A 275,420-nucleotide genomic window follows, 5' to 3' on the forward strand; every position below is an offset into this window, starting at 1 on the left:
TTAAAGCAGAAAAATTGGGTATAATCTAAAAGATAACTGGAACCACCTTTTTAAAATGCTTGTAAACATAATTGCTAAATATTAACTTATCACACTTAAGGCATAGAAATGTGATCATTTTTTCCAATGTTTCAAATGCGATTCTTCCATACAAAACATTACACTATTCTAAATTATTTAATATGCTATAAAAGATTATTCCTCCTCCAATTATAGTTTAACTATATTCTAGATTAATTAACAACTATTTCTCCTCTATCAGTCATATGGGTTCACAAAGACTTTCAGTCAATTCTATTTCTTTGCTTAATAACACATATATCTCTTCTTTGCCACGGCCTACATTATCTTCACAAATCCTTAAATTATTTTGAAAAGTGGTGAGCAAAGACAGTGCTGAGATCGGTATGCCATGTACAGGGACTAGAAATGCAAAGTGGACAAGCAGAAACAAGCTGCGTATGAAGAACAAATGAAAGGCAAAAGGCACAGGCTTTTGTGGTAAGATAGAAACAGAACAAAGTAGCATGTTGAACATGTTAGCAAGTTTGTATTTTACTGGAAAGAATGAAGAACCTTTGGAGGGTTTAAAGTATGGTATATTACTGAGTTTTGACTCCGAATGACCCTCTGACCTCTATGAGAACTGTAGATTTGAGGAGTGCTAGCCCACTGCCTCGCTGCCAGCCCTAGCTTCTAGAGCTGAATCTGGTTCTTATTTTGTGCAGCAACACCCTGGCTGGACTCTGATGGTGTCACCTTGTCTGCAAGCCTCTAATCATCATTTGTGGCCTTGTACAGAATCTCATACTGAGATTTTGGAGAACAGCTACACTCTCTTGTTCTTTAGATCTCAACGTGAAACCACTTCAATATTTACCATGTTTTATATTCTAATTTTTCCTACTGAAGATGAGGAATGATTTTTAAAATCATTTAAACCAGCTGTCCACAGCTAACCTTATGACATTTCTCCATATAATTCATATTTGATTCCTTTTACATGAATGAGCAAGTCCTACAGAATTCTTCACTATTGTTGTACACAAGGGGAAATCACTAGGGATAAACTAGGTACCTGTGCCCTAACCATCATATTAAAGCCAAGGCTTACAAACTTCTTGTAATTTGAGACATTAATAAAATGTTTAGCTCTGAGGAAGGAAAAAATTTTTAAATTCTATAAATTAAAATCAGTAATAGGTTTCAAGTAAAAATGACTTCTTATACAAATTTTCAATTTTATAATTAAAAAGCATAATCTGCAAGTTATATTTCATAAACTATATGTGGAAGTTATTAATATGTCTTTTATGTATATACACAGATATAGTAATAAGCTGATTTTTCTTCTGTTTGAATTATTTTCCTTTTATGTGGCAAATTTATGTTTATACACACATGAACAAACACACAGACACACACACACTGCAATGCGGAAGTCACCTGAAAATTCCTTGAAATCATTGCAAGCTGACTGATTATTGTGTGACTGGGAACAGCACAAGTAGATATGATAAAGCAACTTGCAACAACAAAGGGTAGCATATAGAAGTTACAAGTGATCTCACGGTCCACAGAAAAATGTACAATCTGACCTTATTTTGGGAGATTATGAAAGGAAATCTTCCCAAAACCTATGCAAGGAGAAAGTAGGACAGCAGAAATAGGTTCATCAGTAGCTAGATGCAGAAATTTACTTAGTTCTTTGCTCCTGAACCAGTGCACAGTCCTGGAGATAACCAAGAGTGATCGTCAAATAACTTGACCACTGAAGGCTGTAATCACAAGATCATATGACAGTACTTATAAACAGTTCAAAGAAAATGTGCATTCTGAAAAATCTACACATGAATCATAATGTATTTTTCACCTAAATAAACTTACCTTTTAACTTTATTTTCCATGACTCTTCTGAAGTACTCTTTTAAAACAGGATTCACTGGCATGGATGGCAAGAGTAATCTCATGAAGAGCCACAGGGGCCAGGGTGGGAACTGAAAGAGGAATGCATCATCATTGCAGTGGACACACGTGGTTTTCATGTTGTGCAAAGAAGTACTCACCAAGGATGCCTTGTGACAGATGAAAGAAGTGGCGATAATAAACTGACACATTTTCAGTTAGTTTCTAAACATTGTGCAATTAGACATGAATGTCTACTTGATGTCTTAACATCTAGTTAATGTACTTTGAGCTATGGAAATTCCACTATTACCATATAATTTAGAAGAAAGGGGATGTCCCCAAAAAGCACTTATGCAATTTTTTTTGACAGGCAGAGTGGACAGTGAGAGAGAGAGAGAGAGACAGAGAGAAAGGTCTTCCTTTGCCGTTGGTTCATTTTTGGAAAAACTAAGTATGATATAATTATATATACCACATAGAATTTTCGAATAGTATTATAATGTATAATACAATAGTAAAACCAAAACACGGTCTGTATATATCTCTATAGAAAGCATTCGATTAGGAATTACATTAAATACTGCAAGATTCACAGACGATGTCTGAGGAGAAGATTATTTTTAAAGAATTGTAACAATAAGAACAAGTTGACACATATATGCTCTCCACTTTTCTTTCATTTCCACAAAAATGCATCATTTTTGCCTTTTGAAATGTGTTTCTTTTTCAAGATTTTATTTATTTATTTGAGAGGTACAGTTACAGACAATGAGAGGGAGAGACAGAGAGAAAGGTCTTCCTTCCGTTGGTTCACTCTCCAAATGGCCGCAACGGCCGGAACTGTACCAATCCAAAGCCAGGAGCCAGGTGCCAGGAGCTTCCTTCCGGTCTCCCACGTGAGTGCAGAGGTACAAGGACTTGGGCCATCTTTTACTGCCTTCCCAGGCACAGCATAGGGCTGGATTGGAAGAGGAGCAGCCAGGACTAGAACTGGCACCTATATGGGATGCTGGCACCACAGGCGGAGGATTAACCTACTGTGCCACAGCACTGGCCCCTTCAAATGTGTTTTTAGCATTAAGTAAATATGGAAAAAGTCTTAAAAATCACTTGGAAAAGTAGTGAATCTCATTCACCCACATGATAACTTGACCTTTATTACTCTATATTCAAAGCATAATACAACTGTCATGAGTGGAAAAAAATTTCCACTCAAATGGCAAAATTAACATTTATTAAGTGCTTACCAGTACCAGACACTACTTAAGTGCATTGATGAATTAACTTATTAATTCTTCATAAAAGTCTATGATTATTCCATTTAAGATGATGACATTGAGTACTACACAGCTAGTAAGCAAAAGGGATGGGATTTGAACCAGACAGACTGGCTCCATGTCACACAGTTAACTTGTCTATGCTGCTTTCTGTTAAATCCAATCAGATGTTTAAAGAGAATCTTTCTTAAAATGAGCACTCCTGGCAAGTTTCCATTAACTGTATGGCTACTGCAGTATGCATAAACACCATCATCCTTGACAAATGTCATGGTTATTATTTCCCTCACTACTTCAGTTAATAAGAGAAACAATTCATAAGTAAGACATAAAAATTTTCCATAATACCTCCCTCATATTCATGTCTAATCAATGAACTAATTTTGCTTATTTTACATTCTAATCCCAGGGCTGATGGCCCAGGAAAGCAGATTCTGATTGCAACAGGTCAAAGAATATGGAGCTGTTTATGGGTTTATATTCACTTACAGTGGCATTATGGAATGATCAAGGAGCAGCCACTAGCCTGACAGTAGTGGGTCCACAGGAAATATCCATCTTTGTATCTGTGGTAGCAACCGGACACACACACACAGTGACCTCGACACACACCCACACATAGCCACATACACAAATAGTAACAATCACCAATAATCACATCCAACATTAAGGGCATCAAGCCAAATGTCAACCTATCAATAGGCAGCCACATATATGTCCGCATCCATACACAGGCAGATGCATACAACCATATTCTCCAGTTGATTATATGGGCTTGCAGGAAATAGTGGCCCAGAGTCATAACATTATGTAACATGGCTCTGGGCAGCTAGCAAAACAGGTGGGCCAGTCGGTTACAATGACACCTATTAAGATACAGAGTCAGAGATATGGGAGCACAGAGATTTAGGGACAAGGGCAAAAGGCATGGAAACTTGACAAGCATGATCTTCCAAACATACTTCCTGAACAGTTTTAACATTCTAAAACTCCTTATTGCTATCCCTCTGAGGCAAACTTTCATATTCTCAGCCATGATCATTGTACGCTATCAAAGAGTTTCCATACAGCAGTTTTTTTTAATCCTAAAACCATCTATCACATGATTTCCAATAATTTTTTTGAAGATTTGCATGTCAGGGACCTAAATACCTAGGTCATATTATGCTACTTTACCTAGACCATTATCAGGCCCCTAGATCAGAAGTGGAGCACTTTTCATCCATATGGGATGCAAGCATTGCAGGCAACAGCTTTACCCAGTATACCACAGTGCCAGTCACCAATTATTTTTCTAAACTCCATATTTGTTCACATTAATTTTACCAGAAAGCATTTAACAGTTTCTCATTTAAATGATCTCATAACTCCTCAGGGTGTCAGTTGAAACCATCTAAAGTACGCTCTTTTTATTTGGAGTTCTGTTCTAACAACTCATTGCAGTTATTGCACTACTGAATACCGAACACCCATGGTTCCTAGGAAATACAGAAAGCTATATCCTACAAACTTCTGCTCACGACACATATGTTGTAATCTGGCTTTATGTGTGCTCTGTTTGAAGACACTTTAACATTTATTTCTCATAAATAATTTATTGCATAGTTTCTAAATTATTTGAATCCGAGGACTTGGTCAATTGCCTTAAATGGGTTTGACTGTGAATGCTGTTGTAAGACAGGCCACTTCTGACTGACTGGGTTGGGTCACTGCTGAGGACCATACAGATCATTTGTGTGGTAGATGTGCCAGCATGGGTGAGGTTTGTACCCATGTGGGCTAACTCTGGGCATTGATCATCTTGGAAGAGAGGAAGTGAGGTTGCAATTAAGCCAGCATGATGATATGTGAGGTTGAGATTATTCCAACATGCATGATCATACCCTCTTGTCTAATGATTGTAGAGGAGATCAATCATGCCCAACTTGGTGTCACCCTGGATTCTCACTCTACAATTGAACACTGACCAGAGTTCCTTAGTCCCACAGAGCACATGCTTCCGGGTACTCAGTTAAGGAGCAGACACTTCAATAAGCCACAGAGGCATATTTCAAATATAAGATCAATCAGTGGAGAAAACCAACAAGTGTTTTAACAAATGCCTGAAAATAAATTCAAAAATACAAGAAACAAGAACAAGGAAAACAAAATGACTCCCTCAAAGTAACACAACAACACTTCAATATTACAATGTGAGGACGAAGAGATTGATCAAATGCCTGGAAAGACATTTAAAAGAATGATCATAGGATTACTCAAAAAAAATGAGAAGGAAATCCATGTGTTAAAGAAATCTATACATGACACGGATGAAATATTTTCCAGTGAAATAGATTGGGAAGAGAAATGAAACTAAAATATTAGAAATAAAGAATTCAGTAACAGACTTTGGGAGGCAGAAGAAAGAATATCTAAGGTAGAAGATAAATCTTTGGAAATACCTAAGACCAAAAAAAGAGAAGAAAGAAGGAAGAAGAAACAGGAATTAGACAAATGACCTAGTCTACAGGTCTCAGGATTTTTAAAGGTATGGAAAGAGAGAATGCATTAGAAGTCCTATTTAGTGAAATAATAACAGAAAACTTAGGCTTAAAAAATAAATACATAAACTTGCCAACCCAAAATACTGTACCCTGCAAAGTTCTCATGTATGAATGAAGGTGAAATAATGACTTTCCATAATAAACAGAAACTGAAAGAATATATCAACCTTAAACCAGTCTTACAAATGATCCTTAAGAATGTGCTAAATGTTGAATCACAGAAAGATAATCATCGTTATGAAACAATGTGAAGGCAGAAAATCTCCCAGTAAAAGTATAAAGGAAATCCAAAACAAAACAATAGGAATATTTTTAAAAAGGGGACAATTTGTTACTTAAATGTAAATGGCATAAATTCTTTCCACTGTGGGATACAACATAGGGATTTCTTTAAAAATTAGAAATAGACACGTCATATGATCCAGCAGTCATATTACTTGGTATATAACAAAGGAGATGAACACATTATATCCAAGAGATACATGCACAACAATTTTTTTTTTTTGGAGATTTGGACATTTTAATTTGTTTTGAAGTCACATTTTGCAAGCTAAGAAACAGAATCAACCCAAGGCAACCCAGCCTCTGCTAATGTTGGCTGAGTTTGGCCAGCGTTAGCAGAATGGCATCATATAAGAGGGCAGCAACAGAGTCAGCAACTCTAAAGGGTAACCATTTATCCCTAGTTTTCATGAGGAAGCAGCCAAAAGCTCTTTCTATAAAGGCATGATATACAAACATTCTGATCTATAAAGCACAGAATGGCCCCAAATTAGGTCAGCTGACTTACTGGGGAACCAAATCGTAGCTGGTCAAAGGCTGGTAAACAGATACTAAGTGTTTACATTCTGAAAACCTGTTGTGGTCTAAAAAAATTTCTGGCTGCTATCATTAAGAAAAAAATATGACAGATAGACCTTTCTTGGTATTTGATTTTGCCAAGGTCTTCCACTAGAGCATGAAGATAGAGATAAGTACCAGGGATATGATATCCAGGTATTTTAAAATAAATTACATAGTAAAAGGAAATTAGGCATACTAAATTCTTCCATTTGCTACAAGAACAAATTGGATGAAGACTACTGAAAAGAAAAGCTCAACTCTGAAGAGTGGGGGCAAACATTTTCCATTAAAGCACAACCTCCTGCATTTCCAGGTAACACTGCTCTTCCTCCATGATCTGCATTCACATGGAAAAACTTGTCAGGAGCTTCTGCCAGGGCCAGGAGATGAAAAAGACAGCATGTCCTAATTAGCTAACTGTAAACTCAGTTGGCATTTTTGGAACAGACTCATGAAACCTGGCCATCGGCTGTTAAACATCTGCAAGCTGCAGAATCCCTTCTCCCTCAGCCAGTTTCTGCTCAGCAGCTCAGAACTGAGTGCGGTCCCACTGTAACTCCTCTTCAGGGATAGGTGGGTGCTAGTCATCAAAGTCTGGAATGTCATCGTAGGAGTAACCACGGTAGCCTTTGGATGCATAGTAGGCGATGCGCAGGTGGTAAAATCCTGGCAGGAACACCAGAATGCCAATGATCAGCACGGGAATGGCCCGGTCTGCCCCCTGGTGGCAGAAAGAAGCAAATACATCAGCACTGGATGTCCTGGGTACACTCCATGGATTAATATTTTATAATTTTCTGAAAATTTTCATTGGGTAGTACACCAGAAGAAAAGGTTTATATCTCTTTTACTCTTGATCATAAATGGAAGAAAAATGGTTAAGTGCTAAAAATTATAAGGAAGAAAAATTATGCATTCTCACAACAATGTTTTTATAGCAGCACTGTTCACAACAGCCAAAAAATGGAATCAACCAAAGTGCTCATCATCAAATAAATAAAGAAAATGTGATACACACATATGCATACACACAGTGGGACATTATTAAGGAGTAAAAAAGAATGGAATTCTATCATTTGGGTCAAAATGGATGAGACATAAGGACAATATGTTGATTGAAATAATCCAAACATTAGAAACACAAATACCACATATTCTCCATTATTTGTGGGGGCTAAAGTTTAAAAAGAAAAGAAACAAAACAAAACAAAACAGAAAGCAATGCCTTTATCAGTATTGCTGCAAATAGAGTCTTATTGTTTATCTTTGTCAAACAAGTGGTTAAAAATGACACATTACTGGGGCCAGCACTCTGGCACAGAATGTTAAGCCTCCTCCGCTTGCGGTTTCCTCATCCCATATGGAGGCTGGTTTGAGTCGGGGCTGCAGCACTTCCAATCTAGCTCCCTGCTAATGCGCCAGGGAAAGCAGTGGGAGATGGCCCACGTGCTGGGGCCCTTGTACCCTTGTGGGAGACTAGGAAAAGGTTCCTGGTTCCTGGATTTGGACTGGCCCAGAACCAGCAACTGAGACCATTTGGGGAGTGAATAACTAGATAGAAGATCTTTCTCTCTCTCTCTCCATATCTGCCTCTCAAATAAATAAATAATAAATCTTAAAAAATGATATTATTGGGGCCGGTGCTGTGGCTCAGCAGGTTAACACCCTGGTCTGAACTGCTGGTATCCCATATGGGCACCGGTTCTAGTCCAGGCTGCTCCATTTCCCATCCAGCTCTCTGTTATGGCCTGGGAAAGCAGTAGAAGATGGCCCAAGACCATGGGCCCCTGCACCCACATGGAAGACCCAGAAGAAGCGCTTGGCTCCTGGCTTTGGATTGGCACAGCTCCGGCTGTTGCAACCAATTGGGGAGGAAAGAGAGAGGAAGACCTCTCTCTCTGTAACTCTTTCAAATAAATAAATAAATCTTAAAAAAATACAAAAAATCAAACATTGCATGCATGAAAACAAATTAAAAAATATATGACTGCAGTTTTATTGATCTGTGATTATTTTAAAATGTACTGTTTCTGAGAGAAACTGACTTGTTTTCAAGTGATTATGTTTTATTGCCCTTGCTTCTGCTCCTAATGATCTATGATATTTTACTGGTTGAATTATATTTTGTGGAGAATTAAGCCTTTGACTATAAAGTATATTAAAATATGTTATCTCAAGAAATAAAAAAAAGAAATACAAAAACATAAAAAAAAAAGAAGGAACAGATGGAGGGGTGGTGGGTGGGCCCCTGTACACATGTGGGAGACTCAGAATAAGCTCCGAGCTACTGGCTTTGGATCTGCTAAGCTCTGACTGTTGCAGCCATTTGGAGAGCAAACCAGCTGATGAAAGGTATCTCTCTCTCTCTCTCTCTCTCTCTCTCTCACTATGCCTTTCAAATAAATAAATGTTTTTTTTTTAAAAAAAACCTTTGTACCAAAATAAACTTTTTAACTCCATATTCCTGTGAATTTTTTGAAGTGTCTATATATTGTAATGAGTAATCTAAATCTCCATACTAATAATGGGTTTCATTGCTCAGTATAATTTAAATTACTAAGATGGAATACTTATGTTTTTCCTAGGAAACTAAGTTATAAAAATATAAAAGATAAAACCTGAAAGTGCTGGTTGAAATTTTATTATTAATGACTAAGATAAGAGATTTTTGCATTTAAATTTATAAGGAAAGGAGATTTTTTTTTGGAGAATAGAATATTTAGATCAAAATTTACTTTGAGAAGATTAATCAGGCAATTAATACAATATATTGCTAAAATAAAAATTATGAGCATAAATTCTGGGTGTTTACGGAAGTAACGCAGGGCATAAGTGATTAGAGTTCTAGCAATGGGTATAGAAAAATGAATCCTATGACAACTAGAAAAGTTAGACAAAACTTGGCAATGGATTTTATGATAGAGTGAAGAAAATAGATAATTAGAGCAAAATTTCATTTAAATATGAGTGAATTACATTTTTGTGGATTTTCAACAGAGATTGGGAAGGCATAAGACACTATTTTTAAAAAGTAAAAAAAATAGCTTTGTTTGGGTCCAACACCAAGTACCAAATCTGAATGAGAAGGGAAAAAAAGTCACCTGAAAATCACCTAAATATTTGGAAGCATTATCTCTCTGAGTATGCTCACAGTAAGTTTTCATATATGGCAGATTTGCTATAGAGTATTAGTATTATGCTATGGCTATTTGGCAACATGCCCATGGCTACTGAGATTCAACCTGTAAATACCTAGCCTAGTGAGATACTAAATGAGATTTCTAGTTTAATTTGCAAGTACCTGAACATGGACATTAATATTGAGTGGTATTGATAGTGAAGAAGCTTAAACCAAGTGAGGGAAAACAATATATCAAGCCATTTTTGTAAATGATGATATAAAGGAAACGACTACATATATTTGTATGCAGCTTGACCTTCATTTCCCCCAGTGTGTCAAAATGTGCAGTTGTCTGACTGACAGCGGGTTGATCCAAGTCTACTCTAGACTACACTGCACACACATCAGATTGACTGTGGAATCTGTGATTTAATGATTCAGAGAATTAAACTGTTGATGTGACAGTATTAAAATTGGCAAAATTCACATGCTGACTAGCATTGTAATTGCTTTATCTCATGATAATATAAATAATATTCTAAGGCTTTTCAGGATTATTTTATGACTTTTCTAACTTATCTGAAATACAGAATACTGGAAAATGGATAACATTTCAAGTTAAATTTATTCCTTCTTTATTTTTTAAAGATTCGTTTTATTTATTTGAAAGTCAGAGTTACAGAAACAGGTAGAGACAGACAGAGAGAGGTCTTCCATCTGCTGGTTCACTCCCCAGATGGCTGCAATGGCCAGAACTGCGCCAATCCGAAGCCAGGAGCCAGGAGTTTCTTCCGGGTCTCCCACGTGGGTGCAGGGGCCCAAGGACTTGGACCATCTTCCACTGATTTCCCAGGCCATAGCAGAGAACTGAATTGGAAGTGGAGCAGCCGGGACTAGAACCGGCACCCATATGGGATGCTGGCGTTTCAGGCCAGGGCATTAACCCACTGTCACAGCAGTGACCCCAAATTTATTTTTTCTTCCTGCTCTTGCCATTTCTTTCTAATTCTAAAGGGGGAAATGAACTTGAATATAATGATATATGAGAAATAAAAGACAATATTTTCTTTGGCAAATCTGTCTTCAATTTTGAGAAAACTGTCTCGTGCAAAAAAGAGGCACAGAGAGGCAGCAGGTAATCTCTCAGACATTCAAAATTGCTTGTAAATAAGAATATTATTATATTATATTATATTTGTCTGGCCCCTGGTGTGGACATTTACTTGAAAACAGTAGAGGTGGTGTCATCATCAATTAAACTGCCCTTCTCGGCAGGGAAAAGAAATCAAAGTCCTTCTTTTTTTAAATAATTAATGTCTAGTTTAATTCTGCTGATGCTATTTACTTATGGGAAGTCTAGAAAAAAAGGTAACATTGGTACTTTAATATGCAGTGCTCATTAAATGAATATTGTCAAAATGGATTATTGAAGTATCCTTAGCATCTCTAAGTAATATTTCTGACTCAAGCACTATGTGACATTTAGATGATTGAATGGATATAAAACTTTATAAAGATGCAACTGTAGGAAGATATTGGCTACACTGAAACAAAAGAAATTGGTTTTATAAATGTTTCTTAATTCATTCACCTCAATTCTATATTAAAGCTGAAAATATATAAACCACAGCCAGGCTGTGTTTACCCTCTGAAAAATAAAATTCAGCTTGATCCTATGGACATATTTTCAATTGTGAGTTATTTCAAAAGAGAAGCTTTGTTTTTATGACTCTTAAAATAGTTCAGCATTTCTGACAACACTAGCAGGGTGGTTTAATTACTTTCATGCTAGGATAACATTTTCCTGAACCTTGCTTTGAGAACAAGGGCTTGATCACTACCTGCAAATCCAGTGCCTACCTTAAGCCAATGTATAATAGCAAGGATATCTTTCTGCAGAATTCAATGTGAAGGAAATCATTATAATATGAAGCCCATAGGTTCATTCCCATTGTTTTCAGTCCATTCAAATTGTGGCCAGATACATTCACTGTTGAAAAAGGAACTTTGTTGAGCTGTATGAAAGACTGGTGGTCTTCATGCATCTTCATTCTCTAGTCAAGGCTATAAACTGTCAATGTGTGAAATATTAAATAGTAGTAGAAGTGGCATAAAATTGTTACTTAATTCAGAATAGTTCAGCAATGATCAAAAGCTTTGAAACTCTCCATAGAAGTTAAATTACTGAGAATTTCTCTTGAAAACATAGGTGTATAACTGAACAAAAACTTAACAAAATATTTTAGTTGGAACATTGCTAGTCAGTGAATAAAAAGAAAATAATCAAGCATAATTCTAGGCAGTGATTAAAATACACAAAATAAAGCAAGAATTTATGTAAAATGAAAATCATTGAATCACATAAAATGATCACTACATTGTTGAGTTAAAACCAGCATATGGTTTAGATTTAGATTTAGATGCATTAATAGGTTTGCAGGGAGAGGTAGAAAGAATAGGAGAGACACAGAGAGAGAAATAGATGATATAGATTGACGATGGGAAGATAGGCATATAAACAGATTAAAATGTTGATAATGATATCTGTTGAGTTATATGATTAATGTATTTTATTTTTCATCTTCTTTGTTTTCTTTTATATCTATGGTTTCTGAAATTTTTACCAGGAGCATATATTTCATTTTTGGTGAAGTAAAGAAAATTCTTTAAGAATAATCACAATTAAGTCAATCTAGACAATATACCAAAATATTATGCATGGTAAATTTTACACTAATTCTTCTGAAAATATTTTATTCAGGTTTCTATATATAAATGATAATATCAATTTGGTTGGTCATAAAGACAAGGACTGTGAAGAATCATCCATTTTTAAATTTATTTATTTATTTATTTATATTAATAAAAAAGAGAAAGAAAAAGATTGCGGCAGAGAGACTTTCCATCCCCTGATTCCCTCCCACCATGAAGCTGGAATTAGCAGGAAGCTGGAATCACAAGCATAGTTGGGACTCGAACTCAGGCACTCAGATATTGCACGTAGGTGTCCTAAGTGATGTCTTCACTGGTATTCCAAATGACTTCCTTGAGGAATAATTAACATTCAGATAAGCAAAAAATGGAAAATATTTTTAAGGGAGTAGAATTTTACTATAAGAAGATATAGATGAAAATGCCATAGTTAATTTACAAGGTAATGAGCAAGCTAGTGCAACATAATGGAAATTCAGTTAGATAAACAGATTGTGGGCAATTATTCAGTATCTCTAATGTCCAAATAGTGATGGATATTTTTAACCTCACATAACCTCCTGTCTTCTTCTGCAATCTCAACTTACACCAATTTCTTCAGGGAATCACTGTTCTCAGCTGTATAATTTTACCTTAGCTGTATATATTTGCCTCCTATCTGCTCTCCACCTAAATTCTGTCCTCCTCAGGGTATGCTCACTGATCCCTGTGCAAAGAGACAGAGAGAGAGCTCTCATCCACGGACACACTCCCCAGATTCCTCATTAACCAGGAACTCAATTCACATCTCCCATTTTGGTGTAAGAACACAATCACTTGAGCCACCAACCCTGTGTCCCAAGGGTCTGCATTTGCAGGAAGCAGAAGTCTTGAGCCTGAGCCAGTTATTGCACCCAGATACTCCAAAATGGCACATAAGCATCTTAGCCACTAGGCTAAACGATCACTCAGTATCCCTCTCCTGGGTCTTCACAGGGCTGTTTCCACTAAGACACTCAGAGCTCAGCTTTGAGTCGTGTCCTTAAAGAAGGAGACAAGAACGGAATTCCTGGAGCCTGGCGTCAGCCTGGCCCAGCACTGGCTGTTGTGGCCATTTGGGGAATGAACTAACAGATTCTCAATCTCTATTTCTGTCTTCTTACCTTTCAAATAAATTAATTAATAAATCTTTAAAAAAGAAGTCTGACCTGACTTGGTATTTACCCATTCTTGTTTGATTACTATTACTTTCTGGAATGCAATCTCTATGTAGGACAAAACTTTACCCTCCTTTTCACCACTGTATTCCCAGGACCAAGAGAGGTGTCCATTGTATATCTGTTGAGAGAAACAATAAATAAATTCTCCAGAATTCTTTGACAGAGAGAATTGAGAGACACTATAACAGGGAGGAAAAGAAAATTTTTCTTCCAAAAAGGAGAATATAGAAAAATAAAAGTTTCTAAATCCGTTTTATGAATTTAATTCACAAAACACAGGACATCAGTTCATACTGTTCTTTTACCTACTGATAGACCATTTAGGGACCCTCTTAAATGTATAATGAATAGCTTCAGATTTAATTACTTCTTTCTTTATTTAAATTGTAAATAATTAGAAGGTGCATATTTCAAACTGTGCCAATTTTCTCCTCTCTCTCCCATTTTTCTCTCTCTCACTCACTTGTGTCCTTTATCTCTTTATCTCTTCTTTCTCTCTCTCTCACAGACACACACACACACATACACACACATATACACACACAAATCAATAATAACACACATAGCAATTATTCCTAAGCCTTCAGGGACAGAAGGACATCTGAATGGTGTTAGTCACATATTACAACAAATAAAACTAAATCTGAAAAATAGGTATGTTTTTATGATTAGACTTCATAAAATATTTCCATTAAAATGCAACATTAAATTAATTTTTGGAGCATGTTCAGAAAAGAATTAGATTGGTCTTTAGTGTATTTAAAATCTTATCTAAATGGATTTCAAAGAGTTCACAAATATTGTTTGAATGATCAATGTCAGACAATGTCAAAGGCATTTTTACTCTGTGAGTATAAAGCATGAGCTTTGGGCTTATGCTTAGATATTTTTGATGCTTGGGCTATAAACCACCAAAGTTATGCTTTTTCTGTGCCATATTTATTTACTGTCTGACAAAGGCAAGAGACAGACCATTGAAGAATTATACTTTTATAGAAGAATTCCCATCAAGCATTCATTTTGGTCAAACTGCAATAGCTTATTTTTCTAGGCCTTGATTAGAGTTCTTTCAATTCTAAAGGGACTCTCTCAGAGACATTTTTCTGATAAACTATTACACCTATACCTAAAAAATAATGCATTTCTGGAAATATATAGTCCATTGTTTAGACATATATTAAGACTACATGTATCCATTATTTATACAATTATTTGAGATGACAGTGTGTTCTCAGAACCAAATCATACTCTTTAAAATTAAATACATTATTTAAAATTTCATAAACAACCTCTTTGACCTTTAATGAACATATATTCCAATTTTCCTGAAAATATAGTTATCTGTATATATTATATACGGAAAATAGCATAGAAATTGTTTAAGTTTCCAAGGTTAAATAAAATATAACTTTATAAACTACATTTTATATGAGTTTACTTCTATGTACCTCATTCCTCCATACAGAAGAAAGTTATGTTGTTACTAGGAAGGCTAGGGTGAGGGAGAAAAAGGGATTTTGTTTAGTATGTGCAAAGTTTGGTTTGTAATCATTAAATAGCTTTGTATCACAGATAGAGGTGACTTTTGCAAAACAATATGAATATATGTAAATACACTGAATTGTATTCTTAAAATGGAGAAAACGGTACATTTTATGTTATGTATATTTTACCACAATAAAAAAATTAAAAACAATGTACATTTTATGCAGATCAAATTATTGAAGGTTAGAAAGGCAAACTTGAAAACAGAATAGAACACAAGTATCATCAAAACTCTGAATAGACTCTTTATTTAACAGATAAGAACAAAAAATTCAAGGAGGGTATTGTTCATTATTCCAAATAGGAATAAGATTGGGTCTGATTCAACTATATCCCAACCTAACTTATCTTCACCAAACCTAAATTATAAACCAACTTTATATCCCAGAAATAGCACAAGCTAACATTGAAAATAGAACATATAATCATTTCTCCAAGTCAGCTCTTCACTTTACATTCCCCAATTTAACTAAAGCCACCATTCTCCCTCAAGCATACATAGCCTCCCACAGGTAATCACACAAGTCCTATCCCTTGAATTCTCCCCAAGTCTCTTGATTTTTGCTATGTCATTTTGCTGCATAGAATTTACTGAAAATCATAAAATCCTGTTTGTCCCTAAAGTTCTGCTACTACCAGCCTAACTGACATCTGCCATCACATGAAAATATACTGAAGCTTCTTATTCAAGTCTACAGTCTCTTTATTTTTCCATGTGAAAATCTTACAGATTGTCTTAGCCTACCTCTAGTTTCCCAAATGCTACCTCCTTCTCATAATTCCACACCAAAAGTACTTACTGAATGTCAAGGATGGTACACTGTTAGGTTCCAGAAGATTGTTGTGTAAGCCAGAATAGATACCAATATCCCCTCATGTAGGTTAATTTAGTTCTCTCAAAAATGTCTCACTACTTGAGTATGTACACTAGGAAAGAAATTCAAGGTGATATATTTTATCACTGATGTAAAGCAGGGAGAACACTGTTCTCATTCTAGAAAATAGTAATCTAAAATCAGAAAGTACATATACTATTACTTTTTCTTCACTTTTTATGTGATAAATTCATTATATTGTAGAATGTAGTAGGACTACTTCATATGTTTATACTTATTATCACACACTTTAAGAAAATGATGATGAGCAGAAAATCTACTCATTCTTATGACGTCTAAAACTGAAAAGGTGGGGCCAGCGCTATGGCACAGTGGGTTAATGCCCTGGTCTGAAGTGCCAGCATCCCATATTGGCGCCGGTTCGAGACCAGCTGCTCTACTTCCAATCCAGTTCTCTGCTATGGCCTGGGAAAGCAGTAGAAGATGGACCAAGACTTTGGGCGCCTGCACCCACATGGGAGACCAGGAGGAAGCTCCTAGCTCCTAGCTTCAGATCGGCACAGCTCTGGCCATTGCAGCCATCTGGGGAATGAACCATCGGATGGAAGACCCACCAACTCTCTCTCTCTCTCTCTCTCTCTCTCTCTCTCTCTCTCTCTCTCTGCCTCTGCCACTCCTCTCTCTGTGTAACTCTGACTTTCAAATAAATAAATAAATCTTTTAAAAAAACTGAAAAGTAGTTTGAATTTTAAAAATATGGAGGAAGCTGGGTGTAAATGATTGTGGAAAATATACTAATATAGGTACCGGCAATGACTTCTTGGAAAACACCCCAGAAGCACAGGCAGTCAAAGCCAAAATTAACATTTGGGATTGCATCAAATTGAGAAGTTTCTGTACTGCAAAAGAAACAGTCGGAGTCAGAAAAGTGAAGAGACAACCGACAGAATGGGAAAATATGTTTGCAAACTATGCAACTGATAAAGGGTTGATAACCAGAATCTACAAAGAAATCAAGAAACTCCACAACATCAAAACAAACAACCCACTTAAGAGATGGGACAAGGACCTCAATAGACATTTTACAAAAGATGAAATCCAAATGGCCAACAGACACATGAAAATATGTTCAAGAGCACTAGCAATCAGGGAAATGCACATCAAAACCACAATGAGGTTTCACCTCACCCCAGTTAGAATGGCTCACATTCAGAAATCTACCAACAATAGATGCTGGAGAGGTTGTGGGGAAAAAGGGACACTAACCCACTGTTGGTGGGAATGCAAATTGGTTAAGCCACTGTGGAAGTCAGTTTGGAGAGTCCTCAGAAACCTGAAGATAACCCCACCATTCAACCCAGCCATCCCACTACTTGGAATTTACCCAAAGGAAATGAAATTGGCAAACAAACAAGCTGTCTGCACCTCAATGTTTATTGCAGCTCAATTCACAATAGCTAAGACCTGGAACCAACCCAAATGCCCATTAACAGTAGACTGGATAAAGAAATTATGGGACATGTACTCTATCGAATACTATACAGCAGTCAAAAACAACAAAACTCGGTCATTTGCAATAAGATGGAGGAATTTGGAAAACATCATGCTGAGTGAAATAAGCCAGTCCCAAAGGGACAAATATCATATGTTCTCCCTGATCAGCGACAACTAACTGAGCACCAAAGGGGAAACTTGTTGAAATGAAATGGACACTATGAGAAACAGTGACTTGATCAGCTCTTGTCCTGACGGTTGATGTACAATGTAATACTTTATCCATTTTAGTATTTTTTTTGTTCTAGTAACATTGGTTGAACTCTGTAATTAACACACAATTATTCTTAGGTGTTTAAATTTTAACTGAAGAGTGATCCCTGTTAGGAATTTGGAAAACATTATGCTGAGTGAAATAAGCCAATCCCAAAGAGACAAATACCACTTGTTCCCCTTGATAGGTGACAACTAACTGAGCACCAAAAAGGAAACCTGTTAAAGTGAAATGAACACTAGGAGAAACAATGACTTGATCAGCCCTCACCCTGACTGTTGATGAGCAACTTGATATGTTATCCCTCTTAGTATTTTGTTTGTTTGTTCTACTTAATACTTTTGGTTGAATACTGTAATCAATACACAATTCTTCTTAAGTGCTGAAACTTAACTGAAAAGTGATCACTGTTAAATATAAGAGTGGGAATAAGAGAGGGAAGAGATGTGCAATTCGGGACATGCTCAAGCTGACTTACCTCAAACAGTAGAGTTAGGAACATACCAGGGGATTCCAATTCAATCCCATCAAGGTGGCATGTACCAATGCCATCTCACTAGTCCCAGTGATCAATTTCTGTTCACAACTGATCATGATGATAGGACTAAGAACCAAAGGGATCACATAAACAAGATTAGTGTCTGCAAATACCAGCTGATAGAATCAAAAAGGGAGAGAATGATCCAACATGGGAAGTGAGATACACAGCAGACCCATAGAGTGGCAGATGTCCTAAACAGCACTCTGGCCTCAGAATCAGCCCTTAAGGCATGCAGATCCGGCTGAAAAGCCCATGAGAGTATTTCAGGCATGGAAAGCCAAGACACTCTGGGGAAAAAACAAACAAACAAACAAACAAACCTAAATGAAAGATCTCCGCAAGTGAGATCCCAGTGGAAAGAACGGGTCATCAAAGAAGGAGGTACCTTTCTCTGAAGGGAGGAGAGAACTTCCACTTTGACTACGACCTTGTCTAAATATGATCAGAGTTGGTGAACTCAAAAGGCTTCCATAGCCTTGGCAACTCATGACAAGAGCCTAGGCTGATTACTGATGCCATAAACAAGAGTGTCAATTTGTTAAGTCAACAACAGGAGTCACTGTGCACTTACTCCTCATGTAGGATCTTTGTCCTTGGTGTGCTGTACATTGAGATTTAATGCTATAACTAGTACTCAAACAGTATTTTTCACTTTATGTTTCTGTGTGGGAGCAAACTGTTGAAATCTTTACTTAATGTATGCTAAACTGATCTTCTGTATATAAAGAGAATTGAAAATGAATCCTCATGTGAATGGAAGGGGAGAGGGAGTTGGAAAGGGGAGGGTTGCAGGTGGGAGGGACGTTATGGGGGGGGGGGAAGCCATTGTAATCCATAAGCTGTACTTTGGAAATTTATATTCATTAAATAAAAGTTTAAAAAAATCCATTGATTTCCATCTGCTACACCTGGCAGTTTGCCTGAAAGACTATTGTATATTCTAAAAAGCAGTAGAGCATACATAGACTAGAGAGTGGGTGTTACCCTATATATAAACCCTCCCAGACTCTCTACACAGCCATGTTCTGGAAGCCTTTCAACTGAATTCCCCTTAAGTACTCACCTAAAGATTTCTGTGGGGTTCTTTTTTCTTTTTTTTTTTTTTTAGGAATTTTTATTTTTTTATTTATTTTTTTTACAGGCAGAGTGGACAGTGAGAGAGAGAGACAGAGAGAAAGGTCTTCCTTTGCCGTTGGTTCACCCTCCAATGGCCGCCGCGGTCGGCGCGCTGCGGCCGGTGCACCGCGCTGATCCGATGGCAGGAGCCAGGTACTTATCCTGGACTCCCATGGGGTGCAGGGCCCAAGCACTTGGGCCATCCTCCACTGCACTCCCTGGCCACAGCAGAGAGCTGGCCTGGAAGAGGGGCAACCGGGACAGAATCTGGCGCCCCGACCGGGACTAGAACCCGGTGTGCCGATGCCGCAAGGCGGAGGATTAGCATAGTGAGCCGCAGTGCTGGCCCTAGTGGGGTTCTTCTGATTAAGGGGCACTAGCTGGAGAACAGATAGTATGAAGAACAGAAATTACATTCATGTTTTTTGTTTGTTTGTTTTTGCTTCTCATCTCTAGAGTGACAACAGGGAGCAACATTAGGCAACAAATGATGCCTGTGGGCCTGAAAATAGTGGTAATGCTGACTGAGGTTGACCACAGAGGACTGAAGATCCTAGCAACCTCAGGAGAAGCTCAATACCAAAGGGAACTTTTCTGCCTATGGCAGAGGCAGCCTTCCGTACAGAAGCAAAAAAAAAAAAAATTATAGCTCAGAGCTGGTGTCATGGCAGTGGGTAAAGCAGCCACCTGCAGTGGCAGCATCCCATATGGACATCGAGTTCAAGTCCCAGTTGCCCACTTCTGATTCAGCTCTCATCTATGGCCTGGGAAAGCAGTGGAAGATGGCCCAAATCCTTGGGCCCCTGTACCAACACGGAAGACCTGAAAGAAGCTCCGGGCTCCTGGCTTCGGATCAGTGCAGCTCTAGCCTTTGCGGCCACCTGGAGAGAGAACCAGTGGATGGAAGACGTCCCCCACCTCTGCTTCTACCGCTCTGTAACTTTGCCTTTCAAATAAATAAATAAATCTTTAAAAAAAGTATTATAGAGTATTATAGCTCTAGGTGCCTCCATGCAAAGGCTTTATAAATTCTGGATAGCAATATCTCTAATTTCATGCATTCTGTTTAAGTAATTCTGTTTTAGTAATAATTTTTCTATATAACTTTCTGAATTTATCAACATGAATAACTTCCTAAAGATCTTTGGTTTAATATGTTTGCTGTAACTCCTAAGCGTGGGTTTAACAATTGCTGGTTGCTGACTGACCTGGACTCAACAGTGGGTCACATCAAATGAGCTGGAGATATCACAATTTCCTTATTATAATATATAGAAAAGATCAAAAGCATATGGAGATAAAAATAATGAAGTTCATGTTCGTACTATATATGACCCATTCATCAACGTCCCAGTTTTCTCCCAAATTTGGAAAATGCCCTACTGTGTGAGGTTCCTTCCTTCTTAGAAACGTTCATGGTTATTCTCCACAGGTCAGAGATGAAGGTAGGGGAGGGCTACTATTGAAATGTGATTTGGTAGCATCTCCCTACCGCATCATGGGAAGTTGTATGGACACAGCTACTATCATAGAAACCAGCTCCAGAATAGTAGTTAGCATATTTTGATCCATTGATATCTTTGGCAGTAGCTAATTTGTCACTCACAATAAAATAGACAGTTTCTAAATGATTTGTCAATAATCACAGAGAGTACACTCATGAGCAGATGTCTAATTTCAGTCATTGTAGAGACCCATCTACTCATCAAATTTCTATCCAAGAGTGAGATTATCAACCCAGATCTTTCAAATGAAAAGCAGGCTGGTCCACTTACAGAGGGCTCTGAGATATCTTGCTAAGAAAAGTCCATAAATCTTCTTTAAATTTGTCCTTAAATGGATCCTATTTAGCAATTTATCAGTGCACCTAATTCTGTATTGGGAAAAGAAAAAATAGACATCATTCAGAGATCAACAGAAAATGACACTGAATTGATGTAACTGGTCAAAGTTGATGCTTATGGAAATTAGGAAATAAACAGATTTATGACCGAAGTCTTTTTCTTAGTGGACTCTGTGGATTTCCCAACTCTTGCTATAGTAATTCCTCAAGTTCCTGAAGTAAAGAGAATAAACAAGGCAGTGGGAAGGCTTTAAATTTTCTCAGACTACCAAAATGGCAAAACAAAAGGCAATCATTCATTCAAAAGGAATGTAAGTGGGATGGGTGGTGGTACAGGAGCATGATTTTAAAAGAATTAGAATTTATCCATTCTGTCTTAAAGATTGAAACTAAACCACAAGGAATAGAACAGATTGGCAGGCACATGGATAAAGTAACACAGGCTAAGTCAGTGGAGCCTGTGAGAGAAAAGTAAGCTTATTTCACTGGTAATAGACCAAGAAGTAGACCTACGGGTATAGCTAGAAGCAGACCGTGGAAGGTGTTCCCACAGGTAGCCGACTTCATTACTGGCCTTAAACATGAGCATACTCTCCACAGACAATGCTCCAAATAGCTACCTTAACAATGTCTGACAAAAATGATAAGTCTATTTTGCCCAAAGCCCCTTTTGGGCAATATTTTATTTCCGTTACCAGCCTTTTTTTTTTTTTCTTTTCCTTGATTTTTTTTTAACCACTGTTTTTCCTCCGGCTGCATTTAATTTCCTTGAATAAACTCAATGTGGTCACTGTGAAAACAATCCCATGACATTAGCAAATGAAAATAGTATAAAAGGACGCATGTCTTGTTAGCCATGTTCTCTCAAAAGACTTCAGGGCCTAAGATAAAACCCAGAGTATTATTTTGATTAAATGAAAACCACTCAGAGGAAAGAAATAATTTTAAAATGTCGCTCAAGCTATCCCAGTTGGTTTCAATTGCCCAGAAATTCAGTTGTGTGAAGTTGAAACATATGGCTTTTGCATCCTGTAGTGCTGATGTCATAAATGTCAGTCCAGATGTTAGCTATCAAATATAAGAGATGACATTCTAATGATTTCAATAGTATTCATCTGAGTTAATAAATTATTACACCAATAGTGGGGACATTTAGTTGTAATAAACTGTCTTCATTACAACAGATTTTAAACAGTTACTGTTTGTATAGTAAGTAAAGTAATAATATCGTATGATTTTTTACAGGAAATCTTTGGTTGCATAATATTAAAACAAATCCTTTACAGATTTATAGAAAAATCCTCAAAGAATGAAATAAGGAACTAAAATTCAGAAAGAAAATTACAATTTCAATCAAGTAAATAGAATATAAACCATGGATAAAAATCATCAAATGTTTCAGAAAGTTGAGAATATATATTTTATGTGTGTGTATGTGCATGGATATGTATAGCTACTGCATTTCTGCTGATTTTTTTTTTCACAATGGAAATCCATTACTATAGAAAAGATTTGGACTCTTGAAAACAATGAAATGTTTAATGAGCCACTTAAAATTACAAAATATTTTAAATACCAAGTCTCAAGTATTTTATAGGACCTTTCTTTTATAACAGTCCATCTAACCTAACAACCCTACCAGGAAAGTATTACTTTTATACATTACAACTTAAGAAATTAACCTTGAGGAAATATACCTGTTTAAGCAACTTGGTTGCTTTATAAGTTTTCATAGGGTACATAAAATATGGGTTCAGGTCCACAGCAAATACCATGTTCATGTAGGCCATGATCCTTATAAATGGTTGGGTTTCTATTTTTCATTCTTGTGTGTGACCTAAAGATAAGTCATTTTAAATCTCTCTGTTTCCTCATCTTTCCCTTTTTTTGCACCTCTCAGGTACAAAAATAAATGAATTAATCTAAGCTACCAACTCACTATAAGCACAGCTGGTTTTCAAGAGGAAAATTTGGGTTAATTCATGAGAACAAATGTCTTGATCTGGAAATAGATCAACTAGAAATTTTTCCTTGAAACACTGCCAGTATGCATTTAAAAAGAAACATTTCTTTTTCTGTTATCTTCAATTATGTTTGTGTTCATCAGTAAGGTTAGTTTTTAAAAATATTTAAAGGAATTAATAAGAAATAATTTATAAATTCAAAATGAATTTAAGACCATAAAGCTCTGAATTCTACCTGTGACACAAAGTGATATTCCTTCACTAGAATCACATATAAGAAATATAATTTTAATGTGTGCCAAAAATATTAAGTCACTATCTTAATAAGGGGCTTATCAGATCTGACTCTGCAGCTTTGTTAGCCATCAGCTGTTACTTTGTTACTTTGATTGTTTTTCCAAAGATGATTTTCCCATAAATGATAACGAGTGTCTTTAGCTAAAAGCAGCACATAAATACTCATTATCCTACATGAACACCTCCCATTACCCTTTGTTAAGTTATCATTAGTGAAGAGACACTACTCATCAGAGCATATCTCTGCTATTCACCATGGTGGCACTCTCAAACTGCATTCCCCGTAGGCGCTGTGATTCCAGAAGCTTTTCAGCTTTGTGGCAGGAAAATGTTTACCACATCATGAAAAAGAATGAATGAAGGAGGGTTGATCCAGACCTGCCCTTGCAGCTTGGCGGCTGTTATATTTTAATATAGGGTGCTCTGGATCAGGCACTGAGTGTCACATGGGCTTGAGGGACATAACTAATGAAAAAAAATCAATGGCCAGTTGTTTTTGAAATGTCAGAGAAAACTAAGGAAATATCTGAAATGTCAAAATGCACTTGAAATAGGATATAGTGATCCAAAGGCACAGAAGTAATTTAGGGTTTCATACACAAAGGCCCAGGAGCAGGGCGGAGAAAGTCCTTCAGCAATTGGTAAGTCTGTTGTCTGCTAACTGTTGCATTCAGTTTAGTTCCTGAAAGTTCTCAAGAAAATGGAAAGACTTTACAGAGGACAAGCAGTTGTAATTATGGTGGAATGACTGGAACTCTGCAAGAAGATTACAAAGTGATTATGAATCCTCTTATTCTGCTAACCAGATGTCTTTGTAAGGCATAGAAGTCATTTCAAATAAGGTTCATTGAAAGTGTCCCTTAGAATTGCAAGAGATATCATGGAAACCAAAGTAAAGGCACGTTTCCTGGGGAATGGAAAAGCACTACTAGTAGTCATGTATGTTCTGTCCTACTCTTGCGGCGGGGGGGGGAACACAAACTTTCTCCAACTCTGATTTTCTCAGAAAATTCACTCCATTTTCTCTCTCTCTCTCCCTCCCTCCCTCCCTGCCTCCCTCTCCCTGTGCAAGAACTCCTCTAGCTACTCAACTTGCATGAGTTTCAGCATTGCCATTCCAATGCCCAATCTACTAATCCTTGTGGGGAAATAGTAACCTCAACTGGCTGCAGTAGTTGCATATACTTGTTTCCACAACAGATTGCTGATAGGTATAGCCTAGTCTCCAGATGAATACCTCTTCAGATACCTGGAGCAGGAAAGTAGGATCCTTCAATTATTCCGAGAACCAGTCTTGGGAAGGGTAATGACAATTAAAAAGGATGCCTTTGCCAAGAGCCTACAGTGGCAGTCTTCTGAGTCAGCATCACAGGTCTTTCGTCTCAGTATCTGGCATTGCATGAGAATGTAGGATTCATGCCCATGCTGCACTGAGTCAGGGTACATGTCCCTGTTCAAGATTTTCTGCAATGAAACTCTAGAACAATTTGTTGATCATTTTCATTCTAGGAGATTGTAGGTGTTAGAAGCCAAAACTAGGTGTACATTTTGAGTCACTGGCTATAGCAGAACTGTGACCTATCCACCAATTATTAGCAATCTCAACTACACCCAGAAGATGTAGTCTGTGTAGATTTTCAGCCTGACCACCATAATAAAGTATAGGTCCTCTGAGAATTCACCAAGATGGGTTTCCCAACAACACAGGGAATACTGTTCTAGATGTGACTAATCTCTCTGTGCCTCAACTCCTACAGGGGCAAAAAGAAGATAATATTAATACATCTTTTTTACCAGGATTGATCAATGTTTGCAACACTTACATGAGTGCCTGTAATCAATGTGTTATATAAATATTTGCTATATAAATAGATTTATTTGAAATCAAATGAGATTATTCAATATCCTTGTCAGATTGACATATGGATATGCCACCCTGGTTGCTATGGTGAGTTGGAGGTTGGAGATGAGTGAGAAATATCTCTGATGAGTCAGCCAATATTTTGCCAAATAGAGAGACCAAACAATAGTGTCAGGAACACAATCAGAAGCAGAACCAAACTATAAGTAAAACTAAAACACTAAAATATTTATGAGTTCTTGTGTCTGACTATGGTTAATGATGATGGACTTCATACTTCCAGATACAGAAGAAAGTCAGTTCCTCTTCTCATAATGTTTATTTTACTAAAGCTTTTTTGAAATGGGTTCACCAAAAGATTTCTGAGCAATAATATTGTAAAGGTGTTAATATATCATTAAAGGAACTTTAACAAGTCCATGCATTTCCTTTAATGTCATCTTTACTTGTGACTGCCAAAAGAAGAAACATTTAACTTACATTAGCTACACAATTAGCTATCTCCTCTCAGTCTGTATTTCATTTGGCTGAACATCAAGCCATTTCAGTATTCTTATCACTAAATTTTATTTCCCCTTAAATATTTATTGAGTAAGAATCAATTTTGTTCCGTTAATTAGTTTGTTACCATGTCCTCTTGTCACCATAAATCAATTCACAATATGTTATATTAAAGAGGTGTTAATTGTCTGATGTGGTTAGTAGAAATTTCTTCACAGTTAAAATAACAGGAAAATGAGGGGTTGGATAAAGCTACATAAAAATTATCAAAAATAATTTGGAATAATAGTAATAGCAATTCAAGTTATGCAAAATATAATACTTAGGAAAATATTCTTAACTATGGATGATCTCAATATAATTTATAAAAACAAAAATGAAATTATCTATCTTTCCTAGGTGAGCCCATTTTTAAGAAGCATTACTTTATATCTATCTATAGGATAAAGAATTTCAATACAGAATGATTTGGGTTTAAATATTTGCTCATAATGTCAGTTGGCTTGAAATATTATTTACACCCTTTGATTCATAGTTTTTTCATGCTTAAAAACAATGACTATGCTGCCCATGCTTCAGGCTTGTAATGGGAATTACTTCGTATGTGGAATCACCTAGCACCATTCTAGGCATAAAACAATAAAAAAACAGCAATAAAAACCGTAACAAATAAATGTATTGGTATAAGCAAGTTAAAGATTTTCAACACTATTTCATGAGTCAATTACCAGTCAAACATGGTATTAGAAAATACACTTTCACCAGGAATGTATTTAATGAAAAGAAGTCATTAGTTATAAGACACCGGGAAATATAAGATAGTGGGAAAAAGATAAGAGAAAATTTCATGGAAAAAGAGAGTTTCAAGAATTTTGGAAAACCACCACTCTCAGTAACCTGTGCAGAGAGCATGGCCAAGAATCCCTTTGGTAAGGACATTAGACTCAATTAGCCTACTCAGCAGGAAAACTGCTAATCTGAAGGAGAAGGAAGGCGAGAGGAAGGAAAGAAGGAAGGTTTTTAAACTTCTTGGATTTTATGAGATGGGATTCTATTGCTATTCAGACTTCCCCTAAGTTTGAAGACAAAGGAAGGATGACCCTGATGGTGATTCAGAGACCCTAGGTGTTGTATACTGGGTTTCAAAACGTGGATTGGGGGAACAGGTAGCCTCTGTTCAAAATTTTGGGGACCTTTAACGTCCTTGGTTAAGTTTATTCCAAGGTATTTGATTGTGTTTGTAGTTATTGTGAATGGGATTGATCTTAGAAGTTCTTCCTCAGCCATGGCATTGTCTGTGTATACAAAGGCTGTTGATTTTTGTGCATTGATTTTATACACTGCTACTTTGCCAAAATCTTCTATGAGTTCCAATAGTCTCTTAGTAGAGTTCTTTGGGTCCCCTAAATAAAGAATCATATCATCTGCAAAGAGGGATAGTTTGAGTTCTTCCTTCCCAATTTGTATCCCTTTAATTTCTTTTTCTTGACTAATAGCTCTGGCTAGAACCTCCAGAACTATATTGAATAGCAGTGGTGAGAGTGGGCATCCCTGTCTGGTACCAGATCTCAGTGGAAATGCTTCCAACTTTTTCCCATTCAATAGGATGCTGGCCGTGTGTTTTTCATAGATTGCTTTGATTGTATTGAGGAATGTTCCTTCCATACCCAGTTTGCTTAGAGTTTTCATCATGAACGGGTGTTGTATTTTATCAAATGCTTTCTCGGCGTCTATTGAGATAATCATATGGTTTTTCTTCTGCAGTCTGTTAATGTGGTGTATCACATTGATTGTTTTGTGCACATTAAACCATCCCTGCATACCAGGGATAAATCCCACTTGGTCTGGGTGGATGATCTTTCTGATGTGTTGTTGCATTCTATTGGCAAGAATTTAACTAAAAAGTGATCGCTGTTAAATATAAGAGTGGGAATAAGAGAGGGAAGAGATGTGCAATTCGGGACATGCTCAAGCTGACTTACCTCAAACAGTAGAGTTAGAAACATACCAGGGGATTCCAATTCAATCCCATCGAGGTGGCATGTACCAATGCCATCTCACTAGTCCCAGTGATCAATTTCTGTTCACAATTGATCATAATGATAGGACTAAGAACCAAAGGGATCACATAAATAAGAACAGTGTCTGCAAATACTATCTGATAGAATCAAAAAGGGAGAGAATGATCCAACATGGGAAGTGAGATACACAGCAGACCCATAGAATGGCAAATGTCCTAAACAGCACTCTGGCCTCAGAATCAGCCCTTAAGGCATGTGGATCCGGCTGAAAAGCCCATGAGAGTATTTCAGGCATGGAGAGCCAAGACACTCTGGGGGAAAAAAAAAAAACTAAATGAAAGATCTCTGTGAGTGAGATCCCAGTGGAAAGAACGGGTCATCAAAGAAGGAGGTACCTTTCTTTGAAGGGAGGAGAGAACTTCCACTTTGACCATGGCCTTGTCTAAAAATTATCAGAGTCAGTGAACTCAGGGGGGTTCCATAGCCTTGGCAACTCATGACAAGAGCCTAGGGTGATTACTGATGCCATTAACCAGAGTGTCAATTTGTTAAGTCAACAACAGGAGTCACTGTGCACTTACTCCTCATGTAGGATCTTTGTCCTTAGTGTGCTGTACATTGAGATCTAATGCTATAACTAGTACTCAAACAGTATTTTTCACTTTATGTTTCTGTGTGGGAGCAAACTGTTGAAATCTTTACTTAATGTATGCTCAACTGATCTTCTGTATATAAAGAGAATCAAAAATGAATCTTGATGTGAATGGAAGGGGAGAGGGAGTGGATAAGGGGAGGGTTGTGGGTGGGAAGGACGTTATGGGGGGGAAGCCATTGTAATCCATATTCTGTACTTTGGAAATTTATATTCATTAAATAAAAGTTAAAAAAGAAACAAACAAAGTTTTGGGGACAAGGCCACACAGAGCTCTGGGAATGCAACTGCTGCCTGGCAATGCTGGGAGGACAGGACCTTGTATCTAGTGGGCCTGGAAGGCATCGCATAAAACTGAGACACATTATTCTTGAGCACTAAGGCTTGATACTGTTTGCTTCATTAAGTTATGGACTCACGCGGGGCCCATAGCTGCTTTCTTCTGGCCTATTTCTCCTTTTTGGAATGGGAATGTCCATCCTAAGTCTGTCTAATGTATATCGAAAACATGTAGCTTGCTTGGTTTCCCGAATTCACAGCTGGAGAAAACTTTGCTTCAAGAAGAATCATCACCTGGAGTCCTACCCACATCTGATTTCTTTGTTATTTCGTACTTCAAGTCTGAAGTTGATGTTGGAACAAGGAAATTTATATTTACTAAATAAAAGTTTAAAAAAAAAAAGAAAAAAAGAATCTAGCAGTTGTTGGAGTGGAATTGATGTATTTTGCATGAGAAGGGGACATGGATTTGAAGGAACTAGGGGTAGACTATTGTAGACTTAATGTTTGTGATCTCACAAAGCTCATTTTTTGATATTGGTATATAATGGTACTAGCAGGTGGGCCTTTAGGAATTCATTAGGTATCAACCTCCTAAGTTGGGATTTACTTTTATGAAGACACCTCAGAGAGACCCCATGTCTATAAGTCATGTTAGGACACAGCAAGATGAGAGACATAAATCGACCAAAAAGTGGGTCTTCACCAGACACTGAACCTGTCAGTCTTTTAACCTTAACCTTCCCAGCTTTCAGAACAGTAAGAAATCAATCCCAGCAGTTTTTAAGCCACCTCATCTTCAGTATTCTCTTATGCAGGCTGACCAGACTAAGACAGACACAAAAGCATGAATGTCATTATACACCATTTAACTGATTTCTGGTAATAGAAAAATATCTATTTCCTCAATATACTATACTTACATCTGTTGGAAAGTTATCACCATATAGTGATTTTGTTATAATAACTGTTGTGAGATCACAATAATATGTATGGCCACGATACCATAAATTAAGATTGATACATAAATTAGATGAGATCTTTTTATGCAGTACAAAATATATACAATTTTGTTGAAGATTTGTTTATTTATTTCAAAGTCAGAGTTACATAGAGAAGGGGGGAGAGAGAGAGAGAGAGAGAGAGAGAGAGAGAGAGACAGAGATAAAGAATCTTCTATCTGCTGGTTTATTCCCCACAACTGGCTGCAATGGCCAGCAGTATGTCAGACTGAAGCCAGGACTCAGGGTGAGGAACTTCTTTCAGGTCTCGCACATGGGTGGCAGGAGCCCAAACACTTGGGCCGTCTTCCACTGCTTTTCCCAGGCCATTAGCAGGGAGCTGGATTGGAAGAATAGCTGGGTCATCAACTGGTGCTCATAAGGGATGGCAGCATTGCCAGTGGCAGTTTTACCTGCTACGTCACATTGCCATTCCCAAATCTACAGAATTGTATCCATTTTAATTTACTTTCCTCCTGGTGATACACAAGTGTTTTACTTGTCTATTACTACACGAAGACTACCTACAAAGTGTAAAAAAATAAAAAAGATGCTCTATTTCTTAAATGTCTCCTCCTAACAAGAATTTTATAATGACTTCACTTAAGAACTCAATGACACATAAATTTGTAAAGCATTCCATATTTTTTTAAAAAATACCTCAATTTCAAATTCTATATTTCATTTGCATAAATTCAGAAGGGCTTATTCTTCCACTCATTTTGTATTTCTATATTGACACCATGTTCTAATTCATTTTTTGACTGGATGGAGAGAATTTTTCTCATGTTTGCAACTTATATGATACATTTGCCAAATTACTGATTATCTGCAGGTATTAGCCTAAACAGTTGTATGTTATATTTGCTGTTATTTGATTATTGCTTTTTTCAACACCCCATTTGTGATAAAGATAAAAGCTCCAAGAAACAACTTATTTCATTACCTTTCCCTTTTAAATTATAGGATTTTGTTACAGAAGCAAGTATGATCTCTATTTCTTTAAGCTTATGTTGTTTTAGGATATGGTTTTGCAGTGATTTTATAATTAGTCTTACCTAAAATATCGTGCATATATTTAATCCACTAACAAACTTTTATTTTATTTTAGCTTTATTCAAATCTAATTATTCCTACTTTTTGATCTGGCAGTTATTTTTAAATTAATTTTTGTAATCTTCTAATTCTCTCATCTTTCCCCCTCACAATTTCCAGTGTGCATTTTTATCACTTTTCCTACTTCTGCTAGGCTCCTCTTCTAAGCCAATAATTCGGGGCTCTGTAATAAGCACTCTTTCCACATTATCCATAAGATTTTTAAACTTAAAAATCAAATTTCATGTCTCAATTTTCATACTATAACACATTGTATGTTTATTTTTTCATCTTTGTTCATGCTCTTCCTACTTGCTGTCAGAAATGTTCTTTCACTGAATTCCTCCTATTAATGGTATTCTGATAACTCTCATTCAAATGTTCTCTCCACCTGATAGGACTCCTGGGTTAATGAATTAGTACTATGGCTTTTCTGTTTTTTTAGCTATCATTCTATTTAAATTAGGAGTACAGGAACAACAGTTTAAATCACTTATATAGTGGCAATATTGTAAGTGCCACACTATCACTACAGCATTCTACCCTGGTAAGTGTATAACAGACAGTCAAGTATGGTCTCAGACTTCAATCACAGTGCCAGGAAAAGGTCACTTTGTTTCCTGACATATGATGCAGATATCAAGAGATCTTCACCCAGTTACTCATGATTCAGTGTCACTTTTTGCTACTGTCTTTTCACAGGACCAGCTTTTTCTGTGTATCCTTACATGTTTTATCATTTCATGTTTCCAGATTTCTGCCTGGACTTAAAAATTAAATAAACATTCTACTCTGCTTCTCTTTGTTAGGAACTAGATATTTAAAAGCCATCTTCATATTTTCCAGATCCCATTTATCAGCAAGTGCATAGAAGATGCTTCGTACATGAAAGAGTTCTTTGTAGTAAGATCAGAGGTGGAAGCACAACAGCAGAGAGAATAGTATAAATCTGTGATTACTTTGCATGAGTCAACCATCTTCCGTTTTTTAAATTTTTAAGAAAACACCAATTACAAAACAAAGCCTCAGGGGACATTTTAAAAATCCAATAAAACTAATATGTGAAGAGCAAATTTGAAAGACTGAGAAGAGCGTAATAAAATATTGGTTAAAAAAAAAACTATCAGCAGCAGTGGAGAAACATATCCAAATCTTCCATAGAAAATATAAATATATTAAAATTTAATCTGTACATTTAATTGTATACCATAATAATTTCTTTTTTTAATCTTTTTATGGTAATGAAATATTTTTTAAGCTTTTATTTAATAAATATAAATTTCCAAAGTAAATTTATAGATTACAATGGCTTTTTCCCCCCATAACTTCCCTCCCACTCGCAACCCTCGCATTCTATTTGCATCAAATTTCATTTTCAATTCTCTTTATATACAGAAGATCAATTTAGTATATATTAAGAAAAGATCAAACAAAAAAAAAAAAGGCCGGCGCCGTGGCTCAATAGGCTAATCCTCCACCTTGCGGCGCCGGCACACCAGGTTCTAGTCCCGGTCGGGGCGCCGGATTCTGTCCCGGTTGCCCCTCTTCCAGGCCAGCTCTCTGCTGTGGCCAGGGAGTGCAGTGGAGGATGGCCCAAGTGCTTGGGCCCTGCACCCCATGGGAGACCAGGAAAAGCACCTGGATCCTGGCTCCTGCCATCGGATTAGCGCGGTGCGCCGGCTGCAGCGGCGGCCATTGGAGGGTGAACCAACGGCAAAAGGAAGACCTTTCTCTCTCTGTCTCTCTCACTGTCCACTCTGCCTGTCAAAAAAAAAAAAAAAAAAAAAAAAAAAAAAAAAAAAAAAAAAGAAAAAAAAAAGAAAAGATTTCGGCTGGCACGCAGCTCAATAGGCTAATCCTCTGCCTGTGGCGCCGGCACACCGGGTTCTAGTCCCAGTTGGGGCCGGATTCTGTCCCAGTCGCTCCTCTTCCTGTCCAGCTCTCTGCTGTGGCCCGGGAGTACAGTGGAGGATGGCCCAGGTCCTTGGGCCCTGCACCCGCATGGGAGACTAAGGGAAGCACCTGGCTCCTGGCTTTGGATCAGCGTGGTATGCCTGCCACAGCACACCAGCCGCAGCAGCCATTGTGGGGGTGAACCAACGGAAAAGGAATACCTTTCTCTCTGTCTCTCTCTCTCTCACTGTCCACTCTGCTTGTCAAAAAAAAAAAAAAGAAAGAAAGAAAGAAAGAAAAAAGATTTCAACTGTTTGCACCCACACAGAAACACAGAGTGTAAAATACTGTTTGAGTACTAGTTATAGCATTAATTCACATTGTACAACACTTTTAAGGACAGAGATCCTACATGAGGAGTAAGTGCACAGTGACTCCTGTTGTTGACTTCACAATTTGACACTCTTATTTATGGCCTCAGTAATCACCTTAGGCTCTTGTCATGAGTTGCCAAGGCTATGGGAGCCTGCAGAGTTCGCCGACTCTGATCTTATTTAGACAAGGTCATAGTCAAAGTGGATGTTCTCTCCTCCCTTCAGAGAAAGGTACCTCCTATTTTGATGGCCCATTCTTTCCACTGGGATCTCACTCACAGAGATCTTTTGTTGTTGTTGTTGTTGTTTGTTGTGTTTTGGTTTTTTTTTTTTTTGACAGGCAGAGTAGACAGTGAGAGACAGAGAGAAAGGCCTTCCTTTCCGTTGGTTCACCCCCAGTGGCCGCTGCGGCTGGCACACCACGCTGATCCAAAGCCAGGAGCCAGGTGCTTCTCCTGGTCTCCCATGTGGGTGCAGGGCCCAAGGACCTGGGCCATCATCCACTGCAATTCTGGGCCACAGCAGAGAGCTGGACTGGAAGAGGAGCAACTGGGACAGAATCTGGGGCCCTGACCGGGACTAGAAACTGGTGTGCCGGCGCCACAGGTGGAGAATTAGCCTATTGAGCCGTGATGCTGGCCTCTCAGAGATCTTTCATTTAGGTCTTCTTTTATTTTTTCCAGAGTGTCTTGGCTTTCCATGCCTAAAATACTCTCATGGGCTCTTCAGCCTGATCCAAATGCCTTAAGGGCTAATTCTGAGGCCAGAGTGCTGTTTAGGACATCTGCCATTCTATGGGTCTGCTGTGTATCTCACTTCCCATGTTGGATCGTTCTCTCCTTCTAAATTCTTTCAGTTAGTATTCGCAGACACTAGTCTTGTTTATGTGATCCCTTTGACACTTAGACCTATCAGTGTGATCAATTGTGAACTGAAATTGATCACTGGGACTAGTGAGATGGCATTGGTATATGCCACCTTGATGGGATTGAATTGGAATCCCCTAGCACGTTTCTAACTCTATTTTTGGCATAGATCAGATTGAGCATGTCCCAAACTGTACCTCTCCTCCCTCTCTTATTCCCACTCTTATATTTAATAGAGATCACTTTTCAGTTAAATTTAAACATCTAAGAATAATTGTGCGTTAATTACAGATTTCAACTGATAGTATTAAGTAGGACAAAAAATATTAAAAGGGATAAAGTATTAAGTTGTTCATCAACAGTCAGGACAAGGGCTGATCAAGTTTCTGTTTCTCATAGTGTCCATTTCACTTCAACAGGTTTCCCCTTTTGTGCTCAGTTAGTTGTCACTGATCAGGGAGAACATATGATATTTGTCCCTTTGGGACTGCTTATTTCACTGAGCATGATATTTTCCAGATTCCCCCTTTTGTTGTAAATGACCAGATTTCATTGTTTTTTTATTGCTGTATAGTATTCTATAGAGTACATATCCAGTCTTCCATAGCAAATATAAATATATTAAAATTTAATCTGTGCATTTAATTGTATACCAACAATATTTTCTACAAGTCTCCTTTAGAGTGATACATACTGAAAGAGGTTCTAAGATCATGGAATAGCAACAGGACAATCTGAATCATGCTGGGCAAAATTAATAATTAAAAGGAGAAGATACATGTCTGAGATAAATCCTTACAAAATTCACAATGAGAAACCCAATGAGAACAACAGAGATGGTCCAGGTCCAAGCCAAAAGCGCAAATAGGAAAAAGAAAAGGTGGAGGATGGGACCATGGTGGTGCGCGCCAACACCCAGCAGACAATGTGGGAGGGGAATCTGAGTCCACAATAGCAGCATATGGGAGAACTTGGTGAACTGCTTCTGAAGATCCATTCAGGGGAAAAAAGAAAATATAAAGGAAGAAATAGGGAGGCCAGACACCTTCCTCCCAACCTCCCAGCCCCTCACCCCACCAGGACTTGAGCCAGCCTGGAGAAACCATTTTACTTCTTTGTTTCCATTTGGGGATGCAAGCAGGCTGCTCCCTCTCATGCCTCCCATGCACACTGGGAGGGGTAGGGGTCACCTCAGCTCACCTCCCACCCAAAAATGAGGGCCACAACAATTCCGAAGAATTTCTTCCCACACCACACAAGCTGTACAGCAAGAGGAAGCCCTGCCTATCAGAAGCTCTTACCTGCCCCCACCACTATTGAGAAGTAAGCTGGCCTCCAGTAAGTAGGGCTCCATGTACCTACTCACAAAATGCAGAACCATAGCAACTCATAACAGAGGGAAACATACTTACAGGAAAGTCTCCACAGATTGCTACAGATCTTTCCGCTCAATGCATGCAGAATAAACTTTTTTCTCATCAGTGCATGGAACTTCTCCAGGATAGACCACGTGCTAGGCCATGAAGCATGTGACAGAAATTTAAAAAAAATTGAAATCATACTTTGCATATTTGACCACAAGAAATTAAGTTGGTAATCAACAACTCAGGAATCCGCAGAACATAGGAAAACACATGGAAATGGAACAATGTGCTCCTGAACAAACAATGGGTCATATGAGAAAACAAAAGAGAAATCATAAAACTTCTAGAAACAAATGAAAATACAACATACCAAAACTTATGGGATACACGAAAAGCAGTGTTAAGATGAAAGTATTTAGTAATTGGAGACTACATCAAGAAACTAGAGGGCTGGCGACATGGCTCACTTGGTTAGTCCTCCACCTGATGCACCGGCATCCCATATGGGCACTGGGTTCTAGTCCCAGTAGCTTCTCTTCCAGTCCAGCTCTCTGCTGTGGCCCAGGAGGAAAGTGGAGGATAGCTCAAGTGCTTTGGCACCTGTACCCGCATGGGAGACCAGGAAGAAGCACCGGGTTCCTGGCTTCAGATTGGCGCAGCACTGGCCATCGTGGCATTTGGGGAGTGAACCAACAGAAGGAAGACCTTTCACTCTGTCTCTCTCTCACTGTCTATGACTCTACCTGTCAAATAATAAAAAAAAGAAACTGGAAAAGCATCAAATAAATGAGTTTTCCACGCGTCTCAAGGATCTATAAAAACAACAGCAAACCAAATTCAAAAGAGTAGGAGAAAAAAAATTAAATTAGATAAGAAATCAACAAAATCAAAACCCATAAAGCAATACAAAAGATCAACAAAACAAAAAGCTGGTTTTTGACTGGATAAAGAAATTATGGGACATGTACTCTAAATAAAACTATACAGCAGTCAAAAACAACAAAACCCGGTCATTTGCAACAAGATGGAGGAATTTGGAAAACATCATGCAGAGTGAATTAAGCCAGTCCCAAAGGGACAAATATCATATGTTCTCCCTGATCAGCGACAACTAACTGAGCACCAAAGTTGAAGCTTGTTGAAATGAAATGGACACTATGAGAAACAGTGACTTGATCAGCTCTTGTCCTGACTGTCGAGGAACAACATAATACTTTATCCATTTTAGTATTTTTTTCATTCTAGTACCATTGGTTGAACTCTGTAATTAACACACAATTATTCTTAGGTGTTTAAATTTTAACTGAAAAGTGATCCCTGTTAGGATTTTGGAAAACATTATGCTGAGTGAAATAAGCCAATCCCAAAGGGACAAATACCACTTGTTCTCCTTGATAGGTGACAACTAACTGAGCACCAAAAAGGAAACCTGTTAAAGTGAAATGAACACTAGGAGAAACAGTGACTTGATCAGCCCTCACCCTGACTGTTGATGAGCAACTTGATATGTTATCCCTCTTAGTATTTTTTTTGTTTGTTCTACTTAATACTTTTGGTTGAATACTGTAATCAATACACAATTCTTCTTAAGTGCTGAAACTTAACTGAAAAGTGATTGCAGTTAAATATAAGAGTAGGAATAAGAGAGGGAAGAGATGTGCAATTCAGGACATGCTCAAGCTGACTTACCTCAAACGGTAGAGTTAGAAACATACCAGGGGATTCCAATTCAATCCCATCAAGGTGGCATGTACCAATACCATCTCACTAGTCCCAGTGATCAATTTCTGATCAACTGATCATATTGATAGGACTAAGAACCAAAGGGATCACATAAACAATAATAGTGTCTGCAACTACTAGCTGATAGAATCAAAAAGGGAGAGAATGATCCAACATGGGAAGTGAGATACACAGCAGACCCATGGAATGGCAGATGTCCTAAACAGCACTCTGGCCTCAGAATCAGCCCTTAAGGCATGCGGATCCGGCTGAAATGCCCATGAGACTATTTCAGACATGGGAAGCCAAGACACTCTGGGGAAAAAAAAAAAAAAACTAAATGAAAGATGTCTGCGAGTGAGATCCCAGTGGAAAGAACGGGTCATCAAAGAAGGAGGTACCTTTCTCTGAAGGGAGGAGAGAACTTCTACTTTGACCATGGCCTTGTCTAAATATGATCAGAGTCAGTGAATTCAGGGGACTTCCATAGCCTTGGCAGCTCATGACAAGAGCCTAGGGTGATTACTGATGCCATAAACAAGAGTGTCAATTTGTTAAGTCAACAACAGGAGTCACTGTGCACTTAGTATGGATTAGAAGAATCAATATCATCAAAACGTTCATACTACTGAAAGCAATTTACAGATTCAATGCAATCCCATTCAAAATACCGAAGACATTTTTCTCAGATATAGAAAAAAATATGTTGAAATTCATATGAAAACACAAAGGATGCCAAATAGCTAAAGCAATGTTTTATTTATTTATTTTATTTATTTGAAATACAGAGATATAGAGAAAGGTAGAGAGAGAGAGCTCTTCCACCCACTGGTTCAAGCCCCTGATGGCCACAACAGCAGGAGCTACGCCAATCCCAAGCCAGGAGCCAGCAGTTTCCTCCAGGTATCCCACATGGGTGCAGGGGCGCAAGGACTTGGGCCATCCTCCACTGCTCTCCCAGGCCACAGCAGAGAGCTGGGTAGGAAGAGGAGCAGCTGGGACTTGATTCAGTGCCCCTATGGGATGGCAGCACTTCAGGACAGGGCTTTAATCCACTGTGCCACAGTGCCATGCCCTAAAGCAATCTTATACAACTAAAACAAAGCTGAAAGCATCACAATACAAGATTTCAAGACATACTACAGGGCAGTTATAATCAAAACAGCCTGGTACTGGTACAAAAACAAATGGATAGACCAATGGAACAGAATAGAAACACCTGAAATCAATCCAAACACCTACAACCTTTGATACAGGAGCTAAAATCAATCCCTGGAGTAAGGACAGTCTCTTCAACAAATGGTGCTGGGAAAACTGGATTGCTGCAGGCAGAAGCATGAAGCAAGACCTTTACTTTTCACCAAAATCCAATAAAAATGGTCTAAAGACCTAAATCTATGACCCAACACCATCAAATTATAAGAGAACACTGGGGAAACCCTACAAGACATTACCATAGACAAAGAGTTCTTGGAAAAGATCCCAGAGGCACAGGCAATTAAAGCCAAAATCGACATATGGGATTCCATCAAATTGAGAAGCTTCTGCATTGTAAAAAAAATAATCAGGAAAGTGAAGAGACAATGGACAGAATGGAAGAAAATATCTGCAAACTATACAACTGATAAAGGATTAATAACCAGAATATATAAAGACATCAAGAAACCCCACAACTGGGGCCAGCACTGTGGTGCAGTTGGTTAATCCTCTCTGTGGCACCAGTATCCCATAAAAGCACTGGTTCTAGTCCCAGCTGCTCCTCTACTGATCCAGCTCTCTGCTAATGGTCAGGGACAGCAGTGGCAGATGGCCCAAGTGCTTGGGCCCCTGCTCCCATGTGGGAAGCCTAGAGGAGACTCCTGGCTCCTGGTTTCTGATTGGCTCAGCTCTGGCTATCACGGCCATTTGGGGAGTAAGCCAACAGATGGAATACCTTTCTCTCTGTCTCTCCATCTGTAACTCTACCTCTCAAATTAATAAATAAAATCTTAAAGAAAAAGAAACTCTACAACAACAACAAAACAACCCAGTTAAGAGATGGGCCAAAGATTTAAACAGATATTTTTCACAAGAGGAAATCCAAATGGCCAACAGACACATGAAAAAATGCTCAGAATAGCAACCTGTCAGAGAAATGCAGATCAAGACCACAATGAGTTTTCACCTCACCCCCAGTTAGAATGGCTTTCATACAGCAATCAACAACAAATGCTGGTGAGGATGTGGGGAAAAAGCCACCCTAACGGAAATGTTAGCTGGTAAAGCCACTATGGAAGACAGTGTGGAGAAAGCACATTGGTCTGAACATAGACCTACCATATGATCCAGCCATCCAACTCCGAGAATCTACCCAAGGGAAATTAAAGCAGCATACAAAAGCATTATCTGCAACTCTATGTTTATTGCAGCTCAATGCACAATAGCAAAGACATGGAATCAATCCAAATACCCATCAAGTAAAGACTGGATAAAGAAATTATGGGATCTATACACCATGGTATGCTACACAGCAGTGAAAATAAAAACGAAGTCTGGTCATTTGCAGCAAAATAGATGAAAGTGGAAAATAGCATACTTAGTGAAATAAGCCAGTCTCAAAGGTACAAATTCCATATGTTCTTCCTGACCTGCAATAACTAATAGAGTACCAAAAATGTACTCTATTAGTTACTATGAGAAGATATATTATGAGAAGATATATTATGAGAAGATATATTATGAAATAGATAGTATGAGAAGCAATGATTTTGAACAGCCCTTCTCTTGACTGTTGAGGAACAGCTTTTTATTCTATATTTTGGATTATCTCTTCCTTTAATATTTTCTTAACCTTTTTCTCTTTCACCTGAATCATTTAATTCTATACTTAACATAGAGTTAATCATATATGTATAAAGTTAATTGAAAATATATCTTAGTAAAGAATAAGAGTGAGAATGAGAAAGTGAAGAGGAGCAGTTGGGAATGTGCATGAGAGGGAGGGCACAGTGAGAAGAATTACCAAGATCCAAAAGCTGTAATTTTGAAACATATGAAGTTCATAACCACAAAGCAGTATAGCCCTACATACTCTCCTATGGAATCACTTCTAAGGGTACAACTAAACAACTTGCCATAGGACCCCAAAATCCCTTAAGCTGGTAGATAAAAATAGCAGCTTAAGTGTTATAAAGGCCAAATGGATAGGATTAGTGGTAAGGTGACCATATAGATAGAATCAAGTGATAAAGTAATCATATTACTAGTACTAAGTGTATGGAAACAATAATAGCCAGAATTAAAAAGGAGTGAAGGCTCCAACATAGAAAGCAGTCCATACAGAAGAATCAGAGAATAACAATTGGTTTAAGTAGCACTCCAATCTCGGAATCAGCGCTTAAGGCACTTCACTCTGGCTGGAAAGTCCAGGGGGAGCTTTTCAGGCATGGAAAGCCAAGATGCTCTGGAAAAAAATGTCCTACATAAGGAACTCCTGTGGGTGAAATCCTAGTAGAAAGAAGGGGCCACCAAAGGATGTACTTTTCTCTGAAGAAATGAGAATTTTCACTTTATGTATTGCCTCTCCTAGCTAGTGGATACAAAAGACTTCCATAGTCAAGGCAGATCATGTCAAGAGCCTTGGGTGAGCACTGATGTCATTCTTAAGATGTCATTCTTAAACAACAAGAGTCACTATGTGCTAACTTCCCGTGCAGGACCTCTATCCCCAAAGAGTTGTACTATGAAACTTAATAGTAAAACTTGTTCTCAAGCATCACTTCATTTTAGTGTATTAAATGGAGGATATTATTATATCTCATAAATTATAATTATAACTAAGAGCTCACAAAAGATGCATCATCCTTGGATTCCTCTTTACAAAAATTAAGTTTCTAAAAGGAAAGAAGGGGGAGGAAGGAAGGGAAAAGAGGAAGCGGGGGAAAAAGCAAAATCACCTTCAAGAAGCAGTAACATAGGACCACCCTTGTACAGACTGTTGAGGAACAGTTCCTTTAGTTTTTTTATTCCATTCATTCTTTTTTATTTTTTTTTCTTGGATAAAACAGGAGGGGGAGCTGGAAGGCAGGAGTATGGGTGGGAGGGTGGGTACGGTGGGAAGAATTACTATGTTCAGAATGTTGTATTAATGAGATACATACAAATTTTTAAAAATGGTATATACTAATTTTATACTAATGTTATTCAATAACTAGGAAAAAAAAGTGAAGAGTGGACTTGTGTTACCAGATAGGAAAACATAATTTAAAGTTACTTCTGCAAACATAATTATAAAGGAAAGTGGAATCATTAATGGGGGTGGAGGGTCAGGAGAGCAATCGATAAAGAAAAGTTACACCTATGCATATATGAATTCAGTGTCTAATAGAGGTACCACTAAATCTGCCATTTCTTTCAAAATAATGAGATTCTAAAATAGGCAATCTTAATTCTGAGGGACAGAAATCTCAGAGTGGTGGCTTATGTGGCATATGGGTTCACCTGAAAGAGATGTGAGGGAAATTACTGATGTCAAGGAAATATTCTATATCTTCACTAGGGTATTGCTAACAGGGAGGCATACATTTTTAAAAATTTACACAATTATCTACTTAAGGCCTACAAATACATCACTGCATATAAATTTCATGTCAAAGGAAAATAAATAACTTTCAAGATACTAGAAGAAAAATAACAGCAAATAGCCACAATTCTATGCTTATCTAAATGTTTATCTAGTCATCCTATCAATCCCTCTGTATACGTGCAGATATCTTAATTGTTGTTTTTGTTTATGATCAGTTAAGATTTTAAAAATATATTTTTGTATATATTTCTTTGAATGTGTGTTTGAACACTGATGTATGAGAGACTTCCAGAAACAAAAGCAAAGACACAGAAAGAATTTGAGATTCCATTTATTTTAAAATTCAAGATGAACTGACAACTTTGGCGCAATATCTTCCAGTTTCAGGGTCTTTATTTTGTTGGATAAAATATACAGAAGGCCATTGCTTTGAACTGAGATCCTATATTAAATCCCAACATGCCAAACTAACATGAAGTTGCTTTTGTTAAGTGCTAAATAAACAAATTGTAACTTTAACAAAAATTTAAAAGTCATCACATAGGTCAGTTTTTCAAAACAGGAGATGCACAAATACCAATCAAAAAGGGTCCAGTTAAACTGAGCCACCATCTGCTTTAGCCCTTAGTAAAATGTAATATAACCTGATGGTAACCAATCTGCTTTTTTTTTATTTTATTTTTTTATTTTTTTGACAGGCACAGTGGACAGTGAGAGAGAGAGACAGAGAGAAAGGTCTTCCTTTGCCCTTGGTTCACCCTCCAATGGCCGCCGCGGCCAGCGCGCTGCGGCCGGCGCACCGTGCTGATCCGATGGCAGGAGCCAGGAGCCAGGTGCTTTTCCTGGTCTCCCACGGGGTGCAGGGCCCAAGCACCTGGGCCATCCTCCACTGCACTCCCTGGCCACAGCAGAGAGCTGGCCTGGAAGTGGGGCAACCGGGACAGAATCTGGCGCCCTGACAGGGACTAGAACCTGGTGTGCCGATGCCGCAAGGCGGAGGATTAGCTTAGTGAGCCGCGACCAATCTGCTTTTTGGATGGTACTATTTCTTCATTCTGACACAAATTACCTTATAAAAACTGCTCTGTCTTGCTTGGTCAAGTTCCTGTCTATTTTGTAGACAGGATGCTGCCCAGTTCATGAACCAATAGCAAAAGTCAGTGTAACCTTCATAACTCAATTTGTTGAAATTCTTTTTTTTTTTTTTTTTTTTTGACAGTATAAAGACCTGTATCATTCAGGGCCTTCTGTCATTGCATAGCTGCTACTGTTTACAGCTTTATTTCTATAAAATACATTGTTTTCTTCCCAGATTTTTTTTCTTTTTCCAGTTTACTAACATCTTCCTTGTAAATTGGAAGGAAAGTGGATTTTTAGGTACGGTCTTAAGACTTGCTTCTAAGTCGTACTGCCTCATATTTTTCCTTGCATTTTATGGAATTCATTAATATGTTGGCTGCCTCCTCATGTCAGTCTGACTTACACAGATATTTATAGGCATAGCCTGTGGTCCTTTTGTAGGTAAAATTGTTTTTAAAAAGGAAAGCTGAATATTTAAAAAAAAGAATTTGGACCACATGCCCCTGAAATCTACTTAAATACTACATGATTACTTCCCCTACAACTACAAATTTAAGGTTGCCTTGTTAGCATGTAGAATTAAATAATAAGTACAATAAAATTATTTATTGGCTTGTATTCTTTTTTTGTATTTATCTTACATTCAGAATTACTTCTTGGCATTGCTTTGAGTATGAATAAATTTCATATTTTGAAAGTCCAACTTCTGTTTGTGGTTACATCAAAATAATGAGCAGCCAGCAAGATTCTCATAACCTCTTTTTTTGGAATGAATGATACCAAAGGGTTTTATTCGGGACCAGAAAATAGAAATTTAAAAAACTGATAGGGGAATACATTTCCTATCACATTTTAATTTTACCTTGTAGTATTTTAATTCAGTACTTTTAGCTTAAAAATGCCAAGAAAGTGATTAGCAAGTAATCCCTCTAAGTTTTCAATTATTAATTCAGCAGTTTATCTACAATGTGCTGCCACCCATTCAAGGGAGAATGCCTAACGTATCATAACACATCTCTCTAACCTCCATATGATCATTCCATGCAAACATTGTGTAGTTCTAATACAAAGAAGCTAAAATTATGAAAGTATTACCATAGAAGAGCTGATGTTATACATAACAGAGAGTATATACATGTCAAGTGTGGTGGTACTGGATCTAAAAAAATGTTTTTTTACTGCTCTATTAGCATTATAATGCTAAAATGGAAAAAAAATTGACAGCTATATTAAGGATTCACACAAATTACTTACTAAAAAACTAAACAAAACAGCAGATAATTTTATAAAAGGGAAAAGCCTTCTAAACAGGTGCACTAGAATTCTTTCATGGCTGTCAAAAAAACAAACCTTGGGAACTCATTCTTGAATTAATTTCCTCCAAATTTAGAAGTCTTCATTTAAATTGTCAACTTACAGTGGCCTTCTAAACGCCAAGCACACGTTCTTTATTATAGTTCCTATCTCATTATATGCAAACAATTATCTCAAAGAAATTTCTTTCACAGTGCTGCAAGGATTTTCAGTATTAAATATTTAACAGGGTTTAAGTATTAATTGTTTCTTTCTTCCAATCACTATTTGGCTACCCCTTACTCTGCGTATTAAAATAGTTAATATCTACTTCTAATTTATTGCCTTTCCACCTCAGAATGTTCCTTTTCCTCATAATAAGATACAGAATAATTTAGACCTCATTGATTTCCATTATAATCATACCTATTGTGTAGCCTCCATTATTATATTTGCCACTTGCTTTCTTTTCTCTCCTAGGTAAATAATGACAACATCTTCAATTTTTTTAATAAATCTAAATAAAAGGCAACCTTGCACTTTTTATTGGGCCTATTCTAATTCTAAACTTGTTTAATTAATGATTTAAAAGTCAAGGTAGACAAACTTGAGTGTAGCATTTAAGATGAAAACATATTTTGATACAGAATTATGATTACTGTTTCATTCTATTATGGGATGGAAAAAGATTAACAGACAACTAGAAACGTACTTACAAGCAGCTTATATCAGCAAAAGTATTTGAGATTGTGGTATATGGATTTTTCCTGTTTCCCTAACCCAAAGATTAAACACCAAAAGGTATTTAATAGCATCAAAAAACGAAAAAAAATAAATCTCAATTGTAGTGTAAATATGGAAAAAGCTGGTTTAATTAAATGAAAAATACCTAAATTTCACAATTCATTAAGAATTGTCATATTTTCAGATACATAACATAATTAAATATCTTACTTTTCTATCAAATATAATCATATTTTTAAATATTTTGTTTATTTAGCTGAAAGGCAGAGTAACAGAGGGAGAAACAGATTAAGAGAAACTTTCCATCTGCTGATTTACTCCACAAATTCCTGCAATGGCCAGGTCTATGGACAGGTTGAATCCAGGAGTTGGGAACTCCATCCAGGTCTCCCACATGATATCAGAGACCCAAGCACATGGGCCATTCAACAGCAGCAAGTAGCTGGATGGGAAGCAGAATAGGCAGTATGGGATGTGGATACTCCAACATGGGATGCAGGTGTCCCAAGAAACAACTTAAGCCACTGCACCCAACCCATCCATAGAAATATATTTTAATTAATAATTACCTTTAAAAAAACTTCAACTGCAGAATTTTAAAAATAATCTATGGAATACTACATGGCAGTAAAAAATGAAATCTGGTCATTTGCAACAAAATGAATGAATCTGGAAAACATCATACTTGGTGAAATAAGCCAGACCCAAAGGGATAAATATCATATATTCTCCCTGATCTGTAACAACTAACTGAGCACCTAAAAGGAAATCTGTAGAAGTGAAATTGACACTATGAGAAACAATGACTTGATTAGCCCTTGTCCTGTCAAGGAACAGCTTATTATTTTATTATTTTTCTTTTACTATTTTCTTTTTCCACATAATACTATTGGTTGAACTCTTTACTTAACACAGAATTATACACAGGTGTTTAAATCCAATTGAAAGTTGATCGCAGGGCCAGCACTGTGGCATGGCGGGTAAAGCCACCACTTGCAGTGCAGCATCCCATATCAGAGCCGGTTCCAGTCCTGGTTGCTCCACTTCCAATCCAGCTTTCTGCTATGGCCTCGGAAAGCAGTGGAAGATGGCCCAAATCCTTGGGCCACCGCATCCACATGGGAAACCCAGAAGTTCCTAGCTCCTGGCTTCTGATCAGCACAGCTGTGGCCATTGTGGCTATTTGGGGTGTGAACCAGCAGAAGGAAGACTTCTCTCTCTCTCTGCCTCTGCCTCTGCCTCTCTCTTACTCTGCCTTGCAAATAAATAAATAAATCTTTGGGGAAAAAAATAAAATTGATTCCAGTAAAAAAAAAAAAAAAAGTGTGGTAATAAGAGTGAGAGCCGATGCACAGTTCAGCATATGTTTCCATGGACTTACCTCTAAGGGTAAATCTTAAAACTTGCCATGGAACTCCAAATCCCATTAAGCTGGGTGGTACTAATGTCATCTTACTAGTTAAAGTGATCATTTTAAGTGTGTACCTGATCATATATATAGGAATAAGTGTCATAAATAATATCAAGTGTCTGCCAATAACAATAGATAGAAATAAAAAGGAGAAAATGATCCAACATGGGAAGCAGGCCACACACCAGACTCATAGAATGACAAACACCCTAAAAAGCACTCTGGCCTCACAGTCAGCCCTTAAGACATTCAGATCTGCCTAAAAAGCCCATGAGAGTATTTCAGGCATGGAAAGACAAGACACTGTGGCAAAAAATGACCTACATGAAGGATCTCTGAGAGTGAGATCCCAGTGGAAATAAGGGGCCATTAAAGAAGGAGGTACCTTTCTCTGAAGGGAGGAGAGAACTTCTACTTTGCTCATGTCCCTATCTAAATACTGATGGACTTTGTGGACTCAAAAAGCTTCCATAGCCTTGGAAGCTCATGACAAGAGCCTCTAGTGATCACTGAAGTCATAAATAAGAGTGTCAATTGTCAAATCAACAACGGGAGTCACTGTGCACCTGCTCCCTATGTAGGACCTCTGTCCTTAATGAGTAGTACTATGTGAATTATTGATAAAACCAGCATTCAAACAGTAATTTATACTTTGTGTGTCTGTGTGGGTGCAAACTGTTGAAATATTTATTTAGTATAGAGTTGGTCTTCTGTATATAAAGGTAATTAAAAATGATTCTTAATGATGAATGGGATGGGAGAAGGAGTAGGATGCGGGATGGGAGTGGGGGTGGGAGGGCGGGTATGGGGGGGATGAACCACTGTATTCCTAAATCTACACCTATGAAATATATATTTATTAAGTAAAAGCATTCTAAAAATAAATTAATAAAATCTTAAAAATTAAGAACTCATTATTTAAAAGATCCTTTGAGGGGCAAGCACAGCAGATTAAGCAATGCTTGGGGACCTGCATCCTACTTCAGATTGGCTGATTTGAGTTCCAGCTACTTTAGTTATGATCCAGCTGCCTGGTAAAGCAACTGGGAGACAACACTGATAGGAAAAGTACTTGTATTCCTATCACCCATGTGGAAGACTCTGATGGAGTCTTGGCTCCTGGCTTCAGCTTGGCCTAACCATGGCTGTTGCAAGTATTTGAGGAGTAAACCAGTTAGTAGATGATCTCTATCTCTCACTTCTCTCTGTGTGTCATTCTGCCTTTAAAATAGATCTTTAACAAAAATGATCCTATGAATGTGTTAAATTTGGTTAAATCATCTACTATTTTGCTATAAAAAAAAATGAAATCCTGTCTTTTGCAAAAAAAATGGATGCAACTGGAAACCATTATACTTAGTGAAATAATCCAGTCTCAAAAACATAAATACCACATATTTTTCCTGTTCTGTGGTAACTAATAGAGTACCAAAAATGTAATGTATAAGACAGAAATTGACATTTTAGCTTCAATGATTGTTTACAGCCCTGTTTCTAATGTTGAGGAACAGTGTTTTTGTTTGTTGTTTTATCTTCGTGCCATTTGTTGAACTCTTTACTTAGTGTAGAGTTAACTTGTGAGTATAAAGTAAACTGAAAGTATATCATTATTATAAATATTAAGAGAGGGAATAGGAGAGAAAGGAGGAGAGAGGTGGAAATGCAGGTGTGAGAGAGGGTAGGGTGGGAAGTATCACTATGTTCCTAAATCTGTATACATGAATTACATGAAATTTGTATACCTTAAATAAAATTTTAAAACAATAAATAAATCATCTCCTACAAACTTCTTACTATAGCTTTTTTTTTTGGGGGGGGGGGAATCTATCATTTATACCAATGAATGGCACCACTAAAAACTTTGTGGAAAACACATATTATAAAAAATTATCCAGGAATTTCAATTTTTGAACAAAAATAATTTTATCATTTAATTCTTCTTTCCATGAACTTTTAAAATTTCCTTCCTATAGAAAAAAGTGGGAACAAGACCCTCTTTCTTCAATAGTGAGGAATTCTCCACAAATTAATGAATGAAACTAGATACATTCACACAAGTTTGGAAAAACATGGTACAATTCCTATTTCATAATTCTTTGTTGCAACTAATATTTTAACATCTCTTCAAATATAATGTTATCATTTAATAATTACTGCTAAAGAATTTCATTTATATGAATTAATATTTATAAGAAACAATAAAAATGGCTTATGATTTTTAAAACATTCACTGCTAATAGTACCAAAGATCTTAAATAAAGAAGTAACCACAATTCATTTTTCTCTGGCCAGTTTAGTAAATTATTATACATACCCATTTGTTGCACTCTCAAATATTGCTGGTGGATGATTACATACATTTGCAAAGACTTTTTGGAGGACAGCATAGGCTACCAAAGAGTATACATCAAAATGTTTCACAATCTGCAACCAAACTTCTGGGAATTGATTCTGAGTCAATAATTTTATTATCCATTGGATTTTTATTATAATAAGTTATATACCAATATTAAGCAACCCATCAATAAATTTATTAACTAAATAATGGTATATGCACTGGAAATGTTCAGTCATTAAGTACAATATTTATTGACATCAAAAGATGTTCATATTTAAAAATTAGATAAAAGAAAACATAACATAAAACCGGACCAAAAAAGAGTTAATATAGCAGACCCGTATTGTTGGAAAGATTTATTTACAAATTTATTTCTTGGCTAACATCTGGGTTCCCACCAACATTAGAAGGTGAGTGTGGCACAATGTGCCTAGACTGTTCAGAAAGATGGTTTACACTCAGTACCTGTTTTTCTCCCAGAAGTCCAGAATTTGGGTATTCATTAGGCAGAGGGTACCTACCGTGATCAATCACCAATAAAAATCTTGAGCATTGAGTCTTTCCTGAACTTTTCACATGTACTATCATAACTGATTGCTCAGGGAACTCAGGGATTCCTGTGTCCTGTGTAACCCGGATAGGAAAGGACCCTGGGAAGCTTGCACATGGATTCCTGGACTTTGCCCTGTACACCTTTTATCTTTGCTAACTTTATGTTATATTATTTCACCAAAACAAATCTTACTCTTGAAAGTATGACTTTGGTGTCCTCTAAATACTTCTCATAAATCATCAGACCCAGCACTGGTCTTGGTAAAACATGGGATCTATTTTGAAATAAAATATCAAAAACCAGGAAAAATAAAACAATGTGTTAAGAAGTCACATGATGAATCATAGACATTTTGTCTTGATCTGAATCATCGCTATCACCATCCTGTTTACAATGAGCTAGTGTTACTTTTGTAATTAAAAATAATAAGGGTATTTTAATTATTATTCACTTAGTCCTGAATTTGAGAACCCTAGAACAAATGTAATATTTACCAAAGTGACAATATAAATTGAGATAGTAAAATATATTGTCAATACTAAATATACATAAATAAGGGGTAGAATAATTCATATTATGATGAAAAACATCCAAAATGTTATTAAGTTCTTGACTGCTTTCAAAACATTTCATTATTTGCCAAGTTATATAAAATTACCCTACTGTTATATTGGTTTTTAACACCTTCAGAAAGAAATTAATTCAATTCAGAGCAAAAGCCAATCTGTTTCTGTGTGTGACATTTTAAGTTTCAGTATGTGGCCAGGATTTTAATATAACTGTAATTTTGGCTTCTTGTGGTACTAATTTTTCTTAATAAGAGTAATTTATGTTCAGATCTGAAATGTTGTTAACTTGCTTACATGTTATGTACTCATCTTCATGCACCTATAGGAGAAAATTGGGAAAAACCTTAAGGAAAAAATGAATAAATTAGCATAAAATTAAGCAACTTGGTAAATATTGGCTAATTTGTTCCTAATGAAAAGTAAAAAACTGCAAAGAAATTATTGAGTAACGTACGTGAAAAAACTTTCAGCGTTTATTAAATTCATTACAAGGAGCTCTTAATGCATATGTTTATTAGTTTCTAAATAATGCCACCTGACAATAAAATGGAAGCTTTTTCTACATGTAAACAGATTGCAGTTGCAGAGTCTAAATTTTTGATCTTTGGAAAGAGTTCATGAATATATCAAGTCATTTACCTATTTCATTCACAAAATATATATTCTTATTTTTTATGAATCAGAAGCAAAGAACCTAAAAATTCTGCATTTGGTTTTATTTAATGTGGCTCTTGGTGAAAGTAGGGAACGGTGCTAAAGTGTATGTGAAGATATATGGAAAGCATGATTATTAAAAATCTGAGAAACTAAATTTTTGTAAGTTTTCATTGTTGTAGTTACTTTTCTTTGTAAACAGACATGTCATGCTTCACATGTCATAAAGCAGAAACTTAGAAAAAATTGCAGTTAAGCATATATACTTCATAATTTTTAAAAAGATTAAACAAAATGTAACCATATTTATCTTTTCTCTATCTAGAGGACTGCATTCTCTTTCAAGTATATTTGAAATGAGCTACATTGCATTTCAAAGTACAACTTTGAACATGTTAAAATACAGTTCTTATTTGGTGCATAGCAAGAATATTTTCTGTTATTTATTTGGAATTGTTGGGATTTTTTTTTTTTTACCCTTTTGATGGGGGTACGTAGAGGGGAAATTACGAAGAATAATTTTCTTCTATGTTAAAAGCTGCCATTGAAATTTTTTTTCTTATTCTTTTCCCTTAATAGAAAATTTCTGGGACACTCTATTGTTTAAGGCCTCTGGTGAAATCACATACTCTTCAGTGTTTGACTGTTTATCTGGTTTGGCCACCACTGTGGGAACAATTTAGATTGCTTGAAGAATGTGCCCAAAATAATGAGAATGATTGACAGCTGAGTGAGATTAAAAATCCCATAAAAGTAAAAAAAAAGAAAAAGGCAGAATGCATTTCTATACCTTTAGGATTTTCTTCCCTTTTTCATAAACATTTTGTACTTTTATATACTGAATTCTCATTTAGTCTTTAACTAGTTGGATTCTCATTTTATGTGAGTACACCACAAAATACAGAGAACAAAAGGCAAACTTCTAAGAAACATTTACATCTTCCTATCCTTGATTTAATGGTTAAAGATTGTTTTCATTCTAACGCTAGGTTATTAAACATATTTTATCCATTTCTAGGAGAAAAATCTCACCATGTGTAAATTTTAAAAACCAAATGTCCATCTGGTTTATTCTCCTCGAAAATTCCTCATTTTTCTATTGGTGACAGAATTTCTCAATCCTGACTTCTAGAATTGCTATAGTATGATGTCTGATGTCAAAAGAGAATCCAGATGGTCCCTCTTACTTTGACAGAAATTCTGCCAACATCCTGCCTTCAAAAAGCTGAGGATGAAGCACAGTGAAGTATGGCAAAAAGGAATTTTCCAGGCTTCATATCAAAGATAGAACAAGGTGGATCCTACAGAGGTGAAAGCATACCTGGACTTCAATTTTACACTATTAAAATATGCTTTACTTCGGAAGTCTTATATAAATAATCAACAGTTAGTGGGAAATAATATTTAGGCGTTCATTTTAACAAATCAGCCTCTGGATCTCTTAGTGTTCTCCACTTGCTCATCGGTGAAACCTGCTCTGCGTGAAGGCTACGTGTTCTGAGCTGGTTGACGGTCCCTGCTGACAGATTGCACTGCTATCATCAGTCACATGCAGCACTACCAAGATGGCTTTCATCTCTATGTCATCCTTTGGGTGGGACTAAAGTGAACATGGTTGTGCCAAAAAGTCTAAAAATTAAGATAATTTTAAAATATTCTCATGTTTTATCTTGGGGAGTAAATAATCCATTCTTGACTATTATCTCAATCTGGTTTTCTTTGACAAAATAAACTAACCTGCCACATAAAACAGATGTGCTTCTGAGCTGAGTTTTGAAGGCAATGAGCTTTCCACATGCATGCCCAGGCTGCTATCTGAGCTTCCAATTCAGATCATGGCATCAAAGCTGCATGACTTCCGGAAATGGGAAAAAGTATGAGAAAAATTCCTAAACAAGTTGAATCTTTCTATTTTCAAAAAGAACTACTGAAAGAATCTAAAAGAAGTATGTATATAATTAGAAAAAAAGAAAATAACTGTCACTCTGTATCTGCATTGACAGCAGAAGCCTATATGCTTTAGATTTAACTGCTGAGTTATCACTATTCTTTTGTTATATTAGTTCTAAAAAATAATACTTGTGGGGCCAGCACTGTGGTGCTGCAGGTTAAAGCCCCAACTTGCAGCGCTGGAATCCCATATGGGTGCCGGTTCATGTCCCAGATGCTCCACTTTGGATCCAGCTCTCTGCTATGGCCTGGGAAGTTAGTGGAGGATGACCCAAGTCCTTGAATCTCTGCACCTGCATGGGAGACCCAGAAGAAGCTTCTGGCTCCTGGCTTCGGATCAGCCCAGCTTCTGGCCTTTGCGGTCATTTGGGGAGTGAATCAATGGAATGACCTCTCTCTCTCTGACTCTACCTCTCTCTCTGTAACTCTTTCAAATAAATAAAATAAATCTTTAAAAATAATAATACTTGTGTTGCAAAAGATAAAAATCAAGTAGACAAGAAAGACACCTAGTAACATATAATTCTATGTTTTTTAAAAAGTAAGAATCCTGAAAATTCTGTATTGATTTTATCACATCACATTATAACATATCCCTGCCAATTCTCTCTCCTTTAATTTTTTCTTGAATTCTCACACATTTTTTCTACTTCTGGATACAGAGATATTTATTATCTATTTTACAGCATTGAACAAGTAAATTCTCTCCCAAATTACAAATTTCTCACCTTGAAATTCACTTCCCATGCCACAAGTAGATTGATAATCTTAAAATTATGTGTCTAGGGCCGGCGCCGCGGCTCAATAGGCTAATCCTCCGCCTAGCGGCGCCGGCACACCGGGTTCTAGTCCCGGTCGGGGCACCGGATTCTGTCCCGGTTGCCCCTCTTCCAGGCCAGCCCTCTGCTGTGGCCGGGGAGTGCAGTGGAGGATGGCCCAGGTGCTTGGGCCCTGCACCCCATGGGAGACCAGGAAAAGCACCTGGCTCCTGGCTCCTGCCATCGGATCAGCGTGGTGCGCCGGCCGCAGCGCGCCGGCCGCGGCGGCCATTGGAGGGTGAACCAACGGCAAAGGAAGACCTTTCTCTCTGTCTCTCTCTCTCACTGTCCACTCTGCCTGTCAAAAAAAAAAAAAAAAATTATGTGTCTAGTATCTTCTATTCTTTTAAAGATTTTATTTTATTTATTTGAAAGATAGAGTTACAGAGTGAGGTAGAGACAGAGAGAGAGAGGTCTTCCATCCGCTGTTTCACTCTCCAAATGGCCGCAATGGCCGGAGCTGTGCCTATCTGAAGCTGAGAGCCAGGAGCTTCCTCTGGGTCTCCCACATGGGTGCAGGGGCCCAAGGACTTAGGCCATCTTCTACAGATTTCCTAGGCCATAGCACAGAACAGGATCAGAAGAGGAGCAGCCAGGACTGGAACCAGTGCCTATACGGAATGCCAGTGCTTCAAGCCAGGACTTTAACTCACTGCGCCACTGCACTGGCCCCTAGTCTCTTCTATTCTTTTAGGATATGCAAAGCTGCAAAGAATTTTACTGCCATAGTAACAGTGAGAAAAGCTATAAAAAGTTCAAAACTATATCTTTTACTGAATTTATCAGATTATTGAGATCATAAGGAAACAATAATCTGAAATTCAAAGAAAGAGGGAAATATTTAAGGAGAAATGGAGCAACAAGGATAGCCAACATATTGAGGGGAAGAAATTGAACTTGCTAAAGACCAAACGTTGGTTAGCTTGCCTGTCTTGAATACTCTAAATCCCAGACAAAAGATTAATTCACACATTTGTGTAAGAATTTTTTCTTGGAAGATTAGAAGCAGAGGAAAGACCACAAAAGGTCCCAATGTGCAGTGCAGACATGTAGAAGATGAGCAGCAGGATGAGACTGATGCCAAGGAGTACTTTGCAATTTCATAGGCCAGTCTTTGCTGTAAAACAATAATTAAATTTCTGAGGAAAGACTACAAAGTGACTACTGTCTTCATTTCTGAACTAAAGTGATGTTCCAATCATCACTTCTTTCTCCCTTGGTTTTTTTTTTTTTTTTTTTTTTTTTTTTTTTTGACAGGCAGAGTGGACAGTGAGAGAGAGAGACAGAGAGAAAGGTCTTCCTTTGCCGTTGGTTCACCCTCCAATGGCCGTCGCGGCTGGCGCACTGCGGCCGGCGCACTGTGCTGATCTGAAGGCAGGAGCCAGGTACTTATCCTGGTCTCCCATGGGGTGCAGGGCCCAAGCACTTGGGCCATCCTCCACTGCACTCCTGGGCCACAGCAGAGAGCTGGCCTGGAAGACGGGCAACCAGGACAGAATCCTCTCCCTTGTTTTAAAGATTTATTTCATTTATTTAAAAGACACAATGACAGAGGGGAAGAGAGACAGAGAGAGGGAGAGAGGGAGACCTTCCATCTATTCTCACTCCCTAAATGGCTGCAATAGTGAGTACTGGAGCTCCAGTGCTTAGGGCATTGTCCATTGTTTCCCTAGGTGCATTAGCAAGAAGATGGATCAGAAGCAGAGTAGCCAGGACTTGAACCAGCCCTCTGATATGGGATGCCAGGGCCACAAGTAATAGCTTAACCCACTGTGCCACAATACCAGTCCTACACTTCTTTCAATTACCAGCATGCCAATGTTATTTATTTTAAGGCTTCTACACATGCCATTCTCTCTGCCATTTCAAAATGTAACCCACTGTAAAAGTGCAATGTTATATATATACATATATATATACACAATGTTATACAAAAGTGCAATGTTATATATATGAATATATAGAATTGTATATATATAATTTATATATAATTTATATATGTATATATATATTGAATAACATATACTTGAGTAATATATGTTTGATTAATATATATTTAATGTATATTTGATGTATTCCAATATTATTTGATGTATTCCAGTATTTGATGTATTCCAATATTAAGTTGGCTATAATTTCTATTCAGAAACTAGTGGTGACAAAATATTCAGTGAAACTTTGAACATCTATTCAAAGTTGAGTGAAAAAAATATATAAGTATCTTCTCCCTTAACTGTATCAGCCTAATGATTGCTGTTAATCTCTACTATATATTTATTTTCTTATCGCTACTACACAACTGGATCAGATGTAGAATATATATAACAATTCCACAAAACTTATGCAGTAATCCTTTCATCATCATCAGGTGTTATCTTTTCACTGGTCACAAGAGAATGATTCTATGAATATTAGTGAAAAACAATCATTTATGGCATAATTCTGAGATGAATCTTCCCTATTAGTTAAATTTTCTTTCCTATTTTTCTAGTTACTTATCAGACATCCTACTAGTATCCAAAAATAAAGATATAGCCCACCCTGAGAGTAAAAGCTTAACTTTTGTCTCACAATAGATCATCTTCCAACTCACTGAAGTGCACAGTTGATAATTACTCATTACATGTAGTATTACTTGACTTAAACACTGCCATTGTCAAGACGGTTATGGTTGCAGAGCAGATGTTTGATACAAAATTGATCTTTTTTTTTTAACTTTTATTTAATGAATATAAATTTCCAAAGTACGGCTTATGGATTACAATGGCTTCCCCCCCATACCGCCCCTCCCACCCACAACCCTCCCCTTTCCCACTCCCTCTCCCCTTCCATTCACATCAAGATTCATTTTTGATTATCTTAATATACAGAAGATCAGCTTAGTATACATTAAGTAAGGATTTCAACAATTTGCTCCCACACAGAAACATAAAGTGAAAAATAATAGATGATTTTTTTAAATGATGATGAAATCAGATCAGACCTATTGTCATGTTTAATCCCACTGAGAGTCAAGTTGGGAGTTGATAATTTCTTTTTTTTTTTTTTTACAGAGGATCAGTTTAGTATGCATTAAGTAAAGATTTCAACAGTTTGCACCCCCATAGAAACACAAAGTGAAATATATTTTTTGAGTACTCGTTATAGCATTAAATCTCAATGTACAGCACATTAAGGACAGAGATCCTACATGAGGAGTAAGTGCACAGTGACTCCTGCTGTTGACTTTACCAATTGACACTCCTGTCTATGGCATCAGTAATCTCCCTATGCTCCAGTCATGAGTTTCCAAGGCTATGGAAGCCCTCTGAGTTCTCCGACTCTTATCTTGTTTAGACAAGGTCATAGTCAAAGTGGAGGTTCTCTCCTCCCTTCAGAGAAATGTACCTCCTTCTTTGAAGACCTGTTCTTTCCACTGGGATCTCACTCGCAGAGATCTTTTGCCAGAGTGTCTTGGCTTTCCATGCCTGAAATACTCTCATGGGCTTTTAAGCCAGATCGGAATGCTTTTAGGGCTGATTCTGAGGCCAGAGTGCTATTTAGGACATCTGCCATTCTATGAGTCTGCTGAGTATCTCACTTCCCATGTTGGATCACTCTCCCCTTTATTTATTCTATCGGTTAGTGTTAGCAGGTACTAGACTTGTTTATGTGCTCCCTTTGACTCTTAGTCATTTCATTATGATCAACTGTGAACTGAAATTGATCACTTGGACTAGTGAGATGGCATTGGTACATGCCACCTTGATGGGATTGAATTGGAATCCCCTGGTATGTTTCTAACTCTACCATTTGGGGCAAGTCAGCTTGAGCATGTCCCAAATTATACATCTCTTCCCTCTCTTATTCCCACTCTTATTTTAATGTCTTTATAGCCTCACTCTTCCTAGAATTCTTTTCTACAATAGGATCACACATGATTTATATTTTATTATAATTTCATATGTAGATTATAGCTTTTAGATTGAAAGAATTCTAGAATTGCTATTTATTGAGATTCAACTTGTCCTTTATCTTGGGGACAATATGTTTGCCTTTAAAAAATGATTTATCCTTATTACAGCTTGTCTCATAAATAGAGGACAGTTCTCAAGAAAAAAGACCCCACAGTTTTGTTTTGTTGCTAACGACAGTTACCTCTGATTTTGGAAAAGTGATCTTGAGTGCTAGTTTAATAAATTTCTGAAATTTATAAAAGCTAAGAGGAGCTCAGCATATTAAAATGGTCCATGGGCTATTGCTCTATATTAAAGTATTGGATTCTAAATCAAAGTTGAATGTCTTGGAGCATTCTTTAAGATAAAAATGATTAATAGTGAAATGATACTCAAATATTGATTAGATTATAAAATACTGATTTGGAGTTTATAAACATATATCTGTTATATGTAATAATAATGTGGTCATCTTATCATAAGAATTTGCTTTATAATTTGGCTTAGTGCTGTCCTTTTTCTCCTCTAAAACTTGAATACTATTGTGCCTCTGTTAGTTATAAGGAAAATGTCTCACAGATTGCTGTTTATAAAAACAGGTTTCCAAAATGTTATGAGTTACAACAAAAGGACACCAAAAAAACAAGTTAGAAATGACAACTTGATATCCCATGTATATCGCTTCTTCATATCTTCAGTGACAGAATGAATCAGCTTATTTGCTAATGCAGAAAATTCCTTTCCATATTTTAAGGTCAAGTATATTTTTGTAAACCAAAACTATGTAACTTATGCTCCATCACATTGAATTAGTAGCAATAAAATCTTCAAGAAAGAATGTTTTCCTTGCTTTTTGAGAAAATGATCAATTAAAATGAAAATGTCAATGCAGACAAAATGTTCAAGCTAAATCGGGTAACAGGAAAGTTTCAAAAGCACTTTCAATGTATTGTTCAAATAGATCTGCATGCTTGACAATTGGGATATGGATACATCTTACCCTTCCTATAACAAGGTAGATAAACGTCTCATAAAATAACACAAGTAAAAGAAAAATTAACTATTTTTGAAAAAAAAAGACATTATTCGCATTATTGGCACACAGAATAAAAAATATTTATGATTTTATAAAATATCTTTCGTACATAGAACCTTCTGTAACAAGACAGAATTCCTATCTCCTAGGTGTCTCTCATATCTTTAATTCCCAAGATTTTAAAACAGACATATAACTAGAGGTAACAGAAGACCCCTTTCTTAGGAGAATGTATTTATTCTCAGATACAAAGATTTGTCTTTCTTAATTGGGTTTTGCAAAGTGTATTCCATGTGTATGATTATTTTATTTGCTTTATTTTTTAAAATGTTTTCTTGGCAAAGTTTAGAAATTCTGTTCAAAGCCTCCTTTAGATTCTATCTCCCTTTATCAAATCCTGCTAAGCCCCTGTATGTTTCTTCTTTAACTTTGGCTCATGTCATGCCTTTCATATACTTCATTTACCTTAGAGTAATCAGAGAGAATAAGATTAAATACGGAGGATGCATTCTAAATCTAACCAGTTTTATGTACGTTTCTTTAGCACTTATGCATTATCTGCAGCTCATTTTTAGAAAACTGCTTATTTTTGTCCACTCAGTAAGTCATAGTGCAAATGAGTTTTTGGTAGTAGAATGGAATTATATAATAAGTATTTTATATATTTTAGACTACTTTCTCTCATGGTAATGCATTTGCTCATATTCATTTTAAAGCAAATTAAATTTTTCTGTTACAGTGGTTACAAATGACTTTATAAATGCAGAATATAGGTATGTTAAGGAGTCACCCAAATTTCAATTTTTCAGAGTGAAACTACTATTTTTACATACAGAAACAACATATAGAATATGAAGTTATAGGAGCAGATATGTAAAATTTCTCTGTTTTCTCTCAATTTGTCTAAAAGCACAAAATAAATGCTAAAGGTTTTAAAGGGAGACTTAGACTCCAATACAATAATATTGGGGGACTTTAATACTCCACTTTCAGCAATAGACAGATAAAACAGACAGAAAATCAACAAGGAAGCAGCATATTTAATCAAAACTATAGAGCAAATGACCCTAACCAATATCCACTGAATTTTTCATCCTACTGTTGCAGAATAACATTCTTCTCACCAGTTCCTGGAACCTTCTCTAAGATTGACCACATACTAGGCAATAAAGCAAGTCTCAGCAAATTCAAAAAATCTAAATCATACCATGCATTTTCTCAGACCACATGGAATAAAGCTGGAAATCGGCAACTCAGGAATCTCTAGAGCACATACAAACAAATGGAGACTGAGCAACGTTTTCATGAATGAACAGTGTGTCATAGAAGAAATTGAAGGAGAAATCAAAAAATTTCTGTCATCTTCATTTGTTTCCAACACACCATATCAAAATTTGGGAGATACAGCAAAAGCAGTGTTAAGAGGAGAGTTCATAGCAATGGGTGTCTACATCAAGAGATTAGAAAGGCACCAAATAAACAAACTATCAATGCATCTTAAGGATCTAGAAAAACAACAGCAAAGCAAAACCAAAAACAAATAATTAAAATTAGAGAAAAATCAACAAAATTTAATCCAAAAAAATACAAAAGATCAGCAAAACAAAGAGCTGGTTTTTTGAAAAAATAAACAAAATTGACATTGGCCCAACTAACCAAAACAAGGAGAGAGAAGACCCAAATAAATAAAATTAGTGATTAAAAAATGTAACAGCAGACATCACAGAAATAAAAAGAATCATCAGAAATTACTACAGAGTTGTAGCCAACAAACTGGGAAATCTGTCAGAAAAGGATAGAGTCCTGGAAAAATGCAACCTACCTAAATTGAGCCATGAAGAAACAGAAAACCTAAACAGACCCATAACCAAGACAAAAATTGAATCAGTAATAAAGGCCCTCCCCACAATGAAAAGCCCAGGACCTGATGGCTTCAGTGTTGAATACTAACAGACATTTAAGGAAGAACTAACTCCAATTCTTCTCAAACTATTCAAAACAATTGAATGAGAGTGGATCCTCCCAAATTCTTTCTCAAAGCCAGCATCACCTTAATTGTAATCCCTAAAAAAGATGCAGCAGAGATAGAGAATTACAGACCAAGTTCCCTGATGAACATAGATGTAAAAATCTTCAACAAAATTCTAGCCAATCAAATCCAGCAACACTTCAGAAAGATAATTCACCCAGACCAAGTGGGATTTATCCCTGGTATGCAGGGATGGTTCAACGTTCGCAAATCAATCAATGTGATACACCACATTAACAAACTGCTAAACAAAAACCATACAATTATCTCAATAGATTCAGAGAAAGCATTTGATAAAATACAACACTTTTTCATTATGAAAACTCTAAGCAAATTGGGTATAAAATGAACATTCCACAATGCAATCAAGGCAATTTATGAAAAACCCACGGCCAGCATCCTATTGAATGGGGAAAAGGTAGAAGCATTCCTACTGAGATCTGGTACCAGACAGGGATGCCCACTCTCACCATTGCTATTTAATATAGTTTCCAAGTTTTATCCAGTGCCATTAGGCAAAAAAAAAAAAAAAAAAAAAAAAAAAAAAAATCAAAAGGATAGAAATTGGAAGGAAGAAGAAGTCAAACTACCCTATTTGCAGATGGCATGATTCTTCATTTAGGGGATCCAAAAAATTCCACTAAGAGACTATTGGAACTCCAAGAAGAGTTTGGTAAAGTAGCAGGATATAAAATCAATACAAAAAATCAACAGCCGTTGCATACATAGACAATGTCACAGCTGAGAAAGAATTTCTAAGATCAATCCCATTCACAATAACTACAAAAACAATCACATACCTTGGAATAAATTTAAGCAGAGATATTAAAGATCTCTACAATGAGATTTACAAAATTTGAAGAAATAGAAGATACAAAAAAATGGAAAAATCTTCCATGTTAATGGATTGTAAGAATCAATATCATCAAAATGTCCATACTCCCAAAAGCAATTTACAGATTCAATGCAATACCAATCAAAATACAAAGACATTTTTCTCAGATATAGAAAAAATGATGTGGAATTCATATGGAAACAAGGGGATGCCAAATATCTAAAGCAATCTTATACAACAAAAACAAAGTTTGGTGCATCACAATACCAGATTTTAAGACATACTACAGTGTGGTAATAATCAAAATAGCCTGGTACTGCTACAAAAACAGATGGATACAGAATAGAAACACCAGAAACCAATCCAAATGTCTACAACCAACTAATATTTAATCAAGGAACTAAAACCAATTCCTGGAGCAAGGACAGTATTCAACAAATGGTACTGGGAAAACTGGATTTCCACATGCAGAAGTATGAAGCAAGACCACTACCTTACACCTTACACAAAAATCCACTCACCATAGATTAAAGATCTAAATCTAGGACCTGACACCATCAAATTATTAGAGAACATCAGAGAAACCCTTCAAGATATTGGCACAGGCAAAGACTTCTTAGAAAATAACCCAGGGGCATAGGCAGCCAAAGCCAAAATTAATAACTGGGATTACTCAAACTGAGATGTTTTTGTACTGAAAAATAAACAGGAAAGTGAAGAGGCCACCAACAGAATGGGAGAAATTATTCGCAAATTATGAAACTGATAGGGGCTGGCACTATAACATAGTGTATAAATCTGCCACCAGTATCCCATATGGGCACCAGTTCAAAACCCGGCAGCTCCACTTCTGATCCAGCTCCCTGCAATGGTCTAGGAAAGCAGTAGAGGATGGTCAAAGTCCTTGGGCCCCTGCACGTTTGTGAGCGACCTAGAGGAAGTTCCAGGCTCCTGGCTTCAGATTGGCGCAGCTCCAGCCATTACAGCAATCTGGAGAATGAACCAGCAGATGGAAGACCTCTCTCTCTCTCTCTCTCTTTCTCTCTCTCTCTCTGTCTCTCTCTCTCTTTGTCTCTCTCTCTCTGCCTCTCCCTCTCTGTGTAAAATAAATAAATCTCTAAAAAATTAAAAATAAACAAAATAAAGAAACTGGTAAATGATTAATAACTAGAATCTACAAAGTGATCAAGAAACTGCACCACAACAAAGTAAACAACCCACTTAAGAGATGGGCCAAGAATTTAGATATATTTCAAATGAGGAAATCCAAATGGCCAACAGACACATGAAAAAATGTTCAGGATTACTAGTCGTCAGGGAAATGCAAATCAAAACCACAAAGAGGTTTCACCTCACCCTGGTTAGAATGGCTTATATACAGAAATCAACTAACCACAGATGCTGATGAGGATGTGGGGAAAAAGGCACATTAATCCACTGTTGGAGGCAATGCAAACTGGTAAAGCCACTACAGAAGACAGTTTGGCGATACCTCAGAAGTCTGAATATAACCCTACCATACAACAAATCCATCCCACTCCTAAAGACTAATGGAATTTCAACAGAAATTATTATATTCCTCCTCTTCAACCTATTGTCTATTCCGTACAAGAAAACACATAGTGCAGGGGAATGCATCTATCCTCTTCAGTTCTTTAGTTGGGCTGCAAATTAAATCGGCATGAAAAAGATTAACAGGAGAGAAACTACCTTAATTCTGTACTTATACATCAAAGTCCCACAAAAATGTAAGACTCTAGGAAAGTACAGATGATGAATGCTCTATCACTTTCTAAGATAAGGAAAAGAATAGAGGTTTGGGGCTTTTGGAGTTTAGAAAAAAACAAATTATGAGGATATATGCTAAAGTTAATTTCAAAATTTTTAAATAATTTCCAAATAAATAACAGCAGAACAAAAATGAGAGTAAACTGTATTTGGTGGCTATATTCCATTTGGAAACTAAGTTATTTGTTATATACATTCAAGTGGGTGGAGTTATGGCTATCATTATGACAATGGACAAGGTCAGTTCAAACCCAAACATGATGAGTATTTCTAAGAGTAAAGCATAATGAACATGCTTGTAGCATTGTGCTGTGTGTCAAAACCAGTACAGGCATATATTCAACACTCCAAATACTACTTATTCTACAGTACTTTGAAATTCATTTTTGAAATAACTTCTGCCAAAAAGTAGGGGGAGGGGGACAGCGCTGTGGCATATCATAGCAAGTAAAGCCACCGCCTGCAGTGCCAGCATCCCATATGGGCACTGGTTCAAGTCCTGGCTGCTCCACTTCTTTTTTTTTTCTTTTCTTTTTTTTAACTTTTATTTAATGAATATAAATTTCCAAAGTACGGCTTATGGATTACAATGGCTTCACCCCCCCTAACGTCCCTCCCACCCGCAACTTCCCCTCTCCCACTCAGTCTCCCCTTCCATTCACATGAGGATTCATTTTTGATTCTCTTTATATACAGAAGATCAGTTTAGCATACATTAAGTAAAGATTTCAACAGTTTGCTCCCACACAAAAACATAAAGTGAAAAATAATAGATGATTTTTTAAATGATGATGAAATCAGATCAGACCTATTGTCATGTTTAATCCCAGTGAGAGTCAAGTTGGGAATTGATAATTTCTTCTTCTTCTTTTTTTTTTTTTACAGAAGATCAGTTTAGTATACATTAAGTAAAGATTTCAACAGTTTGCACCCCCATAGAAACACAAAGTGAAATATACTGTTTGAGTACTCGTTATAGCATTAAGTCTCAATGTACAGCACATTAAGGACAGAGATCCTACATGAGGAGTAAGTGCACAGTGACTCCTGCTGTTGACTTTACAAATTGACACTCCTGTCTATGGCATCAGTAATCTCCCTATGCACCAGTCATGAGTTTCCAAGGCTATGGAAGCCCCTTGAGTTCTCCGACTCTTATCTTGTTCAGACAACGTCATAGTCAAAGTGGAGGTTCTCTCCTCCCTTCAGAGAAAGGTACCTCCTTCTTTGAAGACCTGTTCTTTCCACTGGGATCTCACTCACAGAGATCTTTCATTTAGGTGTGGTGTTTTTTTTTTTTTTTTTTTTTTTTTTTTTTTTGCCAGAGTGTCTTGGCTTTCCATGCCTGAAATACTCTCATGGGCTTTTCAGCCAGATCGGAATGCCTTTAGGGCTGATTCTGAGGACAGAGTGCTGTTTAGGACATCCACCATTCTATGAGTCTGCTGAGTATCTCGCTTCACCTGTTGGATCACTCTCCCCTTTATTTATTCTATCGGTTAGTATTAGCAGGTACTAGACTTGTTTATGTGCTCCCTTTGACTCTTAGTCATTTCATTATGATCAATTGTGAACTGAAATTGATCACTTGGACTAGTGAGATGGCATTGGTACATGCCACCTTGATAGGATTAAATTGGAGTCTCCTGGTATGTTTCTAACTCTACCACTTGGGGCAAGTCAGCTTGAGCATGTCCCAAATTGTACATCCCTTCCCTCTCTTATTCCCATTCTTATATTTAACAGGGATCACATTTCAGTTAATTTTCAACACTTAAGAATAACTGTGTATTAATTACAGAATTAAACCAGTAATATTAAGTAGAACAGACAAAAAAAAAAAAAAACTACTAAGAGGGATAATGTATTAAGTTGTTCATTAACAGTCAGGGCTATGCTGATCAAGTCACCATTTCTGATAGTGTCCATTTCACTTCAGGAGGTTTCCTTTTTGGTGTTCAGTCACTTGTCACCGATCAGGGAGAACATATGGTATTTGTCCCTTTGGGACTGGCTTATTTCACCCAGCATGTGTTCCAGATTCCTCCATGTTGTTGCAAATGACTGGATTTCATTGTTTCTTACTGCGGTATGGCATTCTAAAGAGTACATATCCCATAATTTCTTTATCCAGTCTACCGTTGATGGGCATTTAGGTTGGTTCCAGGTCTTGGCTATTGTGAATTGTGCTGCAATAAACATTAGGGTGCAGACCGCTTTTTTGTTTGCCAATTTAAATTCCTTTGGGTAAATTCCAAGAAGTGGGATGGCTGGGTCGGACGGTAGTGCTGTATTCAGGTTTCTGAGGAATCTCCAGACTGACTTCAATAGTGGCTTGACCAATTTGCATTCCCACCAACAGTGGGTTAGTGTCCCCTTTTCCCCACATCCTTGCCAGCATCTGTTGTTGGTAGATTTCTGCATGTGAGCCATTCTAACCGGGGTGAGGTGAAACCTCATTGTGGTTTTGATTTGCATTTCCCTGATTGCTAGTGACCTCGAACATTTTTTCATGTGCCTGTTGGCCATTTGGATTTCCTCTTTTGAAAAATGTCTATTGAGGTCCTTGGCCCATTTCTTAAGTGGGTTGTTTGTTTTGTTTTTGTGGAGTTTCTTGATCTCTTTGTAGATTCTGGTTATTAACCCTTTATCTGTTGCATAGTTTGCAAATATTTTTTCCCATTCTGTCGGTTGTCTCTTCACTCTCCTGACTGTTTCTTTTGCAGTACAGAAACTTCTCAATTTGATGCAATCCCAAATGTTAATTTTGGCTTTGACTGCCTGTGCCTCCCGGGTCTTTTCCAGAAATTCTTTGCCTGTGCCAATATCTTTAAGGGTTTCTCCAATGTTCTCTAATAACTTGATGGTGTCAGGTCATAGATTTAGGTCTTTAATCCATGTTGAGTGGATTTTTGTGTAAGGTGTAAGGTAGGGATCTTGCTTCATGCTTCTGCACATGGAAATCCAGTTTTCCCAGCACCATTTATTGAATAGACTGTCCTTGCTCCAGGAATTGGTTTTAGATCCTTGGTCAAATATAAGTTGGCTGTAAATGTTTGGGTTGATTTCTGGTGTTTCAATTCTGTTCCATTGGTCTATCCATCTGTTTCTGTACCAGTACCATGCTGTTTTGATTACAACTGCCCTGTAGTATGTCCTGAAATCTGGTATTGTGATGCCTCCGGCTTTCTTTTTGTTGTACAAGATTGCTTTAGCTATTCAAGGTCTCTTGTGCCTCCATATAAATTTCAGCATCATTTTTTCCAGATCTGCGAAGAAGGTCTTTGGTATCTTGATTGGTATTGCATTGAATCTATAAATTGCTTTTGGGAGAATGGAAATTTTGATGATATTGATTCTTCCAATCCATGAGCATGGAAGGTTTTTCCATTTCTTGGTATCCTCTTCTATTTCTTTCTTTAAGGTTTTGTAATTCTCATCGTAGAGATCTGTTTTGGTTTTCAATGTCTTCCTGGTTCAATTTAGGTAGGTTGCATGTGTCCAGGAATCTATCCATTTCTGATAGGTTTCCCTGTTTGCTGGCATACAAGTCCTTGTAGAAATTTCTGATGATTCTTTTTATTTCTGTGGTGTCTGTTGTTACGTTTCCTTTTTCATCTTTGATTTTATTGATTTGGGTCTTTTCTCTTCTTTTTTTAGTTAGTTGGGCCAATGGGGTGTCAATTTTGTTTATTTTTTCAAAAAACCAGCTCCTTGTTTGGCTGATTTTTTGTAACTTTTTTTTTTTGATTCAATCCTGTTGATTTCTTCTCTGATTTTAATTATTTCTCTTCTCCTACTAGATTTGGGTCTGGTTTGCTGTAGGTTTTCTAGATCCTTGAGGTGAATTGAAAGCTCATCTAATTGGTGCCTTTCCAATTTCTTGATGTAGGCACCTATTGATATAAACTTTTCCCTTAACACTGCTTTTGCTGCGTCCCATAAGTTTTGGTATGTTGTGCTGTTATCCTCATTTACTTCCAGAAAAATTTTGATTTCTCTTTTAATTTCTTCTATGACCCATTGTTCATTCAGGATCATGTTGTTCAATCTCCATGTGTTTGTGTATGCTCTAGGGATTCCTGAGTTGCTAATTTCCAACTTCATTCCTTTATGGTCTGAGAAGCTGCATGGTATGATTCTAATTCTTTTGAATTTGCTGAGCCTTGCTTTATGGCCTAGTATGTGGTCAATCCTAGAGAAGGTTCCATGTACTGCTGAGAAGAATGTAAAATCTTTAGCTGTAGGATTCAAAGTTCTGTATATATCTGTTAGATCCATTGGGCTTTAGTGTTGTTTAAATATACTGTATCCTTGTTGATCTTCTGTCCTATTGATCTGTCTATTTCTGAGAGTGGAGTATTGAAATCCCCCAGTACTATTGTATTGGGGTCTAAGTCTCCCTTTAAGTCACTTAATAAATCTTTTAGATAAACCGGTGCTCTGTAGTTAGGTGCATATACATTGATAATTGTTATATCTTCTTGTTGTATTGATCCCTTAATCATTATATAGTGTCCCTCTTTGTCTCTCTTAACAGTTTTTGTGGTAAAGTTTATGTTGTCCGATATTAAGATGGCTACGCCCGCTCTTTTTTCATTTCTGTTGGCATGGTATATCTTTTTCCAGCCTTTCACTTTCAGTCTGTATGGATCTTTGTTGGAAAGATGTGTTTCTTGTAAGCAGCAAATAGATGGGTTTTGTTCCTTAACCCAATCAGCCAATCGGTGTCTTTTAACTGGACAGTTCAGGCCATTAACGTTCAATGTGACTAATGATAAGTGGTAACTTTGCCCTGCCATTTGCCAAAGATAAGTTCTAATATATGCTTTGAATTCCCTGTGATCTTTTGCTGTGAGGTTTCCTTCCTTTACCTTCTTTCATATTGATGACCGTGTTTCTGTGTTTCTGTGTGTAACACATCTTTAAGCATCTTTTGCAGGGCTGGACGAGTGGCGACAAATTCTTTCAATTTCTGTTTGCTATGAAAAGTCTTTATTTCACCTTCATTCACAAATGATAGCTTTGCAGGATATAATATTCTGGGCTGGCAGTTTTTCTCTCTTAGTACCTGGGCTATATCTCGCCATTCCCTCCTAGCTTGCAGGGTTTCTGATGAGAAGTCAGTTGTGAGTCTGATTGGAGATCCTCTGAGAGTAATCTGACGTTTCTCTCTTGCACATTTTAGGATCTTTTCTTTATGTTTCACTGTGGAGAGTTTAATTACAACGTGTCATGGTGAGGATCTCTTTTGGTCATGTTTATTAGGGGTTCTGTGAGCTTCCTGTACTAGGATTTCTCTGTCCTTTTCCAAACCTCGGAAATTTTCTGCTAATATCTCACTAAAAAGGCCTTCTAATCCTTTCTCCCTCTCCATGCCTTCAGGAACTCCTAGAACCCGGATGCTGGGTTTTTTAATAGTATCCTGAAGATTCCTGACAATATGTTTTAGATTTCTAATTTCCTCTTCTTTTCTTTGGTCTGACTGTATCCTTTCCTGTTCTCTATCTTCTAAGTCCGATATTCTCTCTTCTGCTTCACCCATTCTGTTTGTAAGGCTCTCTATTGTGTTTTTCATTTGATCTATTGAATTCTTCACTTCATTATGATTTCTCGTCACTATCACAGTTTCCTGTTGTACTAGTTGTTTCGTTTCATTTTGATTCTTCCTCATAATTTCATTTTCACGAGAGAGATGTTCTCCACTTCTGATCCAGTTCTCTGCTATGGCCTAGGAAAGCAGTGGAAGATGGTCCAAGTCCATGGGCCTCTGTACCTGCGTGGTAGACCCAGAAGAAGCTCCCAGCTCCAGATTGGTGCAGGTCCGACCACTGCAGCCAACTGGTGAGTGAACCTGCAGATAGAAGACCTCTATCCCTCTCTGCCTCTCCTTCTCTGTGTAACTCTTTCAAAAAATAAATTAAAAATAATAATTATAATCATAATATTAAGAGAGAGAAACAGATCTGTAACACCTAGACTAAGAGGCAACTCCTTAGGGTCCCATAAGTTGTATTCAAAATAACAGTCCTTAATGGAATTCAGGGTTATCTTTCAGGTTTACACAGTTGAAAACAGAATTTAATTCCCTGTGGCTGCAGGACTGAGGTTCCCAGTTGCTTGCTGGCAGTTGCTGAGTGCCACTCGCCATTTCTAATGTCCCTCACTCTTCCTTCTCACAATTCTTCCTTAATGCTAGTGGTCTCTGAGATAAATTGCCTGTTTCTGCATACAAGTCTGGTAATTATTAGCTATGTGACTATGGGCAAGTTATTTAAGTACTCTGATTCAAATATCCTATTAAATAGAATTAATAATAAATAGTACCCTTGTTGAAGAGTTGTGAAGATTAAATGAGTTACTACAGGTAAAGCATGTAGAACAGAGTAATTACAAGAGTTTATTTTATTATTTCTATTGTAGTTAATTTTATTATCCATTGATAGTAATCAATTACAAAAGGTAAGTTAAAAAATAATTCAGCTTTGATAAAACACCAGGCAGCTAAAAGTGTCCCAGAAAGTATAATTTTAAAATATATTTCATAAATTAAGCTTTTTACTGAGTTGCAACATAAGTAGCAGTTGTGGCAAATTAATCATATTTGACTACCTAATATCCGCTGTCACTCATTCCTTGTTAAGAAAGCTTTGATTTGATATCAAAGGTATCAAGGTATCAAGCTCCAGGGAATGCATAAAAATTGTTCAAAGCTATCAATGAACCTATTTCTTGCTTCTTTAGCATCCTTTATTATTAGTGTGTCCATAGGAGTCATATACTGAGAGAGAAGCCTGCCAGAAGATTCTAGGAACATTTCTGCTTTCCTTCTAAATGGTCACAACGGCTCTCACACTGCCCTTTCCCCTGTCTTATATCTTCAGATGCAGCAGATTTGGCAGCCATGTTGAGAACCTGAAGAAAAATGACAATATGCTAAGGATGATGGACTAGAAATTCAGAAGAAGCCTAATCCTTAAATGACCCATGAGGCTACTGAATCAATACTAACAACCAATTACTTTCCTGTATTCTTCTAAATAAAAGATAAACAAATGTCCAGTTGCAAGAGACATTTAAAGTGGTGATACGTGTTACTTGTGGGTAGGTACAATCTTACATCTACATAAACACGTTACCCCTTACTCAGTACTCCCAACAACAAATACAAAAAAAAAAAATATGCTGAAAGAGCAGAGAATAAATTATAGAGAAAACTAAATCTTCTCATTGCTCTAAACCTTTATCTCAAAGGAACTTGTCCTTTTAATTGTCATATATTATAAACAAACCCCAATCCTAACCTCACCCACAACTCAAATAGTATCTATCAAATCAATGCATTTACTTTCTCATGATATTTCCTATTTTAAATCATCTTTTTATTTATTTTTTATGTTTTGGGGGCTTACTGGTTGGTATTCTCTCCTTACAACTGACATAAAATCTCCATCAGAGCACAGAACTGAAGGTCTTTATGAAAACTAAATCTAAAGATTTTGAAACATTCTCAGAATAGTAGACAATAAGTAGTAAAAGATGAAAGAAGAAAAAAATGAATAATATTATTAAATGAATATTGTCCCCATTACAACTAAATATCTTGTACATAAAGGCATAAATGAATGTTGAATAATTATGGAAGGTGACTCATGTGCACTGCAAACTTATTTGCTATGCAATGCATGCTTTCTACAGAATTATTCAAGTCTGCACTATAAATATGCAGAAATTTTTAATAGAATTAAAATATTTCATTATTTCTAGATTCAAAGTACATAGATGCAAGGAATCTATGAAGTAATCACTCACAGAAAAAGTTTCATTTTAAATTAGTAAAAATATTACTATCAGGGAAATAATACAGATTCCCTTTAATGTTTCCAAATTCTAAGCTATCTTCAGAGTTGCACCATCAACTTACCAGATTGTAACTATAGATGAAATCACATTCTAAAACAATGAATTAAAAAGAGATCTCAAGGCCGGCGCCGCGGCTCACTAGGCTAATCCTCCGCCTAGCGGCGCCGGCACACCGGGTTCTAGTCCCGGTTGGGGCGCCGGATTCTGTCCCGGTTGCCCCTCTTCCAGGCCAGCCCTCTGCTGTGGCCCGGGAGTGCAGTGGAGGATGGCCCAGGTGCTTGGGCCCTGCACCCCATGGGAGACCAGGAAAAGCACCTGGTTCCTGGCTCCTGCCATCGGATCAGCGCGGTGCGCCGGCCGCAGCGCGCCGGCCGCGGCGGCCATTGGAGGGTGAACCAACGGCAAAGGAAGACCTTTCTCTCTGTCTCTCTCTCTCACTGTCCACTCTGCCTGTCAAAAAATAAAAAAAAAAAAGAGATCTCATATTATAGCTTATTTCTAGTAATCCTCCTAGTTATTTTCTGCTCATTTTTCTATGTACAAAAATATAAAAGTATAATAGAAACAAATTTAAACAAGAAGAAAGTGTAGAAAATGAAAAGGTCTATCCTCCTATTTGAGTGAAGTAATAGCTATCAACAGTGTTACACAATATTCTTTCATTTTTTATTTTTTTTTCATTTATTTGAGGCAGAGAGGGGAAAGGAAGGGGAAAGAAAGAGTGAGAGAGAGAGAGAAAGTGAGAAAGAGACAGAAAGCTGTTACATCCTCTAGTTCACTCCAAAATGCCCAAAATAACCAGAGCTGGGCCAGGCAGAAGCCATGAGCACGTAACTCAGTCTGGGTCGCCCATGTGGGTACCAGGGAGCATGATCTGGTACTTCCCAGGGTCTGCATTCCCAGAAAACCAGAACCAAAGGCAGAGTCAGAATCCCACAACCGGCAAGCCAGTATGAGACATGGGGGCCCCAAGCAGCATCTTTACCACTGTGCCTAATACTGGTACCCTTCTTTGATACTTTCTCAAATGCCCACAAATATTTACCTAGATACACATACAGAAACAGTTCTAACATGTCTATTATTTTATTAATTTTCTACATGTTCATTTGAGAGACATAAAGACAAAGTACAGGCTTTCTCCCCAAAATGCCAATAGATAGGACTGGGTCAGGCTGAAACCAGGAGCCTGAAACTCAATTCAGGTCTCTCACATGGGTGCCAGGAATCCAATTACTTAAATCACCCTGTTACTTCCCAGGGTGAATACTGAAATGGAACCATAGTCAGGATCCAGAGCTTCAGTCCAACTCAGGCACATCAGTGTGATACACGGGCGTCCTGCATCTCTACTGTGTGTGTGTGTTTCTGTTTTAAATTCATTAGTTAGCAGCAATTGGATACTCTGGAGATCTAACTCATGGAGCAATGTTCTACTGTATGGCCCTCCTGATGTCTATTTACAGTGTGTACAGATTTTTGCTATCTCAGAAAAGCCACAACGAATTGCATATATGAGGATAAAATAAGTAAGTTCTTTGGGTGCCAATTTTGAAATTCACACATCATTTTTTTCATAATACATATTTTTCATGAACTTTCTGAGGACCCCTCATGTGTACATCTGTGAAAACTACAAAATAGATGCCAAGCAAATCTTTATAAATATTGAAAACTTTCCTCCACATTTGTCATACAAAAGTTGATTTACCAATTATATAGAGAAAATCTGTTTTCCTACAATCTCTCCAACATTGTATATGATAAAAAGGTTGATTTCTGACAAGCAGAAAAGTAGGAAATGCCTTATTCTTCCTTAATTTGTACCACTTTTAATATTAAATAAGTCTAGGGTAACTTTGAATATCTTTTTGAAAGATTCTCTTATTTATTAATGAGCCATTAGCATGTATTTCTCCCTGTATTGCTGCTTATGCCCTTTCATCTATCCTTCTTTCCTGTTCTCCTTTCTTCCCTTTTTCCTCCCTCTTTGTATTTCTTTTTCAGGGGGTTTTTATTTATCCTATTTATTTGTAAGAATTATTTTAGCAAACCAGTGCTTTACCATAGTCACAAAAATCAGATTTAATTTTTTTATTTGTTCATTTGTTTCTATTTTGTTTGCCACACAATAATTAAAGTTTTTAATCAATTTTGTCATTTTTATATCTTTTGATGTAAAAGATATAGGTATTCTATGTAAAATAATATAGCAAAATAATATCTTGAAATATTGCCCTTTTTTGTTCTCTCATTGCCATATCTGAGACCTTATCTGTTGTTGATCAGAGGCATCTGCCTTGCAGTGAGGGTGAGAAGCAGAATGGTAGTATTACAAAGAAATGGCCTTGTCCAAATAAGATCGAAGTCGGTGAACTCAAAAGGCTTCCATAGCCTTGGCAACTTGTGACAAGAGCCTAGGGTGATTACTGACACTATAAACAAGAGTGTCAAATTATTAAGTCAACAACAGGAGTCACTGTGCACTTACTCCTCATATAGGATCTCTGTCCTTGATGTGTTGTTCAATGTGAATTAATGCTATAACTAGTACTCAAACAGTATTTTACACTTTGTATTCCGTGTGGGTGCAAACTGATGAAATCTTTACTTAATATATACTAAATCGATCTTCTGTATATAAAGATAATCGAAAATGAATCTTGATGTGATTGGAATGGGAGAGGGAGTGGGAGATGGGAGGGTTACGGGTGGGAGGGAAGTTATGGGGAGGAAAAGCCATTGTAATATATAAACTGTACTTGGGAAATTTATATTTACTAAATAAAAGTTAAAAAAAAAAAAAAGAAGATGGAAGGTCCACGGACAAGGACCAAAGAACAGCATTGAAGAGCCAAGAAAAGCCACTGGATGAATCTAGCTAGGGAAAAGGGACTTTAGTCTTAAAAGTGTGAGTAATTTAATCCTACCAACAGCATGAAAGAGTTAGCAGTAAAATCTCAGAGTCACTAGATAAAATCCCAGCCCTGGCCACTAGTGTGATTTAGGCTTCCTGAGATCCTGAACAGAAAATTCAATCCTGCCTTTACAGACTTCTGACTTATAAAACTGGGAGTGTGGGGAGCAGCTCGGACTAGACTAAGTTACTTGAATTAAGACTTATTCTATGCATCTGCTCTCCCACAATATGGCGCTGAGAAGGGAGAAACAGCTTCTACACAGCTGCCTCCAGTTCAACCAATAAACTGTAGGACCTACTCCTGATTGGAGGAGAGCAGCGTACTCGGCGTGTGGGTAGCAGAATTGGGATTGGTGGAAGAGAGAGAGACAACATGCAACAGGAACATCTAAGAGGAACATCTATCTGAAGGAACACCTGTGCAGCCCCCGAGAGAGCCGGCCGGTGGTGTGCTGCTCCCCCGCGGAAGTGGGGAAAGTGGCAGGGGGAACCGCCCTTCCACGGAGGTGGAAGGGACGGTAGCCAACCCGGGAAGAACCAGCAGCAAACCCGGGGAGGGCCGAGCAGACAAAAGAACAGCGCAGGGTTTAGTGTCGTTCCTCCACAAAGAGGGGGAGCGACAGGGAGATAATAAATGGCTGTTTCATATCTGACACCAAGTGTGTCTCATTTACTATATTGTAACATAAAACTAATACAAAGCCCCTGGTTAATTTCAAAACTAACAGAAATTACCTTTCCAGGAAACTGACCTAGTTTGACCTCTCCTCCAATTGTCTTGATCTCCACTTCATGTTAACCATTCATATTCAACGTGGTCATACATTATTCACTATCAGTAGTTATTTTTACAAATTCAGTTTAACAATTATACTCCAAATGTGCCCTTCTACTTTAACACCATACTCCTGCTAATACCTTGACCATAACAATCTTGGTTATATGTACTCAGCAATCTATTGGTAATCACCACACTCCTTTCCTTGTAGTTCTCCTTCCTCATGCATTTAACTCCCCTCCTAAAGCTTTAAGTTCCTTGATGAAACACTATAACCACCCCTTGAAATAACATCTTTAACTCAGTTTCTCCTTCTTAGCTTCTTTCTATGCAAACTTAGAACCCTAGTTTAAATCTAACTCTCCACTAATGTGTGTCTGTACCCATGAACCTAAGTGAAGCTGAAGAAAAATACACAGTGTTGCTACTGGCACTCTATGATGTTTTGCCTCAAGAGGGCCTTCAATTTATTTTAATCCCACTGCATATCTTATTCCAGGCATTCTTATTCTCATAGTCTCCTAGAAGAATGATCTCCTTTTTTGTTTTAAAAATATAAATATTTTAAAAATATATAAAAATATAAATATTTTTAAAAATATATAAATATTTTTATAAAACAATGTGCTAAATGTTTTAGTATTTTGTACAAATTTTATCATAATTTAAATAAATGTATTTCTTATTAATAATAAATAAAGGTATTAAATAATTATATGTGATGAATGGCAGTATTTACAAAAATATTTGTAATTTGATAATATATTTGGATACTACATTGAATAAAATACAGAGCACTGAAATATATGGCACAAAATTTTCCTCTAGATTTTATCAAATGTGTCCACTTTGAGCTTTTTTGTCAGATACTCATTAATATAATCAAAAACCTGAAGCAGTATGACTTTATTTAAAAAATAAAAAAGATTTTTCTGTCAAATAGTTCTGGAAGTACAGGTCTGAGCCTCATCTGGAGAAAGCACCCTTGCTGGCAGTCCCAAGGCAACAGAGAGTATCACAGGGCAAGAAACTTACATTTGTCCATTTATATGTCTCTATCTGTGTCTGTGTCTAACCTTGTAGAGCCACCAGGATAAAATCATGTGGGAGCATCTCTAACAACCTAATCCAAACTAATCACTTCCCTACGGCTTTGCATCTAAACATAATAAATGCATTAAGTTTCCCCTGTCTTAGTACTATTAACATAAGACTTCAGGGAATAAACTCCTAGTTCTATTTTTCCCTGATCTTTTAGGGGATCCTGATAATGTTGTCCTGGCAAATCCTCTTAAAATCCCTTTAGATCAGGAAGACAAATATTCAAACCATAACATTCCATACCTGGCTCCCTCAAACCTATGTCCTTTTCACATAAAAGATGTGATCATTCTATCCCCAAGAGTCTCACAGTGTTAATATTCTAGTATTACTCAACATTCCAAATCTAAAGTCTCATATGCAACTCAAGGCAAACAACCACAACTGGGAGTCTAAAATATCAAACGCAAGTTGCATACTTCCAACAAACAATGGTGGGACAGGCATAAGATAAATATTCCTGCTACAAAAGGGAGAGATATTATTGGCCATAGAAAGGATATATTGGCCTGAAACAAAATTGAAACCCAGCAGGGCTAACATTAAATCTTAAAGTCTATGTTTGTTATCCTGTGCACACTGCTCCAGTGTCGTCGAGACCCATGACCCTATGCTTCAGTTCTTAGAGGAATCTCATATCTGCAGCTTTCCCAGGCTTGAGTTTCACACTAGCAGGTGTCAGTGGTAGTCCCTCACCTGAAGTTTTATTGCTCCGTGTGGCTACACTCATGGACTACACATGCTGATTTTTGTGGCTTTCCAAGACTGTTGTATGCTGTCTGCAGCTTTCCCTGGCAGGCATTATCCAATACTGTGTTTCTTTTCTTTCTTTTTTTCCCTCTAACTTTATGGGGTTTCTACTTTGACTTCACTGCCACAGCTCCACCAGGCCTTGTCCTACACAGAAGTTTCCTACAGGAGATCCAATCTGTGCAAATATTTACATAGGCACATAGTTTTCTTTGAAAACTCAGTAAAAGTTGCCTTATAATCCCTGAAGTCTACACACCTGCAAAACCATCATCAAGTGGACAACAGCAGGGTCTGCCTTGGCATGAGCTGTGCCTGGGCTCATCTGAGTCATTCCTGGAGCAGTTGAAGAATGCTGGGCAAGATCAGGAAGCAGAGTTCCAAGGCAAGTCTGCAAGTAAAGCCCTCAGAGGGTATCCTGAGCCTATTCTTTAAAATCATTCTGTTTTTCGGGAGCACTAGGTCTGTGAATGGAGAGACATCCTCAAAGATCTCTGAATTGCCTTCAGGGTCCTTCAGGGTCTTTTACTTCCTGATGAGTTCTGCTCTTCTATTCACACTAATATCCTTACCTCCTTAGCAAAGGACCGTTAGGCCACATCTTTGATTACCTGTCTTGAAAATGCTCTTTTATTTCCTACCTACCATATGGCCAGGATAAGATTGTCCAAGTTTTTCCACTACCCAACCTCCACTTTTTTAATACGGGTGGGAGGGAGAAAGAAAGGTAGTGAGAAGGGGACAAAGAGAGTGGAAGATCCTATCCACTGATTCACTCCCCAAATTCCCATAAATTCTCCCTCTCCCCAAGTGGGATAGACTGAGCACTGGGAAATCAATCTAGATCTCTCAGGCGGGTGGCAAGAATAAATTATTTGAGCCTTCCAGAACCTCCATCAGCAGCAAGTTGGAATAAGAAGCTGGAACCAGGAACCAGGTACTTCAGCGTGGGAAGTAGGCATTCCAAATGCCAGGCCAAATGTCCACTCCATACTCTTTTTTCTCTTTCAGCAGCAATTTCTATCTTAAAGTCATCCTTTTGTTTTCTAATTTCACGGTAAAAGGTTAAAAGTACTAATGCAACAGCCTGAATGGTTTGTTACTTGGAGAAACCCACTAGGTAAATCAGCTCATCATTTTTAACTTCAGCATTCTGCAGTGTCTTAGTGCACAGATGTCGCTCCCCGTCTTCATGGAGGAACGACACTAAACCCTGCGCTGTTCTTTTGTCTGCTCGGCCCTCCCCGGGTTTGCTGCTGGTTCTTCCCGGGTTGGCTACCGTCCCTTCCACCTCCGTGGAAGGGCGGTTCCCCCTGCCACTTTCCCCACTTCCGCGGGGGAGCGGCACACCACTGGCCGGCTCTCTCGGGGGCTGCACAGGTGTTCCTTCAGATAGATGTTCCTGGTGCATGTTGTCTCTCTCCTCCCTTATAGTCCTCTTCCACCAATCCCAACTCTGCTACCCACACGCCGAGTACGCTGCTCTCCTCCAATCAGGAGCAAGATCAGCTCCTGCAGCTCAGTCAATCAAATTGGCGAGAGGCAGCTGCGTAGAAGCTGCTACTCCCTTCTCAGCGCCATATTGTGGGAGAGCAGATGCATAGAATAAGTCTTAATTCAAGTAACTTAGTCTAGTCCGAGTTGCTCCCCACACACAGATGTAGTACAACTGAGTTCTTTGCCACAATGTAACGAGGATGGACCTTGTCCAGTTTCCATAGAATCATCATTTGCATCTAAAGCCTCTTCACTATGGTCTACACTATATGCATTTTTATCAGCATTCTACCCACACCACATAACCTCTCTACAACAGTCTAGTTCTTTCCTAGTCACCTTCTGAGCCATCATCAGAATCACTCATAACACTCCATTCAAAGCATACTAAGATTTTTATAACTTGCTCCTCCAAATCTTCCAATTTCTTCTCAGAAAACAATCCCAAAGACACTTTGATATCTTTAGGTATAGTAATACCAACAACTCCACTCCTTGGTACCAATTTTCTGTATGAGTCAGCTTTTCATCACTATAATAAAATAACTAAGACAAATTGCTTTCAAAGTAGCCAAGGATTTATTTAGCTTTTGGTTTTGGAGGTTCAAAGTCCAAATGTGATGCCCCAGGCTTTGGTTCTGATGAGAGGCCCAGAGTAGATGGCAGCTGACAGATGATGGAGCAAGAGCAGGATAATAACATGACAAGTCAGGAAGCAAAGACAGTGGTGGATCCAAACTCAAGTTTTTATAGTAACTCTCTTGTGAGAACTCAAGAGGTCATCCAAGAATTTCCTCATGAGGGAACACCCCCAGTACCTAAGGACCTCCCACTGGATCCCACCTCAAAATGCTCATTCTATTACCTCCCTGGAGCACCACCATGGCCCAAAGCTCACACAGGGGCTGTTGGGCGGCATTCGGCATCCAAGCCACAGCATTCTGCTGCTGACCTCCCAAGGTTCATGTCCACCTCACAATATTGTTAAGAGTCCACTTGAAGTTTTGCAATTTTAAACAAGTTTAAATCTTATTATTAGGAAGGGAAATATTAAATAGTTATAAGAAATGAAGGATGATAGTATAGGAGAAAGATTTGACAGTAGATGTTAGATACTATATTGAATAAATACTGAAAGATATCACATAATTTTTTCTTGTGGATATTACCTACTGCATTCACCCTGCCTAATAAAACATTTGGTTTTCTCACAAAACACTCCTGTTGTATATAAATATTCAGTGGCCTATCATGTTTTGTTCTGAATTCAAATAATACCATCATGGGCTAACATATTCCCATTTGGCAAATTTATCTAATGGTAAATTTCATACTATCTTTCCTCAAACAATAAAAAACTCCTCTTCTAGTCTCACTCCAACTCTACAATCTAGGTAAGCGACAATACCATTTTCCAGTTTATCAAATGAAAATCCTCAGACTCACCTTCACCTTCTTACTTTCTTACTCTGAAATAAAGTCATCAGCACCTCTGATTCCAACTTGTAAATATATCTAGAATTAGATTATGCCCCTTCCCTCTGCTGCTACAATTCTGTCAGGACTCCATCTCTTGTTTATATTTTTGCAAAGCTTTCAAGATGGTTTCCAGACCTGCATCCTTGTCTGCATTTAGTTCAACATAGCAGTAATACTGGGGCCACTGGGGTATCAATCAAATCATGTCACTTCTCTGTTCAATTCCCTCTTCCCAGTGAACATTCCCCTGATTCAATTCCCTCTTCCCCAGTGAATCATCCCCCGGATTCCCCTTCCCAGGGAACATAAAAACCAAACATTTTTATATAACTTATTAGGCTCATGAGCTATAGCCTGTCTCCAACCTCTACTTCTATTTTCATTTCCTCTGCCAATCTTCACGTCTCTTTCAACGTGCTCTAAGCCCAACGTCATATTCGCTGCTTTTTCACATACACTAGTCACAACTTTGCCTCATGACGAAGGACCTTTGCAGCCACTTTTCACAGGGATCATATTGAGTCTTGAAAGTAATTGATAAATCTAAAAAGTGATGCCCTCCATTAAAAGAGTAAGTTTTCATTATCCATCTTATGTTCAATTAAATACCTGTACTATCCTTATGTAAGGTCTAAAGTTTAATTCATAGAGATTTAGTTGATGCCTTGTTCAGTTCATTTCTGGATATTTTACTATCACAGTTGCTTTTGTAAACATACTTATTTTGCCTGTTATGTAGTCTAATAATAGGTTATGGCTAGGAAAATTTTGTGGTTTTCTTTATTTTAGTTCAATAACCTACAAGCTTATGGAATTTTTCATATTTCAATTGCATATTTTAGGGATTTGAGAAGTAGAACTATACAATCTTCCATTAACAATAACTTGTACCGCTTCATACCAAGCTTAATACTTCTCATTTTTTCTCCTAACTTTCATTTGACTTGGACATCAAGAATAATGTTAGGGCTAAGGTGTGGCACATGAGGTTAAGCCACCACAACATCAGTATCCCATATGAGCACCTGTTAAGTGTCCCAGACGCTCCACTTCTAACCAAGATTTCAGATAATGTATCTAGGAAATCAGAAGAAGATGGCCCAAGAGCTTGAGCCCCTGCCATCCATGTGGAAGACCTAGATGAAGCTGCTGGCTCCTGGCTTTGGCTTGCTCCAGTTCTGGCCATTTTTGGCCACTTGGGGAGTGAATCAGTGGATAGAAGATTCTTTTCTCTCTGTTTCTCCCTTTTTCTCTCTGTAACTCTGCCTTTCAAATAAATAAATAAGTCTTAAAAAGAATAATGTCAAAGAAAGTGGTAGGAATCCTCCTATCCAGTTATTGATTAGTGAGAATATCTTGTGTTTCACAACTTGAATGTGGTTTTAGAAGAGTACTACACAGTTTTATTATGGTAAAGATGTGTATATCATTCTTAATTGATTAAGAGGCCTATTATTACTATCAGATATGAATTTAAAATTTTTATGAAGTGAATGTTCTACAACTATGTAATATAGATCTTTTTTGGAGCTATTAGTATTATATAAAGCTCCTAAAATGAGATTATATATATATATTTATTTATTTATTTATTTATTGCTTGATTTTAACTGAAATAAACTCTGATGCATGTAAAATATGTGCAACGTGTTTGTATTTTGGGTACAATAATAGATCTTTTTATGCTAGGTAATTTGGGACTCAATTATGCTTAGTTCATTTTCCTTTGTTTAAAAATCTTGCTTTTTAATTTTTTTAAATTAAATCTCCTATTAGATCATTTTTAGATCTTTGTTTCCACGCCAATAATTTCTTATAATTGTTATAATAAACTAATGATTCATTTTATAATTTTAAATAGATTATGTAATTTATTTATTTATTTATTTGACAGGTAGAGTTACAGACAGTGAGAGAGAGAGAGACAGAGAAAAAGGTAGTCCTTCCGTTGGTTCAATCCCTAAATGGCCGCTACGGCCGGCACTACTCCGATCCGAAGCCAGGAGCCAGGTGCCTCCTCCTGGTCTCCCATGCAGGTACAGGAACCCAAGCACTTGAGCCATCCTCCATTGCCTTTCTGGGCCACAGCAGAGAGCTGGACTGGAAGAGGAGCAACCTGGACTAGAACCCGGCACCCATATGGGATGCCAGTGCCGCAGGCGGAGGATTAACCAAGCGAGCCACAGCACTGGCTGTGATTATGTAATGTTTTATAGGATTAAACAAGTCCTACAAGATTGATTTTTCATTATGAACTATTTTCTGAGTGAATGTTTATTGAAGGCCCCAATGAAGATGGTTACGATAAAAGCAGAAAAATGACAAAATTTCTTATGCCAGGTAGCCTCCCCAGTGCTAAGTCAGTGCTTATTCAGTGGACTCAAGAAGAAAGAGTCAAAGTTGAAAAGAGTAGAATGGTGACTGTTAATGGGTTCAGTAACATGAATTTCCCTGGTCATTCTCACTCATTACAGCCACTGCTGTGAGCCATTAGCCATAGCAGGCCATGGGCCACCATATTTTGTGCCCAACCTGCTATTCTGGTGCCTAATACATCATATTTGAACTTTCCAAATGAAAAGGCTAATTCCCTGTCCTCATTGGGTCAATACATTTATTTAGGAATTGGATTTGTTATTCTCATTCATGATATGTCCATAGACACCATCATCTCTTGGTTTAATGAATGCTACGGTAGTTCAACTAGTTTTGCTTCTTTAACAGTGCCCTTACACAGAGAGAGAAAAGGTTGAAAACTGATGAAAATTAGTTACAATGCCAAATACTGACAATACATGACATATATCCAGAACCTACAAACTATGATACTTAATATTCTCATATATGGAATACCTACATTCATGAAAAAAGAAGTCATCATATCTCATACTTAATGATTCCTTCATTTATTTTTTTCTCTGTTTATGATTACAGCCCCTGCAGACTTATTGGTTGCAGTATTAGTAAATAAGAGAAAAATGCAGCTAAAACAGGGGAAAAACATACATACGCATGTAATCAATCATTATTTTTCTTTATTTCTTCTCATGCAACACTGCATAACATTGGGCATGCTGTGAGTTAGCCTTGGAATTTAAAACGAAGGCTGGAAAATATTAATTATAGTCCTAATCTGAATTAGAAGAGAAACGAACATCATTTAGAGATTCTGACCTTGGGGATGTCAACAAAATATACTGAAAATTTGAATTACATCCCACTAGGAATGATGTCAATATATTTTGCATTGTATTAAGAATCATAAGATATTTTTTTGGAAAAAAAAGGAATAGTGGAAAACAAATGTATTCATGTTTTTTAAATGAGTATGCTTTTAAAAGCTATGATGGGGCCAGTGCTGTGGCATAGTAGGCTAAGCTGCTGCCTGCAGTGCCGGCATCCCATATGGGTGTTGGTTCAAGACCTAGATGCACCACTTCTTATCCAGCTCTCTGCTGTCGCCTGGGAAAGCAGTAAAAGATGGTCCAAGTGTTGGTCCTTGCACCCACATGGAAGACTCAGAGGAAGCCTCTGGCTCCTGGCTTCAGATCGGCATGACTCTGGCCATTGCAACCAATTGGGAAGTGAACCAGCAGATGGAAGACCTCTCTCTCTCTGCCTCTCCTTCTCTCTCTGTGTAATTATGACTTTCAAATAAATGAATAAATCTTTAAAAAATTTTTTAAAGTTCATGGAAAGTAGAATGAAAAGATTTGGGGAGTATCAAAATAAAGAGTTAAACCCAGGCATATGAGGGGTTTTCAAAGGGCACATGAAAAATATGTAAATTAATAAATTATGAAAAACTATGCATGTACTTCAAAAAATTTTGTATCAAAATAAACTATCTTTTAATTCCAGTTTTCCAGGAACATTTTGAAGTACCCTCACATTTATGTGTACGTGAAGGACAAAGGGCATAAAAGAACTAGAAATGTTTTGTTTACATGCTGCACACAAACATCTTTCTCCATTTATGAAACCCAATTAATCACTTGCATATGCCTTTTGGCAAACAGGAAATAAAGAAGGCAAGTGGTTTCTTTTCTTCCTCCAGGTTTCCAGGATACAAAACCATGAACAGGGTTGCCACTCAGGACTGAACTTGAGGGAGTCATTTACAGACAGATATTTATCACAGGGGCAAGGAAAGAGTCAACAGTTCAGCAGTGAGAACAATTTGCAACAGTAGTTCCAGAACCAGTCCTTTCTTGGCTGCAAAGCCTGCTCTGACTCATGCTCATTATCTGCACTGGATCTTCCAGCGTTCTCAGAGATTCTGGAAGCTCCCTTAATCCTTCCAATCAATTCTGTTATTTGTGTCCAAGAATGCTGACTGATAAAAGAGGTCTGAAGTACCATGGATGTTACATTCATTACAGCTCACATCACAGAGGGGATGGAAACAGAAAAACAAAACAAAAAATACTTCTGCTTTTAAGTTCAAAGAAATGATCACTGCAATATTGAACGCCCACCCCAGCATTTAGCAGTAACAGCATTTCATCGGCACGTCTTAGGAAGGAGAGTTATACAACATAGGAGAAGGAAAAGGAAACAATGCTGATTTGCATTTCTAAAACATCATAAAATAACAAACTTGAGAAATCAATCATGAAAAAACCTGAATGGGTTAAACTCCTACATTAAAATCTAATTATTTACTTGCTGGATCAAAAAGAGAGGTCATTTGCCCGCCGGTGTCTCAGGCTATTGAGGTTCAGCTCACCTCACATTCCAGTGCTGGTGTGTTGATTCTGCCACTGGTGTCCCGAACTGTGGGTTCCCACGCTCTCCACGCAGGTCCACTGTGAATCACTAGTTCAGGGAGAGTTTCCTCTGCTGTTTCCTCCCCTACTCTTCCTTGAACCTGCAGTATCTCCACTTTTATTAAACTGTCTCTCCCCGGACTATCAGTGTGCACCCTTCCTATTCTGCCATCTTGCCGCTCTCTGAAATAGGGTATTTAAACAAAATATACATGACCACAGATGCTATTGGAAAAACAACTGTGGTGAACTATCATTATAATTTGTGCACATATGTATGTGTGGTGTAGGAGGGCAGAGTGACGAGGGCCCTGCCTCATCCACCAACCAATATCAGTACTGAGGATCATGGAAACACCTCTGAAGATCTCATAATTAATGAGTACAAAGGCTATAACTAGTGCTGAGATGCTGAAGTTAGTGAAGGATTTTGAGTAGTAAAATATGTTCAACATGCATGCTCATTCTCTCCAAGAAGATGACGGAGACAGTATGTGGAACACAAGAGGGGAAGACTGTGGTATCCAATGTGAGGCCACTGTTTTGGGGAAACATGATAATGTCTGGGACAGGGCAATGTGGAAATAAACAGGGATGGAAAGTAAGGGACAAATAGTAGAAATACTTTGAAAGTGAAATCGATGGAACTTGGTGAATGATTGGAAGAAATGTTAAAAGGAGAGGAATGCCTATAGAATCTAGGCCATGTGCAACATGGGGAGATGCAAGACAGGGAGAACAGGAAAACAAAATAAGGTTATAACTGGATGGAGAGAAGAGCCTTAGAAATAAGTAAAGGTGCAAGGCCCACTTCTCTGGTGTGTTCTGCTAAAAAAAAAATTAAGAGTATTTTTCTGAGTCACTGTAATATAGTGAGTACTCACTTCAGTGAACAATCTCCCAGGACTGATACACAGACACAAATTGAAGAACCAGGATAACTATACAAAATATATGAAAGAAAAACTGTTTGAAATTTTTGCATTTTTTCTGTAAAAAGGGATAATTTATATTCCTTACAATAAAGATTATCTCAAAGTTTCATAAAAAGAAAAATTAGCAATGGTTTAAACAATATAGATATTGGGAACTGATGCTGTGGTGCAACTGGTTAAGCCACCACCCACAACACTGGCATCTCATATGGGCCCTGGTTCGTGACCTGGATGCTCCGATTCTGATCCTGCTCCTTGCTAATAGCCTGGGAGAACAGCTGAAGAGGGTTCAACTGCTTGGGCCCTGGCTCCCACATAGGAGACCTGGAAGAAACTCCTGACTCCTGGTTTTGGACCAGTTTAGCCCTGGTCTCTGTGGCCATTTGAGGAGTGAACTAGATGATGGGAGAGCTCTCCCTTTCTCTCTGTGTCTCTCCCTCTCTCCATAAACTCTGCCTTCAAATAAATAAATATTTTTTTAAAAATTCACTAACTTATTTTAAGATTTATTAATTTATTTGAAATGCAGTGTGTGTTTGTGTGTGTGTGTGTCTGTGTGTGTGTGAAGAGAGAAAGAGATGGAAATAGAACGAGATAGAGATAGATAGATAGAGAGAGAGAGAGAGAGACTGAGAGGGAGACAGATTTTCCATCCTTCCCTACCCAAATGAACCTCAACAGCCAGGGTTAGGGCAAGCTGAAGCCTGGATCTAGGAACTGTTTCCTGGTCTATAAGTGCAATTTAGTTTTCATTTGGAGCAACTTTGTGTTCACCTAAAATTGGAAAGTGCTCTTAGTATCCAAAAAAAAAAAAAATACTGGTGATTGGATTAGGTGAACCACCATATAGTTAACTGACAATAAACATTTTTCGTCATTTTAAAATGTGTATAAATAATGTTTTTAAGTCAGGTAGAAATTTCTTAGTAAATTATCTATACAAGGAAATTTCCTCTAAATTTCATGAGTTGGCTAACTTCTTTTATTAATGTAACACCTATTACTGGTTTTTAATTTTCATTATTGTCTGTTTTATGACACTGCCACAGAGGCAAATGCTTTGGATATTCTTGCCATCATTTTGGATTTTATTCATTAATTATATATATCAAACTCTAAACAGGAGATCTGAACAATGGTACTGAAAGACAGGTATAAAACAAAAGTGTGGTCAGAAATGCATAAAGACATGGCAAATGAAAAAAAAAAGGGGGGCTTTGAAGGCCAAAAGCACAAAGCTAAGAAATGTAGAATAAATAAAATGGAAGAAAAAAATAAAGGGAAACTTTCTCTGAAAGGAAAAAAAAATGACAGATGACATATTGGAAAAGTCAAAAAAACATGAGACTGATCCCCAAAGCCCAGCTGAAGTAATTAAAGTAGGATTTTAATTGCACCAAATCCTATCTAATCACAAATGGCATTAGTTGTATTATGTGCTATAAAAGCATAAGTCAAGAGCTATCTCCAGAGACAATAAAGCTATGTCTAAAAATGGTGTGGTTCAATATTCTGCAAAGCATTTAGTTTTATTGATCTGTTTCACTGCCCAGACAGGTTAGTGAAAATGGTCCTATCATATTGAGCACACACAAAAATTTGAATGCTTCATTTGATACCTTCCAAGAACCTTGGGTCTGCAAAGTAAGAAATAAAGATGTTAGACTTGCTATCTCAATCTTGGCCTGAAACAATTTTCTTGTTTGTGAACATGTTTTCATACCAATCATATGAGATTTAAAAAGAACATCACCCAATGAATACCAGCCTCATATGAAATGAAATAAAGGAATGATTCATTGTAATATACATTTATCTGAGAGATGGCAATATCAGGTTAACTAGATTTTCCTCATATAAGAGAAGCATAAGGCAAGCAGTGCTCCTTGCCAAAGAAATAATTCTTTTGAATTTTTTAACATCTAAAAGTTACAATTCAAGAAGAATCCCCTTACATAGACACATTAGCTACAGCTCCTTTTTCTGAAAGGAAAATTGTAAATAAGCCTGGAAATAGAATTTAATTAAAATAACAGATTGTCTGCAATAAAATTGCAAAGAAGGAGAAAACATGCAGTTTGGATACACATTTTAGAAAACAATTCCAGAAACAGACTTCAACAATGAAGCTTCTTGACTGGAAAATATACAAATATACAGACAAAATGAAATAAGAAAGTGGCCAAAAAAAGGAAAGAAAGAGTTAGAATCAACAGATCTTGCTTTCCATAAAATATGTAAATAGAGGGATATCCAAGGTGGCTAACTAGGGAAAATACAAGACAATTTGGACCACAGGAAGACAAAAGCAGAACACTGGAGGAACCACACTCCTAAGGAACATGAGAGAAGTTTGCAGTGGAAAGTATACAGAAAGAGAGACTCCATGGAGCAGCAAAGAAGGTAACTACAGCAGCAAGTGGGGACACTGGCAGTGATGCCAGCAGCCAGAGGCTGGTAAGGATGCCATCTTATTTAGCAAGGTGGGAAGAACCTGCAGCAGCCTGTGCCACTGGTGATATTGTCAGAGGGAGAACCTTACAGAGTCTATTGACTGAGTCTGGCCTGAAGCACTAGAATGGAGGAGGGTACGACCTAACCCCATGAAGGAAGAGCACACTGATTTCCTCCTTTTCTCCTCCCAAGGTGCCCTGCAACCATCAGGGAGAAAGCACCATCTTAATAAGGTGATTAGAGGCTCCTGCAGGCCATGAACTGCTGGGGGTTATTACAGAAGGGATAAATCTGCAGTCCCCACTGACTTTGAGGTTGGCCTGGAAGATTGGTTGGGGGAGAGGTACCCAATTAGGTCCATGAAGTGAAGGCACATTGCTCCCCTCCCTTCACTCTCTCAAGGCCCAGACTCAACCTGCCAGAGTAGAGCACTGACCGACCTCTGTCAAGCAGCACCTAGCTCCAGGAACACTATAGCTTTCTCTATGGAAAGGAAATCTCATGGGCTGAGAGTGGATCCCCTGATCCATGTGACTGTGGGTATCCTGTGACAATGCAAAAAGGCAGAGAGTAAAGTAGGGTCATTAGTTAGTCACTGAGTCTGGCTTCAGAGGCTCAGACTTCCCTGAGTGCCAGGGTGGGTCAGCAAGTAGGGCTCTGTGCTCAGGCTGAAGAATGCACACATACTTTGTGCAGTTCATGTGTTTGGGTGATTGTGGTAGGCAGGCACTGTGGGGTCATCCTGGATCGCTGGTTCCCCTTGGCCGAAAGGAGCTGAGCATGTGAGGTGTGGTCGCACCCTCTTTCCTGCTGACAATAAAGATTGATCATGCCCAATATAGGAAATACATGATTTAAAGGAATCCATACATGACATGAATGAGAAATTCTGACAGAAGACAGATATTAAAAAATCAAGTATTAAGAAAGTAGGCCAATATAAATTTTGTATTTAAATTTCTTGAATGATGGGGATAAATGTCTGATGCAATCAAAGTAATAAAAAGTTAATTCATGCAAAATTACCTGGAACAAGACAGTACATGGCAAACAGAGAATTATTGAATATTACACACTGATAGAATGATGGCATTATAGGTGGCTTTTGTTTTCTTTATATTTATGCAAATTACTATAGAGAGTTCTTTTTTTTTTCTAATTTCACAAGTGAAAAGTCAATTTACAATCCCATAAAACTAGAAGCAAAGTAAAGAACATGTCATCTGGAAGGAGAGATGGTTACACAGTTTAAATATGTCCCTCCTTATGTGTGACCATGAAAGTTACCAGGACAACTAAATAAAAATTTTGATAAGCTGATGGCTTCACACTGAAAAAATGAGTAATATCACCTCAGGTTTATAAAGATTGATTTTACTCACCCTAGGATATTAAAGAAAAACACAAGTGATTGCAATATATTCAAAAAATTAAAGGGATACACCCACTAAAAGAAAAATTTTATTATTATCACTGCAAGTAGAAATGAATAATTTCATAGAATCATTAATGGGGTAACATAGATATATGCAAAATATGCAAATTAGTTAACAACAATTGGACTAAAGTGAAAATTTTAAAAAAATATAAATCAAGCAAAAATGTCAGTTACCAGAAAAAATTAAAAGAACACTACTGGAATCTAAAGCATGAATTTTGAAAGATTCAAAATTCAAATGTGAAATGACAGTGCCATAAAATTCTTTATTATTTATTTTATTTATTTGAAAGAGTTTCAGAGAGGTATAGGAAGAGGGAAAGAGACAGAGAGATCTCCCATCCAGTAACTTACTCCCTAAATAGTCACAATGGCCAGAGCTGAGCCAGGCTGCTTCATCTGGGTCTCCCACATGGGTGGCAGGGGCCCAAGCATTTGGACCATCTTCAGTTGTTTTCCAAGGCACATGAGCATCCTGGTGTATATATCAATCTAATAAAAGTTTAGTTTTCTGAAAAATAGCAAAGACCTGGAACCAACCCAAATGCCCATCAACAGTAGACTGGATAAAGAAATTATGGGACATTTATTCTATAGAATACTATACAGCAGTTAAAAACAATGAAACCCGGTCATTTGCAACAAGATGGAGGAATCTGGAAAACATCATGCTAAGTGAATTAATTGATGTGAATGGAAGGGGAGAGGAGTGGAAAAGGGGAGGGTTGCGGGTGGGAGAGATGTTATGCGGGGGAAGCCATTGTAATCCATAAGCTGTACTTTGGAAATTTATATTCATTAAATAAAAATTAAAAAAATAAAACACAAATAATTATAAAAAAATAAAGAATTAAAAAATCTAATAAAAACTCAGTGGAAAGCCTTAACACACTGAAGAAGGAGTCTGAAGAAAAAGTATCTGAGCAAAAAGATGGATCATTGGAAATGTCTAAGTCAGACAAACAAGTAACAGTTAAAAAAAGAGAGAAGGAAGAAGAAAAAAGAAAGGAGGAAGGGAGGAGGAAGAGGAAAGAGAAAGGAGTTCCTAAAGATGTGGAAAGACAAAATGGATTATGAATACCTATTCAGTGAAATAAGAACAGACAAATTCCATAAAATGGAGAAAGATAGGGACATGGGATGTAGATAGAATTCCAAATAGATATGATCAGAAAAGAGTTTCGCCACAACACATTCTAGTTAAATGTTCAAAAGTAAAACATAAAGATCCTAATATGTGCATGAGATAAACCCCAGATTACCATCAGAGAATGCCCAATTATACTAACAGTTGATCTCTCATCAGAAACCCTCAAGCTGGAAGAGAATGGAGAAACATGGTCAAGTCTTTAAAAAAAACCAGAACACATAATATTGTACCCAGCAAAACTCCCATTTACTAATGAAGATGAGATAAACACCTTTCAAAACAAACAGAAATTCAAGGAATTTGTCACCACTCCTCCAGTTAGAAAAAATAGTCATCATCATGAAAGAATGTATAAGCAGAAAATTCCCTCCCTAGTAAAAGAGCAAAAGAAATCCAAAACAAATAACAGGGATATTTATGGAAAAATGGCAGGACCAAGTCATTACTTATCAATACTAACCTTGAAAGTAAATGGCCTAGGGGCCGCCACTGTGGCACAGAGGGTTAAAGCCCAGCCTGCAGAGCCAGCATGCCATATGGGTGCCAGTTCAAGTCCCTGCTGCTCCTCTTCTGATCGAGTTCTCTGCTATGGCCTGGGAAAGCAGTAGAAGATGGCCTGTGTGTTTGGGCCCCTGTCCCTGCATGGTAGTCCTGGAAGAAGCTCCTGTCTCCTGGCTTCAGATCAGCTAAGCTCTGGCCATTGTGGTCATTTGGGGAGTGAACCAATGGAATGGAAGACCTCTCTCTCTCTCTCTCTCTCTCTCTCTCTCTGGCTCAGCCTCTGTCTCTGTAATTCTGTCTTTCATATAAATAAAATAATTCTTTAAAAAAGTAAGTGGCCTAAATTAAAAGGAACAGATTGGCTGAATGGATTACATAAAGCAAGACCCAACTACCTGCTGTCTACAAAAAAAAAAAAAAAAAAAAAAAAAAAAAAAAATACCCTTCACCAACAAAGATACACACAAAATGAAATAATGGAAAAAGGATATTCCATACCAACAGAAAGCAAAAACAAGCAGGATTAGGATTTTTTTTTTTTTTTGACAGGCAGAGTGGACAGTGAGAGAGAGAGAGAGAGAAAAATCTTCCTTTGTCGTTGGTTCACCCTCCAATGGCCGCCGCGGCAGGCGCGCTGCGGCCAGCCCACCGCGCTGATCAGATGACAGGAGCCAGGTACTTATCCTGGTCTCCCATGGGGTGCAGGGCCCAAGCACTTGGGCCATCCTCCACTGTACTCCCTGGCCACAGCAGAGAGCTGGCCTGGAAGAGGGGCAACCAGGACAGAATCCGGCGCCCTGACCGGGACTAGAACCCAGTGTGCCAGCGCCACAAGGTGGAGGATTAGCCTAGTGAGCTGCGGCGCTGGCTAGGAATAGGATCTTAATATCAGACTTTAACATAGAAAATGCTAAAAGAGACAAAGATGGGTATTACGTAATGATTAAGGGATCGACTCAACGGAAGATTTTACTACAGTAAATGTTTATCCACGAAATTCTAGGTCACCTGGCTATTTCAAACACATTTCTATGCATCTACTGGCAGACATAGGCTCTAATACAATGATGATGAGGGACTTTAACAACCCACTTTCATCAATGGACAGATCAACTAGACAAATATCAACAAAAAATGACAGAGTTAATCTATACTACTGACTAAATAGATGTAATTGATATCTATGGGACATTTCATTCCAAGCTTCTGAATACATTCTTTTAATCAGTGCAAGGAATGTTCTCTAACATATTCCATATACTGGCCACAAGGCATGTATTAATAATTTCAAAAAAATTGAAATCATACCATGCTATCTTTTCTGACAACAATGGAATGAATCTGGAAATTGACTTATGAAACTTTAGAAAATATGCAAACACACGGAGAATGAACAATGTGCTCCTGAAGAAACAATCATACACAGAAGAAATCAAAAGTGAAATTTAAAAAACTCCCGGAAATGAATGAAGATGACAAGACAACATATCAAACATAGGATGCAACAAAATTAGTGTTAGCAAGGAAGTTCGTATTAATTAATGCATACAACAGTAAATTGGAAACTCATCAAATGACCTAACAATGCATCTAGAAAAACAAGGATAAAATCCAACACTTTTAGGAAAAAATAATTAGAATTGAGATAAGCAAAATTAAAACCAAAAAAATACAAAAGATCAGTGAAATTAGGAGCTGATTTTTGAAAAAATAAACAAAATTGATAAACCATTGGCCCAATGAATTTAAAAAAAAAAAGGAGAGAAGACCCAAAATAATAAAATCAGAGATGTAAAAGGAGATGTTATAATGGATGCCAGAGGAATAAAAGGAATCATCAGAAATTACTATAAACAGTTACATTCCAAAATTTGGAAAATCAACAACAAATGAATAGATTTCTGGACACACACAATTTATCAAAATTGAGTCATGAAGACATGGAAAACCTAAATAAACTAATAACCAAGATGAAGACTGAAACATTAATAAAGAAATCCCAGCAAAGAAAAGCCCAGGACTGAATGGCTTTACTGCAGAATTCTATCAAGCTTTTAAAGAAGAACCAACTACAATACTTCTCAAACTATTAAAAACAATGGAAAGGAAAGACATCTTCTCAATTTCCTTCTATAAGACCAGCCTCACATTAATTACAAAAACAAATCAATACAACAAAGAAAGATACATATAGACCAAAATCCCCCATGAAAACAGATGCGAAAATCCAAAAAAAAAAAAAAAAAACCTAATTAATTGAATCCAACACATCAAAAAGATGATTCACCTGGACGAAGTGGGATTTATTCCTGGTATGTAGGTATGGATCAAATGGTTCAACATAGGCAAATCAATAAATGCAATAAATCAGACTAACAAATTGAAGAACAAAACCATAAAATACAACATTTTGTGATTAAAAACCTTACACAAACTGGTATAGCAGAAACATACCACAAGACAATATATAATAAACCCACAGCCATTATCCTATTGAATGTGGAAAAGCCAAAAGCATTTCCACCAAGATCTTGAACCAGACAAGTGTACCCATTGTAACCAACACTATTCAATATAGTTCTGGAAGATTTTTTTAAAGATTTTTTAATTAATTTATTTGAGAGGTAGAGTTTACAGATTGAAAGAGGGACAGAGAGAAAGGTCTTCTATTTGCTGGTTCACTCCCCAAATGACCACTATGGCTGGAGCCAAGTTGATCTGAAGCCAGGAGCCAGGTGCTTCTTCCAGGTCTCCCATGCAGGGACAGGGGCCCAAACACATGGGCCATCTTCTACTGCTTTCCCAGGCCATTACAGAGAGTGGGATAGGAAATGGAGCAGCAGGGACTCAAAACGGCGCTCATATGGGATGCCAGCACTGCAGGCGGCAGCTTTATCCACTACACCACAGTGCCAGCCCCAAAAAGTAACACATTTTAAAAATAGAGTCCAAGATGATATGACTTGGACAATTTGTATTGTAATAGGTTATATATAGAGAAGAATTTCCAGCTGTAAGTTCATTTTAAGTATTAGATTTTTAAAAAATACGATTTGTTTTTCAATAAATGTACATAAGCAGTCACTTTTTTGGAGGGCCTCAGACTCTAACACTACTTTCATTTTGGAGACTGAAAAACAATTTAAAAAACACTTCTTTTTTTTACCCTAAGTCCTAGGAAACCAAATTTACTCTGAATGAAACATATTTGTATACTAGAACTTATAGTTTTTTTTTTATATAATAAAGAATCACTGCTCGGTATTTCATGCATATACACCATGAAATAATTGCATACAGGTCTTGATTAACCAGTGGAAAACATAATTTACTAATATTCTCTCATGTCACACTATAATTGCCTAGTTTCAAGGATAAAATGCAAATTACTCAAGAAGCTCGACATTCGTGGATTTAATAAAAGTATTTGTAATTTCAGCAATTCTCTTAGGATCTAGTGATCCATGGCCTCTAGCAATTTAAAATGTTGCTGAACTGCCCATGTATATGTGCTAATTGCAAGCAGAAATGGCCCTGGAACTAGAAGAATCCTCAGTAAAATCATAAATTAGAAACAAATTAATCTTTCAGAATCACCCAAGTTTATCTTTCACTTTATTTTTAATTTTCTGACCTTAAGAAGCTATATGTCTTGGCAATGAGTTTAGCAATATTACTTTACTTAACCAATTGATCTATGAGCCTAAATTAACTACACTAAAGTTTATTTATCCCATTCCAATTCATGCCATAAGTAAGCAGGTCCATGTGTATGAACAGCAAATTATACATTTTATATGGAAAATAATATTGTTATTTCAATTTCAAGCTGCACCTAACTCAAGAAATTTGACATGAAATATTCCAAATCATGTTTACTTTAAAAATGTACACTAAAAGCTTATGGATGTGTCCCAATACTGATGGAGTCTGTGGTCACAAAAGGCTCCCATAGCCTTGCAGCCCATGGCAAGAGCCTCGGGTGATCACTGATGTCATAAATAAGACTGTAAATTGTTAAAGGAACAACAGAAGTCACTGTGCACTTATTCCCTATGTAGGACCTCTGTCCTTAATGAGTTGTACTATGAGAATTAACTGCAAAACTTGTTCTCAAACTGGGTGATAACTGTTGAAATATAGAGTTGGTCCTCTGAATAAAAAAAATTAAACTAAAAATGAACCATAGTGAAGAAGGGGATGGGAGAGGGAGTAGGTGGGATGGGATTTGGGGTGGGAGGGTGGGTATGGGTGAAAGAACCCACTATATTCCTAAAGTTGTACCAATGAAAAGTGCATTCATTAAATAAAAGCTTTAAAAAATTTAGGCTAAAAATAAATTCACAATATCTTGGTATATTTTAGCTAAACTACATGTGTGAATTAAATTGTAGTTGTTTATCTTTTGCCTGAATTAAGTGATAAAAAAAATGCAATGATCTGGGGAAAGGGCCAAGCATAGGATTTTGCATATCCAGGAGAACTAGAAGTCCCTAAATTTAATAAAATGAGGTAGCCCAGGAATTAGCCTTCCAGGGTTGAATCCTCACCTCCATTTCCTCTTGTGACCTTACAGCTTTCTGGATTGCCTGTACCTAATAATAACAAAAGCAACCTGTGTTTCTGCTGAGCAGATTAAGCCAGATAATACCTATGGTACTTGGCACATAGAAAGTGCTTTGTAAAGTTTAGTTTAGCTGTCGCATGGGGGTCTAATTTGTGAGAAGCAGTGAGTTAGATTCCGGGAAAACCTAATCAATTTCCCAGACTATGACTCAGCATCATTTGTTTTTGTTGTTTTTTTTTCCCTCAGTTGCTATATAATATCTCCAATCAACTGATGGCACTTTGTTTTCCCCTTTCTATTCATGTGGCAACTAAACAAATTATATTTGAGAGATATAAATAGTTAAAACAAGAAAGAAAAAAAAAGAGAAAGAGATTGGCAAGAGACAGACACTGAAACTGCAAGACAGTGAATTATAATAGAATGATATACATATAGACAGATGGATGACTGGCAAACAGGTGAAAAGAGGGTATCGCTTAAGATTCCAAATAAGATGTGAATGAATTTTCAGTGAAAAAGGAGCCTGAGACTAAAGAATACTTTTATATTAACAATGAAAACATTGATAAATTTAAAATCTGCCTCAAAATTTAAATGATTAATATGGAAATCCATCATGCATATGTAGGAGAACAGAATATACAACAAGAAGCCTATTTTATCTTCTAGTGTGTACACCATTACAATGTGATATCATTTCCTTATTAACTTTACTCTTATAATTTTAAATAGCTGAGATTCCAAGATTGTGGATTAGAGAGCAACATGTTGTGCTAGACTATAGATAAACAGTGAGTGAAAGGGTTATAGGAAGTGTACTCTCAGGGGAGAATTGGAGAGAAAACCTCACTGGAAATCCTACAAGAGGAGGAGAAACACCGTGGACCAATGTGGAGGGTGAGGACATGCAAAATGAACTCAGACACAGCACACAACTACAGCAGCTGAGAGCTGAGCAGGCAGCAGCTTGGAGACAGAGGTGAGAACAAATTTCACCAACCTATGGCAATATAACCAGAGGGAAGAGCATGGTGTGAGTCCATACAGGAGACCTGGGGGCTAACGGTTGCTACTGGTTGCCCACAAACCAAATGGAAGTAGTGGGGGCATGTTTGTCTTGCCCCAACCTCCCCACATCAGTACCTGCTGCCCGGCTGAGTAAGGGTGGGCACCATTATGGGCTTGGGTGGCATCTGCACCAGCCTTTGTGCATGTACACAGCAACTGGCTAAGACAGGATGACACATTCACAGCAGTACTGGCAGCAGTGGTGGAGCAACATTCGGCCAGTGGCTCTTGCATACAGGTGTGACCCGGTGATTCCAGCAAAGGGAACAATCTGGAGTTCCCACTGACTTTGAGCCTTGCTGGGAGGTAGCCGGGCAACCACATAGGACAGTGAGGCAACCACAGAATCCCACATCAAGACACCTAGGCGGAGCAGTCTTAGGGAACATCTGCCTCTCTGTTGACTGGGTAGCCTGTCAGGGCAAACAAACTTCTGCGCCGAGTGGGAGCCTTATGTGTTGAGACCATGAGGAAGACCTCTCTCTCTCTCTGCCTCTTCTCTCTCTGTGTAACTCTTTCTTTCAAATAAAGTAAATAAATCTTTAAAAAAAAAGCAGTTGGAAGCAAATCCACAAAGTAAAGAAAACCATATGATATGAATGAAAATTTTGCTCATGAAATTGAGATTTTAAAGAAAAATTAAAATAAATATTAGAAATGAAGAATTCAATAGATCAAATAAATAATGTTGTTGAAAGCCTTAACAGCACACTTGGTGAGGAAAAAAAATAAAAAAAAAGAATATCTGAAACAGAAGACAAATCTTTGGAAATCTAATAACTAAAAAAAAAAAAGAAAACTTAAAAACAGTGTTGGAGACATATGGGATACTATGAAACAACTCAACATACAGGTCTTAGGAGTTCCTGAAAATGTTGAAAGAGAGCACAGACAACAAGGCATATTTAGTGAAATATTTAGAGAAAACTTCCCCAACTTGGAGAAAGAAAGAGGAATTCAAACAGAGGAAGCACATAGTTGCTGATACATGATCAGAAAAGAGCTTCACCACGACACATTATAGTAAAACTTTATAGAGTAAAACCTAAAGGAAAGATTCTAAAATGTGCATAAGAAAAACACCAGATTATGTTCAAAGAGTCCCCAATTAGACTCACAGCTAACTTCTCATCAGAAAATCTATAGGCTAGTATGAAATGACAAGATATATTCCAAGTATTGAGAGAGAAAAAAAAAACTGTCAACCCATAATACTGTACCTTTCAAAGCTCTCAAAATTTATAAATGACAGTGAAATAACTTCCTTCCACAAAAAAATAGAAATTTAAACAATTTGTTGCCATTCACTCAGTCTTACACAAGATGCTTAAGGATGTACACACAGAAGTACAGAAAGGTAGTCATCTTTATGCACGAATGTGAAGGCATAAAATCCCCCGGTTAAAATACAAAAGTCCAAAGTAAGCAATATGAATATTCATGGAAAAATGGCAGGGCAAAGTCCTCACTTATCAAAAATCACCTTGAATGTAAATGGCCTCAACTCTCCAGTTAAAAGATACAGAATAGCTGAATGTATTAGAAAACAAGACCCATCTATTTGTTGCCTACAAGAAACACATCTCACCAACAAAGATATGCACAGACAGAAAGTGATAATGGAAAGCAAAAAAGGGCAGGTGTTGCCAATGTAATCCAGACAAAATAGACTTTAAGCCAAAAAAAGGCTTAAAAGAGATGAAGAAGGGCACTAAGTAATGATTAAGGGATCAATTCAATAGGAATATGTGACTATAACAAATGTATACACACTCAATTAGTTGCCACCTGGCTATTTAAAAAATGTTAATGGATCTAAAGTGAGACATAGACGATAATACAATAGAAATGTGAGACTTTTACACCCCACTTTCATCAACAGAGAAATGAACTAGACAGAAAATCAACAAAGAAACAACAGAGCAAATTGATACTATGGACCAAATGGACAAACTGATTTCTGCAGATCTGTTCACTCAACACTTGCAGAATAAACTTTCTTCTCATCACTGCATGGAACTTCTCTAGAGTACACCACATGCTAGGCCATGAAGAAAGTCTCAGCAAATTCAAAAAATTCAAAATCATACCATACATCTTCTCAAGCACAATGAAACAAAGCTGGAAAACAACAAATCAAGAATCTCTAGATCCAATGCAAATACACAGAGACTAAACAACATGTTCTTGAATGAACAGTGGATCATAGAAGAAATCAAAAGAAAAATCAAAAAATTTCTGGAGAAAAATGAAGATTACAATACATTATATCAAAATTTATGAGATACTGCAAAAGCAGTGTTAAGAGAAAAGTTTATAGCAATCTGTGACTATATGAAGAATTTGGAAATGTACCAAATAAATGAGCTATCAATGCATCTCAAGGATCTAGAAAAATAACAACAAACCAAAATAAAAATTAGTAGGAGGAAAGAGACAATTAAAATTAGAGAATAAACAAAATTAAAAAATACAGAAGATCAGTGAAATGAAGAGTTGATACACCATTGGACCAACTAACCAAAAGAAATTAAAAAAAAAAGATGATGAAGACCCAAATCAATAAAATCAGGTGTGAAAAAGGAAATGTAACAACAGACACCACAGAAATAAGAAATAAAAAGAATCATCAGAAATTACTACAAAGAGCTGTATGCCAACATACTGGGAAACTGAGAAGAAATGGATAGATTCCTAAACAAATCCAATTTACCAAAATTGAATCATGAAGACATAGGAAACATAAACAGACAAATTACCAAGACAGAAATTCAATCAATCAATAATAAAACTCTCCTAACAAAGAGAAGCCCAGGACCAGATGGCTTCACTGCTGAATTCTACCAGACATTTAATGAACTAATTCCAAATCTTCTCAAGTTATTCAAAACAATTGAAAGGGAGAGAATCCTCCAAAACTCCTTCTATGTAGCCCGCAGCACCTTAATTCCTATGCCAAAAAAAAAAAAAAAAAAAAAAAAAACAAAAAAAAAAAAAACAAAGAAAGAGAACTATATACAATACCTATCATGAATGTAGATGCAAAAATACTCAACAAAATATTAGCTAATTGAATCCAACAACACATCAAAAAGATTTACTCAGACTATGTGGGATTTATCCCTGGTATTCAGGGATGGTTCAACATTCGCAAATCAATAATTGTGATATATCACATGAACAAATTGTAGTACAAAAACCATATGATTATGTCAATAGATGCAGAAAAGCATTTGATAAAATGTAATATTGTTTCATAATGACTGGGTATAGAAGGACCATTCCTCTATACAATCAAGGCAATTTATGACAAACCTATGGCCCACATTCTAATAAACAGGGAAAAGCAGGAAATATTCTCCCTAATTTGTGGAACCAGATAATGATGCCTATTCTTACCATTGCTATTTATTTTAAAGATTCTATTTATTTATTTGAGAGGTAAAGTTACATACAGTGAGAGGGAGGGAGAGAGAGAAATGTCTTCCTTATGTTGGCTCACTCCCTAGATGGCCACAATGGCTGGAGTTGTGCCAATCTGAAGCCAAGAGCCAGAGTCTTCTTCCCAGTCTCCCATGTGGGTGCAGGAACCCAAGCACTTGGGCCATCTTCTACTGCTTTCCCAGGACATAGCAGAGAGCTGGACTGGAAGATGGGCAGTTGGGATTAGAATTGGCACCCATATGGGATGCTAGTGCCACAGGTGGAGAATTAACCTACTGAGCCACAGCACTGGCCCCAGTCACCATTTCTATTTAATATAGTCCTGGAAGTTTTAGTCAGAGTCATTAGACAAGAAAAAGAAATCAAAGGTAAAAATTGAAAAGGAAGAAATCAAACTATCTCTATTTGCAGATGACATGATCCTACATAAATGGGATCCAAAAGAGAGACATTTGGAATTCATAAAACTATGAGTTTGGTAAAATGGCAGGGTATAAAATCAACATAGAACATCATTAATTTTTTTATACATAGACAATGTCATGGCTGAGAAAGGACTTTTAAGATCATTCCCATTCACAATAGCTCCAAAAAGAATTAAACACCTTGGAATATATTTAACCAAGGATGTCAAAAATCTCTATGATGAAAATTACAAAACACTTAAGAAACAAGTAAAAGAGGACATTAAAAAGTGGGAAAATATTCCATGTTCATGGATTGGAAGAATCAACATCATAAAAATGTCTATACTACCAAAAGCAATTTACAGATTCAATGTGATCTCAATCAAATTACCAACTACATTCTATCACAGATCTAGAGAAAATAATGTTAAAATTCATATGGAAACACAAGAGACCCTGAACAGCTAAAACAATATTATACAACAAAAACAAAGCTAGCCAAAGACAGATTTGATATGTTTTCCCTGATCCGAGGTAACTAATAGAATACTTGAAATGTAATATATTGGAGTGAAACAGACATTTTGTGATTTGATAGTTGTTTACAACCCTTTTCTGCTGAGGAACAGTGGATTTTTTTTTCTTTTCTTTTTCCTCTCTACTATTTATTGAAATCTTTTACTTAGTGTAGGGTTAACTATATGATTATAAAGATCTTTGTAAAAATTAAGATTGGGGATGTGATAGAGATGAGAAGGGAGAATTGAGGTATGGGTGGGAGGGAAGAACAAAGCATTACAATATCTGATTTGAAGACACAGTACAAGGCATTTATATTCAAAACAACCTAATACTTAACACAAAAATCTACTCAGAATGGACAAATGGCCTAAATATACTACCTTATACCTTCAAATTACTAGAGAACATTGAAAAACTCTATAAGACATTTACATAGGCAAAGACTTCTTGGAAAAGACCCCAGAAGCACAGGCAATCAGACAAAACTGACAAATAGGATTACATCAAGCTGAGAAGCTTCTGCACTGCAAAATAAATACTCAGTAATGTGAAGAAACAACCAACAGAATGGGAGAAAATTTTGCAAACTATGCAACTGATAAACAGTTAACATCCAGAATCTATACAGAGTTCCAGAAATTCAACAACAATAAAATAAACAATCCAGTTAAAAATGGGCAAAGGATTTGAACAAGCAAACGAGGAATTTCAAATGAAATTTCAAACATTTGAGAAAATATTCAGGATCACTAGCCATCCGGGAAATGCAAATCAAAACCACAATGAAGTTTCACCTCACTCCAGTTAGAACAGCTTTCATACGAAAATCAACAAATGACCAAAACTGGTGAGGATGTGGGGGAAAGGTGCACCAATTCACTGTTGGTGGGAATGTAAACCTGTGCAGCCACTGTGGAAGACAGTATGGAGATAACTTCAGAAATCTGAATATAGACCTACCATATGATCTAGCCATCCCACTCCAGAGAATTTACCCCAACCAAAAGAAATCAGCATATGAAAGAGTTATCTATAACCCTATGTTCACTGCAGCACAATTCACAATAACTAAGTTATGGATTCCACCCAAATGTCAATCAATGGAAGACTGGATAAAGAAATTATGATCTATAAATATACACTATGGAGTACTACTGGTTGTAAAAAAATGAAATCCTGTCTTTTGCAACAAAAAGGACACAACTGAAAACCATTATACTTTGTGAAATCAGCCAGTCCTCAAAAGACAGATTTCATATGTTTTCCCTGATCTGAGGTAACTAATAGAATACTTGAAATGTAATGTATTGGAGTGAAACAAACATTTTGTGATTCAATAATTGTTTACAACCCTTTTCTGTTGAGGAACAGTGGATTTTGTTTTTTTTCTTTTCCTTTTCCTCTCTACTATTTATCGAAATCTTTTACTTAGTGTAGGGTTAACTATATGATTATAAAGACCTTTGTAAAAATTAAGATTGGGGATGTGAGAGAGATGAGAAGGGAGGATTGAGGCATGGGTGGGAGGGAGGAAATGTCACTAAGTTTCCAAATATGTATATATGAAATACATGAAACTTGTATAACTTAAATAAGATTAAAACAAAGAAATTCAAATAGCTATGAGTAAATAAAATATTTGCTTTCATATAGGTCCCATTTTCTTTTATAATTTCTACAAATTGACAATAGCCTGATTGATAAAATAAAATCCATTGCTTCAAAATCTGTTCCTAGAACACTGTTCGATGTTCTCTAATAAAATCTCCTGCTTTTTATAATGTACCCAGTCTCTCTCATCTCATCATCAGGTTGTAAAAAATGTCCACCATATCTAGTATGTGTCTATGAATCTCATGCTTGAGATTGTATCTCCTAAATAGTAAGTGCTCACTGTTATTGTAAAAAGTGAATGAGGAGGAAAATTATTATAGCAGTTGTATAGACATCACCAGTCTTTGATCATAAAGATATTAACACTTACAAAATAATTACAAGATTTAGTTGAAAAATTATCCCGAATCAAGATGCTTTTAGTAACAAGATATGTAGTATCTGAAGTAGTAAACACAAAGGCATGTACAAAATAATACACTTTATGATAATGAAAATGAAGGGACTAAGTTGGACCTAAAGTTGCACTGCATATAAAAATATCAATTTCACAGAACACACCATTCATTAGTATCCCTATGTCACCATAAGAAACAGTTCTCTTGTGATTCATTTGCAGATGTATTAGATACATTTTAATTGAGTAGTAATTAAGTGTAAAATATGGAGTCCAAATTTTTCCAAAATATATTCTATGGCCAACAAATTGAAGTAGGAAATAAACATCTGCAAAAAAATGAGTCAATGGTCTTAAATATGCAGATAGGGTAGAAGGGAAAGCAGTACCTAGACAATGTCACCCTTAAATTACTGGTATATAGACTGTAGTACAAATTCCAGGATATTTTGAATGCACTGAAGATATAATTTTCAGAGTAACAAAGTTTCATCTAACCAGAAGATAAACTATCCCTATAAGATGAAGGCAAGAAAAGGAACCCAGCACCAAAATCCTGAACCTGCAGGCCAAATTTTGAGCGCTATATTGTTCTTCTTGGTTCTAGCAACATATTTTCTATTTTCTAAACAAATCAACCTTAAGAATGCCATCTGTCATAAAATTGTGGAACCAGAATTAAAAGGTACAATGATGAAGTTTTTTTTTTTTTTTTTTTTTTTGACAGGCAGAGTGGACAGTGAGAGAGAGAGAGACAGACAGAAAGGTCTTCCTTTGCCGTTGGTTCACCCTCCAATGGCAGATGCGGCAGGCGCGCTGCAGCCGGCACACCGCGCTGATCTGATGGCAGGAGCCAGGTGCTTCTCCTGGTCTCCTGTGGGGTACAGGGCCCAAGGACTTGGGCCATCCTCCACTGCACTCCCGGACCACAGCAGAGAGCTGGCCTGGAAGAGAGGCAACCGGGACAGAATCCGGTGCCCCGACCAGGACTAGAACCTGGTGTGCTGGCGCCGCAGGTGGAGGATTAGCCTAGTGAGCCGTGGCGCCGGCGATGAAGTTTTTTAAATAGTATATTTTGTTGAACATCCACCAGTGTTGTGCTGGAGCCAGGTGATTACAACAATTTCAAGAATTTTGTGAGCATTTGCTAAGCTAGATAATAAAAATAAAAACTTATGACTTTTAAATCTTGATAATTTTACACATTTTGCTATCACCTATGCACTTCAGTTCATTTCTGTTTCTACATATGCAAGGTGGAAATATTACATTAAGTTTTGCTAGTACACATTTTTCCCCAACTTTATACTCAGTGACTACATCGTTACTTTCAAATCAGCCTGTGTTAGCAACATGAAAAATGTCAGATGTTATAAATGGGGTGGATTAATTTGATGGTCTAGACTTTTTCAAAGGATGGATAAAATGTTTATATTGCAAATTAAACTTAAAATAAGTATGTCTGCAGCTTTTTTATTTCTCACAAAATTCCAACAATTAATGATGGACAATACCGAATTTCACAATTCTATTTTCAAATGAAGATAAAAATTATCAGCCAGTTATATTCTTATAAATTATGAGGTATTTAAGAGATGGTTTACCTACTTTAACTAATTCATTTAAATGAGAGAAAAGAATAACAAAATAAAATATAAACAGGTTGTAAACTAATGTAATGTTCATACATGTACTTACAAAATAACCTAACAAGTAAATATAATTGTTTCTAATTTTAAAAAACTCCCAAATAAAATTCTCAATCCATTAACTTTATACCTTGATTGACTTCTATTTAAAAAATAATAAGAGCATGCAGAGATTTTTTAAATAGATAAATACAAATTATGTCAAATTAAAGTAATAATGCTTTTGATGTCAGATTTTTGAAAGGGACCCCTGGAAATTTTATCGTGAGATATTTTTCATGTTAGTACAAACTGTTCATTATTTGAAATCTAACAGATACATGGACTTTTAAGGAATGATTGTTAATAAAAGCTGTCAATTATAATTGTAGTTATCATCAAGTGAAAGTCACAATGTCCTGAAGAGTTCTTTGAGAAATCAAGTTGTCATTATTAAGGCAGTAAAATCCTTAAGGATTTTAGGGTGTAAGGCATTCAATTTTGCAGATTCATATCTACCTATCAGATGTTAGGATTGTTTTTTACAGAACACAACTACAGAGTCTCAACACTCTACTTTCTGATTTGACAGAACTAAAAATAGTAAGTGAATTCACTTGTACCTGTGTGACAGCCATCAGTTGAAAGTTTCTGGACAGAGAAAAGCCTCCTAGAAATGTAACAGACAACAGAAATGCAAGAATTTTTTAATAAACAGTTCTGAGAGAAAAGGTATGGGTGTGTATGTCTGTGTATCTTCCATTCATTCATGCAGGCCTAATTTCAACTATCATTCAAATAACAGATAAAAAGCGAAATTTCTTTTCTTTACCTTTGTTATCATATGTCTGTTAATCCCCAAGGAATTTTTTTTTCTTTCCAAAGTTTTCCATCAAAATATAAACTCCTCTGGAAGGATCATTATCTCAACATTTTTCTCCCTCAAAGTCAGATGTGATTTCCCAATTTTGTAAACACAACGTTCCAAGGAACCACAATGAAATGTTGACTATTGTCAAATACTTGAGATATCTGGCTCAAGGCATTTTCAGTTAGCAAATGAGTGTTGTCAATCAACATTCTTGCCCAGGGAAATGAGACAAGATATATGACTATATGGTAGACAAAGGAAGAAAGAACTCATTGGGTGGTAGAATACTTTCTAAAATGAGCTAATTCAGTGATTTGGCCTAGGGCTTGAAGTGACCATTGGACACAGGATGACTTGAGTACAAGATTTTCTACTTCTTAAATACCTAGGAAGGCTATGTTTCTTAGATTAAAATATGCATACAAAATGGGGCAAGGCTCCCAGACAAAAGGTGCAAAAGTGAACATTCATGACCTATGAATAAAGTCTTGGTGTACAATCCAATCTGCAGCTAAAGTTCCTTTAGCTTTCTCAACTGGGAAAAAATGGAACTGTAACTTTGCATTGTACAACAGCTATTGAAAGTAATTGTATTAGAATTAATGAGGTATAAGCAGTCAACGTATGGTTTTTGTGAAAGAAAAAGACATTTATACTGAGAAAGTAATGGCTCTGGTTGAACTTGCTAGACTGCTTAATTCATTTTACTAAGAAACACATATTGGGGTAGGAATTTAACTTAGCAGTTAAGACATCAGTTAAAATTTAACCTTTCCCGTATTGGAGCACCTGGATTTAATTCCTGGTTCCGGCTCCTGACTCCAGCTTCCTGTTAATGCAGAATCTTAGAAACAGTGGTGATGGCTCTACACCAACATGAGAAACCTTGAGTGAGTTTCCAGATCCTGGCTTCAGCCTGATCCAGTCCCAAACCTTGTGGGCATCTGAGGAGTAAACCAGCAGATGGGAGGGCTTGCTCTCTTTCACTATCTCACTCTCAAATAAATAAATAAATAAGTATTTAAATAAAGAAGCATAGTCTGGAATTTAATTAGGAAGTCTAATTTAAAAGAACAAATGATTTATTTCTCTATGAGGCTGCAATACTATCTCTTAATGGTTGTCAAAATTGTATGGTAAGTGGCCTGAATTTCAAAGGTGAATCACTATGTTCCTAAGTCTGTATATATGAAATACATGAAACTTCTATAACTTAAATAAAAATTTTAAGTAATAGTAAAAATAAATAAAAAGCACATATATTGATAACAACATAGATAGAAATAGTAACGGTTGCTTGTTCAAAAACATTGAAAGGTATCTAAATATCTATCAATATGGAGACTATCAATACAGGAATAGAAAAGGGAGTAGAAAGAGGGGTTGGAGCTTTGGCAGGAGGAAGGGTAGGGTGGTATCACTATGTTCCTAAATATGCACATATAAAATGTGTATATCTTAAATAAAATTTTTTAAAAAGGAAAATTAATAGTCTGGCTCTCAGTGTTGCTGAATTAGTCGTAGTACAAACACACACACACACACACAGAGTGACAGAGGAAAACAAGGTAAGTCAAGTGCTGCTCAATGAGCTGATGTAATGTGGCAGTTGATTGTTTCACCATTTTGAGGTGAAATGCAGGTGCTTAGGGATAGCTGTTAGTTCAATGAAAAGCTAAGTTGGCTAAAATGAAAAATAGCATTGTTGCAAGACACAAGTAAACATGGTCAACGGCCCATTACAGCACTAGTTTTCAAATATCCTTAAATTCATGAACTGTAAAGCACAGAGCAAAAAACTCTTTTTCTTGTTCCAGTGTTGAATGAAAGTAATACTAATCATGCTTCAAAATCACTACTTCTGCAGGCACAGTGTAAATTTTATAAGAATGAAGTATATATAACTACAGACTTTTTTTCCATTTTGACAAATAATTGATGGAATACAGTTGATGTATGTAATATTTCTTTGATCTTCTTTAAAAAATTTTCAGATTAACTGATAGGCAGGTATCTGATCATCAATGTTACTATTTTGACTACACACTAAACAAATATATTCACAAAAGTTAACTTACTTATAGGACTCTTCTTATTATCTATTTTGTTTTATAACATGATGGTCTCTAGATAGAAAACAGAAGATATTCATTTTGAATTAGTGCTACTATAACAATATTTTTCTCTCCAACTTTATATTAATGTAATTGCCCTTTAAATAAGCCATCAATATGCTCTGAAAGACACTTGACTGCATTATGGTGAGTTATCATACAGTGTTTTGTTTTTACTAATTCATCTGCTTTCTTATACATCTATGTATCTTCTATATGGATAATGAGATTAAGTTAGTAAGCACTTGCATAGTTGTTTATTACGAAGCTTTCATTTTTTATTTTTTCTTTTATTTATTTGAAAGGCAGAGAGAGGCGGGTAGTGAGCTTCCACCTGCTTACTTCCCAAATGCCCACAACAGAGGAGATTAAGTCAGGCTGAAGATGGGAGATGGAAACTCAACCCAGCTCTCCCATGGGAACAACAGGAACATAACTACTTAAGGCACCACTTACTGCAAGGTAGCATTTGCAAAAAGCTAAAATCAAGAATTAGAGCTGGAAATTGAATGCTGCCACTTGGCTGTGAGATGAGGGTATCCTCAGCAGAGTCTTACATCTAGCACAAATGGATGTTCTATTTGTTAAAAATTAAATTTTCTCAAACAACTATATCTTATCCTAAGAAGCTATCACTAGAGAGTTATCATGATTATTAATTTATCAAAATGTTTGGTGATATTCCTAAGAACATTAAACTTTCAACTGTACATTCTGAAACCTATTTTGGGAAAATTTTGGAGCAATAAATGAAAAGTTGACAGACTCAAAATGTATTAAAATCTTGCTAGTTTAATGAGTTCTACTCTTCAAAATATTAAAACAATATTTCGATATTCATTATTATTATTTTTTGTAAGCCCAACAACTGATATTTGATGAAGCTATTTGTGTGTAATGGACTAGTCTCAGTGGAATTTAAATTTAAATTATAAGACACAGGCAGAAATACAGTGCTAAGCAACTAATAAAATGGAAGCGGAGAGACCAAAGGAAATATGGGTGGTCACATATTTGCTCTTAGGCTTCTCAAGTCACAATTCATAAAAGTCAATGCTTCTTCTAGAGTTTTTGTGGGAAGCTACCAACCAGAGTACAGTTTCTAGCTCCAAGATTTTTTTTCTAAAGAGTAAAGCAAATTGACCTTTACTGAGCACCAAATATGTTCTAGAAGATGATCAAAACCTACTTGATTAAGTTAGGTCTCAACGGAATCCTATGTGTCAGGTACTAGTATATAGCTGATTTACAAATGAAAAATAGAAATGAGATAGTTTATTTCATGACTCATAGTAATAAAGTGTGGGAAGCATGATGGAGTAAGAGGGTCCGGTTTTTATCTAGGCTTTGTGTATTAATGGAACTCATATATGTCCGGCTTTGTCTTAGCAGCTTAGACCACAAACCCTACTTGCATGAAAGTTGAGAAAGGACTATTTGTAAAGGAATATCATCCAAAAGAAATGGAAAAACAATTCCGATCATATGAAGGGATTTTTTAATTCATATTTCTCTCCTAGTCTAGCCCCAATGGATATTGAAGACTGTGGAGAGAGGTTAAAGCTATAGTGAAAACTGACAGATGTTTCATCACAAACTCTGCAAGGCCTTGAGATATGACAGATAAGCATAGTTCTAGGAAAATATGTGATACAGCATAATTCAGGGTAGGAATTTAATCACTTAATTTTTGAAAAGAGGGTTTTTCCAGAAATTTCAGATCACTCACAATTTTCCAAAGTCTAATGGATTATAAGTAGCTTTTGTATATTACACTGAGAAAACTCTGAAAACCCAACTAATGCATTGCTAGCATTCAAACAGGAAGAAATTAAAAGAATAATAAAACACAAAAAAATTATGAGGCAGTTTCTTATAAAGTTACACATACAGTAATCAAAAACCAAGCATTTGGACTTCTAGATATTTACTCTAGATAAATAAAAACTTACATTCACACTAAAATATATTTGAGAATGCTTAAAGTAACTCTACTGATAAACCTCCAAAATACAAAAATATAACTCAAATGTTCTTCAATGGGCAAATGGAAGCATACAAACCGTAGAGTGTCCATTCAATGAACAAAAATGGAAAGAACTAGGGATATGCAAGACATTTTAAATGAATCTCAAAGCATTGTTCTGAGTAAAATAGACAGTCTCAAAGGTTACATATTTGAAGTATATAATTTCATTTACTTGACCTTCACCAGGAGAAAATATTAACATGATCAATAACTATTCAGGGATTGTGGGGGTTATAGATGGTGGAGAGAATGACTATAATGTATAGAATGAGAGTTCTTTGCATTGATAGAAGCCTTCTATGTGCTAATTATTGCATTGGTTACACAAATAGAAATGATTTAAAATTCACTTTTAAGTAAATGAAAATACCTGTGAATGGCCAGAGCATCTAGCTATGATTTCAATAAAATCATCAAGTTTTACATGAGCAATTTTTAAAAGATATGAGAGAATTAGAAATATAAGGGTAAACCGGACATTTTAGCATCAGCTGTGAGTCAATCTGATATTAACAACATTAGAAAAATGGATGAAATACAAAGGCTCTCTTATCAGCAGAACCCATGGGGCAAGTGCTTTTGGCCCAGCAGTTAAGATGCCACTTGGGATGCTCACATCCCTTATATAGAGCCTGGGTTCGAGTCGCAGTTCTGCTTCCAATTCCAGCTTCCTGCTAATGCACATCAGGTGAAGCAACAGTGATGGCTCAAGTAGTTACGTGGTTATGTCTCTGCCAGTCTTAGGAGACCCATGTTGAGTTTCCTGCTCATGGCTTCAGCCTGGCAGGCTTGCCTTAATGGACATTTTGGGAATGAACCAGCAAGATGGGGGAACTAACTCTCTCTTGCTCTCACCCTCTCTCTCGCTCTCTCTGCTTTTCAGATAAATAAAGATTGTTTTTAAAACAAAACACAACCATGTTTTATGCCAGCTCATCAAATAATTTAACAAGCTGTGATTTCATACTTTAGTCTTAAGTATTAGAGATACAAAAGTAAAAACATTTTAGTATTTACTTAAATACTCTTGTAGGGACTGGATTTGGTTGGATAGTACACTGGGTCACATTGCTCAGCAGACTCAAGAGCTAGAAATTGTTTCTTGATTTCTTTTTAAGCATTCATTTATTCAAAAGGCATAGAGACAGAAAGAGAGAAAGAGACATAGTTCTATTTGATATGGTTCATCCCCTATGCCCACAAAAGCTGGGCCAAATCTGTAGCCCGGTGCTCAACTCTGCTGTCACACATGGGTAGCTGGGATACAAGTACTTGAACCATTACATGGTGCCTCCCAGTGTGCACATTAGTAGGAACTGGGATTGGAAATGGAGCCAAGACTCAAGCCCAGGCATTCCTCTAAGAGATGCAGACAACCAAAGGAGCCTCTTAAACACTTTACCCACCACCCATAATTTGTCTACAAAAAATCTGTGTTGTTTGACTGAAATTCTTGCTACGTGGCAGATAAGACTCCTGTGGCATTTTATCTCTTCCTTTGAAGGTAGTTTTTTTTTGTTTGTTTGTTTGTTTTTTGCTTGTTTATCTGCTCTATCCTACCAGATTCTGAATAACATTGAAACCAAAGAATATACACATTATATGTCTTCATGTACATTTCACAGTAGATATTCAATAATTAACTATAGAATTTAAAGTGGGAGTAGAATAGAGAATTATTTTAGCATTTCTTTCAACCACTGAAAGCAGAAAAATAATTTGCTTTTTATTTATTTTACTCCTCTTTCCCTTATTCTATGAGGCTAGCTATAGTATCAGAGGAGTTGTAACTATAAAAACTAGATTTATCTGTTGACACCATAGGAAAATGCCTTCAGAGAATTTCATACATTCTCAATATTGCTTTGGAAACATTCATGTAATTATGTCTAGATAAGTAAGGAGTAGAATCCTGCTCCTATTAAAGGAGATTCAGAGAAGAACTTTAAGTCGTTTGTGAGTTTATTTGTTTTTATCATGTCAAAGACATTCTCACTTTGAGCTCTCTATTTTTGACAGAGATCATGGTTTATTTTATCTATCCTCTCCTTTTTGCATATTATTCTTCAATATCAGTATTCCTGATGGAATTTAAATTTAAGGCATTCTCCAGTTCACATAGAATAGTCTTACTGAGAGAATATACTGTATCAAGTGCACCTGGATCTGCATAATCAACTCTAACATGATATATTTGGGTTGACAAATAGAATTGCTCCCTCCAAGACCAAATTTACTTTACATTTGAGAACAATTTTTCTAAAATTATTTTAACTGCACATATTTATGGAGTATAGTTTGATCATTCAATACATGTATTTAGTAGGTTATGATAGGTCATGATCACATCAGGTTAGTTACCATTCCAGCCACTTAAACTTTTCTAAAATATTTTGGTCAACACTCAACAATCACATGTATATATGGGGTACAATGTGAAATTTGAACAAATGCACACCATGAGTACTTATCAAATCAAAGCTAGCAACATTTCTCTCTCTCTCCATCATTACAGCATGCTTGGAGTCTTTTTTTAAGAGTATATTCATCAGTAGTTTAGCTGAAACTAAAGCCCTTTCACTTGCTTCACCAAATCTGAAAAAAGAAAGGACAATGAATGAGCCTAATATGAGCCTAGAATTCTTATCTCTTGGAAAGAGGGTAGGGCTTCAAGCTATGCTGGGTGCACATTCAGAGCAGACTAGAAAGGAAAAAAAAAAGATAATGGAATAAAAAATCCTTCAATATTTAACAGTTGCTAACCATGTCCCATTTTATATTAAGGTCAATGATAGTGTCTGTTATGCAGAACTCTTAGTCCCAGCTGAGAAAGTACCTTGGCCAGAAATTTCTACTTAATTTTCCATGGGGACTAAAAACATGCATTAATGTGATTTTTAATAGGAACTAGTCTACAGAGTTAGTAAATCATTTTTAAATGAGGGCATTCTTGTTTTCTCACAAACCTTAGCCTTTAAGAATTTAAGGTATCATCCTTTAAGTTGGAGAAGCTATCCTTCCTGTGGTCCCATTAATCCATGTCCCTTATTTGGGCTTTACCATGAAACAGTCCAACTGACTCCAGGATGTCCTTGGCACTCATACCTCAGCAGAATATAAACGGAAGGTAACTACTTATCCATGAGCAAAGGGGATGGGGGAGATACTATGGCACAGAAGGTTAAGCTACCACCTGCTATGCCAACATCCCATATGAGCACTGGTTCCAGTGCTGGCTGCTCCACTTCCTATCCAGCTCCCCGTTATTGTGCCTGTGAAAGCAGCAGATGATGGACCAGGCACTTGGACATCTGCCACCCACGTCGGAAAGATGGAGTTCCAGAATCTCATGACTTCAGCCTGGCCCAGCCCTAGCTTTTGATGTCACCTGGGGAGTGAGACAGCAGATAAAAGATGGAACTCTCTCTCTCTCTCTTTCTAAAAAATAAAAATAAATCTTAAAAAAAGAGGATTGATGGGGCCAGCACTGTGGCACAGTATGTTAATCCTCCACCTGCAGTACCGGCATCCCATATGGGCACCGATTCTAATCCCGGCTGCTCCTGCTCCTATCCAGCTCTCCTCTGTGGCCTGAGAACGTAGTAGTAGAAAATGGCCCAAATCCTTGGGCCCTGGCACCCACATGAGAGACCGGGAAAGAGCACCTGACTCCTGGCTTCAGGTCGCGCAGCTCTGGGCGTTGTGGCCATTTGGAGAGTGAACCAATGGAAGGAAGACCTTTCTCTCTGTCTCTCACTCTCACTGTCTGTAACTCTACCTCTCAAATAAATAAATAAACAAATCTTTAAAAATAAAAAGAGGATTGATGAATTGCACTAAAGTGTGATGGATACTATAAGCAGACAAAATATTTGTATAAGTGGTTTTGAACTACAGTGGCTGAAAAATATTTTTTCTTTCACCCTACCTTGCTTCAAAGGTTAAATTTATCAGTCTTTATCTGTAGTAAACTGAAAGTGGATGCACCACAACGTAGCAAGCAATCGTAAAGGTTTAGAAACAAACATCATCCAGCCCCTCCTTGCTCCATTCTGTCTCCCAGGGTCTCTGTCCTCTGCCCTGATAGCACTGAGAAAGGAACCAGATTCACTTTCCATGGATGACGCAGGCTTGCTCTGCTTCTCACTGCTGGAGCTGCTTGCTCCAGCTGTGCTTTACTGAGAGATGGAGCTTTCACTTTTTCCACCATAAGATCTAGCTTTTTGAGCTGCTGGCAAACAAAGCTTCTGCTTTGAAAGCAATTTTCTCTCAGCAACAAGTACTACCTGACATACTCTCTAAGTTCAGAATAACCAAACAGTCGCAAATAAAGATTTTCCTTTTATTTTCCAATTTACAAGCAAGAAGGGGGTGATGCATATCCTCCTGGTTACTTCACTATTGCTTGAGGTTCAGTCACACAGTTTAACTGATTTCTAATTGTTTTAACTATGTCTTATATTTATTCAGAAGCTTTGATATCTTGGGAACTTGCTAATCCTTTTTTTAGTTAGCTGATTCTTAGAGATAGTGGACAACTCGCCTAGCAGTGAGCTTTCATAAACAAACCAACCAATCCAGAGCTTGTCCTCGCTACTTCCTCTTTATGAGGCTCTCAGACTCCATGGCATTATCCACTATTCTGATCAGCCTGTAATTAAGTTTCAAACGAAAATGTCCCAGAACCCATTGAAAGTATTCAAACTACCAATCTCATCTATTTCCTCTGCCTTCCCATTCCTTCGAGAAAACAACAACGAAGGCTCCTGATCACATTTTCACTTGCTACCTTTGACTAAACCCTATCACTTCCCCCATGAAGGGGGGAAGTGATGTGCTGCTCCTTCCATTTCCAAGGAACAATGAATATAGTAATCTTCTTTCTTCCTATCATTTCTTTTCCTGTTCATCTTACAACTGCTGATTAAAACAAACCCCAGATACCTTTAAAAACTAAACCCTGTCCATTATTCTTCCTCTTCTTCTAACTCCCAAAAGATTATTATCCAAATTGTTTTTCTATGTTTGAATATCATTAATTCAACCATTTGGATCAACTAATTTAACCAAACAAGACTCCAATCATAATGAGATATTTTGGCTTTTATGAAAAATTCACCAAGTCCATAAATATATTTGTTTTCAATGTGCCTCTGCTATTTTGTTATATTTCACTTCTTGACCACTGATGCTTCATTTTCATAATCATGAAATGCAATCACTTATTCTGTAATTCAATATATAAGAATTAAAATGTATATTATGTGTCAGGTACAAGATCAATAGGATGTATTTATGCCCTGCAAAAGAACTCACTTCTGAGAAAGCTGTGAAATTTTCTAGAGAATAAAATCTAAGTGACTGCACTAAATGAAGAAGTACAAGAATTATTCAACAAAGACATCAGCCACAAGAACACTAAAAATTGAATCCCCATCTTATTTGCTTAGAACAGTGAACATTCTAAAGTAGCTGGAATAGCTGGAGACAGATACCTTAAAGGTAGTTTGTGATCAAATAATAACAATTCTTAAGTGACATATATCTTGTGGTAGTAAGGGGTCCAAAGCAGGAAAGTGTTACAACTGGTTTTGTTTTTTGGAATAACAATGTTGTTAGAAACTTTGAAGAACTGATTGGAAGAAATAGACCCAAAGTAGTAACAGTGATTAGCAAACCATCACCATTGTCCAACTGAAAGGTGATAAATGTTTTAGGCTAGACAGAGGTAGAGAGGGAAAAGAATGCATTCAAATGAGAATTGGAAGATTACAATCAAAGAAATAACAAGGGCATTTAACAGGGAAAAAAGGGGGGAGGGATCTAGAAGCTTTTCAGTGTCTCTCACATGGATAACTACTACCATCATTAATGAGAAAATGAACAAAGCAAAGACTGATGTGCAATTCCACAAAGTCTACATTTTCAATGGAACAAATTATACCAAGTAAAAAATAAAATGAACTTGCAAATCTTTGAAATATGTGTTGTAGTGCGAAACGTTGTTGAAAATAATATAAAAAGAATTTTAGAAAACACCAGACAAGTTTCAGTTTAAATAAAACAGTTTAACAAGTTTCATTTTAAATAATTATATTGCTCAATATATTTGTATTAAAAATTAAAGCTTGTATCAATTAATCATTATTAAATGTTTTTATGTTTTATTCTACTTCTAAGGCTAACCTTCCCAATTACTAGACTTACATATTTACATATCCAAGTTTCAGTAATAAAATTGTTGAGTCACAATCCACATTAATTCATTAATCACTAATACCTCCTACTTCTCAACTATACTTCTAGAAAGTAAAAAAGGTAGCTTTGACATTCTCATATAAACAACAAAGTTTAAGTCTCTAAATGTTAATATCACAAAATTTTAAATCACTGAATTTATGACATCTGAATGTATTTTATGTGAAACTTTAAATTGCAGATATATATGTGAATACATATCACATAGAATATCTCCAAAGTAAAATTAAGTGGGTTGTTTAAAATTTGTTATGCATAATGTTTTTCCCCAAGAAGCTTTGTAAAATGTAAACTATTACCTCAGATTCACAGATGATATCATAACTATTTTAGCACATCATTAAATATTGGAAACAGACAACTTGTTTTAACATCAATACATATGTTTATAGATAAATATCATCAATTGCTTATAGTACAAGCAGAGCATATTTTTATAGAGAATGATATTATGAGAGAAATAAATTATTCAGGAAAAAATCCCAATGAGAAGAAATGACCCACAATGTGAATGCCTGTATCAGTTTATAAGGAGTCATTGGATCAGCGACAAATAACAACTATACATAGGAAACCTGAGAACTCTACAAGCCTGAAAACAGCAGCAAATACATTTAAATGACAATATCAAGTAAAGTATATATACACCCACGCACATACAAAGTCACACACACATGTGATCTTAAAAAAACTCAGGGAGAATGCAAATTGTGAAAAATCAAAACTATGTGTGGATTTCAAATTTTTACTGTACAAAAGTAAACTTATTTTCCATGAACATTTTGAAATACTCTTGAAAAATGATTATCTTAATATAACATCATGAAAAAACTATAGCATTACATGCGAGATACATAATTTTATAGGTTAAAGAGTATATACTTACTACAAATATATTGCTTCAGGTCTATATAATACTGGAACTGGAGAAATTATTGTTCCTTGAGTTTATTTGATCAATAGATCAGTTATTCCTGTGTTTATGATTTTAAGATGGCATGAGGTGTAGAGAAAAATAGTAAAGTAAAAACCAGATTTTAAATCAATCCTTTATAGTATATTACATTCAATAAAACTGCTGAAATTTGAATGAAAAATTACTGAAAAACTACGCTTCTTTCAAAAAACCTCTAGTATGACAACTCCTTTTAAGATTTCTCTTTCATAAACAAATGTAGAAAAGAATACATAAAATGTCACAAATAATTATGTATTAGATGATCGTATTATTAAACACACACTGAAGTGTAACTATCTGTCTATATTTATATAAAGTAACTTTTAAAATCATAACCTCCCTAAAGATAAAAGCTTTAACATATTTATGAGATCATAAAGACTATAACTCATATTAATCCAGTGGTTATCAAGAATCAAGAATAATTCAGTGTTGCTAAGATTTCCTACTTTCTTTGTGCTTTTGTTTTTGAAAACATGCTATTGAAAAAATACAATCATTTTGATTTTTTCTGTGTATTTTTGTTAATAATTTTGTATAAAAATATATATATACACACAAGCTTAGTTTTCATTTTCTCCATTTTTCCAGTTTGAATTTTTTCTATATTGTGAAACATTACTAGTTTTTCATGTTGGAACAATGCTAAACTATGTAGGAATTTATACTCACAGAAGTTTCATTTAATGCTAATGTTTTCTTCAACTTTATGTTCTCCTATAAATAATTTCATTAGTTTCTGGCTTATTATTTTTTTGTTTTAATTACTGATTTTTGCAAACATAAACAGATAATGACATATGAATTATTTCCTTTTAATTTATACAAATATTAGTACACAATATGAAATCTCTTTTCCTCCCTTTCTTCACGTAACAATATACTCTAAGATAATCAAGCACCACAGTTTCTCCTTTCCTCCTTTCTATACAGTTGCATAGTGCTCCATTAATTGGCTAAAGCTTCAAACATTTGTTCACCTAATCTTCCAGGTATAGACAGAAATGCTTATCTAAAAATGAATTTGTCCAATTCCAAAATTCTTCAGATTTCAATTTATAAAAGTTCTACACTTCTATTGCAGACAGAAAAAAGGTATTTCTAATGAATTGCTTTCAGTGCATGCTTTATACTATATTTATAAAAAGAACTAAAAATATTTAGATGAGTATATTACTGCATTTTATTCAGTTTCCTAATGCCATCTTTGTATTTTATAGCATAAAATAGTTTTCTATGAATGGTGTAAAACATGTAACAATTTCTGGGGCAGATGGGGTGCAGTGGGTTACGCTGCCACCTGAAACACCCACCTCCCATATCAGAGTGCTTGGAATCAAGTTCTGCCTCCTCTTTCCAATGCACCTTCCTGTGAACATGCACTCTGGAAGGCAGAAGATGACGGCTTGAGTACTTGGATCCTTGCCACCCATGTGGGAGACCAGCTTGGAGTTCCTGCTCTTGGCTTCAGCCTGACCCCATCTCAGATGTTCAGGGCATTTGGGGAGTGAGGAAGATTCACTCTCTCTGACTCTCTCAAATACATAAAAATAGATAATCTAAATTTTCTGCACAAAAAGTAATTTTACTTAAATGGCTTCCCATGATCCACTTGTATAAAAACCAAGGAGTAAACAAGTAAGGGACTCCGTGTGTGAATGTGTATCTGTATGCATGTGCATTTGTGCATGTGAAAAAGAGAATGAAAGAATAATCATCAAAATATTAACAATACTTATGGTAGAATTAGAGTTAGTTTTTCTTGTATTCTGGATGATTATATTTCCCAAACTATTTTCTATATATGGGGATCATTTTTATAACTAATATAAAATTATATCTAAAAGTTTTTACAGATGAATGGGAAAGGGGAGGAGAGGGGAGGGGGAAGGGAAGGGAAGGGGAGGGGGAGGGAGGGGAGGGAAGGGGAGGGGGAGGAGGGGAGGGAAGGGGAGGGGGAGGAGAGGGAAGGGGAGGGGGAGGGAAGGGAAGGGAAGGGGAGGGGGAGGAGAGGGGAGGGGAGGAGAGGGGTGGGGGAGGGAAGGGGAGGGAAGGGGAGGGGGAGGAGAGGGGAGGGGAGGAGAGGGGAGGGGGAGGGAAGGGAAGGGAAGGGGAGGGAAGGGAAGGGAAGGGAAGGGAAGGGGAGGGGGAGGAGAGGGGAGGGGAGGAGAGGGGAGGAGGGGAGGGAAGGGAAGGGAAGGGAGGAGGAGAGGAGGGGAGGGAGGAGGGGAGGGAAGGGAAGGGAAGGGAAGGGAAGGGAAGGGAGGAGGAGAGGGGAGGGAGGAGGAGAGGGGAGGGGAGGGGAAGGAGGGGAGGGAAGGGGAGAGAGGAGGAGAGGGGAGGGGAGGAGAGGGGAGGGGGAGGGAAGGGAAGGGAAGGGGAGGGAAGGGAAAGGAAAGAAAGGGGGGAGGAAGGGAGGGAAGGGAAGGGGGAGGAGGGGAGGGAAGGGAAGGGAGGAGGAGAGGAGGGGAGGGAGGAGGGGAGGGAAGGGAAGGGAAGGGAGGAGGAGAGGGGAGGGGAGGGAGGAGGAGAGGAAAGGGGAGGGGAGGGGAGGGGAGGGGAGGGGAGGGGAAGGGAAGGGAAGGGAAGGGAAGGGAAGGGAAGGGAAGGGAAGGGAAGGGAAAATTTCTCCTCTGTAAATGGCACTCCTGAGAAAGAGAAAAGGCAAGGAACAGACTAGGGGAAAATATTTGCATATTGCACAGGCAACAAAGGACTTGTATCCAGAATATATAAAGAACTTGCTAAACGCAATAGCATGAATAGAAAAATCCCATATAAAATAAATACTAAGACTTGATCAGAAATTTCACCAAAAGGGCATGTCAACAGCCAAAAAAAAAAAAAAAAAACACATGAAAGAATGTTCGATGGAGCTGGCCCTGTGGTGTAGCTGGTTAAACCACTGTTTGCAACGCTAGCATCCCATGTGGGCATCAATTCAAGTCCCAGTGCTCCACTTCCAATCCAGCTCTCTGCTGATGTGCCTGGGAAAGCAGCAGAAGATAGTCCAAGTGTTTGGGTCCATGTTTCCACATGGGAGAGCTGGATAAAGTTTCTGGCTCCTGGCTTAGGTCTGGTTAAGCCCTGGCCATTGAGTCATTTTGGAGAATGAACCAGCGCATGGAAGATCTCTCTCTCTCTTTGTCTCTCCCTCTCTCTCTAAAATTCTTTCACATAAATAAATAAATCATATTTTAAAAAAATTTCAACATCATCACACATTATTAGGGAAATGCAAATGAGATAACTATGCCCTTTAGAATATCAAAAATACTTAGCTAAGATATTAGCAAAGATTCAGAGAAAATAGAACCTACAAAAATAGACCCAAAAGGAAAAGGTACTTTTGGATGCAGATGAGGAAAGATATACTCTGCTTACCATTTATAGGAAACATTATGTGATAGCAATGGATTTCAGTTCATGTACGCTTTTTTAGAATTATGATGTTGAAGCAGGTATTTTATGTACAAATATTTTTCAAAAATCAATCTTCTGTCTCAAAGAATATAAACTGTCATATTTCACTCAGTTTGCATCTGACATATGTTAAAGTATTCCCTGTTGCACTTTTATTATCATAAACAGTAAACTATCCAAAGCTCAGAGGAATGAAACTAACAGCATGTTTATGAAGATTCATCAAAACACTTAGAGAGAATACAAATTAGTTAATTTTTCAGTTTCATTTGTCTGAATAATGAATTCTGTTTTAGAAACTACAACTCTAAGCTATTGAAGGGCGAAATGCAATGGCTTGGGGAAAAAGTGTGATAGCAAATTGAACTACTTATTGGAAATGCTAATCTTGACAAATCGGACATAACCATTTTTCTGTAGGACTTTGATCACACTAAAAATCTGAGCTATTGGGGCCGCAACCTGCAGTGCCAGCACCCTACGTGGGTGCCAGTTCAAGTCCCAGCTGCTCTGCTTCTGATTCAGCTCCCTGCTAGTGTGCCTGGGAAAGCAGCAGAGAATGGTCCAAGTTTTTGGGCCCCTGGAACCACGTGCGAGACTCAGAAGAGGCTCCTGGCCTCACCCTGGTCCAGCCCGGGACATTGTGGCCATTTGGAAAGTGAATCAGTGGATGGAAGATCTCTCTCTTTCTCTGCCTCTGCCTCTCCCTCTCTGTAATTCTGACTTTCCAATAAACAAACAAATATTTTTAAAAAATAAAAATAAAATACTGGGCTACTTTGCTCTTTAGTCACTATCAGTCAATAAGATAAATTTTAATATTTTATTTTCTTTTTCACTTTGCTGTCTTATCTATTTCCTAGCAAATGAAGAGATAGTTTGAATAAATATAATTGTCCCTGATTCTTTCAGTAGCTAGTTCATATAACTCCAACAATCACATCTTATGTTATTCATCAAAGTTTTATTTAACTGTGCAAATAAAGATTTTTACTTATAGTTGTTGTATATGAAGTAGAAATGATTTTAAAATAATGAAGTGAAATACTACGGTGTGAAGAGCAATGCAGTTGCTTTTACACAACCTAAATACAGAAACTTTCCTATATCAGACAATAAAATGCCATTTAGAACAAAATACATTCACAGTAAGAAACTATGGCTGTACCCTTGTTTCATTTAAAGAACACTGAATATGAAATCTTCAAAAATTTCATGAAAAATGTAAAATAAAAGATAAGCGTTGTTTTTAACATACTTAAGCACACTTTTTAGTTCCACTTTTGCATAAACATTTTTGAACTATCCTCATAGTCTAATAGAGGGAAACTTTTTTTTAAGTTTTTTATTTAATGAATGCATTTATTCAAAGATACAACTTTAGGCATACCCATCCTCCCACCCCAACTCCCATCCCACCTCCCTCTCCCTCTCCCTCTCCCATCTCCCTTATTATGATTCACTTTTAGTTTAATTTTATATGCAGAGGACCATATATGAAGTCTATGTTAAACATAGACTTCAACAGTTTGTACCCACGCACACACACAACGTATAGAGTACAGTTTGAGGACAAGATTTGCAGTTGATTCCCATAGTACAACTCATTAAGTATGGAGATCAACAAGAGAAGTAAGTGCACAATGACTTCTGTTGTTCCTTTAGCAATCACCACTCTTATTTATGATGCGAGTGATCACCCAAGGCTCTTGCCATGGGTTGCCAAGGCTATGGAAGCCTTTTATGACTATAGACTCCACCGCTATTTGGACACAGCCATAAGCAAAGTGGAAGTTCTCTCCTCCCTTCAGAGAAGAGTACATCCTTCTTTGATGACCCTTTCTTTCCACTGAAGTCTCACAGAGATCCTCCATGTACGATATTTTTTGCCACAGAATCTTGGCTTTCCATGCCTGAAATGCTCTCACAGTCCTTTCAGCCAGACCAGGAAGCCTTAAGGGTTGATTCTGAGGTCAGAGTGCTATTTACAGCGAATGTCATTCTAGGAGTCTGCTGTGTGGACTACTTCCCATATTGGACTTTCCTTCCTTTTTAATTCTATTATTATTACCAGGCATTTGATGTTATTTATATGATCACTTTTACACTTAAACCTATCTATATGTTCACTTTAACATTTAATATGCTCATTTTAACAGTTAAGATGGCATTTATACCACCAATTTTTATGGGTTTCCAGTCCTATGTCAAATTTTTAGGCTGTACCCTTAGAAGTCTGTAGGGCTGTATGCAAAGCTATACTGCTTTATAGTTATAGACTACTTCCTCTTTCTCTTATTCCCCTCTTATTTTTAACTGAGATCTTTTTCCAATTGACTTAAAATACATATTATTAACTATGTTACATAAAGAGTTCAACATGTAGTATGAAGAAGAGAAAAGAAAAAAGAAAGAAAACAGAGGAAAAAAAGGATATACAAAATAAAAAATAACAGTAACAAACTGAACCTTGACAGTCAGGCGAAGGACTATTCAAATCATTGATTCTAAATTTTACTTCTAAAGCTTTCATTTTAGGAGTGCTATTAATTCTTCCAAATCAGGGAGAACGTATGGTATTTGTCTCTTTGGGACTGGGTTATTTCACTTAGTATGAGGTTTTCCAGCTTGCTCCACTTTGTTGAAATGACCGGATTTCATCCTTTTTTTTTTTTTTTTTTTTTTTTTTTTTTACTGCCATGTAGTATTCCATAGTGTATATATCCCACAATTTAATAGAGGGAACCTTAAACTTTACCTAGCCCAATACACAGATAATTTCCTTAGCACAAAACTGTATCTGTTTAATGGTCTCACCACTGCCTGGTACATATTCTATGAATACATAGGAGAAAATATACCGTCATTAAAATGAAGAGAATGGAAATGGATTCTAGTAGACTGGATTTCTAACAATCATCAGAAAAATATCACCTATCCTGTGTATTCATTTGCAGAATGACCTTGCCAGTCCTCCGTCAAGAGCTGGAGTCTACTTCCTGTGACCTTGTAACTGGTTTTGACCAAAAATTGCAGTCAATGTTAATTCTGATTTTGAGCCTGGAAAGGTGTCCTAAACACTGGTCCAGAGACTTACTTATGTGAAGAAGCCCAGTTGGCAAACTGGAGAGAGCCATGAGGAAAGTAAGAGGGCCAATCTCCAACCCAGCTTTGTCAACACGTTAGACATATAAATGAGTCCATATTGGATGTCCATGTGCAAACTCCATCCTACTACAACACCACTTGAGAGACAGATGGCTCACAGAACAGAGAAATAACTCACCCAAGTCCTCCTGGAATGTTAACAAGTACAGTGATTTTTGTTTTAAATGCTAAGTTCTGAGGTTGTTCATTAGCACAGCAAATAGGAATTTAAAACATTTGTCATAGCCGGCGCCGTGGCTCAATAGGCTAATCCTCCACCTTGCGGCGCCGGCACACCGGGTTCTAGTCCCGGTTGGGGTGCCGGATTCTGTCCCGGTTGCCCCTCTTCCAGGCCAGCTCTCTGCTGTGGCCAGGGAGTGCAGTGGAGGATGGCCCAGGTGCTTGGGCCCTGCACCCCATGGGAGACCAGGAAAAGCACCTGGATCCTGGCTCCTGCCATCGGATCAGCACGGTGCGCCGGCTGCAGCGGCGGCCATTGGAGGGTGAACCAACGGCAAAGGAAGACCTTTCTCTCTCTGTCTCTCTCTCTCACTGTCCACTCTGCCTGTCAAAAAATAAAAAAAATAAAAAAAATAAAAAAAAAAAGAAATAAATAAAACATTTGTCATGGGGCTGGCGCCCTGGCACAGTGTGTTAATCCTCCACCTGTGGCGCCAGCATCCCATATGGGCGCCAGTTCTAGTCCTGGCTGCTCCTCTTCCAATCCAGCTCTCTGCTATGGCCTGGGAAAGCAGTGGAGGATGGCTTAAGTGTTTGGGCTCATGCACCCGTGTGGGAGACCAGAAAGAGGCTGCTGGCTCCTGGCTTCGGATCAGCACAGTTCCGGCCGTTGTGGCCATCTGCGGAGTGAACCAATGGAAGGAGGACCTTTCCCTCTGTCTCTCTCTCTCTCACTGTCTGTAACTCTACCTCTCAAATAAATAATAAAAATCTTTAAAAAAATAAATTAAAAATAAAACATTTGTCATATATCTAATTTTAGTGGAATCCTCACAGAAATCAAATCTCCACACCCATTTCCAAATTAAAAAAAAAAAAAAACTATTCTAACATTAGCTTTCTATTTTATAAAATTTATATTTCTATATCAATTGTAAAATAACAGATAAAAACAATATAAGCAGTGAATCTATTTCTAAAGTTAGGCTCAATTTTCTGTTCCTTATTAAGGAAAAACACAAATAATACTCTTAGAACATTTAACAAGATGAAGACCATAAAAAAATTATTACCTGGACACTTAACACAGAAGATCCAAAGCTACAGTCCAAAGGCAGGCAAGAGGAATGTCAAATATGTTTAAGACAAAAACATTTATATTTTCTTGTACATATGATAAAAATAGGAAAAAGTGCCTAAAGCATTGCCTCTGGATAAAGAAAGAGGCTGCCAATTCCCATAAATTTCAAATAAGTAGAAATCCAAACTACTGTGCCGAACAGATTTTCTACAGCTCAGCATTCTTTTTGTAGCAGAGGATTATCAGTCTGTAAGTTTTGGGAATTCAGTCTCTTCAATTGGCTTATGAAAGTATATTATCAGTGTTTTGAAGTTCGAAAATTTAAATAATAGGTTATAGAAATTAAATGCAAAATACAAGGGCATGGAATTAAGGACAAAAATGTATATATTCAGTTTTAGAAATGATCATGTTTCACATATCACACTAAGTGATTAAAACAATTTCACTTAAATTCCTGTGCATTTATTAGCCAGATTTATGGTCAGTGATAGAAACTATAAGTCAAAAAAAAAAAAAAGGAAAGAAGGAATGGAGGTAGGGACAGAGAGAAGGAAATGGGGTAGGAAGGGAAGAATTAAGCTTCCACTAAAAGGTTTACAGTAGAAATAGATAAAAGCAACAAAGACCAAATGTGAAAATACTTTATCTTTTGACTTAAATACACAATCTATAACAGACTTTTACTTATTCCTGCATTCCCTTTCTCAAGACTATATAGTCCCCCTGACTCCCTTTTTTAAAAAATTTGTTTATTTGCTGATTTGAAAGGCAGAGAGAGAGAGAGAGAGAGAGAGAGAGAGAGAGAGAGAATCTTCCATCTGTTGGTTCACTCTCCGAAAGCCCACAATAGCTGAGTTTGGGGCAGGCCATTATCTGCTCCCCATTCCACCCCCGAGTATGCATTAGCATGAAGCTTAATCGGAAGTGGTGGTGAGACTTCATTCCAGCCACTCCAATATGGAATGCAGAAGTTCCAAGAAGCCACTTAACCCACTGTTCCTCAACACAGGCTCTTAAAGAGTTTCCTTTTAATTCTACACCCAACATTCAATCCCCAGCTCATAGATATTAGGGCTCTTAAAGTAGTAACTCTTTGATGAAAGAAAATTAATTATTTCATTACTTCCATAAGCTCTTAGAAAATGTGACAGTGTTTGCTCTCATTGGTCTTTCTCAATTTTCTAATTCCTCATCATTATTTCACAGCCTTATTCTGAGTTATAGTTCACCTCATCTTTTCATACAGAAGGAATTTTTAATCTCCAAATGTGTTACATAACAAGGACTATGAAGTTGGACATTAAATAGCAAAAGTTAGACAAGTTTCAGATGAGCTGCTTTTCATTAGTATGTGAAGTTTTAAAAAGCAATAGATGTTGGTGATCATCATTTCAGTCAATCCAAAAGTACTTACACTTAATTTTGTTTTGAAAAACGTTTCTAGTTCCTGAGAAGGTACGTGTAGAAGGGCAACCTTAGATTCACCTGAAAAGCATGAATTCTAGGAGTCTCCCACCTGTCTCAACTGAGTCTTAACTTGTGTCTAATTTGTTAAATATGTGGGTCCCCTTGGGGCAGCGCCATGGCTCACTTGGTTAATCCTCCGCCTGCGGCGCCGGCATCCATATGGGTACTGGGTTCTAGTCCCAGTTGCTCCTCTTCCAGTCTAGCTCTCTGCTGTGGCCCGGGAAGGCAGTGGAGGATGGCCCAAGTGCTTGGGCCCTGCACACACCTGGGATACCAAGACCCATAGCAACTACTAAATAAGCACCTGTAAAACTGAATTTTTAACCATGATCCTAACCTACATTTTCTCACCATATCCATCTTGCTCCGGCTAATACACGACCTGGTTATATAAGCCGAAAAATAATTATCATCTTTTGGTTGCTCTCTGGACAGTCAAAAGATCTTGACCACTTCATCTGAAAAAAGATAATGCATTTTTTTCAGTAAATATCCTCTCCTCACTACAAATCTTAAAGCCCATTATATTTCTTACCTGGACCACTAAACTGAATCCATAAATTTATCCATTGCCTTTTATTTATTCTATTCTTAATCCATTTCCCACCATCTACAAGGGCAATATTTTGAATACATAAATGTGATCCTGGTACCATATTGATTAAATACTTCAAGAATGCTCCTTCTACTTCAAGATACACCAAACAGCATCTTAAGTCAAAAAGGACCTTTCCACTTTATTCATCACCTCTTGTGCTATTCAATATTCCTAATCACGTAACTCAACCAGGACACAGCATTTGAAGGTGCCTGCATTGTCCTCCTATGCTCATTAGGATATGCTATTTCTTCATCTCAAAATATATACTGCCTTTAACATTTTAAGAAATAGCCTACTCTTCACAAACATATAAATAGTTCTCCATTCTGTGAAATGTCCACTAATTTCACACACCCAAACTGTTATTAGGCCGCAGTGGTTGAGTTGGTAATTTTTTGTATTATGCCACCTTTTACATAGTATGTTACATATATAATAAAACATATATTATATGATAAAATAAAATTTATACAAATATATATATATATATTTATATATGAACATTTAGGTGCCACTGTTGTGATGTAGTTGGTTAAGCAGCTGCCTGCAATACTGGCATGCCATTTGGCATCATCAATTCATGTCCCAGCTGTGTGACTTCTTATCCAGTACCCTATTTTTGTCCTAGAAAAAGTAGCAGCAGATGGTCCAAGTCCTTGGGGCCCCTGCTACCCACATGGGAGACCTGGATGAATTGCCTGGCTCCGTCCTGGCCTAGCTCTAGCTGTTGTGGCCATCTGGAAAGTGAATGAGCAGAAGGAAGATCTCTCTGTCTCGCCCTTTTCTCCTTCCTTCCCTTTCAAATAAATAAATAAATAAATAAATCTTAAGAAAATAAAGAACATTAAATAACTAGCTCCTCTATTAGACTCAGAGCTCCTTATGAGGAACATAAACTAAATTCACTTCAGGATCTTTAGTAACTGAGAAATACTTTGCATGCACTAAACAGAGTAATTACTTGAAAAATGAATGAATGAACAAAAGCACAAAATGATCCCTTAAAGTTAAATTTTATAAACTATTAAATTTAAAAAGGAAAAAGATAATACATAACACACAAGATTTGGGGTACAGAAAATATCTGAGTGGTGTAATTTCACAAAGTGTTACAATAAGAGCTGGAATACTTATGTAAGAGTGGGTCTATAAAGCTACCCTTGATGGATCAGTTAAATGTGCAGAGTAGAGTGGAAATGGGATTAAGGACATATCATGTGAGAATAAACAGTGGAATAATTGAAGTCAAAATGTATGTAAAGTTTTTTTTTTTTTTGAGAGACAATAAGGAGATGTCATGTCTACATCAATGGTTGGGTATTTTTGAGAAGTTGTGAGACATAAAATAGGAGAAAAGTATGGCTGTTAAACAAAATATTTTAAATCACACTATCAAAGGTACCAATTATCATCACCAAGATATTTTAAAATAATTTGCTACACAATTGAATCATTAAAAGAAAGAACCAGATCTTAAATTACTATTTGTTAGCATAGTTTTTAAATGGGTTATCAAGAATGAAATAGTTTATTACAATTAAAAATTGGCTTTTTGACATGTCATTCCAATATATAAAAAGGTAATTTGTTACCTTGTTGTAATATTTATTATTCCATTCTTTAGAGTTCTGAGAAGATTCATGGATGTTCCAGTTAAAACTTAATTTCTGGAGTAGGCATTATGGGACAGTGGGTTAAGTCCCTACATCCAATATCTGAGTGCTGGTGTGAGTCCTAACTGTTCTATTTCTGGGCCAACTTCCTACTACCGTCCTGAAAGGCAGCAGCATTTAGCCCAGTGGTTAGATTCCTGCCACCCACATGCCAAACTCAGAGTGCCAAGATCCTGACTTTAGCCACTCTGAGACTTGGACGTTGCAGGCATTTGGGAGGTGAACTAGCAGAGGGATGACCTCTCCTTCTCTCTGTCACTTTGCCTTTTAAATAGATAAAAATAAACATTTAAAATAACTAAATTTCTTATTATTCCTTGAATCTGACCTTTGATTCCATGATACTTCTCTTTCATTGTGTTCTGTGCTTTCCCTAAAAGAGGTATCAACCTCTGCCTCAAAAATACTTTTCCATTCTTTGAGACAGAATGAAATACCATCTCCTCCAGGATATTCTCCCATGCTACAAAGGCCAGAATGAGGAACACTCTGGACTCAAAAGCACCTCCTCATTCCTAACACAAAGCATGCTGTGTTATTTTTACTCTTTTACTTTTTTCCAAGCATCTTCAAGGACCAAAGTAGGCCTTACTTGTCTCAAACTTCAAACAACTGCATAGTTTTAGTAAACAAAACAAGCTCACTGGATGTTAAAATAACTAATGGTGATGATATTAATATGTGTTGAGATTTTTTAACTGACACCAATCTAAAATTAACATCTATTTGATTTTTTTTCTTTCAAACTTTTATTTAATGAATATAAATTTCCAAAGTACAGCTTATGGATTACAATGGCTTCCCCCCAATAACGTCCCTCCTACCCGAAACCCTCCCTTTTCCCACTCCCTCTCCCCTTCCATTCACATCAAGATTCATTTTCGATTCTCTTTATATACAGAAGATCAGTTTAGCATACATTAAGTAAAGATTTAAACAGTTTGCTGCCACACAGAAACATAAAGTGAAAAATACTGTTTGAGTACTAGTTATAGCATTAAATCTCAATGTACAGCACACTAAGGACAAAGATCCTACATGAGGAGGAAGTGCACAGTGACTCCTGTTGTTGACTTAACAAATTGACACTCTTGCTTATGGCATCAGTAATCACCCTAGGCTCTTGTCATGAGCTGCCAAGGCTATGGAAGCCCCCTGAGTTCACTGACTCTGATCATATTTAAACAAGGCCATGGTCAAAGTGGAAGTTCTCTCCTCTCTTCAGAGAAAGGTACCTCCTTCTTTGATGACCTGTTCTTTCCACTGGGATCTCACTCGCAGAGATATTTCATTTAGGTTTTTTTTTTTTTTCCCCCGAGTGTCTTGGCTTTCCTTGCCTGAAATAGTCTCATGGGCTTTTCAGCCGGATCTGCATGCCTTAAGGGCTGATTCTGAAGCCAGAGTGCTGTTCAGGACATCTGCCACTCTATGAGTCTGCTGTGTATCTCACTTCCCATGTTGGATCATTCTCTCCCTTTTTTATTCTATCAGCTAGTATTTGCAGACACTATTCTTGTTTATGTGATCCCTTTGGTTCTTAGTCCTATCATTATGATCAACTGTGAACAGAAATTGATCACTGGGACTAGTGAAATGGCATTGGTACATGCCACCTTGATGGGATTGAATTGGAATCCCCTGGTATGTTTCTAACTCTACCGTTTGAGGTAAGTCAGCTTGAGCATGTCCCGAATTGCACATCTCTTCCCTCTCTTATTCCCACTCTTATATTTAACAGTGATCACTTCTCAGTTAAGTTTCAGCACTTAAGAAGAATTGTGTATTGATTACAGTATTCAACCAAAAGTATTAAGTAGAACAAAAAAAAAATACTAAGAGGGATAACATATCAAGTTGCTCATCCACAGTCAGGGTGAGGGCTGATCAAGTCACCGTTTCTCCTAGTGTTCATTTCACTTTAACAGGTTTCCTTTTTGGTGCTCAGTTAGTTGTCACCTATCAAGGAGAACAAGTGGTATTTGTCCCTTTGGGATTGGCTTTTCACTCAGCATAATGTTTTCCAAATTCCTAACAGGGATCACTTTTCAGTTAAAATTTAAACACCTAAGAATAATTGTGTGTTAATTACAGAGTTCCATTTTCCATGTCTTTTCCCATGCCATTAGCAGACAGCTGGATTGGAAGTGGAGCAGCCAGGTCTCAAATTGGCATGCATATGAGATGCTGGTGTTGCAGGCAGTGGTTTTACCCGTGGCACCACAACGCCAGCCCCTCTAGCAACACTTCTAAGAATAGCATCAGAGTAAGAAAATATATGTCTAAATTACAAAACATTACATCATCTGAAGTTTGTGTTTTCAAACATTTTTTAATGAGATAGAGAAAAATATTTTGAGATTTTATTGAAGGCAGTGGAGAGTAACATGTACAAACCTTAATTGTACCTTGTACTGGATATGCCACTTTGGCCCCCTTAGTTCTATTATCCTGAGCACACTTTTTACACATTTATACATTGCAAATAATAATAGTGACAACTTTACAAGGTTGTTTTAAGAAGTGGAATAAAAATGTAAAAGATTCAGAACATTGACTAGCACAGAACGTTATCAATAACAAAATCTATTATAGCAATGGCAATAATGATGATGACAGACATGGTTCTCTTAAAAAAAAAAAAAAGCTGAGAGTGAACCTTTAGTCTAGTGGTTAACATACTGGATACAGACACTCACATTCCAAATCTCAGTGTCTAGGTTCACTTCCAGCTCAGTCTCCATCTCTACATTCCAGACTTTTGCCATTTCAGACCCTGGGAGGCAGGACATGACGGCTCAAACAGCTGGGTTCCTGACATCCACATAGGAGATCTGAATTGAGCTCTCAGTTTCTGGCCCAGGACAAACTAGCTTCAGTCATTGTAAGCATTTGAGTGGTAAACTAAGACATGAGCATTTTTCTCTTTGCCTCTCTCTGCCTCTCAAATACAGAAAACAAATTGAAATTAGACTTGTTTCAGCAGGACCAGCTAGGTTCCAAGATACACTAGGTCAACCACTAGGATGGCATTTTATAGTGAACTGAATATTAAGAGACATAGAGAACTTCAATATTTTCTTTATAAGCATTTTGTGTTGAAAAATACCAAACTACATTTTTAGTCATCATTATTCTGGGCATAGTAGTGTTGATGTCATGCTTTTCATTCTTAGGATTGATATTTTAGAGTTCCTTTTTAGATATTTAAAAATACTTTATTTCTGACAAGATAATTCTGCTACCTCACTAACTAATCATCTCAAAGCCCACACAATTATTTACATTGTACCATTAATGGCCCGTTTCTTTTTTAAAACTCAGGCAATCATTGTGACAGTAACAAGTCAGGGTTTGAGAATATTTGAGTTGCCAGTCTCCTTTGTTCCTTCTTAAAAGAGATGTCACTCAAATCCACGTCTGATTGGTACTTCCCAAAGAACAAGAAAGAAAATTTGCACTTGTCATGAAGTTATTTTAAAATAATATTAGAAAAGATTGAAACGTTTAAAAATTTCTTTAGAGGTGCTTGCTATGCAAATGTGCTGAGTGGGATGTTTAAAAAATCTTCTTTAAGAACCATATTTGTTTGAAAATCATTTGAGACCCTAATTAAGTGGAAGTGGAATGCTAAGACTCATGTGGTAACTGCAAATAATTTTAAAGTGATTGCTGCATATCAATCATCTTTGTGCCAAAACATTTACTTTGAACATATTTAGAATGAGATTATCCATATAGTTAAAAGTAGCATTAACAAAACAAAAATTAAGTCAATATATAATAATCTTTTGGGAAATGGGTGAAAAGGATGGTATCAGAGAATAAATTATGTATGGCTTATTTAAAATTACATGAATGCAAAGAGTAATTTAAGCAATGATGGCAATTTCACAGTTAGCCAGACATTTATGTCTTTTGTTTTGTAAATGTGAGTATGTGATGTGTGTATGCATAAAAGAAGTGTATTGTGGAGTTTCTAGATGGATGTATAATCTTTGCAAGCACATATTTCTGTGACAACTTTGACAAACATATTTTGTAAGTTTGATGTTATCATTAGCTCTAGCCATCTAAGTAGTTTTATGAATCATAAGCACTTGTTTTATATGAAATACATACCTGTCAGTTTTCTTTATGCAACCTGAGAGGGTACTAGATATGCTCCACTGAGTGCAAGGAAAAACTTAGGTTTTCTGTGACTCAAAGATGCAGGCTTTAGAGCTGCAATTTTAATCTGGGTTCCACCCCAGATATAAAACAAGTCGCCAGCGCCGCGGCTCACTAGGCTAATCCTTCGCCTTGCGGCACCAGCACACAGGGTTCTAGACCTGGTCGGGGCGCCGGATTCTGTCCCGGTTGCCCCTCTTCCAGGCCAGCTCTCTGCTGTGGCCAGGGAAGTGCAGTGGAGGATGGCCCAAGTACTTGGGCCCTGCACCCCATGGGAGACCAGGAGAAGCACCTGGCTCCTGCCATCGGATCAGCGTGTTGCACCAGCCGCAGTGCGCTGGCCAGCCGCAGTGCGCTGGCCGCGGTGGCCATTGGAGGGTGAACCAACGGCAAAGGAAGACCTTTCTCTCTGTCTCTCTCTCTCACTGTCCACTCTGCCTGTCAAAAAAAAAAAAAAAAAAAAAAAGTCGCTGTTTAAAAGAAAGCTGATGAAGTGATGAAGTTGAGACTGAACGGCTTCTTTCAAAAAGTTCTTGCAGCCCAGCAAGCTTTCACAAACTTTAAACAGTAATATAAAAACTGGCCTTTGAGTGTTTAAAATATACAGGAAAATTCCAAACTGTATACTAAGTCGACAGTCTTTGCATTTCACTTTGTTTAGATGTATCTCACCTATTGATTCCAGTCTGAGATACGTAGAAATAAAAGTGGTTTCTCATCATTACACTTAGTACTGTGTCTATCTGCCTTGAAGGAAATAATTGAAAATGGTAAGATTATTTGGTCTGGTTAAAGACCAGCTGCAGATTGTTGGCAGTATGGAAAGTTAGAGGCCTTTTGCAAACTAAGAAGGGGGGCAGAGAGTGAATGAAGAATTTATTGACCAAAGTAGAGCCTACTTGATCCTACTCAGCTGGAAAAGACCATGATCAGCGAACTGTCTTGGCGTATAAAGATGAGGCGAATACAGTAATTGGAAACAGAATCCAGAACAACACTCAGAGTGGTAAAGAGAGGCAAATTTGAGTCAAAAGTGAAAAAAATGGAGCTGGAACAACAAAATGATTATATTATTTCTATGATTATTAATGGTATTTATAACAATACTAGGCCAAGACCAGTATATAATCAATAATGAAATAAGAACCTTTGTAAAACAAGTTCATACAGATAATAGCAAGTACCATTTATTAAGCATAGAGAATTTCAATATTTTTAAAAGCATTTTTTGTTGAAAAATACCAAACTACATTTTTAGTCATCATTATTCTGGGCATAGTAGTGTTGATATCATGCTTTTCATTCTTAGGATTGATATTTTAGAGTTCCTTTTTAGATATTTAAAAATACTTTATTTCTGACAAGATCATTCTGCTACCTCACTAACCAATCATCTCAAAGCCCACACAATTATTTACACTATTTACTTATTGCACTGAGACACTGGAGGTGATTTTCCTGAGCTTTAGAAAGGATTTCTCCAGCCACTCCTTGTCTGATTAAAATGACCAGAGGCCTACCAAGAGTGAGCAATGTGAGACACTGCTAGGAACTAGACAAAACTATCAAGAAATTTTCATCTGTAATACCTCTGAGGACACAAGCTTGAATTCTTGAGCTGATTCATTCTCACTATAGAATACAGTGCCAGATGCCACTTCTAATTCAGCTTCCTGTTAATGCACCCTGAGAGGCAAGTACTTGGGTACTTGCAGATGTACAAGTACTTGGTGAAAGAGCAGAGTGAAGATCTCAATCTCTCTCTCTATTTATATTTATTTGAAAAGCAAACTTTCAAAGAGAAAAAATACAGCACGTTAATATGAAAACAAGTATGTTTAATGAAGGGAGACATAAAAAGTATTAGAATCATATATATATAATATATTATGCTGGTGCAAAGTGTGTATGCACTTTTGAGAGTAGCTATTCAGGAGGTGGGGGATTTCAGCCACATAAAATAAGAGAAAATGTAAAAATCTAAGAATGAGAGTGATACAATAGGTGACTTTAGAGAATGGTATTTTTAAAAACTAGATTTTTTTGGAATTACACTTGAATTATACTTGAAAATTTGAAATATGAAGCAAACTGGAGAGCACAGTATGCCTTCTAAATAGCAGACAAGATAAAGGTCAAGTAAAAAGCAAAGGGAACAGTTTGTTATACTGAAGTTTGCAAATCAAAAAACAGTTATAACAATAAGAACTATCTATCCTCCAATGTTAGGTCAGCAACATTCCTGTAGCTGAAATTATTGACAAAAAGAGAAATAGATAATGTGATAGTGACTAAAGATTTTAATTTACTAATTCAATTTTATGACACTTCAAGTAGAGGAATATAAATGTGTACATATATGTTTAATATAGAGAGACAATTTATATATATATATATATTTCAGATACAATTAATCTATAGTACAAACACATTTCTATTGTGCATTCATTTTGTTATTTTATAATAAATACCACTTCAGATCATACTTATGTTAGCTGTTGCCATAGCATGATGAGGTCTGATATACATTAACCCTATAAATCAATAGGCTAAGTAAACCAAAATGAGATACTATATCGCATCTACAAGGATAGCTTCTACCATAAAGATAATAAATACAAGAAGTGTTGGCAATAATATGGATAACTGGGATCCCTATAAATCACTGATGCAACTGTAAAATGCTGCAGTCACTGTGGAAAATGTATGGAGATTCCTCCCAAAATTAAACATAAAATTACCATATAATCAAATAATTCCACTTGAGCAACTATAACCAAAAGAAATGAAAGTGTCGCTCCCCGTCTTCGTGGAGGAACGACACTAAACCCTGCCTAGGCTTCATATCCGAGTCACGGCACCATTATGTCGCTCCCCCTCTTCGTGGAGGAACGACACAGGACCCTGCGCTGTTCTTTCGTCTGCTCGGCCCTCCCCGGGTTTGCTGCTGGTTCTTTCCGGGTTGGCTACCGTCCCTTCCACCTCCGTGGAAGGGTGGTTCCCCCTGCCACTTTCCCCACTTCCGCGGGGGAGCGGCACACCGCCGGCCGGCTCTCTCGGGGGCTGCACAGGTGTTCCTTCAGATAGATGTTCCTGGTGCATGTTGTCTCTCTCCTCCTTTATAGTCCTCTTCCACCAATCCCAACTCTGCTACCAACACGCCGAGTACGCTGCTCTCCTCCAATCAGGAGCAGGTCCTACAGTTTATTGGTTGAACTGGAGGCAGCTGTGTAGAAGCTGTTTACTCCTCTCCCAGTGCCATATTGTGGGAGAGCAGATGCATAGAATAAGTCTTAATTCAAGTAACTTAGTCTAGTCCGAGTTGCTCCCCACAGAAAGCAAAGAATCAAATAAATATTTGTATACTGATGTTCACAGCATTATTATTTAAAATAACTGAAATTGGAAGCAACCTGAAAGTTCTCATACAGAAGAATGGATAAACAGAATATTACACACACTCACAAAAATAAATATACATGAAGGAATCTTATTCAGCTTCATAAAAGAAGAAATCCTGACCTGTGCGGGCCAGCCACACTGTGGGGAGCAGCCCGGACTGGACTGAGTTACTGGAATTAAGACTTATTCTATGCATCTGCTCTCCCACAATATGGCGCTGGGAGAGAAGTAAACAGCTTCCGCACAGCTGCCTCCAGTTCAACTAATAAACTGTAGGACTTGCTCCTGATTGGAGGAGAGCAGCGTACTCGGCGTGTGGGCAGCCGAGTTAGGATTGGCGGAGGAGGACTATAAAGGAGGAGAGAGATGGCATGCACCAGGAACATCTATGGGGAACATCTAGCTGAAGGAACACCCGTGCAGCCCCCGAGCGAGCCGGCCGGCGGTGTGCCGCTCCCCTGCGGAAGTGGGGAAAGTGGCCAGGGGGAACTGCCCTTCCACGGAGGTGGAAGGGATAGTAACCAACCCGGGAAGAACCAGCAGCAAACCCGGGGAGGGCCGGGCAGACGAAAGAACAGCGCAGGGTCCTGTGTCGTTCCTCCACGAAGAGGGGGAGCGACACCACACCAGTCGAACAGAACCTGAAGGAGGGAGTGGGAATGAAAAGAGGGACAAAGGCGCAGAGAATGGAGCCAAGACAACAAGGCTGATCAAGGCTCGTTTATTCCAGTGTCTCAGAGATATTTATGCACAACCAGCTGCAGCTCAAGGCAACTCAGAAGATAACAACATACACAAGCAATTTATCAGGCTTTCTACAACACAGTCACAACATAGGTAATTTTAGCAGAATGTTCTTGTTTGATCATTCTCCTAGAGCATGGGAATAGGTGACTTTTTTTTCATCCCAGGAATTCCACAAGCCAAGACTGACCTTGGCTTGTCTATGACTTGTTTATGGGATGCCTACACTGACCCAAGCCCCAACATGTATAAACATTGAGGACATTATAGGGAATGAAATGTCAGTCAAAAAAGAAAGCACAAACTGAAAGCAGGATGGTTGTTGCCAATATCTGAATATCTGAGGGAAGGTGTGGGTGGTGGGTGGTGGGGAATTACTGTTTAAATGGTAGATTTTTAAGTCTGAAAGATGAAAAGAGTTCTGTATATTGGTTGGATACAATGTGAATGCATTTAATGTCACAGAACTTATATTTCAAAATGGTTAAAATGGTAAATTTTATGTTATGTATATTTACCAAAGAGTCAATGGGTCAAAGTTTTACTAATAATATTGAACGCTAACTCCTATAAACAATCCATAGTAAAATATGACCACTTACCTGGCTCCCATTCTAATGTTACTAGGGTCCCAGTATTTTTCTGTTTCTCTCACAACTACATTACAAACCACCATCCCTTAGCTCCAGCACCCCACAGCCAACCATTTTGAACTTAAGGTCCAAGATTGTTGTTCTGTTCTGCCATCTAAGATAATGTTTTTCTTCTCATGCCTTTATCCCTGTTTCACAAAGGATTGGCAAGTCTTCCATGTTATGGATTGGAAGAATCAATATCATCAAAATGTCCAGTCTCCCAAAAGCAATTTATAGATTCAATGTGATACCAATCAAAATACCAAAGACATTCTTCTCAGATATGGAAAAACATGATGCTGAAATTCATATGGAGGCACAGGAAACCTTGAATAGCTAAAGCAATCTTATACAACAAAAACAAAGCGAGAGACATCAAATTACCAGATTTCAGGACATACTACAGGGCAGTTATATTCAAAACAGCATGGTACTGGTACAGAAACAGATGGATAGACCAATGGAACAGAATAGAAACACCAGAAATCAGCTAGTATTTGCAGAATACTAGCTGATAGAATCAAAAAGGGAGAGAATGATCCAACATGGGAAGCGAGATACTCAGCAGACTCATAGAATGGTGGATGTCCTAAACAGGACTCTGGCCTCAGAATCAGCCCTAAAGGCATTCCGATCTGGCTGAAAAGCCCATGAGAGTATTTCAGGCATGGAAAGCCAAGACACTCTGGGAAAAAAAAAAAAAAAAAACCTAAATGAAATATCTCCGCGAGTGAGATCCCAGTGGAAAGAATGGGTCATCAAAGAAGGAAGTACCTTTCTCTGAAGGGAGGAGAGAACTTCAAATTTGACCATGGCCTTGTCTAAATATGATCAGAGTCAGTGAACTCAGAAGGCTTCCATAGCATTGGCAGCTCATGACAAGAGCCTAGGCTGATTATTGATGCCATAAGCAAGAGTGTCAATTTGTTAAGTCAACAACAGGAGTCACTGTGCACTTACTCCTCATGTAGGATCTTTGTCCTTAGTGTGCTGTACATTGAGATTTAATGCTATAACTAGTACTCAAACAGTATTTTTCACTTTATGTTTCTGTGTGGCAGCAAACTGTTTAAATCTTTACTTAATGTATGCTAAACTGATCTTCTGTATATAAAGAGAATCGAAAATGAATCATGATGTGAATGGAAGGGGAGAGGGAGTGGGAAAGGGGAGGGTTGCAGGTGGGAGGGAAGTTATGGGGGGGAAGCCATTGTAATCCATAAGCTGTACTTTGGAAATTTATATTCATTAAATAAAAGTTTTTTTTTTTTAAAAAAGAAACACCAGAAATCAACCCAAACATCTACAGCCAACTTATATTTGATCAAGGATATAAAACCAATTTCTAGAGCAAGGACAGTCTATTCATCAATGGTGCTGGGAAAACTGGATTTCCACATGCAGAAGTGTGAAGCAAGACTCCTACCTTACACCTTACACAAAAATCCACTGGACATGGATTAAAGATCTAAATTTACGACTCAACACCATCAAATTATTAGAGAACATCAAGAAAGCCTGCAAGATATAGGCACAGGAAAAGATTTCTTGGAAAAGACCCCAGAGGCACAGGCAGTCAAAGCCAAAATTAACTATTGGGATTGCGTCTAATGGAGAAGTTTCTGGAAACTACAGGGAAGTTTCTGGAAACAGGAAAGTGAAGTGACAAATGACAGAATGCGAAAAAATATTTGCAAATTTTGTAACCAACAAAGGATTAATAACCGTAATCTACAAAGAGATCAAGAAACTCCACAACAACAAAACAAACAACCCGCTTAAGAGATGGGCCAAGGACCTCAATAGACATTTTTCAAAAGACAAAATCCAAATGCCCAACAGACACATGAAAAAATGTTCAAGATCAATAGCCATCAGGGAACTGCAAATCAAAACCACAATGAGGTTTCACCTCACCCCGGTTAGAACGGCTCACATACAATAATCTACCAACAACAGATGCTGGTGAGGATGTGGGGAAAAAGGGACACTAATCCACTGTTGGTAGGAATGCAAACTGATAAAGCCACTATGGAAGACAGTTTGGAGAGTCCTCAGAAACCTGAATATAACCCTACCATACAACCCAGCCATCCCACTACTTGGAATTTACCCAAAGGAAATGAAATTGGGAAACAAAAGAATGGTCTGCACATTAATGTTTATTGCAGCTCAATTCACAATAGCTGGAATCAACCTAAATGCCCATCAACAGTAGACTGGATGAAGAAATTATGGGACATGTACTCTATAGAATTTATACAGCAGTAAAAAAAATGAAATCCAGTCATTTGCAACAAAATGGAGGAATCTGGAAAACATCATGCTGAGTGAAATAAGCCAGTCCCAAAGGGACAAACATCATATGTTCTCCCCAATCGGTGACAACTAATTGAACACTTAAAAGGAAATCAGTTGAAATGAAATGGACATTATGAGAAACAATGAGTTGTTCATCCCTTGTCCTGACTGTTGAGGAACAACTTACTATTTTATTCCTCTTAATGATGTTTTTGTTCTACTACTAACCCTTGGTTGAACTGTTTAATTAACACACAATTATTCTTAGGTGTTTAAATTTAACTTAAAAGTGATCCCTGTTAAATATAAGAGTGGGAATAACAGAGGGAGGAGATGTACATTTCAACACATGCTCACTCGGACTTATCCCTAGTAGTAGAGCTAGAAACGTGCCAGGGGATTCCAATTCAATCCCATCAAGGGGGCATATATCAATGCCATCTTACTCGTTAAAGTGATCAGTTTAAGTTCATAATTGATCAAAAAGATGGCATTAAGTATCAAAGGGATCACATAAATAAGACTAGTGTCTGCAAAAATTGATAGAATTAATTACAGAATTCAACCAATAGTATTAAGTAGAACAAACAAACAAAAAATACTAAGAGGGATAACATATTAAATTGTTCATCAACAGTCAGGGCAAGGGCTGACCAAGTCACCATTTCTCATAGTGACCATTTCACTTCAATAGATTTCCTTTTTGGTGCTCGGTTAATTGTCACCAATCAGGGAGAACATATGATATTTGTCTTTTGGGATTGGGTTATTTCACTCAGCACTATGTTTTCCAGATTCCTCCATTTTGTTGCAAATGATCGGATTTCACTGTTTTTTACGCTGTATAGTATTCTATAGAGTACATGTCCCATAATTTCTTTATCCAGTCTGCTGTTGATGGGCATTTAGGTTGATTCCAGCTATTGTGAATTGAGCTGCAATAAACATTAATGTGCAGACCATTCTTTTGTTTCCCAATTTCATTTCCTTTGGGTAAATTCCAAGTAGTGGGATGGCTGGGTTGTATGGTAGGGTTATATTCAGGTTTCTGAGGACTCTCCAAACTGTCTTCCATAGTGGCTTTATCAGTTTGCATTCCTACCAACAGTGGATTAGTGTCCCTTTTTCCCCACATCCTCACCAGCATCTGTTGTTGGTAGATTATTGTATGTGAGCCGTTCTAACCGGGGTGAGGTGAAACCTCATTGTGGTTTTGATTTGCAGTTCCCTGATGGCTATTGATCTTGAACATTTTTTCATGTGTCTGTTGGGCATTTGGATTTTGTCTTTTGAAAAATGTCTATTGAGGTCCTTGGCCCATCTCTTAAGCGGGTTGTTTGTTTTGTTGTTGTGGAGTTTCACACAGTTATTCTTAAGTGTTGAAACTTAACTGAAATGTGATTGCTGTTAAATGTAAGAGTGGGAATAAGAGAGGGGAGAGATGTACAATTTGGGACATGCTCAAGCTGACTTGCCCCAAATGGTAGAGTTAGAAACATACCAGGGGATTCCAATTCAATCCCATCAAGGTGGCATGTACCAATGCCATCTCACTAGTCCAAGTGATCAATTTCAGTTCACAATTGATCATAATGATAGGACTAAGAGTCAAAAGGATCACATAAACAAGACTAGTGTCTGCAAATACTAACCATTAGAATAAAAAAGGGAGAGAATGATCCAACATGGGAAATCAGATACACAGCAGGCTCATAGAATGGTGGATGTCCTAAACAACACTCTGGCCCCATAATCAGCCTTTAAGGCATGCGTATCCGGCTGAAAAGCCCATGAGAGTATTTCAGGCATGGAAAGCCAAGAGGCAGGAGAGAACTTCCGCTTTGACTATGACCTTGTCTAAATATGATCAGAGTCTGTGAACTCAAAAGGCTTCCAAAGCCTTGGCAACTCATGACAAGAGCCTAGGGTGATTACTGAAGCCATAAACAAGAGTGTCAATTTGTTAAGTCAACAACAGGAGTCACTGTGCACTTACTCCTCATGTAGGATCTCTGTCCTTAATGTGCTGTACATTGAGATTTAATGCTATAACTAGTACTCAAACAGTATTTTTCACTTTATGTTTCTGTGTGGCAGCAAACTGTTTAAATCTTTACTTAATGTATGCTAAACTGATCTTCTGTATATAAAGAGAATCGAAAATGAATCATGATGTGAATGGAAGGGGAGAGGGATTGGGAAAGGGGAGTGTTGTGGGTGGGAGGGAAGTTATGGGGGGGAAGCCATTGTAATCCATAAGCTGTACTTTGGAAATTTATATTCATTAAATAAAAGTTAAAAAGAAACAAAAGGAATTAGAAATGAAATCTCTAATACCTTTTTAATAAAAGAAGAAAGAATCAAAAAAATTGATAGAATTAAAAAGGAGAGAACGATCCCACATGGGAAGTGGGATTCACAGCAGACTCGTAGAATGGCAAAAGTCCTGAACAGCACTCTGGCCACAGAATCAGCCCTTAAGGCATTCAGATCTGGCTAAAAATCCCATGAGAGTTTTGCAGGCATGGAAAGCCAAGACACTTTGGAAAAAAAAAAAAAACCCTAAATGAAAAATTTCTGTGAGATCCCAGTGGAAAGAATGGACCATCAAAGAAGACAGTACCTTTCTCTGTAGGGAGGAAAGTACTAACATTTTGACAATGGCCTTGTCTAAACAAGATCGGAGTTGGCAAACTCAGGATGCTTCCATGGCCTTGGCAGCTCATGACAAGAGGCTCAGGTGATTACTGACGTCATAAATAAGAATGTCAATTATTAAATCAACAGCGGGAGTCACTGTGCACCTGCCTCCCATGTAGGACCTCTGCACTTAGTGTGTTGTCCTATGAGAATTAATGGTGAAACTACTACTCAAACAGTGCTGTATACTTTTTGTGTTTGTGGGTGCAGTCTGTTGAAATCTTTACTTAGTATATACTAAGTTGATCTTCTGTAAAAAAAGATAATTGAAAATGAATCATGATGAAGAATGGGATGGGAGAGGGTGTGGGAGATGGGATGGTTGCGGGTGGGAGAAAGGTTATGGGGGGGGAAGCTGCTATAATTCAAAAGTTGTACTTTGTAAATTTATATTTATTAAATAAAAGTTGAAAAGAAAAAAAAAAGGATTGGCAGTTTCTAAATGATTCTATCCGGAGTGAATAGGTTACCCTGGAAACTACTGTCATTTTTTCCTCCTGCATATGTAAAGTTACAGCCCATTTTTACCTTCTAGATAGGACTCCTAGAATCTAGACACTTGTTTGAAGTTTGATTTTTTTTAATATTTGTAGCTTCTGCTTTTCATAAACTCAAGGTATATGATGAAATCATAACAACTGTAGCTCTCTTTCCTACAGGCTTGCTTTTATGTCTGCAATGTGTTTCATCAGCCTCCAAGAATCATGAAATCAAGAATTTTTGGAGGGTAGTGGGGACTGGTGCTGCAGCATAGCGTTTTCAGCCACTGCCTGTAGTGCTGGCATCACATATAGGCAGTGATTTGAGTCACGGCTGCTCCACTTCTGATCCGGCTCTCTGCCATGGCCTGGGAAAGCCGTAGAGGATGGCCCAAGTCCTTGGACCCCTGCACCTGAGTGGGAGACATGGAAGGAGTTCCTGGCTCTGGGCTTTGGATTGGCACAGCTCTGGGCACTGTTGCCATCTGGGGAGTGAACCAGTGGATGGAAGATCTCTCTCTCTCTCTCTCTCTCTCTCTCTCTCTCTCTGTAGCTCTACTTTTCAAATACACAAATGAATCTTAAAAAAAAAAATTGTGGTAGACGAGAATGAGAGAAAGGGGTATCCAGTATATGGCAATCACAAAAAAAGAGCAGTGTTTTCATCAAATTTAATGTAAAATAATGTTGGATATTTAAGGACTAGTAAAAATTACATTTAGACTATAATATCCACTACAACTTTTACCCAAAGGTTCAATTAATTCATAAAGGTATTAGTGCAGACAGAAGTGAATTAATTTAAATCAGGGGAAGTTTCCTACATCATAAAGTCAATTCTGTACTTTTTAAGATGAAGCTTTAATCTAAGTAATATTCTTTTAAAGTTTTCTCAAATAAAATTGTCAGCAATTGAGAACAGAATAGTTACTACGTGAGTCTTGATGTTAAGGCCCTCTTTGTGGATTCCTGAGGTTGACCACCTGGAGACAGTGAGAATAGAGTCCTCAGGTTAGGGATGTCTGACAGCAGGTGGCCCTCCTTGCCCATTCATGTGGGCAAGGGATGCTGAGACTCAGCAGGGAGGGGAAGAGAGAAAAAGAGACCAGTCTGAAATGAAGACCACATGGAAATAATTAACCAGATGGGCAGCTGTGACACAGCCAGGAACCAAAGTGCACAGGAAATTAAAACTGTAAAACAATGAAAAAATAATTACTTAGGAAAAAATGCACTGATGTTAAATTGAGACCTCAGTTATCAAGAAAACTCAGGAACTAAGAGAAAACTCTAGTGTTGATGGAAAATGTTGGTAGGATTGGTTCAACAAATAAAGGCCCCTGAGAAGCAATTACATAACTTTTCTTTCTTAACCTAAAACAAACTCCCTGCTGCCTCTCAGACGTCACCGGGGTCCTTCTCCAGTGATATACCTGGAGCAGTAACAGATCCACACAATGGTAATTCTCATTCACCAAAGCCAGTCAGACATCACCCAATAGACTTTCTTTTCTCTTTTTCTAATGCTAACTAAAATTAAAAAAAAAAAAAGCATAAAGTCAGGAAGGTAAATTTTGTCCTATAGTAAATAAATGACAGTTATTTCTCATTAATGAAGCTTTTGGAAAACTGAAAATAATAAGAAGCTAACCCTGTTTCATATCGTGACTCTAAAATCACACTGCCTGGATCCATGTTCTAGTTCAGTTTCCTTAATGTTATGTGAACTTGAATCATTAACTCATTTCTGGTTTGCAGTCTCAACATTTATAAAACAAGGATGATAACAATTATATTGACAGTACAAGAAAACTATGAGAGAAAATTGAAAAAAAAATGTAGAATGCTAAAAGTATCACATAGATAATCAGCACTATATAAGTGTTTATTATTACAAGAACTTTTGGAAAGAAGCGATTAGAACAGAAGGAAGGAAGGAGGGGGAATGGAAGGAAGGAAAGAAGGAAGGAAGGCAGGCAAGAAGCTACAGAGAATTTTTATGTTCCTAGGCAGTTTCACACAACAATAAATAAAAACACATTAAATTTGTTAAAAAAAACCATAAGAACAATAGAAATAGAATAGGTGGTTCTGTAAGTAAATTTAATCCTCACATTAATAGTAAGTAAATTATTAACTATGAAATAGCTAAATTTAGTAACTAATATTTTTAGATAAAACTAAAAGAAATGGCTAAAATAATTTAAAAACCTTTTTTATGCATATATACACATATATATACACATGCACAAATATACATGTATATATACACATATGTTGAATGTACTTGGAAAACACAAGAGTTTAAACGTGCAAAATCTCACTAAAATTTGGCTCAAGACATCTTAATGAAGTAAACAGGCATACAGGTTAAAATTGATTAGCTTTGTGAGCTGGAAGACCACGCCTTCACCATGCCCCTGTGTGACCTCATGCCCCTACCTGGCCACACCTGGGTACCCACTGGCCAATCAAGTTAATTAACTACTCCTCTTTGAAAGTGGATTAAAAGCCTGGGACAGGGTGTGTCTGGCCCTTTCCCCCTTTCTCTTCACCCTGGCCTCTTGCCAGCAGGGGCTGGCTGTAGCCCTGCACTTCTAGGGCGCATGGCCTTGGGCCACTCACCCTATGCTTCCTGGACTAGATAATCTTCCACGTGGCTGGTTCCTGGTACTCAGTATGAACTCAGATTTTCCCTTCTCCTTAGACTGAACTAAAACCCTCACTCTCCTATGCATCTTTCTTACTGAATAAAAGCTTAAAAAGTACTATGCTGCCTCGTTCATTTATGCCGGTATTTAGAATTCTTCTCTAAATATTAGGCAATAACCCACTTGGGCTTATTAATATTGGAGATTTATTAATAAGCATATGGTGATATCATATGGCATCCCAAATTCCAATAACATATGTGGCAGTCCAGATGGAACTTCTGAGGAACTTTAAGGGGCCACATTCTGACGTAATTTTAGGGGGTCAAATTCTGATATCAATAACACATAATAAAAATAGAGACATTTGGTTTACAGTACCAAAATATTATCCCCCAAATTGTTTTTAAAACTAGCTAATGGAGCCAGTACTGTGGCATAGAAGATTAAGTCACAACCTGCAGTGCTAGCATCCCATATAGGCATCATTTGCAGTCTTGGCTACTCCACTTCCTATCAAGCTCCCTGCTAATGCTCCTGAGAAAGCAGTGGAAGATGGCCCAAGTGCTTGGGCCCCTGCACCCATGCGGAAGTCCTAGAAGAAGTTCCTGGCTTCTGGCTTCAGCCTGGCCCTGCCCCAGCTATCAGGGCTATTTGGGGAATGAACCAGTGGATGGAAGACATATTCTCTCTCTCTTTCTCTATTTTTGCCTTTCAAGTAAATAAATATTTAAAAGATAGTAAATTGGAAAACAAAGTAAATATTGAACGTTTTTAGCTTTCTATACCAAAGACATATCATAGTCAATTTCCACTGGGATATAGAATAGTTACTGCTATTTCTTAACTAGTTGTGAGAGTTTCTATCACAATGAAAACTTGTGACCAGAACTAAAGTGTCTAAATTGTCTGCTTAACAAAAGGTAACTTCTGAAGATGTGCCAAACCAGATTTATGATTAACTGATTAAGTAAGACCCTCCTACTAAGAAGCCATCTCCTGCTGAAACCCTGTGTTGACTCCCCTTCCCAGAGACACCCTTTTCAGCATAAAGCATACAGAGCAATCCTCATCAAGTCCTCCCTAACATGTGTTAGGGTACATTCATGTTAAGGGAGGATGTGAGGAGTCAGATGGGTTAATAGGTAGTCAGGGTGGTCCCAATGGGATTTGGAGTGTAAAGTATTTGCTTCCTTCCCCAAAAAGATTATCTTTAGCAAGAACAAAATGTCTGCCCTCTTTCCTTAGGAATCGGCAAATTTACCAGGAGAATAGCAAGAGAGTAGTGATTTCACAGTTTATTGTGAAAACAAGTTATCTATCCTAGGGTTCTACATGGATTTTTTTGTTTTATCATGAGCAAGCCAAATAGGATAAAGTATTGTAAATCAAGCTTTTTTTTTTATGGGTTTTGACCCTGCCTTGTAGCTGAATGTCAATCTAATTGTTAAGTTTTTGTTTGTTTGTTTCCCTTCAAAATTATACTTAAAAACCCCAGTGCTACAAGATTGAGTTCTTTCCTCTCTTGGAAGCCCCATTCCATGCCACTCTGGCTGGAGATCTTTGACTCTAATAAATATTTTTAAATCTCAAAAACAAAACAAAAAAAATTCCAGGGACTGACCACAGGGAAGCTAGCTAAAATTATTTGACCTCCAATACAGATTTTTAGGACCACCAGCTGTAACTTGCCAAGCCCAAAGTCAAAAGAGATCACGACCTGCCCAAATTCAGGGAGATTATCAGAACCAATCATGTCAATCTGCTTTTAGTCAACTCAGTCCATTTCATCTCTAAGCCCTCTTACATCCACTTTTATCCTTTAAAATGTCTTCCTACTAACTTGGGAATATGGGGAGAACTTTGTGACCAAAGTCCACGTTCCCTGCAAATTCTTGACTTCTTGAATAAACCTGATTTCCTTTACCAACTCTTGTCTTCCAAATGCTGGCTTTTGACTGACAAGTGACACAGTCCCTTGTTTGGTTTTGGTTTCCATTTTATTTCCCTGGTTAACAATAAGAAACAACACTTGGAACATGTTTCTTCACTTTCTATATGCTAGGGAGCATTGATCATCTCACTGCCAGATCTCTAATCAAACGTTGCCAATCTTTCTTATCTTTGAATTTCTAAGATCATTTTCTTTTTTTTCCCCATTTTTTTATTTATTTTATGTATATATTTGAAAGGCAGAGTTACAAGAGAGGCAGAGGCAGAGGCAGAGAGAGAGGTCTTCCACCTGCTGGTTCACTCCCCAAATGGCCACAATGGCCAGTGCTGGGCCTATCTGAAGCCAGGAGCTTCTTCTGGGCCTCCCACATGGGTGCAGGGGCCCAAGGACTTGGGCCATATTCCACTGCTTTCCCAGACCATAGCAGAGTTAGATCAGAAGCGAAGCAGCCGGGACTCAAACCGGCACCCATATGTGATGCCGGCACTATAAGTGGAGGTTTTACTTGCTACATCGCAGCACCAGCCCCAAATTTCTATGCTTTATTTTCAAATAAACACTTTTGTTTCAGACGATTAAACCAGTCTCACTGACCTACTACAAGATGAAAGAAAAACAACCATGTGACTTCCAGCAAGTTTAAAATACCTGAGCAGTGATTTCCTCACTGGTGAGATGAAAGGAGGCCAAATGAAAGTCTCAAGGACCTCTCTAAGTCTCAATATCTATGATTTCTCAAATTCCACCACATAGGGATATCTTTTCTTTCCAGGAAACACTGTACTCTTCCTCATCAATCATTACAGATGCTTGAGTGCCAGTGCACCCAGAAATAATATCATCTATTCTTTTTTCTCTCTTTTACCTTGAGGAAGCAAGTTGATGATATCATAGTTTAAAGCAAAGTGCTTCTGTATCTTTTCAATAATCTACTTAAGTACTCTGAAACATAGTCAAAGCACTGGCAGAAACCAAACTGCCTCTTCATTGAACTTTTAGATCCACTTTGAAGGAATGTTTCTATCTGTGATGGAAAAAGACAGAAAGAAAAGGCAGAGGGCAAGTGAAAGAAATTCAAATTCAAAAAGTGAAAAGAATAACTATTCTTGTACGCTTAATAGAACTCCCAGGTACTCTTATTTTAATCACAAGGCTACATTGGTATGGATTTATTCATATTACCTACCTGCAGCATTAAGGAAATATTCTGAGACAAATTCTATACTTTCACATCTTTATTCTTTAATATGTTTCACTGTATGTAATCTTAAGATATTAGTGATTTTATTGCTAGTACTTGGAAAAAATTCTTTAAAATTTGAGATTTTTATTACTGTTCCTTAAGTAATATGAAGGAAAATCTTGTTAATTAGAATACTACCATTTTGGTGAAAATAATCACTCAAATGATGTGAGGAAACAACACAAGAAATAAATAATCAAACCTTTAAAAGAATCACAGATCAGTAGTTCTCAGTTTCCTACTATTAATTTTATGTTAAGTGTTTAGATTACCACTTAATTAAAAATAAGATTTCATTCATTAATTACTCTCAAAACAAATAGATTAATAATTCTGTTTTCTGTAATTACCTTTCTATCGCTTCCAATAATACTTTCACTATAATTGGCCACAACGCATTTGATTTTCTTACAAAGAATACATGCAGTCAAAATTAATGACTCTAAAATAATTTACCAAATTTTGAAGACCCAACTGCCTGCTCATTTATGTGCATACAGATGTGCAATGATCAATTTTAGCACTTTTTTATTCTTATGTTTCTAAGTATTTGAATTTTGCCTCATAACATTATTAGCTAGAATATTCTTATGAGGGAAAAAGAAACAGGGGTAATTGTTACAAGTTCAGGTCCCCATCTCCTGATTTTTCTTAGAATAATAACATCACCATATAGACCCAGAGAAAGAAACCTTATTTCTAAAACTCAGATGGGCCACAAGGCCTCCAGTTCATTGGAGCAAGTAAGGTAAAAGAGGAGAACTGAGCCAGGGGCCTTTCCTGGAACCTGAATTTAGGACTTTGATATCAGCCGTCTTTCATCCTTCAACTTTCTATTTGTAGAAAAAGTTGGTTTTGTTTGTTTGTTTGTTTACTTGCTTGCTTGTTTTTTTCATTCTCCAACCCAGATATATAACTCCTATTTTCTTTGTTAGGGAAAAAAAAAAAAAGAATCCAGGCACAATAATGCATTGGAGCAAAGTATAACTTGCTATACAGGAAATGGAAAAGAATGTTTATTTCACACTACTCAGAGCAAACAAATTAAAAATACTCAAGAAGTGCTCCTGATCTCCTGTTCCTGTCTGATTCTGTTTTCTCTGAGCCTTCTTTATCTTAGATTCTATCTCCTGACTTACAATTCAGCTTTGGTCTGACTTCTTCCAAAATGCAATCCAAATTCTAGATGCAGCAAAACAAATGACAAAGAAAGAAAGAAAAAAAAAGAAAGAAAGAGAGAGAGAGAGAAAGAAAATGAATGTCTATGCACTCCTTTTACAAAAAAATAAAATAATGTACTGCTGCTTTTCATTACGGGGGTATAGTTCTCCTTCCCCATTTTACCATCATACTTAGTGCATTCCCCAAGATTAATGCTAGAGGATGAAATAGCTCCCTAAGTACACTGTTTGGTATATAAGGTATTTCATAAAAGTTATGGAAAAATGGAATTTAAAGTATCAGTTTATCTGGGTACAAAAAAACCCTGAAATCTATTTTCATACATAAATTTTTCACATATTATAGAAAAAGATTTTTGCAACAAAATAAAATCACATTTTTCATTTCATTTTTCCACAGACTTTTTGAAGTACCTTGTAAATGGAAGGTCTCAAGGCTGAAAGGCGTAACTTAATGGTTTCAGATGAGGGACTATTTCTTGCCTGCGATCCAATCACACAGTGGCATTCCAGTAAAGGTGAAGAGGCTGCAATGGAGGAGTGGGGTAAAGATGGAAAGAGGGACTCAAGGACTGGCAATCTTCTCTTCTGTGATTACACCAGCCTCTGAGGCTGGGTCCAATACTCTTGATTCATAAACATGTGTATCTGAAATTTTCCCTCTGGAAAGTTGCATCCATCCATATTTCCCACTTAAATTTTTCTTTAAGGATCTTCTCAGCACTCGCTCACTTCATTGCTCTTAAAATAAGAAGGATCCTTTATTTTTCTTAGAGTTTTATGATAATAAAGAAGAAAAGGGGAGTACAAAAAGGCAAACATGAAGAAGATGACTTTTGCAAAATTGTTACCAAAATCTCACAGCAGCTATTTCTCACTTCATTCAACTACTGAACTCCTTTTGAGGGGACAGTGCCACTGTCTTGATTCTGGCTGAGATACCAGCAGTTATTCCCCATTGCTGTTGCATGTTCATTAAAAATGTCAACATGGTAGAAAAAGAGAAATACAGATTAATATTGCTATGAAAATAGTTTTGACCATGCAGATCCCACAGAAGTATCCCAGTAACCTCTAATGTCCGTGAACAACCCTTTAATAAATTTTAATCTATAGGATGTCATGTCTTCCAACTCTAGATATAAACTTGACAGACATATGTCTGATTCTTATGCAGATAACAATTGATAACAAACACAATGATTACATGAAAACTATTTTCTTATATAAAATATAGATTCTAGAACTGCTGCAATTTGCCTGATTAAATATTACAAAATTGTACATAGTTAATAAAAATGTCAGTTTATATTATATTTAAATATCTAAGGTAAGCAAAATTAATTATAAATTTCAAGTATACACAGCCTACGGCTGGCACACCGATCAGGAGCCAGGTGCTTCCTCCTGGTCTCCCATGCAGGTGCAGGGCCCAAGCAGGGCCATCCTCCACTGCCCTCCCAGGCCACAGCAGAGAGCTGAACTGGAAGAGGGGCAACTGGGACAGAATATGGTGCCCCAACCAGGACGAGAACCCAGAGTGCCAGCGCCACAGGTGGAGGATTAGCCAAGTGAGCCGCTGCGCTGGCTGGCCAGGAACCAGGAGTTTCATCTGAGTCTCGCACATTAATACAGGGGTCCAAGGGCATGAGCCATCTTCTGCTGCTTTTCCAGGCACTTTGCAGAGAGCTGGATAGTAGCAGCCATTTGGAGGGTGAACCAACGGAAAAGAAAGACCTTTCTCTCTGTCTCTCTCTCTCACTGTCTAACTCTGCCTGTAAAAAAAAAAAAAAAAAAAAAAAAAAAAAAAGAAAAGAAACTCCTTTTTCCTGGCTTCATCTTGGCCCAGCCCTGACTGTCACAGCCATTTGGGGGAGTGACCAGTGGATGTAAGATCTCTCTCTTTCTGTTTCTCCTTCTCTCTCTCTGTAACTTTGCTTTTCAAATAAATAAAACAAATCTTTAAAAAAAAACGAAACTGTGTCTTTCTCTAATACTTTCATATTAGGATCACAGTAATAAAGTCAAGTGGAACCATAGCTAAGACCTGAGACAATGGAATATTCAAGCAACTGGCAGATAATATGGTGTGTCTCAGCATTTGTGCAGGCTACTACCAGTATTAGGATAAAGAGAAATACTTGCTTAAACAAATCTAAGCTCATATTTTAGGACATTTACTATGTGGAAATAAAGGAATATGTACAATCTACAACCTTGATATTCAAAGAATGGCCAGTGGACCAAAAGCACTGTCATCACCTGTAACTTGTTACAAATGCAGCATCTCAAGCTCCACACACCTGCTGGATCTGAACCTGCATTTTAAAAAGCCCCTTAGTATGCATATTAAATTTGGAAAAGTTCTGGTTTGGAACATATAAATATTTAGACTTGGAGTCTGCCTGGGGCTGTCAGGGAAAGTAAGTATACACGTGAAATATTTGTGGAAAGATTTCCCACACCATTTACAAAAATTAGGAATCACATGACACAGAATGGCAATCCTGACTGACAATCCCACTTATTCTTAATCTTATCAAAAATCCTATTGATAGAGAAATATTGGAATATAAATTGCAGCTAGAATATACAGAATAATGGTGGCTATTATTAGGATTCAAGAAGAACTAAAATGAAGTTTGCATTTGGTCGATCTCACTTACAGAACTCCAATTATATATGCACAAAAGTTAAAAATCATTAAGGTATAAAACTGTGGCTTTAAAACCAATACACATCAGCACAGTAAAGAGTAAAACATCTTATTTTCCTACTCAGTCCAACCTGCCAACTGCCATTTCTTGGAAACACATCTAGCTTCTGAAATGTCTGAAGAAGTTTCACTATGCAAATAACATCCTTGCTTGAAGAATTCTGAAACTTTCAGCTCTCTAATAATATTTTTGGAGAATGGCTTTATTTATTGCTTTGATGTATCCATTTTATTTAAGAAGGCAACACGTAGTAGAAGTATTTTTATGTAGTTTTTACTTAACAATCCCATCCTGATACAGGAATACCACAGTCATCAGACATGTTCAGTCCTTACTATGGAATGATTTACTTTTTAAAAAAATTTTAAAATTATTAAGTTGAGGGCTGGCACTGTGGCGCAGTGGGTTAAAGCTCTGGATATGGACACCAATTCAAGTCCCGGCTGCTCCACTTTTGATCCAGCTCCCTGCTAATGTGCCTGGCAAAGCAGCAGAGGATGGCCCAAGTCCTTGGGTCCCTGCACCCAGAAGAAGCTCCTGGCTCCTGGCTTTGGATTAGTTCAGCTCTGGCCATTGTGGCCATTTGGGGAATGAACCAGTTGATGGAAGACTTCTCCCTCTCTCTCTCTCTCTTTTTCTGTCTCTACTTCTCTCTGTAACTCTTTAAAATAAACAAATCTTAAAAAAAATGCTTTTATTTCATAGTTGCACATATACACACAAATAAAATAATTATGCCTATCAATTTGAATAATTTTTGTTTAGAATAAAAAAAAGTCTGGTGGGCTAAATGTTATAGGCAATTAGCTTCATAAATTAATTATATAAAAGTTACAGAACAAATCAAGCCTTTTCTGATATTAACAAGTTTTCCTGATTATTTTAGCTATTGATGTTAAATTTAATTATTGTTAAACTAGATTTCATTAAATTAAAGCTAAGACCAATTAGTATTTCCAATTATGGTATGGTGGATAAGTATTGCTTTCTTGCTGGAAGCACTGAAAAGAGAAATGATTTGAAATCATATATTTGTAATATTACTTTTACTTCTAATTAAAGTCCTTTAATTAATATTTCAAACTAAAGTTATTCATTAATATAAGTAGTATATTGCGTATGCTAAATTCCCTAACAAACTCTATGGAAACCTTCGAACATTAACTCAAGTAAACTAGGTTGTAATTTTGGCCAAGATAAACCATCTTTGTTTCAATATCTAACAACTATATTTGTAGATTTGTATAAACTAGGTATGCATACATAGAGAAATAAAGGAAAAGCTTCTCAATCAAAAATTTTATGCAAAATCCCAATAAAAAGATCTAAGTAAAACAGTGGTGCTCTTTTGTAAATATGTAAGTGTTTTCAGGACTCTGTCTATAAATAATTCTAATGTCCCCACCCTAGATCGAGGACTTCCCCTAAAGAATCTTTAAGAATAAAATGAGCATCTCTGAGTTTGTTTGGGTCATCTGTTAGGTTCTATGTACCTTCCTCACCCCAGCAACTTAAGGTGTCTTGGTTACAGAAAAAATAAACAAATATTGTTTTTGGCATGTAAACCACACTTACATTTATACTTTGTTATTTAGTAAAAATAAGCAACATAAATTCCAACTTTTCATTGATGGAATGGATATAACATTATTAAGTATAAATTTAATCTAATTCCTTGCTAGAAGAGGAAAACCGAAGGGTAGGAGAGAAGATATGAACATGATTTTAAAAAAAAACTACTCCAGTATCTTTTTTTTCAAACTGTTGAAATCTTTACTTAATATATGCTAAACTGATCTTCTGTATATAAAGAGAATTGAAAATGAATCTTGATGTGAATGGAAGGGGAGAGGGAGTGGAAAAGGGGAGGGTGGGGGTGGGAGGGAAGTTATGGGGGGGAAGCCATTGTAATCCATAAGATGTACTTTGGAAATTTATATTCATAAAATAAAAGTTTAAAAAAAATAAAAATAAAAAATAAAAATAAATAAATAAAGCTTTTAAAGACACCCTTAAAAAAAAACTACTCCAAATATTCATCTGTGACAGGTGCCATAGTTACCCACAGTGAGACCCCTGAGAGCCAGGATCTTAAGCAGACCTATTTGTATGAGTGCATTGATCAAAGTAGGAAACACATGTGGTAGAGTGATATATGAAGATGCAATATAATTTTCTGGGACTTCAAATTCTTGGCATAATTAATCATCCTTCCATCACTCAAAAAGGAGCTCAGTTCCCCTCCCCAGTGGAAAAGGACATACCTCAGATACACAAAGGGAAATAAAAAGGATCCTAGATTTCAACATCCCAAAGCAGCTTCTGACAAAAAGGATAGAATCATAGGAATATTTTGTTATTCAGATTTTTCCCTTGCCATACAGTGAAACAATAAAATTATCTAATTTGAAGCAGAGTGGAATGGTATTTCCATATAAACACAAAATACATGTGAATATGGAATAGTTTTCATAGAGCCAGAACATGGTAATCTGTACTTTTATTCCTTAGGAGTGAATGTCTGATATGGGTCAGGAAGGGGGGTGGAAGTCAACCAGACCAAGAGAAGCTGCATGTGAGGTGCCAGTTAATGGCTTCACAGATCTGGGAAATCTTGGCAGGTAAAGGAAAGAGTAGAGAAATATCTTAGCTAATCTTGGAACTATGCAAAGAAGGAAAGACAAGGGGCATCCTGCATTGTCATATCTGGAACAAGAGGACTCCGCAACAGAAAATGCAACTTAGAGGCCACCATTCAGTCTACGACTAGATTGGCAAGAGTCCAATGTAAAGATGTGAGCAGCATAGAGCCACATAGAATGTATTACAGCCCAGCAGGAAACAGAAAACCAGATATTGTCCACCCTATAGGATGATGTCAGGGATGCCTCTACTGGACCCAGTGCCATTGGGAAAAAAAGAGGAAAAAAAGACTCCTGAAATCATCTAAAATCAAGGTGATACAAATGTGGAAAAATCAATGGAATGACTCAATGACTAGATCAGATTCCCTGCATAAGGCAAAATGTAGACTTGAAATAGAAACCAATACTCCATGCAGGAACAAACGGAAAAGTTATACCTAAATTTATGGTAAGAAAATAGTCTATTTGTTAGCTATTCCTGGTGTGGCCCTCTTGTATTCTTTATTTCTCAGCCAGAAAGGTAGTGCCACAGAACTGAAACCTCCCTCAATGAAGAAAACACAGTACCAAAATGAGCTCTTATCAAATCCACTCTGTTCACTCAGTGATTGCTGGGCATTCACATTGCTTCCTATACAAGAGATGTATTTGCAATCAAGTCTCAGCCTAGGTTCATTAGGCAAAAAATATTTTTCCAAGGTCATCACAATCTTGCCCTGATACAGAGATTTAGAACTCTAGGCCTTGCTTCCTAACTCAGAGAAGACAACATTCTGTGTGAGGAAACTCAATGTTATGATCACACACAAAGTTAGGGGAAGAAGTTTGCAAAGGTCAACTCAAAAATATTCCAAGTTGATAATTTGAAATTAGTTTGGAGGTGGGCATTTGACCTAGCATAATTAATGTACCAGATACCTGCATCTGAGTGCTTGGGCTCAAGTTCAGTTTCCTTTTTCTTAAAAAAAAAAAAAAAAAAGATTATTTATTTGAAAGGCATAGTTACAGAGAAAAGGAAGGAGGGAGGGAGGGAGGAAGAGAGAGGAAGAGAAAGAAACTTCCATCTGATGATTCACTCTCCAGTATGGCCCACAATGATCAGGGTTAGGCCAGCCCAAACAGAGGACTCAGGAGCTTAATCCAGTTCTCCCATGTGGATAGTGGGTGTCATGCAACAAACTAAACATCTATTCTCTTAGAAAATGGAAAATAATGACTCAGGGTTAAATAGAAATCTTTCTCTCTCTCGTACACACACACACACACACACACACACACATTGCAAAGCAAACCTCTAGCACTTTTGGATATATTAATAGGATGACAAATTTGTTTCTGTTTCTGAGAGACCATTCCACTTTTAAAACTGGAAGTCAACTCACCCTGCAGACTCTCTCTGTCGCAGGCAAGCTGGAGTATTTGAACACCCTATAAGTATTAGTAATGATTTATTTAAAAGTAATACATAATACTATAAACCACACCTGGCCCAGCCTGCCCTATACATTTTATAGCTCTTTTGTATTTGTTTTAAATGTATTTCAGGGTGCTTAGAGTCAAACATTTCCTTCAACTTAGAAATAAAAATCACTGATGCAATTTATGGAGCAGTTGAAAGGGAGCAAAAACTACACAGAAGAGTCTCCAAGGGCACACATTAAACAGGCTTGGTAGAATGTTACTAGGAAATTCATTAAATTCAAATGTTCTGAAGGCATTTTATTTACTTATTAGTTATTTATCTCAGTTTAAACTGTAAAAGGTAATACTGACTTAGAGATGACAATATTCATGTCACCTGTTAGTAGAGTGATGAAATCCAAATCTCCATTCTTGAATTTAGCTTTATGTTGAGTTACCTTCTCTGCAGCTATCTGTTGTGATAAGTTCAGTTGAAATGATTGGCACTCCAACTGGGGAAACCAAAATAACAGTTATTTACTTTTTGGAAGTCAGACCTGCAGAAAAAAAAGTAGCTAAAAATATCACTTGAACTATCTAAATAAGTACCTTCACATAACTGCGGTTTCACATTGTACTACTGGATTTATCAAGGATTCATAAGGGGCCAGCACTAAGTTACTGCCCATGATGATGGCATCTCATGTAGGAGTGCTGGTTTGGGCTCAGCTGCTCTGCTTCTGACCCAGCTTCCTGATACTGTGCTTGGGATGGCAGCCAAAGATGGTGCCAGTACTTACCTGTGCCCCAGCCATCTATGTGGGAGAGTAGGATACAGTTCCTGGCTCCTGGCTGCAGTCTGACCCAGACCAAGCTATTGCAGGCAATTGAGGAGTAAACCAGTAGAAGGAAATAAATCTCTCTCTCTCTTTCTGAATTTCTCTCTCTCTTTCTGCTTTTCAAATTAATAAACAAAACCTTTTTAAATAAAGGAATACATAGAAGTGGTAGGAATTTGATGCAGTGGTTAAGAGCTGCTTTGAACACTGGCATCTCATATCAGAGTACTTGGATTCAAATCCATGCTCTGTGTCCAGTTACAGCTTTTTGCTAATGTGCACAGTGATAAGAAGCAGGTGGAAGCTCATGTAGGTGGGCTCCTACCTGCTCCAGCTCCAACTGTTATCAGCATTTGGAGAATTAACCAGCAGTTGGAAGATCCCTCTCCCTCTTCCCCTTCCCTATCTCTCTCTCCCTCTCTCCCCACCCTGCCCCCCCCTTTTTTTTGACAGGCAGAGTGGACAGTGAGAGAGAGAGAGACAGAGAGAAAGGGCTTCCTTTTCCGTTGGTTCACCCCCCAATGGCTGCTGCGGCCGGTGCGCTGCAGCCAGTGCACCGCGCTGATCCGAAGCCAGGAGCCAGGTGCTTCTCCTGGTCTCCCATGCAGGTGTAGGACCCAAGCACTTGGGCCATCCTCCACTGCTTTCCTGGGCCACAGCAGAGAGCTGGACTGGAAGAGGAACAACCGGGACAGAATCCGGCGCCCCGGCCAGGACTAGAACCTGGGGTGCCAGCGCCACAGGCGGAGGATTAGCCTATTGAGCTGCAGCGCCAGCCCCCACCCTGCCTTTTAAATACATAAACATAATTTTTAAGAGTCCATAAAAGGTATGCCTGCAAAGCAGAGTGGCCAGTCTCTGCTGCCCTTGTGCTCTTCTGCCCTTGATCACATGGCTCTCAGATTGAATCATCAACCCTCCTCTCTTTCCACTCTATTATCTCCCTGGTTTTCTCATTTACTGTCATGGGTTTAACCTCCCCTCTCCCCTGAATATGCACTGCTGATTTCTAAGTCAGTATCTCACATCTAGGAGCTTTTCCTGAGATCTAAATTCATGTATCCAATTGCCCAACTGCATGATGAAGATGTACTCCTGAACACTCAACTGCAACTCGCAGCATCAGGGCAAGTTCATTTTGCACTCATTGTTCTTGCTTCCACAATTTTACTAAACTTCAAATTCTCATTGTGACTCCCAATATCTCTGTAATTCTTCCTCCTATTCCCTAACCACTGTATGAGGTCAAGCCCCTTTCATCTACCATTTTGACCAACAATTTTACTAAAGTACACATTATAGTTTCCAGGAAAAGTTAGTAAACGCGCAGATCCTCAGCCAGTGTGTTGGGATTTAGACCAGTGAGCTACCTGTGAAGGCTGAACTGGGCTTCTACGTGCCCGAGGAGCTGAAATGGAAATAACATCACTACAAAGGTCTAAGCAAAATGCTAACCCAGAGAAAGCAGTAGCTCACCTATGTTCCATTTTCTCCCCAGAGAAGGGCATCAGTCAACTGGAAAGTCACCAGACGGGCACCCAGAATACAAGGCTCCTGCAGCTTTATAGCTCTGAGGTACAGGCAGAATGGATGAGGAGTCAAAAAATACTGAGTATTGAATCAGAGTCGGGGAAAGCGTCTTCAAGATCTCTCCCTTCCCTTAATAAGAAGTTAGCAACGGCACCTAAGGAAGGCCCTGATGAAGATTCGCAATGAATTGGCCTCCAAATCGAGGCACCTGGGCTAGGAACATAGCCCTGTGTGAAGGCGTGGTTGTATGGGAGAGCCTGAGTTCTAGCTGCAACTTCCTTAGAAATTGCCATGTCAGCTGTGCTCTGCATCTGGTGTGGGAGAGAGCTTTCCCAGGTGAGCCCTGCCACATAAAGCCTTTTAGTTGCCCATGGTCAGGCCTAATCATCACATATCAATGTCTGGCTGCGACTCAGACCTCCCCTGCTTTTTTAGCTAATGGATGATTCTGACGCAGGTGCTTGTGGTCCATATTTTGAGTAACACCAGCTTAGACTCTGAAATAGATTCTTAACTGATTTTTTTTATTTCAATGTTGACATTAACTGAAACCATCCTCACAATTTGCCAGGGCAAAATTATTTTGAAAATTCAATTAAAGGGGCCGGCACTGTAGTGCAGTAGGTTAATCCTCTGCCTGCAGCACTGGCATCCCATATGGGCACCAGTTCTAGTCCCAACTGCTCTTCTTCCCATCCAGCTCTCTACTGAGGCCTGGGATGGCAGTGGAGGATGGCCCAGGTGCTTGAGCCCTGCACCCGCATGGGAGACCAGGAGAAGCACCTGGCTCCTGGCTTCCGATCGGCGCAGCCCTGGCCATGGCAGCCATTTGGGGAGTGAACCAATGGAAGGTAGACCTTTCTCTCTGCCTCTCCCTCTCACTGTCTATAACTCTACCTCTCAAAGAAAAATAAATAAAATATTAAAAAAATTCCTAACTTGATATAAAAATAGATACCAAGAAAAGTGTGTTAAATATAATCAAATCTAATTTTCCTATGAAACCTCAATTAAAAACACCATTTTTACAAGCAAGTAGGATAATTCAAAAAGTAATGCAATATGTTCCTTACTAAGTTCAGGCCTAACAAATTACTTATAGATTCTAGTTTTATCTTGTTTTGTTACATAATGTGACAAACATAACCACTAGAGCTTTTTTTTTTCCTTTGGCTGTCAGAAATTTTATGCCAAATGTCACTAAAAATTTACACACTTAAACACATTCACATAGACATACTGCTCTCCAATTCTCTGACTATATCTTTAAAAAACAAAATAATATTTGTCAGTTTTAAGATTGAGATGACCTAAAACTCAAAATGGTTTTGAAAATTATATTTTTTCCATGAGAATAATATAACAAAAACATGGGATTTTGAATGATAGTAGATGTTACACATGCTTTACAACCATAGCGGACTTACTGGTCTTTAACATATCTTAATGGTATATGACTCTTGGTTTTAAAACCAAAGTTCGAATGCTTAAACTATTTCTGATTTATATTTCAAATGCATTTGAGTATAAAACACTAGGATATAAAAAACAATACTAAATTTCTAACTCACTTGGACATAACACAATATATTAGATATTTACATATCTCTGCACTATAATCAGAACACTAAAATATAAATTAAAAAACCTCTTTCTGCCAAATGACATTTTTTTGTTTCTTCAGAGATGAGTGTATGTGTTTGTGTATGCTGATGTTCTTTGACTTACAATAGGGTTATGTGCCAGTAAACCCAACATAAATTGAGCACACTATTAAGCCAAACATTTATTTACTGTACCTAACCTACTGAGTAACATAGTTTTGCAACCCAGTACACTGTAGACTAGTATTGGTTGTTTACCGTCGTTTTCTGCAGGCTGACTGGGAGCTGCTACCCAGCATGAGAAGAGAGTAGTGTATGGCTTATTGCTAGCTTATTGCTAGATCAAAAATCAAAATTCGAAGTTCAATTCTTACTGAATTCATATCACTTTTACACCATTATAGAGTTTAACAATCATAAGTCAAACCATTATAAGCCAGGAATTATCTGTGGATATATCAATATAGATATATATAGATATATATATGTGTGTGTGTGTCTGTGTGTGTAGGTGTGTATATACATATATAGAAATACTTCATTTTTATAAAAAAAAGTCTTCCTCTAATTTTATTAGGCTCATACCTCATTTGGACAATATTATTAATATTTTCCATATAAAGATGTTCCATCCTATAGGTTTATAATTGAACTGCTCTATTTGTTCAGAATTTGACTTGCAAACAATTTCCACAGTCTTGTTTTTTGAATTTAATAAAGACATCAGAATACCCTATGGGCTCCTATCAAAATAGATTCAGAATCAGACCCTGGCTCAACCTTCAACCTTTGCTGTGTGGTAGCATTCAGGACCAGGCCATCTACCCATTGGCCTAGATTATGGCAATAGCCTGATAACATGTCTGCTTTTTTCTGTCCTAATCCCTTCACTTAATCACCAACACAGAAGCCAGATAGAACCTTTTAAATTATGAATTACAGCATGTCATTCTTCTCAAAATCCTCCAACAGCTTCTCATGGCAAACAGCAGGCCATGGGTTGGGAAGTGGGGATTGGAGGGCAGGGAGGATGTGCCAGGCGTTTTACATAGTGGTTGAGATACCTGTGTTCCACATCAGAGTACCTGAACTCAATTCTGGGCTCCGGCTCCTGAATCTAACTTTCTGCTAATGCTGACCTTAGAGGTAGTAGTAATGTCTCAAGTAGTTGGGTTCCTACCACCCACATGGGACACATGTGTGTGTGTTCCCAGCTTCTTTCCTTGCTTCCTTCCTCCCATCCTCCCCCTCCTCTCTTTCTTCTTTCCTTCCCATCTCTCTTTCCCTCTGACTTGCAAATGAATAAATAAATAAATATATTTTTAAGAAACTTAAAGGGCCCAATACAATATGTCCCTGATGATGACTTCATTAGCTGCCACTTCCAAGGCCCTGATTCTTGCTCACTCTAAGTACCGCAGCCTCCCAGATGTTCTTGGGAACGTGGACACTCCAGGTAGCTCCTGCATGAGGATCTTTACACTTGTTTTGTCTGCTTAAAATTCTCTAACATAATTATCTGCATAGCTCATTCTCACCTCCTTGGAGTCTTTGTGTAAATGTTACTGGAGTCAACTACTACTATCCTGCTTTATTTAAAATGTCACAGCCTCTTAATCTCTACAAATTGTCCCTATGTCTATTTTTATTTTTCTCCATAGTACATATCATACACACATACATACCCATAACCCATGTACATATATATATTTAATTATGATATAGTTATATATAATATTCGCAAAAATTCTGTATATTTTATTCATTATCAGATCCTTATGTCTAAATAGAATTTGGCATACAGTAGGCACTCAACAAATATTTGTTGAATAAATGAATAGTTAATACAATTAGAAAGTATATCATAGGGTTAGCAAAAATCCTATGGGAACTCAGGAAAAAGTAGATGCAATTTTTTTTGTTTTCATTCTTCATCGGAAAAGGCTATGGAGTAAATGAGAGAGAGAGAGACACTGCAATGCTCCCAAATATACAATGAGTTTTAAAGATGTTTGCATTCTACAGAACAATCATCTTGAATGTTATTCAGAAGCCATTAGTACTTTTCTCCAACAAACGAAATCATTTCAAAAGAGAGTAAAGATTATTCTTATAGTAATCAAAAAAGTCAAAAGTTAAACTGGTAAAGAGTTGAATTTCTGAGGTATGATTTTAACTATATCTGAAAATTTGAATTCAGCTAAAGACTTTATATGATTCTGTTTGTAAAACAAAAACCAGCCCATTTTGAATGATCTATACCAGCATTTGTCAAAACATGCCATTGGGGCTGGCACTGTGGCTCACTTGGTTAACCAACTGTGGCACCAGCATCCCATATGGGCACCATGTTCTAGTCCTGGTTGCTCCACATGGGAGACCAGGAAGAATCACCTGGCTCCTGGCTTGGGATTGGTGCAGCACCAGCCATAGCGGCCATTTTGGGGACTGATCCAATGGAAGGAAGACCTTTCTCTCTCTCTCACTGTCTATCACTCTATCAAATAAAGAAAAAAGAAAAGAAAAGGGAAGAAGAGAAAAGGAAAGAAAAGAAAAGGAAAGAAAAGGTGCCATGACACATACTGCTCCACTCACTCCCACTAAAGGACTTAAAGAAGGCATTGCGGGAAATGGCCCTGGGCCTCCATTCAGATTCTCCAAGTAGATGCCTCAGAACAGCCCTTGTCATATGTCTTACAAGGTGGTTTCCCTGTGAGATATATTCCAAATAAAATAAAACAAAACAATGTAAGCATTGATTAACATTTTTAGTTTAAGAAAGAATTGTAGATGAACTGTTAAGTAAAATAGTCTAAATTTTGTTTGCTCTTAGATCAAAAACAGATTACACAATTAGCCTTCCTATTAATTAATGGCATAGCCATGTCTCTGGGAAAAACTCATAAAATAGGTGGCTTGTGTTAACTATGGAGTGTACAATTTCAGTATATGAACTTAAACACACTGTGCAAACATTAAATAATAGAGCAAATTTCACATTTTTATTTACAGTGACCTAGAACCATTATGTAGGCTGCACTGACTATCAGCAGTTCATGTTAAGAACATTAGTTTTCAATAAAACAGATTTCATGTTTATGCTTTCAAAATTTTACTATATTTAAAGTAATTTTTCCAAATAATTATCTGGCTGCTGTTGAATTTATATTTCTACACAAAGATTATGATTAGTATATTTTAACTCATATTCTATGATTGAGTCTAGTCACATAGAATGCTATTCAAAATGTCGGCACGAAAACTAAATTATAAGAAAAATTTTATTTTTGGTGCAAAACTTTTGAAACCTATGCATATTTTTTCATAATACATATTTTCCATGAACTAATGAAGACCTCCCATTATTAAGCTGCCAAAAATTCTAATGAACTTCAAGAAAACAGGATTATGATATGAGCATGTAATGATAATTAATTTAACTGGATTAGAAAAAATGAGATCCTAAATAAAGGTTTTGTATTGCATCCAGAAATGTATTTTAAAAGCATGTATTTTATGAAGCAAATTTACATATTTATTAATAAAAACTCTATTTTCAAAACAAGATATTGAAAGAAATATTAAATTTAGATTTAGAGAAGGGAAATTTTGTTTAGAAAACAGAAAGCATGATTTTAAAAGTATGATGTGTGGGCCGGTGCCGTGGCTCACTAGGCTAAAAGTATGATGTGAGCAGCTGGCTCAATGTAGTCATAAACTGAAAATTATTCTTTTTAAAAATTATTTTATTTATTCACTTTTTTATTTTTTAAAGATTGATTTATTTATTTGAAAGGAGTTTCACAGAAGGAGAAGGAGAGGCAGAAAAGGAGAGAGGTCTTCCATCTGCTGGTTCACTCCCCAATTGGCTGCAACAGCTGGAGCTGTGCCAATCCAAAGCCAGGAGCTAGGAGCCTTCTCTGGGTCTCCCACGCAGGTGCCTGGACTCAAACTCAGGCACTCCTACATGGGATAAAATTTTACCAAGCAGATTCCTACTCATTAGATCAAATGCTTGCCCATGAAATTTAGTTTTTTGAGTGCTGAAAATCACTTGAGAATATTTCTTTTGGATTCTACAAAGTGTGTGAAAACAAATAGGGGAAATTATGAATATAAGGTTGACACACTGAAGCAAATTAATTGACCTAAGATAAATTTTTACTACTCAGATTCTCATGTTGAAATTTCTTGGTCCATCTTTCAAATTTCTCAGTAACATCAATATGATTATATTTGTATTCTTCAGAGGTGAACAAAAGTGTAAATGAGGGTGATTTTGTTTTTGCCTTCCTAGACTCACAGAGTGGCAGGGTAAAGATTTGGTAGGAAAACATAGAGCCTTGGAAGACTTCGCTAGATTCATGACAATTGGGTAGCAGAGTCTGGCTTGGAGGTAATTTTGTTATTGCACTTTGTTGCTGGTTCACAAATTTTAGACTCACCTGATATTAGAACTGGATGTGGTGTCGGGGTAATGGGTCTGTTTTGAAATCTGATAAAACTGTGGATATGCATACATATCCATGTATAAAATTTACATTATTCAGAGACTTAAGGAAACACACTCATGAATAATGAATCATAATCTTACAATATTCCATGATATAAAAATAATCAAGTTCCATTTTTTGCTTATAGCAACACATATGTCATACCTCCAAACTGAGCAAATACGTTATTATTTCACAATGTTGAAGGCAGAAAGGAAAAACAGACAAAAATCTCAGATTCAGAAATCCCACAGTCTAAAGGGTAACATATGATTAAACATTATTAATCGTGAAATAATAGAGAACAAAAATGAAATGACCATCTACAGTAACAGTTTACACAAATTTATGGGAATAGGATGTAGGTTCAGCTTCCATCTCTTATAATATGGTTTTCCTGAAGGGGTCAAGGGAAACTGCACAGAAAAAGTGGATTTCAGGTAGTCTTTTATGATGGAAATCAATTTAGCCAGGTAAATGACAGAGGAGCATTATAGGGAGAAGAATCAGCAAGTGACAAGGTGTTAAAGGAATGGCAAGTAATTCTAGTGATTTGGTGTGGGCTAACAACCTGCGACATTCCAGGAGCAATAGGAAGAAACATTAAGGGAAGGCAGACTCCAGGTCATGGAGGAACTTGCTGGCCTAGGTGAAGGTCTGCCTGTTGTCTCCTAGCTGATGATACACCTTTGAAGGATTTAAATTGCTGAGTGAGATCTGCTCTATGGAAAAATCACCCTGAGACAGGTATGAAAAATAGCATGAGGACTTGGACAGGGAGCAGTTTGTAGTCCAAAGGGAGATAGACAACGGATTAAAGCCAGTGAAAGCAGTTGCCAACCTGTAGTAATACAGATAGTAAAAATCCTTACAGGACTGAGAAATATTTACCAAAAAAGAATCAGTAATACTTTCTGAGGACCAACAAAATTAAGTAATTTGCTCAAGGCCACTTACTTAATTAGTAGCAGAGATATATCTAGAATTAAGTTTCTTGACTCCCAGCTCATTTTTCTGTCTAGTTTTTCTATCATTTATTACTGTTTGATTAATTCAGAGATTTCAAATTAGAGATTTAAAATGGCCTATTAATGTTGATGTGCTTCCCTCAAAACCTTCCATTTCTCTTTTAAACAAGCACATTTGGACTGAACACATTGTTATTGGGTTCCTTTTAACAAAATTTCATTGTAATTAGGCTCAATCACTATGTTCCCCTTTACAAATAAATACAGTTTGCGAATGTCAAGATTAAAATTTTCCTTTAGTTTGCTGGAAAACAAAAGCAAATGAATTGGTTTCCTGACAGGAGTATGTGTGTGTACATTAAAATTTTACCAATTAAACTATTTTCTGAAATTCTATGAATATAATCTCTTTATGCCTTTTATAAATGACAGATCGTTGTTCCTATATTTAATTATAAGGCAATAAAACTGTGTTATATTGCCCCTACATATCACTCAGTGTTGTTTACATGTGACATATCCTTTTTTTTTTTTTTTGCTCTGACAGACATTAGTTAGGAAAAGGGCATTTTATTGCTTTGTTTTTAAAGGTGAAAAGACAAGAAGAACACACAGCCTGGTAGTTATTAATTTCTTCTTTTTTTCTTAACACAATTATATTTTCTTATTGCTGAATTAGAATAATTGTTTTTACTTATACATTGTCATGTCTTTTTGGTAAATGAAAATAAATGAGTCATTTAACTATTACATTAAACAAGAGATGGCAATATTTTTCAATCTGAGTAGAAATTTTCTTTCAAAATACATGTTATAAAGGAAACTAGAAGTCAACATAAAATCAGAACACATCATATAGAAGAAAAACTGACCATTTAAGCTATTTTATATGATGTATTTCCATTTTTACTTACAAAAATAATTACAGATTACTGTCAGACATAAAAGTCTAGGGTAGCTGACTCTGGGATTGGTGCTGTACTGAACACTGGGGAGAATGGGGATAAATAATAAATCAACATCATGTCAGCCCTCAAAGAGCTAACAGTTGCCGAGAAAATATAGTCAAGGAGACAGGTAATTGCAATGGAATTTGATAAGTGACAAAATAATGTTATTTTGCAAATATCTTTTGATGATTAAAATGACATATGGAAATAAAACTGAAATAGACTACTCTGTAGGCAATAATGGACAGTGATTTCTTTTCTCTGTTAGGATTTAATTACATTGTCAGGTTGTTTTTTAACTTGGGCCTTTTAAAACTTAATATTTAATGTAAAAATCCTCATCTTTTATACAGGAGAGTAAATCAATCTTCACCAAAGAATAAAGGTGCCAGTGATTAAGGAGGGTAAAATGTTCAGTGTTAGTTGCACTGTGTGAATAATTATTCCTTGCTTTTTGGAATATAGCTCTAACCCTTTAGCTGCTGAATGCTAGCTTCATTAGTTAGGTCAGTATAATCAGTTGTGATCTTCCTGATAGTTATTAATTATGAGTTGTTAGGGCACAAGCATTGGGGCACAGCAGATTAGACAATGCTTATTAGAGTTCCACTTCCAATCCAGCTTCCTGCTAACGGGCCTGGGAGAGCAATAAATGACGGTCCAAGTAATAAAGCCCCTGACACCCACATGGGAGACCCTAATGGAGTGCTAGGCTCCTGACTTTAGCCTGGTGCAGCCCTAGTGGTTGTGGCCACCTGGAGGGAAAACCAGCCAAAAGAAGATTTCTCTTTGTCTCTCTCTTGCACTCTCTCTACCTTTAAAGTAACTGAATAAATGTTTTTTTTTTTTTAAAGTGCTTTATTAATTACTAGCCTTCAAAATGGTCTTTGTATTTATCAAATTACCTGAAATGGTGGTAGAGACTTTTCAATAAATATCTACGTCCCCAGAAAACCTCATTAAAATATGAATATAATCCTTGGGAAGGAGGTTATATGTACTACTGCCCTCTCCGTGTTGTTAGCTATTCACCATCTTAAGAACAAAAGCACGGAAACTTGTGATGCTGTGGAAAAACAGAGCTCAGCGTGTGAGGACACTCAGAGAACACTTGATCTGGACATTGAAGCAAGGCCTCTGCCAGGATTTTTAAACAGGACTTAATTTGATGTCCCTGCATATTAGATGGAATTGCAATTCTTTTTCTAAGGAACAGCATTAGGATTAAGAAAATCTAGTTTTAGTCTTATGCTCTGCCACTAACGATTCAACTGTTCTAGGGTTAGTATGTCAATTGTATTGATTTGGCCTCATTTTCTTAATAAATGGGAGGATGTCACAAAAGCCCCTCTAATGCTGAGTTTGGAATAACATGAACTTTATCATTAGGAACCAGGGAAATAAAGAACTGTTGAAAATGGAGAAGTGAAGTGGGGGACTATCTACATAGATGAACTTCTATAACAAGTTTGGCATATGACTAGGTCCTCACTCAATGTCATTGTTTTACTATTTCTAATAATCCAACAAAATTAGTTTATTCAACATTTTTGTGTTTTTTAAATACATGATCTTTCAAGATACCAGGTTAAAATTATATTTAAGAAAAATTAATGTGGCCAACTCCTTTTTATCCTAATCACAGAATTTTCTGCTCTCCTATTTTAGTCAATTGAATTGCATACTAGTAACCATACCCTTGCTATTTTTTATCTTAAATGATTTTTTCAGCTAATGCTATTATATTGCTTAAAACGCAGACCAGAGGAGAATAACTGAACCATACTTAGTTTTCTAAAAAGAGAACATTATGGAAGTTTTAAGATTATCACCAACTCCCAGAACTGGTTTGTCTTCATTTTAAAAAACTCCCTTTTATATTCAATTTAATGCATTTAGGAGTAAATTATTCAGGAAGTTGATAAAGATTCATTACTTAACTACAGGGAAGTCTAAAAGAGCAGTTAAGAGCAGCTGTGTAGATTTGCTGCTCATTTACTCCATATATAGGGCATAATGGATTTCCAGCAATTTAGGTAATGTAACATTATCTGTGTTGATTGTAGATATTGCAGCAAGATATTATGCCTTTTAAGAGTGCTATAAAATGAAACAACTACATGATGGATAAGGAGACCATCTCAATGAAGGAGTAAACTTTTCTTTGAAATTTTAGTAGGAATAAAAGGAATTTTGAAATATCTTCCTTAAGGAAGAAGACTACTTAGAGGATCAACAGGATCCAATGACACATTTTCCAAATGAAATATGCCACTTTCACCTGCACACGTGATAAATATGGGAGCAACCAGATGTTGTGCATACCAAATTGAGAGCCTGTGTGATTTTGACTCAGAATTAGCTATGCTGATGGGCAAGGTGGTGGATGCGGGGTGGGGGAGGATGTTTACATAAAGGAGTGGGAAGATTTTCATAATGCCAAAGAATGAGTAATAATGATGAAAGATATTTAATGTTTAAATTTCATTCAACCTGCAAGAGAGCATGCAGTTGCATTTAAAATAACTAAACAAAAGGAGTGCTTTGCAGTCTAGGATGAATTTAGATTTAGGACTTAAAATGTTCATGTTATTACAAATTCAGAAGGGCTTTGATGACATCCTCCCATTTATTGGGAAAATGAGGCCAAATCAATTCAATTGACATACATACCCTAGAGGAGTTGAATCTTTAGTGGAAGAACATAAGATCAAAACTAGGTGTGGGGAGCAACTCGGACTAGACTAAGTTACTGGAATTAAGACTTATTCTATGCATCTGCTCTCCTACAATATGGCGCTGGGAGAGAAGAAAACAGCTTCTACCCAGCTGCCTCCAGTTCAACCAATAAACAGCAGGACCTGCTCCTGATTGGAGGAGAGCAGCGTACTCGGCGTGTGGGCAGCCGAGTTGGGATTGGCGGAGGAGGACTATAAAGGAGGAGAGAGACGGCATGCACCAGGAACATCTAAGGGGAACATCTATCTGAAGGAACACCTGTGCAGCCCCCGAGAGAGCCGGCCGGCGGTGTGCCGCTCCCCCGCGGAAGTGGGGAATGTGGCAGGGGGAACCGCCCTTCCACGGAGGTGGAAGGGTCGGTAGCCAACCCGGGAAGAACCAGCAGCAGACCCGGGGAGGGCCGAGCAGACAGAAGAACAACACAGGGTCCTGTGTCGTTCCCCCACGAAGAGGGGGAGCGACATAATGGTGCCGTGACTCGGATATGAAGCCTAGGCAGGGTTTAGTGTCGTTCCTCCACGAAGAGGGGGAGCGACACTAGGTTTTCTTAATCCCAATTTACCACAATGTAAATCTAAGTGTGCACTGACAATTACTACAATTAATATAGAACACATCAGGCTAAGTAATTTTCTTCCCTGAATATTTTAGAGTTCTACAGGGTCCGCATGCTTTCATGCCAATAATTATTGAAAGCTTTTGAATGCTTGCTGAGTGAAGTTTCACACCTCTGTGAGGTAAGTACTATTATTATTTCATCTTTACAGATAAGGACACATCAATCAAAGAAATTGATCATGTATATACGATCAATGACTGAGAGCTGAGATTTGAACATGCACCTCTTCCAATAAGGGCTTTGAGTTCATGTATTTGACAGGCATACAGACACCTCTAGGGTGACAGCATCATGGCCAGTGAAGCAGAGGAGTAGGAATAAATACTACAGAACCCTTGCTCTCAATGTTCACAACAGCATAAGAGCACTACCTCACAAGTGTGTCATACTGCAGCAAAGGCTGTTAGCTCCATGGCATGTCACCCCAGCTGTGAGTCCATCTTCAGCTGCTATAGACAGTTGCAGATATTTGTGTTAACAACAACTGTTTGAGAGAGAAACCCTGATTATTACAGCTACAGGACACCAAAACGTAGTCACCATAAAAGGGAGAAAACATGTCTTCCTGGTTCCTAGCCAAAATATCTTGCACTTCTGATAATTTCATTTTGTATTGATTTTATTTTTCTAAAGCTTCATTTAATTCATTGAGCATCATGACGTGCTGAAAGAAAATGTTTTACATGAAGTAACGCGAAGTTTTAGAGGGATCTACGGTATAAACTAAAGTATAGCTGTGGGGATTTTGCCCTACTTAAATATATTTTACAGCATGGAAGAGAGCTAGAAGCAGTAGAATTCCCACTGGAATAAATACACAAGCTAGCCTGTCACAGATCTGTGGCCGCTGACAGAAGACATGAAACTTCTGGATTAGAGACAAAGGACTTTATTAAGCACAGCCAAAACACTAGCAGTCATATCAACATCACTGGTTCTCCTGGCCCCAAAGTGCTCGGGGAGACACGATAGGCCCAGATGGATGGCAATACAAAGGTTAGCACTGCAGCTAAAGAACTTGGAGCTTAAGAAAATTGCTCCTTGTACAGCAAGTAATGGCAGGCCTCTTTGCCTAGAGAGAGACCAAGTACTTTGTAAGATTATGTGATTCATTGCTATGAGGCACATCTCATTGTCATTATTGCCAACTACACAAACAATTCAGATAAATGGGCAGGATGAAAGAATGATAAAAATCTGGGATTTATGGCACACATAGTAAGACATATAGAAACACAAGAGGCCTTTAGCAAAATGTTCTCCATGTGTCCAGGGCACATCATGAATAAAAAAGGATATTGTGTTTGAGTCTGCAAGCATACATGCAGAATTTTCGACCAAAATCACTGAAACTTTTAAACAACAATATGATTTAAAAATCACCTGAATCTCTTCTCTTTTATTTAACCTCCAAAAATGTATTTAATGTTTTAAGAAATCACAAGCTGGGAAATGCCTTTATTTGAACCTATGTTGGACCTACTCTAATCCGTGCAAATATCTTTCAAGAGGCCTTATTTCTTGCAAGCAGTCTCCTGGAGGGAAGGCATTTTGTGTTTGGTGGTAGAAGGACAGGGTTAGAAGTTCTATGGAAGGCCTCTGTGCTCACATCCTACAAATGCAGACTAATGTTTCTTTTATTGCTGGCTCTCCTTGCTTCTCCATGACCTGAAGAAAGTCAATTAACTTCTATGTGCCTGTACAACGAGGATAACACTACTTGGTCACACACCTCTGAACGGTGTTGTAAGGAAAAACAAGATAATGCTTATAAAGCATTTGCAGAAAGTTCAAAAGAAACGTAGCGTGAGAGTACAATGCATTCTTAAGTGTGAAAAATGGTCTAATTCAAACCCCTTGACAGGGCTGGGCTATTAGGAAAAGGCATTTTTAACACATTGCTAAACTTAATTTGCTCCTGAGTACACACCGTAAGTGTACTTCCTGTCCAGATGGGGCTCCCCAAGCCACATTCAGCTTCACCAAAGCAATAATATAGTACCACTTAGCCAAGCAAGCACACAACAATTGTACTAGTGAGAAAGGACTTTCTTATCTGCCTTATCAACATAATAAAGAACTAAAGGCAGTTTAATCATGATGCTTAAAGCTGCTTATTCAATCATTTCACCTCTGTTTTGACCATGGTGGATTTTAGGGACCAATTATATCCCAGGGACAAGGAAGGTGCTGTGCCAACGTATCAGACAAGGAAAAAGAATCATTTTAGCATCAACCCTGGGATTTCACAGTCAAAATAAGTATTAGCAGCCTGCACTTTAGTAATTTTTCTGTGTATCAGTGAGGGGGTAAATCCTCCATGTGGTAAGTTCAGTCTATTTGAGAGCTGATTAGAGGTATGTAATCACGGAATTTCAAAAAAGAATCCTTTCCAAGGAAGAACACTGACCAGAACAGAAAATGGTCATCTATGGAAGGAAAAGCAGGAGGATTTCTGGGACATAGGACATAAACTATAAAGAAGAACGTGTGTTCTCCAATCCAATTAAACAAATTAAACACACATAGCTATCTTTGGAAGTTATCTAGGCAGTGCTACTCAAAATGCGGTCCTCACACAGCAATTGCTACATCACCGGAGATCTACAAGGCAACCCCGGAGCCTCAGCCCAGATCTACTACATCAACGACTATTTGGACCTAGGAGTCTGAATTAACAAGTTTTCCAATTGACCCCTAAGCTCCCCGAAACTTGATAAAAATTTATCTAAACTATCATCCTCAATTCCAGTCAGATCATAACTATTTAAACTGTTTATCACTGTAGTGTAGATGAATATCAAAGGAATAACATCACATAGAGCAAACAGAAATGGAGAATGGCTCATAAACTGCATTTGGTTATTTAAAAACAGCCCATTCCAATTATACCTTACATATGTTTCATCTGAATTAGCAAACAATTTTTAAGACATTTTTAAAAGAAAAGGAAGCATAGTGAATTTAGTTCTATTTTGTTTCAACTACACTGAGACTTGTTTGAGTCTCAGCCGCAACACTTCTGATCCAGCTCCCTGCTATTGTGCCTAGGAAAGCAGCTGATGATGGCCCAACTTCTTAGGCCACTCCCACACATGTGGGAGACCATGATAAAATTCCTGGCTTCTGGCTTACCCTCCTTTACTTACCCCCCCCCCCATGACTCTGCCTTTCAAAAAAATAAATAAATAAATAAATCTTTTAAGAGAAATCATTCATTGAGCCCTTAACAACCCTCACCCAACGTGATGACATTAGGAGGTACAGCTTCTGAGAGGGAATTAGGTCACGAGGACTGACCTTTCATGAATGAGGTCAGTGTCTTCATAAAAAGATAGGAGGGAAAGCTTGGTTTCTCCTATGCTCTCCACTGTATGAGGACATAACCAGAGGCTGCCATCTGCAAACCAGGAAATGGGCTATCAATAGACTGGATTTGTTAGCACACTGATCTTGGACTTCACGCCCTCGAGGACTATGAAGCATACATTTCTGTCATTTAAGTCATGCAGTTGATGGTATTTTGGTTAAAACAGGCCAAACTATTCAGTATCATCTCCCCTCACTTCTTAGGAACACAGAAGTGTAAAACATACTAATACCAAAGTTCAGGTAATTTGGAGTCCAATACTTAAAATGAACTGGAACTCAGCCTGAGTCTTTCATAAGTGGAAGGGACCAAAGTACTTGAGCCATTATGTGCTGCCTTGCAGAGAGCACAGGATCAGGAAATTGGGTCAGAAGCAGACCTAGGGCTCAAACCCTGAAAGTTCAGTACAAAATGCAAGCATCTCACATGGTGTCTTTACTGTGTACCAAATTCCCACCCCTCTTCCCTCTTTCTGATTGTTTTTTGGAATAGTATGTGACAAATCCTAAAAGAAGAACCAAATAAGATGACCCATTTAGAGGTGGAAAAATGTATACAAATGTATTTTACCTTACAGAATGGCAGTCAGTCTGTGTAAGTGGTATATAAATTTCATATGATAAATGAAACCATTCTCTCTGTCACTGAGACAACCGAAATGATATCCCAGAAAGAGAAAAACATCTTTGTAATACACAGAAGCACAGGAAAGCATGTTGAGTCATAGACTTGGAATTAATAGCATGGAAATGGTCTCAAGACACTACATCTATATGAAAAGACAGAATACATAGAGATCTTCCATCCACTGGTTTACTCCCCAAGTACCCACAATAGCCAGGACCGGGCCAGGCCAAAACTAGAAGCCTGGTACTCAGCCCATGTCGGTGTCAGAGACCCAGATCCTTGAACCACCACATGCTTCCTCCCATGGTGTGCATTATCAGGAAGCTGGAAAGCAAGCAGAGGCAGGACTAGAACACAGGTATTCGTCTAGGGGATGTGGTGTCCCAAATGGCATGATAACTGCTGTGCCAAACGTCCACCCCAGCTTCTATTCTTTATATGGAAAGTGAACGGTGAATGATTCTTGGGTTTTCGTTGTTGTTTCCCAATGTTTACTACTTATAAGAAAAAAAATATTTTCTCAAGTATTTTAAAAACAACTAAATAACCAATGCTTACGGTAATTATCAATTTAGTAAGTCAGCTATACTAGAGAACTTGAAAGATTCTTTCTGTATTTCATTTTGTGGTTTCTATAGAAATGTTAGAGAACAAAATTCCTCTTTTACAGAGGAACATTCAGGATTCTTCCATTGCATATTTCAGGAAATATAAGTGTTTCTAAAGAAAGCAACTTCAGATCCCCTTTTATCCTTAGAATTTCCCTTTTGTTTGCTGGCATCATGCAAATATCATAGATATTGATGCTGGGCTGCTCCTAGTTCTAAGCAATGTGTTTACAGAGATCTAGCAATGCATTTACAATAAGAAAGTTCTTCCCCATTCAACAAACCAGGATAACACTACAGCTGAACAGAGATTTACACTCTTGGCAAGCAAAACATCCCACAGAGAGATTAAAGATGCAGGAAACTTGAACACATTCCATCATTCAACAAATATCTTAGAGTATCTATTTGCCAGGTACAATGCTGGGTGCTCTGGAATTTCTAGAGAACAAGATGATTCCTTTCCCTGGTAAGCTTTCAACTCTGGGTAAACAGACAAGTTAGCACACTTAAGTGTATGCGGCAGTATGAAGCTTCTATGGGAGGACTTCAATAGTCAACAAAGAAGATTAAATGAATAGGCTCCTGATGATATGTCCTTGTAAAAAGCATATACAATATGAGGTTAAGGAAGCAGGAGAGAAGGGAGAAAAATATGAGGTCTAAATATTGCAAAATTCTGCAGAGTTGTAGCCCTTTTATGGAAAAAAATTATTGTATATCTTATTAGTGAATAAAACATCATTTAAAAAGTCAGTGAATTACCCTCATATTATAAAAGTACATGACTTCCCCATGCTGCACAGGGAGTGACTGAGAGAAGCTGAGTTAGATCTCCCACCTCTGAGCATATCCTTTTCCCTTTTTCATTTGTGAACAAGAAGTGAAAGGACAGAGCACCCAAAACACAGAAGCACAACATATTTGTTTTCATCAATATCAATGTACAGCAACCCCTTCTTCTATTACCTTGACTTCTGTGATGAATGGAAAAAGTCAGAAAACTATAAAAAGGATTATGAGTTGGAATCAACTATTTCACTGATACTTTGCTTTAAAAAATGGTGATTTATCTGTGTCTGAGTCATCAATTATGACTTCAACCAAAATTTCTAGTTATCAATTGTCTGATATGTCTACAAGATAAATTCACAATTTCATAGACTGATAATTTTCCTTTCCAAAAATAGTATTATGGAAATTTGTTTTAAATATATACAACCCTAGAGCCGGCGCCGTGGCTCAATAGGCTAATCCTCCACCTTGCGGCGCCGGCACACCAGGTTCTAGTCCCGGTTGGGGCGCCGGATTCTGTCCCGGTTGCCCCTCTTCCAGGCCAGCTCTCTGCTATGGCCAGGGAGTGCAGTGGAGGATGGCCCAGGTGCTTGGGCCCTGCACCCCATGGGAGACCAGGAAAAGCACCTGGATCCTGGCTCCTGCCATCGGATCAGCGCGGTGCGCCGGCTGCAGCGGCGGCCATTGGAGGGTGAACCAACGGCAAAGGAAGACCTTTCTCTCTCTGTCTCTCTCTCTCACTGTCCACTCTGCCTGTCAAAAATAAGAAAAAAATATATATATACAACCCTAGTTGAAGGAATTTAAATAGCTTAATAAAGAGAACCTGGATTAAAATCCTATGAGCTCACAATCCTTTTTATTTTGTTAATTGTTCCCTGTAGGTAATTTTGAGATTGCTTTTTGTATTTTTTTAAAGGTTTATTTTATTTATTTGAAAGACAGAGTTACAGAGAGAGGTACAGACAGAGAGAGAGGTCTTCCATCTGTTGGTTCACTCCCCAGATGGCTGCAATGGCCAGAGCTGCGCCGATCTGAAGCCAGGAGCCAGGAGCTTCTTTCAGGTATCCCACATGGGTGCAGGGACCCAAAGACTTAGGCCATCTTCTACTGGCTTCCCAGGCTGTTAACAGAGAGCCGGATTGGAAGAGGAGCAGCTGCGACTAGAACCAGGGCCCATATGGGATGCTGACACTTCAGGCCAGGGTTTTAACGCGCTGCGCCACACTCTGGCCCTCGAGATTGCTTTTTGACAATATATAAATGCTGCAGTTACATAATAGCTTGTGATTCAGTGACAGAATTAAAATTTGCTCATCATGGTGAAAAATATGTAGTATCGAATTTCATTTCCAGTAGTAATGATGCCATTTAAAAATCTCACGTAATCAAACAATCATGACTATAAAATACCAACTCTGAATTATCTACACAAGTGGATATATAGATAACCTAAAATGGTAGATAATTCAAAAGTAATTTAAACTGAGTTTGCATTTTTAAAATTACATTTATATATGGCCAGAGCAAATGTTCTTGGAATTGACTCAAGAAATGATGTGTACTGAGAGACCTGCTTGAGTGTTCTCATGATGATCTCCTGTTAATCCATCAATATAACATGTGCCTTATGGGAACTAAGAAACAATTCTTTTGACAATTGATGGCAGCAATGTGTTAGCTAGAAAGGAATTGAAAGAAACTTCCTTAGAAGAGGAGCAGAGTTTGCACTCAATGAAACATAATTGGTGAATTTATATACCCAAAATAGAATATGTGAATTGACTCATTTTAATAGAATTCTAATTTAGTGCATTGATTTTCATTCAGCCATAATGTCAACAACTATCTATCAAGAGCTGATTTTATGCCAGACACACTATTCTAGGTATTGGCACATCAGGATCAGAAAGTCACCAGTGTTCTCTGGTGGATTATTTTTTCCACCACGGAATGTGAAATGGAGAATGTCTTCATGTAAATTCAATCCATACACACAAGCTGGTGAAATTGGATGCAGAATTCAATGATCTCACACAGAAATTTTAAAAGATTGTGGCAATTTTTTTCACTTTGTATTACTCTTTTGTCATTTTCTGTTGTCTGTGAAATCATATCAGAATTTGAGATTCTTGGTGTCAACTATACACTATTGGGGGCTATTGGTAGTGACTGGATATACTGCAAAAAGATAATGAATGAGTAAATGAATTCACCTGATAGGCTTCATTTTGTGAAAAGTGTGTTTTCTATTTGTATTTATGTGATGTATACAATATTCTTGATGATAGCTGATAGTTTAATGTGTTTTACATCACTGTTAGGGTAATGTTTTTTTATTACATTCCTGAATGACAATTTTATCTTCTATTACAATGTAAAGAATGATGAAATAGAAAAACATCTTTGTATCTATGCAAGAGTGCTTATGAAAAGATATGTCAAACACCAAAACCCCATTCTTAGTTATATAACAATCTGTCCATCTCCTTATGCAGCAGATGGAGTGTACTCTTTTGGTGTCATTAAGCTACTTAAAGCTCTAATGTGAGGCTTACTCTCATACAGATGAAAACAGGCATTATACACTCTGTGTTTTCTTTTTAGTTAAGCTAAGGGAATGATATTGATTGGAGGTTAACCAATCTCAAATTCCTCCACGTTACTCTAAAAAACCAGTGAAAAAATAATTCTATGGAAAAAATAATTCTATGGGAATAATGAAGAAATATATTTATAAAGTCTAGGTTTGAAAAGTTTTCAGTTTGTCACAACAAGGAATGTGACAGTGAATAGACGGAATTCCGACACAATCTGGACACAAGCTTATTCCTCATAGTTTTCCCACAATAGCACTGAGCACATGGTAGACACTACATAAATATGGAAAAACAAAGAAACAAAATTGTAGATGTTGCCATTGCAAAACAAATTTTCACACCCAAGTTTAGACAGTCCGGATGAATTCTAATAATCATGACAGCAAAGTGAAATTATTTTCCCTCTGACATTAAATAACATGCATTGTTAAAACCCTCCGGTGTTGTACATCAGTGGAGAAAATGTCCACAAAGTAAGAATCCAAGGAGCAAATCACTGGGGCCACCTGTCAAAAAACTGCTATACACAGGTTGTTTTTTTTTTTTTTTTCCTAGAACATTTTGCTAATTGATAGTTGACTGAATGTATATTCAATGCACTTTGCTTGGGAAAAAATGCTCAATGAGCCAATCAGATTGAATCATAAGCAGCTTTTTGTGCCACCTGAAGTGAATAGAGGTGAGACAATAGAGCAGCACGGCAGTCATTAATCACGGACTGCTATGGAGAAAAGCCCGAGAAGAGGCGGCAGGAGCGGTGACAGTGAAACATGCTGTTCGAGAAAGATTGTCTTCTTATTCACCTTGATGATTATTTCCTGATAAATATCTAGCCTTTTCCTCTGTTCTTTCTGGCTGAAGAGCTATTATATTGTGACAAAACTGTATTTCACTAAAACTCCATAATTCTGACTGTCATTTAATATAAAAGAAAAATAAATCTATTTAATTTGCACAAATTAATAAGTACAAATAAAACATAAGGACAATAAACTTGTAAATGTGTAACCAAGACATTTTTATAAAAAAGCAGCTTCACTTAATTGATACTCCTATTACTTTTATTTAAAGAACTTTTCAGACACCAAATCATTTATTTTCATTTGCATTCCAGACTATCAGTCTCAAGTTCTGAGCTATACATATGAACAATTTGAATATAGATTGCATACACAATTTCCTATGATAATCATCATGAGAGCAAAAAGCAGATACTTAAAAAAGCCAGCCAGGCTCCTGGTAATTTTTCTCTTGAGGAAAATGCAAACAAGCATGTGAGCCACCTTAATTTCTGCTTTGTAAATAGTCATTCAAGTACTCTCTTCCGAAATGGAAATAAAAAAGAGTGGTGTCATTCATCATAATCATGTGCACCCAAAATAGCAATAAACATAAAAATATTGGTAGGGTGGAAAATGACCAATGTTTTATACCTTATATGTATGAGATATTATTGTAGCTGACTTTCAAAATTTATTTAGTCTGTGTTAGAATTACCCTATAGGCCAGCACCATGGCTCACTAGGCTAATCCTTCACCTGTGGCACCGGCACTCTGGGTTCTAGTCCTAGTTGGGGCACCAGTTCTGTCCCGGTTGCTCCTCTTTCAGTCCAGGTCTCTGCTGTGGCTCGGGAGTGCAGTGGAGAATGGCCCAAGTGCTTGGGCCCTGCACCCTCATGGGAGACCAGGAAGAAGCACCTGGCTCCTGGCTTCAGATCGGTGCAGCACCGGCCATAGCGGCCATTTAGGGGGTGAACCAACGGAAGGAAAACCTTTCTCTCTGTCTTTCTCTCTGACTATCTAACTCTGCCTGTCCAAAAAAAAAAAAAAAAAAAAAAAAAAAAAAAAGAATTACCCTATAAGTATCGGTGGAGACTAGGAGAGACAATAATTAGTTTCGATCTTATAAAATTTCAGATAAAAGCTTATCTCTTTTTTCGAAAATTTTGACCCTATTTTAAGAAACCATTTCACGAAGTGACTCAATAACAACATCAGCGAATATCTGTCCTTAAGATGATAATTACATTTCACCAATCATTTTTAATAAACTTTATAACATAATGCCACTAAAGCTAATTTTTGTAGTAAGAAATAAGTAGTTAAGCTCTACCTTGGCATTTATCTTAGACTATTCTCTGTGATAAGTCGTATTTTATTGGCAATGATCTGGAGCAATCACATTAAAGAAAGTATTTAATATATATTAAATATATATAGGGGCCGGGGCTGTGGCGCAGTGGATTAACACCCTGGCCTGAAACACTGGTATCCCATTTGGGCGCCCATTCGAGACCTGGCTGCTCTACTTCCTATCCAGCTCTCTGCTATGGCCTGGGAAAACAGTAGAAGATGGCTCAAGTTGTTGAGTCCCTGCGACCATGTGGGACACCGGGTGGAAATTCCTGGCTCCTGGCTTCCGATCTGTGCAGCTCTGGCCATTGTGGCCTATTGGGGGAGTGAACCATCGGATGGCAGACCTCTCTCTCTCTCTCTCTCTCTCTCTCTCGTGTGTGTGTGTGTGTATGTGTGTGTGTGTGTAATTCTGACTTTCAAATAAATAATATTTAAAAATATATATATATATAGTCAAAAACACACCTCCAAATAATACTGATACCAGCTCCATCTACATGTGTATATCAGCTATTTAATTCTTCCATTTGACATGTCAGATACTTTGTGTTTTAAATGACATCTCAGAGAGATCAATAAGCCTTGGGAAGTCAGAATAGCAATCTAAAACTTTCAATATTTTACAACAATGAGGTATTTTTGAATCTTCAAACTAGGAATAGTATCTCTAAATGTCACCCACCCCAAACCTTACCATCTCCACCACTGTCTCCTGTGTAAGCTACCACCAGGCTTTAATATTGCAGTAGCTCCTATCATTGTTATCTGCATCAACACTTGCACCAAGACAGGCTATATTCCACAAAGAATTCTTCTTTTCACTCACCTCTCAAAACTTAAAAATGTCTGCCCATAACATCTGTACCCTGGCTGCTCCATCTTAGCTACTCCACCCTTCTACATACACATGCTCATGCGCACACACATGCACTCACATACACACTCAGTACTGCACAATTCTCTCCCTTCATTTATTCCAGACTTTGCCAGAAGCCCTTTCTGACTACCATACCTAGACAGGATGCTGCTCTACCCACTTTTCCATCTGTCCTCTCTGGATTCTCTTCTATCATCTGGCTTTTACTATATCATTTATTGTCACCTAATACATTATTGATTTTCTGTCTGCCAGTACTTGAATGAAATCAGGGATTTTGTTCATCACTGTACATCCAGTGCTAGAGGGACAGGCGTTGTGGCATATGAGGTAAAGCTAGTACGTGTGACACTAGCATCCCAAATGGGTGCCTGTTTGTGTACTGATTGCTCCACTTTCAATCGAATTCCCTGTTAATGGCTTAGAATAAGCAGCAGAAGATGGCACAAATGTATGAGTCCTTGTTAGCCTTGTGGGAGACCTGGATGAATCTCCTGGCTCCTGCTTCAGCCTGGCTCTTCTGGCCACTGCAGGCATATGGGTAGTGAACCAGAGGAAGGAAGATCCCTTTCTGTTTCTCCTCGTTCTGAAATGCTTCCAAATAAATAATCTTTTTTTAGAAAAAGAGCAGTGCTCAGAACATTATAGGTGCATATTAGGTAGGAAGTCAGAAATGGACTTGTGTGTGTGTGACAAAGGCCTAAGGAGCTGACATCTAGGTCCAGCATCCACATCTCAAAGTCATCCCCATAGCCCTCCAGGTGCATCCCAGTACTGCATTTCGAATGCCCTGCCTGGATCCTGACCTTTCAGGGGGTCCTGCCCCTTCTACCAAATAACCATCCTTCCCCTAAAGCAGGCTAAAGGCTGGGTAATGCCAGCCAGGCTTCCCTTGTCTGATAACTCAGAAAGGAACTTTTCGTATTTACATCCAACAAGTCCTTTGTTCTGGAGGAGAAGGAGAAGAGGTGGGAAGGCAAGACCCACCCCCTTAAAAACACCAGCCTAAATGTAAACTGCACACTCAATAGCCTGCCAGGTGGGGGTCCCACCCCTTCTGCCTGATAAACTTCTAGGTGCAGCCCAGTATCTGCACTTCAAATATCCTACGGATCTTCCAGGGGATCCAGCCCATCCTTCCTCTAACCAGTGCAATGCCAGTCAGGCTTTCTCCTTTCTGATAACCTCAGGGGGAAAACTCAGATAGGAATTTTTTGTATTTACATCCAAAAAGTCCTTTGTTCTAGGAGGAGCAGAGGTGGGAAGGCAAGACCTATCCCCCTAAAAATCCCAACCCCCTTAAACCCACCCACCCCCATCCTCAACCAGACCACATGCTCAGCCCTCTGCCTCTCTGCTGAGTCGCCCGCCTGGCCTGCCCAGGTGTACTCTCTCCACTCAACCATGTAACCTCACTCCCCCCCCAGTCTGAGTGACTGGGCACTCTCTCAGGTTCCCTCTGGAGAGGTGCCCATCCGTTCCCTACCCTAACAAACCTTGCTATTTTGCTTTCCACTACTCTCAGTCTCATGCCTGAATTCTTTCTTGCACGAAAACAAGGACCCTGCCATTCTCTGGTAACACTGCTTTGAGTTATTGACCCTCAAATCTATGTATCTTGCTCTTCCTAAATAGAGAAAAACTGTTAATGTGTACATTATTTCGATATAAAAATTACAGAGAATGTTTAAATAATCAAATACTGTAATGAGAATGCAGGGTATTTCTTGTACTCAACCAATATAATTGATTGTGTGGAGGATTGCATTTGTTCATGATGAAAATGATATAATCCTATTTGAAAACACAATTTGAATTCAGAAGCCCTGATGAAGATATTGGGGTCTGATCCTCAGACAGTTCTAACAGTTGTGTATCATTCATGGTTTCTTTTTTCAGTTATAGTTGTAGACATAATTCATTGTTACTCCATCTAAGAGTTCACCTTCAACACAGAGTTATCTATTGAAATGCTGGATCTCTCTGTTTTCAAAGCAACAGCCTGTCCCAGCCCCAGGGAGCATTTAACAGGGAAAATAGGAAGTGATCCTATTGTGAAGTTCCCAGTAAGGGAGTGGAGACCCAGACTGAGGTGTCAAGCCTTCTCCTGTGGAGTTCTGTGGCCCTTTGTTATTGCTACTGTACCCTTAAATACAAATTTCATGGTGACCTTTTAGAGACAAAAATAGTTCTTTGTCGTCCTTTCCTGCTTTCTTCTTTATTCTTTTGTCACACTTTCATGTTCTATTGCTTCTGTGCATTCTTTAAATCTCCAAAGAAATCACCTCTGCACCATTGCCTACAGCAAGAGCTGCTGGAGAAGGCTGAGGCGGATGTACAGGAGCAGTTTGTTCTCCCCAAAGACAGAATGTGGAAGGCTTAAGCAGCTGCAAAATTGGCTACATTCAGCATCGGGGGTTGAAAGAAGAGGAGATGACTTTGGTCTAAAAATAAAAAATAATTTTTAAAATCCCTGAGTGTTTTGAGAAAAAAATGAACAAAATCTATATTGTAAGTTCCTACCTTAAGTGTAAATGGTCTTCATTGTTGTCTCATATTCATTTGAAGATTTTTGCCTTAGGATGGAAGGATTATATTTTGTCATCCCCTGTTTTCACCATCTTTGGCTTTTCTGTTTTCTTTTTACTTTTTTTTTACATTTACATTTCATTTTGTTGAATACTTAGAGTATGGTTGCAAGATATAATGTGAAAAGTTTTAGCATTTAGCAAAAATTTTTTTCAGAGAGAAACTGCAATTAAATAATTAAATAAGAGTAATTCCATAGGAAATGAATAACCGTTCTTAACACAAATATCAACCAGAGGATACAGTATACCAAAAGAGTGATAAAACACTTATAAATAAACATAGTTAATAAACAACATCTAAGAAACTTTTAAAACACTAATGAATAGAAGACTTAAATAAATGTAAAAGCATACCAGATATTTTGGACAGAAACTTATCACCATAAATATATCAATAATTTTGCATATTTGTAAATCTAATATTTTAATGGAATCATGAGTAAAATGTCACTATAGTTTTCTGTTGTTTTGTTTTGAAGCTAGATGTGGTGACTCTAATTTATGTACAAAATAAACTAACAAAATTAGCCAGAAATCTCTTGAGGGGTAATGTAGTAGATCTAACCCTACCTATTACACTAAAGTTGTAGTTTATTCAGTCATACATATAAAGTAGGACAAAAGAAACTGTTCAGAAATAAGCTACATATATTTAAAGACAAATTTGTGATGACAAATGATAAGATATATTATTTCATACGTGGTCTTTGGACAAATCAATAGCCATTTAGGAAAAAATCTGTCTTTAAACTCAAATAAATTTTAGAATGGATCAATATTCAAACCAAAGGAATGAAGCCACAAAGACCCTAGATTAAAATATGAGAAAATATTTTTTCTGTATTGCTTGTATTTATAGTAAGGAGTGCTCTTCTAATCACCGCATAGATTACAAATGTCACAAAGAAAAATTAATGATTAAATTATGTACTTTTTAAAGTCTGGGGAAAAAACTGCAACAAAGAAAAGAGAAAATTTTAAAAGGTAAGAAAAATTACAACAATCAATTTTGTAATTATAAATGGCTTCATATACTGACAGGAAATGCTAAAACGCAATAAAATAGGATTGAGATAATAGTTCATAGAAAAGCATATAATTGGACCCAAACACATAGACATATACTCAAGCTCATTCATAGCAAGAGTAATGGAAACTAACATTGTTACTAGATACACAATAGAAACTTCTCATTTATTAATTAGTAATGAGAAGTGTTACATCTCAGTCTATCCATCTCTAAGAAAAGCAGAATGCATAAGCTGTTGTTTGGTTTCACAATGAAATACTGTACAGCAATAAAAAGAATAAACTAATGTGAAGTGATATAAAGATAGAATAGAAAGGCTCAGATGAGGAATGTTGAGAGAATCCAGCATACTCTGTAAGGCTGACCACTGAGAGCTAAAGAGCTGGGCAGATAGTGGCAGCTCCAGAGAATTTGCGGTAACATACCACACATCAGAGAAGAAATTATGCGGTTCTGAGAAAAGAAATTTATAATCTTCTAATTGGGACTTTAGATGTACAGTTGCAAAGACACATCTAAGTGGATAAAGATACAGATATCCGTTCTCATTTACCTATATCTATACCTAAACTGATACTTGTGCCTGTGCTTATTCTTACATATATACCAACCTGAGAGAGCCCCAGTGTTCAAACCTGGGTGATTGGTGAATGTTTTTTCCTGAACAAAGCCATTCTGCAAAGAATAGAGAAGTGTCTGTTGTTTCAAGTGCACACATAGCAACACAAGGTAGTAAGGCACATGAAAAACAAACAAAATAGGAAAATGCGAACAAAGGAGTGAAATAAACCTCCATAAGCCCACACTAATAAAATGAAGATTTATGAATCACAAATAATTCAAAATAACTATCATAAAGATGACCAATAAGCTCCAGAAAACAGTGTATAAAAACATAAGAATATCAACAAGAAGATAAAAAACACAAAAAAGGAACCAAATGGAAATTTTGGAGCTTGAGAATATAATAACTGAGTTTAAAAATTCCCTGGTAGTGGGGCCAGTGCTGTGATGTAGTGGGCTAAGCCTCCGTCTGTGGAGCCAGAATCCAAAAAGGGCACTGGTTCAAGTCCCAGCTGCTGCTCTTCCGATCCAGCTCTCTGCTATGCCCTGGAAAGGCAGTGGAAGAATAAATGGGTCTAACATACATATATGAACATTCCATCTAATAACATTAGAATGCACATTTTTTTCAAATACACACAGAATAACAACCCTCCCCAATAAATAAAATATTAGGACACAAAACAAGTCTAAACAGATTCAGGAAGACTGAAATAAGATATAGTATTCTTTCCAGCGTAAGTAGAAACAAATAGCAGTTATTATTAATTATATTTATTATTATAAAGAGTACAAAGAATTAGAAAAGTCACAAATAAATGGAAATTAAATAACACATTCTAAAAAGCCAGACAAAATCAAATGGAAAATAAAATAAATGTTTCAGAACAAACAGAAATGCATTCTATTGGGCTTCTAAATGTTGGGTTTTGAGTGTCAATTTCCTTTTTCAGATTTGGAAAGTATTTGACTATCTTTTTTAAAAATATTTATTTATTTATTTGAAAGGCAGAGTTACAGAGAGACAGAGAGAGAGAGAAAAAAAGAGAGAAAGAGAGAGAGAAAGGTCTTCATCTACTAGTTCACTCCCCAGATGGCCACAATGGCTGGAGCTGGGCCAATTTGAAGCCAGGAGCCAAGAGTTTATTCTGGGTCACTGATGAAGGTGCTGAACAAGTTCAACTCCACAAGACATGGCTTCACAAGAAATAAAGTAAATCCTTCAAGTTGAAATGAAAAGACATTATACAGCTCTTTAAAAGCATATAAAAATGTAAAATTCACCAGTAAAGTAACAATATAGATAAATATATAACAGATAAAATATGTTCATATTTTATAAGAACAGTAACCAAAAGACAACAGGGGTATCTTCATAACCAAAAAGGCAAAAGACTTGTACAATGAAAACTATAAAACACCTAAAAAATTAATGAAAGAGACACAAATATCAGAAAATACACCTCATGTTAGTGTATTGGAAGGTTTAATAATTTTAAAATATCCATACTGGCCAAAACAATCTAGGGGCTCAGTAGAATTCATATCAGAATTCCAATGCTATTTTTTACAGAAATAGAAAAGCAACAGTAAACTTCATATGGAACCACAAAAAGACTGGATATCCAAAACAATCTTGAGGTAGAAGAATAAAGGCATCCCACTTCCTGCCTTCAAAACACAGGACAGGCACACAGAATTCAAACCAGTACAGTACTGGTTGAACAGCCAAACACATAGAACAATGAAAGACAATAGAGAACCCAGAAACAAATGCACATAATTATAATAAACTGATCTTTAATGAGAGAAAGAATATACAATAGGAAAAAAATTTCTCAATAAATGATATTGGGAAAGTTGGTTATCCAATGCAAAAGAATGAAATCAGATGCCAAATTACATCACACATAAAATTAATTCAAAAAGGAGTTAAGACTTAACTATAAGCCTCGATACAGGAAAAAATTTATAACATTGGTCTTAACAATGATTTTTGGATGAGAAATCAAAAGTATAGGCAACAAAAGTAATAACAGAAAAATGGGGGAGGGGTGCTGTGGCACAGGTTAAAGCCCCAGCCTGTAGCTCCAGCATCCCATGTGGGCACCGGATGGAGTTCCGGCTACTCCGCTTCCAATACAACTCTCTGCTATGACCAGGGAAGGCAGTGGAAGATGGCCCAAGTTCTTCGGCGCCTGCACCCATGTGGAAGACCCAGAAGAAGACCCTGGCTCCTGGCTTTGGATAAGCTCAGCTCTGGCCATTGCTGCCATTCGGGGAATGAACCAATGGAATTGAGGACCTCTCTCTCTCTGGCTTTACCTCTCTCTGTAACTCTTTCAAATCAATAAAATAAATCTTAAAAAAAAAAGAAAAATGGGAATACATTAAGCTAAAATATTGCTCTACAACAATGGGAGAAAGCAAAAAAAGTAAAAAGGCAACCTACAGAATGGGAGAAATATTTGCAAACCAAATATCTGATAAGGAGCTATATACAAACTATATAAGGAAACTCCAGAAAAAAAATCATGGAGAATATGTATCACAAAAAACTGCACACATTACTAGCATTTTTTGCAACAAAACAAACATATTTTCATTCCATTTTAAAGGAATATTTATTTATTTGAAACACAGAATTACAGAGAGGCAGAGGCAGAAAATGAGAGAGGTCTTCCATCTGCTGGCTCACTCCCCAAATGGCTGCAATAGCCAGAGCTTCATTGATCCGAAGTAAGGAGACTGGAGCTTCCTCTGTGTCTCCCACATAGGTGCAGGGGCCCAAGGACTTAGGCCAACTTCTACTGCCTTCCCATGGCATAACAGAGAGCTGGATTGGAAGTAGGGCAACCAGGCCTCGAATCAGTGCCCATATGGGAAGCCGGCACTGCAGGTGGTGGTTTCACCTGCCATGCCATAGTGCCAGCCCCCTTTTCATTCCATTTCACCATTAAGTACCCTTGTGTGTGATAATAAATGGCTCTTAACATGGTAGTTTTTAGAATATAATGTGTCAAAGCTGAATGGAAAATCAAAATCATCAAAATGAACCAACGGACATATAAGGTTTTCCTTTAATAGATTTTTAGTCAGTAGTATAATTCAGAGTTGATATTACACCATCTGCTTACCTTAGTCATCCAACTTTTCTTTTTACGTAAGTGTGATATAGTATCATTTCAGGTGAAGAGTTTTTTTTTTTTTTTTTAATCATGGAAATACCTAATATTTGACTGAAGTTTTCAGTTTCATTGGGATGCTTGGAACCATATAGAGATATATTTAACAATATGTTATTTAGATACCAAATTATGGTGGTAGTTTTCTGTTCTGTCACCAGTGACAATACTTGCTTGTGCATACTCTTTTAGATGAATTATTCTTAGCCTGTTAGTTTCTGGCATTTGGGTACTCTACTAGCCCTGCAAGGTAATTTACCTAGTAGACTTCAAGAGCCTACAGAAGAGTGACTTAAATATATTAAGCCTAAAAAGGTATCTCATAGTCATCTTGGATGACAATTCCATCCCTTTGAATACAAACAGGGGGAATCCTATTTGGAAAAGTCATGGATACTGATTTGCTCAGATTTATAACAAGCAAGGCACAGAGACCAAAAATAAATCCTTATACTAGCTTTAAGTGTTCAGATCCTATAAGAGTAACACAAAGCTGCATAAACAACCAAAATCTTCAAATTATCCACCTCAACAGCAGGATGATGATTGCAAACAGTATGAGTAGTTGAGAGGTGAGACTACAGAAAGGATAATGATCTGGAAATTCAATCATAATTTAAAAGAAGCCTTGTCCTAACCATGTGTTAAAAATATAGAATCAGGAACCCAGGAGAACACAGTATAGCATTCATACAGGTATTAACAGGGAGATTAAGATCATTCAGTTTTCCCAATGTGCAGAGCTTGAACTCAACTCAATTTTCATGTATAGAGAAAATTACACAGAATAACTGTTAATAGGGTTGTGAACACTCTGGTAATGAGATATAATATCTTGGAAGAGGTTCTGACTCTCTCAATAGGCAACTTCATCTTAGCTTAGGAAATTGCAGTTTTAAGGCTTTTAACCATAATTTTAGAATCAGGTGTCTAGGTAAAAGGTATTTTAATTTATACACACACACACACACACATACACACACACTTCGGTTTCAGAAAATATAGGTTTTTCTGCTCAGATCTTTCCTGTGACTACAGATTTTTAGATTAGGCCACCAAAGATTAGGGTCAGAGCACACCCTTGATTTGCACTCTCTTGAAGGTTTCCTCTGGTCTGCTTTAACAAAAACCAGGAGCAAGAAGAAGCTAGGCTGCAGAAGCAATGATAGGTGGCAGGCCAATTAATGGCTGCTTTACACAGTGATCTGCCATCAAGGAGACCCAACAGGTCAGTCCACTGCATTGGTCTTCGATGTGGAAAGCCAGGGCTTCAGCAGAAGTCAGCTTATGAAGAGCCCTGGCAGCTCTGCCAGCTGAGTTGGGTCACTGGAAATGGACCTGCCCTGGAGTCAAAGGGCTCCAGGTCGTAGCCATAGGCCTTGTTCTTTCTAAGCTGAAAAGCCAAGCCCTTCACTCTCTCCACCTTCCAAAGTAACCACGGCTGTCAAGGGGATGGCCAAGTAAGGTCAACAACATTGCAGGCAGAACTGTATGTTAACTAATAAATGTTTTCCTTTTAGAAATGCCATACCTTCTCTTCAAGCCAGCTCTCCTCCCAGGCCAGCAAGGTAATGGAAGTCAACAGGGTGCCTCCCTTATGATGCACCATATATAAAGAGATACAGATAAGTCTGAGCCTCATAACTGACAAGGCCTTAAGCCCACCTGATTATTTTAAAGCCCTTTCTATCAGTTTGTATTTGCCTCTCAATGAAAAAAAAAAAAAAAGCATAACTTGCTCATGGTTTAGTCTTAGGGCCTTTAGTCTTCTTAGGGCCTCTAATAAAGACTCTGTCCTCAGCTTTACATCCTGTGAGTTTAAACTGCTTGTTAGATTTGTTTTCTCTGGACTTAAAAAAAGTAAAATTCTCAGTGGCCATGCACTTGAAACCTCCTATGGAAGCAGTTTCTGCACACTGACACTGCATCCCCCTGGAGAACCCACCTCCTTCTGAGAAGCCACCTCCTGCTGGAACCCTGTCTTGATTCCCCTTTCCAAAGATACACCTTTTCAGCAATAAGCAGCCAGAGTGATCATCGCCCAGTTCCCACTAACAGATGTTAGGGTTTCCATCTGAGAGGAGGGAATGTGAGGAGTCAGACTGAAATTGGACATGACCCCCTAAAATCTATACAGAAATGTGGCCCCTTAAAGTTCCCCAGAAGTGCTATCTGGTGTGCCACATACGCTACCGGAATTTGGGGTGCCATACGATTTCACCATATACTTACTAATACATCCCCAATATTAGTAAGCCCAAGAGGGTTCTTGTCTAATATTTAGAGAAGAATTCTAAATACCAGCACAGATAAATGAGGCATCATAGTACATTTTAAGCATTTATTTAGTTAGAAAGTTGCATAGGAGAGTGAGAGCTTTATTGAGAGAGAGAGGTAAATCTGGGTTCATACCAAGCACCAGGAACCAGCCATGTGGAGGAACATCTAGGCCAGGAAGCCTAGGGGGGGTGGCCTGGAGGCCACACGCCCTGATGGTGCAGGGCTACAGCAAGCCCCCTCCTGGCAAGAGGCCAGGGGAGAGAGAAGGGCAAGAACACACCATGTCCCAGGCTTTTAACCCACTTCCAAAGGGGAGTGGTTAATTAACCTGATTGGCTGGTGGGCACTCAGGTGCGGCCAGGTAGGGCATGAGGTCACACAGGGGCATGGCGAAGGCAAGGTCTTCCAGCTCACAAACCTAATCAATTTTAACCTGGATGCCTGCCTACTTCAAGATGGGTTAATAGATAGTCAGGGGATCCCAATGGAATTTGGGTTGTAAAATATTTGCTTCCTTCCCCAAGAACTAACAGGCTGCTCTCCTGCCCTCCTTCCTTCAGAATCTCCAAATTTACCATGAGAATACCAAGGGAGCTCCCCGAGAGCTCACAGCTTATTGTAAAGTTATCCACCCAACCCTTAGCAGGCCAGACAGGATGGAGGATTGTAAATGGGGTCTTTTGTACCTGGTAACAGAATGCCTATCTGATTGTTATTTTTTTTTTTCCTTGAAATTGTACTTAAAAGCCAACTGCCACCAGTCCCCTTTGGGTTTTCCTCTCTTGGAAGCTTCCTTTGACACAACTCTGGCTGGAGGTCCTTGAAAAAAAATATAGGTTTTTCTGATGCTTTAAGTGGTGAGATGCAAATAAATACCATAACTTTTCAGTGTTGGCAACTGTTAGGAAAATGGTGCAGTCTTATCTATGGTGCAATCTACATTCTGACACCATCTAGGCTCTAGCTCCTGCCGCCATTGCTCGAATATAGGTGGCCACATGGCCCAACCACCAGTGTCAAGCTCCACCCTCATCCTAATGGGATTTGCTGCTCCTACTTCCCTGCCCCACCCCAAAGTTTTAAAACGACCTCTTCCTGAATGCGTGGTTCTCTCGATGTTCTCTCTCACCCTCTTCTCTCTCCTCTCTTCTCCACTCTCTCGCTCCTCCCCCCCCCCCACTCTCTCTTTCTTTTTCACCCCTTCCCTCCAGTCTGTTGGGTTTTCCCCAATAAACTCTTTCCCTTACTCAGGTGTTTGGTGTGTTTTGTGGCGGCCTTACAGCAACATCTAGAAATCTTAACTCAGCTCTGCTCAAGGTGCTACCCACATTGTTTCGTCAGCTCTACCTCTCCTTTCGCTCAAGACAGTAACGAGAACAAAGGCTTTCTTGTATGCTTGGGGGCAATAAAATTCCCAACACTGATTCTTAACACTCACCATACGTTTGAATCTCTCAAGAAACTTAAAAAGTTGTGAGACCCTGACCCCAAACACATAAATCTGGTTTAATTTTTCTTAGGTGGAAACTATTCATTAATCATTATAAAAAATTCCTCAAGTAATTCCAAATTCATGCAAGATGCAACCCACTGGTGTATGGCTTCAGCAAGGAGATTCTAGTTAAGACTGATTGACTTTAGACCAAAAGTCAGTAAAATGTAGTCCTCACTCGAATTTTAGCCAACTGTCTACTCTATTGTATCAGGATATATGAACAGAGACAAGACACCAAGGCCTTTAACAGGAAGCAGTCTATTATTATGATTATTATTTTGCATTTACTTGAAAGGAAGAATTACAGAGAAAGGAGGAGAAACAGAGTAAGAGAGAGATCTTCCCATCCACTAGTTCATTCCCTGAATGGCTGCAACTACCAGCACTGGGCCAAGCCAAAGCTAAGAGCCACAAGCTTCTTCTGGGTCTTCCACATGGGTACAGGGATACAAGGACTTGGGCCATGTTCTGCTGCTTTCCCAGGCTCATTAGCAGGGAGCTGGATCAGAAGTGGAGTAGCTGGACCTCAAACAAGTATCCATATGGGATGCCAGCATCACAGGTGGAGGCTTAGCCTATTACAACACAAAACTCATCCCAATCATTATCATTTTTATTATGCCAGCATAATTCTCACTTGGATTCATATCCAAGAATATTGAATCCTGAACAAAGAGGGGCATTTTCTTATATATCTTTTTAGTTTATTTGTCCACTATACATGGTATAGACATTTCTAATTGGCTATCTTAATGCTATGTGGCGGCTAAAGAAATTGATACAAACCTATGTATGTGTAAATTCTTACTGATAATGTTTAACTAACTTCCCTTAATACACCTAATATTTCTTCCTCATACATGCTGAGCTGTACACTGTCTGGCAATAGATAGCACCATCACTCTGTGTTGAAAACCAGAAGCTGAAAAAGTTATAAGCAAGTAGATAATGGCCGCATTCCATTCCCAGGATACGTTTTTGTTTTGTTTTGTTTTGTTTTGTTTTTTCTATCTTGGGAAGGCCTCTACCACACTACCATATAATCCAGCCATCTACCCTTAGGAAAATAAGCAAAGAAAATGAAATCAGCATATGAAACTGCTAGAAACAGAAAGGCGACTCAACAGCTGGCATGGGCTTATTAGAGAATAAAGCTGAGATGGGCCCTCAGTCACAGAGACCATAGCCTCTCTCTTACAGGCTGAGAGGGTTTTATAGGGAAGGACCTTCCAGCTCTACTAGTTCTACAACTGCTGCAAGCTGTAGTTCAGGGAGGATGGCTGAGCACTCCAGTTGGATCAGGAGTGGATGGGTATTTGTCAGGCAGGAAGTGGGTAGACATCAGTTCATCTCGCACTCTCCCTGCTCTGGGCCGGCACCATGACTCAATAGGCTAATCCTCCACCTGTGGCGCCAGCACACCGGGTTCTAGTCCCGGTTGAGGCACCAGATTCTGTCCTGGTTGCTCCTCTTCCAGTCCAGCTCTCTGCTGTGGCCCAGGAAGGCAGTGGAGGATGGCCCAAATGCTTGGGCCCTGTACCCCATGGGAGACCAGGAGAAGCACCTGGCTCCTGGCTTCAGATCAGCGCGGTGCGCCGGTCGCAGTGCGCCGGCCACAGCGGCCATTGGAGGGTGAACCAATGGTAAAGGAATACCTTTCTCTCTGTCTCTCTCTCACTGTTCACTCTGCCTGTCAAAAAACAAACAAACAAAAAACACACTCTGGCTGAATACATTCTGTGCTTTTGCTTTTTTTCCCATTAGAAAGAGTTAGCTGTAGCCCCATGTTTATAGCAGCTCAATTCACAATAGCTAAGATATGGAATTTTTTTTTAAGATATGGAATTAACTCCGAAGTCCATCAACCGATGACTAGATGAAATAAATGTGGTATAAATACACTATATAGAATACTAGTCAGCCATAAAAAGGGTGAAATCCTGTCTTCCCACCAAAATGGATGCACTGGTGACCATTATGCTTGGTGAAATAAGCCACACCCAAAGAGACAAATATCATTATGCTATCTCTTATTATTGTAGTAATACAGAGTACAAAAAAAAATCCTTTAATATACATGAGAGAAATTGACATCTTGTGATTTGATTATTGTATATAACCCTTGTCTATGTTTTTGTGGAATAGTGGTATTTCTACTTTTGACTTATAGAGCTAGTTGTTTAGAGGATCATTGAGCTTGTGATTATAAAGCAAATTGAAACTATGTTATCTTGGGGTTGGCGCTGTGGTGCAGTAAGTTAACCCTCCGCCTGTGGCGCCAGTATCTCATACGGGTGCTGGTTCCCGTCCCTGTCCCTGCTGCTCCTCTTCTAATCCGGCTCTCTGCTGTGGCCTGGGAAAGCAGTGGCAGATGGCCCAAGTCCTTGGGCCCCTGCACACACATAAGAGACCAGGACAAAGCACCTTTCTCTCTGTCTCTCCCTCTGCCTCTAACTCTACCTCTCAAATAAATAAAATCTTAAAAAAAAAAGTATAAGTATGTTATCTCAAAAAAAAAAAAAGAAAGAAAAAGAAAGAATGGAAGGAAGTGGAAGGGTGGGAAGAAAGTATCATTGTGAAATTCATGAACTCTGTTCTCTACATATTAATAAATAAAGAAATGTTAAAAAAAGGGAAAAAAGTTGTGTTGAACACAGTCATACACATACACATTTGTTTCAGTATTACCTATATTTGCATTCTCTGTACAGAAACAGAGTTGAGTAACTTCAATAGAGATTATAAGATTCACAAGGTCTGATATATTTATTAACTGGCCTTTTAGTCTGGCAGCTTGTGGCATAAATTTTTGATCCACTACTCACAAGTTCTATGTTCTTCAATGAGCTGAGAGGCAGCTGTGCAAACATTTCATAACCGTTCCTGGACAGTTGAGAAGATGGAAGCCCCGATTTTCAGAGTTTGCCAATTTCCATAGTGTAAATACTTAACACTGTTAGCCAATTTCAAGCTAGCAACAAGAATTTCTGACATGTTTAGATTAATAATCTAATAGGGTTAGTGCTATGGCATAGCAGATAAAGCCACAGCCCACAGTGCTAGCATCCCATATGGGCCCCGGTTCGAGTCTCAGTTGCTACCCTTCCCATCCAGCTCTCTGCTATGACCTGGGAAAGCAGCAGAAGATGGCCCAAGTCTTTGGGCCCCTGTACCCACATGGGAGACGTGGAAAAACTCCTGGTTCTTGGCTTCAGATCGGCCCAGCTCCGGCTTTTGTGGCCATCTGGGAAATGAACCAGCAGATGAAAGAGCTCTCTCTCTCTTTCTCTGCCTCTGCAACCCTGCTTTCAAATAAATAAGAAAATCTTTTTAAAAAGAATATAGTAATATTTCTGAAATTTATCAAGTTTTTACAGTTATCAGTAGTGAATTATTTTTCTATCAAAACATAGTCCATTGCATGACTATATTATAATTTGTTTATTTGGATTTTTTTTTTTTTGACAGATAGAGTTAGACAGTGAGAGAGAGAGAGAGAGAGAGAAAGGTCTTCCTTCCATTGGTTCACCCCCCAAATGGCCGCTATGGCCGGTACTGTGCTGATCCAAAGCCAGGAGCCAGGTGCTTCCTCCTAGTCCCCCATGAAGGCGCAGGCGCCCAAGCATTTGGGCCATCCTCCACTGCCTTCCTGGACCACAGCAGAGAGCTGTACCAGAAGAGGAGCTAGAACCTGGTGCCCATATGGGATACTGGCGCCGCAGGGGGAGGATTAGCCAAGTGAGCCACAGCGCCAGCCCTATTTGGATTTTTCAACTGCTGTGGTACTATGAATATAGATTTCATAAAAATATTTGTAGAATACTTCTGGAGACATATGTTACATTTGTTTTTAGTTCATCTGGTTAACTATCTAGGCATGGAATTGCTAGGCCAGAATGTAGATGCATATTTAACAGTACAAGAAAATATCAAACTGTCACCTTGCAAAGGAATTTTTGTGCCAAATGAACAGGATCTGTAAATATTTTGCAACCCTTCAAAAGCATGTATTATTCATTTGGTATTCCATAAACATGCACATTCATTATGTTACAATCAACATATAAAAATAAAAACAACCTTGAAAGAAAGCATAAATAAAATGCCATTTGGAATTTTACAACATATAATTTTAAATCACAGATAATAAAACAACTTTTATATTATAGAATATCAAAGAGTACAATCAATGTATGAATCACCCAAAAAAGACTAAGAACAAAACAACAGAATGGTCAAATAGATACAGAGATCTTTTCAAAGGTCCTTTCATAGTTTGAAATGGTTTCTAATTTTAAAAAAAAAATCACTTATTCAAAAATATATTACCATTGTCCTGTATTCATTTACTGTATATCTAATAATAAAATTTACAATTTCCATTTTAGAAAATAATCAAGATAAACTTTAATATATATGCACTTTTCTCAGTGTAAAACCAAATAACCGTAAGCAATTTAAAAAGGGCCTGGGGCAGAATCATGGCACAGTAAATTAAATCCCTGCATGCAATACCAGCATCCAATAGAAGTTTGTTGGTTGGAGTTCCAGCTGCTCTGTTTCCAATCCAGCTTCCTAGTAGTGTGCCTGAGAAGGTAGCTGAGGATGGCTGAATTACTTGGGCCCCTGCCAAAAATGTGGGAGACCAGAATGAAGCTCTAAGTTCCTGGTTTCAGCATGGCCCAGATCTGATTGTTGCCACCATTTCACGAGTAAATCAGTAGAATGAATCTCTCTCTCTCTCTCTCTCTCTCTCTCTCTCCCCCTCTCCTTCTCTCTGAGACTTTGCCTCTCAATAAATAAATTAAATAATGAAAATAAATTGAAAGGAGCCAGTGCTATGGGACCGCAAGTGAAGCTGCTGTGTCCCTGGCATCCCATATGAGCACCAGTTCAAGTCCCAGCTACTTGACTTCAGATCCAACTCCCTGCTCATGTGCCTGGAAGGGCAGCAGAAGATGGTCTGGGTGCTTGGGCCCCTGCCACCCATATGGAAGACCTGAACAGAGTACCGGACTCCTGGGTAAGGCCTGGCTAAGCCCCAGCTGTTGTGGCTGTTTGAGGCATGAACCAGCATATGGAAGATTTATTTCTATCTCTCCCTCTCTTTCTGTAATTCTGCTTTTGAAACAAATAAATGAAATGTTTAAAATATATAATAAATACTTTAAAAGTGCTTTGTGGGGAGCAGCTCGGACTAGACTAAGTTACTGGAATTAAGACTTATTCTATGCATCTGCTCTCCTCTGTGGGGAGCAGCTCAGACTAGACTGTTACTGGAATTAAGACTTATTCTATGCATCTGCTCTCCTACAATATGGCGCTGGGAGAGGAGAAAACAGCTTCTACCCAGCTGCCTCCAGTTCAACTAATAAACTGTAGGACTTGCTCCTGATTGGAGGAGAGCAGCGTACTCGGCGTGTGGGCAGCCGAGTTGGGATTGGCGGAGAAGGACTATAAAGGAGGAGAGAGACGGCATGCACCGGGAACATCTATGGGGAACATCTAGCTGAAGGAACACCTGTGCAGCCCCCGAGAGAGCCGGCCGGCGGTGTGCCGTTCCCCTGCGGAAGTGGGGAATGCGGCCAGGGGGAACTGCCCTTCCACGGAGGTGGAAGGGATAGTAGCCAACCCGGGAAGAACCAGCAGCAAACCCGGGGAGGGCCGAGCAGACGAAAGAACAGCGCAGGGTCCTGTGTCATTCCTCCACGAAGACGGGGAGCGACATAATGGTGCCGTGACTCGGATAGGAAACCTAGCTCGGATAGGAAACTTAGGACGGATATGAAAACTTAGGAGGGAAGAAACGGGAAGAATTGGGAAAATACCGGAGAGAGAGACTAGCAAACAGCCTAGGGAAAAGCCGGACGAAAAGGGTGCCGGAAGAAGCTATTGAAAGCCTAGGCATAGACTCAGATACGGACTACGGGGGGAAGCTGGGAGAAATCTCTAAGGTCGAAAGCGAAAGTGAAAGCTAGAACAAACAGACTCGGATGCGGACTGTGGGGAGAGGCCAGGAGAAATGAGGGAGGAGTATTGTTGGAGGAAAGCTTGGGGAAACATACCGGGTAGAGAAAAATGTTAGGGAAATTGAAGCCGCGGGGGGCAGGCCAAGGCGGAAACGAAAGCCACTTTGGGATTCTCAAGTTAGCCCGGGAATAGGGGGCGAAAAGTTAAAACCAGAAGCTGAGACGCAAGCCAGATTGGGATCCGTCTGATTAGCCCGGGGAGCAAAGGACGGGAAGCCAAATCGTGGGGCGGAGACGTACGCTGGGTTGAATTCGCCAGGCTAGCCCGGGGAACTTAGATTGAATCCTAGTGGCGGAGACGCAAGCTACGCTGTGTTACTCGCGGAAGCCGCCGCGTGCAGAGAGAGCACGGGGCGTGAATAGATAGGGAACGCTGGCGTAGGCCGTGGTTCAGACGCGAAAGGGTTAAGCGTGGAGACCGCGGAGCGCGCAAAGCCGAGCCGCGCAAAGCCGGGAAGCTGCGCAGATGAGACGCGCAAAGCCGGGAAGCTGCGCAGATGAGAGAGGCGCGCGGGCTGAAGCGGCGCAGAGCCGGGAACCCGCCGGCGGGGCGAGGTGCCGGGAAGCTGCGGGGATAAGAGAAACAGAAGTTTGGAAGTGAAGTAAAAGAGAAATGGGAATGCTGGAAGATAGAAGTGAAATGGGAGAGGTAGGAATGCCCGGAGATAGAGAAATAGAGAAAAATAAGGCCTCCCCTCAACATGCCAATTAGAAGGCTTGGATTCGGTCTGCCCGATTAGTGAGGCGATGAGCACCTGGGCGGCTAGCCGCAGGTCACCGAAGACAGGCACGAATTAACATCAGTAAAGCTTCCCCACAATGCAACAATTAGGAGGCTTGGATTCGGTCTGCCTGATTTAAGGCGGTAAGCGCCAGCAAAGCTCGACCAGAGTATGAGCTGCAGGTCACCGAAGATAGGCACAAACCAATACTAATAAGTCTCCCCCACAATACGGCAATGAGAAGGCTTGGATTCGGTTTGCCTGATAGGTTTTGTAAACACCTGCAGGCAGTTCTAGCAGAGCAGAGCATGCGCTGCAGGGCACCGAACACAGGCACGCATCAGCGCCTAAAAACCTCCTCACAATGGCGAAGAGAGGACCCGGATTCGGTTTGCCTCATTGATAGGACTTGTAAGAACCTGTGGCAACTCTAGCAAGTAGAGCAGAGTGTGTGCTGCGGGACACCAAAGACAGGCGCGTATCAACGCCAAAAAAATAAAAAGAAAGGGGGATCTGTGGGGAGCAGCTCGGACTAGACTAAGTTACTGGAATTAAGACTTATTCTATGCATCTGCTCTCCTCTGTGGGGAGCAGCTCGGACTAGACTGTTACTGGAATTAAGACTTATTCTATGCATCTGCTCTCCTACAATATGGCGCTGGGAGAGGAGAAAACAGCTTCTACCCAGCTGCCTCCAGTTCAACTAATAAACTGTAGGACTTGCTCCTGATTGGATGAGAGCAGCGTACTCGGCGTGTGGGCAGCCGAGTTGGGATTGGCGGAGAAGGACTATAAAGGAGGAGAGAGACGGCATGCACCGGGAACATCTATGGGGAACATCTAGCTGAAGGAACACCTGTGCAGCCCCCGAGAGAGCCGGCCGGCGGTGTGCCGTTCCCCTGCGGAAGTGGGGAATGCGGCCAGGGGGAACTGCCCTTCCACGGAGGTGGAAGGGATAGTAGCCAACCCGGGAAGAACCAGCAGCAAACCCGGGGAGGGCCGAGCAGACGAAAGAACAGCGCAGGGTCCTGTGTCGTTCCTCCACGAAGACGGGGAGCGACAGTGCTTAATTTTTAGAAATTAATCATTCATCAGTACTGTTTATTCCTCCACTCTGCAATAACAACACAGTTGAAGGATTCTTCTCTTTGTCCTTCATGTAACTTAATCTCACAATAAATCCTGTGTATTAAGAGTAAGAAAGAGATCTAGTAAGCATGTTACAGTAATATTTCTTAGTTTACAGCCATTTAAACTTATCTATCAAATATATTACAGAGTCTTTCAGCCAAAGGATTATATATTGTGACTAAAGAGAAAATATATATAATGAAAAATTACATTCTGAATGTTTTCATTCGATTTTGAACCAATTAATAAGATGCCCACATTAACCTAGCAATAATTTTCCATCTTTAAACTGTGCACAAAATTATTGCATTCTCAAACAAACTTTGGCTTATATAAAATCTTAGAAACAAAGACAAAATGAAAACACAAAATTTGGGAGGATAGGTTGAGTACTACATTATCTAAAGATTTGGTGGGGAAAAGGTATTCATAACAGATGGCTGTATCAGAAATTTTTTTTTTCTCCTTAAGAACACAGGCAGTCACAGGCAGAAAAAAAATGTACAAATAAAACTGGAGAAGACTGTGGAGGTGGAAAAGACAGAATCAAATGGATACAAAGTTGAACTAAATTCATATTTACCAATACTGAAAGGAGATTATCCTGACTCAAGATATCTTAGGACACAAAACTAGCCTAAAAAATGCAACTACAATAAATATTTTTAAATGGGACCTGAAATTGCATTGTGTAAGGGAACAAAAGTTGTTATATGATATTTTATTCTAATTTGTTCTTTGGTTTTTACATTTATTAGTGAGATTTAATAGAAAGCATAGGAAACAATAGAGGTAACAGTTTTAAGAAAAAAGATATCTAAAATTTGTAAACTGCCCAGTGAAATGGAGAAGGCTTTATATAATTAAACAATAAAAGATAATTTATAGATCAGAAAAACTCAAAAAAAAAATCAGGGATGACAACTCTGGAGATTTTATTTGTAACAGTAAAATTAGCTGCATTAACACAAATCCAGATATCTTAATGACTTAATAAAGTAATTAAATTATTGTCTTAAACATATTACATTCCAGCAAAATGTTGGAAGACTTTGCTGTATGTGTTCTTTGAGAAACCCAGGCTTCCTTCCTGTCTGACACAATCTCACAGATCTACGTATTTCCATAATAGTTAGCAGGAGAAAAAAGAGTAGATGAAGGAGATACAGAAAATTTAGGAGCAGCCTAGAGGGCATATACATTAGTTGCAGCCACATTTCATTGGCCAGAATTTAGTCACGTGCCCCATTTCACTATAAAGGAGATTGGGAAATATGGTTTAGCTGGATGTTCTGGCAGAAATAGAAATGAAATTTGGTGAAAGCCTAGCATTATATCTGAGTCAGACACTCTTCTGGCCAATGAATCTGCTGTTATTCTTCCCTCTAAAGAAAATGTAAGGTTCCATCTATGATTTTTTATAATCTAGGGACCCATTAACTTAAAAAAAGAGTACATTCACCCTTATCTTCATTCCTTCAGCCATATACCCAATCAAGTAAAAGTAATACATATTAGTCAGTGGTCTGCAGTGATATTTAAAATCAAATCTGCTGTCATTGCTAAGGTCTCCAACATGAGGATGTAAGAATTCCCCACTGCTTTCTTATTTATTTATTTTTGCGATCGAGCTTTCTGCTTATTTATTAACAGGCATAATGACAGACAAGAGAGTAGGGTGGTTCACTCCAAAATGGCTGCAACAGCCAACGCTGATGAAGTCAAAGCCAGGAGCCAGGTTTCCCACATCGGAGACAGGAACCCAAGCATCTGGGCTGTTCTCCACTGCCTTCCCAAGTGCATTAGTGAGGAGCTGGATCAGAAACAGAGCACCCAAGGATAAAACCAACTCTGATATGGGATACTGGCATTGCAGGCAGTAGCTTAACCCACCCAAATCTGCTTTCTTAGAGCAATGTCCCACACCTCTGCCTCTCAGCAGATCCTAATTACTTGAAATCTCCATATTCGCAGCTGCAGATGCTATAGAGGGGCATGTCTATCCTGTAGGGCTGCAGGCTTTCCCAGATCTCTTTTCACACGGTGATTATTTGAAGGCCTGCACTTGTTCTTTGTGGGTGCTGTTCTTTGTGGGCTTACACATTCCCTAGAAAACAGTTATCTCCAGAATTCAGTAGGTCTCTGATGTGTTTGCTTCCAGTTAACTTTATGAACTGAGAACCACATTTAAGCTCTTCCTCAAGCATTGTTCTCACATCTGCTTTATTTCTTTGCTTCATTCCTCCACCCCAATGCCTATTACCCTCAAATTAATAGTAACTGCCTTAAACCTATCTGAAATGATAATCCACGGTATGCATATGAAACACCACTGAGCTCATATTTGCTGCAGGGTTGAGTCACTGTTTGACATAATAATTTCCTTGGAGCTTCACAGCTTGGTTTTTTGGACATCATACTCCTTCCTATCTGTGGTCTAGAGACTTTCATGGCATTGAAAGATGAATTTCCTGGGGCCGGCGCCGTGGCTCACTTGGTTAATCCTCCACTTGCGATGCCCGCATCCCATATGGGTGCCAGGCTCTAGTCCTGGCTGCTCCTTTTCCAGACCAGCTCTCTGCTATGGCCCAGAAGGGCAGTGGAGGATGGCCCAAGTGTTTGGGCCCTGCACCTTCACGAGAGACCAGGAAGAAGTACCTGGCTCCTGGCTTCGGATCAGCGCAGCACACCAGCCACAGCTCACCGGCCATAATGGCCATTTAGGAGGTGCAGCAACAGAAAAGGAAGACCTTTCTCGCTGTCTCTCTGTCTAACTCTGCCTGTCAAAAATAAATAAATAAATAAATAAATAAATAAAAATAAAAAGATGAATTTCTTGATTCCATTTACTCTGCTTTGGCAAATTCTTTTCTGAGTTTTTTTGTTTTCTTGTAACAGCTTGTCAATGGCAAGCAATAGTCCTAACACCCATTTACATTCTGATTATTGTTACCTACTTCTCACAGAACTACCAACTCAATCAAGGTGGTCTGATTTCCAAGTAACAGTAGCAGTGTTTTATCACATAAATATCTTTCCATGATACAACACAGATGGACATTTTTCTAGTCTTTGATACCAGATTTTGGGCAACTTAATGTACAACAGTTAAATTTGCTACATGTTTTAGGTTTTATTACAGTATTATTGCACTGTAAGTACCAATTTCTATTAGAGTAAGCACTAGCTGTAGAAATATAAAACCCCATCATCTTTATATTAAATTATATTTCTCACTCACATTGCAGTTTTCCTGAGTCAGCAGAGACGTGCTAGAAAAGATGGAGTGAGTTCTACTCTAAGCAATGGCTTAAGGACCTAGGCTCTCTCTACTTCTCAGGTCCATTATGCTTTAGGGAAGGTCTCAGCAAACTTTCAGTAAAGGGACAGGGAGTAAATATTTTAGCCTTTTTCAGGTCATACAGTCTCAGCCAAACCACATAACACAAAAATACTAGCAAGAAACCAGAAATATTGAAGGAGCGTGAATCTGTCCCAATAAAAAATTATAAAAATACATTTACAATAAAGCCCAAAATTTAAATCCTATAAAACATTTTTGAAAGGAAGTGGTCAACTAGATTTGACCTGAAGACTGTAGTTTACCAATTTATACTGCAGGGTGTCAGACTTCTATTGAATTTCATGCATCTGTCTAGCCAGGTACAGGAACAAACATTGCATGGTATATTTCATGAGACATTTTAGGACCTGGGCCTAGAAGTGGCATATATCACTTAGGCCTCTATTCTATTAACCACAATTCAGTTTTATGGCTCCCTAAACATGTACAAGGTTGTCTAATGTCTGTACCTTGTGGCAAAGAAAATGAAGATAGTGAAGTTAACATGGTTATGCTATGTTTATTTAAAAAGAAAATATTAGCATTGATTAACTGGCATGATCTTTTCTGAGTTCCCCTATTTTCTTGTAATAGTTTACCAATGGCAGGCAATAGACCCAACACTCATTTACATTCTTAATATTTTTACCCACTTCTCATAGAACTATCAGTTTAAGAAGGCACATGGTCTGATTTCCAAGTTATTGTAAGACATAGTTTTACCAAAGAAATATCTTGCCACATTACAACACAGATAGATAGTTTTCTAGTCTTTGGTATCGGTCTCTATGCAACTTAAACTTTGGAATAATTATTATTTTTTACATCTGAATACTGGAAAAATAAAGCTGCACTAGATAAATTCCTGCTTGACTGCTTACTGCATGAAAAAAAGAATAGAATGTAAATTTCTCTTCAGATAGGATAATTAGTGCTCTCACTATATCATCCTGTTTCTTTTTGAAAGATTCCTTGTGATGTGGATATGATAATTCACACCATACTGAGAAACCTGAAGCTTTAGGAAGTTCAATGATGTATACAAAAATCACGGCTAGTAGTATAACCCATGAAATAGTTTTGCTAAATATAAATATAGTACTATTTACAGTAAACTATTAACAGCTCCTCTGAAAGTGATTAGATGTTTTTGCTGTTCCACATGGTTTTACATTGCCAGAGCTTATTTTTTTTTTTTTTTTGACAGGTAGAGTTATAGACAGTGAGAGAGAGACAGAGAGAAAGGTCTTCCCTCCGTTGGTTCACTCCCCAAATGGCCTCCATAGCCGGCACTGCGCCAATCCGAAGCCAGGAGCCAGGTGCTTCCTCCTGGTCTCCCATGTGGGTGCAGGACCCAAGCACTTGGGCCATCCTCCACTGCCTTCCCGGGCCACAACAGAGAGCTGGACTGGAAGAGAAGCAACTGGGACTAGAACTGGTGTACATATGGGATGCTGATGCCACAGGCAGAGGATTAACCAAGTGAGCCACGGCGCCAGCCCCCAGAGCTTATAAAAGAGGAGTTTTTATAGAGTTTTAATAGAGGAGATGATAAATTGCTGAAGAGAGTTATCATAAAAAGTATTTTCACTCAAAGATATTTCTTTAAAAATCAGTGAGGGAACGATGTCCATTTAGGGTACAAAGAGAATGAAGTTAATATTTCAAAAGGGAGTATTTTGGCTTAGTTTGTATAAAAAGGGTTAAAATCAAAGAAATCCTTTTTTTTTTCAGAGTAATTACTGTTCATTTTAATCTTATATGAACAGGAATTCCTTGGAAATCCACTGTTCTTTCATAGTTAATTACTTTTTTGGTTTTGCATTCTGGATTAAATCTGTCTTATGAAATTCTGGAATTTATTGAAAGATTCAGTTTTATTTATTTGAAAGGAAAAGTTACAGAAAAAGAAAGGGATATATACATAGAGAGAAAACTTTCACTCACTGGTTTCCTCCCCAAATGGCTGCAATAGCCAGGTCTGGTCCAGGCCAAAGCCAGGAACCAAGAGCTTCATCCAAGTCTCCTATGGGGATGTAGGGGCCCAAGTAATTGGGGCATCCTCCACTGCTTTCCCATGCACATCAGCAGGGAGATGGATGGGAAATGGAGCATCTGGGACAAGAACTAGCGCCCATATAAGATGCCAGGTGGCAGCTTAACACATACAATACTGGCCCCAAAATTCTGGAATTTCTATCAACTTTTCCCATATTATTTAAAATGTAACTACTTCTGGGGCCGGTGCTGTTGTGCAGCAGGTTCAACCCCGGCCTGAAGTGCTGGCATCCCATATGGGCGCCGGTTCTAGCCCCGCTGCTCCTCTTCCAATTCAGCTCTCTGCTATAGTCTGGGAAAGCAGTAGAAGATGGCCCACGCTCTTGGGTCCCTGCACCCATGTGGGAGACCCAGAAGAAACCCCTGGCTCCTGGCTTTGGATCGGCGCAGCGCCGGCCGTTGCAGCCATCTGGGGAGTGAACCAGTGGATGGAAGACCTCTCTCTCTTTCTCTACCTTTCTCTGTAACTCTGTATTTCAAAGAAATAAAATAAATCTTTTTTTAAAAAAGTCACTACTTCTAATAATGCCCACTTTTTTCAGCGTAAATTATAAAAAAGGGGCATTGCTTTCTAGGGGGTTCGCCTTGTTGCATATTAAAATGATTGAGTTCTTAGTTCCTTGTTGCCTCTTTGGCTTGAGGTCACCTTTGGGCAACATATTTGGCTCAATGCTGAACTTCAAAAAATATCTATGAATCTGTGAATGTTACTTTATATGGAAACGTTTCTGCATATATAGTGAAATTAAGGCTTTTAGAGGAAAATTTTTCTTGGATTATTCTGGTGGGCCCATGACATGTATCCTTAAGAGTAAAAGGCAGAGAGCAGACAAACACTTAATAGAGGACAATAGGAGGATAGAGGCACAGACTGGGATTAAGTGTCCACAAGCTGAGGAATGTTGACGGTCACAAGATTCTAAAAAGAGGCAACAAATGGATTTTTTTTCTACTAGAATTTTCTGAGAGGACAACTTGTTGATACAATATCTAATGTATTAAACTATCAGATTTATTATAGCAGCCACAGGAAACTAATACTGATGGTAAGTGGATAATCTCAACTGAGGAGCAATCTCCACTCTGAAAAAATCCTGGGGGAGAAAGAAATGGACTTTCTTCAGAATGTATCATTTCAGTCTTAAAAAATACTCTTTAATTACTTAATGTATGCTTTATCAATCATAATTTATTATGTTTCCTTAATGACTGCCCTTCTTACTTTTCTTTTTAATGTTGTGAACAAAGCAGAACTATATTTTGTATGACATCACCTATTGTTTATACATTTTATCCAAATCAATTGAACCATCTAATTGTGATTTTTCCAAATATTATGTTTATTCATTCCATCTACCTCCCTCAGTCTTTTACTTCTATCCTTATATTATCTACATGCTTCTTGTCAGTTGATCATGCTTTTTTTTTACTAATTATTAAACTTTATTTTCCATATCCCTTTAACCTTCTTTATTGTATGTGTCCAATAAAACACTTCAAATATAGATCCCAGACTATATTTCTTAAATTGCTTCTCCTATCGTAACAAGAAAAATTTTGTGTCTAGGCAAACTGAGATTGCCAAGTAAAATGAGAAATTTTCAGATTATGTAAGAAAATAAACACTACTATACGTAAAAAGTTACTGAGTTAGAGGCACTCCACTTAAACTTTCCCTCTAAAATATATTTTTTTTTTTTTTTTGACAGGCAGAGTGGACAGTGAGAGAGAGAGACAGAGAGAAAGGTCTTCCTTTGCCATTGGTTCACCCTCCAATGGCCACTGCTGCTGGTGCGCTGCGGCCAGCACACCACGCTGATCCGATGGCAGGAGCCAGGTGCTTCTCCTGGTCTCCCACGGGGTGCAGGGCCCAAGGACTTGGCCCATCCTCCACTGCACTCCCGGGCCATAGCAGAGAGCTGGCCTGGAAGGGGGGCAACCGGGACAGAATCCGGCGCCCTAACCTGGACTAGAACCCCGTGTGCCAGCGCCGCTAGGTGGAGGATTAGCCTAGGGAGCCACGGCGCCAGCCAAAAATCTTAACCTTTATTTAACTTACAATTAGTTGTCAGAGTACTGAAAGAATAATAAAGAGCCTCGGAAGATAGAAAAGAGTGAATTCAATTTCTAATTTGTTTCCTAGTTTTACCTTTCTTTCTGTCATTTTTTATTATATTTTCCCTTAAGTCTGCACAGATATTATCTAATGTTTCTCCTTAAAATTAACAAAGAATGAAGCTTGGCTAATTAAATTTACAAAGTTACAGGACATGTAGAAAGTAGGAAGAAACAAGGACACTGGGCCTTTTATCTTCTATTGTTTTTCAGTATCAGATTAATTCTCCAATAAACAGACACACAGACACAAATACTCAATTTTTATGTTTTTAATTAAACCTCTGTTAGGAACCATTCATGGAGAAAGTAACTGTAGCACCCTTTGAAAGAAAGTAACTGCGCAGTAGCTTGCAGTTTGAAAGAAAAGTAGAGTGGTAACCACCCTAGCTGGTAAGATTTGAAAACGGATGGCCTAACTAGACGGCCTAACCACCAACTGTCGTTGCCATGACGATGGGACCCTGGGGGGTTGGGATGTGGGCGGGACTAGCCTCTAGAAACTGTATATAAGGGGACCCTAGGCCAGGGCCGTGGCTCAATAGGCTAATCCTCCGTAACACCAGGTTCTAGTCCCATTAGGGGCACCAGATTCTGTCCCGGTTGCCCCTCTTCCAGGCCAGCTCTCTGCTGTGGCCAGGGAGTGCAGTGGAGGATGGCCCAAGTCCTTGGGCCCTGCACCCCATGGGAGACCAGGAGAAGCACCTGGCTCCTGGCTTCAGATCAGCGCGGTGCTGATCAGCCACGGCGGCCATTGGAGGGTGAACCAACGATAAAGGAAGACCTTTCTCTCTGTCTCTCTTTCTCACTGTCCACTCTGCCTGTCAAAAAAAAAAAAAAAAAAAAATAAGGGGACCCTCAGATGCTGTAAACCAGAGGTTGCTCAGCCTCTCTTCCGGGTCCATAGTGCCTGGTGCCCACGGGGAGAAGCTCCTGGTCCGTAGTGCCCAGTGCCTGCAGGAGTAGGCTTGAGTGATCTCTCCTCCTAGTCGCCTAGAGTATCAATAAAGTGTGTTTAGCTTGACCTTCCTCAGTCTCCTCGACTCTTCCTTCGCGGTAACCTGGCCGTTCCTGAAGGGGGAGATCCTGACAACCTCAACATTTACATAGTTATAAATCCACACACACATAATACATATGTACTGTTACTTCCTCCCACAGAATAACATATACATGTATTATAAACATTGGTTAAGTAGAGTGAAGCAACAAATGAAATAAGAAACGTCCATATACAAATTGACATAGAGATAAAAAACATTAAGTGCTGTGTTGTTGCTAAAAATGGTGAGCAAATTTAGGCTTAAACTTCCACCAAGAATAATGAAGGGTTTGAGATTCTTACCTCACTTTCCAGTTCACATGTTGGTCTACTGCAATTTTATGCACACTGGAATAAGGCATAACAGAAGCAGCATGAGCACTGTGTCAGTGTTTGTTCTCAGTCCTGAAGGCTCACAGGGCAAAAGAGTGACCCAGGTAGGTTTTGGAGTGTGTTGCATGAAGATCATTTGCTCTTTGGTGAGCAAAGTAACAAATTCAGAAAATCCCAAGATGTTATAAAAGCAGCAAATAAATCTGCCTGGCTATTGCCCCAGAGAGACACTATGTTTTATAACATTGGACAGAAGATGAACCTACACTCTGCTTCAAAGATGGCACTTTGTCTGTCAAAACTTCTCACTATACAACACCCTAGACATCATAGTCTAGAAAAAAGAAAGTCAGCACCTTTGCTCACAAGATATGCAGAAACCCGAGATTTACAGAAAACTGCCCCTAAACAGCTTCCTCAACATGATAACAAGGGAAGGATATGAAGTGTTGAGATTCAGAAGTGACATAATTGAAAAAAAAAAAAAACAAACAATGAATAGCTCAACTTTTTGAATAGACCTTAACATACAAGTGGTCCTCAGAAAGTTCATGGAAAATGTACATTATGAAAAAACTATGCATAGCTTTCAAAAATTTTGCACCAAAATAAGCTTATCTTTTTATTGCATTTTTCCAAAGAGTTTTTGAATTACTCTTGTATTCCCAAAGCTTCTCTGTTATAAAACGGGCTATTGAAGTTTATTCTCTGTTGTCTGCTGATGAACTTAAAAAGAAATGTTCCAATAAAAAAGAAAAAAATATATTTATATCTGTACAATCACTCCTAGAATAATCACGTATAGGGCACAATTATCATAAGAATAGCATAATATTTGTCAATTACCCATTATCACCTTGCCTTAGTAACCCGTTTTTCCCATATAAATACCATGATAAAGAATTCCATAGTTTAAATGTTAAAACTTTATTCTGGGGGCCAGCACCATGGTTAATCCTCCACCTGCGGCGCCGGCATCCCATATGGGTGCCGGTTCTAGTCCCGGCTGTTCCTCTTCCAGTTCAGCTCTCTGCTGTGGCCCGGAAGACAGTGGAGGATGGCCCAAGAGCTTGGGCCCCTGCACCCACATGGGAGACCAGGAAGAAGCACCTGGCTCCTGGCTTTGCATCGGCACAGTTCCAGCCGTAGCAACGGTTTGAGGAGTGAACCAATGGAAGGAAGACCTTTCTCTCTGTCTCTCTCTCTCACTGTCTAACTCTGTCTGTCAAATAAATAAATAAATAAATAAAAACTTTATTCTAAGATTTGTCTATTTTGCTGATGTTATTAAAAATATATGCTGGATATTTGGTTGATCAGCTTTCTCCAAGCCAACGCTAGACAAATGCCATTACTTTTAGGCAATTCCAGATGCTGGTTGGTGGCTGCTACAGCCTCCAAAGTGTCATTAAAAAAAATGCAAGTGAAATTCCAGGTCATGTTCAGTTTAACCAAAAAAAGGGTGGTATTCATAAGCAAGACTAGTAACATCCTGAGCCTTAATTCAAAATTTCTCAATTTTCATTTCAAATCTAGTGGTCCACTTGCTTTTAGCTAATCAATGATAATAAACAATGAGCATTTTGAATTTGATTGCAGTATGGTTTCACCTCTAAAAAATGAAATACATAAAAGGTAAGTGCCACAAACTGGCTATTTTCAGCAGTGTCTGCTTGGTGAAATTTTGTTCTTGGAGCTTGGAAACTAATATTGTCCATCCTATTATCAGGTCAGGCAGCCCAGTGGCTGTTCTAACATCACAAATGGCTACTGACAGCTGGAGACATTTGCTGTAGAAATTCTCCCCACCTCCCCTTCGCCCATTATTTTACTTTGTTTGGTTTCTGTAGAAGTGGTAAAATGTCTTTTGAGAAAAGAGAAAGAAGTATGAAAAAACTTGTTTCCCATAAATATTTTCCATGAGTATTCTGCTTGATTTTCTGCCGGTCTATTTCTCGACATGTAAATATAAGAGACATAAGCATCCTTTTCCTTTTCTTATAGTAAGTCATTTTCAGAGATTAGATTGTGTTCTATCGAATTATTGCATTAAGATATATTTAAACATTTCTTTGTTCTTAAGCATATATCTTTTGTTTCAATTTTTACTCCATATTACTGTTTAAAAAGAGACATTTTATGTATACTTAATGTTTATCACTATTCCCAGTGTAGAATATCAGCGGAGGAATTACTGTACCAAAATTATGAAAAATATTGTTAGGAAATTATCAGAAGTTGTCCTTGTATAATTATTATTTTCTCTGTGTACATATCACCTACATTTATATTTAAGTTCCTTTTTTTACACTAAGGTCAAGAAATACAGACTTCACTCCACTAGTTACATAGAGAAAATCATACAAATAATGAACTCTTGAAGAGTTTATTCACTTGTTGAGAGATTATTACTCTCCAGGAATGATGTTTGATGCTTTGTGTTCTCCACAGTTTTTAATCTCCATAAAAAAGGCAGAAATTAGGTACTGTGCATTGGATTTTAAAGATAAAGTTCTTAAAACTCAGAAAGTTTAGATAATTTATCTAAGGTCATATTTAGTAAGTGACAGAGCTAAAATTCAAACCCAAATCTGTATGACATTCTACTGAACTACTCTTTCTACAAAAATACTGAAGATCCAAAAGCACAGTACTCCCCTCAATAAGTTTTAGGCATCTATAAAAAAGATATTTTGTGTCAGAAGATTTATTTCTAGAAACCCTTAAATATCACCTCTATGCAACCACTTTCACTGGTGAATTATAATGCTGGGACTGTCAAAGATTTTAGTGATGAATAAATCACACTCCAACAAATGTCTTGCTCCAAGGTTAGCACACTAGACCTATTTCATTTAATCCATTCTTAAATCTTTATTGTTAAATCTATCCAAAACTTCTGAAAATTCCCTGTGTAACTGCATTTAAAAGCAGGTTTCTCCTAAATATTTTCAGTTTTACTATTCAGGGCATTACAAACTTGCCTCTTATTATCTATACATTTTCGCCCAACAAAAAGGAATATTAAAAGCATGTTAGCCTTTCCCACTACATTTTCATAGAAAAGTTCCCAAAAAGCATTCCAGAAAGAAAATGTTTTATCACATTGATTCAATAGTTAATAACTTTTGTGGGTGGAAAATTCCATTTGTTCCATACCCCCAATTTCAATGATTGATATGCACTAGTAGCTCCAGATGAACTAACCGGTGTAAAGGAATGATTGCATAATGTACCCTGGTTCACCTTTTGAAAGGTTTGATAGATTTGATTCTATGAACTCACTTCTATTTCTACACTTTTTGGTATGTGTGATCCCCACCTGTAAATCATGAACCTTACTCTTGTGCATTTGAAATTGGTGCGAAAAATAACAATTAGAACACTCACTTTTTTTTTATCTACCCCTTAAAAATCCATAGTTTTGAAAATGCATTGAAAGATGGGAGGGGTGTGAGTGGGAGGGAAGTTATCGGGGGGGGGGGGGGAGAAGCCATTGTAATCCATTAACTGTACTTTGAAAATTTATATTTACTAAATAAAAAATTAAAAAAAGAATAAAAATAATAAAAAAGAAAAAAGAAAATGCATTGAAAGAAAAATGTAGAAATTATGAAGTCATAATCCACAACTTTCCATATATTTTTTAAAGAATTATTTATTTGAAAGACAGAGTTACAGAGAGAGGTAGAGACAGAGAGAGAGGTCTTCCATCCGCTGGTTCACTCCCCAGATGGCCACAACGGCTGGAGCTGCGCTGATCTGAAGCCAGGAGCTTCTTCTGGGTTGCCCATGTGGGTGCAGGGGCCCAAGGGCTTGGGCCATCTTCTACTGCTTTCCCAGGCCAAACAGAGAACTGGATTGGAAGAGGAACAGCGGGACTAGAACTGGCACCCATATGAGATGCCAGCACTTCAGACCAGGGCTTTAACCCGCTATGCCACAGCACCAGCCCCAACTTTAGGTATTTTTAATGAGCAAATCCCTCAACAAAACAGAGAAATCTTTTTTTTTTTTTTTTTTTTTGACAGGCGGAGTGGACAGTGAGAGAGAGAGACAGAGAGAAAGGTCTTCCTTTGCCTTTGGTTCACCCCACAATGGCCACCGAGGCTGGTGCACCACGCTGATCCATAGCCAGGAGCCAGGTGTTTCTCCTGGTCTCCCTTGTGGGTGAGGGCCCAAACACTTGAGCCATCCTCCGCTGCATTTCCGGGCCATAGCAGAGAGCTGGACTGGAAGAGGAGCAACCGGGACAGAATCCGGCATCCCGATCTGGACTAGAACCTGGTGTGCGGGCGCTGCAGGCGGAGGAGTAGCCTATTGAGCCACGGTGCCAGCCAAAACAGGGAAATCTTTTTAAAAATGCACAAATATTGATGAGTATGGAATTAAAAAGTTTCTTATTTTCTGGAAATTGATGACTTTGCTTTAGATTTGGGATCTCCTCAACAGAAAAGCTGTTTAAAACATCAAAATTATAGCTCTAGACAGCTACTTCCTTCGACAATGTATCAGAATATTACTCCAACATCCATCAATGCCAAGTGCCAATACAAATGAACACATAAAGTTAGTAGTCAATCGAGTTGTACCAAGGACTGACTATGTGCATGCACTTTAAAATAGTCTTATGACATTAGTTTTATTAATGTCATCTCCATGTTATGCAGAGAAAAGTGAGGCAGTTGAGAGTTTTGTTTTTAAGGTATTACTAGCTGCTGTAATAAACAACGAAATCTTTGTTGCATCAACTAAGGTAAACTGATTTCTCATTTACATAAAATCCATTTCCACGAGTAGCTCTCCCCAAGACAAGATTCAGAGCACCAGGATCCTGAATAATAAAAACATATTACTCACTGAGTCAAGTTTTCAGAAGGAGAAAGCGCCCAGAGGATCAAAGGCGATATTCTTTATTGGGTCTGCAGAAGCACAGCATTTGCGCTCATGCTCCATTAACTAGAGCTCTATCATATAATTTCATCAACCTGATCAACCTGTAAGAGCGTGGCCATTGTCATCTTTCTGTGTTAGCAGAAAGAAAATAAAATAGTTTTGGTATAAATAATAGTACTTTTTATTCAATCATTAAAGCAATATATGTTGAAAATTTATAAAATACAAGAGTATGAGCAAGAATATTTTAAAATCACCTTTAACTATCATTTACAGAAAACAACTACTGACATATTTTATGTTTCTTTGTATGTTTTTACTGCAGAAACCCACATAATTGACATGCATTCCATTTTAATATCTTTGAAGAAAATACATTAAAAGGAGTGTATAATATCCTGTTGTGGGGTATATCATTATTTTAATTAACCAGTCCTCTATTGTTGGGAATCCAAATTATCTCCAAAATTTTGCTTTCATGATAATCCTAGCAAATTCATCTTTATGCTTTTGGAATTTTTTTTTCAAATGACAGCTACCTACAATTTTGTTAATTAAGTCTGAGAGTATAAAATTTTACAATAAATAATTACATACATCCACCACTACAATCCTAAAGCATTGTTCTTTTTTCTACAACTCTGTCAACAGTATTTTGATTCCAGGTAAACCAATTTTTCCTAACTAGGTAAGTAAAATAGAAAGGATAATATTGCTTCATTAAATTTACTTCATTGCTAAATATATAACCAGATATTTTAATTATGTTAATGTGTTAAAGACATTTTTTTCTGTTTATAAAATGTTTCATTTATTATCTCAAGTCCCTAAGGGGCAGAAGCAGTTAAATATTCTTGTTCATTGGAAAGGGCAAACTTTGCACTGTTCACAATAGCCAAAATATGGAATCAACCATGGTATCCCTCATTAGATGACTGGATAAAGAAAATATGGTGTATATACACATGGAATAATATTCAGCTATAACAAAGAGAATGGATAACTTGAGAAGAATTGGAGTTAGTTCTTCTTTAAATGTCTGGTAGAATTCAACACTGAAACCATCAGGTCTTGAGTTTTTTTTGTGAGGAGGGCCTTTGTTATTGATTCAATTTCTATCTTTGTTATAGGTCTGTTTAGCCTTTCTATGTCTTCACAGCTCAATTTAGGTAAGCTGTATGTGTCTAGGAATCTATCCATTTCTTCTAAGCTTTCTAGTTTGTTAGCATACAGCTCTTTGTAGTAATTTCTAATGATTGTTTTTATTTCTGTGATGTCTGTTGTTACATTTCCTTTTGCATCTCTCATTTTATTGATTTGGGTCTTCTATCTCACTGTTTTGGTAAGTTGGGCCAATAGTGTGTCAATTTTGTTTATTTTCTCAAGAAACAGCTGTTTGTTTTGCTGATCTTTTGTAGTCTTTTTTTAGATTTAATTTTATTGATTTTTTCTCTAATTATAATTATTTCTTTTCTCCTACTAGTTTTGGATTTGGTTTACTATTGTTTTTATAGATCCATGAGATGCATTGCTAGCTCATTTATTTGGTGTCATTCCAATTTCTTGATGTAGACACCAACTGCTAAAAACTTTCCTCTTAGCATCGCTTTTGCTGTATCCCTTAAGTTTGGATATGTTGTATTGTCATCTTTATTTGTCTCCCAAGATTTTTTGAGTTTTCTTTTTATTTCTTCTATGACCTACTGTTTATTCAGGAGCATGTTATTCAGTCTCCATGTGCTTGCATATGTTCTTGATATTCCTGAGTTGTTGATTTCCATCTTCACTCCATTGTGGTCCAAGAAGATGCATGGTTTGATTTTGATTTTTTTTTAATTTGCTGAGACTTGCTTTATGGCTAAGTATGGCCAATCTTAGAGAAAGTTCCAGGCATCTGTGAGAAGAATGTATATTCTGCAACTGTAGGATGAAATGTTCTTGTCGCTCCCCGTCTTCGTGGAGGAATGACACAGGACCCTGCACTGTTCTTTTGTCTGCTCGGCCCTCCCCGGGTTTGCTGCTGGTTCTTCCCAGGTTGGCTGCCGTTCCTTCCACCTCCGTGGAAGGGCGGTTCCCCCTGGCCACTTTCCCCACTTCCGCAGGGGAGCGGCACACCGCCGGCCGGCTCTCTCGGGGGCTGCACAGGTGTTCCTTCAGATAGATGTTCCCCTTAGATGTTCCTGGTGCATGTTGTCTCTCTCCTCCTTTATAGTCCTCTTCCACCAATCCCAACTCTGCTACCCACATGCCGAGTACGCTGCTCTCCTCCAATCAGGAGCAGGATCAGCTCCTGGAGGTCATCACTCAAGTTGGCAAGAGGCAGCTGCGTAGAAGCTGTTACTCCCTTCTCAGCGCCATATTGTGGGAGAGCAGATGCATAGAATAAGTCTTAATCCAGTAACTTAGTCTAGTCCGAGTTGCTCCCCACAGTTCTATAGATATCTGTTAGATCCATTTGGTCTACAGTGTCAATTAACTCTGCTGTTTCCTTGCTGATTTTCTGTCTGGTTGACCTGTCCATTTTTGAAAGTTGGAGGTTGAAGTCCCCCATTACTATTGTACTGGAGTCTTTGTATCCTTGTAGATCCCTTAACATTTCTTTTAAATAGCCAAGTGCCCTGTAATTAGACATATGCATTTATAATCGTTACATCTTCCTGTTGAATTGATCCTTTAATCATTACATAGTGCCCTTCTTTGTCTCTTCTAACAGTTTTTGTGTTAAAGTTTATTTTGACTGATATAGGATGACTACACCAGCTCTTTTTTGGTTTCTGTTGGCATGGAATACTTTTTTTCCATCCTTTCACTTTTATTCTGCTTGCTTCTTTGTTGGTGAGATGGGTTTCTTATAAGCAGCAAATAGTTGGGTTTTGTTTTTTAATCCATTCAGCCAGTCTGTGTCTATTAACTGGAGAGTTGAGGCCATTAACATTCGAGGTGACAACTGATTAGTAACATCTTGATGGAGAATGGGACTGGCTGGAGAGGAGGGAGGAGGAGGCGGGGTGCGACTGTGTGGGAGGGCAGGTTTGGTGGGAAGAATAACTATTTTCCCAAAGTTTTACTTTTGAAATTTGAATTCCTAATCAGCTCTTAAGGCATGCGGATCCAGCTGAAATGCCCATGAGAGTATTTCAGGCGTGGAAAGCCAAGACACTCTGGGGAAAAAAAAAAAAAAAAAAAACTAAATGAAAGATCTCCACGAGTGTTCTTATCAAAGAATATATTTTAATAAATGCCCAAAAGACAAAAAAATAAAAAAAATTACAAAAGAAACATACCACATTCACCCACCCCCCAAAAAATGGAATTCTACATCTGTATTAATATGGATGCAGCTGGAGGATATCCTGGTGAGTGAAATAAGCTGGACACAGACAGACAAACACTGCATGTTTTCTATTATATTTGGGATCTAAAATTAAAAAAAAAAAGAAAAATGAAAAAGAAAATAAAAACAAAACAAACAAAAACCAGAAAGTAAGTAATGTCTGTTTTTATCATACTGCAGCAAATATAGTTTTGTAAAACTTTGTTTAAAAAAATATGGGTTGGAAAACCTCTCTCTCTGCCTTTTCTTCTCTCTGTGTAAATCTCACATTCAAATAAATAAATAAATCTTCAAAAAAAAATATGGGTTTACCTTTCCATCAGGAAATCTACGAAGTTCTGCCTGGAAATTTATCAGGTAGTAAGTCTGATATACAAAAAGGATACTTCAAAAAGTTTGTAGGAAGCAGGCATTTAGTATAGTGGTTAACATGCTGGCACCTCACAACAGAGTACCTGAGTTCAATTTCTGGTTTTAGCTTCTTACTCCAGCTTCTGGATAATGTAGACCCTGGAGGCAGCAGTAATGGCAAAAGAAATTGAGTTTCTGCTTCCTATGTTGGAGACCAAGATTGTATTCCCAGCTGTAGGCTTTATTCCAGCCAGTCCTGATGGCTGTGGTTTCAGAAGTGAACCAGTACATAGGCGCTCTTTTCTCTATTTCTCTCTTTCTCTCTCTTTTTTTTTTTTTTTTTAAATTTTTTGACAGGCAGAGTGGACAGTGAGAGAGAGAGAGACAGAGAGAAAGGTCTTCCTTTGCCGTTGGTTCACCCTCCAATGGCCACTGCGGCCTGCGCGCTGCGGCCAGCGCACCGCGCTGATCTGATGGCAGGAGCCAGGAGCCAGATGCTTTTCCTGGTCTCCCATGGGGTGCAGGGCCCAAGCACCTGGGCCATCCTCCACTGCACTCCCGGGCCACAGCAGAGAGCTGGCCTGGAAGAGGGGCAACCAGGACAGAATCTGGTGCCCTGACCGGGACTAGAACCCGGTGTGCCAGCGCCGCAAGGCGGAGGATTAGCCTAGTGAGCCGCGGCGCCGGCCTTATTTCTCTCTTTCTGTCTCTTTGCATCTCAAAAATTTTAAAGAAAATTTTTCGAAAATTGACATTATTTTTATTAACAAAATTTTGAAATCTGCGATTTTCATAATATATATTTTCAGAACACTTTTTGAGGTACCATTAGATTAGCTCATGTGAAAAATAAAAATTAGTTTGGTCACCTTAACATGAATAAAATGTTATAAAATGGCCATTTGACCAAGAATTAATTCATCTCAAATATTAGTTTGTTAAACTTGACTTCACCTTTTTATTTCCAAATGAAATTGCAACTACTTTATTCTCAATTGATAGCTACTTTATTTAAGATATGTTGGTGAATAACAGTAAATTAGACATAAAACAGTAACAATATGTTTCAAAAAATAGAAACAGATATTTTACTCTTAACCTTACCAAATACATATTCTATGGTACTAGACAGTTTTCTTTATTTTCTATGAACCTTGTTTTCCTAATTTTAATATATCCATATGGCCTTACATCCTAAAAAAAAGAACTAAAAAGCTACCACATTCAAAGCAATATTAATCTACCTATAAAAACAAGTTGAAAACATAATCTCTCCCTAGCCAAAGATGAAGTAATACAAGCAACAGAAAGAATAACTGCAATGGATTTAAACACAGTGTAGGTAAAATCAGGGAGTTGGAAGCTTCTGATTCCGAACAATAAAGGTAAGTAGGTATCAAATTTACCACTCCAAGAAAAATGAGTATAGAAACTGGAATAAGCATAGAAAACAACTCTTACAGACTGAGCAACAGTGAAGGCAGTGCTACAATCTTTAAGAAAAAAAATCATATAAAATGAGTTCCGCATTCATGCTGGCTATCTCCCCAACTGCATTTCTAAATTACAGACCAGGTAACTAGAGCCCAAAAATGAAGCAACCTGGAAGAAGGAGCAAAAATTAGAATTCATAGCTGTCTATATAACTGGAAAATGGAGTCACACAATAAATTCCCAAAAATAATAGATAAACTTTTTCCTTGGTTCTTTGATCAAGTCCAAAGTACTAAGTGAGACTTGGAGAGTCTGAGTGAAATAAACCACTAAGATCCTAAAAAACTTATCAGAGATTTGAGAGAATAGACCGTACTTTAGAATTTCAGAGTGAAAGGCCTTGATTTCTAAACTTTGGCTTTTGGTGCAGGAGTTGTGGCACAGCAGGTTAAGCCATGCTTGAGACACCAGCATCCCATGTTGGAGTGATGATTTAAGTCCTGGCCACTCAGCTTCTTATCCAGCTTCCTGCTAATGCTCCTGGGAAAGCAGCAGATGACAACTTCCTGCCACCCACCTGGGAAACCTAGATGAAGTTCTTGGAGGATGGAAATCTCTCTCTCTCTCTCTCTCTCTCTCTCTCTCGTTCTCTCTCATTCTCTTTCTCACTCACTCTGTCACTTTAAAAGTTGGGCTCTCATTTTTTCAGAAACCACAAGGAGTGTGGGGAGCAATCCGGACTAGACTAAGTTGCTCGAATTAGGACTTATTCTATGCATCTGCTCTCCCACAATATGGCGCTGGGAGAGAAGTAAACAGCTTCCGCACAGCTGCCTCCAGTTCAACCAATTAACTGTAGGACTTGCTCCTGATTGGAGAGCAGCGTACTCAGCCGAGTTGGGATTGGCGGAGGAGGACTATAAAGGAGGAGAGAGACGGCATGCACCAGGAACATCTATGGGGAACATCTAAGGGAACCCGTGCAGCCCCGAGAAAGCCGGCCGGCGGTGTGCCGCTCCCCTGCGGAAGTGGGGAATGCGGCCAGGGGGAACTGCCCTTCCACGGAGGTGGAAGGGATAGTAGCCAACCCGGGAAGAACCAGCAGCAAACCCGGGGAGGGCCGAGCAGACGAAAGAACAGCGCAGGGTCCTGTGTCGTTCCTCCACGAAGACGGGGAGCGACATAATGGTGCCGTGACTCGGATAGGAAACCTAGGAGGGAAAGACCGGGAAGAGGTGCAAAATATCGGAGAGAGAGACTAGTAAACAGCCTAGGGAAAAGCCGGACGAAAAAGGAGCCGGAAGAAGCTATTGAAAGCCTAGGCATAGACTCGGATTCGGACTACGGGGGGAAGCTGGGAGAAATCTCTAAGGTCGAAAGCGAAAGTGAAAGCTAGAACAAACAGACTCGGACGCGGACTGTGGGGAGAGGCCAGGAGAAATGAGGGAGGAGTATCGTTGGAAGAAAGCTTGGGGAAACATACCGGGTAGAGAAAAATGTTAGGGAAATTGAAGCCGCGGGGGGCAGGCCGAGGCGGAAACGAAAGCCACTTTGGGATTCTCAAGTTAGCCCGGGAATAGGGGGCGAAAAGTTGAAACCAGAAGCTGAGACGTAAGCCAGATTGGGATCCGTCTGATTAGCCCGGGGAGCAAAGGACGGGAAGCCAGATCGTGGGGCGGAGACGTACGCTGGGTTGAATTCGCCAGGCTAGCCCGGGGAACTTAGATTGAATCCTAGTGGCGGAGACGCAAGCTACGCTGTGTTACTCGCGGAAGCCGCCGCGTGCAGAGAGAGCACGGGGCGTGAATAGATAGGGAACGCTGGCGTAGGCCGTGGTTCAGACGCGAAAGGGTTAAGCGTGGAGACCGCGGAGCGCGCAAAGCCGAGCCGCGCAAAGCCGGGAAGCTGCGCAGATGAGAGAGGCGCGCGGGCTGAAGCGGCGCAGAGCCGGGAACCCGCCGGCGGGGCGAGGTGCCGGAAAGCTGCGGGGATAAGAGAAACAGAAGTTTAGAAGTAAAAGAGAAATAGGAATGTTGGCAGACAGAAGTAAAATGGGAGAAATAGAAATGCCCGGAGATAGAGAAATAGAGAGAAATAAGGCCTCCCCTCAACATGCCAATTAGAAGGCTTGGATTCGGTCTGCCCGATTAGAGAGGCGATGAGCACCTGGGCGGCTAGCCGCAGGTCACCGAAGACAGGCACGAATTAACATCAGTAAAGCTTCCCCACAATGCAACAATTAGGAGGCTTGGATTCGGTCTGCCTGATTTAAGGCGGTAAGCGCCAGCAAAGCTCGACCAGAGTATGAGCTGCAGGTCACCGAAGATAGGCACAAACCAACACTAATAAGTCTCCCCCACAATACGGCAATGAGAAGGCTTGGATTCGGTTTGCCTGATAGGTTTTGTAAACACCTGCAGGCAGTTCTAGCAGAGCAGAGCATGCGCTGCAGGGCACCGAACACAGGCACGCATCAGCGCCTAAAAACCTCCTCACAATGGCGAAGAGAGGACCCGGATTCGGTTTTCCTGATTGATAGGACTTGTAAGAGCCTGTGGCAACTCTAGCAAGTACAGCAGGGTGTGTGCTGCGGGACACCGAAGACAGGCGCGTATCAACGCCAAAAAATAAAAAGAAAGGGGGATCTGTGGGGAGCAATCCGGACTAGACTAAGTTGCTCGAATTAGGACTTATTCTATGCATCTGCTCTCCCACAATATGGCGCTGGGAGAGAAGTAAACAGCTTCCGCACAGCTGCCTCCAGTTCAACCAATTAACTGTAGGACTTGCTCCTGATTGGAGAGCAGCGTACTCAGCCGAGTTGGGATTGGCGGAGGAGGACTATAAAGGAGGAGAGAGACGGCATGCACCAGGAACATCTATGGGGAACATCTAAGGGAACCCGTGCAGCCCCGAGAAAGCCGGCCGGCGGTGTGCCGCTCCCCTGCGGAAGTGGGGAATGCGGCCAGGGGGAACTGCCCTTCCACGGAGGTGGAAGGGATAGTAGCCAACCCGGGAAGAACCAGCAGCAAACCCGGGGAGGGCCGAGCAGACGAAAGAACAGCGCAGGGTTCAGTGTTGCTCCTCCACGAAGAGGGGGAGCGACAAAGGAGTAAAACACAAAGGAGTAAGACCACCTTATGAGGAACATCTTACTGGGATAAAACCTAGTAGCATTCTTTATTATTACAAGGAAATCCACTAATAATCTATATGTCTGTCAATACAAAGCCTAAAAATCTTCAAAGAATGATAAAATAATCAAGAGCCTTTTCTATGCATCAATCAAAATGCCCTATATACATCCAAAATTACTAGGTAAGTGAAAATGCAGGAAAAAGTGATCACCAACAAATAGATAACAGACAGAACAATATTTATGCTAGATATTGAAGTTAGCAAAGAAAAGCTGCTTCAAAAACTATGATCATGTTAAACAAAAATAGGAAAACAGAAAATAAATGGGCATTCTAGACAAGAAAACTAATCAATACGAAATATAACAGTATAATCTTATTTGGTGGAGTTAACAGCAGACTGGACATTCCAGAAGGTGCTATTACTAAAACTGAATAAATATCTAACCTGACATTCAGAAGGGAAAAATAAAGTAGAACATGAGAAAAAAAAATGTAGGACATGCTCCAAAAGTCTAAGTTATATCTAACTGGAGTCCAAGAAAGAGAGGTGAGGGAAGATAAATAGGTGAAACTAGTTGAAGATATAAAAACTGAGAGTTTGTAAGTCATCAGTGATAAAATCTCAAATTGAAGACAGTCGGTAGACTTCAAGAAGAACAAATATTAAGATAATTACATAGCAGCACTTCACAGCTAAAGGAGAAGAGATATACAGGTTAACACCGAGGAGCAAAAAGGAGATCAAGTGCTGACTTTTCATAATAAATATGGAAGCTAGAGATGAAATGGCATTTTAAAGCACAGAAAGAAAAAAAAATGCTGTATTAGAATTCTATATCAAGTGCAGTTGGCCAAAAAAAAAATTAAAAACTAAAATATTTTCATTCAAATACAAAAAAAGTTTACAATGATTTGTTATACCAATTGGAAAATGAAAAAAGTTATTAAATGACTACATGGGAGACTATCCTTAATAAATCAATAAATTTCATCTAAGTACAAAAAATGAATCCAAATATTTTGTTTTATTTATTTATATGTAAGCGTATATCAAACACAACCAGAGACAGAGAGAAAGAGAGAGAGGCGATTTTAAGAAGTGTGTATTTCGGGGCCAGCGCCATGGCTCACTTGGTTAATCCTCCGCCTGGGGCGCTGGCATCCCATATGGGTGACGGGTTCTAGTCCTGGTTGCTCCTCTTCCAGTCCAGCTCTCTTCTGTGGCCTGGGAGGTCAGTAGAGGATAGCCCAAGTGCTTGGGCCTCTGCAGCGGCATGGGAGACCAGGGAGAAACACCTGGCTCCTGGCTTCAGATCTGCGCAGAGCCGGCCATGGTGGCCATTTGGGGGTGAACCAACAGAAGAAAGACCTTTCTTTATCTCTCTCTCTCTCTCACTGTCTATAACTCAACCTGTCAAAAAAAGTGTGTATCTCATGTTACCTGCTGAACATAATTAAAGAGATCCACAAACTATATCTCACATAATAGTAGTGTGGATTTTTTTTAGTTTTAATATTTACATATTAAAACATGTTCAGATAAATATATATGGATGAGTTTGCCAAAATAATTAGGAAGGGTGTTGGTATTAGGTTCAGGATGCTTGGTTTACTCTGAGTGGTGGGTATTTGGGGGCACATGTATCCCCTCTGTTTTTATGTAAGGAGTTGATCTTTTCTGTGGCAATTAGAAAGATGGCGTCTGGACATTACATTCATGGCACACATTAAACTTCTCTTCCTTGTCATCTCTCCTTTTTTTTTAGCTATTTAAAATTTTTTAATTTTAATTTTAAGTAGTTTAACAGACTCAATGTGATTTGCAGATAAAATTTTAAGAACATAATTATATTCCCTTCCTCCCTCCCTCCCTCCCTCTCTCTCCCTCTATCTCTCTCTCTCTGCTGTCACTCTGTAGGGTGTTTATCACTGACATTCAAACACAGGTGAATATGAGTAGTGGACTTGTGAACTCTGGCCAAAAGCAGTTTCTTTTTATAACTGAAACAACTTTCTGGGAAGAAACATTGGAATAGACCTAAGCACTCAATGTTTCCAACAACAATGATGAACAGAGTGTCTTTTACTCATATTTGTTACAGTTCTTCACAGAGCTACATGTAAAACTCTTGGAGAAAGTCAATGATAAAAATGAAAACATATATTGTTCTTCAAAAAAAATGTCTCAGGGGCCAGTGTTTTGGCATAGTGTGCTAAGTCAATGCCTGTGATGCTGGCATCCCATACGACTGCTGGTTCATGTCCCAACTCCATTCCTGATCCAGCTCCCTGGTAATGTGCTTGGGAAAGCAGAAGATGACCCAAGTTCTTGAGCCCCTGCACCCATGTGGGAGATCCAGAAGGAAATTCATGGCCCATCCTTGGCTATTGCAGCCATTTGAGGAGTGAAGCAGCAGATGGAAGATCTGTCTCCATCTGTCTCTATAACTCCTCATTTCAAATAAGATAAGTAAGTCTTGAAAAAAATTTGTTTTTTTTTTTCTCTCAAATGTTTGGGCAATGAGACTACCCACATAACACAATGGATCTCTGCTTAGGAGAAAGGCAGCATTTTGGCACATTGCAGGCTGTGAAATAACAGCATGGGAAGTACTAGCCCTTGATTACACTACTGCTGGAGGAGGCATCATGCTGCAGAAGGAAAGGTCGGCACACAAAGCAGCAGGGACTACTGTTATATTCATTTTCATATTTTTAAACAACTGAATATGAACAAGGCCTTCGTGTGGAGATTTAGCATTATAATCGAAGTCTAGCAAAACATTTTAGCTGGGAAAACATTTGGTTATTGTACATGATGATGATTATCCTTTAATCAACCTATATTCTTCACTAAGAAAAAATGTACACAAGTACACACACACACACACACACACACACACTCATATACACAGGCAATTCCATAGCTGGCAACAAGGAACAGGCTTAGTTCAAGGTCTGATTTATAACTGGGCCAGCAGCCTGGATATTCTCCCAGGTGTAATTATTTCAACATCTCCTTAACTTCTTCATCTAATTAATTATAATGTTAATACTGCTACTTTATGCAAAGGTGAGGAATCATTAGTTAATATGTGCGAGTCATTCTGGAATATTTTTAAAAACTAACTATCCTAAGGAGTAGACAACTTAATTGTTTTGCTTCTGTAGTTTTTCCTACTATTTCACTTTGCTCTGAGCTTTTTGTTGTTGTTTCAGAGTCAGCCTGCCAAGGAAGTAGCATTTTACAATAATTGTTTTTAGTCTTTAAAATGTCAGGACACTTTCCCTAACCATTAGTCACTGTTCACAATATGGAGACAAATGGACATCTACTTGAATCTTGGCATGAAGCATATGATATTATAATGGATGGAAGCAACCAAAAAAAGTCCTGAGAGTTACTTTAATTAAGCAAATAGAAAAAAACAAGAGTATTACTTTTGAAGCTAAAAAAGAACTATCAGAAGCCAGATTTTACTAGTAAAAGCCAAACATATTTTCTACTTACTGTTATTATGTACAATCAAAGTACAATGGTTCAAGAGTTCATGGGTTAGCAAATATATTAAATATTAATTGGGTCGGAGCTACTTCCTTCTAACTACATGACTTAGGCTCAGATATTTGTACAAGAAAGGATATTTTCTCAACCATGGCAATTTGATTAACTCATGTTTCTTTTATTGAGCTTTTTAAAATTTTGAATGGAGCTTTTTATCATCAACTGCCTCCATCACTTCTCAAGAGAATTTTCCTGTTTCCCATTGGATTTCAGTGTAGGTTAAAGTGCTAACTTAAATGTATTTAAATTGACTGTCACAACATGATTTGGTAAAAATCCATTAAAATAATCTCCCAAATGCCCTGACGCATTAAACATTTTCAGGTACACCTATATTGCGGGCAGGGAATGTGTTTATCTTCATTTTATGAATAGTCTTCAAAGGAAAAAAGGGAGCCCAGAAATTGACAGCTGGTCGAAACAGAATTTCCACACATTGAGAGAATGCATGCACAAAGCTTTTATTCTGTTTGTATAGATAATAATGTGGCTTCTTAATTAGCTCTGGAAAGCATATATTGTAGGCTGAATGTTACCTGGCAAGGGTACAAAAGACACAAGTTTACATTTTATTTTTCTCTTTGGGGGAGTATTCTTTAGAAATGAATTTTATTTATTAGAAGAACTATTCTCTTCATAAAACATTAAAGGACCACAACAATGAAATCTCTTTTTGGCCATTCTGTTTAATTAAAATCTGACTTGGAAAGCTGAAGAACATAGAACTTAGAGAGGTATGAAATGCCTAATAGGCAAACTAAAAAGTACCAAGTAAAACAAGATGTCAAAGATCCACTAATAATCTAGACTCTAGCAAATGGACCCATTAAAATGCTTAATTATATATTATGAATATTTCCCAGTATCATTATGAATATTTTCACATAAAGTGATTTCTGTATCTAATATCAAGTGAAGGGAAAGAGCTGTTGAAATAATTTAAAAGAGATCACTAGTTTTATTACAGTCATTTACCAATTCTAATGAATAAAAAATAAACAACATTTTCCAATCCTTTGTGTTTTTATAGTACTAATAAATTGCTGTATCTAACAAAGCCACACAAAGCTTACTGCCTTTCATCTTATGCATAATCCTTTCAAGCATATTTATATAGCATCCATTATATTCATAACAGTATTATTAGATGCTTTAGGAGTAACAAAGATAGAGACTCCATTATCAATGACCATGCAATTTAATAGAATATAAGATAACTATACGTATAAATAAGGTAGAAATTTATTTTTTAAGAATTGAGCAATACTGATTAGGAAACAGTGAGCAATTTCAACTGAAAATGATTCGACCTTTAGAAACATAATGAAAAACATATAGAGAATAGATAAACGGCATTCAGACTTTATGGATGTCTTTGTCTTTCTATGAGAAAGAGAAAGTGACTGATTTTAACCATAACATAGATGATGAGAAGGTGATTGCAGGAATTAATTTGGGAACAGGAAAGAGAAGTAGGAATTGACATCTAGATGGTGGGAAATCTCTAATGTTTGACAAACGCTTTGTAACTTTATTGTCATGAAGAAAAAGATATTTAGAATGGCTCTTTCCAATGGTGCAATCAATCAGGACTTTTTATTTTACAGAAAGTGAAAATTTCTGACAAAATTCCAACCAACTATTTAAGTAAATAGAACTCAATCATAGGAGGGAAAAAAAGTTCAAGTAAAATAACTACTATTTTGTATTTATTTTAGTTGCTTAGGTACACTTCTCAATATGAATAAATTATATAATTATTACCTATTTGAATGAACCAATAAAAGACACTGTGGGTACATAACTTTTTACAAAGAGTGAGAGTGCACAATCATCTCTACTCTAAAAGCAGAAGCTTTGAAAGAAAAATATCAGGGGCTGGCGCCATGGCTCACTTGGTTAATCCTCTGCCTGTGGTGCTGGCATCCCATATGGGCGCCAGGTACTAGTCCTGGTTGCTCCTCTTCCAGTCCAGCTCTCTGATGTGGCCCAGGAAGGCAGTGGAGGATGGACCAGGTGCTTGGGCCCCTGCACCCACGTGGGAAACCAGGAAGAAGCACCTGGCTCCTGCCTTCGGATCGGCGTAGCTCCGGCTGTAGCGGCTATTTTGGGGGTGAACCAACGGAAGGAAGACCTTTCTCTCTGTCTCTCTCTGTCTCTCTCTCACTGTCTAACTCTATCTGTCAAATAAAACAAAAAAAGAAAAATATCAAACAAGAAAAACAACCACCCAAAATATGCAATTATTAGAGGAGATAATTATAAAAACTAAACATAATGATAACAATTTTTCTTCAGGAGAATAAAAGGTGAAGTGAAATAAATGTACAATTACTTATAGGCAGAGCACTACTCATCTCTCCAATTATCAGTTATATCACAGGTGCGTCTTTTTGAGTACAGGAATCCAGTTCTATATGTCTTGCATCTTTTTGTTTGTTTGTCTTTTTATTTTCTCAATTTTATTTGAGGTATACAGATTTCATGTATTTCATATATACAAGTTTAGGAATATAGTGATACTTCCCACTCAACCCTCCCAGCCATACTCCAATCCTTCTTCCTCCTCCCTCTCTTTTATACACAGAATGTTAACCCTACACTATGTAAAGAGATCAACAAATAGTATGAAGAAAAGAAAAACTGTTCCTCAATAGTAGAGGCAACTAGTTTAACATTTTTTTTTCACAAAGCAGATCGTCCATAAACTCTCCATGCATTGAGTTACTGTGATTTCCCAAACATTAGACATGCTGCCAAATCCAAGTCTTTTGGCCTTGCTACACTCACTGACACAATTATCTAGTATTTATGTGGTCACTAAAATGCAATAGCCACCCAATAGTTGTGACAGAAAAAGATTCTTTGGCTTACTAACACTTGCTAACATCGAGGCTGTAGAACAGAAGGGTTTACACAACCTATAGAACAATTACTATTTCTTCCAGTATTGGGACTTCCATGGAATGCAAGGCCCACAAACAATCAGAACAAAGAATATGCTATGATAAATTGAGTTTGGGGAATTCTATGTATAATACTTCTTCATGGAAGTAAATATGACACATTACTAGAGTAAAGGATTTGAGAAGACCTCTACTAAAGGGCATGGCTTCATTTTCTTTAACTCCATATTCTCCAAAAGTATTTGAAGAATAACTTTTTCATCTTCCCTTATTCATACCGATTCTAATCACATTAGGAAATGCTTCAATCTAAACACATTGTGTTAAGGAGAAACAGTATCATGTGAATGTGAGGAGCCCCAGGTCTACATTGAGACAGCTGTATCATTTACATGCTCTGTGACCTTGGGTAAACAACATTGATATATTTAAGCACCTGTCTTCTCAACTGACAATACAGATGATAACTGTATCCATTTCACACCTGTTTGTAAATTATGATATTTACCAATCTATATTGTGTATTGAGAAAAATGTATGCAAGTATGCACACACTTACACACATCTATGCAAACATGCAACTCAATAGCTGGGAAAAGGAGCAGGCTAAGTTCAACTGGGCCTTGATAACTGGGCCAGCAACCTGAATAATCTCTCAGGTCAAGTCTTTCAACATCTCCTTAACTTCTTCATCTAATTCATAATAATGTTAATTACACTACTTTTTGCAAAGATGAAAAATCAACAGTTAATATATGTAAGTCATTCTAAAATATATTTAAAAACCTAACCAGCCTAAGAAGGAGATAATTTAATTGTTTTCACTTCTACAGTTTTTCATAGCATCTCACTTTGCTCTACTCTTTTTTGTTTTATCAGTCAATCCACAATTTGACAATAAATTTACACACTGTGTGTTCATTGTTATTTATTTGACATGGTATTCAAAGTGCATTTTTTTATTGGTATTCTTGTGTTTCTTCAATTGTGGAAAATTCTCTGCTACTTCCTACTCAAATATACATTTACATATCTCTTAAATATTCTGTATGTTGCCTTCTCTCCTCCTGTATTCTGGATGACTTCCTCAGAACTATATTCTACTTCATTAATTTTTTTGTGTGTCATCTACAGTTTTTTATATATTAATTTCCTCAGAGTTTACATGTGATGAGTTTTATCAAAAAATTTACAAATATACACACACACACACATCTAGTATGTTATCTATGTACAGTCTCATTGACTATGTATATATATGTATATAATCAAAGATACTTACAAAAGCTTATGGAAAACCAGAATTAGAAGATTAGTTTATTATGGTGCAAAAAGCTCAAATCTATGCACAATTTTTTCTTAAGATGAATTTTCCCTGAACTTTTTGAAGATCATTTGTGCCTACAATATGTATTTGTGTGCATATTTGTATCCATATTCTTATTTGATTTTTGACATTTTTCTTTATTTTTCTAATTAAAGTAATATTTTATTTACTTTTGCATTTTAAACATACTTATTCTTGCAATGTGTCCGGCGCATAACAAATCTTTCCAGGCAGACGAATCAATTAATTCACAAGCTTTTATTGGGATTTCACTCCTGGTGAGGTTCCCTGGTCCCAGCAGAGTGGGGATTGGGGAAGTCCTGCATCAGAGGTTGGGAAGGCTCCTTTTATAGATACAGGGCATGGGGGTTAGAAGTCGAAGCAGGCCTGATCCTCACTGGTTGACCTTTAGGCACCCATGAAGACCTTGACAAGGACTTTTCTTCCCCAGAAGTACAAGTAGGGACTCTCCATTCCTAGAAGTATAGGCCTTCCCTCCTTGTGGATCCCAAAGCTACCAATGCTGATTTTTGCCAACTTTTCCATAATACTGTTTTTATCTAAAATGAATTCAAGCACTGGTTGTTCCTTTTGCAGATAATTCTTATCTTTAAACACATTTGTGCACTTTGGAATTTGGTTTATATACTTATTTTTAATTTGTCTTTTTCTGTTTGTTTAGTTGCTATTTCTTTTTTCCACTTATATGGTTTTGTGAATTGTTTTACTGTTGAGTTGTATAATGCTTTTCCAGATTTCTTTTTCCACAATATTGTTTGGAACATTTGAAACTCAGTTGGCTGGGGGGTGACAGGAGAAAGACTGCAACTCATGCTAAGATACAGGGCCACACCTTTTGTCCTCACATGGCGTGAGATCTACAAATGCCTACCAAGCCCCAAGCAAAAAGTTACTTTTTGAGTCATCATTTCCTCAGTTTCTCACTGAAAACCAGAATTTCATCAATGAGGCTTGCTCTACTCTGTAGTCATGAAAGAGTTATTTCTAATGTTGCTTGCCATAAAAGGAACTGCCAAAAAAAAACTGGTTTCCAAACTCATCTACCTTCTGGAGTCACATCCAGCAAGCCTGCAACCTCTGTTTCTCAGCACCCTGTGAGTCTGGTCTGTTTCTATTTCATGAAGATATTTACTTCAAATTTTTGCTCAATTTTTTTCTATTTTCCCATTTTATCTATCATCACTATGAGTCTGAAATAGAGTCTGAGTATTAACTAAGGAATCTTGTCTAGAAGACATCACTACTTCAGCATAACTCAATATATTGCCTTTGTAATAACAATTCATAATTATTAATAAAAATAAAAAACAATAATAATGTGTTCCATTTTAAGCTAGATGATACCTAAACAAAACAGAGATGTCTCTCCTTACAAAGTAGGAAGTAGAAGAAAGCCATGAGTACTTTTCATGCACTATTTCTGTCCAAGTTTAAGAATATAATAATAATTATTATACCTCATAAGTTTGTTGTGAGATTAAATACAATAATGGGGCAAAGTGCCCAGAACAGGCCTGGCATGCACTAAACACTAACTAAAATGAGCTCATTATTATTAATCATTAAACTTGGGTTGTCTATTAGTAGTTCAAAACATCCTCACTGCTATTCATATAGACTATAAATATCCAGCTCATCTATTAAAAACACAATTTGGAAACCAAAATCTCCCACATTTCCCTCAGTAACAACAAAAGAAAAAAATAAAATCCTCATCTTGCCCTTCATAAACTATTATTTATAAGTAAACTTTTCCTTCCTTTATTCATGAAACTATAGATGATACATGTTGGGAGGGATTTTAAGAATGATCAATTTGTGTCTTCTCAGTTTGCACTTAAGAAGTTTGGTTGCCAAAGAACAAAGCATTTTGGCCCAGTTTACCCAGCTAATGAGTGATATAATGAGTCTCAATTTCTGGATTTCTGCCTGTAAGCTCCATTTTTATTTTAGCTATTTTTTCTTATTTATAGAACACAATTTTTACTAAAATCCATTGTTTTAGGAGCCATCTGGAGCAAGGATTTAGAATGCAGATTATTATCAGACTAGACAGATACAAAACAATGCCTCCCCTTTCCCATTTCCTCTATTCCAAACTCCCAATCTCACCATATTTTTTGTGTGTAAACAGAAAATTTGGTTCCTTCTTCCTAAAGTTCTTTTATATTTCCAAGTATATATTTTTTTTAATTTCGTTCTAGGCATACAAGTGAAGGAGAGTAAAAATTAATCTAAATTTACAATGAGGAACAAATGGATCATTTAAAAATCTCCCAGACGTTGTATCATGTATGATGGTCAAAGCAATATTGCAAAATAATTAAATACTATCTAGGATACATTTTTATTCACTAATGACACTTCCTCTTTGTCACAACTTTGTGTGATAAGAAAAACCACATAGAGTAGATGCTGGAGAAGGATCTGAGGTAGCTATGGATATTGTAATTGATGTGCAAATACCTGCATTGCACCCGAAACAGGTTTAAATAGTACTAAATGTTTTAGCTGTCTCAGTTGACTATCATGGACTATTATAATCATCTTACATAAAGCACGACACTGCTGCCATTATGTTCCCTCCCTGTCACAAGCAGATTGATTTTGGAATTGATGAGCACGCAGCAGAAAACTGTTGCAGGGAAGCTCATAAAACTTCAACAAATAGAAATTAATTGATTTTTTCAGATTTCTGCAGATATTATAAACATTATGTAGGACACATCTTCTATAGTATAGAAATGTAAACAAAATAATCTCCTGTATCTTACCATAAGAAGTAATTACCTTGACAGCAGAGATATCAAGAATGGACCCAAAACAGAACTTACTTTGCCACAGATATCCTAACAACATATACCCTAAATTTTCACTCTCAGAGATCCACTCAGGTCATAGCAGGCCCTGCAAAATCAGTAAAGCCATCTGTTGTGGATATCTTGTTTACTGAAAGGTTTCCTCATTTCAAAACACCACATTTCTATGAGACCAGGAATCCATGCCCAAAATTTCTCTTTTCTAATCCCAGCTCCAATACTTGTGTCAGGTTTCTCAGAATCAGGAGAAAAACTGCTAATAAATAGTGTAAAAGCAGAAATATTAATAGCTGTGGAACCCTGAAGAAATTACTTTGCTTCTTCATTACTTAACCTATAAAAATTAGGTGAGATCTACCACATGAGGCAATTGTGAGGGTTTCACAATTATGAAAGAGTATTACAGGGGCCGGCACTGTGGTGTAGTGTGTCAAGCTGCCACCTGCAGTGCCGGCATCCCATATGGGAGCCTGGCTGCTCCACTTCCAATCCAGCTCTCTGCTGTGGTCTAGGAAAGCAGTAGAAGGTGGCCCAAGCCATTGGGTCCCTGCACCCATGTGGTAGACCTGGAAGAAGCTCCTGGTTTCTGGCTTTGGATAGGCACAGCTCCAGCCATTGTGGCCAACTGGGGAGTGAACTAGCAGATGGAAGACCTCTCTCTTTCTCTGCCTCTCCTTCTTTCTGTGTGTAACTCTTACTTTCCAATAAACAAATAAGCCTTTAAAAAAAAGAGTATTACAAACAGTAAAGTAGTAAGATATCATGTTAGTCATGTAGATGAGGATACTTCAAAACATTTGTGAAAATGGAGTTAAAAGATAAGTTTATTTTGGTGCAAAACATTTTGAAATCCATGCATAGTCTTTTCATAATAGTCATTTTCCAAGAGCATTCTGAATACCCTATACACCAACAATGGTTGATATTTTTAATTAAATAATTAATTTTATTTATTTGAAAGGTGCAGGGACAGAGATAGATAGACAGAGGTCCCTCATTGGCTGTTCATTCCCTAAATGCCTACTGCAGCAGGGGCTGGGCCAGGCTGAATTCAGGAGACAGGAACTCCTCAATCCAGGTCTCCCATGTGGATGGCAGGGACCCAATTCCTTGAGCCATCATCTGCTCCCCTCTGGGAAGCACATTATCAGAAACTGGAATCAGGAGTGGAGCCATAATTTTATATCAAGCACTCTAATATGGGAAGTAGACATCCCAAGCAGTACCTTAACTGCTATGCCAAACATACCCCCAAGCTTATTTTACTTTACTAACACTGCAAGGTGAACATTTTTCACAAGTGAAAATATCCAAATATTTTTAAGAGGTCAGAGACTAGAGAGTAGATGAGGTTGTCTGAGATTCCACAGAACCTTTACTTTCGCCACAGAAATAGGCAGCTGCCTTTGTACCTGGATGTCTGACGCTGTCTCTAATCCAACTCCACTAAAAAGAACTCCACAGTTAGGGAAGGCAGGACTCTTTGCAGTACTAAAGTGATGGATATTCATACACCTATTGTTACCAAGAACCCAGAGCTACTTTCGCTAGATCATGGGATTGTGCAGGAATCAACATACTTGCCTCATCAAAGATAACATGAAATAGCCTTTAACTAACAAATAAAGAAACACAATTGAAACTGATTTAAATATAAGTGAATGTATTAGCTCAAGACACAGGCTGGTTTCAGGCATAGATGACTCAATGTACCCAACTGATGTCATTACACTTGTCTCTTCTTCTATTGGCTTGGCTATTCAGGCTTCTTTCTCAGGAATGTCTCCTTATGTGGTCAAGAGATGACAGGCTTTCATCCCCTAAATCTATCACCCTACCACCCTTCCATTTTTCAAGTTTCTGAGAAATCTCCAGGGATAAAGCTCATTGAAAAGATTTAGAAGGTCTGACTTGGATTTGAGCCAAAAGTGTGTAATTGAGAGCAGAAAATAGATGATCCCCCAGAGAAAATTGAGTTGTTGTGATGAGAAGAATGAAGAGTGGATGCTCATCAGACAAAAACAACAGATGCCCACTACATACCCCAATCTCCATCACTGAAGACATCCTGGGTACAGGCCACTAAAGCTTCATCCCTTTGGGGCCCATTCTGTATTTGGAGATTGCTGTTTCCAAAAATCATATTTGAATGCCAAGCGTACAATTACTTTTATAGTCAACTCAGAGGGCTATATTAGACAATTTATGCAGCAGCAGGTGTTGTGTCTCATGAATAGAAGAAACAAACCCTACAAACAGAATCTGACCTTGCCAGATCCCACAGGAAAAGAAATCCACTTTACACACAATTGTGGTTGAGCTGCATGATAATAATGTATCATACAATTGCAAGTGAGCTGTGCTAAATGCCAGGTTTTACAGAAATCAGTGTGATATTCCTCTTAGAAATGGAGCTAACAATTATTTTCACATTTAGTGCTAGTTAAAACTGATTGTTACAGAAAAATTTCTCCATACAATGTTGGAAAGAAACGTGTGTTTTCTTTGTAATAATCATTTTACATAAAGCCGGTGTATTTCTACATTTTTTTTTTTTTTTTTTTTTTTTTAACAGGCAGAGTGGACAGTGAGAGAGAGAGACAGAGAGAGAAAGGTCTTCCTTTGCCGTTGGTTCACCCTCCAATGGCCGCCGCTGCAGCCGGCGCACCGCGCTGATCCTGGCAGGAGCCAGGAGCCAGGTGCTTTTTTCCTGGTCTCCCATGGGGTGCAGGGCCCAAGCACCTGGGCCATCCTCCACTGCACTCCCTGGCCATAGCAGAGAGCTGGCCTGGAAGAGGGGCAACCGGGACAGAATCCAGCGCCCCAACCGGGACTAGAACCCGGTGTGCCGGCGCCGCAAGGTGGAGGATTAGCCTATTGAGCCACGGCGCCGGCTCTGTATTTCTACATTTTAAGTCAATTTTCTGTGGGGAAATTGTAGAACCTTAGAAGAGGCAGATTGATGTGAAATTCCCATGGTAACACTTGCAAGTTGCATGACCTTGGCAAAATTTGTTAGCCACTAAGGCCTCAGTGAGCTTATCTGCAAAACAGGAACACCATCTCACTGCCTGAATGCAGGAAGTTCAGCCAAAGGATCCTTTGAGCATTTTTACTATAAGCAAAGTAAAAAGTTACAAAATGCAAAAGAAATCCAAGGGCATAAAAACATTTCTAAACTTCAATGAAAACTTTGATGGAATGGGATTAAATTCCATAGAAACATTAATACTATTATGGAGAAATATTAACCTTATTATACTTATCCAAATGTTTTTTAATAAAGATTACTATTTTTCCACAAACCAATTTTATCAGAATCAGTTAAATAAAAGGAAAAAATTGCTTAGAATATGCTTCAAGTAATGGAAACACATGTGTATCAAAGCCAAAAATATTAGGGTTTTGTCTTGTTTTTCTAACATTTATGGAAATTTATAAGTGATTTCCACTTTATAAATATAGCCACTAGGAATATATAGCACTCCCTGTGTTTGCATGCACCAGGACAAAGGAAGAAACACTGGTAATCACATAAAGTTCTAAAAGATAAGCAAAAAATATTATCAATTCAAGGATGTTTTTTGGAGGAGGGTGTCTTTTCTTTTTATGAAGCTAAAGACAGTCTCTGTGGAAGCTTCTCACACACGAAGGCTGCAGAGGCCTACAGATGGTCAGACCGCTTCAGTTCTGTGCCATGAAGGAGCCGTGGAGCTGGGCTTCCAAGGGATTTTCATGACCCAGGAACTCCTCTAACTCACCACCAAAGAAACGAGCTCATGTATCAAAAGAGTCAACAGGAAGATGACAGCTTGGTCCTCATGTCTTGGGTGCTCCATAGGAGAAATATTAACAACCCCAATGCTTGCTCTTCCTATTCATCAATGGCACTGACATGTGAACTGTTCAATCTGCACTTTTTTTTAAATCAAAACCAGATGTTCTATATGTAAAAAATATGTACCCAAATGAACATAGACATGTACCTGTAATGTATAATCAACCTTTCTGCATGTAACACTGGACCCAAAATATGTGGAGCAGCAGTCACCCAGATGACCCTGTAAGACGTCCCTCCTGGGCTTAGGTTCAGCTCTGTCTGAATGCATTCTAACTTTGATTTTTCAAAAGCTTCATTTTGTTTCAGTAGCCATTTTGAAACAAGTGATGTGACTTCTGAAAAAATACCTTATTCTATGAATCTTGCTAAATTAGAGACTTTGTATTACTTTTTGTTTTATTTTCTCCTTCAAGGTTCATTTATATTAAAACTAATGAAGTGGCTAAGGACACAAGCTTTGTTATGAGGTAAACCTGAATCTCTGCCCACCTACATCACTTCTCAAGGTCAAGGCTTTAGACAGATTAAAGAACTGTTCTAGTTCTGTTTCCTCATCTAGAAAAGATGGATATCATTTTTATCTGCTTCACAAAATTCTTACTTGGATGAAGTAAAGTAATATATACAGTGATTTAAAAAGCCTCACACAAAACAAGTACACTATAAATATTACTGCATATGGCTATTATTTCTGTTTATTATATAAGTGGTATTTCAATGTTTAGATGCAATAAATCTGTTGTATGTAAAAGGTCATCATTTAATAGTTGATTCTGCCTTTAAATAAATACAAATTTTTGCACATTAGAAAAAAGATAATCTCAACTCTCAGTACAAGGTACAAGTTGTTCATGGATTAAAATGTAAAGTTTTAAAAAAATCAAGGTCGGGCCAGTGCCATGGCCCACTTGGTTAATCCTCCGCCTGCGGCGCCGGCATCCCATATGAGCACCGAGTTCTAGTCCCGGTTGTTCCTCTTCCAGTCCAGCTCTCTGCTGTGGCCCGAGAAGGCAGTGGAGGATGGCCCAAGTGCTTGGGCCCCTGCACCCACATGGGAGACCAGGAGGAAGCACCTGGCTCCTGGCTTTGGATCGGCGCAGCGCCAGCCATGGCAGCCATTAGGGCAGTGAACCAACAGAAGGAAGACCTTTCTCTCTGTCTCCCTCTCACTGTCTATAACTCTACCCGTTAAATAAAAAAAAAATCAAGGTCAAACTTGTTAGCGATATTGAAATGCAAGAAAAATGGTTGATATTTCATTCCTTCTAGCACCCACAGGTCCCATCAGTGATAAGTATGTTACATGGGAAGGAATGGCATAGTTTATGTAAAGCACTTGCTTCCCTATTCAAATCTTCTTTTCTGCCCATCTCAATTTACCCTCTTGAATGCTTTCTCTATTTTGTGAATCTCTTTGTTAGAGGATTTAGCAGACTACATTTCAATTTTTTTCAGTTTCATATCTGCCTCCCTTATTCAACTAAGAGTTCTTTAAAGATGTCCAAATTGTAATCATCTTTTATTTCCAGAGCTTAGCACACTGCCTGGCAAATAATAGGCATGCAATAAAAGTTCATCCAGTTTAATTTAATTCATACACAAAATTTCCAAAGCTCCTTTAACATATAGGAATGATTTCTTCCTTTGAAAACATTGCATCTTTGCCTTTTTTTTTAACCAAATATTCCCCCATTTTAGGTGTTAAATGACAAATATATAATCTGCACTCAAATGAAATACAGAAATACGTGAAAATTCTGATTTTGAGGCACTCATGCATATATATATATATATTTTTCTCAAATAGGTTTCAGGGCATCCCTTTTACAATATACAAAAGCTAATTTTACTGTCTTACTGAAACATTAATCACTAGGATTTGAAATGTCCCATCTGTCATTTGTATTAGTAAATACTAATTAGTAAATTGGTGGTCATTTTGCACATTTATATACTATCTTACACCTTGGCAAGCAGCTTATAAGTGCATTTACCCAGATTACTCTTTAACTATTATTACATATAAAATATTAAAATACAGTCCATAACATAAATGCTTCTTCATGTGGTTTTAACATTTTTATGTATAAAAGTAACAAATTTCATGTATTTCATGAATACAGTTTTAAGAACGTAATTCTCACCCTCCTTCATTCCCTTCCTTGCTATCACCCTCCCTCCTTCTTCCTTCCTTTTCTTTTAATTTTTGCAATGATATACTTTCAATTTACTTTATAATCACAAGGTTAATTCTCTGTTGAATAAAGCATTCAACAAGTAGTAAGTAGAGAGACTACTGTTCCTCAGGAGTATAGACAAGGGCTATAAACAATAAACAAATCTCAAGATGTTAATTTCACTCATATACTCAACATAAGCGGAAACATTTATATGAAACATTTGCTTTACAAATACGACCAGGCTACGCAAATTTGTGATCTCTCTTCATTAAGCTTCTAATAAGTTGGCAGAAATTCTTGTGGACTATTCACAATTGGTACTGTCCTGGGATCTCCTATCTGACCCATTTTCATTGTATTTTCCAAACGATAGTGAGTGAAATATAAATATATGTCTATTTAGGCTGATGGAAAGATAAAGCCTAAGTATTTAAGTATGACTTGAATTATACAGAGAACACATTTCCTTTCAAGCTCAGAAAGTTTTTTTTTGAAAAATATAGCCTTTTTTTCTCTAATTTTAAGCAAAAGTCATTGTTAACACTTTATAGTTTTAAAAGCATTTAGGCATTTTAACCATATAATAAGATTTCAGAACTAAAGTGCTTATCTATGGCTGGTACAGGGGAACAGAAAACTGCCAAGGAAATAAAAGTCTCATTTTTGCCCTAGATTATGATTTTCCTGTTCTCAATACAGATTTGCCTACTCTCTGCTGACCACTACTACAGCTCTCACTCTCTCAAAAATTGTATGATTTTTCTTTCGTGCATCTAGTATCAACTTATAAAGTTACATTAACACCCAATATAGCAGATGCACACAGTCACAGGAAATTTTTTGCGAAGTCTGTCACTAATTTATTTGCTATACTTCCTAAGCAGTCATAATGAGCCAAGATCACATTTTAAAGACTAAGAATTGCAAAACACTCACTCAGCATTTATGCATAACACCATAATAAAAACTATAAACCAGCAAGACAGTATTTGCAAAGTAATTGTCCAAGCTGTGATTCACACACACTTGTTCATGAACCTTGGAATCATGGATACATCACATCATAATGCATGCTTACAGGGTTTATCCTGTTTTCTCATCCTTTCCCTTCCTCAACACCTGCCTTGGATATCAGACTTGCTTAGCCAGTTCCCCCACCAATTGCTTTAGCCTTTAGTTCCTTAAAAAAAAAAAAAAAAATCCTATTGGTTCTATTCTCACATTGAATTCTGATGCAGAATTTAGTTTGTCAATGCATTACTTTACATTATGTGCTCAAAATCAAACCAGCACTAAAAGCATATGTACTTCAAGATCCTACCCAATGTGGAAATACCTTCTACAGAATGCCTGAGAGGTAATCGGTCTGGCAGTGTCTGGATATTTTATTAACAGAGACTCCCTCCTGCTTTAATAAACAGAATAGAAAATAAGACACGGCAGTGTTTTAAGATTTAAGCCTTAACTCTGCAAGCATCAAGCTGGGTAAGTTTGGAGAATTATGTAATGTCTGTCATTCTGTAAAAATTCCCTAGATACATGAGGAAGTCAAAGAGGTAGCTCCTCGATAACACTGAGAAATCTTGAAAACTCAGTGTTTTTATAAGTATATACTATTTAAAAACACATTCATTTATTATTTTAGAAATAAAAAGGAACTTTTGTGGTTTTTTTTTTAAAGATTTATTTATTTATTTGAAAGGCACAGTTATAGAGAGGGGGAAAAAGGGGTGAGTGAGACAGAGAGGTCTTCCATCAGCTGGTTCACTCTCCAAATGGCTGCAACAGCCCAGGTAATATGAGCCAAAGCCAGGAGCTTCATTTGGGTCTCCCATATAGGTAGCTGGGGCCCAAGGACTTGTGCCATTCTCTGCTCTTTCCCAGGCACATTAGCAGAGAGCTGGATCAGAAGGGGAGCAGTCAAGACTCAAACTGGCACTCATATGGGATACTGGCATCTCAGGCAGTGGCTTAACCCACCAGAACACCAGCACCAAGAATATTTTTAAACCAGAAATCATTCTATAAGGATAATTGAGCAGGATGTTGATACATGGTGGTCCAAGAAATTATGTTATCTAATTGGTATTATTATTCGTTTTTAACTTTAACACTGTTGCTCTATAATACATCATGACCACAAAGATATGATAAAGTGATACATCCATTTACTACTGTCTACATATTTTGTCAATTATTATCTATGGAAAAAACATAATAAATCAAGTGTGATTAAATTAATGCACAAACCTCATCATTTTGAAACAGTGAACCAAGTATATTAGGACAGATATTAAACATTCTTGGTTTTACATTCATGGATTTAAGTACCAAAAATACCCTTAAAGCCCCAAAAACTGTAGTAATTCTAATTTTCCTGAAGGATACAATTTAACCACATCCTTGATGCAGAGCCAGTGAATGAACCAAGCAAACAAAAATACATCTCAAAACACCTTCATTACGGTCTACTTGTAAGAAAAAAAAATATGAATTAAATTATTTGGTGAGGTAGTATTCATAAAAGTGAGCTTTCTCAAGAGAGCTTTTATAATTTATTCCTTTCAAATATCAAGCATCTGGGTGTTCTTCGGGGTTTTTTGACTGTTTTTTGTTGGTTTATTGACTGGTTTTCTTAAGAACTATATTTTGCTAATGAGCTGTAACATGACTATCTTTTGATAATGAAAAGTTTTAGATCACTCAAGGGATTACAAGCATTTGTTAGATTCTTTTCTTTATCACTGTCAGTTACCAGTACGTTGTCTGATTTGAAAAACTTGAGAACTAATTTGTATTCTTTTTTGTTTCTTTTCATTGATTTGCTTTAAATACCTCATGTTTTCAATGCCCTGATTTGTAATTTCAATATCTAATAATATGGATGGATAGAATATGCCTACATGGGGTGCAGCAAAGTAGAGAAATGGGGGTGAGGAGAAACATAGATTATACAGACTATGGAGGCGGGATGCAGTGGGCATGCAACATTTCCTTTCAACAATGGGAAAGAAATACAGCTTTTTCCTCCAATAGTTACTAATGCTGTTTTTTTTTTTTCTTTTCTTCTTCATGCAGTAAGTCAACAATGTTATTTTTATAACTATACAAGTTGTAGTAAAAGCATCACAGTGGCCTCTCTTATTATTTTCTGGGAGTGCTGGCAGGAGGAACTGTGTCCTAATGGCAATAGGACAGAAGTCCCAGTGTTCAGGCTCAACTCTGCCTCATACTAACAAAGTGATGACCCATAAATTGATCACACTGAGACCGTCTTATACCAAATTATTACCACAGAGGTTCTCCACAGAGGAAACAGAAAATAACCCTTACAAAATATAAAGAGACACTAGAAAATTATTTTAAATAAATAGCAAATGGAATTTTGTTATTTTTTTCTATATTTAAAGGACATTAAGGTTAACCTTTTAAAAGATAATGTGTATCCCTCTCGTTCTTCCCTGAAATACTTTATTTGTTTTGCCAAAAATAAGAAAACAAAAGAGATGTATTTGTTTGGAAGAAGGCAGCACTAACTCCTCTTGTATATCCAACCTGGTTCCACTGATATTAAGCAAGTAGAACACAACAGTGGCTTCTTTCTTGCCAAATTCAAAGTTTATTTGAAAGAGTTACACAGAGAGAAAGAGAGAGAGGTCTTCCATCGCTGGTTCACTCCCCAGATGGCCACAACTGCTGGAGCTGCACTGATTCGAAGCCAGGAGCCAGGAACCCCTTCCAGGTCTCCCACATGAGTGCAGGGGCCCAAGGACTTGGGCCATCCTCTACTGCTTTCCCAGGCCACAGTAGAGAGCTGGATCGGAAGTGGAGCAGCTAGGACTCGAACCAGCGCCCATATGGGATGCTGGCACTGTAGGCGGTGGCTTTACCCGCTACGCCACAGCACTGGCCCCTGCCACAGTTTCTTCATTCTGTGGGCCATTCTTCCCAAATCTGTTTATCTAATATCAAACTATTTCCTGATTTTCACACAAACTAAGAGTCATTCGATATTCCTCCATTACTGGACAATCTACCATGAGTATTCCATAGACATCACAATCTCAGTATTGACAAGTCAAACTCATCATATTCTCCTAGTGTCATTATTCATCAATCACCTTCTGTCTGAATGAAGTCTTTGTCCCATTCCTCAGGGTTCTGTGAGCATTCCGTAAGGTTTCATAGCACGTAACTATTTTGAGTCTGCCCTTGTTTCTGACGCAATTATGAATTCAGTAATTCAATTTTTCAATTTTCTTATATATTCCTATTTCTATAGTTCTCTTCTTCCTCATCTGCTCTAGGAGTCTGTTCCATTTTGTATCTCAGCCTTTTTTTCTTTTTATATAATTTATTATATCATTTCATAATTGACGCTTTTATCCATTTCTTAAAGGCAAAAATTTATTTTTATTTCCTATAATAGGGAACTTTTTTGTTCAAATTATGCTTTTCTCCTGCCTCTTGCATGCTAAAAATAGTCCCACTTGGGTTGCACTAACTTGAGTAGGCCGCTGGTAGGGGGATACTGCTACTCATTCTTGAGTGGGATTTCATTCACAGGTGACATTTTCCCAAAATTAGTGTGAGTGCATTATCATTGACTTTCCTCACAGTTCATTTAAATCCATTAGATGTTTCTTCTTTGATTTGAAGCAGAAGAAATATAAATGTTTCTAACAACAAGACCAATAATGTAGTATCCTATTTGGAATGGAGAATATGCTGACACCCAAAGTCCTAGCATCAGAGAGTTTCCTTGTGAGTTCCCCTGAATTTGATTGAACTGTCTGAGTAAATGAGTGTTCTTTCTTAACCAGTTTGGTCTACTTTCTGTTCTAAGAAACAAATATGGCATTAACCTAACTTCTCTTCCATGGTACTTTTTTTTTTTTTTTTTTTTTTTTTTTTTTTTTTTGACAGGCAGAGTGGACAGTGAGAGAGAGAGACAGAGAGAAAGGTCTTCCTTTTTTTTTTTTCCATTGCCAGGAGCCAGGTGCTTCTCCTGGTCTCCCATCCAGATGCAGAGCCCAAGGACTTGGGCCATCCTCCACTGCCTTCCCAGGCCATAGAAGAGAGCTGGACAGGAAGAGGAGCAGCCAGGACAGAATCCGGCGCCCCGACTGGGACTAGAACCTGGTGTGCTGGCGCCACAGGCGGAGGATTAGCATACTGAGCCGCGGTGCCAGCCCCATGGTATTTCTTACTACACTAAGAGAGATCCCAACTGGTTTAAAGTGAAATGATGCTAGGAAAAACTCCATAGTCTGTACTAAGATTTTCTAATCACCTCTCTATATTTGTCTTTTGGGCATTTGAATATATCTAACCCTAAAACTACTAACTTTAAGGATAAAAATCCAGCATAAATATCTACTGACACAAAGTTCTAAATATTTGGTGGTATTTAAATGGCACATGTTTTCTGAAATGCTCTGTCACTCTGTAAAAACAGATGGAGAGATAGATTTGTATAGACATAGGAAGACAGTGCTTTTTTTGGAACCATTTCCCAACCTATGCACCTATGAATTTTCTCTTATATAAGGGATTTTGTAAAGATGCTTAGGTAGGCTAAGTATGCAGTTACCGGCAAATCCAAATAGAGAAATACAAGGGAACTAAAAATGTTCCATTAATAACATATGTCCTTATCCACAGAGAATCCCCTAATGGGCACTACATAAGAAAAATGAGGTTCCAGAAATGAGAAAGTCAACATAGGAGGGTATAGTGGGAAGAATCACCACAATATCCCCACAATCACAGTCCCAAATCACTAAAAACAAACATGTTAGATCCACAGAATTTATCATGCTTAGTGCCAAAGCAATGAAATAAAACATGCAGTTTTCAGTATGTTAGGTTACCCTAATATCCTTAATTTTAATCAAATTTATAAGAATTTGGTTGACTCCCCAAATGGCTGCAACAACCAAGTCTGGGCTAGATTGCAGCAAGGAACATGAAGGCCATCCAGTTTCTCATGTATATATGATACAGAACTCCTACATGGATGTCGCTAATGTAGAAGCAAGATATTACCAGCACCCAGCCTCTCATCTGTCTCCATTAGTCAAAGGTGTCCTTGCACATTGCTTAGGATTAACCACTTACCAAAAAGAATTCAATGAATTAAGCGAGTAGTACGGCTGTCCCTACAAGGTTCCAATCACTGGACTCAAGGAGTCATTTGCTTCTCCAATAGACAAAACCTTCATGGATAGTATTGTCTGTTGGGATTTTGTTCAGGAAAATTCCAAATCTTGGATAGAATTTAAATACTACCTGCATGTAACTCCGTAGATCAACTGAAGCCCGCCTGAATATCAGAAAAATTCCCTGAAGAATACAACATTTCTGAGCAATCAAAGGAAGGAGAGGAACACCACTGACTAACCAGTTCCTTGGACATGAGCTGAATATGCACACCTCAGCCCCAATTCCAACTATAAGAAGCTTCACTACTAACCCTTTGGGGAGCCTGGAAATTAAAATTAAGTACCCAGCTCCTTTCTCTGCATTTTGCAAATAACTACTTTCTTCCACCATCCTGTTGTCAGAGACTGGCTCTCTGCACACCAGGCAAGTGAATCCAATTTGGGGGTTCTAAGCAACTCCTCCAACTAGTTTGGGGGTGTTGTTCTGCAACAGGTGCCCAGGACCTAAATCCTTGAGCCATCATTTGATGCCTCCCATTAGTAGGAAGTTGGATCAGAAGAAGAGGCAAGACTTGATCCCAGACACTCTGATATGAGCTGTGAGAATCCCAAGTAGCACCTTAACTTGCAGCATCACAACGCTCATCCTTCTGCCTCACTCTTTAAAGACATTTGGGTTTAGTGCCAGTGTACGTAATTGAGGGTGACCTCTTCATCCAGATTCTTAGCTTAATTGTATACAAAAAGACCTTTTCCAAATAAAGAACATTCAGAGGTTCCAGAAATGAGAAAGTCAACATAGGAGGGTATAGTGGGAAGAATCACTATGTTCCTACATCTGTATACACGAAATGCATGCAATCTGTATACTTTAAACAAAATTTTACAAATAAACATTTAAAACAAAAAAACATTAAAAAGAAAAGCACAAATTCAACCCACTACAGAGAGTATTTCCGTCAGCAATATTGTCTTCAAATACACGTACACACACAAATATCTTTCCAGTTAATTAGATATTATTTAAAATCTTTCAACAATATTTTGTATATTTTCATGCACAAGTATTGAACTACCTTTGTTAAATTTATTCCTAATTATATTTATTATATTTTGATGCATGATAAATAAAATAATTTTATTTTCAGATTATTCATTGTTAAACAGTATATATAAATACAACTGATTTGTGAACATTTATCTTGTGCCCCATAGCTTTGATTTACTTATCACTTATCTGCAATATCTTTTTAGCAAATTCCAGCGTTTTTTATTAAAATTGTGTTACCTGCAAATCATGTGATCTGCAAAACTAAAAAAGTATGTGTGTATATATATATCTCTATATATAGTTTTATTTCTTTCATTCTAATCTGGATGACTTTACTTCTTTATCTTACTAAATCATCCTAAAAATTTCTGTACAATGTTGAATAAAGTGACATGAGTTGATATCCTTGTTTTGGTCCTCATCTTAGGGGTAGAAATATTCAGTCTATAACATTAACCATGGATTTCTTGCAGATTACCTTATCAATTTGAGAAAATTCCTTTCTATTTTATATTTTTCAGTGTTTTCTATTTTTAACCAAAAAAATACTGGCATTCATCAAACAACCTTTTAGCATATATTAGATAATCATGTGGTTTTATCCTTTATTGATATACTATGCTACATTAGTTGATATTTTGATGTTAATCTAATCTTGTATTTCTGTTTTAAATCACCTTTGCCATGTTGCAAATCCTCTTTGCATGCAACTTCTTCAGCTTGGTATTTTTTTCCATATACATAGGCACTGTTTATCAGTTCTTACTTTAGGGTCTTAATTTCTTTATCTCACAATTTTCATTAAGTCATTATAAAGAAACACCCCACTTTATAACTATTCATAAGAATAATCACAAAATTTCCTAACATTCCTCACTAAACACAAGAGAAGACATTTATCTCTTTCTCACTCCCAAGTATGATTTATATTGAACTTTCTTTGTTTTAATCTTATTCTACTCTTGATATTGGAAATTTATTACAACTGCCTTCCTTAGAGTTAAGACAAAAGTCTTCACAGCAAGGGGATTCCTTTCCTCTGCTATTCCTATATTGAGTGCTATTTTCAGAAATTAGTCCACAGTTTATTCTAATGCTCATTATATAAGGGAAAATAAAGTGAATGCTGTTGCTCTTTTCTTTAAGCTAGTTAGAGAACTTGTGGTTGCTATGACGAACACTGTTCCAGGGCTGTCAATGCCTTCTTTTCCTTAGGAGCCATGACTAGAGAATATGTACCACATTTCTTTATACAAAGGTCAAGCACATTAGGTCAAGGATTCACAAGCTCAACAGAAGAAAATCAGTAATGTTTCTTTACAAAAAACTATTCACAATGAAGTGAAGAAATTCCATTTACAATAGCATCAGAAAGAATAAAATAGCATAAATTTAACCAAGATTGTGAAACACTTAAGTTTGAAACTTTCACAAGAGGCTGAAACACTGAAAATTATAAAACATCGACAAAAGAAACTGAAATGACAATGAGTAATTGGAAACACATTCCATGTCTGTGTATTAAATTAATTAATATTGTCCAAATTCCCATACCATGTAAATAATCTAAAGATTCAAAGAAATCCCTATCAAAATCTGAAAGGCATTTATTTTGCTGGCACAGAAAAAAAGCAACCCTAAAATTAATAGGAAACCACAATAGACTCCGAATAACCAAAGCAATTTTGAGCAAGAACAATGAAGCAGGCATCACACTTTCCGATTTGAATACAAATTATAAAACTTCAGTCATCAAAAAATATGGTACTGGCACAAATGCATATACACCAATCAACTGCCAAAACAGACAGTCCAGAAATCAATCTACATGTTTATAGTAAACTGACCTTCAACAAGAGAAGCAAAAATACACAATGGGAGAAAGTATAGTCTCAGATATCCACATGAAAAAGAATTGAAGCGAACACTTACCTTACACTATTTGTTAAAAAAACTATTATTACTAATAAAACACATACATATAAGACCTAAAACTGTAAGCCTTCTACAAGAAAACAGGGAAAATCATCTTAACATTGGTTTAGTAATGATTTCTTAGTTATTACACCAAGAAAGCATAGGCAACAAAAGAAAAAATAGGCAAGTTGGATTAAATCATAAACTAAAAAGCATTTGTATCACATAGAAAACATTAAACAAAGTGAAAAGGAAACCTGCAGAAAGGGAGAAAATATTTGTAAGTAGTTACCTATTAAATGGTATATATACAAAAATACATAAGTAATGTCTACAACTCAACAGCAAATATTACCAAATGCACCAAAAAGTATAACCCAACTGAAAAGACCTGAATAGACATTTATTTTTTTAAATGTATTTATTTACTTGAAAGTCAGAGTTACACAGAGAGAGAAGGAGAGGCAGAGAGAGAGGTCTTCCATCCGCTGGTTCACTCCCCAATTGGCTGCAATGGCCGGAGCTGTGCCAATCCGAAACCAGGAGCCGGGAGCTTCTTCTGGGTCTCCCACATGGGTGTAGGGGCCCCGAGGACTTGGGCCATCTTCTACTGCTTTCCCAGGCCATAGAAGAGAGCTGGATTGGAAGTGGAGCATCTGGGACTCGAACCGGTGGGATGACGGGACTGCACGTGGCAGCTTTACTGGCTATGCCACAGCGCCAACCCCTGAATAGACATTTCTTCCAAAAAGACACACAAATGGCCAACAGATATAGAAAAAGATGATTAATTTCAATAATCATCAGAGATATGCAAATAAAAATCACAATGAGATGTTACCTTACTTTTTTTGGATGGCTATTATCACACACACATGTACACACAAAAAATATAAGTGTTGATGAGGCTATGCACAAAACAGAACCCTTATGTGCTACTGGTGGTAATGAAAATTAATACAGCCGCTATGGAAAACAGTAGAGATTCCTCAAAATATTTATGGTAGAGTGATCATATGATCTAGTAATACCAATGCTATGTACTCAAATATCCCCAAAAGATTCAAAATTAACATCTTGTAGAGATAAACCACACTCCCATATTCATTACATTATTTACAACAACAAGAACAACAAAAAGACATAGAAACAACCAAAATATCTGTTACCAAAAGAATTATTAAAGCAATTCTGATATATACCTATAATGGAATATTTTTTCAGCAAGAACAAAAAGAACATCCTGCTATTTCCTACAGCATGGATAACTTGGATGATACTATACTAAATGAAATAAGCTAGACATGTAAGAACAGATAGTACATGACCCTATTAAAAGGTGGGAACCAATAGCAGCAGAGAATAGAGCAATGGTTACCTTGGGCCAAGAATAGGGGATTCAGGAAGATATTGTTCAAGCTAAACATGGTTTCAGTTACGTACAATGAAATGAACCCTAGAAAACGTGTCATACAGCATAGTGCATACTGTGAATAATACTGTATTGTTTGCTTTAAATTTTATTAATAAGATAGGTCCTATGCTATCAACAAAAATAAATAAGAGGAAAGGGGGACCTTTTAGTGATAATAGTGAAGTTTATGGCATTGTTAATTATGGTGGTCTCACAGGTGTATATTTATTTTCAAATTCATCAAGATGTACACATTAGAATATATAGCTTTTTGTTATGTTAATAATACCTCTATAAAATATAATATTGTCTCTCTCTCTGTCCACTCTGCCTGTCAAAAAAAAAAAACAAATAAAAAATATATAATATTAAAACACAAATGATCTGCTATTACCTAACTTTGTGACTTTATGCAAGTTACTGTCTGATTCCAGGTGCCTAGGATTGTTCAGATTAAATCAAAGTATAAATGCAAACACCTAGCATAATGCCAGACACATAGAACATACTTAACACATAGTACCTTTTGTCAAAGTGGGTAGAAACTAAGGAAAACATTTGGCAAAATAGGTAAGACACAGGAAAGATATAATAACTATTCAAAAGATTTAGTATTATTGCTTTGATGATGATGATGATGATGATAGCAAGCCTAAAACCTAGGGTTCAAATCCTAACCCCTTTCCTTATCACTTCTCTGTGTGAGGCTGCTCAAGTTTCTGATCTTCAATTTCTTCACTTGTAAATGGAAATTATGATGTCCATTCCCTAAATTTTGTCAGGAAAATCAGATGAAATCATGATGATGCTGTTTATACCATAAGAGATAGAACCATGTTTTTTTTAGCCATAATTTATGGCACTGTGCTTGCCCATGACAACCATTCACTAAGTTTTGAATTGAGGTCAATTGAATTTTAATATATCACTAGACGGATGTGGGGATAATTGAGTTGTTTTATGAGAATTTTCTGTTTTTAAAAATTGGAAATGTGGCCAGTGCGGTGGTGCAGCGGGTTAACGCCCTGGCCTGAAGCACCAGCATCCCTTGTGGGCGCTGGTTTGAGTCCCGGCTGCTCCACTTCCAATCCAGGTCTCTACTATGGCCTGGGAAAGCAGTGGAAGATGCCCCAAGTCCTTGGGCCCCTGGCACCCATGTAGGAGACCCGGAAGAAGCTCCTGGCTCCTGGCTTCAGATCAGTGCAGTTCCAGCCGTTGCAGCCAACTGAGGAGTGAACTGTCAGATGGAAGACCTCTCCTCTTTCTCACTCTGCCTCTCTTCTCTCTGTGTAACTCTGATTTTCAAATAAATAAATCTTTAAAAAAATTGGAAATGATCTCTAATTGGAACAACCCCCAAAGACAAACATTTAGAAAGTACTTTGAGACAATTACTTTAAAATTTGGGAATAGGCATATAGCTAGTGCTTAAGATGCCTACATCTCACATGAGAGTTCCCAGTTCCATTTGCTGCTGTGGCTCCTAACTTCAGCTTCCTGTCAGTGCAGGCTCTGGGAGACAGCAGGTAATGGCTCAAGTAGTTGGGTTCCTGGCACCCACTTGGGGGACCTGAATTGAATTTCTAGCTCCTGAGTTGGCTTGGCCCAACTCCTGCTGTTGCGATGGAACATGGGAGATTCTCTCTCTCTGTCTCTCAAATAAATAAAATATATTTAAAACTTCAAATTTTATGTTGATCAATCTATATTTATGTTGAGCAGCTTTTCAAAACAAAGTAACTTAACAATGATGTACAAAGAGCTCCAGTTTGGGGGGGAAGGGCAAAGGTGGAGAGCATGCAGATCAGAGAAATACGATTGTTTTGGTTTCTGTCTTGTACTCTCTGTAGCTTTCACTAAGATGTAGTGAGAAAATGCCCAGCCTAACCCATAACTAATATCCTAACTGTTTCTGTATAGAAGAAATCCTGGGGATGAAATTCCAACCCAAGGCTACTTAATAGCTTCTCTACAGTGGAGCTACAATGTTTTTCAGAAGAAACTTTTAAACAAAAAACAAACAGAATGCACCTGGTATGACCCCAAGCAAATCATTTAACCCCACTGAGCCTTATTTTTTCCATCAGCAAAATAATGTTACCACCTATCCACCTCCAAAGTGTTGTCAAGATAAAGGAGTTGATTCTCCAAAAGCACAGGGATTTCCTGAGAGGAAACGTGCTCTATAAACCCAAAGTACAATCAGTTAATAATTTATATGTTGTGAGGCTTTTGCTTTGCTTTGCTTTTGATACTGATATCTTGGTTGGTTATTTCAGAGAAACTTCTTTATCTTGTTATATATTTCCCCTCATATAAAAATGAGCCGAAAAAGTGACAGGCCTTGCGATGACTTGAGAGTCAACAACAAGCAAGATAACAAGGAAAACCATAGCTATGGACTATAATTTAACTAATTTCATATTGTTACAGATATACAAGATTTGTATATTTTTTCAATAAATTTATTTTGAGTCTAGACCTCCTGCCAGAAAAAGTACAAACCCTGGGAATACCAAATAGGTTAAGATGGGCCACATTGCAGGGACATTTAATTAGGAAGATGGATGCATAAACAAACTGTCAAAATATGGAACATGTTACAGGTATTTTCAAGGCATGAGAATATTGCAGAGGGGGTTACTAATTTGTTTTCTAGTTCATTTATTGTAAATGAGAAGAGCTACACATACCAACTGTAGCTGAGGTAGCTCTTCAGAGCATTTAATGACAACCACGTGGTAGTGGAAATCCAGTAGTAGCCACTGAGAAGATTCAAGCCTTAAACTGGTTTTCACCATCAATTAACTGGGTGTAACTCATCTGCCCGATGTTAGTTTTCTAGGTGATTTGCTAGATTCCTTTTAATCGTGTTAACAATTCCATTACAGCATCTCTTGCTATTTATCTTTCCTTCTGTCTTTTCAGATGAATTCTTTAAATTATTTGAAGCTTAGATAAGTTTGTTTTTGTTTTCTTTTATTGTGGAAAACCATATAGCTAATGATGTGAGAAGGTCACAGACCACTGCCCAGAAACTGAGATTTCAGACAGACTCTATAAACCAGCAAAAAAATGCAGGCATTTATGCTTTTCTACTTTCTGAAAGACGTCTCAGCCTTGTCAAATGTTTTTATAAGGTTACAAAACAGATTAGCATAAGCAGAATGACAGAGCCAGCAACATTACAGTATGAAAACGAAGGTCCATGACAAAGCTTCCTGAAGGGAAATGGATTAACAAATTGGTTAAATAAGCCACATATGAAAAATTGATCAACAAAGTACAAAATAATGAACAGCCCTAGGATATTTTCATTGCTTGAGAAAAAGAGATTATTTTTTATTTCTAAAATCTGTCATGAAAATACTTAGGGCTCTATGACCCTGAAGAATTTCCCAGTCAAGACTTACAAGCAGAACAGTGCTCACAATGAAATAGTGCAGACTGCCAGAAAAGGGCTGGGAAACTGACAAGAAACAAACTGCCTGCTGAGTTGAGAACTGTCAAAACTTCAGAAATAAATGGATATTTTAAACAAGCCATTATTTGAGAGTGGGAGAGAAAGGGGGAATACGTGGGTTCCTCCCCACTCTGAACTTCAACTTTGGATTTTTGAAGGAGAAAAGGCAGCTTTATTTAGAAAAATGGTTTCATCAAAGCCCACATTTCCCTAAGCTTATGTCGCTTCTCTTTGGCAGTCAGCTTAGCTCCCTAGCATGCCAGAAACAAAGGGCTGTGCTGGTAGAACAGCCCTGACAGACTCTAGCTGTTGCTCTTCCAAGTCATCTATAGGACCATCAGGTAAGGGCATCCCCCCAGGGGTTCCCTCCCTTCTTATCGGTTATTTTCGCATTGCTTCTGATTTCCATTTCAAGTCTTGTTAATTGACATTTCAAGTAACATCAGGCTCAAACTTGGTTTGTCAGCACTGATGTGCTTTGTTTGCTTTTAAAAGAAGATCTTAAAACTCAGTAATTAAAATGCTGATTAACTTTTAAATATTGAAGTATTTTATCCTGCTTCTGAGAACTTCATGCTTAGAGCTGGGATATTTTATGTAGGGACATGGGTGTTTCTTCTTATTTTCAAGTGTGAAGCATTAAAGAAAATAGACAAGTGATACTCAATTGAATGCACTAGGGATGTTATGAACACAAATGAACCCCAAGGAGGAGTATTAGTTCTGTGGAGCATAAACCTTTACAAATGCCAATGGCTGGGAGAGATTGGAGCGCTGACCTTCAGGGATGTAAGGGGGAGACTTGTAGAAAGATGAGCCTGGAGAAGTAGCGAGGAGCCAGATCACAGGAAGGAGCTTGATTTAATTCTGAGAGTAATTGGAAGATATTCAAAGATTTTAAGTAGATGCCTTAGGTAATGTGTTTTTGAAAAGAACATGATTTAAGACTGTTAATTCATGTCAGTGTAAGTGCATGTAGAAGTGCATATGAAAGCTAAAACACACTGAATACTTACTATGTGCCAGATAATATCCTAAAAGCTTTACATCACACCCTATGAAGCTGGCACTATTGCCATCCATCTCTATAAAGAAACTGAGGCACAGTCAAGTAACTTGCCCAAAGCAATATAGCCTTGTAAGTAGCAGAGTTGTGATTTGAACTCAAGCAGTGTGACTAAAGCATTCATACTTTTTAACCACTGTGCTCTACAGCATTAAATCAGTGATCAGGTACTCTAAGGTCACTGGTGTTATCCTAGACCCACAGCACAAACTGTATTCCAAGAATTGATACAGAATTTACCACACTTCTTAAAGAAATCTCAAAGGTAGACTTCATTACTAAGTATGATGATTTCTGGATTTTGCACTATTTTCCAATTTTACGATATGTAATGGAATTCAGGTGGTTGTGGTGTAAGGAGGGAGGTGGCTAGCAAAGAGGAGCTAACGAGTGTCAGCACCTACACTGCCGCCCCACCTGTGCTGCTGCCCGGGTGCACCAACCAAACCTCACCTCTTTCCACGGAGACCACAGCTGCCAGAGTTTCACTGTTTAAGAACCAGTTCTGGCTAAAAATATCCAACATAGCTGCCAGCTGCATCCCTCTGATAACCTTTAGCTCATTATAATGTCATAATAAAATTACCATTGCAGACACTCTCATGCTTATCATGCACCTGACACCATCACACTACCAAGATTTCCAAAAAAGGGAAAGAAACAAGCAGTACTCAGCCTACCAAACTCCACCCTTAAGTATTCAATTAAGCTTGTCCCCAGACACCATTCCCTCTGCCTCTTGATCAGGGATCCAAAACCCTGTTAATCCTGGCTCTTTTCTGAGCTTGCATACACTTCTTCCTGAGTGTGTACTTCAGCTTTGCATGAAAAGAAAACTTGCTTCTCTGCTCATTTTTACCCATGTCTCACCCTTGAACTCCTTTTGCATCAGAGAAAAGAGCCTGGACCTAGCTAGGGGCCACTGCTGTGCGCTGGTGCCTTACGTTAACTTTCTTTAGGAAGCATTTCAGAATAATGATAATAATGAAAATAATAACAACTATACATAAAGCAAAATCCTTTAATCTGAATGAGCCCCTTTCATTTTTGCTTTAAGTGATTCACAGATATGCAGTGAGGATATGTCTTTCTTTTCAATCATTATAGCTGTTTATTCTCTGTCCTAGGTGTCTTCTACCTCTTTTCTCCTCAAAGTAAATCTTAAACCAAATCTTCCTTTCACCCTCAAATCCCCAATTCCTTCAAAGTTAAGAAAGAAGGCATGATCATGGCTGCTCCTCCTTGTTAAATCATTTAGTGACCTACCTGGGATGTCTCATCTAGCTACACACTTTTTTTTTTTTTTTTTTAATTTGACAGGCAGAGTTAGACAGTGAGAGAGAGAGAGAGAGAAAGGTCTTCTTTCCGTTGGTTTACCCCCAAAATGTCTTCTACGGCCGGCTGGCGCTCTGTGCAGATCCGAAGCCAGGAGCCGGGTGCTTCCCCCAGGTCTCCCATGTGGGTACAAGGCCCAAGCACTTGGGCCATCCTCCACTGCACTCCCAGGCCACAGCAGAGAGCTGGACTGGAAGAGGAGCAACCAGGACAGAATCCGGTGCCCCAACCGGGACTAGAACCCAGAGTGCCAGTGCCGCGGGTGGAGGATCAGCCAAGTGAGCTATAGCGCGGGCCACTAAACACCTTTTCTCACAGACCATCAGTTTCTTGTGCCTTCCCTCCTCATCCATCTTAGGTTCTATTATTCATTATTATAATCCTAATCATAAATTCCTTAATTGACCCTCTCTTTCGCATCATATTTCCTAGTAAAACATTTGGAAAAACTCAACTATTTGTTTTTTTTTCAGTTTCCAATTCTTAAAACAAGAGAAAAAGTATAATCCTTCAAATTTTGAACACCAACATCAAATACATTTCAAATTCCAATTCTTCCCCAAGTAGTTTCTTCCCTAAGTAGGTTTCTTCCCTAGCCCTAAGTTTCCCCAAGACTATTGGCAAATTTTAAAGATGGCTGATCGTTACCTCAAACTAATGAAACCAACCCTAAGGGTGGCAAAGTTTAATATGTCTTTAAACTGCTTGGATAATTCTAATGTGTAGCCAAGAACCTAGCTTTATCACTTTCAGCTGCAGACATAGCTGCACACTTCTTTGAGAAATGAATCTTTAGAAAAGAATGCCTTCAGCTTCCCACAGCAAATTCATAAATTTCTATTATTATTATTGGACAGGCAGAGTGGACAGTGAGAGAGAGAGACAGAGAAAAAGGTCTTCCTTTTCCGTTGGTTCACCCCCAAATGGTTGCTGTGGCCGGCGCACCACACTGATCCGAAGCCAGGAGCCAGGTGCTTCTCCTGGTCTCCCATGCAGGTGCAGGGCCCAAGCACTTGGGCCATCCTCCACTGTCTTCCTGGGCCACAGCAGAGAGCTGGACTGGAAGAGGAGCAACCGGGACAGAATCTGGTGCCCTGACTGGGACTAGAACCCGGGGTTCGGGCACCACAGGTGGAGGATTAGCCTATTGAACCACGGCGCCGGCCTCCACAAATTTCTGTAAATTGTGTCTCCAAATTTTCTAACAACTGTTCACTTCCCATCATCCCCATATTGTGATCCTGTCCCAAGCTATTGCTATCTGGTACTTAATCAATAGGGGTTCCCCCTGGCCACCCTAATTCCACATGCTTCTCTACTAAACCTATCTGTACCCAGCATGTAGACTAATTTTTCAAAAAACATTCTCCTTCTCATCTCACTAATAATACAATCAAAGATCTTTGCCAAGACCTTCAATATCTATGTGATCTATCCCCTGCTTCACCACCAAATTTTAGTCATTGTACATCTCTCTCCTCTCTATAATTCAGATACTAGCCTCCATCATCCCACAAACCCAGAGACTTTGTAGCCACTGCTTCTGACTGGAGAGAACTAAAGCTACCCACACCCCCATCTCCACCTTCAACTACTACTCATATTCTGACTTTCTACCTTCACATCTCTTCCACACAGACAATGCCTCTGACTTCTACCCAGTAAACCTTTGGGGTTACTTTGTATTTTCCTTCCTCTCAACACTTTGAATTTCCCTCCTTGATACTTTTCATTTTGTGAACTATATTTAAATCTAAATTTACACAAAGGCTATAAGTACAATGACATCAGTAACCATGTTGAATTCTTTTTCACTACATGCAAAGTATATAATTTGGCTCCTGTCCCATGATACAGAAGCACTGCCTATCTGCTGATTATTGGAGATATTTGTGTTAATTACAAATAACCTAGAGCTTGTTTATAGGGAATCTTGTCAATTTTATAAAGCATGTCTATTGATTACTAAAAACACTTTTTTTAAATTAAGCTGGGGCTGGTGTGGCACAGTGTGTTAAACCACCACTTGGAATGCCAGCATCCCATTCTGGGTGCCAATTGGAAATCCAGCTGCTCCATCTCTGATCCAGCAGATGATGAACTAGTTACTTGGGACCCAGCTACCCATACAGGAGATCAGGATGGAACTCTGGCTCCTGACTTCAGCCTGGACCAGACCTGGCTCTTATGGCCATCCGAGAAGTGGACAAGTAGATGGAAGATCTCTCTCTCTCTTATTCTCTTCCTCTCCCTGTCACTCTGCTTTTCAAATAAATAGATAAATTTATTTTCTAAATAAATTTTCAAAAATATATAAAATACAGCTAAAATATGTGTTAATATTATTATAATGTTATTAAACTATATTAGAAGCACTTGAAATTTGATTAGACTATCATTTGGGCCATGTGTAAAGTGTTATTGTGCACAATAATTCATACCTAATTATCATCCCTGATACCCAGATCATCTATCCTGCAATTATGATATATCCAGGATTAAGTACACATCAGAATAAGTCTCAATCTGATAGATGGATTACCTTTATCTATCATTTCTACTTTGTCTATCGTTTTTACTTTTTCACGTAGATAAAATAAATAGATGTACCCACAAATTTTATTAGTCAATTTAGGTGGATCATCTCTTGGATATAGCAATCTTTTAATTGAAAGTCTTTCCAATTTAATTTACTCTTATCCCTATAGTTTCATTCGATCTTCTTTGATTTACCATTTCATTAAATTTAAGTTGGATGCTTATTAATTTTCATTCTGTTTATATTATAAAAAATTAAAACTATATGCATAACACTTTAACTCATGGATTGACAAACTGTAGCCCATAAGCTAAATACAGGAATATCCTATGCAATTTTTGAATGGTTTTATATTTTTAAATGTTTATAAAAATAAAAAATAGAATAACAGAGAGATCCTATGTAGCTGACAAAGGCTAAAAATATTTACTCTTTCATTCTTCTCAGTAAATATGTACTAATTCCTAATTTCAATAATGTTCTAGCTGCATCCTACAATTTTGTTATGTAGTATTTTCACCATTATTTAATTATATCTATTTGCCATTACACTTTCTTCTTTTTTCATAAATTATTTAGATATGTATTCATTGATGTCAAAATAAGTGTATTTGTATTTTGTATTTCACTTCATTGTTGATGTTCGTTTAATTTCTTTGTGGAAAGACAACTCCATGTATAGTATCAAATATTTGACTGAAGTCCATACTTTCCTCAAGACTTACAGCATTAAATATTTTAGTATTCATATGTGCCCCAAAATAGAAATTATTATTTAAATTTAGATGTTTAATTCTATTCACATAAATAATCAATTACCTTGTTTAAATCTTCCATATCCACATTGACATTTTATTCATAATTCTATGAGCTACTAAGAATAATGGGGTAATATCTCTTTTTTAAAAAACTTTTATTTAATGAATATAAATTTCCAAAGTACAGAATATGGATTACAATGGCTTCCCCCCCCCATAACGTCCCTCCCACCCGCAACCCTCCCCTTATCCACTCCCTCTCCCCTTCCATTCACATCAAGATTCATTTTCGATTCTCTTTATATACAGAAGATCAGTTTAGCATACATTAAGTAAAGATTTCAACAGTTTGCTCCCACACAGAAACATAAAGTGAAAAATACTGTTTGAGTACTGGTTATAGCATTAAATCTCAATGTACAGCACACTAAGGACAAAGATCCTACATGAGGAGGAAGTGCACAGTGACTCCTGTTGTTGACTTAACAAATTGACACTCTTGTTTATGGCCTCAGTAATCACCCTAGGCTCTTGTCATGAGCTGCCAAGGCTATGGAAGCCCCCTGAGTTCACCGACTCTGATCATACTTAGACAAGGCCATGGTCAAAGTGGAAGTTCTCTCCTCCCTTCAGAGAAAGGTACCTCCTTCTTTGATGACCCGTTCTTTCCACTGGGATCTCACTTGTGGAGATCTTTCATTTAGGGTTTTTTTTTTTTTTTTTTTTTTTCCCAGAGTGTCTTGGATTTCCATGCCTGAAATACTCTCATGGGCTTTTCAGCCAGATCCGCATGCCTTAAGGGCTGATTCTGAAGCCAGAGTGCTATTTAGGACATCTGCCACTCTATGGGTCTGCTGTGTATCTCACTTCCCATGTTGGATCGTTCTCTCCCTTTTTTATTCTATCAGCTAGTATTTGCAGACACTAGTCTTGTTTATGTGATCCCTTTGGTTCTTAGTCCTATCATTATGATCAGTTGTGAACAGAAATTGATCACTGGGACTAGTGAGATGGCATTGGTACATGCCACCTTGATGGGATTGAATTGGAATCCTCTGGTATGTTTCTAACTCTACCATTTGAGATAAGTCAGCTTGAGCATGTCCCGAATTGAACATCTCTTCCCTCTCTTATTCCCACTCTTATATTTAACAGTGATCACTTTTCAGTTAAATTTCAGCATTTAAGAAGAATTGTGTATTGATTACAGTATTCAACCAAAAGTATTAAGTAGAACAAACAAAAAAAATACTAAGAGGGATAACATATCAAGTTGCTCATCAACAGTCAGGGTGAGGGCTGATCAAGTCACCGTTTCTCATAGTGGGTAATATCTCATAGTGGGGTAATATCTCTTATAACAATGTTAGACTTATCAACATGGTCCTAGTACTTCTGGTTATTTTTGCTTTACATATCTTAAAGTTATATAAGTATTATTGCATGGAAGTTAAGAACTCTTGATGACTTAAATAATTATCAATTTATAACATATATTAAACTTATAAGCAGTACTTGCTGCCTTCAAAATAATTTTATCTGATATTAGTATTTTAATAGCAAAATTCTGATTAATATTTATTTGGCTTGTAATTTCAACAACTTTACTTTCAATTTTATTGCATCACTATAAATAGAAGTTAGCTACATTTTTTAAATATATAGCTCTCAAAGAGTTTTTTAACTGGAGAATGTACTTTAAGTTTATTTTGATTACTGACATATTTGGATTCCTTTCTGCCATTTTTGCATTTTTCTCTTATTATACTATTTCTGTTTAATTTTTTATTTCAAATTTATTTCTGAACTCAATATTCCTAGCAGAAAGAAATAATCCATTCTAAATATCATGTAAATATTCAAATGCGTATTTAACTTGACAAGAGTTATGGTTAATCAAAATACTTACCATTAACAAGGACACTACATGAATTTAATTACAATTATTCTTATCTAATCACTAAAAAGGAACCATAAATTTTGTCTCTTTTATTTTCTATTCTCTTCAATTTAAACAATATTAAACTATACGTATTCACTTTTGTGTGCTAATTTATCTACACATTTGTCATGACTTCGTGTTTCTCAAGTACCCCTTTTTATTTTTTTAAAGATTTATTGATTTGAAAGTCAGAGTTACAGAGAGGCAGAGGCAGAGAGAGAGAGGTTTTTCATTCACTGGTTCACTCCTCAAATAGCTGCAACAGCTGTCACTGAGCCAGTCTGAAGCCAGGAGCCTGGAGTTTCTTCCCGGTCTCCCACACAAGTGCAGTGGAGCAGCAGGGACTGGGATGCTGGCACTGCGGGTGGCGGCCTGACCTACTACACCACAGCGCTGGTCCCTCAAGTACAGGCAATCCTCACTATTCATGGATTCAATATTTGTGATTTTAATGACTTTCTAAAATTTGCTGCCTGAAAATCAATACTTATAATACATTCATTCAAAGTCTAACAACACTAACAACACACACATTCCCAGTTGAAGCTGAATGAGCCGAAATTCCCCCCATCCTGTTTAAGCTCTTGTGTGGCAAATACATGCTCTTTTTTTAGTTCATTTTTTTTCCTGCATGTTTTAAAATTTTTGTGCCTTTGGTCATTTTACTGTTTAAGTAACTCCCAAGCATAATGTCAAAATGTTGTCTAATGCAGAGAAGGCTGTGGTGAACCGTATAGAAAAAAATACATGTGTTAGTTAAGCTTTTTTCACTCAGGCAGGAGTTACAGTTCTGCTGACCATGAGTTCAATGTTAGTGACTTCATAATATATATTAAATGAGGTGTTCTAAAACTGAACCACATATAAAACAAGATTATATATTGATTGTCTGGCAAAATTGTTATAACCAGAGGCTTGTAGGAGCTTAACTCTATATTTCTTCCAGATGAAACGGTCTGGTATTTGCTAATTCAGTGTTCACATCAACATTATGAACCACAATTAGAGGGAATACAAAGAATCAATAATTTTCTTTTTTCCTGGAGTAGATTCTTTATAAATTCCTTAATGAGGCCTATCAGTTGGAAATATGCTCTATTTTCATTTCCTAATTATATCTTTATCTTCACTCTTGAAAGACATTTCACTTTATGCAGAAATTACATTTATAACTACTTTTTCTTTGCATGCTAAAAGTGCTTTTCCACTATTTTCTGGCTCTCAGAAATCAGCTATCAGACTAATTGGGGTTCTTTGGTAAGTAATTTATTTATTTTTTCTGATCATTTCTTGTTTTTTTCTTTTTATTTGACAGACAGAGTTAGACCATGAGAGAGAGAGAGAGAGAGAGGTTCACCCCACAAATGGCCGCTACAGCCAGCATTGCGTCGATCCGAAGCCAGGAGCCAGGTGTCTCCTCCTGGTCTCCCATGCGGGTGCAGGGGCCCAAGCACGTGGGCCATCCTCCACTGCCTTCCTGGGCCACAGCAGAGAGCTGGACTGGAAGAGGAGCAACCGGAACTAGAACCGGCACCCACATGGGATGCCGGCACCTCAGGCGGAGGATTAACCAAGTAAGCCACGGTGCCGGCCCCTCTGATCACTTCTAAACATTATCTTTGCTGTCTTGAAGTTCATTAAGCCTCTTGACTGACATTTTTAATCAATTCTGGAAAATGCACATTGATTATTTTTACCACTTCTAGGTATTTATCTCCCTCATTCTCTCTTTCCAAGAGACTGAAAAGATGTATTTTAGATCTTCTTGATCTATCCTCCACACCTCTACAATGCTGTACAGTTTCCCATTTCTTAATTGCCTGTACTTATCTATGAATATTTTCTTCAGAGTGGTTTTCAAACCACTAGTATTCTCATCTATGCTATTCTGAATTGTAGTAAATCATGGAATTTCTAACTTCTTTATTTATAACACTTTCTGGTATAATATTAAAGTTTTATTTGATTCTTACAATTGCTCTGTAAATTTTCATATTCTCTTATTAGTGACTTTTGGTATCTTATTTTATCTCAAACATAGGGCATTTCATATTCTTGTCATTATTTCTGGTATCTGTCTTCCAAGCAGTCCAGATTCTTCTGTTTGCTGTCCTAGTGGAGGCCTCTGCATAGTGATTCAGTTTCTTTGTGCCTTATGATTCCTTTATTTGTCTTCATAATCCTTCACCTTTATCTATGATAAATCTTTGAGGTCAAGGATTAAATTGTTTCCCTTGAGAGGATTTGCATTTTGTTCTTTCAGGCATCAGGGGAGACATCTGACCTGAGACCAATTTAAATTAAATTTCCAACTAAATTTATGTCTTAGTCAGTTTAGGCTGCTATAGAAAAGTGTGCTAAACTGGGTAGCTTACAAACAATAGAAATTACTTCTTGCAATTCTGGAGTCTGGAATGTCAAAACCAGGGTGCCAGGCGATTCAATGTCTGATGAGAGAACACTTCCTAGTTCATAGACAGCTGATGTACGTACACTGTCCTGCCATACTCCCTGCAAAGTGGGTATTTCTGTAGGTCACTTCTTGGTTATCATCATTCAAAGGATTCTGATTTATGCACAGTGAGAGATTCTCTAAATGATCAGAATCAGAAAAGGCCCTCAAGGATCAACTGATATCCTCAAGACAAGCTGATACCATCAGAACTCTCAAAGCTTTCTGGAATGCAAGCTTTCTTGTTTTTATGTTCCCCATCATGTATTTCAAATGCTTTAAAAATATTTCATTTTATATATCACTTCTGCTATAAAGCCAAAAATAGAAATCTAAATCATTGTTTCTATATGACAGATATTTTTATGTTTTAATTATGATTAGAGTAAAAAGAAAAAAAAAACTGTCGCTCCCCGTCTTCGTGGAGGAACGACACAGGACCCTGCGCTGTTCTTTCGTCTGCTCGGCCCTCCCCGGGTTGGCTGCTGGTTCTTCCCGGGTTGGCTACCGTCCCTTCCACCTCCGTGGAAGGGCGGTTCCCCCTAGCCACTTTCCCCACTTTCCCCACTTCCGCGGGGGAGCAGCACACCGCCGGCCGGCTCTCTCGGGGGCTGCTCAGATGTTCCTCAGGTGTTCCTGGTGCATGCCGTCTCTCTCCTCCTTTATAGTCCTTCCACCAATCCTAACTCGGCTGCCCACACGCCGAGTACGCTGCTCTCCTCCAATTAGGAGCAGGTCCCACAGTTTATTGGTTGAACTGGAGGCAGCTGTGTAGAAGCTGTTTCCCTTCTCAGCGCCATATTGTGGGAAAGCAGATGCATAGAATAAGTCTTAATTCCAGCAACTTAGTCTAGTCCGAGTTGCTCCCAGTTGCTCCCCACAAAAACTATCAAAGAAAATTCCCATCCCTTTTTCTTACTTTTTCTCAAGCCAAAAAATATACCTAAGATATAATATTTAGTATAACTATAATACATTATAGTATCGAATATTATTATAGGAAAACACTAATGAAGTTGTTTCACACTCAAAAATAATATATGTTACAGACTGAATTGTTTACTGCAGAATTCATATCTTGAAGCCCTAACCTTAAAGTAACCATGTTTCGAGATAGGCTAAATCAGATCATTAGTGTGGGGCCATAATCCAATAGTGTTAGCATCCTTACAAAAGGAAGAGGCCCTAGGAGTGTGAGTGCACAGAGGAAAAGTCATGTGATCACCTAGGAAGAAGGTGGCTCTGCAAGTCAGGGGGAAAGTCTTTACCAGAAAACAACACTGCAGACACTCTGATCTTGGACTTGGCAGCTTTCAGAACTGTGAGAAAACTAATTTCTGTTGTTCAAGCTACTAATTTTTGATACTGTGTTATAACAACCCTAGCAGACTAATACAATACATATGAGTACATTTATTTACACCTAAAATTCCTAAGAGAGGGTGAAGGGACATTTGGCCTAGTGGAAAAAGATATTGGCAAATATGTACGTGTCCTGTATCAACAGCACAAGGATTGGACTAACAGCTCTAGTCCTGGCTCCAGCTTCCTGCTAATCCACATCCTTTAATGCAGCAGTTATGGCTCAAACGATTCCTGTCACTAATTTGGGAGGCCTGGATGGAGTTCACAGCCTCTTGGTTCAGGAGCATTCAGTCATGGCAGTTGTGAGTATTTAAGGAATGAAACAGTAAATGAGAGGTCTCTATTTGTCTCTCCATCTTTCTATCATTTATCTATTTATTTGTCTCTATCTTTCACTGCAACTCAAATACATAAATAAATATTTTTAACTCTTAAGTTAAAAAAATGAATGCATACTCATGATGCAAAGAGGTATTTGTGTCAACATCATTACTTCAATGGTAACATGATAACAAAACATACAGTATAAAACAAAAAGAAACACAACAAACAATAAAGATAAAATATAAAATAAAAATAAATACCTGAATATATTGTTTAAAGGTTTCCCAGAAATGTAATTCTAGGCCCAAGTGTGCCTAATTCTTCCTAACATATAAGGAAATGATAATAACAATATAACATAAACTCTTTTAAATAAAAAGGAAAAGATGCATTTTTTCACCTTTTTCAGAATGGCTAACACAATCTTGACTCCAAAGGTTAATGAGGACCAAACAAGGTGTAATAAAGACTAGTGTCTCTCATGAGCATGGTTAAAAAATTATAAACGAAACTCAGCAATACACACTGAAGATCACATATCATAGCTACATCAAGTTTGTTTTATGACAGTAAGAATGGTAAATTAATATATAGAAAAAATAATGAATTATCTAGTATATTTTTATATACTAGTTTTTTTATATACTAGTTTTTATATTTATATATATAAATATATATATAAATATATATATTTTTATATACTAGTTTTAAGATTAAGATATTTGTTATGTATTTTTTTCTAAAATTATTTCCCTCTGAATCAACTTAATGTAAACTATATTAATAAATGCCAAGCAAACAAAAACACCAGGGCATAAAATCAATCCTGAAATACTGAGAGAGTATATTTATGTAAAGGATTAAACTAAAATTTACTATAGCAAGTAATCTCAATTTAGGTCTATTTCCAGTTTGCTGCTGCAGTGTACCTCAAGATGCAAAAGTAACTAATATAATATTCTCCAAAAGTATTCTATGATTTTACATCAATGCATCTTATTTTTACAAATCCAATTATTATATTACCCTAATAGGTAATATTTGTAGACATCGATTACAAAAGTGTTCAATACTATTACACACAGACAAAATGTTTTCACTTTCACATTGACTTAATGGATACATATCTAACTTTTGGGCACTGACAGTAAACAGCTAAGATATCAGCTTCTTAAAGTACAGCCAGAATTTGGTATCTACAACATCATAACAATGCCACATTTAAGCCTGTCAACATCAGGTAGCTTAAACATTTCTGTCATAGAAATATGCTACGTTTATATTTCAAGCAAACATGATATGAAGTTAATTTTGTAATAAAACAATTTCATTACTTTCAAAAGTGAGTACTTCAATAGTCAAAGAAACTTCATCTCTCTGGAGTTAATTAATTGAATGATATATCATGTAATAATATTTTAAGATAGTCACTAAAATTTTCCAGTAGCCTATTTCAAATATAAGTTCCCAAATCTTATTCAAAGTGTTAAATTTTATTTAAGATCAATTTAATCACATATCCCATTAAGATTTTGAATGAACTATTAATTGTAACTTTGTAACTAACCAATTGAGATTTTTATGACTACATATACTGATGTTAATCAAGTTTTATTTTTTTATTGGTCATAATAAAGTATTAAGACGTCCCCTTAAAATGTCCATAAATCTACTTGATATTTTCCTTTAAATATTTATTCAATAATCCTGGAAATAACCACAGACACACTGTACATAGATTTTAAATGCCATATTTTTCCAATGATCTAAAAAAAAAAAAAAGCTTTAAAATGAGGGCAATAGACTGTGAATTAGATAAAAACAATGTCCAAGATTATAACATTCTTGAATATCAATAGATATGTGAACAATCAATCTAGTTGACACCAGTGACCAGTTAATTGTTTTTCCCAGTTTATTGTTCTCTGTACAGAACAAGCAAATCAAGGAATACTTATTGGCAAGGGAAATAAATGAAGGCTAAATTCTTCAACAGTTTTTGGTGAACATGAATTTAACTTAATAGGTGCTGACACTGTCTTTAAAGATGTCAGGGGATATGGCTGAAAAAAAGACTGCATGCCAGGAGTCAAGGCATTTGAAGAAGAAAGCAGAGGGCCGGCGCGGTGGCTCACTTGGTTAATCTTCCTCCTGCAGCGCCAGCATCCCATATGGGCTCCAGGTTCTAGTCCCCGTTGCTCCTCTTCCAGTCCAGCTCTCTGCTGTGGTCCAGGAAGGCAGTGGAGGATGGCCTAAGTGCTTGGGCCCTGCACCCATATGGGAGACCGGGAGGAAGCACCCGGCTCCTGGCTTCGGATTGGTGCAGCACCGGCTGTGGCGGCCATTTGGGGGGTGAACTAATGGAAGGAAGACCTTTTTCTCTGTCTCTCTCTCTCACTGTCTAACTCTATTTGTCAAGTAAATTAAGAAGAAGAAGAAGAAGAAGAAGAAGAAGAAGAAGAAGAAGAAGAAGAAGAAGAAGGTGAAAGCAGATTAACTAGGAAGTTAGAAGAAACAAGCAACTACATGGCCAACGGCTCATGTAATCAGGTGACATATATGAAACAGGAGAGTATAAATATGGTAACTGGAACAAAAGCAGAGCCCAAATCAGTGAATGTCACAGATTACCGACTCAGAGGCTGGTGTTGTGGCACAGCGTGTTAAGCTGCTGCCAGGGAGGCCAGCATCCTAGAGCCATTTAGAGTTCTGGCTCCTCCACTTCCCATGCAGTTTCCTGCTAATGCACCTGGGATGGCAGCAGAAGGTGGCCCAAGTGCTTGAGCCCCTGCCACCCACATGGAAGTCCTGGATGAGGTTCCAATCTCTTGGCTTCAGCTTGACCAAGTGCTGGCCATTGCAGCCATTTAGGGAGTGAAACAGCGGATGGCGGATCGCTCTGTCACAATTTTTCTCAGTAACTCTTCCTTTCAAGTAAATAAATCTTTAAAACAAACAAACAGGAGCCTGCGTTGTGGTGTAGTGGGTAAAGCGAACACCTGCAGTACCAGCATCCCATATGGGCGCCGGTTCGAGTCCCAGCTGCTTCACTTCCTACCCAGCTCTCTGCTTTGGCCTGGGAAAGCAGTAAAAGTTGGCCCAAATCCTTGGGCACCTGCACCCACATGGGAGACCCGGAAGAAGCTTCTGGTTCCTGGCTTCAGATTGGTGCATTTCTGGCCATTGCTGCCTCTCCTTCTCTCTGTGTAATTCCAACTTTCAAATAAATAAATAAATATTTAATAAATAAACAAATAAAAAATAAAACAAAGATTATACACTCTTTACATGTGTGTTGAGTAATTTTCATTGATTAGGTGTTTGTTGAATAAGTAAATTAACAGATAAATATGCTAATCTCAATTCTACTTCTTGGGATACCAGGGTACAAGGGAATAAAGTTATAGTAAAACAAATAGTAGTAAGGTAGTCAAAGAAGAGTTCAAAGTTCATTAAGTCAGGGCAATAAAGGGAACACATTCTAAAAAGAGGGGAACTTGAAAACGGGAGAGAAGTTACAGAACAACTGTAAAGGGCAGATCCATGCTTACAACGTGATCAACTTATAATTGATGCTCAGTAATCATTTGTTGATAGGATTAATGGAATCCAAGAAGAAATATCTACAAAGGCATGATTCTTTGGTAAGATTTTTGTTCTCCTTTGGGGCCGACGCTATGGCGCAGCAGGTTAAAGCCCTGGCCTGAAGCACCGGCATCCCATATGGGCACCAGTTCTAGTCCCAGCTGCTCCTCTTCTGATCCAGCTCTCTGCTATGGCCTGGGAAAGCAGTAGAAGATGGCCCAAGTCCTTGGGCCCCTGCACCCATGTGGGAGACCCGGAAGAATCTCCTAGCTCCTGGCTTCAGATTGGTGCAGCTCCGGCAGTTGCAGACAATTGAGGAGTGAGCCAGCAGATGGAAGACTTCTCTCTGTCTGTACCTCTCTCTGTAACTCTGTCTTTCAAATAAATAAAATAAATCTAACAAAAAAAAATTTTTGTTCCCATGTAGTCCCACAGAACCCTTTTAATACACTCTTCCTATTAACCTCTGCCCTCTCATCAAAACTACAGTTTATATTGAAGGAACCATGCATGACACTTTACCACTTATCCCCATCACTTACAAAGGTGCTTAGCACATGGTGTATGTGAATAAAATGTAAATGAAAATATACGGAAAGGAGAAAGAGAGAAAGAGACAGAGAACATAGGAAAAAGTAGCAAGGAAGAGAAGAAAATGTATGGGTAAAAAAGGAAATGCAGGTTGAAAGTCTAACTACCCACATTGTTCCTTAAACTGATTCCATGAGTCACTGTATAGGAGTTTTTGGCAAAATACAAAACTGGCTACCTCAATTCAAAACCTTTAACTATAATCATATTTCCAAGGTTTCTAGATCAGAATGATTTCAAATTCCATCTCCTATTCTGTCCCCATGCATTCATTCCATACTGTAGGTTTGGTAACTCAATTAATGTGCTAACCTTTTTTAGTCATCATCATTACAATTGAAAACCAAGAATTTTACTCATTTTATTTAACTCTATGACCTTAAAAGTGATAAAGTCTTACATTTCAGAAAAGCCTTGGTCCACTTTCTCCCCTAAAGTAACAAACATTTATATCAGTCCTACTACTAACTACATTTCTGGGGAATCTCCTTTCCCCACAGAGAGCTTGGCAACCTCAAGTTAACAACCTGTAGTTAATTACAGTCCCCTAGACACATTAATCATTTTTCTGCCGAAGGGAATCAGTTTGCCAATATTTTTCATAAAATAGGCACTTGAAACCAAATAATGACTATGATACATGAAATTCTAAGTCAATATTCTCAATCCAACTTTACATTTCTTCCTCAGCATATTAGAAAAAAAAATACAACTCTAAGACCTTTCTCTGTGTCTGTGATGATGAAGCATGGCATTAGTGTTCCTCAGCCTGTCTAATCAACTTGAAAATCCTGTTTCCAGCATCCTGTAAGTCTGTTTGTGAATATGCCTCTGTTAGACATCCCTTGGCAGTCTTGGAATCCTTCTGGAAGAAGCCCACAGCATTTTCTGCTATAGCAGTGTCTCAGAAGCAAAGCAGGTCTTAACATATGCTCTCATGTTGTCTTCAAATTTAATCACATAAACGGAACTATGAATACAACTTTTAAGTAAAGCTCTGCATAGGTGTAAGGTGAACCCTATGCTATAAGTGAACATTGTGGAAAAAGGAAAAGATTACTTAAGAATACTATTCCTTATGTAATATAAAGAAAATAAGGCCAAAAACAATGTTGGCCTAAAATCCCAGAATATTCATAGTGTTGGATTTCGATTTCTGAAGACTAAGCCTTTCACAGATTACCTTATGGAAATGTTTGGCCAACTGCCATATTTAATAATCATTCTTTAGCATTAATGCTTAAACATTTGGCAAGAACCTTTTTATGTCTCATAAAAATATTTTAGCACATTTTCTCTCCTACTACCTGAAGTGATATCCTCTAAAACTCTTATAGTTCTGAAAAAGACAGTTTACTAAACAGTTATGTATTGTCTGCAAAACAGGAAAATTTGATTAAATAGAAAGCCATGTTTTTCAAAAAATTTTCTCTTACAAAAGCATATCCTTTTGTTTCATAGGCATTTGCTCAGTTGTCCAATCTGACTCCCCTATTTTCTTTCAAAAGACCTCTAACCTATAAACTTACAAGGGTCTGATTATCTTTTCAAAAGCAGATATAATTTCAAGACTCCTATTTTTAACCAGTGACAAAGTCAATGAGAAATTTGAAATGTATTAATCTCCCTCCCTTTAAAAAAGGATTGATTTATAGAATCACTAGTTATACAACAAAACAATGAGTCCATGTTTTACCTATAAGTATGGATACTCAAATCAATGCAGCCTTGCTCATCGTCCCCAGATTTCTCACATTTCTATAATATAGCTTTATTCTACACCAAAGGAACACTTTGGTTATTCTAACTGGTAATGTCATTCCTCTCAGACTTGCCTCTGTTCATTATTTCTGTTCTGATCTTTTCAGACTTTGCATTTAGGATTGAATAGCTTTCAAAAGGGGAAATTTGTGTCAAAAGGGGCTCTCTCTTTAATGCCCTGGGTGACAGGGTACAAGAGTACTTAAAGGGAGTTTACCTAGTATATGTACTTCTCACTGAATTTGGCAACACTCCCCACTTCAAATGCCAGCATCTCCCTGTGAGCCTTGGATTGTCAGCTATTTTCAACTAGAAATGATTTCCACAGAAGGTTTCTTCTACTAATGATGTTTAAGAACCAGATAATCATCAGCACAGTGTTAAAAATAACTTTCCCACAGATTTCCCGGAAGCATTAAAGCCCCTTCTTCCTTCAGTGTCACTGAAAACCCGTGATACTCACTCCAGTGAGGTGTCTCTCAGAGTCCATGTCTCTTGTCTCCCATGGCAGCTGATCCGCATGCTGAAGTGACATGTGCAGCAATCCCAGCCTTTCTAAGAATCATCCTGATTGGTTCCTTTGTATTTTTTCAAGACAAGGCTCCATGGAAGGGAAATAATGCAAAAGGTCTTTATCATCCTCATCCTTATTACTGTCAAACTCTGACAATCAGGCCATCTATGTTTTCCTGAGGGTACCCCCCTAAAACCCCAAAACAAAACCAAAAATAAGCGAAAGCAAAAAACAGTGGTTTAGCATCCACATCAGCACTTTTAATATAGCTCAAATTAGTTTAGCTATAGTTCAAAAACATTTCATTGTTTCAGGTTGTTAACCACAATGTCTTATAAAATGAAGCATGTTTACTGTCATTTTGTAAAAGTCATTTCTTCCTTTATGAATTTGGCAACGAAGAATTTCAAAGACACCAGTGTGGGTTTGTTATCATGCACCAGCCAAAGCTGTCAGGCCTCATTACCTCCAAGACAAAAATTACAGACTAATGCATTAAACGCTTGAATAGAAACACCATCTCCATTTTGCGGTAATGGGATGACACCAGCAGCCTGCAAGCTGAACTACAGCCGTCTCCCCTCCCCCTTTGCAAGGCAGTGCACAAAAGTGGAGAGATGATAAACATCCAAGTCAAAATCGAATTGCTGGATTTATTGCCAGCAGGACTCAGCAGCGCTGCTGTTCCTGTGAAAGCAGTGCACTCGTTTTAACAAACTCCATTTCAAGGGGTCTGTCATGAAGTAAACACACTTCTTGGGCTGAATATTAGCATAGCTGTTCTCAGTCCCAATCTATCGCCTTTAAAATGAGAACCAGAAGTCAATTTGAGGGATTTGTTCTGATTCTATAAAACAAATCACTCTCAATGATTACACAGTGATGTCATCCTGGCTGAAGCAGATTCATTTCTTTTTAAGTATTTTTAATTTTCCTGTCACTATTTCTTTAATCTACTTTCATTTCTCTCTGAGGCTTATACTTCCAGACATTAGAGATAAGTCCTTGAACATGTTTTGCATCCCCAAAATGGACTGATGATGTCACATTTTAAAATCCACCACACTGACAGGGACGGTAAACTTTCCCTCAGCCTGGTTACTCATCTTTCATTCACAGCTGGCAAACAAAGAACCTCAAATCATCTCCTCTGGCCTGAACTGAAGCTGTCCTAATTGTCCTAAGTGGCTAATGTCTGTGGCAGATACCTGCGAGATGCAGGTTGGCATAAAGGAAGTGATAGTGCTTGCACGTACAACAGACAAGTACACTGTTCTGTGCATGGTGCATAGGGTGTAGGAGCCTCACCCTGAAATGGAATGACACGTTATCCAGTCAACATCAGGCAGACACCTAAGCACAGCACTCACATATTCCACATTGAAATGTTTAAACTTGAGAAAGTCATGAGTGCAGTGATTAAGATGCCCCTTGTGGTACCTGCATCCCATATTGTGAGTCCCAGCTCCGCTTCCTATCCAGCTTTTTCCTAATGCATACACTGAAGACAGTAGGTGATGGCTCAAGTACATCAGTCCCTGTCACATAGAGACCGAGATGAAGTTCCCCGCTCCTATTTTGGCCTGGCCCAGCTCTGGCTATTGCAGGCATTTGAGGAGTGAACAAGCAGACTGAACATCTGTGACTGAGTGTGTGGGTGTGTGTTAGCCTTTTAAATAAAATGAAAATAGGGGCTGGAATATAGCCCAACAGGTTAAGCTTCCACCTGGGACACTGGCACTGGCTTCAGCTTGGCTCAGTCCTGGCTGTTGCACCCATCTGGGGAGTGAACCAGCGAATGGAAGAGATCTCTCTCTCTCTCTCTCTCTCTATCAAATAAATGAATCTTTAAATAAATAAAAAAAAAACAAATAAAATGAATGGAAATAAACAATATTTAAGTCATGGAAAACTTCTGAGAGAACTTAGATCATAAGGGAAAGAGTAAAGTAAACTAGGAGTGAAGTGAACAAGCTTCAGAACCCAGCAGACCCCACAGTGAATCCTGGTCCTACCAGCCACCTACTCGGTGATCTAACTTCAATTTCCTTTTTTGTAAAATAGAGAAAAATAATGTTTATTTCAAAAGGCTGTTGGGTGGATTAAAGGATATAAGGCATCCAAGATGGCTGAATACAGAGGCCCAGCACTCTTTCTCTGCCACAGGAAAGAACCAGAAAACAAAGGAAGGCCCACATTTCCAGAATGACTAAGGGAAACCTTCAGCAAAGAAGTGACAGAATCTGAAACAGCACAGAGATTCGAAAGGCCTGCAGAGAGGACCAAAGCAGCTCCTACACTGGCTCCCAAACAGGGGACTCCCCTTAGCAAGGAAAAGGTAAGCAGGAAGTCTCGGTGACTCCCATGATCACTACAAACCAGCAGGCTTAACTACAAGAGAATTCCACAGTTCTTGCTGGCCCTAATCCAGTCTAGTAAGCTGACTGGAGTTTGAGTGACTGATTTGCTTCAAAAAAGGAGCCCATATTTTCCCCCTTTCAAAGCCTAAAACCCAAGTTGCTGCAGCACAGCCACTGCTAATTCTATTCTGTCTCAGGGGACAGCATGTGGTCCCGTTGCCACCAGAAGCCACGAGAGCCAGGCTGCTTCACGAGGTGAAGGGCAGGCTCCTCTTTATCCTGCAGCTGTGGGACTGATGGGCACAAGCCCCAGAGCCATGCTCAATAACTCTGTGCAATAAAGGGGAGTTCCACTCTGCTTCTTGGGGCTCACCATTAACACCCAACATCCAAACCCAGAGGACCAGGCCTGAGGAAGTCCCTTTCTGCATCTCTGGGCACAGAGTATTAGGTGACCAGGGCACAGGCTCCAACACCACTCTTGCATGCCCTGTGGGAGTTGGAAGTAGTCCCTTCTGTACGTGCAGCTCTGAGACTATGGTTTTCAGTGCCAGAATCACTGGAGTAATTCACATTCATCAGTGGGACCTGGAGGACCCTATCTGCATTCCTCTGCTTTAGAATGATGGTCATCAGTCCACTACCTGCACTTGTCCTATGAGACTTGGGCAAGGATCCTTCTATATCTGGCAGCTTTTGGTCTGTGACTGTTTTATAAATTCTGGGAATACCTGTGCATGCCCTGTGGATCCTGAGGAAGGCCCTATCACCAAACCATCACTCCAGGTCTGCACCAGCTAGTACACAACTCCCTGTGAACACCTTAAGGGACTTGGGAAACAGGCATTTACTATTTCATCCAATAGCTATAGAATATACACATTTTCCTAGATATATTGTATATTAGACCACAAACTAAGTCAATAAATAAAGCTGGAGGCATCACAATACCTGATTTCAAAGCATATTACAAAGTTATAGTAATCAAAATAGCAAAGTAGCAGCAAAGAAACCAACACATAGATAAATGGTATAGAATAAAGAACACAGAAAGTAGTCCATGTATATATGGCCAGCTGAGTTTTGCGCTCAGATGCCAAGAATACACACTGTAGCAAGAATAGTCTTTTCAATAAATGGTGCAGGCAAAACTGGATAAAAATATGTAGAAAAATGAAATAAATTGCTACCTTCCCAAATAAATGAATATCAACTTAAGATTTGTTAAATGTTAAGACCTGAAACTATGGCACTACTCAAAGAAAACATATGGAAAACAGTACAAGACATTGATGTAGGCAGTGATTTTCTCAAGACCCCAAAAGCATAGTCAACAGAAGCAAACCTACACATATTGGATTCTATCAAAGTGGGAAGCTTCTCCAAAGCAAAGGAAATACCCAGTACAGCGACAATCTCTGATGCAATAAGAGAACAGATTCGCAGCCTTATCTATTATTAATATGCAGGATATATCATGAACACAAACACACACACACACCCCTGAACAACAAGGAAACAACCCAGTTAAGAAATGGATAAAAGGGGCCAGAGTCATGGCATAGCGGGTAAAGCCGCCACCTGTGATGGGATGCTGGTTCAAGTACCAGCTGTTCCACTTCTTGTCTAGCTCTCTGATATGGCCTGGAAGGGCAGTAGAAGATGCCCCAGGCCCTTGGGCCCCTGCACCCATGCAGGAGACCCAGAAAAAGCTTCTGGCCCTGGTTTTGGATCTGCACAGCTCTGGCCATTGCGGCCAATTGTGGAGTGAACCAGCAGATGGAAGACTTCTCTCCCTCTCTACCTCTACCTCTACCTCTACCTCTCCTTCTCTCTGTGTGTAACTCTGACTTTTAAGTCAAATAAATAAATCTTTAAAAAAAGAAAGAAATGAGTCAAAGACATGAGTAGACAGTTCTCAAAAGAAATACAAATGATCAAAAAAAAAATACAAATGATCAACAAGTATAAGTGAAAAATGCTCCACATAACTTGTCATCAAGGAAATCCAAATCAAAATCACAGTGAGATATTACCTTTTTTATTTTTATTTATTTATTTATTTATTTTATTTTTTGACAGGCAGAATGGACAGTGAGAGAGAGAGACAGAGAGAAAGGTCTTCCTTTGCCGTTGGTTCACCCTCCAATGGCCGCCGCAGCTGGCGCACCACGCTGATCCAATGGCAGGAGCCAAGCACTTCTCCTGGTCTCCCATGGGGTGCAGGGCCCAAGCACTTGGGCCATCCTCCACTGCACTCCCGGGCCACAGCAGAGAGCTGGC

At 37.8% G+C, this 275,420-nt stretch overlaps 1 long non-coding RNA gene across 9 annotated transcripts; it reads right to left on the minus strand.

Moving 5' to 3' along the window:
* Window positions 1-6,221: 6,221 nt before the first annotated feature.
* Window positions 6,222-158,696, minus strand: LOC149127085 (uncharacterized). Of its 9 annotated transcripts, none has more exons than XR_016232590.1 (4): window positions 158,365-158,694; window positions 156,447-156,561; window positions 13,670-13,721; window positions 12,576-12,737 (listed from the first exon to the last, which is right to left on the minus strand). It is a non-coding gene; the product is annotated as an uncharacterized LOC149127085 (long non-coding RNA). The 9 variants fall into 9 exon arrangements; XR_016232588.1 differs by lacking the exons at window positions 12,576-12,737; window positions 13,670-13,721 and adding exons at window positions 29,939-30,168; window positions 35,469-35,569 and having other exon boundaries at window positions 158,365-158,695; XR_016232587.1 differs by lacking the exons at window positions 12,576-12,737; window positions 13,670-13,721 and adding exons at window positions 69,117-69,654; window positions 125,907-126,013 and having other exon boundaries at window positions 158,365-158,695.
* Window positions 158,697-275,420: the final 116,724 nt, after the last annotated feature.

Source organism: Oryctolagus cuniculus, chromosome 4 (genome assembly GCF_051225735.1).
Source record: "Oryctolagus cuniculus isolate XC-2025 breed Fujian yellow rabbit chromosome 4, ASM5122573v1, whole genome shotgun sequence".
Taxonomy (NCBI): domain Eukaryota; kingdom Metazoa; phylum Chordata; class Mammalia; order Lagomorpha; family Leporidae; genus Oryctolagus; species Oryctolagus cuniculus.